Below are 239974 nucleotides of genomic sequence, written 5' to 3'. Positions count from 1 at the left end.
AATAAAAATTCAGATAGAATTTGTTGATTTGTTGAAAATACTGTAAAAACGGGATATTTTAAATAGGGCGAGATAGCTGAAATTACGGGAAAATATGGGTATTCATGTCACATATTTGTCAAAAATATATAGGGTTATTTTGTGAATTACATTTTGACCCATTATGACTTGCAGTATATACTCTATTTTTATATTACGATATATATATCACTATATATTTATTTATTTATTATAGCCCTCCATTTCCTGCCTTCGATGATTTTTCAGCAATTTTAACAATAATTGGTAACTTTAACTACCTTTGACAACTTTTTAGCGATAATTGGTGATCTCGCGTAGGGATCCCGTTTTCCCATAAAAGAAATATGAAGGTTTTTAATAGCTGGCTGATGCGAAGATACGGTTAGGAAACAAAAATAAATCCGGGAAAGAAAATTCAACTGTCCTTGCAGGGAATACAACCCACGTCCTCCCACTTGCCGGGTGAGTGTCCGAGCCACTAGACTGAAAAGGAAACGAATATCGCCATCTTTCCTTGGAGAAGAAATATGGTCGACTTTTTACTACTGATACTTTTCTGCTGGCACACCCTTTCGTGGGCCGGATGAAAAACCTTGGCAGGCCGCATTTACTTTGACATAGTATTTACGAGGCTTCGGTTTTGACCGTGGGCCGGAAGCTGTGCACCCGTGCTCTGTGCAATATGAGTTGGCTACACGGCCTAAAAACTGAGTTCGCTTGAACTCGGTGAAGAATGTTAAGACAGTGTTTAGCATGAATGTTAGTACAATTCATGGAAAAATATGTAAATTTACTGTGTGAAAAGATGAAAAGAGAAAGTAAAATTGACCTCTGTTGCCACCAGGGTTCGTAAGTGTGATAGTAATAGTATTAAACCTCGTCAATGCTAATCCAAGAGACCAAAGATATTTCACGTTAACCGAATTTTTGTGTTATCTAAAATATATGAAAATAGCATTTATTTAGACGGGACCAGGCACGCGATTTGCGTTAAACCGTCAGCGGTATTCTGTGTTATGCGATTCCGTGTTAAAGAAATTTTGAAATATAGAAAATTTAAAATTGATTCAAAAATGTAATAACAGAGAAATGAGAGAGAAAAATGTTTAGAAAATGCTCTTAGAATTATGCTTTTTGTTGTGTTTTTTTAAACGTTATGCTGTATTGATATTGTTTTCATTTCAAAGCATTTGAAGAAATAAATGTCTTATAAACGTGTCATCTCATTAGTTTCTCTTAATAGTGTAGACACAAGCATCAATAAGAGTATTGTATTTGTGGCTTAAATTATCTACGAAATAGCAATAAAATATAAATTGCGCCAGGAAAATAGGGCGCATTAGTGGTGACGTCACGAGCGGCAGCGCTGATTCCAAACAAAAACATGAGCTGCGCGAGATTATAAAGGAAAACGCCATAAAGAACGTAGATGAGTCTCTGTTTAAATTATTTTGCTGAAAAAATATGATCAAATAAGACTTGCGAGCTCTTGAAATGAAAACTTCATACCCTTGTGAACATGCAATGTTAAAAATATGATAATAATAGTCCGTATTTAGCTATGGGTGCTTTTTATTTCTCGCATGCTATCCGTTCATGTGCGTTTGGCCTAATTGCTCTGAATATATTAATTTCATTAAAAAATTTTGAAATTTTATTTATTTTCAAATAACTTCTCTTCACTAGTTAATTAACTCTTTTTGATCACTTATTTCTTTTATTAAATCTGAAATTTTTCCCGACAATTCTGAAATTATTATTATCATTATTATTATTATTATTATTTTACTGGGGGGGCTGCCCACCTACCACCTTGTGGCGGCCAACCCCCCCCCCCCCCCCCCGTTTTCTCTTCACAACATATCTTGTTTATTTCGTCCCACTTCATCAGAGTGCTATGAAAAATGACATGTCAATGCACCAGCCTACTGATGAATTTTACAATAATAAAGAAAAAAAAAGCCAATGCGATTCATCGGGGTCCCCAGACTGGAGCCCTGTTGAACGACGAGAAATTTTCACTTGTATTCATTTTACCAACAAATAAATTCCAGGGCCACAATTCGCAGAATTTTAGCGCGGAGCCCAGACTGGATTCATCTCGGGCTTCCACTGTTGCGAATTTTACAGTGTAAAAACAACAAAGAACGATGTGATTCATCCAGGGCCCCTAAATGAAACCTCTCAACTTCTCCATGGGGAAACCGACCTAGAAGCTTGTTTGACATCGCCCCCCCCCCCCCGTGAGGGACATGAAAAATTTTCCCTTGCATTCAATTCACCAACAAATAAATTCTAGGGTCCCCAATCAAGGACTTGGGAAGAATTTTAGAAACAATTCATCCAGGGCCCACAAAATTAAACCTGTCAACTTCCACATGCCCCCCTGGAAGCTTGTTGGACATCCCCTCTGTAAGGGCCACAGAAAATTTTCATTTGTATTCATTTTAAAAACGAATAAAATCCAGGGCCTCCAATCTATTACCCGGGACCCAATACGCAGATTTTTAGTGGACCCCAGACTGGCTTTACCTCGAGCTACCGATGTTGCGAATTTTATAATATTAAACAAGAAAAAACAATGAAATTCATCCAGGGCCCCTAAATGAAACCTATCAACTTCTCCATGAGGGCATCGACCTGGAAGCTTGTCGGACATTCCCCCCGTGAGGGTCACGAAAAGTTTTCACTTGTATTGAATTTACCAACAAAGAAATTCCAGGGCCCCCAATCAAGGACCCGGGACCCAATTCGCTGAATTTTATAAACAATTCATCCAGGGTCCCCAAAATGTAACCTGTCAACTTCCACATGTGGTCCCGACCTTGAAGCTTGTCGGACATCCCCTCTGTGAGGGGACACGAAATTTTCATTTATATTCATTTTAACAACGAATAAAATCCAGGGCCGCCCAATCAAGGAGCCAGGACCCAATTCACAGATTTTTGTGGAGCTCCCATACTGGATGTATCTTGCGCTTCCGATATTGCAAATTTTTCAATGTTAAAGCAGGAAGAAAACAATGAGATCCGTCAAAGGCCCCTGGAAATGAAACCTTTTAACTTTCCCCATGAAGGTATACGTGCAATGTGACGCAGGTACCCCGACCCTGTGTGTTGCGAGCACTGGTGATATATCCATATTATACATATACATACCTCTCGGCATGGCCCCCACAAGGGCAGGGCTGACAGGGGCCGGAACGATTTTTACGAGTTTTTGATTTTTCACACTGTAAATTAATCACAGAGGGGCCCGCCAACTATCCCAGCCTAGGGATCCTGCTGCAGGATGTGGGGGGGGGGGCACGCCTCTCGGAACATACACTAAAGCCCCGTTCACATGTGTAAGGGGGGGGGTCGCTTTGGTGATAATTACCTGCATGACAACTTTAAAAAAAGGGTGGGAGAGAAGCTCATCACACACAAAAAAGCCCATCTTTCTTGGGGGGGATTGGTGGTCGACACCGACCTTCTCTCCCATAATCCTTTGCGCCGCGAAAACTACTGTAAGCTCCTTCGTCAGCCATCTTGAATCAACTACTTCCGTTCAACCCACGTAACCAATGACGACTTTCGGAAAGAAGAGGGGAATTACCGGCATAAACTAAATGGCATGTGAATGGTTTGTAGTGAAAAGTCCGTTACCGGGAACTTCCCGGGATGTTTTATTGCACATGTGAACGGGGCTATAATTTGATTCAGATGGGTCAAACGGTTCCCGATATATTCAAGAGTTAAATGAAAACTTTTCCCAAAATCGTTACCGACTTCCGTAACACACCGAAAAACGTAACCGATTTCCGTTGCGTAGAAACGGGCCCTTTTCGAGTTTGCGATTTGATATTATAGAATAGAATTTGACAATAACATAACAAGCACAAACTGATACGAAAAACAAAAAATACATATAAATACATAGATTAGGAACATTCACTCTGTGACCCCAAAGGACTAGGGTCCTTCCAGTAGGCCTACAAAAAATATTTTTTGCCATTAATTTTAAATTTTCATCAATTATGAAATGAAATTATTTCTTTCAAAAACAATTTTTTCGTAAATTATTATTTCAACAATTCTGAAATTACTCTTGACAATTCCAAAATTAATCTCAATAATTCTGATTTCTATCAGTATAAGTAGTTCTGCAATTATTGCTTTCATTAATTCTGTGACTATTTCTTCATTATATAATTATAAATTTTCATCAATTCTAAAAAATTATTTTCTTTCAATAATTCTAAAAAATTATTTTCTTTCAATAATTCTAAAATTATTTTCTGTCAATAATTCTAAAATTATTTTTCATTAAGGTGTTTTTCTCGGCATTTTTATAAATTCTGTAATTATGCTCACGTTTTAGATGCTGAATTTTTCCACCGAGTTTGTTACGACGGGCCATTTAATGTATCAAATGATAACAAAAAACATTGCTATCGATTCTGGAAAGCATCTCGCAGTTCTAAATACAGCAGTCAGAGCTCACTGACGATTCAAGTGATTCATGGATTCAATGCGAGTAAACAGATAGCATGCAAGAAATAAAAAGCATTTATAGCTAATTAGAGACGAACTATTATTATATTTTTAGCATTGCATGTTCACAAGAGTTTGAAGTTTTCATTCCAAGAGCTCGCAAGTCTTATTTGGTCATATTTTTTTTAGAAAAATAATTTAAATAGAGACTTACCCACGTCCTGTGGTCCCATGTTTGTTTGGAATCAGCGCTGCCGGTCGTGACGTCACACTAATGCCCCCTATTCGCAAATCCAAGACCCAAAACGGGACATTGAAATGAAAATAAGGACGTGTGGCCACTAGATGACGAATGATCAACCTATGCAACACATGTCGGCTGATCAAAAACTTTCTTCGCATGGGGTCCCCATCGACACTCGATATGATCTCGATACATATCAACAGAATTAATACCAGTATATCCACCAACGACAAATTCAATCACTCATTCTTTAACTAATCAAAGTTTAAAAAATCAATTACTTAACCATAAGTTATTTCGCCAACCCATCATAAAATCGAAAAATGATTGAATATCGTGCCAAACCCCGTTTGCCAATAACGGAACTTCTTAAGCTTAGTCCACGCTGTATGCAAAGTTGCGGAACAATTCCTGAACTTCTTTCTAAACTGTTGCGAAACATTGTTCCGCAACATTCCGTGAACATTGTTACGCGTCCAGACTACTGACAGTGTTCGAGTGTTTCTCATGCATGTTTTCTGCATACACGAAAGTTAATTTTAAGAAGTAATTAATATAGTTTCAAGTGTTCGTAGCACTATTGTAGTGTTTCTCAAAGTGTGCGTCACGGCGAGCTGAAGATAATGGTTTGTGTGCCTAGTTATGGCTCTGAAGAGGATCCTTTGGAAGGAAAAATATCTACTAAGTTGTTCTGGGGAGCTGGAGGTGACATGAATTGAGCAAGAAAGTCGCGGGTGACATAAGTTTAAGAACCATTACATTATGGGTATATATTTCTAATTTTTCAATAGCCAATGGAATTTTCTCTTTTTTTTTGTGTTTGTTTGTTTGAAATTCAATTAACGCGAAATATCTGATCGGTAATCCACACCGAAAATACATGTGAGTATATACACTTACGTACAAGTTCTTGCTATTTCACGTAATTTATTTTTAAAGCGTTTGTAATAGAGAGAAAACAAAATTCATTACTTTTTTTGGAAAGAAATATTTTCACTGTGTGGTATTTCCGTCGGAAAAATTTCTATCATTATTTATTTCAATATTATTCGTTGTGAATATGACGGATACATTATTATTTCCAGTACAACCAATCAAAGAAATAACCAATGCAAGTAATAGCTGAAAAGATTAACTAGAAAAAGTAATTATGGCTTCAAAATGTTGAAAATTGCAAGAAAATACAAAACACGTTAATCGTGTTAAAATGGTTTTAAAATTATCGAACGTTGCACTATCCATTTATACTTCTCGCGTGCGTGGATCTCTGTGTCTAATGTGGATCAGAAAGATTTTTTAAAAATACACATTGGAGTTTGGTTTTTCAAAAATGCGCATTTTTTTGGAACTTTTTTTTTTTCCTGCTGAATTCCCTGTGCTGTAGACTGAACCCTGATACCGAACACGTCCAGACTAGTTGAAACTTGTTCGTGGGATCAAATGTTTCCTATTTTGACGGAAAACAAGAAACATCGCTATTTGTTGCTCACAGCATCCCTGAAACCTTTCTGCAACAAAAGCCAGCAAAAATTTTGATCTGTTGCGAAGCATTCCTGAGCATGTTCAGAAACATTGTTTAGATGGGGATTCACATCTTCTTCGCTCCACAATATCCTCTTTGGTTTTAAATGGTTTTTAATGATTCTTTTTTCAAGTTAAGACCTCTAACTCGAATGGTCCTAGTCAGGGTTGTTTGGTTTAAACCTTGGTTTTAACCAAGTGCTTCGGTTTTTTTCAAAAAATCAAATAAAAGTTGCCTAAATATAATTTTTTTCCTTGAAAAATATCATATTGGTTCATTATTAGCCAAAATGTTTCATTTTTACCACATTTTATATCCTTGGGGTACATTCTGATGGTATATCTTTAAATGACATAAGATTTTATAAGCGGTTTTTTTCAAAAAGTCTCATAAAAGTGGCCAGAATATATATATATTTTTCATATGAAGTATCTTGGTTATTTAAAGTTATATACGAAAGCCAAAATTTCTCATTCTTACAACATTTTCTAGCCTTTGGCTACATTCTGATGCTCTATCTTTAGCAAATTCATGAATAAGGATTGCATCACACATCTAAATGTAGTGGTGTATTATCTCACTGGGTTTTTTTTCCCCTTCACAAAGAAGCAGCTACAGTAGTGACACCATCATGCTAGGGGCAGGTGGTCCTATAATCCAATAAAGACACCAGCTGTCCTTAAAGGACAAAGACTAGTGTACTAGTTGTTACATTACCTCACATACATTTTCATTTTCTTTCCCATAAGAAGTAGCACATCTCCTACTGTATATCTCCCAGTCTTAATATTCAATAGTTGTTTTTTTTATACTTTCACACACACACACTGTTAAGCCTAGTTAATCAAGGTTCTACTGTATAGTAGTAACAGATTTCTGAAAAATAATCAGCTATATACAGGGTGATTATAATTTAAGTTTTGATTCCAAAACTATACAATAAGTACTGATCAGAATGACTTGAAAATTTGCATGGATACTCCTGAAGCAGTGGAAGTTTCTTTCGCAAAAGAAAAAAGTGCAAAATGTGCAAGTAGACGATGCTGTACTTGGTTAGCAGTATAATCTATTTTGTGCAACCACATCATTTCGGCACTTCCACAGCATCAGTGTGTGGATAGAACTTCTATCAAGATGCACATTGCAATACCAGCAAAGCAGCTGCTGAAGACCCATTTTGACAGGATGCACCTTAACCCTTGCAACTTCTGGCTGTGGGGGTACCTCAAAATGTTATAAACAGTGGTCAGATTAAGTGGTTTAATAAAGCTGAATTGCAAGCACATCCACATTATGACCATGGCATACTCCGATTCTGTTGTCGAACAAGAATTTTTGTGCTTTCAACCTCATAGCCAGAACACGCGGTGGACAACATATTTAACATTTCTTAAGTAAGTTGTAGTTATTTGTTCAATTACTTCGTTTTTTGTGATGTTTCCATGAATTATGAAATCGTGAAATGCTATAATTAAGGTATCATTCTGCCATGACTGGCTATTGTTTCCATTCTGCGAGCGAATTTCCCACATGTTGGATGATGTCATTAATTTTACATTTTTAAGTATTTTTTCCCCTTTACCAAATAAAATTGAATTTTTTCAGGAATATTCATGTCAATTTTCAAGTCATTCAGACAATCGTTCTTTTTTTACAGTGTTTTGAAATCAGAACCTTGGTTATAATCACCTCGTATATCGTAAATCATTGCTAATTAATCTGCATTATTTATGCTTCATTAAATACATTATATTCACCTAATTTTTATTACTTTTTGCAAAATAGCTTCCTAATTAAGTATACTGAAAGTAACTGGAGAAAAACCTTTATATATTATATGATTAATAATAACATTAAAATAATTTCCAAACACACAGTAATCCATTGAGTTAAGCAAAAAATAATTAAATTGAAAAAGTTGGTTTTTGTTAAAATGTAATAAATATTTATTGATTAATTAGCATGGGAATAGTGTTAATTACATTAATAAACATTTTATTTTAGTTAATTATTGGAAGTTTGAATGATTTTTCAGAAATTTTATTGTTTTTAATTTTAATACTATTTAAAACAAAAAAAACCGGTTTAAACCAAAAAAACCCGGTTTTTGGTTTTTTTACCAACCCTGGTCCTAGTAAAGCTACCAACCCCAATTAATTAATCAATTTGGAAAAAAAAAATTCCAAAGGGTATTTTGACATACAATAAACACAAATCAATCAAAAAACATTTTGAATAGTCAGTTTTGGCTCAGGTGTAAAGAAGATAAAGAGAAAAATGGTCAGTTTTGAATAGAAATTGACTGAGAACCTTATCGCAAATGTCACCATACAATGCCCGACTTGTGTTGACTAATCATAACCATTTTCCCCCTGGTTTAGTTATTCATTTCGATATTATTAATTCTCTAATCACATTGCAATCCTGCAGACTTAACGAACCGCAAGCATCGCAATTCGCAAAATTATTATTAAAAAGTTAACGTACCCTTGATCTCCATATTCAAATGCACAAACACACACTTTTAGAAGCATCACCCTGACAAACAAGACTACGAGCGCCTATCCATAACCTAATATAGTACCGAGATCTCTTTTCTAACAATTCAAAGCCTAGTTGAAGGTGGCCATGATGTCGGTGATGATAAGCTAATTACTCTTTCATTTTTCAAGTGGAGATGCATTAAGCTTCTCACATTCAAGGTGATTGTAAATCGGGTGCTCAATCTTACATACGTAATGACAGTATCCAGATAATGATGTATAATTTCTCTGACGTTATTGCATGGGAAAAAATGAATTTTGTACTTCAACATATTTATTAATTAATTAACACCGTAGCATTTTCCAATTAGAATGAATCTGTAACGCATGAAAACTGATGAAAAGCTACTCCTATTTATCCGAATTCGGGATATAATATACACAGATGTAGCATACATATCATGAATGTTAATTACAACTCAATTAATTAACCTAAAAATCTGAATAATTTAACTCATGCGAAGTAAGCTTATTTTCAAAAGCTTCTTTTTGAAGTATTTGAACTAAGCTAAGGTTTATATATTAGTTATTAATAAAAATAATTAACTATTATATATTTGGATATTTTTGAAGCGAAGTTTTGTGATTCTCATGAATGGGTGGATTTTGTGTTTTCAATGTCAATTCATTCAGTTTATGTTTCAGTATTTTATTTTCCTGTATAGCAAATTACAGAGAGATTCTTAAGAATTGAATAATATGATTTTAAGGGGAAAACGGGACATATAATCTTAGTTAATTATTTTGATAGATGAGATAGTTCGAAAGTTAATTGGAAACCGAGAACCTATAACTCTTGATACAAGTCGTATCTGAAAGGACCCTGAGGTACATCCCTATCGTTTTATCTAGAGTTACCAGAAACTTATAAGTGAGGACGCGCGCACTTTCGGCAACATCACTTACGTATGTTTACAACAGATGGCGCCATTGTACCTAAAGAGAACAGTTGTTTTAACCCAAACGGAACCGCTTTCAGTATGTTCACAACGCTTTTAAGAGAATGCTTTTTTATAACAGAGGCTATTTCTCAAGGAATCGGGCATTGAGTGTTGTTTTACAAATTTTCTTCATTTCACATTCATTTAAGAGGTAACCCCAGGTTAGTCTGAACGCATGGGCCCACCCTGGCACGGACGAGGGGCTTCGGGTGCATAGAGGACTCCATGATAATGACATCTGTCACTGTGCTGTAATTTATAAATTGTGTTATAATGATATGACTATAAATATATTTTCATCTCACATTTTTTTTCCAAGTTTTTTCCGTAAAATACATTTCAGCAGACTTATTGTATCATTTTTTTCTCGCCAAGGACTATTTATAAAGTGTGTGTGTGTGTGTGTGTGTGTGTGTGTGGTAATTTTGTCCATAGTTGGCAACGTATTTACCGATTTCAATTTTTCAATTGAGGTGAATCTAGTCATGTCAAACCTAGAAGTTTCTCTCACTTCTATCGCGCGAAATTCTCAAGCAGATTTTTTTTTTTCAACGGGTGTTAGATATTTCGAATTCTTTTGTTTGAAGTTCAAGTTATCGATCTGCCGATTTTTGCTTTAAAAAATTATTAATTAAAGCTGCGGAATATTTCTTCAATGTACTTTATGGGCCCACAATTAATTTGAAAACATCCTAAACTTTATGGATTGAGATGCAGTTGGATATTAAAAGACAATATGGTGACATTAATTTTCACTTTCGTTCTTGAGAAGATATAAATAAAAAGTTGAAATCAATTTCATTGCATGGACATCCCACTCACAAGTAAATCCGGCTAATTATTTTACATTTAATTTTCTGGGCTTTCCCTAAGCGAACTCAACATTTCGAAAATCGAGAATTGAATTCAATTTTTAAAATTACTGATATGGCGGAAACCCCTACTAAATTTCCGCATTTCAACAGTAAAATCACCAATTTTAACATTGATTTCTATGGGGATCATCCTGTGCTCGTCCCTCAAAGTGATGCTGATGATAAAGATGACGCTTATTCAAAAAGTCTCATTAATCAGATTTTTTTTCTCGTTCAAATGTTAAACCCTAATGATAAAAAAATAAAATATTCATGCACGGCATTTGATTGTCTTCGATTAAATTTTTCGTCAAAAAGCGTCTTAAAAAACGCCACCCTCGGTTATAACAAGAAAATTTCACGGAATCTTCGATGTCGGTAAAAGCAGGACATTCTTAAGAGCATCTTGAGCCCGTGATTTTTCTGAGACTCCCAAATGTCTATATATATATATATATATATATATATATATACACACACCTTCTTACCAATTTTCATACCTAAACCTAGGGCCACACGCGTGTCAAAGCTGGCCCAATACGCTCCAAGGTTGCTCATGGGCAAGAAGTGTGGCTGCTCTACCATTGACAATGAACGTCAAATGTTGACAATGTAAGCAAATAAGCCATACATGCACCTCGTTTACGTTCCCATGTAGAACTTTTATCGAATTGGTACATGTTGGAATGTGCGTGTGCATGTTGTGAATCTAACGTGAAGTTTGTTTTTGTGTAGTGCTTGTTATATGTAGTGCTGTCATCAATTTTTTCAACTGTGAGTTAAGTGTTATCATTAAATAATTGTATCGTTGTAGGCCTGTTGCTAACTGTGTCGAGGCTTTTTAACGAGGAGATCAGCTCGCATTCACGCCTTGAAGTTGGAAACCACAGAAAATCATCCTCAGCAGACCACCACTGTCACGATGGTGGGAGCGAACCCAAAAATGTTGGAGGCTGGAAGATATTGGAAAGCTGGGCGAACACAACGACCAGTACCTTCCAGCTTCTAACCTAAAAGTAAAAGGTGCCACCTTCCTTCCCGATCTTCCAATCCGTCTGGCCACACATTAGTCGGAGAACGCCAACAGTCACAACCCGGAGTGTTCTGGAAACAAATGTTCGCCAAGGAATATTAGGCCAGGTTGAGCTAGTGTGTAGCCAACCTATGCCGCTGATGCGTCTTTGCATCAGGTGAAGGCGAACATTGGAAGCAAATATTTGCGAATGACTACTGGCCCCGGCTTAATCTCGAAAATCTTAATCAGATCTCATTATCATGAGGCCCCACCAGCACCTGAGTTCCCCGAACCCTGCCCGGATGGACCCATGAGTTAAAACAGCACAGGATGTTCCGAGTTTGACAGTATATGTTTTTGCGCGGTGCAATTTTTTTTTCCTAGAAGGAAAAGAAAAAAAAGGTCTTGAAACCCCCTGAAAATGCAGAAATTTTTCAGGAACACACTTGGAAACAACACTTTGAATGACATCAAAATTGAGGACGTCTGACGACTCTACCTAATTTAGTAAAAACCCACTAAATTCTAAAGAGAATTCCAACACCTCGGCTATTTCACGGGATAAAATTTGGCGCCATCTATGACACCAAATGCAAAATTGAATAACATAATTATTGTAGGTAATATCGATCGATGTTCTTCTCAGCTGGTCTCGACGCCGGTCAAGAGCCACTTTGAATGTTTTCCATGAATATATTTTTAGTAGTAAAAGTTTTCTATCAACGTGTTTATTGTCATGTGCTAGTATCTACATTTTGCCAGCGGAATGTAATTTACAATTTAATTTTCTGGGATAAACGGCAAATCGTGGATTAATTTTTTGCTGTCTTATGTAGAGATGAGAATCGACATCAGGAAAAACCAGATTCTTTCATTGCGATAACAACCCCCTCACATTCAAAGGAAGACCCCCGTGAATTTGGCTTCTATCTAGCAGAAATCAAACTATACAAAAAAACGCTAGCGTCCGGGGGCCTTCCTCATTGCTGGGGAGGCGATATGAAGTACGAACTGTATCAACAAAGTACCGAGAAAACCTATGGACCACAAAGGATTAAAGTTCCATCTCGACGTTTCACCAACTTCAGTGGTAAGCATCTTCAAGGAACTTTTCTCAGGTCTCGCAATAGGAAATTTCGGCACTTTCGGAAATAGGACGGCACTTTCACACTCCTGACCACTCACGATTCTCTTGTGTCATCATTTCGGCAAACTACTACCGCTAATACCCTCGAAGATTACGTCGGAATATTTGTCTGCCGTGAAAGAAAATTATAATTTTTTCGATATATTTGGTAACTACTTTAAATTTGCGAAGCACAACTCTGCAAAGTAGCTCAATTCATACCATTCGTTAAATTTCAACCATTGAATGGTTTACATGTGCCACGAAAATTAGCTCTTTGGGTGCCAGGATCTAACCCTTACAGTGGCAATTCCGAGATGTCTCGTCTTTATTTCGGGAACCCCGATAGCAAGAGTCTCCGGCGCAGTTGCAAACGTACGCAAAGTGGAGGGTATTTTTGAAAGGATTCGACAATCAATGCATCGCCGTTGTCAAGTGAGCATAACTGTGGATAGTACGAACTTTGAACCCTTGTTGTGAAACTTAACGTGTACACTTACTGTCCTCGTGTAAAGTATCGCTAAATAAAGAGTTTTTCCACACCTTAATGGCTCGTATCTTCATTTATCCTCCAGCTGATCCGGTTTGGGTTTCCGGTCATACATTCCTATTTGATTCTGTTTTGTTCTTGTGTTTCCTACCTCCCCTAAAAGTTTCTACGTTGAGTTTTGAATCACCCTGTATACTTGACTGGGTGAAATTTTTTCGAAGGTGCAGGGGGGAGGGGGGTGAGCGGACCAGAGCAAATCATTGCAAAGACGATTATACATGTTGTGACTGCGATCGTCGACGGCAGAAGGCTCATCGAATAGCAAATCATTCGTCATAATGTGCACGCGTAACTATCAGGAAGGTTGCTACTGACATTTGGCGCACATGTTCATGAAATCTATAGACCAAAGAAGTTTAGATTTAATGCTAAAAAGTTCAGATTTGTGGGTATATTCTGGTTGCTAAAAAATGCCGATTCCAACCTTTGGAAAGATAAGTCAGTTGTCTCCTCCGGGAATCGAACCCGGGTCTTCTTGCATTCCAGACAAGTGAGTAACCTATGCACCAGAAACACGGCCTTCTCTTTCCATACAGGCGGCATTGCTAGTGTGATGATCAGTTATTCACATCCAGCTCGTGCCATTCCATTTTTTTATCTTCTCTTTCATATTCGTTTTTTGACGATGTTTGGGGCCATCCAGGTATTACGTCAGCAAATTTTTAGCCATTTCCGACTCCCTTTGGCAGCAAAATTTCGTCATCTCTACTCCCTACCTCCTGACACACATTGGTGGGATCTGAGACGTACGCGGGGGGATCGTGCTTCCCCACCCTCCGCCAGGCGATCAAAAATTTATTTTTTCAATGCAAAAAAAAAATGTTTTAATTAGAAATTCGAAAGATATCTTTATATATATATATATACTATATAAAATCAATTTCTGTTAGTTTCAATGCTATTTGAAGACTAAGAACTCAAAATTACTTTTTTAAAAATTCATTGCTCCCTACCCTCTGAACCAGTGTTTTCTAAAGTGGGCAATATCGCCCTCTGGGTGGGCGATAGAAAGGTCCAAGGGGGTGATAGAAGCTACGGATATAACATAGGAATCTATGCGTTCGCTTGAGTTGGAGGGCGATGACAGAAAAAATTTTCTGAAGATGGGGGCGATAGAACAAAAAAGTTGGGAACTATGCTCTATATATAAGCCTAAGCCACATATGGTACGTGGACCATATGTGGCCCCCTGGGTTTTGTCGGATGTGGCCTGCTCCCTCAAACTTAATTTTGTAAAAATGAAGTAAGCGGCACATTCACAGATCACTTAAGTGACCCGCGACGCAGTTCTAGAACACTTAAGCGATCCGTGGCACATTTAGAGATCCCTTTAGTGACATGAGGCACAGTTTTAGAGCACTTAAGCGGTCCCCAGTGTTTTTCTACATCACTCAAGTTACCCGGCACATTCCCAGATTACTTAAGAGATCCGCGGCGTAATTACGGATAACTTGAGTGATGCGTGGCACAGTTCCAGAATACTAAAGCGGCCCAGACACAGTTCCAGATCACTTGGATCAGCAAAACATTTAAAGTGGCTCTATAGAGGACTTATGAATAGGGAGACTGTTAGTTCAGTTGCCCACAAACTAGCGGACGAGGTTTTTTTTGGCACACCGAATAAGAGAGATGCCATTAAAAATAGTTCATATTTTTATAAAGGGTGGTTGATGACGTAAGCATCATCCAAACCCCGTCATCAACCCCCTCCATCGATGACGACGTAATACTTGAATGACCCCTTTGGTTTATTTTTCATCATCGTGGTTTTTTTTATTGTTACTTTCGTATTATGGGTCAACTACTTTTTGCTTTTCCATTTAGCGCAGATTCCGCCAAACATACTCCAATGATGTTCACTAAAAATATAGGCTAACAAATTAAATACCAGACAGCTACTTTGGGGCTAATGTAGCCTCTTCATCGGTGGAAAAAATTAATCTACACTGCTGGCCACCCAAATTGCAACACCAAGAAAGACAAGAGATATCGCAACAATATTTATTTTGTAGATAACATGTTGACCAAGCATCAAATGATTAAATTTATAGACTTCTGTGAAGTGTGGTTCCTGCCAAAATCAGTAGCCAGAGTAGCCGCCATTGTTGGAGATCACCGCTGCCACACGCCTCGGCATTGATTCAAAGAGACTTTGGATGTGTTCTTGGGGTACAGCAGACCAAGCAGCTTCCACGCGTTGCCAAAGTTGATCTGGTGTGGCAGCTGGGGATGTAATCTGGGTCAATCGTTGAGCAACCATGGACCACATGTTTTCTATCGGCGAAAGATCCGGAGAGCGAGCTGGCCAGGGAAGCAATTCAATCTGGTGATTGACGAAGAACCTTTGGACAATGCGTGCCACGTGTGGTCGCGCATTATCCTGTTGAAATATGGCTGTGGGCAAGCCCTGAAGGTAAGGAAGGACAACTGGCTCCAACACCTCGGAGATGTAGCGCTGGCTTTTTAAAGTACCGGCAATGCGTACTAGAGGAGTGCGAGAGTGATATCCAATACCGCCCCATACCATAATACCCGGTGCAGGACCAGTGTGGCGGTGCATAACGCAGCTGTTCAGCATCCTCTCTCCACGGTGTTCCAGACTCGAATCCGACCATCGTGGTGTTGCAGACAGAAGCGTGACTCGTCAGTAAAGACAATTTCATTCCATTGTGCCGTCCACATCCTTCTTTCATCGCACCATTGGCGGCGGAGACGTCTGTGGTTCTGCGTCAAGGGTAGACGAAGCAATGGACGTCTTGCGGACAGACCACTCTGCTGTAAACGGCGTCGAATGGTACGCACAGACACTAGATGATGCGGTACAGACTGAATGTGCTGTGCTATGGTTCGTGATGTGGCTGAGCGATCCGTCACTGCCATACGCACAATACGCCTGTCATCACGTGAAGTGGTGCACTGAGGTGGATGCGATCGAACACGTCGGTCCGTTGTACCCTCCAGCATCCAACGATCACATATCCGCATTACAGTTGTTTGGTTTCGTCCAACACGACTACCGATTTCCCTGAAAGATAATCCATAATCTCGGTAGGCCACTATCCTTCCTCTGTCGAACTCGGATACTTGATCAAAAGATGATCGCTGTTTTCTACGAGGCATAATTGATCGTTTTTTTGAAAAAACCACAAGAAAAACACAATTGCCGTACTTCAAATCGTCGAAATCTCCAAGCCTTAAATAGCGCTTTGAAGTGGCGCCACAGGCTCGCGTGATGTGCGTCTGCGCTGAAATTCTAATCATTTCCATATCTCACCTCCGCTAATGCATGTTGTAAATTTCATATTATTTGCATGATTCCTTCAGGGTGTTGCATTTACGGTGGCCAGCAGTGTATTTTTACAATAATTTTTTTTTATTTTTTCTACTGATGATGGGGCTACATTAACCCGAAACAGCTGTCTGGCATTTGTTATATTTTTAGTGGACATCCTTGAACTTTGTCTTTCTACATCATTTCTGAATTTTTTCAAATCCCATAAAGATAGAGCAAAAAGATTAAATCATTGCAGCTATTTCTGCAAAAAACGTAACTGAAATTGACAGTTTGTACCTAAGGAAGACAATACAAAAAAATGAGCCTTATAATGCAGGCCAATTGAAAAAGTTTGGGCACTTAGCAAGCAGGAATATTTTCAAACAGGCAAAAATCTTATAAATGTATCAGCATTTGTGGGTCAAAGATAGTGGCCCAAAAAATAGAAAAAAATCTGTTTCAAATGAAAACAGAATCTTCAACTTATGAATTCAGTTAATGATCATACCAGTGATCATGGTATTGATCAACAGGCTTAAAGTTTTTCAATTATATGGTATATATATGGTATATGGTAATATATTATTTACCAAATAAAATGAAAAATTTAAAACTTGTTTTTTTAATATTAATTTTCCAAGTTTGAAACATTTCTGATTTATTTTATAAAATGGTGCACCTAATTATCAACTTCTTCAATCTTCTTATCAGGGCACAATTAGATGCTTGGTCAGCCCAGACAAGCACACATTTTGGCACCCTCTTTGTAATGTTGGAGAGGTTAAAGGGTGAAATTTTCAACCCCTCTGGCCAGGTGCCCAGAGCAACAGACCAGCCTACTCCCTCCAGTTGCAGCCCTGCTTCTACCATAGGATAAATTCAAATGATTAATTAAAAATTGCATCAGACAGAATACAATGAAAATAATAATGTTAGATACATTAATGCCGGTTGGTAAGAAAATTTGCCATTCTAAATTTTAAGTTTTTTCTTTGCCAATAAATGGTGGAAGTGGTTCCACTCATTATTTTTTGTTTTTAAAAAAATCAAAGTCATTGTTAATGGGTTAATGCAGCAGTTGAATTTAAAAAACCAAATTATAAAGTATAATCAAGTTAACTCAAAAAATTTTTATTCAACAGCTTTGAAAAATACCTTCATTTACAGAACTTTTTTTGGCATAATACACTCACACATGAGCCAGACCATGGTAGAAAATACATGAAGTAGATAATAAAATTTTCAGCAAAAACTTCACTGTACACTGCTATAAAATTCTCATTTTTCAAACATTTATCAAGAGAAATAATGATCAAATAACTAAGCACTACATAATGTCTTATTTAAAAGACAAAACAAAAATGTCTGACAAAATTCAACAAAACAAAAATTGTACACACACATTTGGAAAATGGAACTAAGCTTATCTCTCTCATAAAATATAAATCAGACAAATATATTATGAGCATACAATGGTTTAGACAACTGGCTGATGCAAAGATGAACTCAGGAAAGAAAATTCAACTGCCCAGTGGGGAATCGAACCAGCATCCCCTTCACAATCCAAGTGAGTATGCTAGACAACTATGTTAGATGTTTGTTGCTTCTGTAGCATAGTGGTCTTGCACATTTCCCCATATTGTGAAGGGATAGCAGTGGGATTCCCTACTGAGGCACTTGAATTTTCTTTCCTGAATTCATCTTTGCATCAGATCCAATTATGAAAACCTTTATATGAATAGCGGGAAGTGACATCATCTTCACATATTATGGGCAGCACTAAATACACAAAAATTGAGTGAATTACTCTCCTAAAGACAATCAAACGAAAAAGCAATAACCAGCCATAAGAACAAAATACTTGAATCATTCAGAAATTTATATGAGACAGTAAATGTTTCTGAGGGGATGCAAAAAAAAATTCATTGCTTTCCTTAAAAACAAACTCAAATTTTGGGGGATGCAGTTAAATTGATACATGTTATGCTCACGTCATAAATTATCCTTTACATTGCTACACAGATGACATCTTTACTGACTGAATTTCTTTAAACGAGTCAACTATTAGTCACTAAAGCAAAAATAAAAGCAGAATAGAATGAAACTTCAAAAGAGTAGTTTATGGAAGTATTTGATCACAATTAATATGCAACACTGGCAATTGTATTTATATCATTATATTTCAAATTGTTTCTCATACTGCACAATTTTATCAAACCCTGTTTATACAACTTTCAGAAGGACACATTTGAAATATCTTACACATGAGAAAGTCATACAACTGAAACTTAGTTTTAAATGAGAGTGGACAGACACACCTCCTTCCTCAGAAATTCAATTTTTTTGTTCCTATTTTATTTTCAAATTCAGTTTAAAGTCATCCAAATGCACAAAATACTTAATACTGTAATCATAATTAGGGTATCATTACCTCTAATTGAATCTTGAGGATTCTGATATGCTTTTGATGATGAAAGAAAAAAAAGTAATTTTAAACTAATATAATTATCTAAATAACACAACTAAAGTAAATCACAATTCTAATAGTAAATGAAAGAACTTATACTGTTCATTTTTCTTGATACCAGACCTGTATCTTCTCAAACATTTGAATAGATTTTTCCAATGCTTTAGCAGTAGCGCTGCAAACAAAGCATCATCACGACACCCCTGACAAAGGTTGGCAATGTCCCTAGAAGCCATGACATCTTTTTTTTTTCCTTGATAAATTTCCATTGTGGCATTGTTGTTTTCCTGTAACAATGTTTCATGCAACTGTTGTTTCACTATCTTTAGCAAGTCAGAAAATATTGCTCTTTGATTTCGTCTCATCATCCCTACACTGATCATATTTTTTGGCTTTTAGCATTTCAGTCAACTTGAGTGTAGTGAAAAAAGATATCAAGACATTTCTGCCCTTGTTCTCAAATGGCTTGATCAGATGCATCATTATGTGCTCTGAAAGAGAAAGATTCATTGGATGCTGATTCTTCCCAAGGTTTGAAAATCTGTTTAAAACATATTTGGTGCAAGCCCGAATTTTATTATTTTTCTGTGACATCGTTTGCCTACAGAAATTTCAGCTACATGTTTTTTCTAGAGTTAAGCTTTTACTTTCTCACAATATTTCTTGAGTCCCGTCAGAATTCCAGGTATTCAAGTTTACAAAGGAAAAAGAATATTTAGCTCTACTTGTCGTTCCTTTATTAAAAAAAAAAAGATAATTACTCAAACAATAAATTGACCTTGACGTTAAAAGACCTTTATTCTTCACTATTTTCATTTAGAAATACTTTTACAAAGGATAGCCATTTCCAAGAAAATTTTACACCCTCTTTTTCCTACAGAATAGTTTTTTTATGTTGGGTCAAAATGACCCAAATCACTGTTCTAGGTATAAATACTTATAGCTCTGAAACACAAAATGTGAAGACAATATAATTTTTTTGAATTAATATTCATATGATATCATGAAAAGTCACTAAATTTTTTTATCATGTTCACTTAAGTTCTCAAAATAAATGAAAATGAACTTTCATTTGGGTCAAATTGACCCACTCACTGGTCTAGTGTTAATGAAATTTGAGGTTCAATTCAGAATGAAAACATCATGTAATTGAAGTTGCATGACATACAAAGTAAATATTTTAGCATTAAAATTCATAGAGATGAATCAAGATGGAAACTGAACATCCTATAAATGAGAGTTGTATGAACAGGTTTCTGCTGTAGTTGTATTTGGTGGTATGCTGCTACATTAAACATGATTGTGTCCCAAAGTAGTGGGCAAACAATTAAGAATTTCTTAGGTTATGTTGATTAAGACTGGTCTTCCTCATTAATAACTAAATTGTCATTTTAATTTTTACATTCGTTAAAAATGAAACATCATCATTACATGATAATTTAAGCATGTCACAGTATAACTATATATCATAACATTCTAAAAATAATCAGTGTGTCAGAATGTATTTTTAACAATCTGTTGTATGAATGTATGAAATTCATATTTCAAGTCATGAATAAACTGAAACAGTCAATGAATGAAAATGAATGATGGAACCTGCTGTAATATAGTATGAAGCCACTAAATATACAAAATACATCACCATGTTTACAAATAATGTGAGAAAGATGAAAGACTTGGGAAAAAATTATGCTAAACAAATTATATATTGTTTTATACAACAATAAAATCAACTAGGTAGGTTGTTTGATTATTTTTTTCACGCAGGGTGGTTTTTTTTTATCTTATTAATGTATTAATCTGAGAATTCAGATGGTACGACTAATTCCAAATTCTGACAAAATTTAGTCTTGATCCCAACAAGAAATTTTGGGATTGTGATACCATCAAAAAACAGTATTTACTGAATACTTTAAAATAAATAAATAAATTACATTCAGTTAATAACTTGAAGCTGTGGCCAGCTACAAATGTATTTAATTTTATATACGGGTAAAGTAAAGTGCATATTCCTTCCCTTTTTCTTTAAATCTGATATTTTTATCTTTTGCAATTCATTACTGTGTGTTTGGTAAATACAGTTAATAATTTTATCATTATATAAATCGGCTAATTGTAATTACATTTTATTTAGTTTTCAATGATGTCTCTTATAACGGTCTTCATATTTATCGCAAATGTGATGACATCATTGCACTTTTATTGAAATGTAAGTATTGAAATTGTAGCATTGAAATTGACTTCATCATTTACTTCAGCAAATTATTTTATGACTGTATATACATTTGATAAGGGTTATACAAAATTTATTTTCAACAATTAATTTTACTGAGCTTATAACTTGTGAGATGACTTTAAGTCATAAAATGAAATTCAAATGTTTTGCAAAGTACTGAGAGAGTAAATCTAGATGAAAAATTCAGAATTTTACTCAGTTTGTTTTCTGAAATATTTGAAAACAAAGTCAGCAAGAATGATTTGTATTAATATTTGGTTAGTGCTGAATACAAAAACATTGTGACAAAAAAAAAATCTATCATTTTTCTATATTACCTGGTAAAGAAATGAAATGACAGTCATTTCTTAAAATTCAATAAAATTGTTCTTAACCTGCTACAAAAGAGGGGAAAATGTCAGATTAATAAGGAATAAAACTAAAAAGTCTTAGAGAACGTTTTTTTGCTACTTTCTTCCAATAGGGTAGTTATTTGGTAACCAAGTAAAATGTCAATTGAGACATTTCTGCCCTTGTTCTCAAATGCAAGAAAATGAAAAGCATAAAAAATAGTCAAACAACCATTTGCTTCATAACTAGTTGATTTCAGATAAATGATTTTTAAAAAAATAAATGAACAAAAATTATCAAATACTTCACTGCTGCTCAGAAGTTAATCAAAAAATAAAAAAAATATGGAAATGGCATGAAGAAAAATATGAAAGAAATCACAAAAAGCTGGCACATTCACATATGGGTTGACAAAAATAAACACTTGCAGATATTACTCAACAAAAAAGTATTGCATCACAATGTTGACGGAATAACATCATAAGTCTATATTAGATACATTTTCTCCCATCCGTGTATCCTGTATTTTCTCATTATGAATATAGAAGGGCTAAGTGACTGTCCAAATCTCAAAAGATTAATAGACAAAATAATTTGAGTGACTGTATACAGTGGCATAGGCGGAGATAAACTCTGAAGTCTGGGGTAGGGCACGATGATGTCAATGCATATATGCATTAGATCAGTCAACTTCATCTTTGACGCTGAGGGGGGGGGCAATGCCCCTCCCCCCGTATCTCCGCCCATGTACAGTGGGCAGTGATGCCTCAAGCCTGGGCAGCAACAAGCTGGGATATTTCGATAAATGTCATGATATCTCAGACTGTCTCTGTTGGGAGTCCTGGATGTCCATAATTCCATTCCCGATTGCAGAATTACTAGCAAAGTAACATCCACAAAGGGATTGTGATCCTGATCAATAATCTTATTGTAGGCATGAATCAATGTTATTGAGCCTGTGTTTTTTGGCAGAGGTATCCATATTAACTTTTACATAGAACTGAATACCACTGAACTTGCTACGCTCGATATTGGCATGTTATTTTATATATAAGTCTGTTACTTAACTTATTTGTTAATTGATTAATTAGATTACAGTTTGATGTGAATAACTAACACAATTTAAAATTTTGTTTCACTTCAACTTTTTTTTTCAAATATGTCTTCATATTCTGGTGTTGACAAAATTACCCTCATTGTTGTCTTTAATTGATGACACTTGTCGTCCAAAGTCATACTTCTTGTTTATGTATTTAAAAAATCTCTTGGAATATTCTTAATTGGTGCAATTTCAACAAAATATTTCAATATTGAAATGAAATTCAAAGCGCATGCAGGCATAAATGGATTAATTACTTTTTTTTTAATTACACAAGCTAATGTCTTTCGTTTCATCTTGTGAAAGTTTTAATTGAAAATAATTTTTAAAAAATTATTTTTGTGTATATCACACATCAAATTTGAGCAGTATTGTAAATTAATTTTGTTGTATTTACATGGACAGAAATGTAAAAGTGAATTATTTCAATAAAACCATTCAATCTTGGGCTTTATAAAATCTGATAATACTTCTGGCAAAAGCTTCACTGAAGTATGTCGAAATTAATCATATTAACCCCTAAACTGCTCCCTTTGTAAATAGATGATGAGCATAGTAGCCTGTTGAATCGCTCTGTTGATTTGCGATGTAGAGGGGAAAAGGAAAAGTTTTCTTGCGCATTCAAGAAGGTATATATCTGGTTATTTGTGGTAGTTAAAGGGTTCATATGTTCCCCCTTTAAAAAATACTTGCACTTTCTTTTCTTTGCATCAAATTTTCAAACTAGTCACAATCAATTAGATATAGTGCACCATCATCACACAGGATAGGGAGATTAACAGAAAATTTATAAATTTGGTTGATGTAATGTTGAAATTCATAGAAAAACTTGAAAATAAGAACATAAATTTCATAAATTTTTCAAATAAGGTTACAAAATTGTAACGAGAAAGCTCAAATTCATGATATGACTAACAATTTTTTATTTATTATTATTAAATTTTTTTTAATTCAGTTTTAAAAAGAGGCTTACTTTGCAAATGCATAAAAAAATTATCATCATGAAAAACTTTTGCTGAAAAAACAATGAAAAAATTTTGAAGATAATTATAGTAACATTTATATAGTGAATCATATGTGTGTAATATTTTTCAACTCAAGTAGATGAACCATTCATCCAGAAATTATTCATGTGGGTAAGCTGCACAGCACACAATACATAAGCACTGGCATAGAAACTTGTCAAATCCTACATGAGTTGTCAAGTTGCACAAATTCACGTCAACTTCCACTATTCAGATTTAGATGATGAATAAATTAAAATGACATTTTTTTTCTATAATATATGATATAAACATCTTTTGTTTTTTTTTTGTTTTTTTTTTCCTGTATTTAACATGTATAACTTAAATTAGAGTAAACTTTTGGCTTGTGAGCCATATTTCATACTTTTGTGTGTGCGCAGTATAAGAGCTAAATTACATTTTTTTAGGGCCAAATATGAATGTTGAGCACTGATGAAATCAACCAACACTTGCTCTAACTGGTGAACAGGTTTCCATAAATATTAATGTTTGCAGATTGCCAAATCATATTTGGTATACACGATATTATTTTAGCCACCTAATGCACAAGCTTTTGGCAACAAATTTGGATTATCTCTATTTGACAAATCTGCAATAAATCTGGTAACCTTGTCCCAGCTTAATCACACGTTAGGAAAAAGGAAGGAGGAGGGAAAGAAAAAATAAAAGGAAAAAGTATAATAGATAATTCATACAAAAAATTGACACGTTTTTAAGACAAATTAAATTTTATTGTCTTAAAAACGTGTCAATTTTTTGTATGAATTAAAACCAGGCAAAGTTCTAATTTTTGTAATAATATAATAGATAAGGTACATGAGTTTTTTTCTTCAAGGATTTATTTTTTCATATTCCCCTTACGTGTTCTCTTTCACTCTTAAATGTACATAGCAGAAAGATACATTATAATCTGTGGGAAAAAATAATTAACAGGAGTATAGAAAGAAAGGAGAGAAAGAAAATGCAACTTCCGTAGATAAAGGTTGCTATAAATTTTCGTGATGGTGAAGAGAGAGGAAAGAAAACAGAAAGTTGTTTGAATTTATTCCACTGGTGTTTGGATATAATATTATTCCCATGATCATAAAGAGGTTAAACTTCGCATTATTGCTATATTTAAAATGAGAAAATATTTTATAAATTTGTTTGTAGGATGGATAAAATTTTCCAATGAGTCAGATTCACCCAAAGGCCAGATTTTGTGTAAACATTTTGCATATACCCAGTAATTGAGATCACAATTGCTGTTCTTTATAATCAGTGGTTTCATTTATATGTGCAAAGGCCTAAAAAAAATTCAACGTAGGTATAGGAAATCTGCTATACATTGAAATGATACACACACTTCAGAAAATAAGCATTGTGGAAGCAAAATTCATTTCCAAGCACTCAAAAATACAAAAAAAAAATGTTTCACTAAACAATAAAAGTACTAGACATTTATCATAATACTCATAAAACATTTTGGTCACGTATATACCATGGACAATGTCTGAAGTGCGTAGATTTTGTACATTGGTCTTGCATACATTTTTCACACACAATAATCTATTCATAAAAATATAATGAAATATAATGATTTTTGAATTATACTTCACTTACACAAAAATAAATTAAAATCTAGCTAACTTTTTTTATGATGAGAGTTGATTGCAATAGAAATAACCTAAGGCACTTTAAGGCAAAAAATTTCATGTATTTTTTAACAAGCATTCAGACACAATGTTAAGTCCCTGAATAATTTTTTTCCCAAAAAGTTTTATATGAATTAAATCTACTATTAAATAACTAAAACAGGATGTCAGACAGAGAAATTGTTTGTACAACAGATATTTCTGCAACCATTGGCTTTAGAAACATTTTCATATAACAACATAACAATTTGTTGTTGGAGCAAAACATACCAATTTTTCATCTTCAGTATCTTGGTAAATATTAAATTTTAAAATATGGTGTTTTTGTGAATGACTTTTCAGAGCAGGGGATTCATATTTCACTATTTTTAAATTGATAAATGTACTATGAATACTAAATATTTATCAAGATGCTAAAGATGGAAAATTGCTATATTTTGCCAACTTACTGCTAAGTTGGAAGGTTTGAATTATCTCAAAAATGTTAATTTTTAGGGACAGTACACAAATGAAATTACATCAAAAATTATTTTTTTATTTCATTTAGATTATTTTATTGAATATTTTTTTAAATAAAAATGCTTTTCATCATTCACTGTATCAAACACTTCTTATCTACATAAAAAGTTTATTTTTCTTATTTTTTTTACATATATGTAATTATGTTTCTAAAGTCAATAATTGCAGAGATATCTGTTGTGCATACAATTTAGAACAGCCTGTATACTTGAGTTTTCAAATTTTGAAAACTCAAGTTTGAAAACTTCATTTCAAACTGCATGATAAAAATGAAACTACATAAACACCAATTTTTTATACACTGCAATTAAACATTATTTCTTGTTGACTATTGTGCTGTGGTTGAAATGCTGTGTTATAACCCAAAATTTTGCCAGTTTATGTCTAAATCTGAGATGCCATTATCAGAGGGTATGTGCGCACGCATACACACACAATTATAACATTTAAATAAAAGCTACTATCTGACATGCTTATTCTAGAACAAAAAAGTGTATCCTCTGACAAGTAATATATCTACAACTAATGCAAACATACCCATAGTACATTTATCACATCCAAACCAGTTGCTAGTGAAATGCAAGATCAACATATTACCAATAATGTCTACCTCCAATGTGGATAAGGCATTTGGTTCAAACAAAACCACTGCATCATTGCATAAGTGCTAAGAACAATCTTTGTTTGAATTTGATTGTTACTCCTGACACCGGTAAAGTGAGCTTATATAATTTTGCATTCTCTATGTTAAAGATTTCTTGAAGAGAATCTTTTAACAAATTAGCAAATCCTGAACATTTTAAACAATGTCAAAAAATAGAAAATACAGCAGAATGTCAAAAAAAATTACTAATAAAATATAATTCTCAAATGCAAAGTAGGTGGTGATAATGATGAAAATATGAAATTCTACATCCTTTCAGCAAATTATTTTCTAAGAGAATTTTTTAACAATTTATCATTAATCACAGATCTATAATCATTGTTATTACTCACCATCAGTTTTCTACATTTTTACATGAACTGTTAGATGACACTATTTGGACAGCAATACCTGGTCCACTCTCTTTTGTGCTATGCCTTTCAACAGATTCAGGATTCACATTATGATCATTCGTCAGCAGTTGTTCAGTGGATGGCTCTATGCCAAGAATGTCTTGAATAGTATCTGACAAATGACTACAATGTACAATTTGTTGATATATTGCTTCTGCTTTGCACAAAGTCTCTTCAAGGTTGATTTTGTATGCCATGTCATTTATATGCTAAAAGTATAAAAAGTGAAAAACTTACAGCATATGACATACATGTCATATTATGAACTTAAACAGTCACACAAACAGAAGGTTTATTTTGCATAGACATTTCTTGGAAGAATGAACAAATAAATCAACTTATTTTCATTTCTCATTTCAAAATTTATCATTTTAAAAACTTGAAAGAACAAACACAGGAAAAAATTCTTTTCAATTACATAACAAAAATTTCTACAACAGAAAGTCAGACGTGAAGGGTTTATGATGCACTTGGTGATAAAAGTAGGTCAATACAGAGACACTGAGTCCAAGTGTAAAGCCATATTCAAGAACACCTTTTCCCTTTAAAGGAAAAGTCAATAACGTTCAAGTAATCACTACAAATTGAATGTGTCTTCCCACACTCCCTTTTCCAGAACCTGCTTATATAAGTCATACAGCAGGCATCATCAACCTGCTGTTTGTGAGCACCATGGTGCTTGAGCCTGATTTGGTGCAAACAAGCACAAAATCTTTGACAATTGAACCATTTGAGTTGCATTAATAAATTTATTTTGAATTTTAACATATGTTTACAAATCTTGAGGATTGATGATCAAAGCAATGTGAAATTTTTACGAACACTAAAAAACTACCAAATATCAGCAGATGTTTTTCGATTTCAAAATTCATCTGCACATCCCAGAATTCATTGCAATTTGAGGGGAAATTTAACCATTTGGCAAATTTGGAAACATGCTCTAGACCAGTGATAGCCAAACTACATTTTTAAGAGTGAGCCAAAAAACTTTTGGTGGGCCAGTATAATTTCTTATAGAAAACACACTATTCTTTATAAATCATTTATATACTATTATTATAAAATCTGTGGTGGGCCAAATAGAACCTCTAAGCGAGCCGTAGTTTGCCTACAACTGCTCTAGAGTGTAGACCAGTGTTTCCCAACCTTTTGAAGTTCGTGGCACCCTCCAGAATAACATTGAAAACTTGGGCACCCTTCCTTGAATACGAAATGCAGTTTACTACAAAAAAAATCACCGAGTAAAAATACATCAATAAAGTTTTGTTCGATTAATTATTAATATGAAACTTGTAATTGATGGTTAGAGCACAAATACTTGAAATCATTCCTTACAGTTGGCAACAAAACACGTAAATTGTCCTGAAGGCCTTGCAATCTAGTATTTATTGACAGATGGCACCACTACTCATAACAAGCATTACACAAAAACAAACTTCACGTTAGATTCACAATATATATGCGCACATTCAAGCACGTAGCAACTTGAAAGAGATTCCATAGAGGAATGTGTACAAGCTGCATTGTACTGTTGAGTAGTGATAGTAGTAGTTCTTGCTTTGTATTTTATTGTCGCCATAGCAGAGAAGGCTTACTTGCACAGATATGATGTTGAAAAGGACAAAAGTGTGTTAGTTGCTTTTTTCATTAGATCAAGATACTCCTCTCTCAGTCCAAGCCAAAAGCAGCAACCGACACCTCACTCTTTTTGGTGAACTTACCTTTGAGTGTGGAATCAGCACAAAGATCAATAAATTCATCTCGTTCGCAAGTGAAATTTGCCACCGTATTTGAAAGTGCCACCAGTAACTTACCGATGAGTCTGTCATGCATGAGAGTAATTAATTCAACTTAAAATTTTTTTAAGACCGTTTAACACAGACAGTGGACTGTCATGTTTTTTTTATCTATCTCCATATCTCGCAGCACCCCTTAGCCGATATCGCAGCACCCTAGAGTGCCGGGGCACACCAGTTGGGAAACACTGGTCTAGACAGTCTCTCTTGGCCAATTGGCCATGAGATCTAGAGGTGGATTTAGATTTTACATCAGCAACTAATGCTCAATTCCTAAGGAAAAAACATCATATGTTTTCATCATTGCAATTTTGTAAATTTCTTTTCCGAGTTGTTTTGCAACAGGCGACCATTTTATCACTTCTAAAATAATTTTATTTCATGCATGTACAAAAACACACACACACATTAGCTTGAGTTGGAGGTTCTTATATGCTAACTCAATGATCTTCAACCTATTTACCCCTTTACACTGGTGAAAATAGTTAGTTTCATTTAATGGAAATGGGAGAAATAATTTGATCATTTTTGTCGTACCACTGTCATTTTCTGCACACAAGGGCTAATTAGACCGGGACCTACCATTTATTGCCGATTCTGAACTGCAGGATTTTTTATACTCAGAGGGGTTGGTGCGCCAACCTTTTGATGAGGGACTACCTGAAGTATTAATGTTTTCCTATGGTCATGTCGCCATTTTTTTTTTTGCACCCGTGTCAGGAAATTTTTCTGATAAAGACAAACTGGGTATCAAACTCATGACACCTCTAAACATCCTTTGGTATTTTAGGCGAGCATCTTATCGACCTGGGCTACTATGCCCAAGAAATAATTTACAAACTTTCTGATGGCTAAGACAGAAGTTAAAATGAATACAGAGATGGCATTTTATTTATTAAATCTAAAATTATCTATTAGCTAGATGAATAAGGTAAAATGTTTCCTAGAAGAGCAGGAAATCCACCACTGGTCTGCAGATCAGCAGTTGAAGAGAACACTGTGCTAACTTATATAAACTATTCCATGATACAGTGCATCTTCACTGCACTGTAAAACGTTGGTTTTTTGCAACCATGTTCACATGTGTATATATATATATATATATTAATTTATAGATGAATGTATGTAAAAGTACAAGCTGTTACCCTGTGATTTTACTACAGTTCTCATTATTCATTATAAGACAACTAGATTCAATACAGAGATGGATTTTTGACAGGAAAATTTGACAGGTATCTGTGGACGTATTTTTTTCAAAACTCTATCTCTACAATGTATCCAGTTGTTTACATCTTGTATTAAAAAAAGTAGAGAGTGACATAATCTCTCTTACTAGATACTGTTATTTGGTTCAGTATTCAGTTACCCTGGATTATGAATTTCACATGTTTTCAAAAAAAGAAGACACCAAAGGTGGCCTCACAGCCAAGAAAGTCAGAGCATTTTGCTTTGGGATTCCTCTGTGGTTTCTGTGATAGTATTGGGTTCTATAAAAACATACTTAATAGCTTCTTCACATTTAAAATTAAAAATTGAATCATTGACATTATCCATGCATTTTAAAAAGCGAGAAATAAAGTTTTTTTTGGGTGGTCCCCCACCCTTCTTTACTGACAATATTTCAATACAAGTTTAGTTTCACGAAGGTTTCAACAGCTGGTAAAATAAATCCAGGAAAGAAAATTCAACTGACCTTGCAGGGAAATGAACTCACATCTCCTTCACAGGTGAGCGCCCAAGGCCTCTTTCCTTAGAGCTTGTGTGTGTTGAATGGAGTCGTACATGGACAGCCAGAACTAACTCAGACCAAAGCTCACAATTTCTAACAATGCTACCAGTTGGCGACTTACTGAACGATGATGACACTCTCCACTATTGCTACGAAGGTTTCAACAGCTGGCTAATACGAAGATAAATCCAGGAAAAAAAATTTGAATGGCCTTGCAGGGAATCGCACCCACGTCCTCTCATTTACTAGGCAAGTGCTCTGGACCACTAGACCAGTGGTGTGCAAACTTTTTGAAGTGTGACCCCCTTTTGACCAAAACTTTATCAGCGACCCCTACATAGGCTGACCATACGTCCCGGTTTTGATTTTTTGACATTACATGTGCTGTCCCAAAAGCACTTTTTGAAATGCTTGTTCTGATTCTAATTAGGCAGTATTGACTTCCAAAGATATTCAATTTTTTTATATCAAATATTTATTTTGTTTTTTGAAGTACTTAGTGTTTCCTATGCAACATAAAAGTGTAGCGAGGTGTATGGTCCTTGATTTTCGTATACAGGCTAATTAAGAAAGAATCATTTGATTTCAAAATGATTCTACACTTGAAATCAACCATTAACAAAAATTGTTCATGAAACGTAAACACATTTTCTCCCTATATTCACATATTACTTACCATTCTATTCTGTGTTTTTAATTTTTTACAAATATACAATTTTTAAAACAGATGATTTCAACACCACCTATAGAACATGTTTTATAGTTGATAATTCTCTCCGAAGTCACCCTGTAAAAGTACTAACTTGATATCGTCCATTGCATAAATATATAATTTTTTTTTGGGATACCTCGTTTTACTATCTAAGTTGTGCCTGAAACGTGAATGTGTATCTCTATTGAAACACATTACAAAACATTTTAGGAAAATAACTTCCATAGAGTAAACATTCAAACGTCATTGCCCATGTTCTTTTTGCACAGACATTGCACATTTGTGGTTTTGGCGTGACGAAGACAATATATTGGTTATTGTACAAGTAGAATTTGATAAAATGTGTGGTAATACATGGTAATTAGCTCAGCTAAATAAAGGTATTCTTTAGTTTTGACACATTTTTAAATAAGAATGAATTTCTTATTTGGCAGTTTTTATTTTTGAGAATTTCTCGTGTACCCTTATTTCATGTCATGGTTTGCGCACCACTGCACTAGAGTACAAAGTCAATGAATCCTCTTTCCTTAGAGCTTGTGTGCACTGAACAGGGCCTTACATGGACAGTCAGACCTATCTTAAGTAGCTCAGGCTCGCAACTGCTGACAATGCCACCAGCTGGCGATTTATCTGAAATTATTATCCAGGAAAGAAAATTCAACTGCTCTTGAGGGGAATCAAACACTTTCGTAGTCAAAGTGCATACATAGTAATAGCAGAGAGTGACATCATCTTCAGATAAGTCACCAGCTGGTGGCATTGTCAGAGATTTTGAGCTTTGGTCTGAGAGAGGTTTGGCTGTCTATATATGGCCCTGTTCAGCAAGGAAAGAGGATTCACTGGCTTTGTAGTCTAATGGTCTATAGGGTACTCACAGGGCAAGTGAGAGGACGTGGGTTCAATTCCCCACAAGGCTAGTTCAATTGTCTTTGCTTTATTTATCTTTGCATCAGCCAGCTGTCGAAACCTTCATAGTAACAGCGGAGAGTGACATCATCTTCAGAATTTAGCTTTAAGCACAAACATTATTTCTTGATAATGTTTTTTTTATTTTGTATTTGTGAAGAAAGTTGCTGCAACATTCTGGCCACTAACTGACTGCAGAGATGGCCTCAGAATGGAAGTGATCATCGTATCATTACCTATGGAGCCAATTATTTGTTCAATGGAAAACTGGTAGTGAAGGGAGATATATTCAGAACAGCTAGTTTTATTTTTTGACTTTTCTTGGCGATTTTTTTTCTATTGCTTCCAGGTGTGCTATTTTCTTCCTACTGGTGATGGATTTGAACCATACTATTTCTATAGCTACAAGATGCTGGCATTAAAATCCTTTTGTCTAAGGTGAGGGGATCATTACACAAAGTAATCATTACCGTCATCACCTTAAGGTGACACCAGTTTTCCTTGTTTTTAAGGGTGTATGGTTAGCATAGGTGGAGATAGACTTGGAAGTCTGGGGGCACGGTCATTATTTATGGGAGGAGCATGATGAGATGATGTCAGTTCATATATACATTAGATCAGTCGACTCCACCTTTGATTGCTGGGGGGCAATGCCACCGCCGACTCCCCCCCCCCCCCCCCGTATCTCTGCCCATGATGGTTAGTCTAGTTGTGGCATTTATTTTCATTTTATAATTTATTTTCATTCTTTTACTTTAATTAGCTACGCTATTATTCAGCACGCATGTGGTTTTTGTTTATCATTTGGTTAAAACCAATGTGGTTTAAACCAGACAATCCTGGTGCATTATATGCAGTATCATGTCCACTAATATAGTCTGTCGCAAAAGTATACAGGGTGATTCGAAACGATAAGTTAATAATTCAAAGTGATAATAGACTCTAAAAGGTTTTCTATTAGATTTAGGTATAAGCTCATAGCTGACCATTCCAACTCCCATCACTTATTATCTGTGAACCTTGCACTGGTGCATGTAGATGTGAAAATAGGGAGCATTTTTTGTTCTGTTTAAACAACTAACAATGACCCTGATTGGAAGCAGACAGGTTCAGAGAATGTTTTGATAGTCTTTGTACTTCTGCCGACCTCACAAAAAACCAATACCAATCGTTCCATTGAATCTAAATGCTCTCTATTCCATGACAAATTATCCTCCTTGCTGATGGTTGTAGAAAGTGAGTTTCGGGTCTGAAAAGTCATGCGAATAATAAGTACAGCCATTGGGTTTATCTAGAATTGAACAGTTTTCTGTCCATGAAGACAACAGTGAGCCATTCATCCCTCCAATTCACATCATTCTGGCCCAAGCCAATTGATTATTCTTTTTATAGTGTTGTTTTAGAAGAAATTTACCACATATTTTTTGAAAGACATGCCTATCACTGGACTGCAAACGGTGATGAACAGTGTTCTTTGATAAAGAAATGGATAAGCTTCGTGAACTTTGATGCACATACAATTTCTGGCTAGAAACTAAACCCAAAATATCTCTATCCATCCAAGCTCTGGTTACTTTAGGATTCACAATTTCATTTCTACACTATCACTTTAAGATAATATTTTATATATACCATCACTTTAAGATAATATTTTATATATACCATCACTTTAAGATAATATTTTATATATACTATCACTTTAAGATAATATTTTACATATACTTGATCTGGTGTGCCCTGTTACCTTTGCAATATCTTTGTCAGCCACACCTTTAGGCCTTTAACCACCAGATTTCAGCCAAATCCCTTACAGTGTAATGAATGTTGCAAGGCATAATGGAAACTACTTGCAACACAAGTTTTGAATGAGCATTTATACTCTTTCAATGATTACATCATAGCAGCCACTTTAAAATGTGCAAATATTGTAATCTTTTGCTTTGCAAGTTTTCTTCAATAAAGTCTATATATGAAAGTTGTTTTTTCGGGTTCGAAGACTGTCATCCGTTTGAGTTAGTTCTCAATGTTTCCCCAACACTAGTGGTTGGCATCATCAGGGGAATTGATAAAACTGGATCAAAGTCAAGTTTTCTGGAGTCTCAGGTTGTACTTACGTACATGAGTGGCTTGACATACACTATTGTTTTGCGATTGGTCAGTTGGCTGGCAGCGAATTGAAACAGTTCTTATGCTGGGAGAATCTGATTGGCCGAGAGATGTGTAGTTATCTGATTGGCTGTTGTCGTCATTCTGTTGCTGGATCTTGAAAGGGAAGGTTCTTGTTCTTCTGAGAGCTGGTGAACAGGATCTGCTCAGTTTCAAAGTTTCTTCTCTTCTATTATAGCTGTTTTTGTGCTTGTATATTTCAATAGCCTCTCTGTAGATTCGTGGAAAGAAGTGGTTAACATTAGCTATTACCTGTGTTTTGCTGAACTGTACACTGTGGTTGTCGTTAAGTGCATGCTCCGTCACTGCCGACTTTTCTGTTTGGCCCATTCTGCAGCATCGTTCGTGCTCTTTTATTCTTGTGGCCACAGATCTTTTTGTGGTTCCAATATATACCTGGCCACAGGTGCACGGTATTCGGTAGATCCCCGGTGTTGATAGAGGGTCAGGGTGGTCTTTTGCTGATCGCAGCATTTCACATATTTTTCTGGTTGGTTTGAAAACGGTCTTTATATGTTTTTTCATGACCTTGCTGATTCTTGCCGTCACTCTGGGGATAAAAGGCAGCACAGCTTTCCCAATTGATTGTGACTCCTCATTTTTCACTGGTGATTCCTTGATAGGGCGTAAGGCTTTTCCGATGTCGTTTTTTGTGTACCCATTAGAGCAGAAAACTGATTTTAAGTGCTCAATCTCTTTACTTAGATCTTTTTCTTCACATAGTCTTCTTGCCCTCTCAATCAAGGTTTTCAGTACGCCTCGTTTTTGGAGAGGATGATGATTGGAGAGCTTATGAACATATCTGTTGGTGTGAGTGGGCTTGAGATAGATGCTGTGGCCTAAACATTGACCCTGACAGCTGACCAGAACGACCAAGAACGGGAGCTGTTTTGCTCCTTCTTTCTCTATTTCCATAGTGAACTTGATGTTTTCATGAATTCCGTTGAGATGGTCCAAAAATCAGTGAAGATTTTCTTCGCCATGCCCCCAAACAATGAAAGTATCATCAACGTAGTGGAGCCAAATTGTTGGTTGGAGAAGCACTGTTGTTACTGCCTGCTCCTCAAATTTTTCCATAAAGAAGTTGGCAACTACCGGGCTCAAGGGGCTTACTCCATCCGTCTGCTCATAGATGTTGTTCCAGGTGAAATAGATTGTAGTAAGGCAAAGCTGGAAAAGGCTTACTACATCTTTTTGGAATATTTCATCAAGTAGTGATAAGACATCCCTCAGTGGCACTTTGGTGAACAATGATATGACGTCAAAACTCACCAGTATGTCATCAGGTTGCAAGTTGATCTATTTTTTTGATGAATTGAGCAGAGTCTTTCACAAATGTGCTTTTTTTTTCCCATGTGAAGCTGCAAGATGGTGGTTAAAACCTTAGCTAGGTTGTTGGAGGGAGATCCAATGGAACTCACAATCGGCCGTTGAAATCAAAACCTTATCAACTATTTAAAGTATATATACTTTTGAGACGGTTTGTTTTTAATTTTTTAATTTCTGTTAATTCATTTCTGGAGAAAAAATTTATCTCGCTTTGTTGAGACAGAGCGGCTGGCCATGATCTGGTTAGGAGGAGAAAAATTCTGTGTTTAACTATTGTGAAAATGACTTTACTGGCATGAAGTTCATGTATAAAAAATTTGAGATTAAAATGTGGAGTGGAAATTCGTTATTTAAGAAAAACTTATTTATATACTTCTGCGGCAGACTATATATATACACTGCTGGCCACCGTAAATGCAACACCCTGAAGGAAGCATGCAAATAATATGAAATTTACAACATGCATTAGCGGAGGTGAGATATGCAAATGATTAGAATTTCAGCGCAGACGCACATCACGCGCGCCTGTGGCGCCACTTCAAAGCGCTATTTAAGGCTTGGAGATTTCGACGATTTGAAGTACGGCAATTGTGTTTTTCTTGTGGTTTTTTCAAAAAAACGATCAATTATGCCTCATAGAAAACAGCAATCATCTTTTGATCAAGTATCCGAGTTCGACAGAGGAAGGATAGTGGCCTACCAAGATTGTGGATTATCTTTCAGGGAAATCGGTAGTCGTGTTGGACGAAACCAAACAACTGTAATGCGGATATGTGATCGTTGGATGCAGGAGGGTACGACGGACCGACATGTTCGATTGCATCACCTCAGTGCACCACTTCACGTGATGACAGGTGTATTGTGCGTATGGCAGTGACGGATCGCTCAGCCACATCACGAACCATAGCACAGCACATTCAGTCTGTACTGCATCATCCAGTGTCTGCGCGTACCATTCGACGCCGTTTACAGCAGAGTGGTCTGTCCGCAAGACGTCCATTGCTTCGTCTACCCTTGACGCAGAACCACAGACGTCTCTGCCGCCAATGGTGCGATGAAAGAAGGATGAGGACGGCACAATGGAATGAATTTGTCTTTACTGACGAGTCACGCTTCTGTCTGCAACACCACGATGGTCGGATTCGAGTCTGGAGACACCGTGGAGAGGGGATGCTGAACAGCTGCGTTATGCACCGCCACACTGGTCCTGCACCAGGTATTATGGTATGGGGCGGTATTGGATATCACTCTCGCACTCCTCTAGTACGCATTGCCGGTACTTTAAAAAGCCAGCATTACATCTCCGAGGTGTTGGAGCCAGTTGTCCTTCCTTACCTTCAGGGCTTGCCCACAGCCATATTTCAACAGGATAATGCGCGACCACACGTGGCACGCATTGTCCAAAGGTTCTTCGTCAATCGCCAGATTGAATTGCTTCCCTGGCCAGCTCGCTCTCCGGATCTTTCGCCGATAGAAAACATGTGGTCCATGGTTGCTCAACGATTGACCCAGATTACATCCCCAGCTGCCACACCAGATCAACTTTGGCAATGCGTGGAAGTTGCTTGGTCAGCTGTACCCCAAGAACACATCCAAAGTCTCTTTGAATCAATGCCGAGGCGTGTGGCAGCGGTGATCTCCAACAATGGCGGCTACTCTGGCTACTGATTTTGGCAGGAACCACACTTCACAGAAGTCTATAAATTTAATCATTTGATGCTTGGTCAACATGTTATCTACAAAATAAATATTATTGCGATATCTCTTGTCTTTCTTGGTGTTGCAATTTGGGTGGCCAGCAGTGTATATATATATTTCACAAAAAACTTATGTTTGAAAGAGAAAATGTGATTTACCTTCAGAATTTCAGTTAATCCATAGCCATTTTCAACGATGGTGGTTTTTTCTGTATCTAAAATTGCCACGCATACTAACAAATGGAAGTTTTTGCAAGGAAAATTGGTCCACAGTACCTTTAAAATAAAACACATTTGTGTTAAAACTTAAAAGTACCTTAAAACATGTCTAGCTATTTCCATGCCTTATGAAAAAAATTTAAACAAAGGTTTCACACAACAGTAAAATCTATATACAGTGGAACCCCTCCGATCCAAAATAACCTAAAAGGATGCACAGAAATAAAAACATGAACAAATTTATGGTAGCTGTTTTTCTTGACATTTTGAATGCATTTCACAATGAGATTTTGATAATGAAGGTGTCTAACGCTGGCTGACATGCAAATGTTAATATTCATTCAAATCAATTTTAATCACTCTCCTTATAAGGATGAATTTCTTAGCTTGTTTGGAAGAACCACTTCCAATCTTGATCTTCCACTTGATCTTCTATTGTCCAGCAATCATAGAATGAGGTTGGAAAATAAAATTTTCACATTTGACTCCGTAATGATTTTCTTTTTTGCAATCATTGCTTGACGAGCTCATGACACGTAAGAGATGGAGAAAGGAAGGTGTATACTTTAAGAGGAGCGTTCGTCGAAAAAAAAAAGAATCGTGGAATTCCTTCAACTTCAAATCAAGAGTTTCTGGATATTATGCCACATTGAGCTTGGGAAACAAAAGTTTGTTGTCTCCAACGGGAAACAAACACAAAAACAAATATCCATCTCTTCATTTAACTTTTTCTCTCTCTCACACCTAAATACAAATACAAAGGCCACAACAGGCAAAAACGCAACAAGGTGGCTGAAAAGAGATGCCCATAAAAAAACATGAATGTCAAATACAACTAAAATACAGCAAACAAAAAACAGCAATTATCACGAGAAAAAAATACACACTATAAAATAAAACTGACCTAAAGAGGGTGGGGTTTTGCAGATTTTTCACTTGGTCCTAAATTACACATCATTCAAATTTGAAGAAATATATGATAAGGGGTTAGCCTAAATCACAGGGGAAAAGTTAAAATTCATAACTGTATCGGCATGTATATCACCATTACTAGATGGATTCCACAGGGATCTATGCTTGGTGCATCACTGCAGTAGATGCTGCTTATTGGAATCACACATGCTATCATTTGAGTATTTGTTACCACTTTTGCGAAGCACAGATGTATTTATTTCAGTAAAATAGTGCTTGACACATTAGCTGCTAATAAGCTAATAAAAGATTGCAAGGAGATTTCATTTGCAAAAGGCTTGTGATTATGTTGTAATCCTCCCTTCCCCGTTGTGCTCTTTTGATTTGAACTCTTTCCCAAAGTGTAAATTGAATTAACATCCTTATTTCAGAGTCACATGAATTCATCTCTTTTCTTATTATTTAAATGTGTCATTTTAATATAACTATAATATTTCTTAAAGGAAAGTAGGAATATTTAGTGGGTTCCACTTTCCCTGTGTTTTTCCTGTGCTAGGGCATATGGAACCTAATGAATTTACACTAACCTCATACCTGCTTGCATTAGCTTTATCAACTGTGGTACAAAGCTAAAGAAAGAAATGAAGCTTCTAAGCCAGCACTAACTACTTCTATAGACCTAAAATATGTGTGTGAAGAAATGGAGAACGAAACTTCATAGACAAAATGCCAAAAACTATTTCAGAAGTAAGGTTTGGTGACTGGGTTCTCATCAAACCCACAAATAAAACACCAGTAAAGATGTTCGTTGGGCAGCTAACCAAAGTTGAGACTACTCTGGAAGCAACATTAGGGAGAAGTGTTACTAACTACATCCAAATTCCAATGGTAAAACATTCAAGACAAAAGTATTATTAGAAGTTATGGAGTTATCACATTTTTATCAATTTCCAAGTTTAATGGCTTCAGAAAAATTCTCATTTATCTTCTCTATTTGCCTCAAATGATGTCATCTAATGTTAGGGGGTACATTGTGAAGAGTGAGAATATTACATTCCAAGTTTTCTACATACTACGGTTTTTTATTAGCTTTTTATGTGAAAATAATAAAATGTTTGGGCATTTCTTTCATTTGCTACCAGTAGGGCTCAGATTTTTATGAACTAAAGATGAAATGTCATTGCTGATAGGTTGGGATACGTAAATTTTATATTTACAAAAATTATCATTATGTATTTTAAAAAAGGAAGCGATCATCGAATGGTGAGATGTAGAATAATGCTTAACACTGGAATGGAAAGAGCAAAACTTATCAAAAATACAAAAACTGCCACCAATATAGCAAACCTTCAAGAACATCGATATAAATTCCAGTTAGAGCTGAAGAACCGATTTGATTTACTATATAACACCTCTGAAGATGGACAAGATGTCCCCATGATGAACAGAATTTTAACCACTACACTAAAAGAAGTAGCAAAAGAAGTCGCTGGAGAAAAAGAAATCAAACCGATGAAGAAAATAAAAAAAATAAACAAAGAGAAACTGATGAAAGACCGGAGAGAACTTCAGATTAAGATGAATGACCTTAAATCAAAAGTGGAATATGCAGAACTTTGTAAGACAGTACAAAAGCGGATCGCAGAAGATGTAAGGAAGTTTAATTGCGATATTGTAAAGAAAGCACTGGAAGAAAACAGGAGCAAAACAAAAACTGTGTGTTGGGAGAAAGGAAATTTTTGCACTAAAAAGGAAAAATGGAAATGAAATTAGTATGTATTGTTGAGCAATTTTATAATACCTGTATACAAACATGAAGAACAAGATCAGAACGGAGGAAAAGGAGCAGGAAGAAAATGGAACAGAATTGGTACAAGTAGTACCTGTGCTGAAAGAAGACTTTATAAGATATATGAAAAAATGGAAATGCCCAGGTGAAAATGGGATTTCAATAGACATTATTAAAGAAGCAGGAGAAGAATTTGACAGTATGCTAGCTGCTTTGTTCACAAATTGTCCCACAAAATCGGATGTGCCTGGAGATTGGAATAATGCAATGATGGTTCTTCTTTACAAAAAAGGAGTGAAAAATAAAATATCAAGAATTATCGACCAATCAGTCTCTTATCAAATTTTATAAAATTTTTACCTAAGTTCTGACATATAGGCTTGAATCTATATTGGACGAAGCCTAATTAAAAGAACAAGCAGGCTTTCAAAGTGGATTTAGTACAATGGATCACATTCAAACAATCAGGGAACACATAGACACAAGGAATATGAATTACCATTGTGTATGGCCTTCATTGATTTTGAGAAAGCATTTGACTCTGTCTTCACATCTGCTGTTGTTAAAGCTTAGATGTAATTGGGGTAGAGAAGATGTCAATATCATCAAAAAAAATATAACAAAGCAACTGCAACGATTCGTTTGGATAAAGGAAAAGCAAAGATTAAACTTGGAAAAGGAGTCAGAGAGGGTGATACTATCTCACCAAAACTCTTTAAAGCTGTTTTAGAAGAAGCAATCAGAAAACTGGATTGGGATGAGAAAGGAATTAAAATGAATAGAGAATTTCTCAACCATTTGTGTTTTGCCAACGACATTGTTATTATCAGCAGTAATCCAGATGAACTAGAAAAAATGATACAAGAACTGCTGAAGGCAAGTATTCAGGTGGGCTTGAAATTGAATCTGCAAAAGACTAAAGTTATGTTCAACTCCTTTGTGTTGAAGAGGACAATCTTGCTCAACACAGACATAGAAGTAGAAAGCTATGTATACCTGGGACAACAAATTACCATGGACAACGGAATCATTAATTGAAATAAACAGAAGGATCAGGATTGGATGGAGCACTTTTGCCAAAAACTGTAATTTTGAAGAGTCACATGCCATTATGCCTGAAAAGAAAAGTGTTTAACCAGTGTGTGTGCTACCAGCACTGACTTATGGAGATGAAACATGGACACTCACAAGCAAGGTGATACAAAGGCTACAGACAACACAAAGGAGCATGGAAAGATGTATGCTGGGCATCACAAGAAGAGACAGAAAACGAATAACTTAGATAAGAAACAACACAAAGGTCTATGATATCATGGAAAGAACTAAACGTCTAAAATAGAAATGGGCTGGACATATTGCAAGAAGACAGGATAACAGATGAACCACAAGTATTCTCGATTGGTACCCCTGTGGTGTTAAACGTCTGAGAAGGCGTCCCCATGCAAGATGGATCGACAAGATCAGAAAAGTGGCTGGAGTCAACTGGATGGCTAAAGCATCAGACAGAGCAAAGTGGAAAAATTTAGAGACCTTCATCCAGCAGTGGATTGAAAATGGTTGTTGTTGTTGCTTTAAAAAAAAAAAAAAAAATTTAATTTTTAAATACCCCCTTTGCATTTTTTTTTTTTTTTTTTTTTCTGTTTTAGTTTGTGGATATTGTTCACTAATAATTAACTGTGTTCATTAGCATTTGTTACAAGCTTGCTATGTATAAACCAGTAAGGGTCTCTAGGTCCCTTGGCTGATTTTTGTCTCATATTGTATTTATATAAGCAATTGAAACAAAAAGTTAATTGAAAAAAAAATATTTGCAATGAAATTTGCCAAATTTGCTAAAGAAACTATACTTGCAAAATTTGATGAATAAAGGCAAAAATTTGATTTTCTTTTACTACTTTTCTGTGAAATATCAAGAGTTTGGAGGTTTTAGAAGCAGAAATTGATCATAATTTTGCTCAATACATGCGTCTTGCATCCAATTATGTGCTTTAAAAACCAATATTCTCTTGCATAACTAGGTCACCTTGTTGCATGTGATTGTTTTGCAAAATGCATGCCTGTGGTTCAGGTAGTCTTTCTTCAGTTTTTACAACAAAGTTCTAGGACACAAAATATGAGTTCAGTAAACTTTTGCTTCTTATTTCTGTAAGAAAATTATGGAATTAATCAGGAAATTTGGGATGATCAAGCTATCCATTTGTGGTGTAAGAGTTAATAGCCTTGAAATCTATTGAGTGCCAAAGTAAGGGCATTCTTGAAAAGAGACAGAAACATTGACAAATGAAAATGGTGAATTGAAGAGCACAATATTATGATAAAGACAGCAGCAAATAATTGTTTATACAGAATATACTTTAGACATGGCATCCAACTCAATGAATGAAACCTACCAGCATATTGATATTTTGGCCATTTGAGGCTGCACAACACCTATATCATCTTTCTACCAAAATTTATTTTACTGGAAGCTCTTTTTTCTGAAAGAAATTTGTTTTTTGGATGGGGAAAATGATCATGTAGGCAACCAACATTATGTCACGCAGACTTCAAATTTCACCAGAATAACCCAAAACATGTATAACCTAGGCAACATAAACATGTTAGAGCTGTTATGGAGAACGGGAATAATGGAAGGTGTAGTGTCACCATCATCATTATTATTATTTTGTGACATGCCATAGAATCGAAGGAAAATGTAACATGATTGTTATTTATTCCACTCATTCATCAACACACATACACACTTAAATACTCCTGGAAAAATCGTTACATTGTCAACGGGCGACCCCAGCCAGCCACCATCTTGGGTAAGTCTGTACATCACCAGTGAGTGACACCAGCCCTCAAACTCCTTTTGACAATCGATACCACACCTGTGAACGGTCATCTTCCATCACGACATCACCATGGGTCCGCGACAGGTGCTGTGGTCTTGCTGCCTGTCAAGGTACCCCGCTTTCATTCCAGATACCACCAGTGAACAACCCTGATCATCCGTCCTCCATGAAGAATCAGTACACCGTTAACGAGTGACCCCAGCCAGCCACCATTCTGGGTCAGTCCGTACATCTCCAGTGAATGACACCAGCCCTCCGACTCCTTTGGACAATTGATACCACACCAGGGAATGAGCTACGGCATCTTCCTTCAAGGGATAGTGTGGGTAACGTAAACAAAATTTACCTATCTATCAGATAACCCCCTCCCTTTTTGCTCCGTCACCTGGCGATAATAATGCCTAAAACCCTGAATCTTCGCGCAGGGATGCCGCTGTTCATTGTATGTCTATATATGGCAATTAATATCTCATTGTACACTCATGTTCATAAATTAAGGATAATTCAGAATCACACGGAAATCGAAATCTAAAGTAAAAATTTCACTTGTAGAATTATCACACACATCTACACGAATTATATGCAAATTTCAGGAAGCCACCAGATGATGCCGATAGTACGTCACAATGACGAGAGTGTAAGGGGGGGGGTATATAAGGAATGGTGGCAAAGAAGTAAAATGGTTCACAAGAGTTCTGTAAGGCCGTCAGTGCCATAAGCGAATAGTTATGACACAGAGGACGCATGTGGATGATTTCTTACGTGGTAGAATTATCGGCCACCTGGAATGTGGGCGTACTCAGATGGAAGTATCCGAGGAACTTGGAATTGCCCAAAGTGTCATTTCTAGGCTTTGGCAACGATTCCAAGATAACGGAAATGTCAGTAGACGTTACAGTACAGGTCGCCCCCGAGTTACAACGCCGAATGAAGACCGGTATTTGGCAGTAACTGCCAAAAAGAAGCAGGCGGAGCACAGCATCCGACCTGCCTCGTCAGCTATCTGCAGCCACGGGTACCACAGTTTCAAGGCAAACCGTGTACAGACGTTTGGGAGATATTGGTCTATATGCTCGCAGACCTGTCAGATGTATTCCGCTCACGGCAACTCACTGTCGGCAGCGATTAGCCTGGAGTAGAGAACATGCAATGTGGACATCATCACAGTGGGCTTGTGTGATGTTTTCCGATGAGTCCAGGTTTAGCTTGCAGTCTGATTCATGTCGGACTTTCATATGGAGAACGCCAGGTACCCGTTACCACCAAGACAACATCATTGAATGACACCGTTACGGTGGTGCAGCATTGCTCGTTTGGGGTGGAATTATACTGGGTTCCAGAACAGATCTGCATGTTTAAACCGGAACCATGAAAGCCCAAATTTATCGGGACATCATTCTGGAACAACATGTACGTTTGTTTAGGGGTGCCATGGGCGCAGAATTTGTGTTTATGGATGACAATGCCCGTCCTCACCGAGCAAACATCGTAAACGAATGCCTTGAATCTGAGGATATAACCCGTATGGAATGGCCAGCATTTTCACCTGACTTGAATCCGATAGAGCATGTGTGGGACATGCTTAGCCGACGAGTTGCAGTCCGTCAACCACCTCCTACATGTGTACCAGAACTTCGGAGAGCATTGCTTGCTGAGTGGAGTGATCTTCCCCAAGATCAGATGCCAACTCAACATGCCTAGGCGTTGTACGGACTGTATTTCATCGCATGGGAGACATACAATGTATTAACCATCATACCAACCATGTAATAGTAAGTTTTTGTAAAGGATTTTTTTTTTACAATTGCTCCAGGGAGCAAAAATCATAGTTTTTATGAATGGTATCATATATACACCATCGTTTTTGTTCTTTATCTTTTGTTTAACAAATGGGCTTTATGAATAAGTAACGTTTGTTTTGTTTCTGAACCTTTATTTGCCGGAGCTGGCATTATCCTTAATTTATGGACATGAGTGTAATATTCCTATTCTCAGTTCTATAAGGGCCCTTATAGAATTAACTGCTTTCATTTTTAATTGAAGCTCTGTTATGATTGAAATGTCTTGCTCAATTTTTTTGTCAACTTGGTTTCTTTTCAGATTGTGATCAGTGGAGTCTTAATGCACGGGCTCACCTGGGCATAGCCTGGAGGCCTCAAGAGAAGAGGGGCCTCACAAAAATGAGATCCAGTTGAAATTTTCAAGGATTTACCAGGTAGGGCCTCCAAAAAACCACTTAGCCCAGGGACCCATAATACTTTTAAGATGGCCCTGATTGTGATAACAGTATATTAATTCTGTTTTTGTTTGGTTAATGCGAACCTGGGTACATTGGGTTTGGAAATTACCCTTTCTTCACGGCCAACCCCTAGTCAATATTCTTAAATTCATAAATTGTTAAACTGTAATTGTTAAAAAGGTAAAAATCAAATAACATAACAGAGCCATGCATATACATACACCATGTTCCTGCATTTACCAATTAGTTTAAAATTTCCCAAAGGAACAAATTGCTTATACGGTTAAGTAGTAGTAGATTTATAGTGTAGGAAAAAATGTCAGTACTAAAAAAATTTTCAAGGGCAGCTATATTAATTTAAATTTAATAATTAGAAAACAGCTGTCATAAAATTAAAAACATGTCATGATTAAAAAACAGCTGTAATTATACTTGGAAAAAAAATGTATCATTTTTAGAGAACAAATGCAAAATTTTTGATTTGAAAGTTTTTTGTGAATAAATGCAAAATTTCAGATTTCAAAAAAAAATTCTAAATTTTGATTTTTTTTTATTTGCAAAATTTACATATCTCCACTGCTAGGTTAAAAAACCTGAAATTCAGTTCTTTTAAAAATCTGAGCCCTAGTCATCATCATTTTATGAATGATTTTAGAGCACAATTAGCTTAAAATCAACTTGCTCCCTCATCGAGGCAAATGGAACCCATGACTAACTAATAAAAGTTAATCTTGAAAAAAAAAAAAAAGTTTAGAACATGAATCTTAACAAAAGCATGATTAAACAAACTGGCTGACATATTTTGAAGATTTTTTTGTTGACTTCTTCTATGTTGGTGCTTGGTTGAATTTGCATGGATGAAAATAGCACAGTTCCACCTACCCCAATGTACCTCACCTTATCATGGCATGAGTAAAATGTCATTTATAGCATTCAGTATTTTGGTTTATGTTCTCAATTTTTTTTTTGTTCCAAGTGTTTTTGCACATTTTGAAGTAAGGTTGGACCAGACATATTTTCCCCCCATAAGTAATCATTATGAACCTGCAAGATTGTGTACAAGGTGAGGTATATATGCCCCTATTCTGACAAACTTTTTCATACTCAGTTGATAATGACCTAATTGGGTGGTAGAACCCAGTAGGCTCCTTGACTCGCATATGTGTGGCACTGCTTTCCCAATGGGCTTTTTATAGTGAAGGCAAACATATGATAAAAAAAGCCCCCCCCCCTTCTTTCAGCTCTTAAGCACCTTCTTTCTGTTGTGACTAGATTCACAGTTCCTTGGCTGAAAAACTTTCTCAAGGGATCTATGTCTTAAGACCCAAGATCTCTGTCTTTGGCAAAACACCATATAAAGCCACTGCTGGGTCTGCCCTGATGAGGCTGTTTCATAGCCAATTCATGGAGTATATTTTTCAAGATACTAGTCAAAATTTTAATAGAATGCCACATTTTTTTGCCGCTTCACATTGTTTTACCTACTTTTCTATAAAATTCTCTCACACTAATACCTACACTGGAACTGATCAGGGAAAATAAAATTGTGGCGACATGTTCCTTCTGCCAATAGATCAATCAAAACAACTTACCCAGTCACTGTTTCATTTAGAATGATGTGCCTGTACCACCTGTGAATAATCTTGAGTTTTAGAAAGATGCAGATCCCTTTTTTGAGCAACCTTATACTGCACCCTTTGTATTGTTAATTACTGCAACATAATCTAGAGACCCCTGTGAATTAGGCCTAACTCTATCTCTATAATTAATTGATTTCTGCACGTGACATGCTTATTCATTTGAATATGTTACATTTTTTATCTTTTCCTCATCATTACAAAGCTTCATTATAACCTATGAACTGAAGTTGTTTTTTACCCTTCCCATTCTTTTTATACTCCTGTTTAGTGATCTCCCCCCACCCTACACATACACAATGTTTCTTTCTACTTTTTTTTAATGAGAGAGAAAGAGAACACATAGGGAGAGTGAAGGATGTGGTTGATCACAAAAGATAAATGTACTGAAATCATCTTTTTGCCCCTTCTATTTCTAACATACAAACAAGGAAACCAGATTTCAAGATTTATTGCTTTATGATATACTTTAAATACAGATTATCCAAATTTGTTCCCAAAAGTAAGTATGGGAAAGGGTTAAAAGGGAAAAAATTCTTATTTTAAAAGAGTAGGATTAAAAAAAAACAAAAATGAGCCAGTGAAATGCAGTAGTGCCTGAGTGGCACAGTGGTAAGATGCTCGTCTTCCACAATGAAGATTGCCATGAAGGTCCATGGGTTCGAATCCAGCCAAAAGAACATCAGAAAAGTTTTTTACCGATCGAGCCTGGGGTGACCACCTCTAGATGAAACCTTCATGTCACACTCAATTCCACTAGTTGGAAATTGCTATATGGCGATATATAACTAGAGCTGGTGTGAGGTAAAGTAGTGGGACGTAGATTGAACATTTTGCAACCAGTTTTGTGTAATTGTAAAAGATGAGGCTGTCCTTTTTCTCACACTAAACAGGATGTATGGTCATCATATTTGCCTTTGGGTTTGTTTCTGATATAGTTAACTAATCTGTCGTTCTTATCAGAAACCCTGAGACTTGATGTAATCATCACATAAAGTGACGTGCACTGCAGGGCTGGACAAATCTAAAAAGTTTTACACACCCGGTTGGGCATGTGACTATATAATGCATGCCCAAGAAATACTTTTATATATCTGCCTTATATCTGAATCTGCCTTATCACTACTGTGGCTGTAAACAAGCATAAGTTTCCCAATCTTATTTGTCTTACTACCTCTTTTGTCAGAAATTGTTTTTGGTTTTAGGGTCAAATTTATCAATTTTCGGACTATCAATCTCCATGTTCATAAAAATTAATGCAGACATCAATTGGAAATCTAAGGTCAGTCGATTGTAATTTTCTGCACTTATTTATTTATTTTTACTTATTTCATTGTAAAAATCATTTCTCATTGTTAAAAAGAATGCACAAAATAGCTTCATATAATAGTTATTTGCTTAATCTTCTTTAAAAAAAATCTATAATGAACACACAAAAAATGTTTTTAATATAAATTATATCTGAATCTGCCTTATCACTACTGTGGCTGTAAACAAGCATAAGTTTCCCAATCTTATTTGTCTTACTACCTCTTTTGTCAGAAATTGTTTTTGGATTTAGGGTCAAATTTATCAATTTTCGGACTATCAATCTCCATGTTCATAAAAATTAATGCAGACATCAATTGGAAATCTAAGGTCAGTCGATTGTAATTTTCTGCACTGTTGGTGTCTGAAAGAAGTTTGTGAGTTACTGTTCATTTTGCTAATGGAATCATAGCCAATCCATGTTCCAGGACCAGACTTGGTGATGACAGGGATGAGAGTAGCACTAGGCTACAAATATTAAGGGCCATAAAAATAAAATAGATTTAAAAAATAAAGTGATTATATAATCCATCGCAACTGCCTAACGAAGTCCTAGCTGGAAATAAAATAAAAATAACTAGTAGCTCCTAAGAATTATTTGGGAAGTGCCATCAACAAACCTTATTATGCAGCCTTGTCCAGGGGAAATCCTTATTGAAGCCTTTTTCTTCTCAATAAGTTATTGAAACATACATTCAATTGAAAATGATTCAAATAACGTGCTCAATTTTACATACATTTACTATATTACTACCCCCCCCCCAAGCAAGCTTTCTGAAAAACTCTATTTAGATGCCATAAAAACCCTGTATTTGCCTTGTTACACATCCATATAGTTGTTGTAGTGAGTCGTAAATTGACTGATCTTGCATCGCCGTCAATAACCAAAACATGAAAAGCATTTTAATTTATTTTTTTTTACATGACCACATCAGGCATGTGGTTGAAAAAATACATGCTGGGTAAGAATTTTTACATGCCCCGGGGGCATGTTGGGCAATAGATTTGTCGAGCCTTGGTGCACTGTATTTATCATCTTTATCATGACCCCTTTAATTCAGATTTCAGCAAAAAATTCAGATGATGTGTAGTTTCAGCCTCAGTGAAAAGAACTCCAAAACTAGAATTTTGGTTTGCACACAGTAAAGATGGAAAAGAGATAAGTGGATCTGATTGTTCTTTTGTTATAGACAACACGTCCTCCTTTATTTCTATTGTGTCAAAAATTTGTCTTTCTAATTCTTTTCACTTGGAATAAATCTTAATTCAAAATTTTATTATAATAAATACCGTAATTTAACTTTCCATTGCCTGTTATTAATAGCTGTGACACTTTTGCTACAACAAAAATCAGTTCAACATTAATCTGTTCCTTTTCTTTAAGGGTGTTCAACTGTAACAAAAATTTTATAAAATTAACCAAACCACCACTGAAAAAAGTAAAAAGAGATCAAGCCCCAATGCAAAAATAAAGTGCCTGAGCAGAGCAGTAATAAGACGCTCATCTTCGATCAAGATTCACAGGTTCAATCCAGGAGAAGAACATAGAAAACAAGTTCTTTACCTACTGAGCCTAGGATGACCACCGATAGATGGCACCTTCATTTCCCACCCAACTCCATCGGTAGGAAGTTATAGCAATATGACTGGAGATGGTGTGTGGTAAAGTAGTGCACCAATAAAAGTACAGTAGGGCCTCTCTTAACTGGAGAAAAATACTGATTTAGAGAAAATCCTGTTAAACAGCAGAGTATTGAAACAGGTGTGAAATTAATTATTTATGCATTGTGCATTAAAATCTATTAGGTATTTCCCATTGATAAATATTACAATACATGAATAATAAAGTCAAACTTGGTTAAATTTGAAAAAAGTTGAAATTGTCCAATTCATTGGTACCGGATCTGTAAATTGGTCATAAATTGTAACTTAATAATCAAAATTCACTTGGAAATCAAATTATGATTTTAAACATTATGCAATAAAAAGGTTTGGCTTTTGAATTACACAATTTGAACATCATGAAGTTTTTCTACAAAGAGCAGACCTTCAACAAAATATTTACAAAAACATTATAATTAAGTCATGTGTCAGTTTCAGCTTCTCGAACATGAAGCACACTTTACTCTAACATCATAGATATGTTTGGACCATGCATATACACACACACACAAAACTTTATGGAATGTACCAATTCATTAGAAATCATTCATTCAGAGAAATGTTTACGAGTTGGATATATGGTTTAATCATAGTAGTTGACATATCCAAACAGTAACAATACAAGCATATCTCAGATTAGTATATCAATTTCCTTAAAGGAAATATTGAAAACATTAAATCCCTTAGTATTCAAAATAAAATTGATATTTACCTCCCATAATCGCATAATTTCATCAAACCTGAAATCTCTTTTGAAGAGAATCAAGAGCCACCGAAAAGCGAAGTACAAATTTCCAGATTCATGTTTTTCTGAAAACAAATAGTTTGAAAGAATAAAAACCTCTAGTTAAATGATGCAAAGTACAGTCATTTTTATTTATAACATCATCAAAGAGTTAGAAAAATCATGCTGTTGTAAGAGAGGTGACATGTTTCTAATGACTCAAAAATTTTGGCGTAAACATAGTTACCATGTGTCCTGTATATACACATAAACACATGATCTTTCACTAATGCATTAGGGGTCATTCAAGTATTATGTCAGCAAAAATTGGAGGGAGGGGGGGTTTCCAATTTGCTGACTTTTGATGACAAGGGCTTTGATGATGCTTATGTCATTAACCACCCTTTCTGAAGATATGAAATATTATCAATGGCATCTTATTGGTGCGCCAAAAACGGAAAAACCTTTTGATAGTTATTTGGCACGTGAACTAAAATTCACCTACTGATAAGTCCCCTACAGAGTCACTTTAATGATCTCTAAATGTTTCACGGATCCTTCAAGTGCTCTGGAACTGTGCCACGCATCACTCAAGTGATCTGTAATTATGTCCCGGATCATTTAAATAATCCGGTAATGTTCCGCGGGTAACTTGAGTGATGTAGAACCGCACTGGGGCCGTTTAATACTGTAAAACTGTGCCACATGTCACTCAAGGGATCTCTAAATGTGCCACGAATCGCTTAAGTGTTCTGTAACTGTGTCGCGGGTTACTTAGGTGATCTTTGAATGCGAAAGTGATCTTTGAGGCCTACTTTAGTGATCTGAAAATGTGTTATGGGCCACTTGAATGCTCTGGAATTGTGCGACGGGTCATTTAAGTGATTTGTAAATGTGCCGCTTAGTTCATTTTTACAAAATTAGGTTTGAGGGCGCAAGCCACATCAGATAACCTTCAGGGCTACATTTATTCTGCAGGTAAAGGGTTTACCATATATGGCTTAAAGGGTGGGTTGCAATGAATTTTTTGAAAAGAAATTTTGAGTTCTTATCCTTCAAATAGCATTGAAATTAACAGAAATCGATTATAATCACATACAAAGGTATTTTCTTTCAAAATTTTACTTTTTTTAGATGTTTTTTTTACATTAAAAAAATAGTTTTTTTCATCTGGGGGGGAGACAAGCCCCCTATGCCCCCCTCCCACGTACGTTTCATTTCTGATCCCGTCAAAATGCGTTAGGAGGTGGGGGCAGTGATGATGAAATTTTGCTGACAAGGGGGAAGGGGGTCAACAATGGCTAAAAATTTGCTTTCATAATACTTGAATGGCCCCTTAGTGAAAGAGAACAAAAAAAAAAAGGCTCATATGTGCGATAGGCATATAAGTGAAAATCAAGAAAAATGCACTTAAAAAATGCATAACATGAAAATTAATAGATGCAAGTACATCAACAAATATTAGCACATTAAAATATAGATACAGTGTTGTTTCGAAATCTTTTGATAAGCATAAATGACTTTAATAATTTTATTTGACTTGAATAAAATTTATGACATTTCATAAAATTGAAACACAAATGTCTGCAAACTTCGTATTTGAATTTCTTAATGAGAACCATCCTATGAAACACAAATACTGAATCTCATAAATTATTATAAATGAAAAATTGTGCATCTAAATTTTGTAAAATCAGAAAAAAATTAAATCACTTTGAAATGCCATTGATGCTCACTGATTCATAATTTCGCTGACACCTTCTGGTTAGTCTCATGTAACTAAGAGGGCAATTGCAACAAAGGATATAACAAATACCCTATAGCTTGTCTTTGGGTGGTCTAAGCTAGCTTGAAATTCTTGTTTGGAAACCACTTAAGCATATGTTCACCCTGTGGAATAGAGATGGAACATAGGGGGCAGGCCCGTCATTTGGGGGCTTTTGAAAATACACTGAAAATGGTGTGTGTATATATATATATATATATAATTATAAATGCATTGAGTACATGTTCTTTGCCCCCCCCCCCCTGGAAAAAGTTGAAATGACGGCCGTGACATAGGATAGCAGGATCAGTCCCTTGAAGTTCAAATATGGGCAGTTGTGTGAAGTAGAGGCTGGTTTAGGTCTCAGAATGCATTTGCCAATCTTTCAAAACTGCTGTCAAAGGTGATTGCTTTTATGATGTTTGTTTCTTCAACATTTATTGATTTGAGCAGAATGTCACAGGCTCTCTTTCTATAGATAAAAAGTAAAAAATTTCTGCTGGATGGGATGGCATGATCTGGCATGAGGGACCTAAGCAACTGCAAATGGCTTCCTATAAATTTAGTATGATGAGTATATGTTTTGATTACAAGGGCATCTAGAACTGGCAATCTATCATTTTCTTGAAATTCTGTGGTAAATCAAACATGAAAATCAACTAAATTAATTTTTGGTGGGAGGCAACAAAAAAAAATTTAGGATTTTTTCTTCCCTTTCCCAGTTTTGCTTAATAAAAGCATCTGGTGTGATCACAATATCTTTTTTATAAGGCCATCTTAAGAGCACCAGGCCAAGTGATTTTTCTGAGGGTCTACCTGGAAAATTCTCAAAAATTTCAACCCGTTCTCACTTTTATGAGGCCCATCTTCTCTTGAGGGCACCTGGGCTGTGCCCAGGTGGGCCCGAAGAGAAGGCGGCACTGCTTCTTTAACTATCAAGCACCCCAAAACAACACAAACAATCATTAGTTAACGTTATTATAATACACATCAAGAAAAATGGAAACAAAAAAAGCAAAGGCAGTGTCTAACACTGCTACAGTTATTATCGTGAAAACATCAACCGTGTATAGTCAATTGAAAAATTAAATTATATATAAAAGTATATAGTTAATATATATAGTTTTAATATAAATTATATTAAAAAGATTTTCTGTATCTGTTTAGCAAATGGGTGGCTTTAGCCAATTTTGGAGTGCTGAATTCAGTAGAAAAATCAGTTTTTCTCTACGATGTCACAATTATGAGATATGCAAATATCACAATAATACACTAATACGATATTTTTCTAATGTTGACTGGTAAAAAAAGTAATATTGACTGACTAAAAAAGACAAAACACTAGAATTTACAGATGTGTCCCTATTAATGTATGTGCAAAAGCACTGAAACTAACAATACATTTGAAAAGTTTGATGTGCTTTTGATTTTTCAAAATAGTATGACTATGTTTTTCTCTATTGAAGTGCATAACCAGTTTCCCTGTTAAAAACAAGCACAAATCGGCCATCATTGAAGGGTTCCAATGACCTTGATAACTTTGTTTCATAGTGAGAATGTCTCTGTGAAAGTGTATTCACGTTATTCATCTCTAAAAGCACCCAGATTTTTTGGGAATAAATCAATGTGAAAGAGTGAAGTTTTAGCGACATCTTGCATCCCATGTTCTTGTTGTCCTCCATTCAACCATGCACTATGGAAACATTGTTATCATTTTTTTTCCTTGTTGCCAAGAAAGCAAGATACAACCATTTAGAAAAGGGACCAAGCAGCTAATTCATTATTTCCCAGCTTGGCGCTGAAGGTTGAATCTTTCAACAGTTTCTGCATCTGAGGTCCCAATGAATTACAGAAATATTTCATTCAAATTGTACCGACCCTCTTAAGGAGAGCTGTTACAAAATTCTTCATTAGGCCAAACTTGATATGAAGTGTAGGTAAAATGTTTTTACGTAGCTCAACCAGTCGAATATTTTTTTGCATATCCTTTCCAATGGTATAATATTCGTCTAGGCCATGGTAGAGATCGGATGTGTTCTTATCACGCTCTGCTTAGCCATAGTTTTAGCCGTGACTGTTACCAAGGGATTATCTGTAGCGTCTGTGTGACATTTTGCGTTTTTGTTCGTTTTCTTCGTTCTTGTGAGTTTTATTTAGCTTGTTTATTTATTAGTTTTTTGGATGAAGCTCTGCAGTAATTTCTTTATATTTCTAGATTGTGTGTTGGATTATTCACTTTAGTTTGATTTTGTCACCGGATTTTTAGAAGGACTGACATTGTAGGATTTTTGAGATAACTGTTTTTCTTCTTTACTCTCAACTATATTTCATTTTCATTCCACTTTTGACAGGTTTTTCACTCGTTTCTTTGTCTATAGTCAATTTCTCTGCCCACACGCTCGTATAGGAGGAAATATCTGGTTCTTTGTTTTCCGCCATTTTGGTGTTTTTCCCACTTCTTTGATGCAATTTCATGGGTTTTACGGGCGTTAGTGTTAATGAACAGTGTATACATTTTTCTGGGTATTCTCAGTAATTTTTTTTTATTTAGGCGTCGTTGTTTTAGCGATATTGAATAGATAATTACCTAATACTAATAAGTATAAATTGTACTTGGTATCTTAATACTTTTAGGGTGTGTTGTATTCCTTAAATATATATATTATATTTCTTCATGATCAAGTGTTGAGCATTTTATTTTACTTAATTTTTTCATACGATCTTTTACATATATTTGTATTGTAATGTATTTTAGGTTATTTTAATTTCCTGTGTTAACATTTCTCATTCTCTTATTTTTTAAGTATTATTATCCAGTTTTTAGCAATAGTGTTAGTATACCTCGACCTCGATTAGCGTTGTGTAGGGCTAGTGATGGGAGGTTTCCCTGATCTCGGGGGATAGCAGCTGATAGTTTCAAGTGTAAGGGTTGTTTGGATAGGGCAAGATTGGATCTTGAGATTGAAGTGCTGCAGGAGAGAGATAGGACTTTGGAGGGGCCCGGGTATAGCAGAGCCACCTGTCATCAAAAAAAGCAATCTCTCCACGAACAACAACAGTTTAGATATTGAATGGGTGGTCAAGGATGAGATAGAGGGTGATAGTGATAGGGATTTATCAGCGATTCTATGGTTAGGAAACTGGGAATCAGGATGTGTATGGATTTTTGGGGTTTTGAGTGCTGTTGTCTTCCTTGGGGGAAGATTGGCAACATTTGAGATGTGGTAAGTAGATGAAAGCTCCCTGAGCGGGTAATCATGTGGGTGGGAACAAATCAGGTAGGAGCAGTTATGCAGCTGCAATCATATTTGTGAGTCTCTGTCAGAGTACTGGGACTTGCTATTATCTGCTTGGGAAGGGGTTCAGATGTGGCAGTGATTCCAGTACTGCCAAGGGGTAGTAGTGTAACGTATTCATGGGCCCCCAGCGTAAAAGTTCGAAATTGTCATTGCATAAAAACAAATTTTTGGATGCTTTTCATCCAATGTTGCCGGCTTGCAATCATATGCAAATGAAATGACCTTGAAGCCAATTAGCTTGTTTAGATACGCGCTGTCAGTTTTCCCTTTAAATACTGGCCATATGTTGTCACGATCGCTCTATTCTAATCACATTTTAACTGATAACTTCTTGTTTGTTAGCTCAGAACGATCGCTGCTATGGTGGTCGAGTGGTCATAGTGACGGACTCACATCGCAAGGACCCGGGTTTGAACCCCACTGTTGCCATAGTGGTGGTCAGCCGAAGTTGGTTTTCTGTGGTTCCAAGCTTCAAGGTGCGAATGCGAGCCGATCTCCCCGTTAAAAGTCTTGCCACAGAGAACAACAGACGTACAAACAGCACAAATGTAATTCAATCATAACACATCACTCACTTCACCCCTGAAATATAGATGGCAGCAATAAAAATTCAAAACAATACTACATATGCATTCAGACTGCTAGGTACACACACACAGTTACACCTCCGGCACAACTCACTAGGTAGTAAATTGCCCATAAATGATGATAGACCTGAGTTGTGCACGGTTGGAAAGAAAGAAAGCTCAGAACGATCAGTTGAGGTTGTTAAACTAAAAAAAATGTCATGCTATAACTTGAATAACTCTTGTTCTATATTTCCCGGCTGGTTCGGTGAAATTGGTTTTATCATGAAAGGTTTCATAATGAAAGTCTAACAGCTTTTACGAGTTTTAAAGGACTGATCAGCTCATTATCGGATCGGCCTGCTCTGGATGATGAAACCCCAAATAGATTATTGGTGAAGGAGTTAGATCTACACAGATTTACTAGTTTCCAAGGACTTTCATCTCTAATCTCTGAGAGATCTTAGCTTGGTGCTAGCTGCCTGTGCGATTTGCTATAAACTCTGGAACTTTGTTCTTCAATTAGCAGTACTAACTCGGATGGATCTGCATCGTGTCTACCCTGGTTTGTGACCGGAAAGGTGATATGTTCAGCAGAACATGGACTTTCCATGGTAAGAGCGAACCATATCTACTAAATTTAAATTTTTGAACTGAAAGAAAAAACTTAAATGTAAAATTGTTATTATCAAAAAATTGAAGGTTAACCTGTTAATGTAAATTTATTCCATTTAGTATAATTTTTTTTTGTAAAGCTTTTGAAGTGATACAAAACAAACTTGTTTATTTCCTGCTTGTTTTCTGCTTTAACTGGATAATTCGAACTGGGCTCATAACCCCATTAAGGGATGTTACTGTAGGGGGGTATAGGAGTAGGATCCACCACTTTAACTTAAGCGTGAAAGACATTTGCTCCTTACTTGGGGTCACGTTCTTGGAGCTTTATGCATTCACCGATAGGTAACTTCATTGGGATGGGATTCACCTAAATAGGCGGGGGTTCTGGGAGGTTTATGATAGGCTTATGTCAGGTTTTTTACTCCCAGACTACACAGACAAGAATGGAAGTTAGTTAATGACAATAATAACAATATCAATGGGGAATTACCCACCTCTGACTAGGATGGCTTCGCAATTGACACTAAATTACGGAGCAAATTAAAATGTTTTCTAATAAATCCCAACAGCTTAGGTAATAAGGATTTTTTAGAAACTATGATAGCTGTGGAGGGCCTGGATCTTATAGCCATTACAGAAACTTGGGCAAACGATGGGGATGAATCATTCGTAACATCTCAGGATACATTTTTTAAGAAATAGATCTGATTGGAAAAGGGGTGGGGTCTTGATATATGTGAAATCATGTTTGAGGGCTAGACAGTATAATGTGGAGAGGAGTGATATTGAAACTATATGAGTAGAACTTGAAAACAAAAGGCATCATAAACTTATTGTAGGGGTTTGTTATAATCCCCCGAATAGGGATCCGAACTACATCGCCGAACTTCATGATGAAATTTCCTACGTGTGTAAGAATAAGAGGGTTGTTCAATAGGGGAGAGAATAGGGGATTTCAATTACCCAGGTATCGATTGATTGAAAACCTTTCAGCTACAGATCAATATGAAAGAGACTTTCTTAAGTTGATGCTCGATAATTTTTTGTTTCATCATCTATCAGAAGCCACTACGGGTACTGCTATTATGAATTTAGTTCTCTCACTAGTGCCAAGGATCATGTTCAATGATGACATGTTCAAGAACATATTTAAGATCACTGGGGAATGATTTTCTTCCAGTGATCATCATGCCATTAGTTTTCTCTGTAACTTTTCTTTGGGTAAGGTTGATAACAAAAGAATGGTTCCTTTTTTCAGAGAACCAACAAAAGGTTAGCAGAGGTTTTCAAAGACCAGTTAGAATTAGTCAGGGTGGTAAATCAATGGGAAGAATTTAGTATGAAGCTGTCCTCTGTTTTGCACGACGTTGTACCCTATGTTCATAAACAGCATGTTTGTACATTGCCCCCCCCCAATGGTTCACATTCGCAGATAGCGTGCATAATCTTTATCTTGAAAAGAAAAGAGAATTCAGACAGTTTAAAAGTGGACGAGGTGACCTGTCACTATTTACTGATAAAAGAAGAGTGTTGAAGAAAGCAATAACAGATAGTAAAAAAGAAGTTTAATCTAGGTTGGCACATAACATTGGCCCTGCCCCAAAATCATTTTTCAGGTATGTCAATAACGGATGTAAGGGACAGTTGGCCCACTCTTGACAATTTAGGCATGTGTAAAGCTTTAAATCACTTTCCTGAGTCAATTTTAAATAGAGAAAATCATATTCAATGTACAGGTGTAGCATGGGGTAATAAAATCCTCAACGATATTCAAGTGGAAGATGTGGAGGTCCTAAATATTGGAAAAAATGTATGTGCAAGCAAAGCACCAGGACCAGATGATATCTATCCTAGAATCCCCAGGGAATGTGCTAATGCATTATTAGAGCCAGTCGCATAGATTTTATAGGAGTGGTGTTGCTGAGGGTATCGTGCTAAGGGATTTCAAGCTTGCTAATGTGGTTTTGACATTTAAAAAGGATAGTAAATAGGCTGTGTCCAATTATCGGCCAGGAAGTTTGACAAGCGCCCTCTCAAAAATTTTGGAAATTATTATCAAAAGGCAATTGGCGGAGTGGGTAGACAAGAATAATGTATTGTCAGATAATCAGCATGGGTTCTGGAAGGGGAAGTCATGTGTAACTAACTTCCTTTGCTTCTATGATCATGTGACTATGGCTCTGGGTAAAGGCAAAAATGTAGATGTGTTTTACCTTGATTTCCAGAAGGCATTCGATTGGGTCCAACATTGTAAACTCTTGAAGACTTTACATGAGATTGGGATTGAGGGCAACTTGCTAAATTAGATAGAATCATAGGCATCACAAGTGGAGTTCCTCAAAGAAGTGTCCTTCACCCCCATACTTTCTCTTTTTATCGATAAACTCGATCAGGGTATCAATAGGACTGTTAACAAATTCGCAGATGATGTGAAACTAATGGGAGTAGTAGGGAATCAAAGCGATAGGGAGTTGCTCCAGACCAATTTAAACAGGATTGGAGCATGACGTTTAGCATTGACAAATGCATGGGCGCTCATTTTGGTTCGAACAACCCCCAGTTCTTTTACAAGTTGTATGGTGTCACTATCCCGGATGCAACTAGAGTCACAGATTTGGGAATTCTCATTGATGAGCGGCTTAGGTTTTCTGAACATTGTTCAGTGGTGGTCAAAAAAGTGAATAGAAAGCTTGGTTTCATTTGCAGAAAGGTCTCATCGCGTTCTCCTAAAGTCATTCTTCCGCTTTTCCAAGGCTTAGTTCATCCTGGATTGGAGTATGCTGTAAGGTTTTGGAGACCATACCTCTAGAGGGACATAGACTTGGTTGAAGGGGTGCAGAGAAGAGCTACAAGTGCCCTGGTTGGCACATGGGGCTTGAGTTATGAAGACAGACTTCATTTTTTGAAGATGTTTGCATTACTCAAAAATTTAGAAAAAGTAGGATGGAGGTGTGGGGTACCCACTTAGACAACATAATCATGGCATAACAAAACAAAATCCCAAAAAAAAATTGAAAAATTAAGAAAAAAACAAATCGTATCACACTATTTCAATATCCTGTAAGATTGACTCAAGTCGAAGCAAAATGACAGAAATGACTTGGCAACAAAAATAATTTTTGGCCAAAATAGAGTACTAGCAACCACAGATGGTTTTTTCTGTCTCCCCTCACAATATATATTACGGTTTTTTTTTGGAGTGTCTTCCACAGTCCAGTCTGTCAACTCTCTTCAACAATGCACACAGCAAATTATGAGGACATGTAAGTTTTTTAAGAATGACGCTCTTTCAAGACCACTTCCAAGAGCACAGTGCAAAATGTGTAAATTACAAGGTCTGATATAAATAGTCAAGGTGGACCAGATAGTTTTACTGCATTGTCCATCCTTTTTTTTAAAGGATTGGTTTCAATTTTAGCGCTCAACGCCAGTGTAATTGTTTTTGACAAACGAAACATTTTCATTCCTAGCTCTGCTCAGCATTGTTAATACTGTTTACGCTGGCCCTAAAAATACAGAAGACAATTGAATGTTATTGGGTATCATCAGAGTCACAAAACCTAGAATACGCCTATGTACCCAACTGCTTTGTTATGCAAACTGTTGTTTCACCTATACACAAAATGTGCACCATAATTTTGAATGCTACTGCCCAAGACCATTAAGTAGTAAATAAAAAAAAAAATTTCAACTAGGCAGAAGTTTTAATGACTACTCTATTTGTTGAAGTAGGATGAGTGAGAGCCCTGTGTTTACATTGGAAGAACGCAGATGTTGGTGATATGAGCAAAGTGTTTGATGATTGTGAATTTTCAATGGGATGGATAGGATGGACCACGAATTATTAAGACGGTGTCAATCAAATGCTTTGACAAGGGACACTAGTATCGATTGGCAAGGGACAATTCCAGGTTGTGGTGTCGCAGGGAAGTTCTCTAATAAAGGTTTTTTTTCACACCGAGCACAACTCAGGTCTATAGACATGTGCAATTTACAACCTAGTGAGTTGTGCTGGAAGTGTAAGTGTGTACGTAACAGTCTGTGCATTTCTAGTGTTGTGTTTGATTTTTCAGTGCTGCCATTTATATTTCAGGAGTGAAGTGTAATGACTGAATACTTGTACTGTTTGTAGGCCTGTTGCTCTCTGTGGCAAGATTTTTTAATGGGGAGATTGGCTCACATTTGCACCTCGAAGTTGGGTACCACAGAAAACCAACTTCAGCTGACCACCACTGTGGTGACGGGACCACTCGACCACCACAGCGGCTCTCTAATAAGGTTTTAACAAATGGGATAGCTTACCCCTACGGGTAGTAAATTCTAACACAATTGACACGTTTGAAATAAATACGATAAACATGTTGGGGTAGATCGAAAAGCTATTCATACTTAGAATAATACCACAAATATTTTTTATGGGCATTGTATATTTTATTATGTATATATATATTGTTTCTATTTAAGGTAATTGTATTTTTAATTGGGTTGCTTTTAGAAATATATGACATCTATATTTGTTATGGGCATGTTTGTTTTTTTTTCAGGCACCTCATTGGAAATTTTGCCTGTTGCAGCCTTGTATTTGTATAATATATCATTAGAAAGAATAATGTTAAAATTCTCCAAAATGGTAATCCACCACCACCACTATGAAGCCAAACAGAGGAGTTATTTGTAATTTAGTGCATTCTGAATTAGATTTGCTGTGTAGTATGTGTGTAATTGTAAAGAGTTTAGAATATAATCACTGTTTTAATTTCACACATGCATTCCAGTGTTCAGCGCAAAATAAAGAAATCAAACAACACAAAAGCCTTATAAAAATACTAAAAACTTCATATGTTAACTCATTTTAAAGGGCAGATTCGGATTCTACACCCAAAAATACATACAATTAAATGCATTGTGTGCCAGATACAAAATGGCTGTTGACCAATGTAATTTGTGGGCAAGAGACTTAAGGCATCACCCTCTATATTTGGGACAGAGCAGAGCGTTGGTTTTGGGTTTGGTTCAGCGTTTTTTGTGTTATTATTTTTGGAATTTTTCGCTTTACGCATTTGTGCCAGATTTTTATAATTCTCTTTGTACTTTGCCCTCATATACTGCGGTTTAAAAAAAAAGGAAATTCTTCAACTTTTTCAAATTTACAGCTTTGTATCTTTGAGTTTTCAAGATAGATTTGAATCTCAGAATGTGATGTAACACATATACTCCTCTTCAAAATGAGATTGGATAATTGGTTTTGATATGTGATCCCGTTTATGGATACATGTCACATCTGAAAAGTCCAAAATCATGGATTCACTTTGCATGCATGCAGCTCACAATATCGGGATGCCACAAATGTTTAAGTGGTACTGGCACAAACTTCCATTTTTCCTTTTTAAAATGAGACCAAGATTTCTTTGCTATGTCTATTTTTCATCAAGTTATTGAAGTTTGAAATTACTTTGACAAAAACCGTGGCTCATTCGGGAGCGATTGCCTCGAACCTGTCACCAATTTTAAGGACATTTTCACGTCAAAATTAAAAGTATATCAACAGTACTCAAAGTTCAAGGAAACACTTTTTTTTATGTTATGCCGAGGTGAACTTGGAAAGAGACGTCTTTTTGCAATCTGGGAAAGTGTGGAACCATATACACCTTCGGAGACCAGACCTTGCTTTATTTCACACACATTGTGGTGTGATGCGCTGGAGTAAAGACTTTAGAAGCCTACCTTAACTGCAGCAAATGGCCGCAGGTGAGACAGTATATATATAGAGAAAGTGAGATAATTTTTTTCTCTCAGCTCAATATATGGAGGAAAGAGACCTTTTCTCCTTTCCTTGATAAATTGGGCTAGGAAAAAATCATCTCACTTAGTGCTTCAAGTTTTCTATCAGCAGGATAGTAGTTATCAGAAAAATATATTTCCTTCCCAATCAAGTTAAAAAAAACAGCTCTCAAAACTTGATATTTTAATTGATTAGTGTAAGGGAGCAACAAACAGTTTTTAATCTCAAAATTACTTTTGGCATCTTACCTAGATAGGCACAGAAATCGGAATCTACAAAATGTATGAGTCGATGCAAATTGAGCAATTGAGTCTTTATACCTTGTTGTTCCATCTCAAAATTTACACCCTTTAAAAAAAATCAGAAAATTTAGATTTCTTGATTGCATCATATAACAAAAAGGTAAAATTTTTGCATGTTTTTCATATGAACAGTTAGAATCAAAAACCAAATCATTTATCCTTGAAAAGCAGATAATGAGCAGTCCAGCTTCACAACATAAATTAGAAAATTTGTATAAAACTAATTCAGAAAAATACTTTTCCTCCTAGAGAAATTACAGGTAGAATACAATTGAAGGGAGAGGAGGAAAAATGGTTTCAGTCCAAAAAATAAAAAACTGAATTAATATTTTTGCAGTTTTTTATAGCTCAGAACCATCTCTTTCGACCTCATAAAAAACCAGAAGCAAAAATACTTTCAGTTTGCTGTAAAAAAAGAAGGTATGGCATATAGGGGAAACAATTATCTTAGTCACTGAGTGCAGAAGGGAAAATAGAGTCCACCACATGTGCATTAGAAAATGAATTTTTGATAAGCATAGAAAGTGATACCAGATTTCTAAAGGAAAACTTTCTTTTTCATCTCCTGAAAAATTTTGTTTAATGGACTGAAACCATTTTTTCCCCCGATTTTTTTATACATGAATTTCATGCCAGTAAAGACATTGCAGAATTCTTTAACAAAGTTTTTGCTAAATGACTAAATTAATGAAAATAAAAAAACAGCCTGTCTTTAAAAGTATACAAATATCTGCACATTTAAATAATGTTTAAAATTTGTACCATTGCCATTAGCATGCTGAGAAATTATTTGTTTATAGTTTCCGGTGGAAACCTGATTTCATGCTCACTCATGTTCAGAAAAAAAATTTCACAAGCTATCTTCTTAATTTTTTGCTAAATCATTAGAATGGAGGTCTTTTATGTGATATACTCTTCATTTGATGTTTGAATGATTTTTTTAATAAATAAGTAGTGAACTTCATTTTTTATACACTGCTCAAAACAATTAGGGGAGCACATGGTTTTAACAAAATTACGCAAAGATGTATACTGATAAGTAACATAAAATGAATCATCCATAATTTAAAGCCTAGCAGGAAACGGATGAAGAAAACTTCATATGCAAATCAAAGTTCATGACGTCAAAAACCAGAAAAAGGAGATAAGGGCAGAAATCGGGATGTTGCAGAAACATCTGTTTTACTGCCGTAACTGTGAAATTCGATTACGCAGTATTTTTTTTTTGAGACAAGGTGACTTGATGTCTCAACAACGTGATTTACCGGAATCCATGGCATGGCGTGTTATAGGCAGACTGGAATCCGGGCAAACACAACGTAGTGTCGCGGAAACTGTTGGAGTCGCCAGAAGTGTTGTTGCAAGGCTGTGGAATTGATTCCAAGAAACAGGAAATGTTAGACGTCGACCAGGGCAAGGTCGGCCACGCGCCACTACAACAACTGATGACCGGTATGTACGGTTAACAGCCCGTCGAAACAGAACAGAGAATGCTCTGTTCAATGGTTGCAATTGGCAACAGGACGAAGTGTCTCCAGCCAAACAGTACGTAATCGGCTTCATGAGGGAGGGCTCTATGCACGTAGGTCAATGGTCTGAATTCCGTTGACCCCACGCCACCGTGCGGCCCGAAGAAGATGGGCTGCTGAACATCGAGATTGGGAGCAACATGATTGGAGCCAAGTGCTGTTTACAGACGAGTCCCGATTCAGTCTGGAGTGTGACACTCGACGTGTTCTGGTATGGAGGGACAGGGGCACTCAAAATAACCCGCATTCGTTGGTGAACGGTCACAATACAGACGAGCTGGTTGGATGGTATGGGGTGGAATCAGCATAGGCGGACGTACGGACCTGCATATCATTCGGAATGGCACTTTGATGGCCCGAAGGTATGCAGACGAGATACTGCGACCTCATGTCATCCCTTACGCTGGAGCCATTGGAGATTCCTTTGTTTTCCAGGATGATAATGCCCGACCGCATAGAGCTCGTCTGGTGGAGAACATGCTTGAAGCTGAAACAATACAGCGTATGGAATGGCCAGCGTGCTCTCCTGACCTGAATCCAATCGAGCATGTTTACGACGCATTGCTGCGCGACCAAGGCCGCCTGTTACTGTCCGAGACTTGCAGATTGCACTTCTTGAGGAGTGGAACAGTATTCCCCAAAGTCTGATCGATAACCTCATCGCATCCATGGCAAACAGGTGTGCAGCAGTCTTAGCTGTTCGAGGAGACCACACGCCCTATTAAAACTCATGCATCATGTCTAAACAGTACTTTTTTTTATCGTTTACATGTAACCAAATTGTTGCCCTAAATCATCTTTTCATGTTTTTTCCATATTTTCAAAGAATTAAAGCTTAATTCCAAATTTTTTTACGTCTTTTTTCTGTATTGCGCATTGATACGCGTGTACTATCCATTGTATGCCAATACGTGGCTGTCTCGCACGGTTTTCTTCCCTTTTTTGCTTGCCCCCCTAATTGTTTTGAGCAGTGTATATAAAATAACAGCTGGGCCAAAGATGTCAAGCATACCTATGTGACATTTTGGTTGCATGTTCAGGGAAACTGATGCATGAAGATTTTTCTCTTCAATTTTTCATCCTTGTGTAGCAATCCAAAATACAAAGAATTATATTTTTCTTCGATATAAATTTTTCCACACTCTAATGTCTCTTTGTAAGTAAAAAATTACAATGTGCCTATTAATAGTCATGCATGTTCTGATGCCACATTTCAGGCATGCATTACAGAGGATGTGCATTACAGCCAATATAAAGTGTTCAAGTACAGTAAATGTCTCTTACAACAAGCACAGCTTATAACAAGAATCTCGCTGTAACAAGTGATTGTCAAATAGCTAATGTTAAAGATCTAAGAAACATTTGGTTATAACAATTCGAAAATTAGAAAACATTTTTGCTATAATATGTCAAAGGAATTCTCAAAAATGCCAGTTTTTCCTTTTTTCAAGAATTGAACACGACTCATATTTTGGCACATGTTCCTCGTAAAAATTACACTCCGAGGTACTTTGAACAAAGAATAGACACAGTAAAGTCTAATTTTTTTAACCCCCTCTTTCAATTTTTGGGTTTCTTCATTATACACATGGGTTATGCGATTTTATTTCGTCTCTTCCAGTCACAGAGAGACCACAGGACCAGACCTAGCAGTTTCAAGTTGCTTCCGAAGGAATGAAAAAATCATGTTAAAATCTTTGATTAGTGAGTAAATTCTGATGAGTCCAACAGTACAGCTGTAGAAAAGTGAACAGTGATATGATAATTGAGAATTTTAATTGTTCATTTGGTTGACTCACTTTGATAATGCGAAATTTTATTCAAAAATATCTTAAAGAATTAACTGTTTTGAAAACAAAAATCAATTTCATGACTAGAGAGTTCTGTTCATTTTTCAAATATTAGAATGAAATACTTTAGAAGACATTTTGAACCCTTTGCATACAAGCAATTGGCAACAAATTTGTATGATCTCTATTTGACAAATCGGCAATATATATGGTAACATTTCCGAAACCTAACCCCATGTTGGAAAAAGGGAAAGAAGGATAAGGAAAAAAAGGAAAGAAAAAAAAAACAGAGTACAATAGTAGAATCGATAAGATATAGTAGGTATAAAGTAGATTTCTCTCTCTTTTCACCCTACCTGTTCTCTTTTGCTCTTATATGTATATACTAGAAAGATACATTATATGTGAAGAAGAAAAATCACTATCTGGGTATAAAGACAAAGATAAAAAATATATAGGGTTACAAAACAAAGATTTGTGATAGTAAGGCGAGAGGAAAGAAAGCAGAGACAATGTACTTGAATTTATTTCACTGGCGTTTATATGCAATAATACATCCTTGATCATAAAGTGATTAAAGCAGATAAAGCAGCAATTTTCCACAATTTTATAACCTGACTGAGCAAAGAGTGGATATTTGCTTACAACACCGTCCATTATAATAACAGTTTTCCCCTGTGATTGTGAAGTGTTATAATGGGCTTTTACTGTATTTACTTCTACTCGTAAAATCTGCTGCAGCTGTAGACAAAGCATAGCTATCTAACCATTTGAGAAGGTATTAGCTGAATGAGAGCATTCTTTTGTCTTTGCCACTAATCAGTAAAAAATCCCTCATCAATATTCAAGAATAATAAAAAAAAGTGTTTGAACAATAAAAAAATAAATTATTGAATAGGCTGTAGCTTTAAATAAGCCGCAGGGACCAAAAAATATATTCCAACACCACATAAGTTGCAATTTTATTACACACAATATTACAATTCTTCCCATTCTAGATGTAGTAAAGGTCATGCTCCTGGCTACATTTTGAACTCTGACATTAAATTAAGGAATAGAGTTAGCTGAATGTATTCTAGCATGTATAAAATACAAGAACAGAATAAAGTAAAACCTATGAAAAAAAATCAAAATACAGAATACAAGAACATTTTGAAAGTTTTTTTTTTTTTAAATTCAAGAACACATACAATTGTATTCATCCAATTAGCAAAGCACCAGAATGTCTCAGGTTCAGTCCTTAAAATTACTAATATAGGTGATAGCAAATCACTCATTCCTTGAACATAGCCTAAGAAATGAAAAATGTAAAATTATAAAATATTGCGAGTGATAAAACAGACTTCATTATTTTAATAATTTGCACAAATATAACTTAAAAAAATGTTATGTATAAATAAAATTGAAATCAAAGTAATCTAACCTAAAACGCCTATGTAATGATACTTAAGGGACCAGAGAGAATCATATTGTTATAGATGGAATCTATTAATACAATGAGAAGTACATTGTGACCAAAGATTAATGTTGTTATATAGGCAATTATTGCTATAGAGGGCATCATTATGTAGGATTTTTCCCTGTATATCAATGTAATCTAAAAAATAAATGATTCACAGTGATTTGTAATGAATTTTTTTTCCTTAAAATTACTAATATAGGTTCTGAATCATATTTTCCCAAACTTTTTCTTCTACTGTCCCCCCCCCCCCATCTCAGAAGAAAAACACCTCCACCACCACCCCCTCCTGAGCAATTCCGTAGGATCCTATATTATATCTGTAGCTATTATTACCCCCCCCCCTTTCCCCATGGGACAACATCTCCCACTTTGGGAAACACTGTTCTAAATCAACATTTGATCTCCACTATGTATTTATGAAAATATTCATCAAGTTTCCTATAACACATCAATTTGTTTTGCAATATAAAAATTCAGCTTAACATTTAAAATTTGTTAAGTCTAAGAATAATATTTTTCTTATGGTTATCTGACACCACAAACCAATATAATATCAAATGGACTGAAATCTTCCAGTCTAGAGACATTGAAATGAGACCAAACTAGAATAACATAATTAACTAGAAAATTTTCTCAACAGAATTAGAGTTGATGTCTGGTAGAAAACAAAAATAAAGTTAAATTATTAAAATTATTGAATACAGATGGACCTTCAGACAAAAAAATACCAAAGAGGGATCAAAACCAGCATATAAAATGCAGTAGGACTTTAATTATAGAAAAACCAAAGTAAGTGGGGTAAAGAAAGTAAAATATCTCATGAAAAGCAGGAAAGAAAGCTCACACACAAAATTAAAAAAGTAGCTTGACATGCAGGCATAATGGTGAAAGTATTTTATTCTTTCTTTTAGCTACAACACTGACGGAATACCTTTCTTGAAATGTTATTGTGGATGGAATTGTTGAATACATTCACCCTCAAATTGTATGTTTACTTTTTCTATCACATCAGCAAATGTATTCCAACATTACTGACACATATATACAGGGTACATAGGTAACGGGGCATATGACATTTTACTAGAGAACCATTGATCCTAGAGGCACATACTTCCAATTAGAAAAAATATCTAAATAACGTGTAATACTCAGATATGTCATTCATGTTGCAAGGAGTTGTATAGTTATAAAAACAAAAATAATAACTTTTTATACAGTCCCAGTGTGCCCAAAAACCCCTAATTAGAATGTCCTTGCCCTGTCTCTACTGATGTCAATTACAACAATTCCACATTTTTAAATGTAATAGTCACTGAGATGCTCGAATTCGAAAAAAGGGAGGAAATTTGGGGGGGAGAAATTGCATTAAATGTGAGTAAAATGATTTTCTTTCATTTAAACTGCACCCTTTGTATTGTTAATTACTGTTACTTAGACCCCCCCTGTGGATTAAGCCTAATTCCTTATCTCTATATTTAATTGACGTCTGCAAATGACACATACATTTGAATTTGTTTATAATGGAGTCTGTTCTGTGAAAAATTTCATGTCTCGTCTTTTATGGTGGTTGTGAGTGTGAGCTCTACTTTTTCTACAGCTATAATCATTTTCAACAATGCTTATAGCACTAAATATGCGAGCCTGGCCAGTTTGCCATCTTTCAGCAAAGTTACCATCATATTATAAAATGCAATTTTTAAAAAAAATCAATCTTCATGCACTGGAACTACAGTTAATGAGTGATTTGTATCATGAACAGAAACTTTGAGCGTTGCTTATTTAGTTTTATGCTATCACAACCAGGGTTGTCAAATTTGCTCCCCGGGTAGATACCCATTCCCCCCCCCCCCTGGGCTGGGTTTTTAGCCTAAAAAACCCGGTTTTTTTTGGGAATATTGTTTGTTTTCGAAGAAAATGTGTTACTTTCAGGTTAAAATTTTAGTTTGAGCTTAGTTTATGTATTCCAAAAATTGCTGCATAGTACAGTGTTTAGAATATGTATATTTTGAAATATTTTTTAATGATTTTTTAGGAACAAAAATGTGATGATAAATAATTTCTTGGAATCACAAACACCCTTTTTATAATTCTTCTACCTTTTTTATGTAAGCATTTAGGTATGAGATAGATCCACATATTAAAATATTTTACAAGAAATCACAAACAGAAAATTGTAACCATGGACCTTCGTTTAAAAAATATACCTGATATATGTGATAAGCATACCTACAGAAATTTATTTATAATACACATTAATTTTTCACACACACAAATCTTTGTATAAATAAATTGAAGCATCTGCGAAGAAGCAAACCAATGTATGTAAACTGAATTTTCATTCAAAAAATATTTACATGTTTTTGCAATACTTTTTTATAAGTTTTATACAGGTACATCAGACTTTCATAACTGAAATATCAAGAGACAAAAATAACATTATTTTATAAAGAAAAGAAAATAACTGTGGGATTCTTGAATTGGACATTGGCAATGAACATCTTCAATTGAAACAGAACAAAAAGTATAGTTTTTCTTATGTGAAAATAACACCTAAGCAGAAAATAAGCCTTAGCTTGATTTTTCGAGATGCTGGTAATATAAGCCCGACCCAGAAAATTTGCCTGTTAAAATCGTCAGCCAGATAAAGGCATTCTGTAGGTCTGTTACTATACATGACAGGTTTCTTGTATAAAGTGAAATTAATATATAATAATGTTATTGACATTTATGTTAAATGATAATTCAAGTTATTCTGTGGTTTTAAGTTCCCAAAAATGGCTAATTTGGACAAGTGGAAAACACCTCCAGAGTAATGAATCCTCAGAATGACTTATCTCCTCCTCTTAGCCAGATCATTTTTTAATTATCACTGCTCCTTTAAAAATATTTCAGAATTTAATTTAATGAAGTACGGATATTCTTTAACAGTGAGGAATTTAAGAAAAAGAGAAGCATGAGACTTTAGCTCCTGAAAGTTTGGGTTCAATTATAAAAAAAAAACCTGTGGTTCTGGTTACATAGCTGAAAGGTTTTATTTTTGACTTATCAGGACACTTTTGGTTACATTTTCTGCAGGGTCTGAAAAATTTGGAGAAAAAAAAAATACAGGCACCATTCTGGTTTATCAGAATTTTCAATATCTCCAAATTCATTTATTTTACCACAAACAATTTTCTTGCTGTAGTTCTGCATACAACTCAAAGTTCAGATATAATTACACTGAAGTGGGTGTGTTTGTGTGTGAAAAATTATTCCCTTACTTATAATCATGGTCAATTTTATTGATCAAATACATAGTTTAACATTCACCAAAAATGTATACTTAGACATAATATAAGATGGACACAAAGGATGTGCATTAGGGTGGGTTGAAAAAAAATATTTTATTTGCAAATCGCTATAGTGCAGAAAAGTAGTCTCCTTTAATAAAAAGAAAAATGACGTAAAAAAAGTTTAAAATCGATTGACATCTTGCATCGTACTTGAAGTTTATGAAAATTGACAAAATTGAACATTTTTCATAAATTTTTTTCATATTACTTAAAATTTGATGATCGATGTGCAAAAGTTTCTTATGCTTATTTTATGGTTCAATAAAGTAAAATAAATTAAAACATCATTGATATTGCAATGTTTATCGGTCACACAATGTGTTCGAAAACCTGGAATTGACCAAATTTTTGCAAGTTTCATTATACAGCTCTTTACATGCTTTGTCAGAACAAAATGACCCAGAATTTATCATGAAGAGGTGGCTGCACATTGAGTTTCACCTACACTCTATCCAATCAACCATTCAAAGTAGGAGAGTGTATGTACTTTACATTATAGTTACCAAAATTGACTAGGATTTACTGGTTTACAGTTTCTTCTATTGTTTCTTTTCCAAGTATTCACGTTTAAAGTCTAACTTTTGCACAATGAAACTTGCAAAAATTTAGTCAATTCCAGTTTTTCGAACACATTGCGCGACCGATAAACACTGAAATATCAATGATGTTTTAATTTATTTTACTTTATTGAACCATAAAATAAGCATGACAAACTTTTGCATGCCGATCGTAAAATTTTAAGTAATATTAAAAAATTAAGAAAAATGTTCAATTTTGTCAATTTTCATAATCTTCAAGTACTATGCGCGACCGGAAGATATCAACTGATCTTAAAATTTTTTGTTGTTTTTCTTCTTATTAAAAGAGGCAACTTTTCCGCACTATAGCAATTTGAAAATGAAACTTCATTTTTTTTCAACCCACCCTGTTGTACATACATGTTTAAGTTACATATTTTGAAGTTGTGGAAAAATAAAATTCAATTTTCCTCCCATTTTGCCCAAAAATCCCGCCTGGGCTATAAGTGAACAATTATTCTCTTATTTTATTATTCCCAATTTTATTAATCAAATACATAGTTTAACATGCACTAAAAATATATATTTAGGCATAATGTAAGATGTACACATGTTTAAATTAGATATTTTGCGGTTGTGGAAAAAGAAAATTTAATTTTCCCCATTTTGCCCAAAAAAACCCGGGTTTTTTTAAAAATCCTGGGTCTTTTACAACCCTGATCACAACTGAGCTATTGGTTTCTCACTTTCATCCACACATGTACTGTGGAATTGTGGATCATATTCTATCTTACAGTCTCCGGTCAGCACAGGAATATGGGGAAATGAGCACATGTGCATTACACTACTCAGAAAATGAACACACATACAAGTGTGACTGTTTACAATACAAACTAGAAGTGGTATTGTAACCACACATATGTTATATGTACTTGAAGCATTTTATTTTAATTCTACTTGGAGAAAACTGGGCTGCTTTTATTACTAAACATAACTTTGAGCAGTTAGCTGACTTTGAGCAGTTAGCTCCACAAGTGGAGCCACCACTTGTGGAAGAGATTGTATGTCCTTGAGAAAGACCATGGAACTGGGGATAAATGGGGACGACACTGAAGAACTAGAGAATGAACATGGCCAGAGTTCACCACAGATGAACTGAAATGAGGAATAATCTTTCACTTCAAATGAGAGTAGATAGATGTGAAAAATGTGTGAATCCATGAAATTTTGTAGAAAAGTCTCACCCAAATAAAGCTGTAGCAGTGTGAGCAATGAACCTGGTCACCAATAATGTAATATTTCTTATTTACGAGAAATCATCAAAAGTAGGCAAAAGCAAGTGCCATTGGATAGGTTCTTTTTTAATGTCACATTAAAAATAATAAGTTTGAAGACACGACACCAGTGAGGCCGTAAATTGTCCTAAACGATAGTTCTCATCTATAACCATTTAGAGTAAAATACAAAGTATAGATGATTGGATACCATGGGGAGGTAATTGGAAAGAAAAGTCACATTCTCCTCTGTAGAGAATTGAACCACCAACTTCACACTTTCTGGACACGTGCTCTAAGCTACAGAGGACAGAAATTTTCTTTCCTAAGAAGACTGTGTTCCTTTGGGCTGAATGGGACTGCTCAATAGACAGCCTCCTAATTCAGTAGCAGCTCAGAAAGTGTGAGGTTGGTAGTTTGATTCCTCACAGAGGAATGTGACTTCTCTTCCCAATTATCTTCACTTGGTATCCTGTTATCTGTACTTCCTGTAATTAGCAGAAAGGTTCATCGTTTCATACTATGTCGTCATCTGGGGCTAATTTTATTGCAAGCTGTTGCTAAGTTAGGAGGCTATCTATTGCACAGTCCCGTTCAGCCCAAAGGAACACTATGTTTTTAGGAAAGAAAATGTCTGTCCTCTGTAGTTTAATGGTACCGCACATGCCCGGAAAGTGTGAGGTTGGTAGTTCGATTCCCCACAGAGGAACGTAGGAATGTAACTTTTCTTTCCAGTTATTTTTGCTGGGTATCCAGTCATCTGCACTTTGTATAATTAGCAGAGAGGTTCATCATTTCGTTCTAGAGTAAGTTAATTTGTAAACACACATTGCTGTATTATATGTTTATTCACGGCATTATTGATTATTTTATTATAAGATTATTGTAATGTGTATTTTTTATTATATTATATTACTGATTGAATGCCGTTTTTATTATTCATTTTTTTGTGAATGAAAAACTGTGGAGCAAATTATCCTAGTTTACATTTCCTATAGAGAAGTTTGATTTGATATACAAGTGATTCTGATTATGAGTGCATTCAAGGATCAAATTAAGCTCATTAACCAAAGCTCCACTGTACCCGAATACATAAATTAGTCTTGAAGATTGTTATTGATGGAGATGATTTTCTCTCATACTCGTATATGAAGGAAAGACTTTTCTGGATATTATACAGAGGTGAACTAGGAAAGAAAACTATACTGGTCTCTGCTAGGAATCAGACCCCAGAGCTCTTGTAAACTGGGTAAGTGAGCTATTCATATACACCACCGGAGACGCAACCATTCATTCTTTATGATGCACATGCTGAAGTAGAGTCTCAGTAGCCCCTCCCTCAATTTCAACAAATGGTGCCCAGGTGGCAGCAGTGGTGAGAATATTTTTTCTCAGCTCTGTATATGAAGGAAAGACTTTTTTCTGAATATTATGCCAAGGTGAACTTGGAAAGAAAGACGCCATAGTCAGCGCCTGTTTATCACATGGGCAAATGGTGATACTTTTGACAGCTGTTTATCGGTATCAGAACTGTGCAAGAAGAAGAATGAGACAATAGATAGATTTCAAAAAGCGGTTTCTGTGACAATTGTTTCACTAAGAGCAGTTCTTTGACGTTTTGATGCATTTTTTGTTTTTCCCATATTTGAATGGGTATTGTTGCACTCTCACCCACCATGGAGCCCTACGAGGGGACGCGCCCACGTAACCGATGAAAGTTAGTAGCAACGTCGGGTTAGGTGAGAGCTATACACCACCGAAACAGGCGAGCAGACGCGTTCAAGGTCCAAGATCGTCGTGAAGCCGCACCAACAAACCTCAACGACGTCCGGCAGGCCCGGCCCCTCTACCTGTCCAGTAGTGTAACCCCTTCAGCTACCGAGGCGACCACAGCCGATTGACCTGGACGGGGCTAACCTAGGCCTCCCGTTTTGGCTGAATCCGAGGCCAAAGCTAGCGCATCAGGCTAACCAGGATCCCCCATCTCCAGCCTAACGGGTCTCCACGCACGGCAAACACGCAGGTAGACAGCGTCCCGGATGGAGCATACGCTAGAAGCAATGCCCCTTCCGGGAGGACCCCTCCCGCCTGAGCGGGGCCCACAATGAGGGGTTGGCCACAAAAGACAAAAACATGTACAGGACAAAACGAGACGTAAGACATGTACTGCAAGATGTGTAGAAATAAACATGTAATTTGGGCTATTGAAAGTGAATGATATGAGCACAAAAATGCGATGACAATAACGTGTGATAGATTTAGCAATACACAGAGTGCACCACGAGGAGGCCTATCACATTACACCCCTCGAATCATGGAATAATGAATGGCATCGGGCCCTACAGCTGAGTCAGGACTTCGCTGCAAGGTCGTTGTCAGTTCATGAAGGGTGAACAATGAATTGTACCCCTCCGGTGTAGAAGGCCGGAAGGCATAAGATGTACGTTCGTTTACAGCTGATGCGATGAAACGATGGGAGATAATTCGCATCGCTGGAAACAGCGGCGATTGTGTCCGCAACATCTCTCACATCGCTGATGATAGTGCCATTGATATTTAAATTGGTGATAGGATGAGACTGTTAATGACCATTGATTTTTCGGATCCGATCCCAAATGATTTTGGATGAAGTTGATGAATTGATTCCCGTCGTGAACTGTTGCCAGGACTCACGTTGAGCCTGGCACCTGGTCCTTCTCGCTATTGCCTTTGCTTTTAAAAATGCCAACTTGTTCTCATGGGTAGGATACCGCTGGAACCTACTCTATGCTTTCTTTTGAGCTTTAGTAGTGAGATTACATTCGTGGTTCCACCAAGAGCAACACCGCGACAGGCTCTACTCCCGTCATTATAGTCAATACGAAAGAGGGAATGTCGCCTGATGTTCCATGTCTCCGAGGGCTTCGTGAAAGTTTCCTGGAGTTCCACGCAAACAGGATGATAACGATTGATCAAATCTTTGAGATCTTCATAATTGGATCTAAGACCACGAATGTTCCATTGAATTATGTTGGCCATAAATTTCAATTTCAAATAGAAGTAGACGGTTCAAGGTCCTTGAATTTATTCCGGTCAATCTTGCGGCGAGTAATACCGGATTATGTAGGCTTGTCGAGGTCCCTGTCACCAATCGATGTGTCATCGATTATTGATATATTTTTAACGGTGGGATGTTTCAGAGCTCTCTGTATGGCTTTTTTGGAATACCCCGTCTTGAATGGTTTCTTTTTTGATTTATTTCCAGAACCAATTTTGGGTTTTGTACCAGTAGATATTTTAAATGTGTTTGCTGTTGCTTTTCCAGCTTCTTCTTCTGAGGTAGTGGACTCCCTCCGGAATCCAGCGGAGCAACAGCAGCCACAACTATTGCATAGTTGATTGGATGAAGTTTGAGTAGATGTGTTAGCTATTGGTTCGGTTTGAGTTGTAATAGAAACTTTGGTGATATTGTTAGTAGTCGGTGATGGTGTAGTCATATTGGCGTATGATTTACCAACTATTGGGGCTTGGTTAGATGTTGTGCGACGACGTGCTTCAATATACGAGATGTTATTAAGGACCTTGATCTTCTGAATCTCTTTTTCTTCATTCCATTTCAGACACTTTCTGTCAAATGCGGGGTGATTGCCACCGCAATTGACACACTTGAATGATGTTGAAGTGCAGCTGTCCTTCTCACCGAATTTGCGCAGGCTGGTTGACTTCGGCACGCCGTTCGTGAGTGACCAAATTTCTGACAGTTGAAGCATCTTACAGGGTTAGGTATTAATGACCGGATTTTGAGCCTGTAATAACCTATCTTATTATCTTTCGGCAATGTTGGCGATGAGAATGTAAGGATTATGTTGCGTGATGGAGCTGGGTTGCCATCTTTGCGGCTCATGATATGCTTGGCAGATGTTATGCCTTGAGACGCCAGCTCTTCTCTTAGTAGTTCTTCATCCATGTTAATCAAGTTAGTGTCTGAAATGACACCACGTGAATAATTCAACGTGGGATGTATTTTGACTGTTATGGGAATGTTTGCAAGAGATGTGAGCTTTTGAACAAGTTCGGATTGTTTGGGAGTGCTAGTTTGGATGAGAAGGTCTCCTGAACGAAGAGCCTTCACTGATTTTAAAGTTCCAATTGCGCCATACAGAGCTTTATCTATCAAGAATGGTGATACTTTTGAAAGCTGTTTATCGGTATCAGAACTGTGCAAGAAGAAGAATGAGACAGTAGATAGATTTGAAGAAGCGGTTTCTGTGACAATTGTTTCACTAAGAGCAGTTCTTTGACGTTTTGGTGCATTTTTTGTTTTTCCCATATTTGAATGGGTATTGTTGCACTCTCACCCACCATGCCCACCATGGAGCCCTACGAGGGGACGCGCCCACGTAACCGGTGAAGGTTAGTAGCAACGTCTGGTTAGGTGAGAGCTATACACCACCGAAACAGGCGAGCAGACGCGTTCAAGATCCAAGATCGTCGTGAAGCCGCACCAACAAACCTCAAAGACGTCCGGCAGTCCCAGGCCTCACTAATTTTCAGGGGACCCAGAAATTTCTGCCTTTAGTATTTCAGTCATTCCTTTCAGAATATTTTGATGTGTTTGAAGAAGTAGTGGGATCATTCAATTCTAATGCAATGTATGATACCACAAGAAAAAGAAAAGAACCTAGAAGCAGGTTTGTTGATGATGGAGATTACTGCTACTTTAGATCTTTCTCCTAGAGACAAGTTTAGAGTAGCATGCCATTTTGCATTATGTGATGCATTGATATTGCAACTGACACCTAGAAAAGTTGCTTTTGAAAATATTTTGGAAAATTTTTCTCTCTTGAATTGCAAAACAGATGAAGTCTTTCACAAAGCCTGTTCCAACAACATTATAATACTGACTTGAATGATGATTTTGCTGAAGAATTTCAGCAATTTTCGCCAAATAAAGAGAGAATCTAAAACCTTAGTGAAATTTTACAAAACTTGCATAGCCCATTAGAGCAATATTCCCAAATGCTCTGCTCTGAAATATTTCCATGACTGTTCACATAAGCAATTGTACAAGTGAGCGAAGCTTTTCCTTTTTGAAAAGATTGAAGTCTCCCCTAAGAACCATACTAGGTCAAGACAAACTTAGATTTTGCGGTACTTTCATTTGAAAGTGATATTACTTCACATTTCAATATGATGATCAAAGAACCAATTTGATTGACTGTTTTGACCCACACACATACAAATTTGATGCTGCATCTTATTAACAAATTTCATTTACCTGACCGCAATTCATACTTTGCATCAATTTGTAAAGAGGATGTGTTAATATAGTCTATGATAATAGTTCATTAATTTTGATTCACCACTACTATCTAAATATTTGTTTCATGGAAATATATGCTAGTCTGAAAAAAATAGATCCTCACTGCATCTTTATGTATTGTTTGTTTATATTTTCATCATGTTTATGTTATTGAATTTTCAGATGCAAAATTAAATACTGTGATGAAAGTGCAAAGTAAGCTAATGCCAAAGTATACATAAGAATTTATTTTGATAGTAATTGACATAATTGTTGCATGGATGTCAGGCCATTTTCACCTCAAAATATGGACAGGTGGCAGCTCCTGTAGAACACAAACATTCACAACTTTGATAACATAACCTCAAAGAACGATATATAAGGGGCCCCCCAAAATTCAAGTTTGCCCAAGGTTCGAACTTATGATGAACGGGCCCTAGCCACAGTGCATAAATAAGAAAGGGGTCTCATTTTCTGTGATGTATGCAAATAATACGCTTGCCCAGTTTGCAAGAGGACTGAATACAATTCCTGGGGGAGACCAGTAGACATTTCTTTCCGAGTTCAAGTCAGCATAATATCCAGAAAAAAAAAAAGTCTTTCCTTCATTCTTATTGGTTGTTTCCTAATATAGTCTTTTGAGATGACTGGTTCTCTGAGGCCTCATGTTTTTTCACAGGTATAAATAGAGCTATGCATTGATGATCTCACTCTTAACAGTTCTCTCTTAGATCTTGCAGTCTCCTGCCTGTTTGGCAGCCTATGTTTCAGTTGCATTGCCTTTATCAAGCAATTTATGTATTGTATCACATTTTGCACATTCATTCACTGCTTATGGTATTGTCGGTATTGTCTTGGGTATCGTATATTGTATTGTAGGCTGTAGCAAATACATCATTGTATAGTATTTCTGGAGCACTTTTGGTAAATAGTTGCAAACAGAGATAGGACAAATATTTGGTTGCTATTCGGTATTCGGCCTATTCGACTCTTTTGCCAAATATTTGGTTTGGCTGAATATTGCTTAGGTATTCAGCCAAATATCTGTGTAAAATAAAAGTGCATCAAACTAATTCTAAAAAATTATATTAAATGGAATTTCTCATAAACTGAAAATTTACTGATAGTTTATTGTATGGTGTATATTTCCCTCCTCCCCCCTTCTCCCATCAAAGAGATTATACCAGGGTGAACTTCTAGCATAAAGAAAACGTGAAACTGAAAATAGAATTGTATCACAATAAAGTAGAAATGTGCACAAATTACACAAGTCAAGTTCACTATTGAAGGATGTATCTAGACAAGATACATATTAAAACCTTCTACCGGCCAAATTAAGAGATTTGAATTGATTTTCTTATTTTTTTTCTGTTATTTCCTGTCCTGATCCTTTAGTTTAGAGATATCAATCATAAAATTCATGAAAAAAATTTTATTGTATGTTTTATGGATTTGCCCATGTCCATAGAAACATTAAAATCAAAACAAAAAAAACTAAATTTTATTCTTCCTTAACAATAGGTGATTTAAAGAAAATTAAATTTGTGACATAAATGATGAAATTTTTGTTTTGTAGATTAAGTTTGGAATCTCATGCACTCAGGGAAAAAAATCAAGTGCTTTCATGTAAGAAAAAATTTTTCTTGCAATAATAAAACCAATGTTGCCAATTGGGAACATTGGCCATTAAAAGGTTAAGCTACTGAAAGAGGCAAAACTGGCAAATGAACATATGAATATAAGTGCATTTATGGTTTCGCTGTTTGCTGCCTGCTCCCATTCTAGGCTAACCTTCTTGACTGCTCTTTCCTTGAATACGCCATTCTCTGTGCCATTACCCACATGACCTCCCCTGCAAGTACACCTGTGTCCCTATAGTCACTCTTTTAGTCACTCGCATGCTTCCAAGCTGTTTTTGTAACTCACATACTTTCATATGCTCTAGGTCACTCACTGACCAGGTTCCTTGCTTGGTCATTCACATGCTTGCTCACCCTCTTAGTCACTTTTTTGCTCACTCATGTGCTTGCAAACTCTCTAGGTCACTCACTGACCTAGTCCTATACTGTCTGGGCAGAAGCGGATTCATTAAGGGTTATACAAATTTCATATGGCCTTTCTTCCACTTTACTAATTTTGTACTGTTGAATAATGCTTAGGCATTCAGCCTAATACAGAATATCTGTGTAAATCTAAGTACATCAAACAAATTTTAAAAAATTATACTAATTGGAGTTTTTCCCATAAATTGAAAATTTACTGATATTTTATTGTGGTGTATATCCATTTCTGTGAAAGAGGTTACATCAGGGTGAATTTTTCTAGAATAGGGATAGTATGAAACTGAAAATAGAATCCTACTGCAATGAGGTTAAAGTGTACATGAACTACAGAAGTCTAGTCCACTACTGAAGAATGTACCTAAAAAATATTTCTATTGAATTACTGAAAGAAGAAAAATAAGAAAATAAGTCGTAAATTTCATGATGCATTGCTAGTTTAGAATGAATAATAGTTGGCATTTTCTTTTTTTGATTGGATGTAAAATTGTAACAAATGTTGAAAAAAAATTGATTCTTTAAGTAATATATATATATATATATATATATCAAAATACCTTATATTATTGAAATTTGATTGTCAGTATCATGACAATAAAAGTCATTCAATTACCAGTTTTTTAATACTTATTTAAATAATAAATTAGCATAAATAGAATCAAAATTATTTAAAAAATTACCAAAAATTTCATTTTCAATTAAAAAAACTAAATTTTATTCATATCTGTGATGAATTTTAAGAAAATTGATATTCTGCTGCCGAATATTCATTATTTGGCCAAAGTTTCAGCCAAATATTCGGCTATTTGGCCAAATCACTATTTGTCCCATCCCTAGTTGCAAATATTCATTTTAAATTAGCAAATATGCCTACATTACATAATTAATTTATTTATATTGTGTCCAAGGTAGCATAAGCGCAAAACATATTTTTATAGTACTGTACTACTTCACCAAACACCAACTCTGGCCATATCGCAAAATTGAAATTTACTGCCATTTATGAGATGGGTTGGAAATGAAGGTGCTTGAAGTTCATTAGAGAAAATATCTCATCCACACTGCTGGCCACCCAAATTGCAACACCAAGAAAGACAAGAGATATAGCAATAATATTTATTTTGTAGATAACATGTTGACCAAGCATCAAATGATTAAATTTATAGACTTCTGTGAAGTGTGGTTCCTGCCAAAATCAGTAGCCAGAGTAGCCGCCATTGTTGGAGATCACCGCTGCCACACGCCTCGGCATTGATTCAAAGAGACTTTGGATGTGTTCTTGGGGTACAGCTGACCAAGCAACTTCCACGCATTGCCAAAGTTGATCTGGTGTGGCAGCTGGGGATGTAATCTGGGTCAATCGTTGAGCAACCATGGACCACATGTTTTCTATCGGCGAAAGATCCGGAGAGCGAGCTGGCCAGGGAAGCAATTCAATCTGGCGATTGACGAAGAACCTTTGGACAATGCGTGCCACGTGTGGTCGCGCATTATCCTGTTGAAATATGGCTGTGGGCAAGCCCTGAAGGTAAGGAAGGACAACTGGCTCCAACACCTCGGAGATGTAATGCTGGCTTTTTAAAGTACCGGCAATGCGTACTAGAGGAGTGCGAGAGTGATATCCAATACCGCCCCATACCATAATACCTGGTGCAGGACCAGTGTGGCGGTGCATAACGCAGCTGTTCAGCATCCCCTCTCCACGGTGTCTCCAGACTCGAATCCGACCATCGTGGTGTTGCAGACAGAAGCGTGACTCGTCAGTAAAGACAAATTCATTCCATTGTGCCGTCCACATCCTTCTTTCATCGCACCATTGGCGGCAGAGACGTCTGTGGTTCTGCGTCAAGGGTAGACGAAGCAATGGACGTCTTGCGGACAGACCACTCTGCTGTAAACGCCGTCGAATGGTACGCGCAGACACTGGATGATGCGGTACAGACTGAATGTGCTGTGCTATGGTTCGTGATGCGGCTGAGCGATCCGTCACTGCCATACGCACAATACACCTGTCATCACGTGAAGTGGTGCACTGAGGTGGATGCGATCGAACACGTCGGTCCGTCGTACCCTCCTGCATCCAACGATCACATATCCGCATTACAGTTGTTTGGTTTCGTCCAACACGACTACCGATTTCCCTGAAAGATAATCCACAATCTCGGTAGGCCACTATCCTTCCTCTGTCGAACTCGGATACTTGATCAAAAGATGATCGCTGTTTTCTACGAGGCATAATTGATCGTTTTTTTGAAAAAACCACAAGAAAAACACAATTGCCGTACTTCAAATTGTCGAAATCTCCAAGCCTTAAATAGCGCTTTGAAGTGGCGCCACAGGCGCGCGTGATGTGCGTCTGCGCTGAAATTCTAATCATTTGCATATCTCACCTCCGCTAATGCATGCTGTAAATTTCATATTATTTGCATGCTTCCTTCAGGGTGTTGCATTTACGGTGGCCAGCAGTGTATATCCTCTATTGGGTTCGAACCCAGGACCGTGACAGCAACCTTCACGGAGGTAGACGAGCATCTTAGGAGCCATTAAAGTATTACGTAAGCACATTTTTAGCCATTTTTGACCCCCTCCCCCTTGTCAGCAAAATTTTGTCATCAGCTCTGCCCCTCTGAATCCTAACGTATATTGGTGGGATCAGAGACGTACACAGGGGAGGGGGCATATGGGGCTCGTGCTCCCCTCCCACGATCAAAATTTATTTTTTTAATGCAAAAAAATATTTTTTTAATTAAAATTTCGGGGAAGAAAATACCTTTACATGTTATTATAATCAATTTTTGCTAAATTCATTGTTATTTGAAGGCTATGAATGCAAAATTTATCTTTAATAAATTCATTGCGACCTACCCTCTAAGCCATACAATCATAAATCGCATAAAGGCCTTTGACCCATGGACTAAATATGGCCCTGAAGGGATATTTGATGCGGCTTGCCATCCTCAAACCAAATTTTGTAAAAAAATGTACTAAGCGGCACATCTACAGATCGCTTAAGTGTCCCGTGGTACAATTCCAAAACATTTAAGTGGACCGTAGCACATTTTCAGATCCCTTAAATGACCCGGGACAGTTCCAGAACACTTAAGCGATCCGTGACACATTTAGAGATCCCTTGAGTGACATGTGATGTAGTTTTAAAGCACTTAAGTGACCCCCAGTGCAGTTCTAAATCACTCAAGTTACCCACGGCACATCTCAGATTATTTAAGTGATCCGCAGCATATAATTACTGATGACTTGAGTGATGTGACATATTTCCAGATCACTTGGATCCACGAAACATTTAGAGATCACTAAAGTGGCTTTGTAGGGCACTTATCAATGGGGGGGGGAGTGTTACTTCAAGTGCACACAAGCTATCAAAAGGTTTTTCTCGTTTTTGGCGCACAGAGTAAAAGATGCTATTAAAATATTTCATATTTTCATAAAGGGTGGTTGATGTGACGTAAGCATTATCCAAACCTCCCCTCCCCCCATCGATGATGACGTAATACTTGAATGGTCCCTTACTACCATGCTACTCAGGCGCTATATGGTACTATACTGGGCTAAATTTGGTATGATTGACTTATACTCTGAAATGTGATTTTTAAGGCCTTTTATGTAATGCCTGTATTGAACAACTATTTGGTGTTGTGTGCAGGATACCATAATTATTGTACTTACTGTATATTGAATTGTATATTATATCTGACTGTGCTGAGATAAATGTTATGCTGAACTATGCTACGTAGCGTGATTTAAAGGGCCTTACTTGTATTGACTGCATTAAATATATTACATGTACTGTGTGCAGGATATTGTTTTTGTATGGGATACTGTATATTTTTTGCTTTGAGGATGGGAAAAGATGGTCAACTGGCCCAGCCGGAACATTTTGAAGAGGCCCTCATTCCCACTGGCTCCGTGAATATATAGAAATGATAGGGGAATAGGTGCAAAAAAGAAGCCATGAGCTCAAAAAGAGGCACCAAAGCCCAAAAGACACGCGTAATGTCCCCAATCAAAACAAAGAGGCAGCAACCCAAAACAGAGGTTTAAGCCCAAACACTCGTATAAAAAGCAGAAGTGAGTCAGGACAAAAGAAACAGCCCAAAAAAAGGCCAAAGCCCAAACACAGTCAACCCAGGAGAGATTTTTTTTCCTGCAGGCAGAAATAAAGCAGAGAAATGGCCAAGCACTGGCCATGAACGAATCTATCAATGAGGCTCAGCTGAGCCAACAAACCAGGGAGAAGGTGGCCCAGCACCAGGATTGGCCACGGATGAATCAATCAATGGGGCTCAGCAGAGCAAAAAAGCAAGAGAGGAGGTGGTCCAGTACCAGTGCTGGCCACACGTGTACCAAAAAAGTGGGGCTCAGCCAAGCTAACAAGCCAAAAATGAGGTGGCCTAGCACCTGAGCTGGTCATGGATGAATCCGTCATGAGGTTCAGCTGAGCCAACAAGGGAGGAGGTGGACCAGCACCAGGGCTGGCCACAGATGAATCTATTAATGGAGCTCAGCTGATCCAAAAAGCCAGGGAGGAGGTGGCCAGTCCAGCATCAGGGCTGGCCATATGTGCACTGACAAGTGGAAAGGCTTATCCGAGCCAACTTTAGGCAAGGAGTGCTAACCGATCATAAACTTCAGATGATCATGTAACATTTGAATCACTATAATATGCAAAACCAACTTACCTCTTGCAAAGCAGTGCCCTGATGAGGCAAATGCTCATGAAGCGGCTAATTGTAATATATATATATTGAAAACTTGCACCCTGTGGAGGCAAATGTTTGCGAGGCAGCTTAAGGGCCACATGTGGGTCAGGCTCCTCTACATATGTAAATAATAATTTTGTAAAGAATATCTGCCAGAAAAATAAAAGGCCCTCCAGGTTTTGTCACCGAGGTAGGTGGTGCCTGGCGAGCATGGTCTGGTCTGCTGGAGTGGGTGAGCAAGCTCAAACTATTTAGGGCTGCGGGCTGGGGGGTCCCTGCATGGGCCCCATCATACCTCACCCATAGGTTGGAAGACCTGCTGTTGGGTGCCTGTGGGGCCCTGTGGCGGGCATTGGTGGCTATCTGTTTCAGCCCACCCTCTCGGGGGTAAAAGGCAGAAAATAGCCAAGCAATAGGCCTGGGCTGTTGTCAGTCCTTCGTTGACTTTATCAAGCAGTCTTTCATTTGTGCTAGGTGCAATACCAGCCAAGCCTGAACCCTTCTCACTGTGGCTAGGTTCCACGCTGAATTTCACTGGTGCTATGGCACTGCCATTAATTGATGCTACTATAATTTCAAGTCAGTGTATCAATCACATGTTTATGTCTACATTCACCATTCTTTCAAGACCATGTCCACCTGGCATTGTCATCAAACTTTCCCGTCAGATGCAAGCATTGCTTTTACTCTGAGACCATGCTCACCTGCTGTCGTCATCTGACAATTTCCCGGAGTTGGATTATCATCGTACAGTAATTGCACCATCTTTAATTGCACATAAGTGCCTAAAATAACTTGACAGTACAATTTTTTTGTAATTTTTACTGGTGATTTTAAGTTACATTTTTTGGTATTAACTGTTTTGAATGTGGAGTTGATACCTTTTTCGTTGATGTAAAATTGTGGTCTGTTTTCTGCAGACATAACGGGCCAGCAGAACATTGGATAATACAGATTTGTTAAGGAAAAGCCTATTAAACGTCAAACTATGTTATAATTTTACACATTACAAACCTAACAATCATGTTTACAGCAAAACAGAAAAAATTAAGTGAGAAAATGAACTTACAGTTACAGAATATTTTGAAGTTAAATACAGTACTTAAAAAAGTTTAATCCTGTGATGATTTAGAATTTTTTTTTATCATAGTCTGCTTTCCTGATGAGTGCCGTGTCTTCGCTGCCAAATCTCATCTTTGCAGCAGCATCATGTCGATTCCTGTAGCTTCTTCTTGTTGCTCAATGTATTTAATTGCAATTTCTATAGCCTTCACTCTGTTGTTATGTGAAATTCTGAAAGCTCAACAGTTGGTGTTCGATTTTTTTTTTTGCGGTGGGACGTCAGAACGGAAGGTCGGATAAACGAGACTATGTATGTTGGAATTGATGAACAGCATTGTATTCTACTGAAGACACAGCAGCAGAAAAAGTTAAAATAAATTGACTTTACACATGACATCCAACCAATGCCATCTTAATGCATGAGTCCGACTGGGCACGGCCAAAGCCTCCTAGATACTACTCTACTAAGTCTCTCTAGGAGGCTTTTTGGCACGGTCCAGAAACCTCAAGTGCAGAGGGGCCTCTTGAAAATGAGATCTGGTTCAAATTATCGAGAGTTAGTATTTCTAGCAAGGTAGGAGGAGAGACCCTCAGAAAAATCATTTTACCAGAGGGCTTATGATATATGCTATTTTTTAAAATATATCATATTTTTTTGTGAACAAATACAAAATTTCTGACTTGAATTTTTTTTGCGAATAAAAGTGAAATTTATGATTTAAAAATTTTTTGCGAAATTTATGTATCCCTACACATTCATTCATTCACAAAAATTGCTATTGGTCAAACATTATGGAATCCAGAGAAAATAAGAGAACTGCGTTATAAGAAAATTAGGTACATCCATATCATTGTAAGTGGGTTCAACTGTATAATATAAATATTGAGAAGTGTGGAGCAAGAAGCCCAGTGTAGAAAGCTTTCAGAGAAATGTATACCCCCTTCTTTCAAAAAGTTATGTGCATCATATGCAAACTGCAACATTTCTATGAAATATTTTTTTCTCCAGTTATTTTTCTAGGGGTGGCTCATTCACCAGAAATTACAGTATTTTCAAAACTGTAGAAAAGAAGCAGCTTATATAACATGAATTTTTATACATAAATAATTACGAATGATAAAACACATCAGCTACTGTATCACACAATACATTTTGATTAAGGTTGAGGGTACCACAGAACTTATTAACAAGAGCAAAACTTATCATTTAATTATAAGTACTAGTAATGATCAGATAAATCTTTTTATATAATATACATACCCAAATCAAAATTATACATGCAGTATGTCATCAAAATGTCATGTAAACTCTTAATGTTGCTATTCTCTTCTCCTACATAAAATTGAAGAGTTCTATCGGTTCTGCTAACATCTTTCTCTGAGAAAAAAAATATCAAATGTATATCAATGCATAATATCAATGAACTTTTGATTTCAAAAATGTAAAATAATAAACAAAATATTAAATGAGGTTTTTTTTGGATTATAAATAATATCTGTACCTCACAACCAGAGGAATGAAACTCTCATTTTCCATTTTTCAGTATTTTACATTAAATTGTTTTGTTTAATGAATACCATGAAGCATTGAACACAAATATCAGTATTTCTTGTTACAGGAAACTATAGTATAAATATCAACCTTCTTAATAAGTATAAGTGTTTTTTTTTTTTGCTCTCATGTAAAATCATGTTTTTAGACTCGTGTTCCTCTAGCTTTGAGAAACAGATGTACTAATCATATAAATTACAAGCTGCACATACAGATTGTGGAAAAAATATAGTGGAATCTGTATGAAACAGAACATCAAGAGACTGAAATAATATTCCATTTCAAACGGATTTACATTTTATAAAATTTTGCATCAAAGCACTAATCATCAAACGGACTATCTTTTAATTCCACTCAAGACAGGTTTCCGTCTTATACTCTTATAGTGTTCATTTTAGACAGGCTTCACTGTAATATGAACAGTGCTTGCTCATTGAACTCCCTCATTTTTACAAAGTGCACATAATTGCATGCGCGCATTTGAAAGTGACAACTTTTCTCTCATCAATCGTGTAGTTAGCATTACTGTTGATAAATATTGATAGTTTTCCTGTTTGAACCAGTGATTTTTTTTTTTTTTGTAACAATATGAATGTCAGACCAAAAAGATGTCCAAAAAAGCATGATTGTTGACACATGCCTAGTTCAGACATAAATGAGTGTGCATCAAGACCTAATGTAATCTCAATCATTTTTCAGCATACAAAAATTGACAAAACATTTGCAGACAGAATTAGGTTCAAAGAAGCCAAAAGAGGACATCTTTGAAAATTGTGGCGCACTGGTAAGATGCTCGTCTACCACCATGAAGGGTGTCATCTGGTCTGCGAGTTCGATCCTGGGGAATGATATAGATAACAAGTTCTTTCCCTACGAAACCTGAGGCAACCACTGATAGATGGTACCTTCATTTCTGATCCAACTCAATTGGTAGTAAATTGGTGTGTAGCAAAGTAGTAATCTTTTAAAATTCAAAGTAGTCGAAAATCAAAGTCAGGTGGCAGAAACCAAAGAACTGTTCATTCAAGTGCAACCAAAACATGTAATTTTGACAAATAAATATGTATGCATACTATCATTTTGATTTGGAATGCCAGTCTCATAATTTTTCATTAAATTTGAAGTGTACTGCTTTGGCATAGCTAATTTTTATTTCTGCAAATGATTGTGACAGTAATTTTGTCATTTGAAAAATTCAAAAACTCTGGATTTCTAATTTTTAAATAAAATGATAGTATGAATTATATAAAATAATTCTTCCACAAAGACTCCACTTCTTTCTTTGGAAATCCCTTGGGAAAAGGTGGTGGATGTGGTTTCGATAACAAAAGAAAAACCTACTCCACTGGTCTCTTTGTTTCCTTCCACTTCCAAAGTGCTAAGAAAGATACCAGATTCAGAGATTCATGGCTGGTACTTCATTTATAAATCATCCAAAATTCTTTCCGAAAACCACAAGTAAAAAAGTTAAAAGAAACAGAAGCGTAGAATAGGTATAAAAATATTTTACGCATGGGTCATTACATTTGCCCCATACTTTTTTCACTTTTTATCGATAAACTCGATCAGGGTATCGATGGGATTACTAGAAAATTCGCAGATGATGTGAAGTTAATGGGGGTAATCGGGAATCAAAGCGATAGGGAGTCGCTCCAGACTAGTCTAAACAGGATTGCAGCATGGGCAAATGAATGGAGCACGACGTTTAGCGTTGATAAGTGCATAGTAGCTCATTTTGGTTCGAGCAACCAACGGTTCTCTTACGAGTTGAATGGTGTCACTATCCCGGATGCAACTAGGGTCACCGATTTGGGAATTCTCATTGATGAGCGGCTTAGGTTTTCTGAACATTGTTCAGCGGTAGTCAAAAAAGTGAATAGAATGCTTGGTCTCATTTTCAAAAAAGTCTCTTCGCACTCTCCTATAGTCATTCTTCCGCTTTTTCGAGGCTTAGTTTGTCCTGGACTGGAGTATGCTGTAAGGTTTTGGAGACCATACCTACAGAGGGACTTAGACTTGGTTGAAGGGGTGCAGAGAAGAGCTACGTGTGTCCTTATTGGCACACAGGGCTTGAGTTATGAAGAGAGACTTCTTTTGAATATGTTCACATTGGATGAACGCAGGTGTCGAGGAGATATGATCGAAGTGTTCAAAATTTTCAATGGGATGGACCATGAACTTTTAGTACACTGCCAATCGACTGCTTTTACAAGGGGACACCAGTATCGATTGGTGAGGGACAATGCAAGGTTATGGTGTTTTAGTTTTCCAATGAAGCAAAAGCTGTGGCTTTATCATCACCTGCTGGAGAATGATTATAGTCTTATAATCAAATAAGACACTAGCTGCCCCCTGAAGAACAAAGCCAGTGTGGGGTAGGTGGGGTAGTTTCGCTCTTCACAGACACCATATTTTCTTATTGTTTACAAGCAGCACATCAAGTCTAATATATCCCCCTCACACATGATATAAGCATGTTAAAAATAATTGAGAAAAAACTGATAACATTCAGGATTAATAAATGCAAAATAATTCTTTATGAAAAATTTTTTTTTACGATTTACAAATCGATTTACGGTTTGATTTTGCTGCATTGTAAGAAGTATTTATAGGGGAATTAAAAGTAAAATTACTAATAACTGAAATTAATAAACTTTTTGTTTGAATTATTTGGAATTTGAACACTCCTGAAAATGTGTTCAAAATAAATGTTAATTTAAAAATAATTTCATTCAATAACTAAATAAATAATATTATTCAATATTAATATAAAATTAACATATAATTATGAATTTAAACCAAAAAACATTTCTTCCCATTAACCCTGGTTTGGCAAACATTCATTAACATTTCTAATTATTCATGATTCTTCAAGTTCTCTGTGTATTTATTTATCAATTTTAAACTGTATTAATGAAATATTTTTCAATTATTATTATACTTCATTATTAACTAAATGTGAAACTTAATTTTGTGAATAATGTAATATAAACATACATGAAAGATAAAATATAATTATTCATACACACACGAACAGGTACAATTGCATTTTATGTACAATGTATTAACCCAGGTTAGTAAGAAAATTTGCCATTCTAAATTTTAAGTTTTTCTTTTCCAATAAATGGTGGAAGTGGTTCCACTCATTATTTTTTGTTTTAAAAAAAATTAAAGTTGTCGTTAATAGGTTAATTGTCAAAACTATGTTTATTCCTCTAGTCTTCGATGGAAATTTAATAAAGTATAATTTTGAAAAATTGTTTAGAACACTCATGACATGCATAAAAAAAAAGTATATATATATATATTTGAAAAAATATGTTACTACAAAAAATTCATTTTAAAAAATTAAATTATAAAAAATTATACAATACAAAGATTTAAATTTTTTCAAATCCTGTTCTGCATTTTTTGTGTGCATTTTAGTGGAAAATTCATTTAAATGTATCAAAAAATTTACAAAGGGGCCATTCAAGTATTACGTAAGCAGATTTTCAGCCATTTTCGACCCCCTCCCCCACCCTTGTCAGCAAAACACTGTGACCCACTTCCCCCCATCAGAAAAATTACGTCAGCAACTTAGAATATTTCATATCTTCAAAAAGGGGTTGTTGATGACATAAGCAGCCTTCAAACCTCCTCCCCCCTTGTCATCAAAAGTCAGCAAACCCAAACCCCCCCCCCTCGATGCTAACATAATACTTAAATGACTCCAAAGTTATGATTCATTTTCATAAACAATGTTACTTGAATGGTTAGCCTCTGAAACATCATTCATGTCATTAAAAAAAATGTTTTTCTCAAAAATTTTTTTTAGAGAGATATATATATAAAATTTTTCTCATGGTCAACAAGGATGGTAGAAGCAATAAATAATTGAAATCTGGAATGATGACTTTTCATTTCAGCATTTAGTTGAATGATTTGAAATAGGAGCAACCCAATCTTACTTCGATGAATTTTGTGTTATGAGCCAAAATAAATATATTGACAGTCAAAAAACCATTATTATTTTTTCCCGTCTTTTACTTTATATATTTAGGAGAAATTTAAAATAAGAGTTGTTTCGATAGTTGCTGTGCCTCTGGTTTACAAATATGTTGGCAAAATTACATTTTTCTCATGAAACATTCCACAAAAAATGTTTACATAATTGTTTTGTACATAAATTTCAAATTTTAGTGTACAAATTATTTCCATTTTTATTCTGTATGTTTTTGTGAACACTTTAGTGAAAATTTTGCTTGAATATATTGAAAATTGGAAAAGTTATGATTTTTATTTTCTCAAACAACGGCACTTAAAAATCGAGCCTCAGAAAAGTCATCTGCGTTATTTTTTATGAATAAATTTTAGCATTTGTTTTCTCAAAGTTTTTTGAAGTCATATTTTACATGGGTTAAAGTAAGGCAACAAATAAAATCATAAAAATGAGTGACCATGGGTTTCATGGCAGGATGATTTGACATGGAATGACCCACATTAGATTAAAAAATAAGTGCATGTTATATTAAATTCCAATCAACTTGGATAATAATTGTTGAAATCTTTGTTCTATGTTGTCAAGAGTTTTATCAGTTATTTAAATCGGTTTTATCAGTTTTTGCAGTCACTTCAAATCCTTAAAATATTTTTGCTTATTACTAATAAATGAACAGTAAATGATAAGTATTTAATTTAGAAACATTCAGTTTTGGAGATTTTAAACATAATCTTTATAATATTCTTGATTTATTTTTCTAGAACCACCAATTTCTTATTTGACTTGATAAATGGCTATTTTTTTTGATAAAATATAATTTCAAAACTTAATGCATACATTAGTTTGCGTTATTTTTTTACAACCCTATGTTTGTTTGTGAGATTTTTTTTGAGTGAGAATAAATCAAATATAAATGCAAAACAAATTCTCTGATAAGAAGATATCCCAAATCAACAATAATGTCTTACATAAATGAAAGAGATGAATGGTGACATTCTGATAGGTGTCAGTTATTACATACCCATGAAAAATTTGAAATAATTTCTAGAAGTGTTAAATTGATTTTTTTTTTAATAAATGATGTAAAAAACAAAAATAACTATCAAACACAACTTATTTTATAACTAAAATATACAGTATTTTTTTTTTAATTTGCTATACAGCTTATTACTACTAAAATGTTCATGCACCTCCCATTAACACAACTAATCTAAGAATTTTCTAATGAATTGGTGAATGCCAGAAAGTATAATGTTTTTGTATTATGTGTCTTTAACATTTACATGAATGTCTGAATGCATATCATGCATTCCAAGTGCTGCCACCTAAACCAAGTTAAAAGATGCCCGAATTTGTTGATTGTAATTATTGTGTTGTGGGTCTGTCTGTTCTCTGTAGTGATACTTCTAAAATTTTAAATCTCTTTTCAAATAAGAGAAGAGCTTGCATCCATGCCTTGAAGTTATAAAAATGTGTGAAAACCAATTTTAGCAAACCACCACTTCGCCACCTGCTGGGATTGAATCTAGTCTCTTGCAATGCAAAGCCATTTTAGTATCCACATGATCACACAGTAGCCTTATATGGGATACTGCAAATAAAGGAATGTGTTTATATTTTTGCTCTGGTAGAATCTTTTTTTTTTTTTTGCCTACTATAAGTTTTTACATTTCCTTGTTTGTTCAATTGATCAGTCCGAGGTAGACGGACTGATCCAAAATCCACTGTGGTGTCAAATGAAATATTTCTCAAAGAGTGTGGTAAATGTGTAAAATGTGCTGTCTGAATCAATTGTTGATTCACTGACTATTGCCACATTTGAAAAACATTATGACAGTTATTAATGGCATACTTAAAATATTCTGGGGGTCTACGCTATTCAGGGATATTTTTACATATTTATCAATTCTTTCCTCACTTTGGAATTTGTGACTCCCTTGCTGAACTCTTGCTTGTTGTTGACCATTTATATTATTATACAAATACAACGCCACAACAGGCAAAATACCCAACGAGGTGGCTGTACTGTATATCAATGCATACACCATATTTCTTGGAGTAAGTGCCCCATAATAAAGAAAAACATTTTAAAACATTTGCTCAATGTAAGCGCCAAATCTACATATTTGCTACACCATACAGATGAAATTCAACACATACATGTAATTACTCTTTCCTTATATTCAACTAATGGACAACAACTCTATAAACTCTATCGACACCCAACACCAGCATTCAACAACAATAAGCTGTGAACGCTAGTGGAGTCTGACCCTCCTCAAATTGTAAGACAGTGTTTTTCCATTAGCACTTACCTGAGGATCCCTAGGTCAAACACACAGGGAACCAAGGAACCCTAGGCTATGAAACTGTAGAAATTATAGTGAAAATAAACATGCCCTGGAGCAGGGTGGGAACTAGTGGGGGCAGGGCAACTGCCCGGGTGGCAAAATTTAAGGGTCAGTAAATTTTAGATGGAAACAAAGAATACCATTATAAAATTTTAAATTGGTGGGGGCAGCAAAATCATGTTCCCCCGGACACCAAAATAACATGTATATCCTAGTTACGGCCCTGGTAACTTTTTTTTTTTTTTTTCAACCACACATGCCTAATGCTAATACATAAAACACTTATTTGGGCATATATTATTATAGTTACATGTCCAACTGGGGATCAAAATTTTTGGATATTTATCCAGCTCTAGCATGCATGTCTAGAGATGCGCAATTCCAACATTCTCAGGGCATGTAAACCATGCCTCTTACGCATTTCTGGGGCATTAATTTTGTTATGGGCATCTTTTTCTCAGCCACCTCCTTGAGCATTTTGCCTGTTGTGGCGTTGTATTTGTATACGCAAGCCTCCTACACGTCTTGAGATAAGCTAGTCTTCTATGCATGTATATGGATAAGCAAGTGTTTTATACATTTCAGGTAGGATGTATGCCTTCTATGCATTTGTTAAGAGTATGCAACCACACACACTTCATACACATTTTAAGTGGTAATCAAGAATTGTATTTTTGGAATTTCTGTGCACCTCTCCCCTTTCAGCATCCACTGTTCCTGCTCCAATATGTTATTCATTCTCCAGTTTTTCATTCTGAAGTTTATTTTTTATTCATCAATAATGATGCAAAAAGATATGCGCCACAACTTTCAAGTTAAATTATTTTACATACTTTCAAAAAATAAGATGTGACAAATTAAAAAAAGTTCAAATACACTAAAGTAATGTGTAAGGGTGGTATGCATGTACAAAACATTTTAATGAATTTAAAAAAAAGAAAAACCAATAAATTCAAAGTTTACCAATCAAGCTACGTCTCTCTCTGAATGCTGAGAATCTGGATTCTTGATCACGAGTTATTCTTTTCCACTGGTATTTCATTTCATAGTAGTAATCACTATAAAAGTTGATAAAAATTGATTACATATAATTCCTTTATATTTTTACATTGCATATTACTTAGTGATTTAAAAATTTCAGATTGTATATAATTTCAAGAAACAATTTCATGAGAACTAGGTAAGTTCCACCCTAATATAAATAAAAAATAGAGATTGTAGAAGCATTTCCAGACTAAAGCTAAACATTTGACTGTATTTAGTGTGATTTTTTTTTTCTACCATTTTGCAGAGAGACAAAGATTTTTAAATATGTCTTCATGTGGCCGAATGAATAAAGACATTCCCACCACAATTTAACAATATTAATGGACAAACCACCTTTTCTTCTGATCAAACTACTAAGTATCTTGGCACAATTTTCAATACTAGACTGACAATGCCATCTAAAAATCACAGCCATTTACAGAAACTCTACTCAGATTATGTCATCCCCTGAATAAAAATTTATCTCTCTAAAAATAGAATGTGCTCATACAGTGAAACCTATCTAAGATGGGCACTACATGAGATGGAAACTTGTCTTGAATGGAATTAAAAGATAGTCTGTTCGATGATTAATGCTATGATATACACCTTTTTAAAATGTAAATCTGTCTAAAACAAAATAGTATTTGTCTCTTGAATTCCCGTTTTGCACAGGTTTCACTGTATATACTCAGATGGTCAGACCAGTACTTACTTATGCTGCTTTGCATCAAATTATGCCAGAAAAAAAAACAAAAAAATCACACCAATTCCAAAACACAATTTTTAGAAGATTTGAAAAGCTTCTATGTTTATCACAATCACTAATCTCAATGAAGAATAATAGATTCTATATCCATATTCCAATTCAATGAAAACCAATCGCCAAACTAATTTGACAAGTTAGACAACTTCACTATTGAAATTATGCAAAAATTCTCCAACAAGTAGGGTAAGAAAAAACAATGATTTTTTCTTTTAAATCAAAAATCTGATCTTTTTAAATTTAAATTAACTCTCTCTGACTGCTTATGAATTAAAACAAATCATTAAGAATTCATGTTTTTTAAACTAATCTCTCAAATTTAATTTGGCATTAATGAATAAACTAACAAACAAATAATAAGAAACGAACAACAAACAACAAGCAAGAAATATGAACACCAAAAATCTGTTTATGTAACATAAAAGATCTTTTCTTTTTTTTTCCTTTTCAAACCGAGCACAAATCAGGTCTATTGCCATAGGCAATTTACTACCTAGTGAGTTGTGCCGGAAGTGTAAGTGCGTGTACCTAACAATCTAGTGTTGTGTATGATTTTTCAGTGCTGCCATCTATATCTCAGAAGTGAAGTGAGTGATGTGTAGTGACTGAATATTTGTACTGTTTGTAGGACTGTTGCTCTCTGTGGCGAGACTTTTTAACGGGTAGATCGGCTCGCATTTGCGCCTCGAAGTTGGGAACCACAGAAAACCAACTTCAGCCAACCACCACTGTGGTGACGGTGGGGCTCGAACCCGGGTCCCCGCGATGCGAGTCCATCACTATGACCACTCGACCACCACAGCGGCAACATAAAAAATCATTGAGCTCGAATTAACTTCATGAATAACATTTTTTTTGTAAAGAAAAACTCATGAAGAAAAATGTTTTTATCCATGAGGGCTTGGCCCCCTTAAATTAAATACTTGGTAGCAATGCAGTATCACATATGTTGCAGGGTTTCTTGAGGGTGATTCATTCAATGTACAACCAAAGGGTCCTTCAGCATCTACTAATGAAAATATATTCTATTAACAAGATTGTTTCTTGTGCAATTGGTAGATGCATTTATTATGATGTGTTTCCCAGCTTGCATGATGCTGCTTAATAATTTACACATTTTTATTCTTTCACAAATTTAATGAGTTTTGGCAAAAAAAACGAAACTTTAATACAAAAGTGAAAGTCTGGAATTAATTCAAGTTCAATGGTATTTATATGTTGGTGCAACATCTATTATTATTTTAAATAAACAAATAGGGTATAGAATTCAACACTTCACACAAAAACGAATTTCTCTTTTTTTTTTTTTTTATTAGGGGAACCCTAGTGCCCCATTGCAAATACTTGGTGCAGTTTTTTTTTCAAGTTCAGCTCCCCATATTTTTCTGCAATTTTTTTCTATACACAAAATTTAGATATATAACAGCTATCTTTCTGCGCTGTATCTGTAAATCAGGTATTATCTATTATTTATCTCAGATCTCCTATATTTTAATCAACAACTATACCACATTTCAATAGCGTGCATACCATACTAGCGTTATTTTTACTTTAATATCATTAATGTTAAATAAAGGAAAGATTAAATCTAAATTTTGTGATTTGAATCAATGATTTAAAAAAAGAATAACGTGAATAAAATCAGTATACCCTGATGACAAGGAAGAAGTCCTGAAACATCTCAGGCCCAAGAATATCCTGTGGTGACTAGCTCTACAAGAATAAATTTCCACAAAATATTTTTGCCTCTTTTTCTGAGGCAATTTATTGTGAAAATAGTTGCAAATATTTTAGATTCTTGTTTGTATACGAGTTAGATTAATATGTAGCTGGGTTGCCACATTTTAGTTCATATTTTGTTCAATATATACAGAGTGTATAGCAAACAGGGGGTATGACGGGTGAACCATTGATTCTAGAGGTATACTTCCAATTAGGAAAATTTTCAGAATAAAGTGTAGTACTCAAATATGCCATTCATGCTGCAAGGGGTTTTATAGTTAATAAAATAAAAAAAATTAACTTTTTATACAGTCCCTGTGTGCCCCAAAACCCAATAAGAAAGTTGTTGTCCTGTTTCTAAGTGCAATATTCACTGAGATATTTGAATTAGGAAAATGGGGGGAATAGCATTAAATGTGGGTAAAATGGGTTTTTTTCCATTTAAAGCTGTTTTTCCCCCAACTTTTCTGTTTTTCGGATTTGAATATCTCAGTGAATATTGCACTTAGAAGCATGGAATTTTTTTGCTGGCATCATGACAGACAAAGCAGCAACTTTCCACTTGGGTTTTGGGGCACATGGGGACCATATGAAACGTAAATTTTTCTATTTTAATAACTATATCACCCCTTTAAGCATGAATGACATATCAGAGTAATAAATATTGGGAAACGTTTTCCAATTGGAAGTATACCTCTAGAATCAACGGTTCACCAGTAAAGTGCCCCTGTTTGCTATGCACCCTGTACATATAGTAATCATATTATTTATTTTCTAATTCAGGATCAATGCGCGAGCATAATTGTCTAGTCACGTTTTTTCGTTGGTCCGTAAAAATTACTTATCACTCGTGAGTTAGCTGTTATTTGTGCTACATATGTTATATAGGATGTCAAAGTTCGTAAATAAGTTATCAAGTGGAAATTCAGTATGTACCCATAATTAATCAATATTTAGTTTCTTTATTGTGTCGTTATAGAACTACTTTGTGCCATCGTATTACAAGTCAAAATATAGCGGATTACTATGTGAATCAGCTGAGTCAACCTGGTTGCTGAGCAACAAGTGACGTGAGCGGGATTAACACAGAGGAAAGAAGGTAGAGCATTTTCCTTGAACTAATATTAATGTTGGAGTGTATAATTGCTTTGGCCATACTTACTGATTGCCCGGGACAGAGTATTGACCATACATTTTATGGGACAGCCACTAATAACTTAGTTTTAATCAATATTAGTGGTTTTACGGAGGCATAAGGATGCGAAAAAAACATTGCAGCAAGATGTTGAAGAAGTGAGAGAACTTTCAGATAGGACGAGAGATAGATTGCTCTTATATTGAAATAAAAGCAATAATTGATGACATTAAAAGAATGACGAAGAGGAGTAAGGCAACAGAAGTTAATCTTTCTGAAAAATTAAATACCATTTTGATGATATATATGAATGCTCAATGTGAAATTAGTCGATTGAAATTTGAGTTGATGCAGAAATAAGAAAAGATATGATATAGATGGGTTGGAAAGGGAATTCAGAGAAATGAAGGAGCTAGTTAGAGAATTGCGAGTGGACAAAACATAGATATCTTGAAGGAAGGACTTCAAGGTACTAGAACGATTGAAAAGAAAGGAAAGAGACCTAGAATTAGATCGAAAATTCATCCAAGATATAATCTTGACGATAAAACCGAATGAGCCTACACAACCGGAAAAAACTAGAAGAGAAATACAGCCAATTCCAATCCAGAGAAACCACTACTAAACCATACATGTACCTCTTCCATATTCCTCTGCGGAACCTCTAACGAATTGGTAGATGTTGGAATGTGTATGTACATGTAGTGAACGGAACTTTCTGCTATACGTGTTGACTCCGCTCACTGTCAGTTGATCGACAAGCTGGGAGGGGGTTGATGTACCGATCAAGGATGGCAATTTCAGAGTGATCTATTCCAATACCTCTAAGCAAACTACGACTGAGGAGCGTACAAAATCACGCTCGTCGTCACCATAGAGAGCTTTAATCCCCTTTGGAGAAACAGAGATGTAATTCATATAGGACCTAGCACACTACCTGGAGCTGTGGATGAGCGAATCGGTCTGGAATGTGAGATTGAGTTGTTAACTTGTACCTACTACTACTTCACCAAACACCAACTCTGGCCATATCGCTATACTGCAATTTAAGTCAATTTAAGTCATCCAGCAGTTAGTTCGATCGGTTCAACTATCAGTGCCGATGTAACGTATTGTAATATCGTTACCTCCCGGTTCTTTAATATTTCTCCCCCAGTAACCATTGAGTGGATGACAACAATGAAATAGACAAAGGTTTTGATTGAACTATAAACATTTATTCAATTATATATTAAACTATTAATGTTACGTTTTATCAACAATTATCACAGTTAGGCTTTTCTCTCAATGTTACAATGAAACTATAAAAGGGATCGATCTCACCGCCATGTCCTGGTTTTCACGTGTTAGTTCTCATCGTCCGATACACTTTCCCAGGTGTTTACCTAACAGCCAAAGAGTCCCCAGTACCAGCTTCAGTCGGGTTTGATGTCTTCAAACACTCCTTGAGACCAGAGCTCAGCTGCTGCACATAAAACTGGAGGTGAAAGTTCACGGGTAGCCGGTCTGGCCACTAACCAATCCACTGGATCACGACGACGTTGAAACCTCACGTGAAGTCAAGCGATGAAACGGGTTAAGTGCCAAGGCACACTTCTACAATTATAACTTCATTATATTTATGAGACGATCTAGTTCACACCATAACAGGGCGTGACGCCTTAGTGATTAAGTAGCAGAATCGGTCGTAAGTAAGTAGTAAGCAGTGAAGCACATCTCTAACTGGCTTTTATATAGTAGCATTCCCATAATGCCTCACGGAAGAACCAATCACAACATTGAAGGTGTGGCATTAGCTTGTATCTAATTTACATAATTTCATGAGAGAAAAGGAAATATTGTAAACATTATATTGAATCTGGCAACAAAACATAACAAGATGGCAGCCGATCGGCAGACACACGATCCCACTGGTCGATCCCGGAGACAAAGGCAAAACAATGACTAGAATAAAGATGATTTCCACAGGGGCCCAATTGGTAACGTTACATCGACTGTGAAAATTGGCAGTTTGCCATAGGAATCAACGCGCATCGCCAGGCAGGGATGTGCATCAGAAGGAAATGCAGTCTAAATAGAATGTGCACAAATGGGACCATTTTTTTACTGGTTGCATTACAGCACTCAGACAAAACATATTGGCACAGGTAAAATAAAAAAATTAAAAGAAATGTTTCTTATATATGAGAGCCAAAACCATTGTATAACGTTACAAACATAGTCCGGCCAATTTTCAAATTCAGACAGTCAATGCTCCGTTCACACTCGCAGGGAAGCACTGTAGGGGGCTGACAGGATTCTAGCCAGGGGACCTGAGATAATTCTCAATTTTTTTTCACACTATAAATTCACTATACAGTGGCCCGTGAACAATCTGGCCTGGGCCACCTAAGATCTTAGCTTAGGAGCCCTACTGCAGGATGTGAGGCCACTGTACCAGTGGTTCTCAATGTTTGGAATCCCACGGCATAGTTGATTTCTTTTTCTTGATTGAAAGGCTCGGCCATACACACGTTAATGGGAAATAAATGAGTAAAAAAGAAACAATAAATCACTCACAGCCCGATTCGGCCGATGTCAGGGCCCGGTGGTTGAGAAACACTGCACTAGACCAACCAAGGGCCCTTCCGAAGAATGGATTTCACATATTCCTTTTCCTATTCACATTTTTCGAAGACCGATATCAGACACTTATTTGCTCTGTCGTCATGCTTTGGTGTCAGTCTAGACCGCAAGCTTGTTACCGTATTCCAATGGTTCTTTTTTGTCAGCTGCCTCCCTTGCACAATTCATGGTTCATCTGCGGCTCCCCAAAAAGTTTGGCAGATATTTTCCCATATAAAAGAACCACTTCAAAGCATAAATAGGAGCATAAATCAATATTTACAGCTCGCCACGACGATCCTAGGAGCTGCAACGCACAGTTTTAGAAACACTGTGGTATATACCAATAAATTCGGCCTAAATGTTGCATCGCCACACAATTAACGGCAATCCAATGTTTGTCTTCTCTTGAACTCTCTCGTTCTGTCACATGCTTATACTGTACGATTTCGTCACTCGCTATAGCTAGTTGGTAAAGAGCAACGCGATTTAAAAAATAATTATTTAAAAAACATACTTCCTTCGCGGGGGAAAAAAATTGGTGCCTTTTCACCAGGCCCCCACAAGGATGGGGCTGACAGGGCTGCAACCCTGATGCCCAGGACAATCACCATCATTGTTTGTTTTTCATGCTATAAATTCACTAGAGCCCCCCATGAAACCTTTGGCTTGCAGACCCCCTCTACGGAAAACTTATATTGTACCTAAGCAGACTTCCAACTGTCCTGCCAGTCACCCTCCCTATAGGAATTATCATGGAATCCTGAGAACACTGCTTTAGGGGATTATAAGGGGATAGGTGAATTGAATAGGCTCTAGGGCAGTGATTCCCAATGTGGACGTTAACGCCCCCTTGGGGGTGATAGAATGTTTCAGGAGACGGTAGAAGCTATGGATATAACATAGGATCCTATGGGTTAGATTGCATTGGGGGGGGGGCGCAATATGGGAGGAAAAAATTTATTAAGGGGGCGATGGGAAACCATGCACTAGGGGAATAATTACTGATGTTGAAAGGTCTGGACAAGCAAAGAAAGAAAAATTATTTTTTGTTCATCCAGGCTAAATTAGTTTCTTTGCCCCACCCATATAATATCCGCCCCGATGTAGGGTGACTACACATTGACATTGTTCTTTTCTGTTGATACTCACCCATCCATTCCTCCTGGGCAAAGAAAAGGAGAAAAGAAACCCGAGAGAGAAGAAAAAATATTGAATAACACGGCTTCTCCAAAGCCAAGATTTTAGAGAATAAATCAAAAAAAAATCTCTAGAATTGTAAAATCCATGCCCTTCACTCAAATTTTGTGACTTTTTAGGGACTTCCGTAATCTTTTTCTCATTCCGTGACTTTTCCGTGATGGTAGACACCCTGGAATAAATACCAGAAATAATTTCGGAATTGGTGAAAATTCAGAATTCCAGAAATGATAAAAATGCAGGTTTACAAAATTGATGAAAATTCAGAATTTATTGTTTAATTTAAAAAAGTATTGTTTCTTTAACAGCTAGGCCTGGTGTGACTGCACCTGTTGCACACCCCTAAGGTTGCAGTGTATTTACAGGGGGGCTGAGGGGAATATAGCCCAGGGCAGCAAATTCGAAGGGGCAGCGAATTTCGGAGTATAGAAAGAGGGGAAGAGAGAAAACTTTTTTTTTTAATTCACGTTTTTTGTAAACATATGGAAGTGCCACATGTCATTTCTATCATAAATAATATATAATAACTAAACCATATTGTTTATTTTTTGTGTTTTTTCCATGCAGATTTCCATCGAAGTGAAAAAATATATGATTGTCTAACCTTCCTATTTACAGTGTTATTCACCACCTTTCCAAATAGTATTGTCACAAGTAGAGGTGGGAGGGTGAGTACGCGTCCAGCCAAGCAAAGCAACACTCATTTCAAAATACTAAAGTTGCTGAAAAAAGACGAGTTCAGCCGAGATCCCCTAAAGAAGGAGGGGTTATCTTATTTGAAGGGCTTCCTATGGAGGGTGTTGGTACAGTGGTCAGGAGAAAAAAAAAAAAGAGTTTTTTTCCGTGATTGGAGGCTGCTGCACCCTCCCCAGCTGACTACAAAGAACATTTTTTCAATAGCTCAATTTTGGCTCTTCGAAAGTAAAAAAAGGACATTCTACTGATTTTAATTATGCCCGCCACATGAGAAAAAATCTTATGAAATGAAGATGCTTTTATTGGCGCCGCTCAGGGCTTTGGTGAGAGTCTTTGGGCTATGGTTGACCATCTGGGGGGATAGAAACAGTGTTAAGTGGCTATAAATTGAATGGATGAATTCGATTACAATACGATTTTTTTAACTGGTTTGGGAACCGAAATGGGATGAAGCTGGTCAATCCAGAACAACATCTGTTTGCAGTCACTCATTGGAATATAAAGAAATCATGGTACAGGTAGGCGGGGTCACGCGATTCTGTTTACCGGTTCTAAGGACAGCTCTCCTCATGTGATGTTTTCTTGGAAAAAAAAGGGAAGACAAATGTGGAGCATGGCAGAACCCACATTTTTATTAATTGTATACAGTATTACAAAACTACATTTGGTTATAAACGCAGAATTACCACCAAAACGGAAAAAGCTCCTCTTCATTTTACACTTTCCCAATGAAAGCATAGTAAATATCAGATATAGCTACTCATGTTTGATAAGTTCATACGTTTTGTATTTTGTGAGAGTTCTGAAATGATAATTTATGAACTATCGCCACAATTCAATCGTAGGTAATTTGAAATCCTCTGTAATACTGCCTGGCAGTTGAGTGGTTAGGGAACCAGCTTCTCACTGTGCAGGTCTGGGTTTGAATCCCAATTCTGGCATGGATGTCTACTAACCTAACACTAACAAATTCTCTGGACGGATCATGCTGATCCTTTGGGAATACATGAAGATTGCATTATTATACTTTTATTCAATTAGGGGCGTATAAGACTCATATTTTTTTATACGATACATAGATAAATTGAAAAAGTTTGAGAAAATTAAAGTAAAAAATGAATATTTATTGTACTTTAGTTTCATTTTGAGTGCAAAACCACATGAAGTTGACTCACATCCTGGTCTTAAAACAGGGACAACAATTAAATCGAATTTCCTCTGTAATCTTTATATATTGTCCTGTCTTACATTTTTCAGATGAGTAACAAACACCACAGGTCTATACCTATACGTATAGTGTAACCAAAAATACAGCAAATTAATAGCGTTATCACAATATTGATGAAAATGGACACAGGCAGTGCCTTTTACATATACACAGTATTTTAATTTTAATGTTATATTAATATTAATCCCCTTATTTCATGGAACGAGAATCACGTTGTCTACGTTTTGAAAAACATGATTTTAGAGTGTTGATTACACTGAGAGAGTTGCAACACATACGTTAATTTTTGTTTAAAAAAACACAATTTCCAAGAGATTGGCCTAATGCATCAAACGATATTCAACTGTCGCATTAAATTGTCAAAATTAATTGAATAGCATTTTTAAAAATGAAAAGAATTGCTGAGCATTTAGCAAGAATTTCCGAAATTAAAAATAAGCATTTAATAAATTTCATATCAGAAATGTGCAGTGGATGTGGGCCTTATGTGCAGTTCATAAACAAAATGTAATAAATATTGATGGTTCTTTTTTTTCCGATACCGCGACGCATGCGGTACTGTATTAAACTACACGTACCTCAATAAAAAAATAAATGTGTACATCATGAATATACACTCTGTATATTCAAGTAATACAATAATTTAAATCACGAGTGAACAAACCACTGTCGGGCCCCATCTAGAATTTTAATCGGTCCACGAAACAATTTTTTAAAAGTATTTCATTATTTCAAAATACACTTTAGCACGTGCGGTTAAAGATGATATGTATAGATCAGAGGCGGATTTAACAGTGGGCATACACCTGACATCTAAAGGACCCCGAAAACCCAAATTTCACACTTTTTTCTAATTTAAGGGGGCCCAATATTTTCTTTCATGCCCGGGGCCGCGTCCAGCTATTAATCTACCAGCCTCTAAAATCTGGTATAGATATTATGTAATGCATTATTGATTTTGTCAATCCCCCCCCCAACCCCGTTATATGGCAATCATTATGGATCGGAATATGATACAAATACAAGACAAAAAAAAATTTAGGTGCAACTATATACTTTTTTGTCTTTGTTTATGATTTATTAGTAATGGTGTGGAAGAAGGAATTTGAACTGAAAGGGAGGAGGCAGCAAAACCATAAATACAGCTCTGGTTGGCTCTGCCAAATGTATCATTCAGATTTTTATAAATAGCAGAGAAAAGAGCCATACTTCTTCATCTGTTGAAAAATTATTCTGTATGTCCATGGTTCAGCACAATGGTAACTTTGAAATAGAATGGGTAATTAAAAAAACTAAAAAAACAGGGAAATTCTTATTGTCATAAAGCTTTCAATTCTAATTAATGATCTAAGTGTTGATTGAAAATAATAATAAATTGTGCACCGATATAAATATTCCTACTCTGTTCATATACACAAATTGGAAATGTCTAGTGCTTGTGCTCATTTTTACTGAAACTTATTAAATGCGTGACAGAATAAAAATGTGTAAAATTTATTGAAGATAACCATGAAAGTTAAAAAAAACACATCATAATAAATATATCTATACTGTGCATACAAAACAATATTGTTAACATAATATGTTTTTCCATGAGTTTATGCTGAAGGACCCCTTGCTTCACCACAGAGTGAATCAAGGAACACAGCACAATATGTGATATTGAATCGCCATCAGGCAGTTACTACACAAAAGTGGGTAAACCTTTTCACTCAAGAAAAAAAAAAATTTTCATCCCTCAAGTTAATTCAGGCTCAGTTACATTAACTCAGATTTTTGTATATTTTGACATATTTCTTGTCTGTTATTAATGAGTAGCAAGTTCATTTGTAAGTTTATTGGTTGATACTAAACTAAATTTGTGAAATTAATTGAAAAACATGCATGGTTAATGAACATTAAGACTAATTTTGCTTAGTAAATTATCAGTTAATTGAAATTAAAAAATCTAATTTAAATCAAATTAATACATTTTTTATTCAAAAAACATGTTTTTTTCATACTTTGGGATGGGTAAATGATCGGTAAAGAAGGGAACCACTGACTTATAACTTTGAGGAACAAACGTAATGCATGTGATATTACTTTGGAGGGTAAAAAAAAGACTTTTCCAGGGAAATCCTTTGGAAATTATTTTTTACAAAAAAACTAGGAAAAAGTAGAAATTTTCTGCAATTGCATTAAAAAATTCAATAGATTCAAGAACTTTTCGAGAGTCTAAGAAATAGAGTTTAAAATTTGGAGACTTGTTATGGCAGCTGTACTATAATGTACATTACACAGATAGCTGTTTGTTGTAAGCAGAGATGCCCCAGTTGGGGGTTCCAGTGTAAATTCAATAAAAAAAATCAGCAGTAGAAAATAAAACCAATTCAAATATAAGATGGAAAAATTAAAACAATATTGACATATATTAAAACAATATGGCACAATATGGAAATTAACCAGTCATCTGGCCAATTAATTTCTCTGCATGCTATATTAGCAGTGCCCCTTTTTATGAAGATGTGCATGCTTTATCCGTTCTTTTGGAAGTTTGAAAAACTTGAAATTTTTTTTTTTTTTTTTGATTGAATTTCTTACAAAACATTAAAACTGATGTTCTTTGCTATATACAGGGCATCCATAATTAAAAATCCCTATTTTAAAGTAGCCTACAGGTGAAACCAGTCATCAGAAAATTGTGAAATTTTATGGAGGACTTCACGAAGTGATGGGATTTGTTTCAAGGGGAAAAAATTAGTTGCACATGTCACCACCAGAGAGCGTTTCACTTTGAATACCTGTAGTAAGCATATGAATTTATGTAATGTCATGCAGCAGCAGTTATGAAACCTAGAAACATTCGCTGAGATCTTGTTTCTCAATGTGTTTTCTGCTCACAATGACGATAAGTTTACAAGATCAGCTTTCTTGGTCAAATTGTTTTACCAAAACAGCAATTACGCAGTAAGTGCTCTACGGAAATATCAGACTTGGATGATTCAAAAAGGTCCAATGAATGTTAAAACCTTCAGAGGATGATAAAGAAATTTGAAACCACAAGATCGTTGGCTGTTCGTCTTGGAAGAGGAAGAAAACCTGTTTCTACAGATGCAGTACGGGAGGTTTCAGGTAGAAGAGGACAAAACTTCAAATTCTCGTGATAGCACTAGTGTGAGGCATGTAGCACAGTCGTTGGATAGGCCATATTCAACTGTCCATAGGATCATGCGGAAAATATCCTTCGATATCATCCGTACAAACTTTCACTTGTGCAGAGGTTGCCTCTCCATGATTATGATACTCGACTCCGGTTCTCACTGCAGTTTCTAGTTTGCATTGAGGTCGATTCAGAATAGTCTTAGAATATCCTCTGGACATACGACGCGAATTTTCACTTGGATGGTGCAGTCAATACCCACAACTTTGAATTTGGGAACCAGAAAATCTGCACGCTATCTTACAGGTTCCGTAGCATTCACCAAAAATGACGGTATGGTGTGGATTTACTGCATCATTTATTCTTGGTCCCTACTTCTACGAGGAGTTACTTTCTACAGGTCCAGTGTCATGCTCGATCACTGGGGAGCGATATGCATTTCTGTTACAGAACAAAATTGTTCTGGCTCTGTCAACGCCTTGCAGACACAATCTTTATACAAGACAAAGCTCCTCCACACATTGCAGTGCGTGTTAAGAATGTTTTTAAAACTCATTTTACAGAAGAACGTGTCATCTACGACCGCACTTCCCTAATCTATGGCCTCCCAGATCCCTGGACCTTAATCCAGGAGAATTTTGGCTTTGGGGGCATTGCATCTGGTAAGTCGTGACAATCCAAGAACTTTACCTGACCTTGAAGGCAGCATTTCACGTCACATGCTGAACATTTCTCTGCACACACTTTGGTCAGTTGTGGAACATGTCATCTTGCAATTTCACATGGTATCTGAAAATGATGGCAGTAACAATTATGTGTCATTTAATAAAACACCCTCAGGTGGCGATGTGCACAACTAATCCCCCCCCCCCCACGAAACAAATTCCCATCACTTGAAGTCCTCCAAAAAATTTCACAATTTTCAGATGACTGCTTTTGCCTGTGGGCTATTTTAAAATAGGACCTTTTAATTATGGATGCCCTGTATATATCACATAAAAGTGCAACACAAAAACAGTGCTGTTACATAATCCAATGTTTATCATATGAACTTGAACATCTGCATGACGGAATATGCTGTTGTAAGCACCACTGTTATGTATGGCCACAACGGCAAATGCTGTCATTGCCAGATGACTGGTTAAAATAATTACGTATAGAAAAGAAATGGGGAAAACTCACTCTGTGCTTTTCCTTAATATATCTCTTTCTTTCTCTGTTGAGTCAAATTTATAATACCCTAATAAAAATGGCCATGCAAGAGGACGAACAGTTTCTTCAAGACCCTGAAATTATATATTTTACACAGTGAAATACATTTTTAAATCCCATTTAGTTGTCATATGAGAAGTGATTAAAGTTGATTTATACAACTGTACTTTACTTCAATCCTTTGCTAGGGGCAATCAATCTGCCAGATTAATTTCAAATGATTTTACACATATCAAAGCTTAAACTTGAAGGTGGAGACAGTGCGATTGTATTTGCCCTCCCCCAGTGCATTAATGTATGCAAATAGGTGTTCTGGGGTTACCCCATCCCGATATTATGGTGAATTTTTGCTGTAAAAAATGTAATACTCCCTCCCGGAAGAGAAAAATGTAAAACACTGTCCTCCCTCTTTCTCCCGGAGAAAATTCTATGTACACTTAGTAGTGTATTTACAGGGGGGCTATAGCTCAGGGCGGCAAATTCAGAGGGTTCTGCAAATTTTGGAGCATAGAAAGAAGGGAGAAAAAAACTTTTTTTTTAAATTCACGTTTAGTAAACGTGTGGAAGTGCCATGTGTTGTTTCTATCGTAAATAATATATAATTATTGAACCATATTGTTTATCTTTTTTTTGTTTTTTCCACGCAGACTGCCATTAAGTAAAAAATAAATGATTGTATAACCTTCCTATTTACAGTGTTATTCACTGCGCTTACAGTGTTATTCACTGCGCTTACAGTGTTATTCACCAGCTAACCACAAAGAACATTTCAATAGCTCAATTTCGGCTCTCTTTGAAAGTAAAGACAACATTCTACAACGCAGGTTTTCTGAATACAGGGGGGGGGAAATATCCTCTAGTTTTAATGATGCCTGCCATATGAGAAAGAATCTTTTGCAGCAAAGATGCTTTTATTGGCACTGGTCGGGGCTTTGGTGAGAATCTTTGGCCTATGGTTGACCATCTGGAGGGATAGAAACAGTGTTAAGTATATAATATAACGGATATAATATAAATGGATATAAACGAATGGATGAATTTTCGATGACAATTCGATTTTTTAAACTTGTTTGGGAACCGAAATGGGATGAAGCTGGTCAATCCAAAACATCCGTTTCAGTCACTAATTGGAATATAAAGAAATCATGGTACAGAATTGTACGCGCTGTCCCTCGATTGGGTCCTAAGAACAGCTCTCATGTGTTTTCCCAAAAAAAAGGGGGACAAATGTGGAGCTTGGCAGAACCCACATTTTTATGAATTACATACAGCATTACAAAACTACATTCAGTTATAAACGCAGGATTACCTGCAAAACAGAAAAAACTCTTCATTTTACACTTTCCTGACGAAAACAAAGTAAATATCAAATATATAGGTACTCATTGTTGATAAGTTCACACGTTTTGTATTTTGTGAGAGTTTTCTTTAATGATAATTTATGAACAATCGCCACAATTCAATCTTAGGTAATTTGGAATCCTCTGTAATACTTGTATTCAATAAGGCGTATAAGACTCATATTTTTTTTAACGATGCATCGATAAATTGAAAAAAGTTTGTTCAAGAAATTAGAGTCAAAAAAGAATATTTATTGTATTTTAGTTTCATTTTGGTTGCAAAACCACAGGAAGTTGACTCACATCCTGGTCTTAATACAGCGACAATAATTAATTGTGTTTTCTTTACAATCTTTATATCAACAAATTATCATGTAACAAACACGACAAGTGAACAGTTCGCATTTTACATTTTCAGTTTGAGCTATTTCTGTATATCGGAGATAATTGACACCAGTGCCAAAAGGGAAATTTTTCAAGAGAGCCGTTTAAAGTGTTTTTAAAGTAAAATTCCTCTGTTATTTATTGAAATAGGACATGATGTTGTATACCTAGTGTATGCCATGATGTGTATAGTTAACGAAAATACAGCAAATTAATAGCATTATCTCAATATTGGCGAAAATGGACATATAGTGCCTTTTACATGTTTACTTTACACATTATTTTAATTGTTATGTTAAATGAATCCTCCCTTATTTCATGGAACGAGCATCGCGTTATCTACGTTTTGAAAAATGTGATTTTAGAGACTGGTGGTGCTTACACAGAGAGATGCAACGCGCATGTTTATAATCCTTTCAAAAACCCAATTTCCAATAGATTGGCCTATTAAATTACATGATATTCAACTCTCAATTGACCAAGTAGCATTTTTAAAATTGGCAAGCATTTGACAAGCATTACTGAGCATTTAGCAAGTATTTCCAAAATTAAAAATAAGCATTTAATAAATTTTATATCAGAAATGTGCGGTGGATGCAAGACCTTATGTTAAGTTCATGAACAAAATGTCATTATATTGATAGTTCTTTTTTTTTTCCGATACAGCGACGCATACGTTCGTGTGGTGATTATTCCAAGAAATACAGTACTGTATTAAACTACATGTATCGCAATAAAAAAAAATATACAAAATTAAATATAGAAACAAAAGACCACAACAAAATATATATTAATTATTGTTCATTTTGTTTTTAATTATAATAAAAAAATTAATTGGCCACTCAGTAAATCCCGTATTAATTTGTATTTAGAATCAATTTAATATAATAAAATTGATTATTCAGACCTGTAGAATTTAAATTTTGGAAAATTGTCTGGAAACTGATGAAAATACCAAGTTTCAGAAACCACGATGCATTTTGTGATGCGTTTTTGGTCACAGATTTTAAACGTGGCTCATTTTTGAATATCATGTAAAACATTTTCACAAAAATTGATTTCAGTATAACAGAAGAAAATCTATAAAATATGTATTATTCTAACCTTTTAAATAATAAATTAACTTTTCAAAGAATTTTTTACATAATCTTTGTATGTATTATTGTATTTTTTTTTATTATGTCGCTTTCAGTATAAAAGTTGCATAGGGAAAAGAACAAAAACAGTTTAATTAATAGGAATTTCCTTGTTTCTAAGTATTTACTGAAATATTTGAATTCAAAATCAGAGGAACGTTGGGGAAAAAAGCAGCAAAAACTAACGGACAATGCTTTTTTCTCAAATTTTCTCCAATTTTTGAATTCAGACATCTCTGCGAATATTGCACTCAGAAACGTGAAAATTTCTTCGTTGGTACCAGAAGAGACAGGGCAACAACTTTTTAATTCAGTTTTTGGGCACAGGTTGTCCATATAAAAAGTTAATTTTTTTAATAACTATACAATCCCTTGAAACATGAATGACGTAGTTGAAATTCCTGACTTTGCACATTTACATTCCGCAAGAATGACTTTAATACCTGTGACCGTTTTCTTGATATTCTCATTTTGAAAAATGTCAGACGATTGTGGGACACTGTACATTCAAGTAATGCAAGCATTGAAAATCACACGAGTGCACAAACCACTGGCGTCCCTCGACTAGAATTTCAATCGGTCAACGAAACAATTTTGAATAAGTATTTCATTATTTTAAAATACACTTGAGGACATGCAGTTAAAGATAATATGTATAGATATTATGTGTCTACCAAATACCAAAATTCTGACTTTTTGGGGACTTTTTGGTGAACTTTTCTCATTTGCAGGGCTCCCACTCAAAAAATTAGAAAAAGTAGGATGGGGAGGGTATCCCCTCTTAGACAACATAATCATAGCATAATAAAAAAAATGCTTTTAATTTTTTTTTTTCATAGCACTATTTCAGTATCCTGTAAGATTGACTTGAGCCAAAGCAAAATGACAGAAATGACTTGGTTACAAAAACAATTTTTGGCCAAAATAGGGTACTAGCAACCACAGATAGTTTTTTCTGTCTCCCCTTCACAATATGTATTACATTCTTTTTTGGGATTCTTCCACAGTCCAGTTTGTCATCTCTCTTCAACAATACACACAGCAAATTATGAGGACATGTAAGTCTTTTAAGAATGACGCTCTTTCAAGACCACTTCCAAGAGCACGGTGCAAAATGTGTAAATCGCATAAAGGTCTGATATAAATAAGTCAAAATGGACTAGATGGTTTTACTGCATTGTTCATCCCTTTTAAAAAGGATTTGTTTAAATTTTAGTGTTCAATGCCAGTGTAATCATTTTGCCTGAGTGGTGCAGTGATAAGATGCTCGTCTTCCATGATGAAGGTTACCATCAAGGTCCATGTGGGTTGGAATCCAGGGAAGAACATCAGAAATAAGTTCTTTACCTACCGAGCCTGGGGCGACTACCGATAGATGGTGCCTTCATTTCCCACCCAACTTCCCTGGTTGGAAATCGCCGTATGGCGATATATGACAGGAGTTAGTGTGCAGTAAAGTACTGTAATTCATTTTGACAAATGAACAACTTTCATTTCACATCCTTTCACATTCAACATCACATTCAACCTTCTCTTTACTTGAGCATTGTAAATATTGTTTTTTCCTCTACATGCCCTAAAAATAGAAGACTAATTAATTGAATGCTATTGGGTATCATTAAAGTCATAAAACCCAGAATAGGTCTATTTACCCAACTGTTTTGTTGTGCAAACTGTTTTTCACCTATACACAAAATGTGCTCCATAATTTTGAATGATGAATGTTACTGCCCAAGACCATTAAGTAGGCCTAGTAAGTACAAAATTATTTTTTTTCACCCAGACAGAAGTTTTAACGACTACTGTACAACCCTCAAACTAAGCAAATGAAAAATCATTAAACCACTAAATCTGCTTTGGCAGAATCTTTAATTGCAATATACTACATTTGTATTTCACATTATGTCCATGATTCCCTTCTCAATTAAAATCAATTATATGAATTTTGTTGATAGGATTTTGTTATAAAAGTAGGACAAAAGTGGGACATTTTACCAAAAAGTAAGAAAAGTAGGACGAGTGGAAGCCCTGCATTTGATAAAAAGAGCCATGCTGGACTGTTTTCTTATATCAGTGGTTCCCAAAGTGTGAGTAGCGACCACCTGGGGAGTTTGGGTTAATAAAATAGAGGGGGGTCTTAATGAAAGAGGGAACGAAAGTGAATTTACAAAAAAAAGACCTTTTTTACTTTTAAATTTAAAGTTGATTTAAATTGTGTTGTCAATACAGAATTGACGATAATATGTGGACTGCCTATGGATTTTTTTGTTGGAAAAGATCTTTTAACTCAATGCGAGTTGATTGTAAATTTTAAGACTAGAGAACTACAAGGAGGATTCCAAGTAGGGGAAAGATACAATGGCAAAAAATGGATAAGTTGGTGAAATCGGTTGAGGTTTCGTTGGAACAAAAAAAAAAGGGTGAATTAAAAACTCTATTACAAAAATTTTCCAATCTCTTCAGAGAAAAGCAAGGTCAAACATAGGTGCTAGAGCACAAAATAATTACTCATGATAAACCAGTTTTTAAGGTGCCGTTCCAGCTACCACGATGCAAGAAGGCGATTGTAGAGGAACAAGCTTGTGAGATGCTTGAGATGGCATAATTGAACCTGAAAATACATGCTGGAGATTGTCTTGCTTCCTTGTTAAAAAGAAAATGGGTGATTGGTGCTTCGTGATTGACTATAGTAAAGTGAACAAAATAACTGTTCCCAATCGTTACCCTCTTCCCTGAATGGGTGATATTTTACAATGTATCGGAAGTGCAGAGTTTGTTACGAAGTTAGATCTTTCCGCAAGTTATTTTTAAGTGAATGTATGATTGGAAGATGAGATAAAACAGCGTTTTTGACTGACAATGACATGTATAGGTTCCGGGTCATGCCTTTCAGATTAAATAATGCCCCCGTTACCTTCCAGAGGATGATAACGCTAGTATTGGGGCATCTGGTTAGCAAGTGTTGAGTTCTATCTCGATGATATTGTCATTTACAGTGAAAATTTTCGGGACCATTTACTCAATCTGGGGGAAGTTTTTTCATGTCTTAATAGAGAGCAAGGCTCACTATAAAACCAGAAAAATGTTGTCTGCAGAAGAACTTGAATATTTAGGACTACTCTTGACTAAAGACGGGTGGCGAGTTAGACCGGGAAAGGTTGAGGCCGTAAAAGATTTTCTGATTCCCATTAATTCTAAGAGTTTACAAAGATTTTTGGGACTATGCAGCTTGTTTTGAAAGTTTGTTCCAAGATTCAGTGATATTGCTGAGCCTCATCAACTTATAAAATAGGGTGTAAAATTTTTATTGATGGACATTTACCAAAAAGCATTTGAGAAGTTAAAGATGCAGCTGTTAGATGCTTCTGTTCTAAGTACAAGAAAACCGGAATTTCGCGAATGAAAATCTATTGCAACGCTTCGGGAATTGGTCTTGGTGCTGTGTTTATACAGTGTGAAAAAGATGGAGAAAGACCTTTAACGTTTGCTAGTCAAGCTTTAAATAAAGCTGAACAAAATTATAGTGTCACTGCACAAGAGAGACTGGCAGTCGCATGGTCTTGTCAGAGGTTTAGAGGTTATTTTTCGGGAGATGAGATAACTGTAGTGACTGACCATAAAACCATTTCATGGTATTTAGATGCCAAACAACTGAAGGGACGGCTTAACCACTGGGCTCTTATTCTTAACAAGTATCCTATTTGCTTTGAATATAAAAAAAGGGACTGAAATGGTGGTACCAGATACATTGTCTCATCATCCTTTTATGGGAGATGTAAGTGAAGTAGATTTTGAAGATCAAATTGATAGTCGGTTATTTCTCTTCTCTGTTCTAAATGGAATAGAAATAATACAAAATCAAAAAAAAAAAATAATATGAGGACATTTTAAGTTATTTTCAGAAATTACATAAAAGGAGAAATTGAACCTGATGAAAGTCTAGAAAAATTCTATGTTCTGGAAGAGGAAAAGTTATATTATATTGCTCATGGACAGAAAAGATTGGTAATCCCATCTGACTGTCTAAATAAGTTTTAGACCACCCAACGTCTGGCCATTTTGGAGTGAAAAAAACTTATAACAGATGTAGATAACGTGGTTATTAGCCAAAACTGCGGAAAGATGTCAAGAAATTTGTCCTTAGTTGTCCCATATGTCAGACCTGCAAGTTCGACAATATTCATAAGTGGGGCCATTCAAGTATTACATCAGCATCAATGGGGGGTTTCCCATTTGTGGACTTTTGAAGACAAAGGGAAGGGGGGGGTTTGGATAATGCTTACGTCATCCACCACCCTTAATGAAAATATAAAATATTTTTAATGGCATCTTACTTGGTGCACCAAAAATGAGAAAAACCTTTCGATAATTTGTGGGCACTAGAAGTAACATCCCCCCCTATTGATAAGTGTCCTATAGAACCACTCTAAATGTTTTACAGATACAAGTGATCTGGAAATGTGTCCGGGCTGCTTAAGTGCTCTGGAACACTGCCATGCATCACTCAATTATATGCCGTGGATCAATTAAATAATCTGAGAATGTGCCGTAGGTAATTTGAATGATGCAGAACTGCACTGGGGCCACTTAAATGCTCTAAAACTACATCACGTGTCACTCAAGGGATCTCTAAATGTGTCACGAAGTGCTTAAGTGTTCTGGAACTGTGTCCTGGGTCACTTAAGTGATCTGAAAATGTGCCACATGACACTTAAGTGATCTGTAAATGTGCGGCTTAGTTCATTTTTACAAAATTAGGTTTGAGGAAAGCAGGCTGCATCAGATAACCCCAGGGCCATATTTGGTTCGCAGGCCAAGGGCCTTTATGTGATTTATCATTATATGGCTTAGAGGATGGGTCGCAATGAATTTATTAAAGATAAATTTTGAGTTCATAGTCTTCAAATAACATTGAAATTAAAAGAAATTGATTATAATAACATATAAAGGTATTTTCTTCCGAAATTTTGATTAAAAAAAATATTTTTTTGCATTAAAAAAATAAATTTTCGAGCACAAGCTCCCATCCCCCACCTGTGTACATCTCTGATCCCACCAATGTGTTGGGATTCAGAGGGGGCAGAGCTGATGACAAAATTTTGCTGACAAGAGGGGTGAAAAATGGCTAAAAATTTGCTTATGTAATACTTAAACGGCCCCTATGCAATCTACTGTGGCTAGTTTTCCTGGACAACTCATTGGAATTGTTACCATGGGTCCGTTCCCTGTGTCGCCTTAAGGACATGTCCATTTAATAGTAATTGTTGATTATTTTTCTAAATGGGTAGAATTGTTTCCTATTAGAAGAATTGCAACCAATGTGGGAGTAAAAAGTTTATAGAAGAATATTGTTGTTGCTTTGGTTTCCAAAATATTTGGTTTCTGATAATGGGAGTTGCTTCATATCTCGTTTATAAAAGATATTTGTAGAACCTTACAAATAGGGCAGAGGTTTACAACTCTATCATCTGTAATCAAATCTCACAGAAAGGATGAATAAAACTGTAAAACAGATGATATCGTGCTATGTGAAGAAGAATCATAGAGACTGGGATAAAAACTTACCATTGGCAAGAATTGGCTTTGCTGTTTGATTGGGCAATAAGCACTCACGTTTGGGATAAGGCTCAAGTACCAGCTGAAATGCTTGAACAAGTATGACGATAAGTAAATAAACAATAATGTCGCTAGCGACATTATTATGATAGGACAAAAAAACAACAACAAATTCATGAAGGACAGAAAGTTCTAGTACGAAGCCATTATCGGTCAAAGGCTGATGATAAAATAATGGGTAAACTAATGCCATGATGGGAAGATCCTTACCTAGTGTTCCATCAAATAAATCCTACTGTTTATCTCATTGTGGATGATTCAGGAAATGAAATTGGAAAATATAATGTCTGCAACATCAAAAGGTACATTGGTCGTGAAAATGAACAATTCCATACATCTTATAATGAAATTTCTAATTTTGACTTACATAATTTTTCTAATCAAACTTTCCAAGAATTCTAGCTTAGTTGCACAGAGAGGTTGATTTCGTGGATATAGGATCTCCAGCTATTCATGAAACTTCAGGTATCGGAGTAGCAGATGTAGTGCCAAAGGTGATTTCCAGACGTAATGCTTCAGTTCTACCTAATTTTTCATTGAGTGTTTCGTCTCGCTTCTGGGTTCCTTTCACTCTGGGGTGGCAAAGAGAGAGAGAGAGAGCAAACCGAAAACAAGGATTTTACTACTATTCACTTAATGGAGAAAGATTTTGAAGTGGAAAGGAGGTAATGAAGTATATTGAATGCCATTACCCAAGTCTGTCATTGGAGAATTTCTATTTCAATGGACGTGTCTGCTTACCCACTGATGAGGGCCAAATGGCTGGTGGTGTTGGTAAAAAGAAATGTTAAAATAAAAATGTGTGTGTGCATATGTGTATATATATTCATATTGTTGGCATTTAAAGTTTTTCATATATGTTAAGGTGCCTTAATGACGTTAATATTTAATTTGTATCATGTTTGTTGAAAATTTACACATTGCCTTTTTCTTTTACTGACCTTTTTTCAAGTTGAGAATTGGTGGGATAATTTATTGTGATTGCATGTATGTAAATGAGTAATATTTTTGAATAATTTGTTTTGTAATTTAATGAGAAAATTCTGCGAATTTCTTTTTGTGGGGAACAAAAATGTAAGGAAATGTGCTATGTAGTTGTAATTGTGTTAATGTGTGGGTGGCTGCAGACACCCATACTTTCTCAGCATTCTGTTTGTTTTCAGTTTCTGGCAGCTGAAAGAGCCAACCAATCCCAGGCTTTGGTTTTAGGTGATGTCATAGAAAAATGGAAGAGACGACCTCTGGCATCATGGTCAAGGTCATCAGGACCAACTCATGACATCACACAGGAATAGTAATGATCCTGTTGTTAGGATCAACTCCATTGTGATGCCAGAAGTCGTTCCTTCCATTTTTCTATGACATCACCTAAAACCAAAGCCTGGGATTGGTTGGCTCTTTCGGCTGCCGGATCAGTTGTGCCGTGACTGCAGTGGTTTTTCCCTCTATATAAGAAAGGTGTGATGTGGTGTTGCGTCGATGATTATCTCTGTTCGTGCACTGTTGCTGGTTACTGCCACATTACAAACTGAGCCTTTTTTTATGGTGAATGAAGTCTATTTCTGAACTTTAAAGTTTTATAAGATGACAGACGAAGCGGAGACATGGCCTGGTATGTCACAATGTGCTTCAGAAGAAAACGTCGTCTAAATAGAGTGTGCCCATTTCTTTACTGATTGCATCACCATGAACAGACAAAATGTATTGGTGCAGATAAAATAAAAAAATTACAAGAAACGTTTCTCATATACGAGAGCTGAAACTATCGTGTAAGAGTAAACAGTCTGGCTGATTTTCCAATTAGAAGGGAAGCACAGTAGGGGGCTGATAGTGTTCCCCAGCCCAGAAACCCTAAATGAGAATTCTCATTTTTGTTTTTCACACTATAAATTCTCTATATGGGGCCTGTGAAAAATTTGGCCTGAGCCACCAAAGATCTCCGCTTAGGAGACCCTACTGCAGGATGTGGGGCTACAAGACCAGTGGTTCTCAACGTTTGGAATCCTGCGGCATGGTTGATTTCTTTTTCTTGATTGGAAGGCTTGGGAACATACAAGAGTAATGGGAAATAAATGGGTAAAAATGAAACAATAAACCACTCACAGCCCAGTTTGGCAAATTCCGGGGTCCGGCGGTCAAGAAACACTGCACTAGACCAACCAAAGACCATTCCAAAAGACACGCGGATTTCACATATTCCTTTCCCTATTCACATTTTTCGAAGTCCAATATTACACGCTTGTTATTTGCTCTATTGTCAAGTTTAGTTGTCGTCGAAATCGCAAGCTTTTCACCGTATTCTAATGGTTCTCTTTTGTCTCAGCTGCCTCCCTTGGGTTCATCAGCAGCTTCCCAAAATGTTTGATTAATTTTCCCCAACCCAATCAGCGTACAACAATGGGAAGGATTACCAAGCTGTTGTGCAGTTGAAAGCAAGAGCTGTGGCTAAGGTAACTCTATAAATACATAAAATATTTTTTATGTATGATCTAGGAATTTGAAAACATTTTTTTTGTTTGCTTTTTTAATTTAAGCCTAATTTTTGACACTTGTTTTTCATACTTTGGTACACCCTGTATATCATTTATATTTTTGAATTTTAATACTATTTATATGCAGATTTGTGTGTGTGTTTTTTTTTTTTGTTTTTTTTTTTTGCTGTGTTTAGTTTTCTGTTCATCGCTACTTTCTTATAATGCCTAGACTTTTGAAAGACTTTTCTTTCATGCCCATTCTCAGTGCATAAGACATAAATTTCAGAATAATTGTTGATAGATACAAAAATAAACATTAAGCTGACTGATGATCAATTAAGATTGAACACTTAATAAATTATGTACATGCTTATTCCGTTTCTGTGAATGCAACAGATACAGTGACCCCCCACCCCCAAACGAACAGATCTCAATTATTCATCTACCTACTGTTTCAAAAGTTTTCCCTTTTATCCCTGTAGGGTCCACTGAAAACAATTATGAGGTTTACACAAATAGCATTTTTTCTTTTGGAAAACTTCTAAAGAACTCAAGTCAATACAATTTGCTTTGCTCAGATAAGTAACCTATTTGCTAAACAATCATTGATAAAAGACTTTTCAAAAAACATTTAAAATTAAATTTTTTTTTGTTTTATCTTGAAAAAAAAGCCTAATAGGAATATTCATGATTCCAACCAGCAAAGGTAATGTTTTCTAATTATAGTTTTTAGTGATTTAAAATAAGATTTTAAAAAAATCAGTTATATATTTTTCTCGAGTGAATTTTTACTCATTCTGAATTACAAAAACAAATGCAGTTGAAAAACATTTTTTTTCAAATATTTTTTACAAGGAAAGGTGGGGGGGGTCATTTTGAAGGATGTTTCACAGTTGTATGCCTATTCCATTTTTACGATGCTTTGACGTGGCCTCTTGACGTTGTACATGGAGTTCCACTGTCAAATATGGAGTCAAATTCAGTATTATCCAATGAAACAATTTAGTTATGTGCAATGTGCTAAAAATATTTCATACTAAGCCAAAAATTTGTATCAAGTGGCTTCATCTTAATGAGGTTCAATTGTATTTATTTAAGATATAAAAAAAATGAACATATACCCCTTTGAATATTCTTCGCCTTAAATCTTCAACATTGTTAACTCTTCCTTCATTATCAAAATAGGAATTCCATTCTTCCAGAGTAACAGGAGTTTCCCTAGTGATGTTTTGCCTTGGGGGCATTTGTATCTACAAGAGCAAAAAGCAAAGGAAGTTGAAAAATTAAATATATATACATATACAGGGTGTTCTATTAATGGACCGACAAACTCAGAGGGTTGTTAGTAGGCACCAAGAGGAACAAAAATTGCAATGGAACATGGCGTCGCAAACCACGTTAAGAGGGTGAAAATCATGAAAAACGCAGGATCTGAGTCCAGAGGAGACGAAAGGTGGATGTCAGTTAATCGCTGAATGTGTTCATGGGTTCACTCACCATATCTGATGTAAGCAGTGTCGTGAAATGTATGCGCTGCAGATGATGTAAATTAGTGCTATTACGGTAGTAAGTACATGTAGCAGTTAGTTGTCTGTTTCAATGAGTATCGTGATGGCTGACTACACAAATGAGAAATATGCTGATATGCATCTGATTTACGGTCAAACAGATGGTAATGTCATTTATGCGATGCCTGTGGACACACAGAAGGTTCTCATAGCGCATTGTCATCGCCGTGGTGTAACGAATATCGTTATTTCTCTGATTCCAATTTTATCTTTCCCAAAATAATTTTGCCAGACAGATGACAATAATATGACAACTATTTCATTTACCTAAAACTTTTATTACAGTGTTAATCTTTAGATTTTACAACAAAACATTTTAAGCCTGCACAACACGCATCAGTAAATTTCTTTTAGAGTTTTAGCTTTAATATATCACAGGTTCAAAATGTTCTCACCCAATCGGTCCGTTGGTTACACCCTTCGGGATGTCACTGTCACAAGAACACGAGCAGTTCACTTCTTGATTGATCCATGTGATCTCCTGGAGAAAGGGAAGCTTCATAGCAACAGCATTGCGCGTCCGAAGAGACGACAAACCCGATGAACATCCAGTCACAGACGAGGGTCGACATCTCATAGAGACTTCAACAGAGGCTGAGCAATTTTTGACTAGAAGATGAAGAGGACTATGAACAGATCGAAGAGTGCTGAGACACCCTGCTAGATCATCAACTCATGGCTTATGGAACGAGGCAGGGTGAAATGAAAGGTAATGATCAACGTCCCCAAGGACCAACATGTCTGTTTACTGCACACTACCGGCATATAAGGGGCCGTTCAAGTATTACGTAAGCAAATTTTTAGCCATTTTTGACCCCCCCCCTCCCCTTGTCGGCAAAATTTTGTCATCAGCTCTGCCCCTCTGAATCCAACTCATATTTTCATAAAGGGTGATTGATGACGTAAGCATTATCCAAACCCCCCCCCCCTGTCATCAAAAGTCAGCAAATCAGAAACCCCCCCCCCCCCCATCAATGATGACATAATACTTGAACGGCCCTTAAGGGAAAATTCCCCATCTCACATTATTACTGGAACCAATCCGTATCAAGATTCGGCGGCGCTAGAACACTTTGACAAATAAATTTGCATATTCACATGAACTTAAAATAATATTGTTGAACTATGGTATTCAGCATCTGGCAGCACAAAAGATTGTAAACATGGAGGTCGATCGGAAGCACATGATCTCACAGATTGATTCCAGAATCAATGTAAAAAGGTAATAAAAATATAAAAATGACTAGAAAAGGACCATTTCCGGCAGGGCCTAAATGGTAATGTTACAGTGGCAGACATAATAAGCATACCTGGTATCTTCGAGTGCATCCGGGAATCATTTTTATGTCATTGTAGACTGTGCAATGACATCAGTGGCCGCCACTTCCAAACACTCATGTAATAGTTAATCAAATAAATCTTTTTTTAATTATTGTACTTTTTGTCATTCCAGCATGACGTCGAAACCTGCATGTGTTTTTCGTGATTTTCACCCTCTCAACGTGGTTTGTGACACCATGTTCCATTGCAATTTTTGTTCCTCTTCATGTCTACTAACAACCCTTTGAGTTTGTCTGTATATTAACAGAACACCCTGTATATACAGGGTGCACAGCAAAGTGGAGGTATGGCATTTTACTGGCAACCTGTTGATCCTAGAGATACACTTTCAAATAGAAAAAGTTTCCTAATAAGATGTAGTACTCAGATATGTCATTCATGTGTCAAGGGGTTCTATAGTTATTAAAATCGCCTGGCAGTCGAGTGGTTAGGAAGCTAGCCTCTCACTGTGCAGGTCCGAGTTTGAATCCCGGTTCAGGCATGGATGTTTACTGACACTAACAAATTCCCTGGACGGATCATGCTGATCCCTTGGGAATATGTAATGATCACATTTATAAAAAAATAAAATAATTAAAAAATTACCTTTTTATGCAGCCCCTGTATGCTTAAAACCCAATTAGAAAGTTGTTGCCCTGACTTTCCTGATGCCAAAAAAAATCCATGTTTGTAAGTGCAATATTCATTGAGATATTTGAATTTGAAAAATGGAGGAAAGTTTAAATACTGGTAAAATGTTATACTCACATTTAACACTGTTTTTCCCCAAATTTTCTGTTTTTCAAATTCGAATGTGTGTCAATTTTGCACTAACATGAAATATTTTTCAGTTGCTATTGCGAGAGACGGGAAACAACTTTTTAATTGAGTTTTGAGGCACATGGGGACTGTATAACAAGATAATTTTTTTTATTTTAATAACTATACAACCCCTTGAAACATGAATGACATATCTGAGTACTACATCTTATTAGAAAACTTTTTTCTAATAGGAAGTATACCTCTAGGGCCAACGGTTTGCCAGTAAAATGCCATATACCCCCTATTTCCTATATATGCACCCAGTATAAACTGAAGAGCCAAAAAAACTGGTAAAGGCATGCGTATGCAAATAAAGAGATATGGAACCAATCAGAGTACGACGCTGCGTCGGCAACGCCTATATAACACAACAAGTGTCTGGCATAGTTGTTAGATCGGTTACTGCTGCTACAATATGGCAGATTATCGAGATTTAAGTGCGTTTGAACGTGGTGTTATAGTCGGCGCACGAGAAATAGGACATAGCATCTCTGAGGTAGCGACGAAATTTGGATTTTCACGTACGACCATTTCACGAGTGTACCGTGAATATCGGGATTCCGGTAAAAAATTAAATATACGACATCGCTGCGGCCGGAAAAAGGTCATGCAAGAACGGGACCAACGACGACTGACGAGAATCATTAAACGTGACAGAAGTGCAACCCTTCCGCAAATTGCTACAGATTTCAATGCTGGGTCATCCACAAGTGTCAGCGTGCGAACCATTTAACGAAACATCATCGATATGGGCTTTCGGAGCCGAAGGCCCACTCGTGTACCCTTGATGACTGCACGACACAAAGCTTTACGCCTCGCCTGGGCCTGACAACACAGACATTGGACTGTCGAGGACTGGAAACGCGTTGCCTGGTCTGACGAGTCTCGGATCCAATTGCTTCGAGCTGATGGACGTGTACGGGTATGGAGACAACCTCATGAATCCATGGACCCTACATGTCAACAGGAGACTGTTCAAGCTGGTGGAGGCTCTGTGATGGTATGGGGCGTGTGCAGTTGGCGTGATATGGGACCCCTGATACGTCTAAATACGACTCTGACAGGTGACAGGTACGTAAGCATCCTGTATAATCACCTGCACCCATTCATGTCCATTGTTGATTCCGACAGACTTGGACAATTTCAGCAGGACAATGCGACACCCCACACGTCCAGAATTGCTACAAAGTGGCTCCAGGAACACTCTTCTGACTTTAGACACTTCCGCTGGCCACCTAAATTCCCAGACATGAACATTATTGAACATATCTGGGATGCCTTGCAACGTGCTGTTCAGAAGAGATCTCCACCCTTTCTTACTCCTACGGATTTATGGACAGCCCTGCAAGATTCATGGTGTCAATTACCTCCAGCACTACTTCAGATATTAGTAGAGTTCATGCCACGTCGTGTTGCGGCACTTCTGCGGGCTCGCAGGGGCCCTACACGATATTAGGCAGGTGGACCAGTTTTTTTGGCTCTTCAGTGTATATGTGTGTATATATATAAACATATAGCATAATTTCTGATTAATATTCCACTGGGATTCATAAACGCATAGGAAAATGATCAGAGAACAAAAAGTAATCACAGAAATGCAGCGGCATTGTATACAAAACAAGAAATTTGTATAAAAAAAATTTTTTTTAAATTATTTGCTATTTTTGTTCATTAAGGTTTCTATCCTCGGCTTCTCCGTCATTATATTTATACAGTTAAACTTGGTTAATACAAGAAGTGAAAAAGCAAAGTTGTGAAATCCATGAAAAATCAAAATGGTGAAAATCAATGAATATTATATATGATTTAGCAACACATCTTAAAACATCATAGCAAGCACATACATCATCTACTTATTGCATTTGAAATTATTTATTGCACTAATTGGAAATAATTATCATCATCAATAACCACCATGATTTTCAATCCACTGCTGGATGAGGTCTCCTCTAAATTTTTCCTATTTTGCTCTGTCTGATGCTTTGACATCCAGTTGGCCCCAGCCACTTTTCTGATCTCGTCGTCCATCTTAAGTGGGGATGCCTTTCTCAGACGTTTAACACAATAGGGGTATCAATCTAGAATACTTGTGGTCCATCTGTTGTCCTGTCTTCTTGCAATATATCCAGTCCATTTCCATTTTAGACATTTAATTATTTCCATGGTATCATATACCTTTGTGTGTTGTTCCTTAACTAGTTTCTCCTTGTGATGCCTAGCATACATCTTTCCATGCTCCTTTGTGTTGTCTGTAGCCTTTGTATCATCGTATCATCTTGCTTGTGAGTGTCCATGTTTCAGCTCCATAAGTCAGTGCTGGTAGCACACACACTGGTTAAACACTTTTCTTTTCAGGCATAATGGCATGTGACTTCAGAATCACACAGTTTTTGGCACAAGTGCTCCATCCAATCCTGAGATCCTTCTGTTTATTTCAATTAATGATTCCGTTGTCCATGGTAATTTCTTGTCCCAGGTATATACATAGCTTTCTACTTATATCTCTGTGTTGTTGAGCAAGATTGTCCTCTTCAAAGCAAAGGGGTTGAACATAACTTTAGTATTTTGCAGATTCATTTTCAAACCCATCTGAATACTTGTCTTCGCCAGTTCTTGTATCATTTCTTCTAGTTTTTCCTGGATATTACTGCTGATAATAATAATGTCATCAGCAAAACACAAATGGTTGAGAAATTTTCCATTTATTTTAATTCCATTTTTATCTTAATCCAGTTTTCTGAATGCTTCTTCTAAAACAGCTTTAAAGAGTTTTGGTGAGATAGTATCACCCTCTCTGACTCCTTTTCCAAGTTTAATCTTTGCTTTTCCTTTATCCAAACGAATCGTTGCAGTTGCTTCGTCATATTTTCTTGATATTGATGTAAGTCTTCTCTACCCCAATTACATATAGAGCTTTAACAACTCAAAATCAATGAAGGCCATACACAATGGTAATTTGTATTCCTTGTGTGTCTCTATGAGTTCCCTGATTGTTTGACTGTGATCCATTGTACTAAATCCATTTCGAAAGCCTGCTTGTTCTTTTGATTGGGCTTCGTCCAATATGGATTCAAACCTATATGTCAGCACTTTGGTGAAGATTTTATAAATTACTGATAGGAGACTGATTGGTCGATAATTCTTGATATCCTCTTTTTACCCTTTTCATAAAGAAGAACCATCATTGCATTATTCCAATCTTCAGGCACATCCAATTTTGTGAGGCAATTTGTGAACAAAGCAACTAGCATGCCGGCACCACTGTGGTGGTCGAGTGTTCATAGTGACGGACTCGCATCGCGAGGATCCGGGTTCGAACCCCACTGGTGCCACAGTGGTGGTTGGCTGAAGTTAGTTTTCTGTGGTTCCCAACTTTAAGGAGTGAATGCGAGCCGATCTTCCCATTAAAAAGTCTCGCCACAGAGAGCAACAGGCCTACAATGTTACAAATATTCAAATACAAATACAACGCCACAACAAGCAAATTGCCCAACGAGGTGGCTGACTTAAGAACATCATGGATCCTCGAGCCATTTTTTGGAGGCCCTACCTACTACTGCTACACCCATTACATTAATGCAATCATTACACTTAACTCACAATATCAAGTATAGATGGCAGCACTGAAATATCAGACACAACACTAGTTACCCACTCAGATGGCTATTAGGTGCACTCACTTTGTTCCAGACTCTGCCACGAAGCTGGGCTGGAAGAGATCTCAGGAACGGGATAAGTCTGGTGGCAGAGCCCCTGGCATTCATTCATTCAGCTAGCAGAGTGGCAAATTTTTCTCCTGCTTCTTTAACAATGTCTATTAAATCCCATTTTCACCTGGGCATTTCCATTTTTTCATATATCTTATAGCCTTCTAGACTGCTTTCAGCACAGGTGCTAGTTGTACAAATTCTGCTCCATTTTCTTTTCTTCCTGCTCCCTTTCCTCATTTCCGATCCTGTTCATGTTTGTATAAAGTATTATAAAATTCTTCAACAATACTAATAATTTCATTTGCATCTTTTGTGATGGTCCCATCTTTCCTTTTTAGTGCAAAAATTTCCTTTCTCCCAATACAGTTTCCTTTTTGCTGATTTTAAGCTCTTATTTTCTTCCAGTGCTTTCTTTACAATACTGCAATTAAACTTCCTGACATCATCTGTGATTGGTTTTCGTACTGTCTTACAAAGTTCTGCATATTCCACTTTTGATTTAGGGTCATTCATCTTAATCTGAAATTCTCTCTGCTCTTTCATGGTTCTTTGTTTCTTCTGTTCTTTTCTTCATTGGTTTGATTTCTTTGTTTTCTCCAGCTACTTCTTTTAGGGTAGTGGTTTCAAGTTTTTTTCATCGTGGTGACATCATTGCCATCGTCAGTGGTGTTATATAGCAAATCAAATCAGTTCTTCAGCTCTAACTGGAATTTATATTGATGGTCTTGAAGCTTTGCCATATCGATGACAGTTTTTGTATTTTTGATATAAGTTTCGCTCTTTCCATTCTTGTCTTAAGCATTAGTCTACATCTCACTAGTCGATGATGGCTTCCTGTATTGAATTTGTTGAGAACACTGTAGTCTTGGATCATATGCTTCTTATACAAATACAACACCACAACAGGCAAAATGCACAGCGAGGTGGCTGAGAGAAAGATGCCCATAACAAATATGGATGTCATATATTTCAAAAATAAAGCAACCCAATTAAAAATGTAAATAGAAACATTATAAACAATATATACACATGATAAAATATTATACAATGCCCATAAAGAATACTTATGGTTGTCTTATTCTAAGTATGAATAGCTTCTCGATTTACCCCAACATGTTTATCATACTTCTTTTTAAACATGTCAATTGTGTTACAATTTACTACCTCCAGGGGTAAGCTATTCCATTTATTGACAACCCTATTAGAGAAAAATTCCCTGCGACACCATAATCTTGCATTGTCCCTTACCAATCGATACTGGTGTCCCCTTGTAAAAGCAGTCGATTGGCAATGTACTGAAAGTTCATGGTCCATTCTATCCATCCCATTGAAAATTTTGAACACTTCGATCATATCTCCTCGACACCTGCGTTCACCCAGTGTAAACATATTCAAAAAATGAAGTCTCTCTTCATAACTCAAGCCCTGTGTTCCAATAAGGACACGTGTAGCTCTTCTCTGCACCCCTTCAACCAAGTCTATGTCCCTCTGTAGGTATGGTCTCCAAAACCTTACAGCATACTCCAGTCCAGGACGAACTAAACCTCGAAAAAGCGGAAGAATGACTTTAGGAGAACGTGAAGAGACCTTTTTGAAAATGAGACCAAGCATTCTATTCGCATTTTTGACCACCGCTGAACAATGTTCAGGAAACCTAAGCAGCTCGTCAATGAGAATTCCCAAATCAGTAACATAGCTGCATCCGGGATAGTGACACCATTCAACTCGTAAGAGAACCATGGGTTGCTCGAACCAAAATGAGCGACCATGCACTTATCAACGCTAAACGTCATGCTCCATTCATTTGCCCATGCTGCAATCCTGTTTAAGTTGGTCTGCAGCAACTCCCTATCGCTTTGATTCCCGAGTACCCCCATTAGCTTCACATCATCTGCGAATTTGCTAGTTATCCCATCGATACCCTGATCGAGTTTATCGATAAAAAGTGAAAAAAGTATGGGGCCAAGGACACTTCCTTGAGGAACTCAACACTTCCTTGAGGAATTTTGACCATCAACTTTTTCATAAAATGTCACGTTATTTCCGTATTTTTAACAAAGCCTATTTGAATTTTTATTCTTTACTGAAATTATTAAAACATATTTTCCCAAATTGTATAAATTTTATTATGATAATTATGACTTTAAATATGAATATTCATCTCCTGTATTTGTCATGTTAATGTTTTTTCCCCGTAGCATTCAATTAAATCTACTGCTTCAATGCAATGGTGCTTCAATAACTAGCAACTCTGCTTACCTTTTGGCAATATTTTTGGTGACAACTACCGATTTTCCCATATTTTTATCGGAGAAATATGGTCAGCCTACATAGACACAACTGACATTAATTAATTCAATAGTTTAAAATGTTTTGAAGCAATATCTTAAGCACAGTATTTTGCTGCCAGATTTTAGGCAACATCTTTTTAAGCGCAAAACTACTTCAGGTATACATGACCATTGGCGTACGCAAAGGGGGTTTCGGAATTCCAACACCCCCCTCCCCCCCTCCCCCCCGAGCCAAGATTATAGTGTTATTTTGCGGGAAAAAAAGTAACACCCCAGTAACACCCCCTCAGAAGGGAAAATATTGGAAACCCCCCCCCCTCGAGAAAATTCTGAAAATTTCACAGTTTATGGCAATCATTCTGGGTCTAAAAGAAAAGTTGGTAGTTTTGTTAAAATTAATCTAATGCCCAGAAGAGATTGGCACATACTACTATAAGGCTGTGGCACTCAACATCAAGACCAAATATCTCGCATGCAAACAATCGAATTTTTTCACACACATTGTGACAATTTTTTATCATTGCTCTCCATTTAGAGTAGCCAGACACATCCTGCATTTTCAAGAAATTTTCAAGTGTACCCTCCATGTACCAAAAAATACTAATTAAATTTCCAAAATTTAAATTTATTTATCTAATTTTTTAACTTTGATGTTTTATGATCTCTTATTTTTGACACTTTGAATATCTTCACTGAATCATTGCATAAGATTGAAATTTACACACACACACAGTGCAGCTTGCTGTACACTGGATTGTGACATCAGAAGAGAAGGTAGCATGCTTGCCCGGTATGCAAAAGGATCTGGGTTTGAGTCCCGGCAGAGACAAGATGACTTTTCTTTCCGAGTTCACCTCAGCATAATATTCAGAAAATAAAATGTTTCCTTGATATCAGAAGGTAAGTCAGCAAGCAAGAATTCTTTCTTATACAAGGACATGTGAAATTTTTGTCTTAAATATCCCTTACCATTTTGAAAATTTTTGCGCCAAACCTCTCATATCACTCTTAGTATTATTATGTCACTATAATGACATGTATGTCACAGGTTGGTCACCTATTTTATGAAAGGTAATAAGTAATAACTGCATGTTAATCATACATTAGATTCATACATTACTTGTGAAATATTGTTCTCTTATATTTTTCTAATGTAAATAAATTAATTGCAATCATCCTGAAACTTTTCAAGCAAACCTCATTGAAAATGTACTCACACAGGTTATAAGTCCATATCCTGGCTCTTCTTGCAGATCTATATCAACCCTTGGAAATGATTCCCCAATTGAATCCATGCTTGCCATTAAGCTTTCTTGATAATCAGAAGGAGGCACATTTTCATTTGGAAACAGCACATAATCATAGACAAAACTGGTAACTTTTGAAAAACTCTCTAAAGCAGTTTCATAAGGATTTTTCATAATTTTCTGGAATAAATAAAACAAAAAAAAGCACAGTCGATATATCATGAAGTTGCATGCAATAAAAATTTCAGATGGTATTTAAAACATAAAAGTAACATGAAGTGAGTCTTGTGCATACAGATATCCCTCCCTTTCTTTACATGATTTTCCTGTAACACAATTTTGGAAAGTTAATTTTAAAAAACCACAACCTAAGAAATTTGACTTAAAGATTAATTTGAATCCTTAAAATAAGTAAATTAAAGATATGATGTAGTTAAAATGAAAAATATGTTGGATTTGAGGAAGTAGGTTAGAAAAAGATGTATGAAACAGTCAAATCCAACTCTCCAGAGTTCAATAATGAACTTCTGTTGGTAATACACTGATAATGCCATCTGAATTTTAATTGAAGATAATAATCCTAATGAGACTAAAAATTTACATAATTGCACGAGAATTTCCTGGTTTTCCTAGAAACAAAGAGTGCTAGTTGTCAGCTAAATCTAGACTTGTGTTAAAAAAAATTATCAGCAAAGGTCATCAGAACCAGTTCATTTATCATCTGAGAACATTAAAGAGTTTTAACTGATGATCAGTAACTGCTTCCATAAATCAGACTTTGAGCATGGTCGAAAAATTCTACAGTGATGGCAATTCCCAAACGGTGGAATAATGTAGCAGCTAAGATCAATAATATTATTAAAATAATTATAAATTAAAATTTGGGAAACAGTTTTGTTAGTGATAAAATTTTAATAACTGATAATTGTTATCCTATGTGAATGAACATGATTGAGTGGCAATTTGTTGTAATTTTACAGATTCAGGATAGATTAATTGGATAATTTAAACTTTTTCATGTAACTTCACTCTGAATCAACCCAGTTCAACAACATTTGAACATGACATCATAGCTGCTAAAAATTTCAGAAATCATCATACAAAATAGTTTGAGGATTATTAGGATCATAAGGTGAATCATGTCTACTTATGAACCTAGACACATGTGTAGAAAATTGAAAACCATCTATTATACCTCAAAATATGAGAGAGAAATAGAGACATCAAATAACTATTTCGAAGCTTAATATAGCCCCTTCTTCAGTGCGAAAGGTCTAATTGCCAGGAATTCTCAAGAAATTGTCAAGCATACTGAAAAATATCAATTGCTATATATATTTGGATATACTTTTCTATAGTCCGTTTCAGGTTAACTTTGCAGTAAAGGGGAAGCTACGAGGGAACCGCATCACTCGTTGCTATGGGAACGAAAGCCTCTTAACCTATGTATCGATGCGCGGCCTCGGTAAGGTATGGCCGATTCTCGCCAATCTCACTGAGAAAAATATTTTTTACGTGTAACGTAATTGCACAGTTAAATTAGTAATAATTATAGAATTAAAAGAAAACCATTGCCGATACTTGCAGAAATTAAAGTGAGGTTTTTGAAATCATTTGTTTTGTTTTTTGATTAGAAAATGTTTTAAAATTTAGAAAAAAAATAATTATCTTCTATCAGTGTGTCACTTACTCTTCATTGATATGCCGTAAGTAACATTAAAAATTTCAAAAAAGTCATATATTTTTCTGCAATATTTCCCTTCCCTCAGTTGAAATTCATTTACAAAAAAAATTCCAAATAATATTATGAAAGCAACGACTATAGTTAAAATACTGTATATTAACCACGGCTCTCAAAAACTTGGGGATTTTTAATTTTTTCTTCAATTTATATGGAAAAAATTAATGTTAAATAAATTAAGAAGAAGCAGGTTAAGTCTGTTTTCACGTGTAAATGCAGGAATGTCACCAAATAATAATAATGATACGGAAAAGTTTAGAATTTTTTTACTCACTTTTCTTGCCGAAATTTCCGTCACTCGACCTCCCCCTTCCCCGAACGGTATACGTCGATGCCACTTGTTTTCCCGACAGCTTGTCTTTTGTTATGGTTGATGTGCTGCTCATGGTTATTACGGATTATTCTTATGGAGTTTTGTTTACAACGAATATTCAAAAACCAAAAATATAGTATTCGGGAATGGAAGAGCAGAGAACTTTAGCGTGGCTGTCTCTGGTGAAAATTAAGACTAAGACACAACTGTCACATAACAGATGAAAGCCCAAACCACTGTGGACCCCCCCCCCCCACTCATTTATTGTATCTGAAGAGACGCTAAAGGCAAGGGGCATGAGGAGAAACAGGTGGGTGGAAGATGGCGTCCGTTCGTGCGAGTGGAAGTCGCGACTCTGTCAACACTCTCCGTGATCGGAAACTAAAACTATCCCATAAACATGGCAAAAAATAAATAATTAAAAAAAGGAGGACCTATAACCAAAACTTCTGCACCCATAGAGGGCCTCTCACAAGTCACAATAGTATCGGCACTCTCGTGGAAGAGAAACACTTCTTGTAATCTATGAGTGAATATCTATGAGTGAACTCACTGATGCCTATTTTTAGGAGAAAATAAAACTGATTGAATATTCGTTTTTATGTAAGCCTACAACTGCATGTAAAACTGAATGAAAAATTGTATCGTTATGGAAAATTCAACCAAATAACGAAAAAAAATGTATATATACAGTATATAATTGTGTAACGAAAAAAAACACGACAGTGATATTGGCGGGGAAAATTTCTAGGATATCGCGCCAGAGTGTCGTTGCCGTTGCTATGGATTTTTAATAATGGTAACCAATATTTTTTATAATTTAAAAATTTTAAACAAGTAAACATCGGTTCAAAACGATTTTTTTCAGTATTTTTTTCAAAATCATAGAAAAAATTGAAATATTCTGTATAAAGGTTCATCTTAAACCTCCGATATATGAGAACTATATTTTGCGGCGAAGGAATACACTCTCTACCTTTCTCTTCACTGCAAAGTTAACCTGAAACAGACTATAGTTTTTTAACTTGTTGAAAACTGTTTATATGAACTCCTATTTTTTTAACACTTCGAATTAGGAATAGGCAATATTGCAAATTTTACATTGTGATACATCATCAAATTTACATTGCGATATAATGTTAAATCAATATGCCAGAAACACCGATCATAAGTGGATACAGGCACCTTGGGGAGGGGGGGGGGTTAAATTTCAACCTCCGCATTTCCGCCTATAGGCTAAATAATATAGTTTTTTTACTGAATGTGGGACAGCAAAGGAATGGTTGCCCCATCCATATCCGCCTATGGTCGGGCCCCACTTCCATAGGGAGAGAGTTACAACTAAGATCAGTCAGTGAATATATGTTGTCGAAATGTTGGCGCCCTAGACAAATACCCCACTTTGGGAATCAGGTCCCGATCCATGTTCAACAAATCATGATCCTCCCCACAAGGGTGGGGCTGACAGAGGGCTCCAGGCAGGGGCGTAGCCAGAAATTTCGTTTGGGGGACCACTTTCATTTCGGGGGGGTCAAAGTGATAGAAAAATAGATTTGGCCATCTTTTTCCCCTTTTTTTGGTAATTTTTTCACATTTCAGGGGGGGGGGGACCAGACCCCCAAGTCCCCCCTTGCTACGCCCTTGGCTCCAGGACAATTACCATAATGTTTTGTTCATTCATGCTATAAATTTACTATAGAAAAAGGGCCTGTGAAAAATCTGGCTTGGGGGTTTTTAGGGGCTTTTGGAAATACACTAAAAGTGTGTGGTATGTATATAAATATATACATAAATTGAGTACATGTGCTTTGCGCCCCCCCCCCCATCCCCCTGGAAAAAGTTAAAATGACGGCCCTGGGGCTCCCCAAATATCCCAGCCTAGAAGTCCTGCTCTAGGATGTGGTAACCAGGCAGCAAGTAATGTGGGGCTGAGTTATAAAGAAAAGAATGAAATAACTTTTTTCAATTAATCCATACCTGATGAACATTGAATACCAAAAGAATAATTCTACTCATTTTCCCCATTAAGAATTTATAATTCCGTTTTCACAGATTTTCTAAACGTAGCTACTTCCCTCTGATTTAACATTGCATACATAAGTTGAAAAAAAAATTTGGCAAAAATCAAATACTTTCAGAAAAATTAAAAATTATTATCTTCATAGTAAGTAATATCTGTGGCATCTACTCACAAAAATGATAAAGTTCAGTGGATTGAACCAGTGCAAAAACATTGATTAAAAAAAGGAATTTCATTATGTGCTTCTATGCGAGATGGATCTGTGAGGAATCGGGTAACGTCACTTCATTTTTTGAAAAGAGCTGTGAAAAATTAGTTAGCTGGCTCCTCCTGACCATGGAAATATTTATAGATTTTAAAAGCAATGTCAGCATTCATGCATACCTACTTGATCCCAAAATCGGAATCTGTTATGCCTGTTGATGTATCATTAATTTCAATATCCAACATAGCTACGCAGAGGCCGCTATGCCAATTCAGTGAATGTGCATGTGTGATACCTAGGAATCCGATGTAAGAAATATCGGAGTGTGCAAATCACGCATGTACATATGCTAAATTGGCACAACCAAATCTGATATTTTTTACATCAGATTCCTAGATATCGCACAAGCCCATTCGCTAAATCTGCATCGTAGCATCCAAGCAGCAATGTTGGGTATAGGAATAAACAGGGTTCCGTTCACAATCCCGACAGACGAAATCCCGACAAGTCACAATCCCGACAGGCCAAAATCCCGACAGGGTCGAAATCCCGACAGGGTCAAAATCCCGACATGGTCAAAATCCCGACACGGTCGAATTTAAAAATTCAATTTCGCTGTATAAGCCGCACTTCGCGATTTCTGTCGGGATTTGAATTTCTCTCGGCGAGGGGCATTGGGGCGCCGATGAGAATGATAAATCGTGGTCAAATAAATTTTCAAATTTAATTTCGCCGTATAAGCCGCACTTCGCGATTTCTGTTGGGATTTGAATTTCTCTCCGCGAGGCGCGTTGGAGCGCCGATGATAATGATAAATTTCGATCAAATAAATTTTCAAATTTTAATTTCGCCGTATAAGCCGCTAATTTTGAATTCAAATAACTCAGCGAACATTGTACTTGTCAACTTGGATTTTTTTTGTTGGTCTCAGCAGATACGGTGCAGTCACTTTATAATTAGAAGTTTTAAAATTTTATTTTTTTTTATTTTGTTACACACTGTGTTTTTTTAAGCATTTTTTCAAACTGAAATCATCATCTCTACCACGGATGGTTGAGGAGACAATGGCTGTACTAACTCTTAAAGGACACCCTGTATGCAACTACACTACCACACAATTTGCATACTCTGTTTAAAATTTTAACCAGATCAAATTGTCACGAGGTCTTCCTGACACTCGAGGGTCTTCAGCAGCAGTGACATCATAGATTGCTCGTGGTAAAATGATAATTTTCAACCCCACATAAACTATCTGCTTATCAAAATTTTCATACTTATAGTAGAAAATTGTAAACAAATCTAATTATCACGGGGGAGGAGCATGCGTTGAAGTCAAAAATGGGGGCACCAAAATCACTTTAGTGCTTAGGGCCTTCATATGGGTTAATTCGGCCCTGCTAAGCTGCCTTTTACACGTTTACCTTGCTAATTTATTTTTTTCTCCATGATTGCAAAAAGGAAATGCAGTAAAACCTGTCTTCTCAACGGAAACATTTCGTGCTCCCATGATTTCTTCACTGCCAAAATACACATTAAAAAACCTGCATTACCCATTTGCATCATAAGCGCATATATGCACGGAATTTTCCTGGCCATTATCACCAAAGCGCAGATATGCGCTCCAGTTTTTATGCATAAGAACAAAACACTAGAATACTATCATATACTGTATCAAACTATTAAATTTAATTTTTCAAATTATTTTCAATGTATATCTTCATTGAACTAAGTAAAATTATAAATTCTTTGTGTACGCCATTTTGTTTTTAGCTTTTTATCATTTTGAAATATTTCTAACTTTATACAATAAACAAATTTTGGTGATATGGACCAATTTTCCACTTTTTCGAATGATGCAAATAGGTTTAAACGGAACCTGTCTAACGTGGAAACAGAAAGAAAAATTGTATCCTTCAACGGAAAATTTCACACACGGCGATCAATGGACGATAATCATCAGAATGATATAAAAATGGTATCGGAGGGCAATTTATGAAGTAATAGTAAAATAATGAACTCAATCCTTTTTGAGTACGCAAAATTTTTCATCTCAATCTATGCTCGCAAATGAGAGTTATACATTATCAACACCTTAGATTAGCATAAATCTTTTCTGTACTTAATGCAGTGGTTTTGATAAGCCATAACCATAGTTAAACAGCTGCTTTCTGAAATTGTAACAAAATTTTTCACAAGAGCAGGCTTTTCAACAGCAAAAATCAGTATAAGGATTCAATTTTCAAATGTTATGCAAGACTTACAAAATTGTATGCAAGCTGTGTGCATTCCGTGGTCGCAAGGCTTAGCAGGGCCGGAATTATTTAGAGAGAGGAAAGGGGAGGGGCTACTACACTGGTGGCAAGTTCAGGGGGTGATAAATTTTAGGTGGGGAACAAAAACACCGCTACAAAATCTTCGAATTTTACAGTGGTAGGGGCAGCAAGACCATGTTGCTCTTTCCCTAACAAAATTCCTATTTAAAGGTTCTGATGCTGAGGATTACATAAACATTGACGATAATGTACAACCTGAACCTGACACGACAGAAAATGACACCCTGATCGAAAATTTTTGAGAAAGTTAAAAAGAACGGAAATGTCTTTATTTTAGAACACCGTGTAGGTCGGAACTTTATAGAGGTGCTGCCAGAACTCAAATACATTATTTAGTAATTATAGACTGATTATTCATTTACATTCAATTATTTTAAATATAATTAATTTTATCATCTAGTTTTAAATTATTTATTTTCAATTAATTTATTTTTATATGTTAATAATGTTCATGAAAATGAGAAAATTTTCATCATTTATTAGTATGCTGTATCATGCTGTTGAGACGGTCCTGGTCAGGGCTTCCTTCAACAAATAGGCTAGCTAGGGCAATGCGTACGACCTCAAGTATTTTGGAGCCATCGTGGCTCCTACAAGGGTACCAGCCCTGGTGCTCAGGACGACTGTGCATAATTTTTGTTCTGCATACTTTATAATGCAATGTGTGGGTCAAAAAAAGTCATTTGGCAAACACTTTACACATCTGGTGATCAATTTGCCTATATAGTGATCGAATTTATTACGTAATAACAAGGTTATAACATAAATCTTCACGAAGAGGGAAAAGTGCCAATCGTGAAGGAAGACAATCGAACTTGAATTTTAACGTGATTGAATATTTCAGTTCATTTTCAAAAAGCCCACCACACTCCGCTGGGGAAGAATTTAACTTTCATTGGTTGTCTGGCACATAACTGGCCGTTATAAAAATGTACATCACAAAAGTTCAAACTGTTATAATACATTTAATATTCTGACGATCCTAAAACGGAAAAACTTTTTGGCATTGGTTTTTCACAAGGAATCGTGTGTAATTATCAGCCAGTCGATAGTTTTACCATCCCGTGTGTATATATATATATATATACACACACACACACACAGTCGACTCTCATTATAACTACCTCATGTTATAGCGATCATTCCATTACAACGACCAGTGGGATAAGACCCAAATGTTTTCACAGAACGACAATCATATATATTTTACTTTCGATACAACGACCCTCCCACTATAACATTCATTTTGAAGAGACGAGGGGGTCGTTATATCGAGCGATGACTGCATATACATATGTATATTTATATATGTTACTGTCAAACCTTGAAGTTGGCCACTTCGCGAACTGGCCAGTCCAGTGGACCCGGCCAATGTCCGAATTACGGGCTTTCCCCAGGCCCTACATGTCTAATCTTATATATGGATCACTAAAATATCTATATTCAGATTCTTTTGACTGTTAGAGTTGCCACAGCTAACCATAATAATTACGATTAGCTATAGCTAATTATAAATGGCCATAATTGTCACAAAAAATACTTCAATTCGGTGATAACCTCGAACCATAGGCATCGATATAGGGATACACACACAAAAGGCTGGCCAAAGCCCGTATTTCGGACATGGGAAGAGTCAACTGGGCTAGTCAGTTTGCGAAGTGGGCAATTTCCATTGAGTTCATCAGCTGGCATTGAACATTTTATTCTCAGTTTTGTCGTTGTAGTTGTTGTTCTCTGTTGTTAGCATTGGCGTACGCAAGGGAGGGGGGGTTTAGGGTTCTAACCCCCCTTGAGCTAAGATTATAGTGTTATTTTGCAGGAAAAAAACGTAAAAAACCCCTTAGAAGGAAAAAAAATCTGAAACTCCCCCTTGAGAAAATTCTGCTTTTGCCTATGGTTGTTAGTGATGTCATATGTCCAGCTTGTGCAGCAAATATTATTCAAACGCCTTTTAAGCATTTTTTAAATTGAAACTATACCTCTACGATGGATGGTTGATGAGATGAAAGCTGCATTGGCACTTACAGGACACCCTATATATAGGCTAGCCATAATACCCGGCGCTTTCCGGGTTTTCTTCAATTACTGGGAGGATTGGAAAAGTGACAAATCATTATAAAGGATTAAACTGTTATAATGGCAGCATTAAAGATGTGACAAACCATTGTAAAGCATACATGTCCGAAACAAATTGTTGGGAACTACGGTAACCAAAGTAAACGTCCCAAAAGTGATTGTTGAGGCCCCAAAATCATTGTTACCTGACAGTTTTTCACCCATTTAGGGCATTTCTCTAGCTCTGACAAACTTTTAAAGTAGCCTACGGTTTAATCCCAGTCTTGTTTGGTATATATGCAAAATCCAGGGCCGTCATTTCAACTTTTTCCGGGGGGGGGGGGGGGGCAAAGCACATGTACTCAGTGTATGCATATATATATATATATATATATATACATATACCATTTTTAGTGTATTTTCAAAAGCCGGGGGGGGGGCAACGCCTCCCCATAACTGACGGCCTGGCAAAATCTATTGATGATTGGTCTAAAACTGTAGATTTGTATAAAGAACATATATACTTTCACATTTATATATATGATTATAATCAATTTCTGTTTATTTCAATGCCATTTGAAGGCTATGAACTCAAAATTTATCTTTAATAAATTCATTGCGACCCACCCTCCAAATCATATAATGATAAATCACATAGGCCCTTGTCCCGCGGACCAAATATGGCCCTGGTGTATTTTAGTAATATATGACATCCATACTTGTTATGGGCACCTTCTCAGCCACCTCATTGGGCATTTTGCCTGTTGTGGCCTTGTATTTGTATTACCATGAGTGCTCGAGCAACCACAGCACGCCTGGTTTCAAAACTACTGAGGACTGACTTCTAATTCTCAGTTGTAATTGGCTTCACTAGGTTTTATTTGAATAAACCATCGTGGGCACAAAATGACTGGGGTGCTGCAAAAATTAACAAAAGTGCAATGTACAATAATTATATGTTGTACACATGTACAACAATTTTCTCAGTAATAAGACTCTGATATAGAAATTTGATTTCTGTTTGTGTTGTAAGACCATGCTTACTATGGGAGGAGATACATGGGAACATGAAAGGGGTTGCAGTCACCCCACCTCCCCCTGCATCAAAGATTTGTACGGTTGATCAAAATACATTGTGCATATATGTATTGACATCATCATGCCCCATGAAAAGTTGCAAAAGATTAAAATTGATTTCTCTTATATGTTTCTATTATGTAAATTCACTCGTGTTTTTTTTATTTTTACTATTTCATTAAGATACCCAACATTTTATTAACACAAACCCCCTGGGGGTAGTGACTCCCAGTTTGGGAACCACGGATATAAAAAACTCTCCAGCATGGTTCATTATGCTGAATGAAAAAGGTCACCAAAAAGTCACCAAATTTTGGTTTTGCTATGTGGTAGACACCCAGATGTTCAGAGGTGTCGCGAGTTCGATACCCGGTTTGTCCTTGTCAAAAAGTTACCTAACGCAGGGGTACAACAGAAATGGAGGAATGACCACAGAAAAAGATTGCTACTGCAACGTTTACCTTGCATTCCCAGTTCTTTATCAATTTTACCCCAGTGATCATTGAATGGATGACAACAATGAATGGAACAAGACTTTTGTTAAACTATAAATATTTATTCTATTAACTGTATTAGTATAACTTTAACAAACAATTATCACAATTTCTCTCAGACATTACTATGAAACAACAAAATGGAATGCTCTCACCGCTATGTCCAGGTATTCGCGTATTAGTTCACATCGTCAGCGATGAGACAGGGGAGGTGCCAAAGGCACACCTTCCCAAGTTTAACACATTGTTTTAACTGAGAGACAATCTGGCTCACACCTCAACAGGGCGTGACGCCTGAGTGATGAAGACAGGAAGTTAGTCTGAAATAGGTGATGGAAGTAGGTAGTTCGTGCAGATCTCTACCTGGTTTTTATACAGGAGCATTCCCACAATGCTTCATGACAGAACCAATAACAAGATCGAAGGTGCATTATTGAGCTTGCGTCTAATTTACATAACCTCATTAGAGAAAAGGAAATATAGTAAAAAATATAACACAGAATCTGGCAACCAAATATAACAAATTGGAGATCTGGCCAGGATCCACAACTCTTAGGCATATTGTATAAGCTCATGACATTATAGACCGTGAGATGGTCCTAGTACCCACAGACGGCGTAGAGGTAAAATATATTGCACATTTATATAACAAAATGATGGTTCATTATAGAAAGAAGATCTAAAATGCATCAATTGAGAACTCTTATTTTTGGCTCAAGATTTATTTCGAAAATTCGGCCTGAATTAAAAAAATAGAAAGTTATTTAATTTATGAGAACATAAAAGATTAGGATGGCATGCAAATGTTGGAAAACTATTGATTCATGGAATAGATGTTAAGGAATTGTGGCATCACTTAGTCCACATACTGTATAATGCAGCATATCAAAACCAGTTTCGCTCATAAAATTTTCAATCTTGGCAAATGCGTTTTTTAAAATATTTGTACAGTAAACAAACATCATTAGACATTCAAAGGGCTGAGTCAACATAAAATAACTGAGGTTCATGATTCTCCCATAGACGATTCTTCTGCAATCAATGTATTTCACTGTGGGGGAAAATAAGTTTTCGGCTACTGGTCTTGTGGACCACCACATTGTTTTAAAATACAAATACAAAGCCACAACAGGCAAAATTCCCAACAAAGGTGGCTGAGAAAAAGATGACCATAACAAATATTTCTAAATATTCTATCATATTTCTAAAATACAGCAACCCAATTAAAAATGCAATTACCGTAACTAGGAACAATATATATACATGATAAAATAGGATGATTTCTTAGTAGTCTGATTGCTTAATTTTTCGAATGCTGAAAATAATTATGAGCAGTTGGTAAAAAACCAAAATAGAAATTCAACTAGACATATGAAAATATATTATGTCCAAAAAACATTATCTTAGCATTAATGGTATAAATAATATAGCAAAGTCCACAAAAGATATTCTCTCAGTTAGAAAAGACTTAAATTATGAAGTTATAATACAGTGAAATAAATTTAGTGTAAAAATATATATATAAATTTACATCTCATTTGGAACAAAAACTTATTCCTCTATCTCTCACTGATTTTAATGTTTTAAACCTTAATGTTTTTACTTTTTTATTAAGGAATGCAATATATATATATAATAATATAAATATATATTATAATAAATAAATAAATAAATATTACAATAAATATAAATATATATTTTATAATAACTAACTATAAATGTCGTATGCTGTCGCATTGTAACAACTCCAAATTATATATCAAATCTAGACCTGACAAAAAGATAATATATAATCATCCCTATAAGTTAGAGTGTATGTTTGTTTTCCTTTATTTCTTTTTATTGTTGTGTTCTTGTAGCATTTTGTATTTTGTCATTCACTGTCTTTGTACTTTTGTCTGATTGTGTGAGAGTGTATAAATTACAAAAAAAAGGAAAAGAGAGAACTCTTTAAAATCTGAAGGAATTCAGAGTACTAGAATGTTTCTCTTTTGACACTAAAATATTGCTCTGCTTCAAGCGCTGAATAATTTGAGTGACTTTAAGTTTCAATGTATCATATTAAACAAAATATATCGCTGTGTAGACGCAGTTCTCAGTCCAGACATTCTTAACAAACATGGAAATGTTTGTTAATAGTAGCAGATTTTAACCCCCCCCCCCAATGTTCACCAGTGTGCAAGCAAACTGCCCAGCACATACCATGTGAAGGTAGAGATTGGCTTCCCTACGTGCAAATATCCTTATTCCTGTGGTCTTTTTTACTGACTTAAAAAAACCAAACTTTTTACTGCTTTAAAATACTGGGAAGAGAGGGGCCCTGAACTTGATATTTCAATAGATATCTGTTGGATATTGTCAAGATTTTGATAAACGTTACAGATGATTCTTGAGACACCAAACAGCTGTTTGTATTATAGCCCCTTCTTCAGTGGAAAAGGTCTGCTATAACATGGTGTATGGTAAGCTACATCGTGTATGTGGACATCAAGCTTATACAAATACAACGCCACAACAGGCAAAATGCTCAATGAGGTGGCTGAGAAAAAGATGCCCATAACAAATATGGATGTCATATGTTTCTCAAAAATACAGCAACCCAATTAAAAATGCAGTAAAAACAATATATACATGATGAAATATTATACAATGCCCATAAAGAATACTTATGGTTGTCTTATTCTAAGTATGGATAGCTTCTCGATTTACCCCAACATGTTTATCATATTTCTTTTTAAGCGTGTCAATTGTGTTACAATTTACTACCTCCGGGGGTAAGCTATTCCATTTATTAACAACCCTATTAGAGAAAAATTCCCTGCGACACCATAACCTTGCATTGCCCCTCAACAATCGATACTGGTGTCCCCTTGTAAAAGCAGTCGATTGGCGGTGTACTAAAAGTTCATGGTCCATCCTATCCATCCCATTGAAAATTTTGAACACTTCGATCATATATCCTCGATACCTGCATTCATCCAATGTAAACATATTCAAAAAATAAGTCTCTCTTCATAACTCAAGCCCTGTGTTCCAATAAGGACACATGTAGCTCTTCTCTGCACCCCTTCAACCAAGTCTATGTCCCTCTGTAGGTATGGTCTCCAAAACCTTACAGCATACTCCAGTCCAGGACGAACTAAACCTCGAAAAAGCGGAAGAATGACTTTAGGAGAACGCGAAGAGACCTTTTTGAAAATGAGACCAAGCATTCATTCACTTTTTTGACCACCGCTGAACAGTGCTCAGAAAACCTAAGCCGCTCGTCAATGAGAATTCCTAAATCGGTGACCCTATACTATAATCGGTGAAAATTTTCAATGTAGGACTGGGCGATGTATCAGTTTATAATAAATCACTGATGTAAGGCTTCACATCGGTATCCCGATTTCACAATTTTCAACACGCAATGTATCGTTTATTCGGGTGTGGGTCATAATCCCGACAGACGAAATCCCGACAAGTTAAAATCCCGACATGGTCAAAATCCCGACACGGTCGAATTAAAAAAATTCAATTTCCATGTATAAGCCGCACTTCGCGATTTCTGTCGGGATTTGAATTTTTCGCGGCGAGGGGCGTTGGGGCGCCGATGAGAATGATAAATTGCGATCAAATACATTTTCAAATTTAATTTCTCCGTATAAGCCGCACTTCGCGATTTCTGTCGGGATTTGAATTTCTCGCGGCGAGGGGCGATTGGACGCCGATGAAAATGATAAATTGCGATCAAATACATTTTCAAATTTAATTTCTCCGTATAAGCCGCACTTCGCGATATCTGTCGGGTTTCCGTTTGTCGCCGCAAGTGGTTTGTGGCGCATACCAAGATCAATGGAAATTCATTTAATTTTTCCAACTTGGCGAAAAGCAAAGGATTCAGGGTTGCCTTTTTCTGGCATTTGTCGCTTTTTCTATCCGCCACAAATACTGTGATTCCTTATTATTTTCTTTGAGAATTTTTCGAAATTCTTTCTCGCTCAAGTTTCAAATAGACTTAAAATGTCAAATGATATTGCACAAAGTTAGACTGTATCATGAAGATCTTAATTTAAAATTTTCAAGGTTTTTCGAAAGCAATGCATTAGTAGAGAAATCTTTTTATTCATATGTATAAAATTACATGGCTTGACAGCTTAATTCACTGATTCATCGCCGAGTCGCAACCACTGAAGGTCAGGCCCATATCCAGAAATTTCATTCGGAGAGAGGGACAAAGTGGTCAAATAATGTATTTGGCCATGTTTTACCTTATTTCAATCATTTTCTCACATTTCGAAGGGACCGGATCCCCAATTCCCCCCCCCCTTCTCACTACGGCCTTGCTGAAGCTATAAACATAAAATTCTGTCAGTAGTTTTATTTTATACTGTTGAGACTCCCAAAATTTTTTTTTTAAATTCTACCTCTAAGTTGGTCTTAAGGAAGAATTTGCAGATTACTAAATCCACGCTAGTGAAGACGCGTGTAATAGTTAGTTCCTTATTCATGGATATTCCCCACTTCTCATCATCCCCCCCCCCCGATTCATTTTGTACTTCACTATAGACAGAACCCTTGCACACGGCAGTGTTATTCTTGGGGGCCCAGCTTCCATGGCCCCACAGTGGGAGCTGGGAGGATTTAGCCCAGAGAGGAGAATAACGGTTTATATGTTACTGCCAAAGCTGCTATCATTTTCACAATAGTTGATCACACTTGGCAATGGGAGAATTCCCGTAGACCCAAGCACAGGACTGATTAAGTTCCCAAATGGATTTTGCCAGTTGTTAAACTCAGTTCAAGAACTTGCAGACAAAGTCTTCCTAAACATTCAACAAAATCACCGAAGCCATGAACCATGAGTGGCTTTGAGAAAGCGAGTCTGGCACCAAAAAATGACGGTGTGAACAAGATCAACGAAAAAACCCTAAAAATTATTCCAGGAGACTCCACATCTTACAAATGGGTTGACACTGTCACAGACACAGCGCAGATAATTCTGTATCTTGCAGAATTTCTGAACTCCTTGGATATTCCGGGTGTGCCGCCACACAACTTGACCCTCAAAGTTGGAGCACTTATAATTCTTTTAAGAAATTTGGAGACAGCAAGACTCTGCAATGGCACCAGACTCTGCATGAAGAAATTGCACGATTACATCATTGAAGCAACGATTCTAACTGGATTTTTGCCAAAGGAGAAGATGTCTTCATTCCACGTATCCCAATTATCACTGAAGAAATGCCATTCACTTTCAAGCGATTACAGTTCCCGATTCATTTAGCTTTTGCCATGGCAATCAACAAAGCACAAGGCCAGTCGTTAGCAGTGGCAGGTATCAACCTACTTGAGCCCTTTCCCACGGACAGCTTTTTATCGCCTATTCGTGTGTTGGTAATCCCAAAAATTTGTACCTCTACACACCAGATGGAACAACAAAAATATTGTGTATCCACAAGCGATTGCCTGAAGTTTTTAATTAAAATATTCAAAAATAAAAGTAACTTTTTCTTACTTGATGCAGAATTTTTTTGATTAAGAAATAATTAATAAGCTATACATATATAAATTTTTTACAGGGCGGGCAACGTCACCGGGTATCAGCTAGTAACATATAAACATATTTTCTTCCAAAATTTCAATTACAAAAAATTATTTTTTTGCATTAAAAAAAATAAATTTTTGATCGTGGGTGGGGGCACAAGCCCTCTATGCCCCGCCCCCTGTGTAAGTCTCTGATCCCATCAATATGCATTAGGATTCAGAGGGGCAGAGCTGATGATGAAATTTTGCTGACAAGGGGGGGAGGGGGTCAAAAGTGGCTAAAAATTTGCTTACATAATACTTGAATGGCCCCTTAGAATTTACTACCCCAGAGGGTAAGCTATTCCATTTATTAACAACCCTACTAGAGGAAAATTCCCTGCGATACCATAACCTAGAATTGTGTTTACCAAATGATACTGATGTCCCCCTTGTAAAAGCAGTCGATTGACGGTGTACTAATAATTCATGGTCCATCCTATCCATCCCATTGAAAAGTTTGAACACTTTGATTGTATCTCCTCGACACCTGCGTTCATCCAATGTAAACATATTCAAAAAATGAAGTCTCTCTTCATAACTCAAGCCCTGTGTTCCAATAAGGACACGTGTAGCTCTTCTCTGCACCCCTTCAACCAAGTCTATGTCCCTCTGTAGGTATGGTCTCCAAAACCTGACAACATACTCCAGTCCAGGACGAAACAAGCCTCGGAAAAAAAGAATGTCTTTAGGAGAACGCGATGAGACCGTTTTGAAACCAAGCATTCTATTCGCTTTTTTGACCACCGCTGAACAATGTTCAGAAAACCTAAGCCACTCGTCAATGAGAATTCTGTGAAGCCGAAGAAATCGGTGAACCTAGTTGCATCCGGGATAGTGACACCATTCAACTTGTAAGAGAACCGTGGGTTTTTCGAGCCGAAATGAGTCAATGACCATGCACTTGTCAATGCTAAACTTCATGCTCCATTCATTTGCCTACGTTCCAATCCTGTTCAATTGGGTCTGAAGCAACTCCCTATCGCTTTGATTCCCAACTAACCCCCATTTGCTTCACATTATCTGCAAATTTGCTAACAATCCCATTGATACCCTGATCAAGTTTATCGATAAAAAGTGAAAAAAGTATGGGGCCCAGAACACTTCCTTCAGGAACTCCACTAGTGATGCCTGTCCAATCAGAGAATTCCTTGTTCACCATAACCCACTGTGATCTATCTCTCAACCACAATTCTATCCAATTCAACAAGTTGCCCCAATCTCATGTAAACGCTTCAAGAGTTTACCATGTTGGATCCGATCGAATGCCTTTTGGAAATCAAGGTAGACCACATCTACATTTTTGCCCTTACCCAAAGCCTTAGTCACAACATGATCATGGAAGCAAAGAGGGTTAGTCACACATGCCTTTCTCTTCCTGAACCCATGCTGATTATCTGACTATACATTATTTTCTTCTATCAACTTCACCAACTGTCTTTTGATAATTTCTAAAATTTTTGAGAGGGAGCTCATCAAACTCACTGGATTATAAGAAAAAAAAATTGCCACAGCCTCTCTCTATTACTCTTTTTAAATATCGGAACAAGTTTCCAATCCTTTGGGACGATACCCTCAGCAACACTGTTCCTGCAAATCTGTGCAACTGTGGCCCCAACAATTCATTACCACATACCCTGAGGACTCTAGGATAGATATCATCTGGTCCTGATGCTTTGCTCGCACATACATTTTTTAGAAGATTTAGCACAATTTTGCAGTGAAGAGAAAGGTAGAGAGTGTATTCCTTCGCCGCAAAATATAGTTCTCATATATCAGAGGTATCGATGATGCTTTATACAGAATATTTGATTTTTTTCTATGATTTTTAAAAAAATACTGCAAAAATATCGTTTTGTACCGATCTTTATTTGTTTAAAATTTTTAAATTATAATAAATATAGGTTACCATTATCAATAGTCCATAGCAACGGCAACAACATTCTGGCGCGATGTCCTAGAAATTTTCCCCGCCAATATATCATTGTCGTGTTTTTTTCATTACACAATTATATACTGCATATATATTTTTACATTGTTACTTGGTTGAATTTTCCATAACGATACAATTTTTCATTCAGTTTTACATGCAGTTATAGGCTTATATAAACACGAATATTCAATTAGTTTTATTTTCACCCGAAAATAAGCTTCAGTGAGTTCAGATATTCACTCATAGATTACAAGAAGTGTTTCTCTTCCACAAGAGTGCCAATACTATTGTGAGAGGCTGTTTATGGGGACAGAAGATTTGGTTTTAGGTCCTCCTTTTTTTAATTATTTATTTTTTGTCATGTTTATGGGATAGTTTTAGTTTCCGATCACAGAAAGTGTTGACACGAGTCGCGTCTTCCACTCACACAAACGGACGCCATCTTCCACCCACCTGTTTCCCCTTGCCTTTAGTGTCTCTTCAGATAAAATAAGTCGGAGGGGGGGGGGTCCACAGTGGTTTGAGCTTTCATCTTTTTTATGTGACAGTTGTATCTTTATTTTCACCAGAGATAGCCACGCTAAAGTTCTCTGCTCTTCCATTCCTGAATGCTATATTTTTGGTTTTTGAATACTCGCTGTGAACAAAACTCGATAAGAATCATCCGTAATAACCATGAGCACTGTAACAAAAGACTAAAACTGTCGTGAAAACAAGTGTCATCGACGTATACCATTCGGGGAAGGGGGAGGGCGAGCGATGGAAATTTCGGCAAGAAAAGTGAGTAAAAAAATTCTAAACTTTTCTGTATCATTATTTGGTGCTATTCCTGCATTTACAAGTGAAAACAGAGTTAATATGCTTCTTAATTTTTTTTTATTGGCTTCAAAAATTTTATTTAACATTAATTTGTTTTCCATACAAAAATTGAAGAAAAAATTAAAAATCCCCAAGTTTTTTTGAGAGCCATGGTTAAAATACATTTTAAAATTATATGTTGCTTTCATATTATTGTTTGGAATTTATTTTATAAATTAATTTCAGGTGAGGGAAGGGAAATATTGCAGAAAAATATTAGTTGTTTTTTTTTAATTTTTAGTGTTACAGCACATGAATGAAGAGTAAGTGACACGCTGATAGAAGATAATTATTTTTTCTAAATTTTAAAACACTTTCTAATCAAAAAACAAAACGATTTCAAAAACCTCACTTTAATTTCTGAAAGTATCGGCAGGGATTTTTTAATTCTATAATTATTACTAATTTAACTGTGCAATTACGTTACACGTAACAAAAGATTTTTATCAGTGAGATTGGAGAGAATCAGCCATACCTTACCAAGGCAGCACATCGATACATTGGTTAAGAGGCTTTCGATGTCATAGCAACGAGTGACGCGGTTCCCTCTCGTAGCTTCCTCTCCACTGCGAAGTTAACCTGAAACGGACTATAGACCCTCCTATCGAGAGGGGGGCCTACCCCTCTAAAAATTATTTTGGGTCAGTGCCAATGTTGTCTACCAACCTAGACACAACTTCCTTTTTACTATCCCTTATCATTTTCTTCAATGCCTTTCTTTTATCAGTAAACAATAACAGATCACCTCATCTACTTTTATAGTCTCTGAATGAACCTTTTTCTTTTCAAGATAAAGGTTATGCATGCTATCCGTGAATCATATGAGTCATGATGTACAAACATGCTTTTTTTCGAACAAAGAGAATAATGTCGTGCAAAACAGAAGATAGCTTTGTACTAAATTCTTCCCATTGACTTACCACCCCAACTGATTCCAACCGGTCTTCGAAAACCAATAGTAATAGGTGACACAGGTCTCAGTACCCCAGAATTTATTTAGAAATTGAAATTTCCTATATGTAAAGCTCAAGACTCGCGAACACTCACTCGTTTGAAACACCTCCACAGTCTTGTTAAACTGAGCATGTTTGTATATACATTAGGCACCTCAGCTATTAGATGATCATTCATATATAGCACATATTGATCAATAAAATTCAATGCTTTCGAGTAGTTTCAAAATCTTTCCCAGGTCTGCATCCATTTTGTTACTTTGGGTAGCCACCAGGCCAATCATTTAAAGTGCTTAGATAAGATCAATTTCTATTTGGGACAAGTGGGTACATAAATCAAATTATGATTACACATGGTTAAATGAAATATCAAATCTTCTTCCCCTCTGGTATTAGATCAGGGCTGGACAAATCTCCAAAATTTAACATGGCCATCAGGCATGCGAATTACAATACATGCCAGAATCAATATTCTACATGCCTGTAAAATATTACTAAATATATTTACTTTCACCGGAAGGGGATGAATCCTCCTCTGACTACAATAAAAAACCTAAATTATTTTTGAATTTGTGAAAACTTGATTTTCAATCATTTTTTAAATCAATCTAAAGTTTATTTGAGTACAACACCCTAGAGGATCTTAAAGGTTCAAGTCACATAAGCGGATATAGGTTGTTTCTCTACCAAGGGGAGGGGGAGATGAATGTCCCCCTCTGCTCTTTTGCTTATACCAATACAAGTTTTTCAATAAAAGGGGGGGGGAGCAATGGGAGATCATCCCCCATATCTCCATGCCCCCAAGGAACTTTGCAAAATTGCCTAAACCCTCAGTAATTCATGAATATTAATGTAATCCATCCCTATATACGTCTTTGCGGGTCGTTTATATACAGACATCTGGCAAGCCTACACTCCCCCCCCCCCAATGTTTTTGCCGTATTAGAGTTCCTTTGGCACTTATGGTGAAACTTTCCGAAACAAGCCCCATGGAGGCATTCGCACACGTTGAAAGCATAACTACTATTGACCGTTTTAATCCGTGTGCATGATGGCTGTATTGCATATTGAAGCTCTGAGACGCATAGCAATAGTGGGCTCAAAACAACAAAACAGCCTAGAACATCATTGAATGACAAGCAGTTTGTCTCATCGGTTCAACAATTAGAGCTGACTGCCAAGATCAACGGTTTGTGGTCAAAATAGACGCTTGCTGCTAGATAGCGATGTGCATCAGAAAAAAACGCTGTCTAAATAGAATGTGCACGAGTAACCCAATTTCTTTACTGATTGCATTACACAGCACAGATAAAACATATCGGCTAAAGTAAAAAATTAGAGAAACATTGCTCATAGGAGAGGAAACCATCACCTGAGGGCACACATAAATGAAGGCTGATTTTCTGATTCGAACAGTCAATTACCTATACACTCGTGCAGGGAAGCACAGTAGAGGCTGACAAGACTTCAGCTCGGGGGCCCGAGATAATTATTATTATATTTTTTCACACAATAAATTCATTATACACGGGTCCACTGAAAAAACTAGCCCGTGAGCGCCGAAAATCTCTACTTAGGGGCCCCGTTGCAGGATGTGGAAGGGGAACATTGGACCAACCAAGGGCCCTTCCGGAGGATGGATTTCATATACATTAGGGTCTCGCTTATCTGACACAAATGGGCCAGCAGAACATCAAATAAGCGAAAATGCTGGATGATAGGGAGATGTTAAGAAAAAGCCTATTAAATATCAAACTATGCTACAATTTTACACATTAAGAACCCAATAATCATGTTTGACAAAAAAACAGAAAAAATTAACTGAAAAAATAAACTTAGTTACAGAATATTGTGAAGTTAAATACAGTACTAAAAAGTTCAGTTCTGCGATGATTTAAAAAAATTTTTGATCGTAGTATGCTTTCTTGACGAGTGCCACTTTTTCGCTACAGAGTCTCGCCACCTTTGCACTGCCATTATGTTGATTCCTGTAGCTTCTTCTTATAGCTAAATATATTTAATTGCAGTTTCTGGTGCCTTAACTCTGTTGTTATGTGAATTCCTAAAAAAACCGGCCTTTGAAAATTTCACTGCCCATCCATGAACTTTCCTGACTAGTATTTTACAGGAAGAAGGTTTTTGCGAAACTGTTTTGCTGGCTCTACGATTTTTGGCTTTCCAATCATTCCAAGGTCAATTTTGAGATTTGCTTAGCATTGTTGCATGCTAAAACCGTCAGCCTTTCCTTACTACGCTTGTGGCCAGGAGCTGCCATTTCAGTTCTGGCTGCAAGATTCTTACTAAATAACATTTTGTAATTAAGGTCTGACTCATCACAGTTAAATATCCGATCACCTGTTAGGCTTTCAGTTTAAATATATTCTAAAATTTAATATTAAAAGTTTAAATATTTTCTCTTCTATTTCTTCAAAACTCAATGATAGTTGTGAGTTGTACTCATAACTGACAGTTCTTGTTGCCAACTGATGATTTATTATATGATTTTTTTTTTTTTTTTTGGTGGGACATCTGATAATATGGAATGTTGGATAAGCAAAGGTCGGATAAACGAGACTCTACTGTATTTCTATTCACGTATTGTGAAGTCCGATATTATACGCTTGTTATTTGCACTATCGTCTGCCTAGATTGCAAGCTTGCCATCATATTTCAGTGGTTCTCAAACTTTTGTCATCCGCGATTCCTTAGCCTAATTCTTGGTTCATTGGCAGTTTCCAGAATAGTTGGGTAGATTTTCTCATCTTAAAGAATCACTTCAAAGCAGAAATAGGCATACCTCAAGCTTATCGCAATGCAGAGTTGGATCTAGGGTTGGGGGCAACTGCCCTGGGAGGCAAAATTTATGGGACAGCCATTTTAGGTGTGGGAGCAAAGAAATACTGTCATAAAATTATCTAATTTTAGAATTGTTGGGAGCGGCAAAAGTCCTAGTTATGGCCCTGCCGTGACGCACACTTTACCTCACAAAACAATAATTAATAATTAGACATTTATTGCAGAGTAAAGAATATCGTTGTATGAAGAGGAGTTTAATATTAGACTATAGGAATTCAAAATAAGATTAAAAATATATGGCTGTAAAGGAATTTATCATCATATCCAATTTTATAATTGTCACTGTAGCGACACTTCAATGTGGTAAGTTATAGTGTATTTTCTGAAAAAATTACAAACCAATTTCTTAATAGCCATTTTATAGATAAGAATTTCTATCTACAGAATCCCAAATATAGTTCATTATAAGCAGTATTAAGCAGACTCAAGCAGGGGCGTAGCCAGAAATTTCGTTCGGGGGGGGGACCACTTTCATTTTGGGGGGGGACCAAAGTGACAGAACAATGGATTTGGCCATCTTTTTCCCTTTTTTCGGTCATTTTCTCACATTTCGGGGGGGGGGGCCAGACCCCCAAGTCCCCCCCCCCCCGGCTACGCCCTTGGACTCTAGGCAGGATAAAGTTGAGCTGATTTTAAAAAAAATCACCTGAATATAAGATGTTTGACAGTCCATTATCAAATTTCAAGTACCAAACTTGATATCTCAATGATTCACCTGAATTAAACGTCTAATTGCTGCTATATGTATATTTATGTCAAGAAAAAATTGCTCTTCTGACCCACGTGCAGTCTGTGCTTTTTTGTGAAAACAGAAAAACTGATGTTAATGTGCATAGTATGCAGAAGCTTGATGAAGTGTTACTCTACACCAGACGATATTTTATGAAAATTCCTACTTAATGAAAAAAAATTTCTTAGAATTAATGAAAAACTACATATTCAGTGGGAAAATAATTTTAGAATTATAATGAAAAATTATTCATTCATCAAATATAAGTTAAGTATTAATGAGAAATCATATTTAATAAAAAAATACTTTCAGAATTAATGCAAAAATACTTTCAGTAATAATGAAAAAAAATTCACATTTAATAAAAAAAGTATCTTAGAAGAAATAAAATTATCCAATAATGTGGGACTCCCAATTTGACTTGACGCTTTGTGGCCCTGTTGAATCTACCCATTAATATGCCACTGTGTGAATAAAAATACAACATTATAATTTGTTGGACATGGAAATTTTATTTTTGGCCTGTGAAGTGTTTCAAAGGTTGCAAATCCCTGCTACCAGGCTAATAGTATTTTGGGCTTCCTCCATATGCGTAGAAGATCCTATTTAATTAATAAGAATTACAGTGAGAATTCCTCCCTTAATGGACACTTTTTTAAAAATTATGTTGATTTTGGTCTCAATGTATTCAGATATTCATTAAGGGTCAGAGCTTTCAGCACCATGGGTATCCATTATCGAGAGGTGTACGTCATGGTGCTGTATACATCACAGAAAAGGGACAGGGGCATAAGTAGGACCTACTTTTTTGGAGGGGGGGGGGAAGCACGCAAGCTAATTTGAGGTTTGAGGGGAGCACAAAGAATCTCCAAGAAAATTTTGAGTTTTTAACCTTCAAAAAGCATTTCAAATTCACAGAAATGGATTAAACCAGCATTTAAGTAACTTCAACATTCAATACATTTTAACATTTAAAAAAAAAATTTTCTTCAATTTTCGATATAGTCTTGTCTCCCTCCACTCCCACGTATGCCTCTTAAGGGAGGGGGCATGGCAATTAAAAAAGGTTGAAAACCACTGGTCTAGATCTACTTTATTTAGATGCCATACATCTCATGTCTGTTGAAGATATATGTTTAGAAGGGGAAGTATAATAGCACTCCTCCCTCCAGATCAATAAGCTGACAATTATATGCTTTTTGGGAAAATTATGAATACTTACTGTATAAAGATGATCTAATTCTTGTTTTTCACCAATATTTAGATGTAGTCAGTAAAACATTTACAGTGCGAAATCATAATTATAACCACATATATAACTTTTTTTATGACAGTGCTTTGTAAATATGATTAGACAGCTTGCTGTGTCGTGACATGTATTTCCACTGAATATCTATGATGTTGATATTAATCTTTCCTGAATTCTGTATGATTATAGAATTGTGTAATTTCATCTTAGAGACAGCTTCAGATATTATATTAATATTAGTATATCAACTTATGTATATACAATACCCATTATGATATACTAATATTAAATTTATGAAATTAGGTTTTTTTAAATATTTTCTATTAGAATACCAAGATTTGATTAATTTTTCGGATTTGATTAATTTTGATGAAAAGTGGGCAGGGGAATAAAGTTTGAATGATGATTATGTCACCAACCACCCCATGAAAATATGAAATATTCATAATGGCATCTTTACTATCTATACTACCACCTTATTACTTAATGCTCAAAACTGAAAACACAAGCTAAAAATATAGTGTGTTTAGTCTCTAATCATGTGAAAATGATCCTCCTTCATGGATAGCAAAGTTCACTACAGCAACGTCAGATGGTGGTGTGGTCAGACTCATTATGTATATTCTCGACGGGCAATCCCAATCAAGGATGTGTGCAGAACCTACCTTTGGAGAAGGCACAAAAGGGTTAGGTACACAATGAATTTCTTAAAGAGAAACTTATTGTTAGCTTTCAAACTACATTAAAATCAACAGAAATCGATTGTAACAACACATAAGGTATTTCCTTTGATTATTATAATTTTTTACAAAAATACATTTTTGATCATATTGGGGAGGATGGGAAGGACATGAGTTCCCTGTAACCCCCTCTCCCACACATGCCTCTAATCCCAATATGTGGTGGGGGGACAGAGCTCACTCAATTTTGCTGATGGGTCAAAAATGGCTGAAAATTTGCTGACATAATACTTGAGTGGCCCCAAAGGAAAGAAACATGAAGTGAAATCTAAAAATTACAAAGGACTTTCACCAGACCCAAATAAGTTGTAATCAGGAGGAACCCTATGCATTAGTCATACATATAAAGGTATTTCTGATGGGGTTAAAAAGTCTAAAAATAACACAAACAAATAGGACTCTATATTCATCATGAAATAGCCAGTGAGTATATAGCCTTTTGTCAATAGGAAAACTTGAAATGTGGAACAGATTGGCACATCAGTAAACGATAGTGAGTAAAGGTTAGACAACACTCTGACTAAATGTTGTTTTTGCTACATAGATATCTTCAACATAAGAGATCCAGTTCTTCATTCAAAAACTATAAAGAATGGAATGGGATTCTGATATGGAATTCTTTCCATGTGAAATGCTGCTGAGCAAAGAAAACCTAAAATCCATACTTATTGTATAAGCAAATTTATTTTCTAAAACTGTGATGAGACACAATATTTCTCAAACACATAAAATTCAAAATATATGTTGCATATTTACATCCATGCCACTACTTAGAAACATAGAAATTGAAAACATGTCACTCAAATTTCAATACATTCAAGCTTTGCAAATTCAAATTACTACATAGTACTACCATAGATTAAATTGAAAGCACACAGTGATAGAGCAATAGTATACATACAAAAATGCTTTAAGGTATAACTTACAGCTGTCAATGGGGTGTGACCATCAGATAGTTGCAGTTGGCTGAATGATTTTTCACCAACAATTTCATCCTCTCTTTTTATTAAGAACAGACTCGAATCACTTCTTGATCTATAAAATATTGGAAATTTTTCAAATGTCTGAGGAAAACAGCAATGCATAAAAAGTAAAAACCTCTCTAATATCTGGCTTCCCTCCCTTATCTGCATCTGTCATTAATCTGGCTTTAAAAAATTCTGTCATGCTTCAATATTATAATGAAATGGGATACTCAGTTCAATTGTCTGATAAAGAGAGTTACGTCTTTGTCTAAAAGTTATGATGTTATTTTTATAATACATTTGGGAAATTTCCCGTCAGAATTTTGACACACATAAGGAGCGCGAGTGATGCAATTTTGGTGTTATTCTTTATGACAGCTCATCTTATCTTTATGGTAGTAGCCTATGATCTCAACCAGCACCAGGTGGAAAACATTTTGATTAATATATGCTGGCACTTTTCCTGTTTTGTTTATGCAGTTGGTAATTTACTAGTAACATGCTTAAAGGATAAAAGTTAAATTTTTTTTAGGAATACTATACTTGATGTTATACTAGACTGATGTTGAAAGTGGGAGATCCTATGTTGTGCATGGGCCTACTAATATAATTTCCATTCCAAGAAAAACTAGCCGCAAAGGGAAGTTGACTACAGAATAGAGGTGGCTGCATGTGGACGTTTCACTGCAGTTTTATGTAACAGCACTGTTTTTATGTTGTATTTTTATGTGATATATACAGGGCATCCATAATTAAAAGACCCTATTTTAAAGTAATCTACAGGCAAAACCAGTAATCCCAAAATTATGAAATTTTGTGGGGGACTTCATGAAGTGATGGGACTTTGTTTCAGAGGGGGATTAGTTGCGCATGTCACCACCTGAGAGTATTTTACTAAATGACACATAATTGTTACTGCAACAAAACATGTTCCACATGATGGCCATCCCTTTCAGATACCATGTGAAATTGCAAGATGGCATTTTCTACAACTGACTAAAGTGTGTGGGAAGAAATGTTCAGCACATGGCGTGAAATGCTGCCTTCAAGGTCAGGTAAAGTTCTTGGATTGTCACGACTTACCAGATGCTTCAAATGCCCCCAAAGCCAAAATTCTCCTGGATTAAGGTCCAGGGATCTGGGAGGCCATAGATTAGGGAAGTGCGGTCGTAGATGACACGTTCTTCTGTAAAATGTGTTTTAAAAACATTCTTAACACGCACTGAAATGTGTGGAGGAGCTTTGTCTTACATAAAGATTGTGTCTGCAAGGCGTTGACAGAGCCAGAACAATTTTGTTCTGTAACAGCAATGCATATTGCTCCCCAGTGATTGAGCATGACACTGGACCTGTAGAATGTAACTCCTCGCAGAAGTAGGGACGAGAATAAATGATGCAGTAAATCCACACCATACCGCCACTTTTTGTGAATGCTACGGAACCTCTAAGATAGCATGCAGATTTTCTGGTTCCCAAATTCAACAGTTGTGGGTACTGACTGCACCATCCAAGTGAAAATTCACTTCGTATGTCTAGAGGATATTCTAAGACCATTCTGAATCGACCTCAATGCAAACTAGAAACTGCAGTGAGAACCGGAGTAGAGCATCATAATCATGGAGAGGCAACCTCTGCACAAGTGAAAGTTTGTACGGATGATATCGAAGGATATTTTCCGCATGATCTTATGGACAGTTGAATATGGCCTATCCAACGGCTGTGCAACATGCCTCACACTAGTGCTATCACGAGAATTTGAAGTTTTGTCCTCTTCTACCTGAAACCTCCTGTACTGCATCTGTAGAAACAGGTTTTCTTCCTCTCCCAAGACGAACAGCCAACGATCTTGTGGTTTCAAATTTCTTTATCATACTCTGAAGGTTTTAACATTCAATGGACCTTTTCCTCCTCCAAGTCCAATATTTCAGTAGAGCAGTTACTGCAGAATTGCTGTTTTATTAAAACAACAATTGGACCAAGAAAGCATGATCTCATAAACTTATCGTCATTGTGAGCAGTAAACACATTAAGAAACAAGATCTCTGCAAAATGTTTTTAGGTTTTATAACAGCTGCTGCATGACATCACATAAATTTACCTGTTCACTACAGGTATTTAAAGTGAAATGCTTTCTGGTGGTGACATGTGCAACTATTTTTTCCCCTGATACAAATTCCCATCACTTCATGAAGTCCTCCACAAAATTTTACACTTTTCTGATGATTGGTTTTGCCTGTAGGCTACTTTAAAATAGTCTTTTAATTATGGATACCCTAATAAAAAAACCACAATATATATATATATATATATATATTGTGGTTTTTTATGATACAGTGCCATCTGTGAGTTGAAATATTCCACTATTTTTTTTAATTTATCAAACAAATTCTAAGTCACGATAAGCATTTTGGTACAAACTGCATTTTTTTTTTCATATCAATTGGTTGATTTTTTTATTGATTTCTAAAATGTGTCATGGACTTTTCACCCAATCTGAATAATTTGTACTTCATGATTTATATTCTTATTTGCTCCATAAAACAGAATCTCTAAATTATTAATTTATAATTGGGCCATGGTAGACCAGGTCAATAAGATACTCACCTAAAGTACCAAAGGATGCTTAGGTGTCACGAGTTTGATACCCAGTTTGTCCTTGTCAGAAACTCTTCTGACACGGGTACAACAGAAACGGCAAGATTACCACAGAAAAAGATTGCTACCCCAGAGAGTCCCACACCAAGAGCTTATCAACCTCTGCGAGTATAAAAAAAAGCTTCGGTTTGGAATCAGCAATAAATTTCAGGTCTAATTAGCCCTCGCGTGCAGAAAATGGCCAAGGTGCAACAAGAATGATGAAATGATGGTAATATCTAATTTAATTTTTCTTAATCTTCAAACAGTATCTACTCTCTTTTTTTATAAATGGAATACGGTATAAAATTAATCAATTTTGGACTGATTTCAATCTTCCTAGATAATTTATATTTTCTGTAACCTGGCAATTAAACTGGGTATCAATTAACATGGATAAGTTCAACTGTAATAATATGTATAAATAAGTCATCAATTTTAAAGTTTTTCAACTGAATTCACGATGCGGGATCGACATTTTGTTAAAAACAATGTTATATTCAAACCTATTTCTACAGATTTTCCTGGTGATAAACCTGCAAAAACCATCGAAGCTACTCTACTGTTCACTTCTGGGAGGAAAAAATACTCGTCGTGAAATCAGTCCAAAATTGATTATTTTTATACTTCATTCCATTTATAAAAAAAGAGTAGATATTGTTTGAAGATTAAGAAAAATTATATTAGATATTACCATCATTTCATCTCTGGGTTTTTCTCCGCCATCTCCTCCCGATACAAGCCTCGTATGACGTCACCATTCGACTCGGAACGTAGCCACCAAACCACCCCTCTCCAAAAGTGGTCTCATCTCTCATCTGCTGGTGCCACCTGAATTTCATTATCAAAGTTGGTGTTTCACCGCTTGTATTTAACTGTCGCCATCCATGGACTTTCACTATGTGGGATCGACATTTTGTTAAAAACAATGCCATATTCCAGCCTATTTCTACAGGTTAGTTCCCTTCACATTTTCATACTAAACTGCTATTTAATTTATATTAATTTAATATTCTTTGTGTTGATCCTGCATCCGACGTTTGAAATTTTTATGTACAGTGTGTTACTATTTATTGCTCCACCATCAATTTCTTATTTAATATATATGTGTGTTTTAAAGAAAGACCCTTTTCGCTCCGGTACTAGTAACCGACATTTAAATTTGTTCCATTCAGCACCTCTTCCTTTTTAGCCTCTTGTCCTTTTTACCCACTTGGCTCACTTGCTATTGCTGGCGGGAGATATCGAATCCAACCCTGGTCCTAGGGTCAGCCACTCCCCAACACGCTCTCAAAATAGATCAAATCTTTCATCTGAATCTTCGACTCCTTCGGATAATTCATCCATTCTCTGTAACATTCAAGACTCCCCCACTTGCCATCTTTTCTGTCTATTTTCCTCCCTCTCCTGACTTCCATCTTTTTGAACTGGAAATTATTCTTGAAAAATTTTCCAATACACATTCTATTATTATCTCCGGAGACTGGAATCTTCCTGGCATTGACTGGAAAAATATGGAATCCATGTCCGGCAGTCACAGAATTAATAACAAAGTTTTAGATATCTTCCTTAAATTTAACTTGGTCCAATCCATTTTGGAATTTTAGAACCCACAAGAACCACCCTTTACTCCAGCTCTACTTTAGATCTCATTGCTACCTCCAATCGAATTTCAATCCTTTCTACTTCTATCTTTGAGGGTTGCTCCGACTATAAAAAATCCCAGTCATTAACTTTTCCCTCCTCCACTCTATCCCATCCTACAAACTCACCCCTAAACGTAATTTCAACAAGACAAATTATCCACTTATGCAAAATATTCTTGGCTAACATCCTCTTCTAACAATATTCACACCCTCTGGACCTCTTTTAAATGTATTATAGACAAATGCTTAGCTTCCCAATTAAAAAAGTTTCTTCAAGTATTTCTTTAATCCGTGGATCACCAGAGACATTATTCATCTAAAGAGGAAAATCTGTTGTATCGCTTTCAAATGTAAAACCAACAAATCCAATTCATTCAAATCCGTAATTTCAGCCTCTACCCGAGACCTCAGAAATCTCATTTCCGCCCAAAAGTCCTGATACCTCTCTCATTCTCTACCCCATTACTTAAAAACTAATCCAACAAAATTCTGGAGTTACCGTAGACACCTAAATCTGTTGGTCCCACTTCCCTCAGAAGTTCAAATAAATATACATCTTCTCCTTCAGAGATGGCTGCCGAATTCAATTTAGCATTCTGCTCGGTTTTCTCAATAGATCCCTCTCCTCCCCAATACTCTTTTTTTTATTCTATTCACAACTCACCCCCAATATCCTTCTCCAAACAAGATATCCTAAAACTATTGAAAAAACTGAAACCCTATTCTGTTGGCCCCAACGACATCCCAAATTCTATTCTTAAATTCTGTGCTGATGAAGTCGCCGACTATCTTTTAATCCTGTTCAATGTTTCACTAAATACTGCTATCCTCCCGAACGACTGGAAAATCAATAAAATTATTTCTATCCACAAATCAGGTCCACTTTCCAATCCCCTTAACTTCAGGCCAATAGCAATCACCTCCTCCTGCTGTAAAATCTTCGAACATATTCTATCTAAAGAAATCCATATCCACTTGGACTCCACCAGCTTTTTTTCCCCAACCAACACGGCTTTAGACAATCTCTCTCTACTACCTCCCAACTGGCCCTCTTCATCCACAACCTCTCGGGAGCCATTGATAAAAACCTACAAACTGATATCATTTTCCTAGATTTCTCTAAAGCCTTTGATAAAGTTCCCCATGATAAACTTCTCCTCAAACTCTCATGCCTTGGCCTTAACGTACAATTACTTAAATGGGGGGAGGCTTTCCTAAAACATTGTAAACAATTTGTTCATTTTAATAATCATAACTCCCCATCCATCCCCATAAAGTCTGGGACCCCTCAAGGATCGGTCCTCTCCCTGTTACTTTTCCTAATTTACATCAATGACCTTCCACAATCCCTCAACTGCACCACTAGATTATTTGCTGATGACTAATTTACCGTATCATTCACCATCAATCTGATCAAGAACTTCTCCAACATAACTTGGCTTCCATCGCTGACTGGAGTTCCTTATGGCAAATGCCAATCAATATCTCAAAAACGGTTCACATGAAAGTTACACGTAAATTACTTCCTCTTGCATACTCCTACTTCATCAATAATTTAACGTTATCCCAAGTTTCTCATATCAAATACCTCGATGTCATAATTTCAGCCGACCTACGCTGGAACAAACTCGTTGACTACGTTGGAACAAACTCGTTGACTACGTTTACCAGAGGAGTCTTAACAAAGTTTTCTTCCTCTGCCGCAATCTTAACCACTCCACTCGGGACATCAGACTTCTTTGTTACCAAACTTATATCTCCCCCGTCCTTTCTCATGCCCCTGAAATTTGGGACCCCTACACCTCCAGTAATACAGACACACTTGAATCAATCTAAAATAAATCTGCCCGATTTGTTCACGACTGCTGGTCATCTTTCGTTTCCGTGTTCGAACTTAAAAACGAACTTCATCTCCTCCCTCTCTCTACTCTTCATCTCATTTCTCGATTAACATTGTTATACAAAATTTTCTACGGTCATTTCAACATAGATACTTCTAGTATCTTAGCCAATGTCTAGAAAAGACAATGTCTTCTACATGTCTAGAAAAGACTCGATCATTCCCTTAAATTAAAACCTATTTTTGCTTCCACTGACTGCTTTAAATACAGCTTCTTCCCTCATACCATTGGTGAATGGAACAAACTCCCATGCTCTATTGTTGAATCTCTCACTATCACTAGTTTCTTGTCCAATATCAAACAATATCTTTGTCATTTTCAATCGCATCCTCTTGTATAGGCCCAAGGGCCAACAATAATGTATAAATAAATAAATTGTGATTTTTGAGACCAGTATTCATGATTGTAATTAATGTTAGCTAAAAGCTCTGAAAAATAAAATATTTTTCATCACAGTATTATGATCTATTCAATAAGGCAGGAGGATAGAGAGTGAAAAAGTTATCTTAAAATAAATCATATTTTTACGATAAAGATTTACAATTAATATCTAATGAGCTATCTAGATTAGTTATCTTTGACTATTTCACCCAATAAATAGAAGCACCATAGTCATTCTTAAGCAAAAACGAATAATAAAGGTATACCCAATATAAAAATATATAATAAAGGCTGCTCCCATTTTTTCTTGAACTGAAATAGAAGTTATTTGTAACAACTAGTATGATTTCAAATCAATCAAACTTTTTTGTCACGAATGTCACGAAAGTATAACAAGGAATGTCTTAATACATGGGCCTACCTGGACATAGCCCAAGTGCCTCCATGATAATGAGATTCAGTATTGATTTTTTAGAATATGTAAATTTATAGGTGGTATTTCCATCCATGTAGGGTGTGTCTACAAACATCATTTTGCCAAGGGACTCACAATGCTCTAAAGTAGGGGTTCTCAACCTGTGCTCCGCAGAGTTTTAAGGGTTCTATGGCTGTTTAATTATAGTCTAAAAAGGGCTCTGCAAGTGAAAAAGAGTGAGAACTGCTGCGCTAAAAACATCTCTGAGCGAAACAGCAAGAGAAACATGAAATAAGCAATAAAGTGATGCACTGCCCTGTACAACAACTTTTCAATGGTTTAAAAATTTTTGGAAGGGTGACAAATCAACTGAAAAGGGACAGTCCTGGAGCAGTTCCTGTCAACTCTTGTTTCAGAAAGTAAGAGTAATATGCTTGAGTTAGCCATCAGTAAGTATCTCTGCCTAACCATTCACAGAACTGTCTTATGCTTTGGATGTTTTTGTACGTAGAGTTTCATTAGTATCATCCTTGCTAATATTGCATATCTCACACCATTATATTAGGAGTGAAAAGACTATAACTTTATCCTTCTTCTTGGGCATCTTTGATCATGATAATGCTCCATCTATGACAATGTAGAAATCTTTGGAATCACAGACAAATTTTTTGTGAATCTGATTGCTTCACTACTTTACACTTTCTACTGGCCAAATTTTGGTATAGTAATGAATTTTACAAATATCAATGTTTAGCCTATGTTATAACAAAAGGTAGTCTGAAACAAAAAAAGCTTTCGTGGCCATCGTGTAAATTAGAATTAAATTTAAAAGTTTTCGGGTTTTTGACTTCCGACGTTTCGTTTGCGTGAGTGGTGAACATTTTCAAGAATTGTGTAACATGGGCAAAAGACTACTACTTATGCCTTCTCCCTGCTTGAGTCGCACTGCCTTGTCGGGATTGGTCTGTTGAGCCAGCCTGTTTTCCCCATTGGCCGAAATTGTTCTTACGGGCTCTGGGTAATGCTTGGATTTTAACCTCATCATTTTTAAAATGGGAAACCAAGCACTGTTGATCTTCATCCTCTCTTCCTTTCTGTTGAAGCAGTTCTTGTGTTTTTGAATTTTGATTGCTTCTCTAAAAATACGTGGAAAATATCTCACGTCGCTGGATATCACCTGGGTGTTCGCGAAGAGAATTTGGTGATCCTTGGTCAGGGCATGCTCTGCTACGGCTGACTTGTCAACCTGGCCCAGTCTACAATTTTGTTTGTGCTCGATTAATCTGGTCGATATCAATCTTTGTGTGTGTGTGGTGCCTATGTACACTTTTAATTTGGTCATCTTAGCTTCATACATAGCTTCAGAATAACAAAAAACATGCTCATTTAATCATTTTTCCCCACCAGCTTCATTTTCTACACAATAGGACTAATTACACCTGTACTTATATAGTTCACAGCTGATTCCGAACGGCTTTTCTATGTTTCTCACCCCGAGAGGTTCGTACGTCAAACGTTTGGTGTGCAAACTTTGCTCAATAGCAATGTGCTGTTTGATCATCATGGCGCTGTAATAGTTCTCTTGTATCCGAAAAGACTAGCAAGGACAAAAAAGGGTATCGAACACACAACATCTCTGAGCATCTTATGGCACAATTCGCGAATGGCTACTATATTCCATTGATATGTAAGTAGTATTCCAAAAATACCCATGGTTTTTTAATCATGACAACACTAATGCACAGTATCACTAATTTCTCGTTTAAATATATTCACATTATAATTCATGAAATACAAGAAGCTGTCAAAAGAACAAGAAAATAGTAGAAAAATGTTTGATGAAATAGTCTTAAGTGTGATAAATAAATAATATTAACTGCTTTGCGCACAGGTGATTGGTGAGAAATTCGGATGATCTCTGCTTGCTCACCGATAAATATGATACAAGTTTTTAATAACCTTGTTATGATGTAATGGCGTGTTCAGGGGTGGAAAATTGATTTTTGTAGCAGTTTAAATTTTTGGCAGTAAATAAAATACACAGTTTTTATATACATATATGTGGTAGCACATAGAAAGGATTACGTTTTACTTCAAAAAACAGTGTTATCTCAGCTCAGAAGAAGAGGGTGTTCCCCCCAAGGTACAAAATACATAGAGATTTCCTCTAGAAGAAATATATATTTTTTTAATTTTCAAACCATAAAAAAAATTGAGACTTCTTGATATTTATATATATTTTTATATTCTCTACAATATCAACAAATGAAAGGCTAACATATGGTATTTTAGATTTCAAAAATAATTTGAAAATGTGTTTTGAAATGTGTTTTTAGATTTAGCTTGCAGACTTGGTAATCACTAATTTTTAAAAAAATCACTAAAGGAGAGGCTTGAAACACTCATTGGAAAGGTAATTATTTTTCTTGTTTTTGCTGCTGATGCAAGTCTGGGTAGTATTTTTGTTCTCTTCAGTTTCAAGCATTTTTGAATGTTTGATCTTGCTTCTTTTACCAGAATTTACCCATTTCATATTTAAAATGATAAGTGTTTCTTTTTGAGTTCGTTCTTGATCATCATCTCAGTTTGATTCAACATACTTTGAGACAATTTCTTTTCCTGGATTATTCTTAGAATATTTATTTGAAATTCTCAGAAATTTAATAGTGATTAGAAACTACAGAATTAAATTATTTTTGATTTAAACTAAACTACAGAAATAAAAACTACAGAATAATGATTAAACTATAGAAATTTAATAGAATGATTCAATCCAAGTACATCTGTTTTCACTCCCTATTTTTAACTGATTTATGATTGCTCCAAGTATTTTATTTTCCAGCATCTTTAACAGATTTTCATTCTCTCGTTTTACTTCCATGTTGTCTATTATTTATTTTCTACTATTCATTCTCTTGATATGCCATTTCCTTTTACATCATTCACCAGCATGTTTAGTGTTCATGGAAAATGGGTTCCATATGAGCATTAATTAAAATTACTTTGTCTAGACCATGGTCGTGATTGGTTTCAAAGGGACGAAAAGATAATTCACGTAAGTGTTGCACTTGTTATGTGTTCAAGCATTGCCATCTCTCTTCCAAATCAAAAATGAGAATGAAAATGAAATTTTTTTTCTGCAAATTTCAAACTATAACTGTGTTGGATGGAATAATTTGCAGAAACCATTGTAATTTACGATTCATTTCATCTAGCTTAGGGGTTTTCAACGTTTTACGCTCGAGGGCAACATAAAACATTCATTGCGTTACGCGGGTCACTCATTAACAGCGTAAGAGGGACACCCCCAAAGACAATAATAAACTAAATATGTAAATGGTTCAAAATATTTTAAAAAATGTAAACATGTAATTAATTTTAACAAATATTAATTTTAAATGCTTTAAAAATAATTTGAAATTATAGTGTAAAAAATGTCTTTTAGTTTGCTATATTAATACGTTTCTATTACCTACTGAGATTCCTTGTGCCTCCAATCATCAATCTTAGTGTGTCCCACCTCCTACCAAAGGTTGATCCTACATATGCTCAGATACGACACATTAAAATGTGGCACGTACTACATATTTTATGATTCCGTAATGTAGCATTTTCGTTTTAAAAAATTATGCTGAATTGGAGTAAGACCAATTATTTTAGGTATTTTTTATATTGAATGAAAATGGTTTATTTTTGTTTGTCCATGTATATGTTGAATTAATTACGTACCAAATCAAAAATTCTTTGGTTACTTACATTACAAATGCGAGTGGATGTAATTTCTAAATTAATGTGAAACTTGACATTGTTTTTGCTTGACTAAACCTTCATGTTAGTTAAAATTTGTGTTGTTGCTATTCGTAAAGTATCCTCCAAATGCCGCTCAGTCAGACATGTTCTAATTTTTGATTTCATATTCTTCATTCAGTGGCAAGCCATCATCTTCGTATTTCCACATTTTTCAGCATCTGACTTTATCAATGTGATTACCCATCTTCTGACTGGTCATAGAGGGAGCACCATCTGTAGTTATGGCAGATATGTTGCCTAAGTCTAACTCACATTTGGACGATGTTTCTGCCAAACTTGAATATAAGTCGACCTTCGTGCTGTATCCGTAAATGCAATGACACTAGCTAACTCCTCAACAATTTTGAAGTTTTTGTGAATACCACAAACGAAAATGGCTGTTTGTGTTGCATTCGTCAATTCATCCATAGCTACTAAATAAACAAAAATTTCTCACATTCGGATCTGAAGGTCTTGAAGACATCTGCTGACAGATCCTCCACGTGTCTTGCTACTGTCACAACAGACAATAAAATGTTCGAAACAGCTTGAGCCTGTGATGGGCAAAGCACATCAACTCAAACTGAAGGCATTCTTTAACGAATTCTCCATCAACGAAGGGATTCCCATGTTTCACATAATTTTTTCTGCTATTATATAACAAACACGAACACAATTCTCAGACTTCATTTCTTCTGAAGAATAATGACTGTTGACAGTTCAGCATCGATTTCAGTTCATTGACTTTTTCACTTTGAAAATGTCCCTCCAATCCAGAATATTTCGTGCTGTGCTTGGTATCGTAATGTCTCTTAATATTGTATTCTTTCATCATAGCTACGCTCTCATTGCAAATGAGACAAACTGCTTTAGCCTTGTGTTCAACGAAAAAATAAAGGGATGACCACTTTTCTTGAATTAATATCACTTTTTATTCAACTTTCCTTTTTTTTACTATCACGGTTCGCCACCATGCACTCATTAAATACTAAAGGCTTTTGATCAAAGGCTTCAAAGTCTAAAAACACAAGTAAACTAACTGTACCAATATTGTAGAAATCGTTCTTCCAATCAATCAAGATGCATACATCCACATGTTCCTTTCCCAACCATGCACCAGGGAAAAACGATACCAAGGAAATACCATTCATTTCTGCTTTCTCCCACTCAAGGAGAATGGGATGTACTCAAAGTTATTTATGGTGAAGAAGTGTATGGTGTGTGGTTTCTTTTACCTTAAAGCCCTTATTAAGAAAATACTGTACACTGATCAGCCTGTCCTTGTTATCAGTCTATATGAAGCCGGGTGACTTTGTTTTACCCTATCTTTGTTTTACCCTATTTTTGAATAATATTGCGTCAAAATGTTTTGGCGAGCCACCAAAATACGGACGGTGGGCCACGGGTTGAAGACCCCTAATCTAGCTGGAATAAAACTCAAATAGTATATAACAAATATGTGTAAGTTTATGAAGTAAGTGAATATAAAGCCCAGGATATAAGAGCTTTAATGACTAAACTGCCCATGTTATCTCTCACCATATTACTACAAAAATCTGCGAGTTTCCTCCAGATAATTTTACTCATGTGGCTTATATGCCAGACAGGCACCAAAATGATGTCTTTCACAGGTGAGAATTCTGTCTCAAGCCTTCACATGATTGCACAGGGGGGCTATTATAAATTTTTTTGATAAAGGGACCCATGAAAAATTATGATTCAAGTGTCCATAGAAAATTATTACCTAGGCAAACCACATTCCCAGATGTGGAAGCCCCTAGCTGTTGGTACAACTGCTCTATCTCAGAGCACTGTAGCCTGCGTGGGATGACCGTAGAAAAAAAAGGACAGATCCAGAGTGATTTATTTCATAGGTTTGTTAGATCTTGTATTTTATGATACAGACCAATGTTTGTCATAGTATTCAGATCTTGGAAGGGGCGATCACTGTCCTCTGGAACTGTGTCTGTTTTGGAATTGGCTATAAACTGTAGATCCCAATACAATTAGCCTTGGTATGCAGAATATGATGTGACAAAAGTGGTCACTGTAGATGTGAGGGATGCTACCTTGTTACCGTATTATTTTCATTATCAGTGTATCTACCACATACCCAAAGAAAAGTTTTGTGAATTCTTGTTGACTTCTGCTTGTCTGTGTAGGCAGAGATATGGGGGGGGGTGCAGTGCCCCCCCCCCAGCATCAAATGTGGAGTCAGCTGATCTAATGTATATATGAATTGACATCATCACCTTGTCCCCCCCCCCCACCTCCAGCAATAATGACCATGCCCCCCAGACTTGAAAGTCTATCTCCACCTATGCTTGTCTGCATAAATAAGCTTTGCTGGAATCTTACATCAAATACCTTTCAAACCAACCACGACCATGGTCTTGACAAAGTAATCTTAATTGATGCGCAGCTGGAAACCATTTTCCATTGAACACTAAACATGCTGGTGAATGGCGTAAAAGGAAATGACATATCAAGAGAAAGAATAGTAGAAAATAAATAATAGAAAACTTAGATAGCAAAACGACAATAGAAGCAAAACGAGTGACTGAAAACCTGTTAAAGATGCTGGAAAATAAAATACATGGCACAATCACAAATCCGTTAAAAAATAAGGAGTGAAAACAGATGTACTCGGATGAAATTTTTTGTGAAAATAAATCAAAGGAGTTGACTTTTTTTGGAAAAAAATAGCTAGAAACAGCGATTGAAGAGTTTTTTCTTTTGTTTTTTGTTCTGTGGATGAATGGCAATTCGTGTAGTTTGACACCATTTTATACATTGTCAGAAGCCCAGGCACAGAATCCTGGGGAGAGGAGCCCTCAAGCTAATTTCATTTGTGGCCCCAAGAAATAAAATTGAGGGGAGGATAAATGAGGTTGTGGCGCTGCTTGTCTTGTACAATTTTTATATTTTTATTATATTTTTTATGCTACTCACTAGCTAGGCATTATCTAGTGTGTTCTTGTATTGGAGTTCAGTCTGGCTCCAACTGTCGACCGAACATGTCGTAAAAATCTCTCTCTCTTCTATTAAATAACTAAAAAAAGAAAGGAGTCATGACTGTATGTTTCCAAAATAACAACCAGACACATCCACCAGCACTAGCATCACCATAGTACTGGTGACCCGCGTAAAGCAGATGTTTGACAGCCACGAACTTGAAAGCAGACGAAAACAAGTAATCTTTCTCGCTTCGTAATATGTGACTTGCTGCCTTCTTTTTTCCCCTGTGTGTGGTGCGTTTGCTGACTGATTGAGGGGGCATCTCCTCAATTCTCTTCCTGGATTGTGCTGAACTTTTTTTTGGATATGCCGAACGCTACCGAAGAAACAGGTATGTCTTCTGAATTAGAACTTTCGCGTGTTTCTTTTCGCGCGCCTTCGATTTGGAAATCCGATGTCTATCTTTGGTTCCTTCAGATTGAATCAAACTTTAAAATAGCCGGAATTACTGATCCTAAAACGCAATTTCACTGTGTTGTGACAGCTCTCGATGTCGAAGTGTTGCCATATGTTAGCGATTTGATCAGAGCTCCTGTTACGGATGATTCTTACAACCAGTTGAAAACACGCATTTGTCAACAGTTTTCACTGTCGGAAACTTCCCGCTTACGAGTTCTACTCCAAGAGCTGACTCTTGGGGATAGGCGACCTTCTCAGTTGTTGCATGAGATGCATACGTTAGCTGGCAAGAAAATTTCAGATGAAGTGCTTAAAACCCTTTGGTTACAATGTTTGCCTATCCATACACAGCAGATACTTTCTGTTAGTAAGGATACATTGCCGGATTTAGCAGAAATGGCAGATAAAATTACAGAAGTCACTGGGCCGACAATTTCTGAGGTCAGCCGTAACAAAACAATCAGCTTGCAATCACTTCAAAGTCAAATTTCGACTTTGACCATTGCTGTTGACCACTTATCCCGCTATAGAGAGAAAAATTTTAACAAAAAGGGAAGAGTTCGTTCAAATTTTCGGTCTAGAGAGAGGTCTAGTGGTGATGGTACATCCAAACGTAAACCTTATTGTTGGTACCATTTCAAATTCGGTAGAAAAGCATCAAAATGCATTAAACCCTGTGATTGGTCGGAAAATTAACTGGCCCATCTGTTTTGGCGACAGCAGGTGATGGCCGGCGTTTAGTTCGCCTTTTTGTTCATGATCGAAAATCCGGTACTGGTTTTTTAGTGGACACTGGCGCTAGCATTTCGGTTTTCTCACGAGATACACAGGTACATAAAGCAGCAGATACAAACTTTTCGCTATACGCAGCTAATGATACTAAAATTTCTACGTATGGTTGCAAATCTTTATCAGTGGATTTAGGGTTACGCAGACTGTTTAGATGGTCCTTCATTATAGCTGATGTTAATCGCCCGATATTAGGTGCTGATTTCTTAGAACATTATGGTCTATTAGTTGACGTAAAAAAATCTCGTTCGATTGACAGTTTGACTTCACTTTCAATCAAATGTAGCAATGCCAGTTGCACTACATTAGGCTTAAAGACCATTTGTGGAGATTCGCCCTACTTGAAAATTTTATCTAAATTTCCTAATCTAACGAATCCTTCTATGCTTGGGGCTACTTCTAAAAAACACTGCGTTACACATTGCATTACTACTAAAGGTTCTCCTGTCTTTACCAAAGCTTGCAGACTTTCTCCAGAAAAACTTGCTATTGCAAAGCGTGAAATTCAATCGCTAATGGATCAGGGCATACTGAGACCTTCAAAAAGTCCATGGGCAAGCCCGATACACATTGTTCCTAAACGTAATGGAGAATACAGTTTATGTGGGGATTACAGAAAACTTAATTCTATAACGTGTCCAGACAGATATCCTATACCACATGTTCATGATTTCAGTTACGGTCTGCAGGGAAGAAGCATTTTTTCTAAATTGGACTTGGTTAAGGCTTATCATCAGATACCTTTAGATCCTGAGTCTGTTGAAAAAATTGCCATTATTACCCCATTCAGACTTTATGAGTACTTATATATGTGTTTTGGATTGTCTAATGCGGAACAATCATTTCAACGGTTCATAGATATTGTCTTAAGAGACTTGAACTGTTATGCATATTTAGATGACATACTAGTTGCATCAACAACAGAAGAAGAACATCTTAGAGATCTAGAATTAGTTTTTGAACGTTTAAAACTAAAGTTTTGGTATAATTCTTAATCCTGATAAATGTATATTTGGGAAATCTGAGATAGAGTTCTTAAGGTTTTTGGTTAACAGCAACGGCATTTCTCCTTTGCCAGAAAAAGTTGACATTCTTTGTAATTATCCACAACCACAAACGGTTGATGAACTTCGAAGATTTCTAGCAATTCTCAACTTTTACCACCGTTTCTTAAAAAACGCAGCATCTGACCAGGCTCCCTTACATGATTTGTGCAAAGGAAAGAAGAAAAAAGATAAATCTCTCATCGCTTGGTCGGGGGAAACTATTGCTGCTTTCGAAACTTGTAAACATGCTATTACCAATGCAATGCTTTTGGCTCATCCAAAACACGATGCTAATCTTTCGCTGACAGTCGACAAATCGGATTTCGCTCTCGGAGCTGTTTTACAACAAACTTCCGATGGTGCGTCGAACGACTCTCATTTTTTTCTCGAAAGTTAACGATAACTGAAAAGAACTATAGTACTTATGATCGCGAGTTGCTTGCTGTTTATAGTTCTATTAAACATTTCAGGCACATGTTAGAAGTCAGACCATTTACGATCTACAGTGATCATAGGCCTCTAACTTATGTTTTTCACAAAGTTAATGATAACAGCTCTCCCAGACAACGTCGTCATTTAGAATATATATCTCAATTTTCTACGGACATTTGTTACATTCAGGGTGAGTGAAATATTGTAGCGGATGCTTTTTCCAGATTGTCCAAAATTAATTTACCTGACTCGATTGATTACGCAGCTATTGCTACTTCACAGAGTACAGACTCCGAATTAACGGCCCTCCGGCAACCAAGTGGGGTACTCGATATAAAGCCTATCAAATTCGGTCCTCAGGGTACAGAACTTTTTTGTGACTTATCCACTGGAATTATCCGTTCCTATGTACCAGAAGAACACTGATATCACGTGTTTACAGTCCTTCATAACCTCGCCCATCCAGGTGTTAAATCAACTGTGGACCTTATTCGTCAACGATTTGTGTGGAGTTCAATACGCAAGGATGTCACACGATGGACCAGGGCGTGCATCGAGTGTCAACGTTCAAAAGTGCATCGTCACACTCGATCTTCCATCAGTGCATACCCTTTGCCTCAATGCATATTCTCGCACATTAACATAGACATTGTTGGTCCTCTTCCTCCTTCTCGGGGTTTCACCTACTGCCTTAGCTGTGTGGATCGATACACCAGGTGGGTAGAGGCTTTCCCGATGGAAAACCAAAAAGCAGAAACTGTCGTAGAGACATTCTACTCTGGCTGGATTAGCAGATTCGGAGTTCCGGAATCGGTTACCACCGATCAAGGGAGACAATTTGAAAGTGATTTGTTTCGCGCATTCGTTCGTTTTCTTGGAACTCAGAAAACATGCACGACAGCGTATCATCCGGCCTCCAATGGCATCGGTGAAAGGTTCCACCGGCAGCTCAAAGGTGCCATACGCTGCCATGCCATGGAACGTTGGACTGAAGTGTTACCTACCATACTAAATTTTCATTTTTCAATTTTCTTATATATATGTATGTATGTCTATTATCTATTCTAGTAATCGTTTTTGCAATTATGTACATTTACTAATTTTTTATCATTTGTAATTTATTTTTTGCTCAACTATTAATTGTGCATATGAATATTTCATTACTTTTGAAAAAATTTTCGTATTACGCATTTTTGCAATTTTCGAACAAATTTTTTTTTTTGCACATGTCAATGCTATATTAGTTGCCGTAACTATATTGTCAAATAGCCGTAACTATATTGTCAAATAGCCGTACCTATATTGTCATATTTTTTTTTGCATTGTGCCATATGCTGTCCTTCAGACTTGTGGGGGAGTACTGTGGCGCTGCTTTTATTATTAATTGCGCATATGAATATTTCATTACTTTTGAAAAAATTTTCGTATTACGTATTTTTGCAATTTTCGAACAAATATTTTTTTGCACATGTCAATGCTATATTAGTTGCCGTAACTATATTGTCAAATAGCAGTACCTATATTGTCATATTTTTTTTTGCATTGTGCCATATGCCGTCCTTCAGACTCGTGGGGAAGTACTGTGACGCTGCTTGTCGTGTACAATTTTTATATTTTTATTATATTTTTTATTCCACTCACTAGCTAGGCATTATCTAGTGTGTTCTTGTATTGGAGTTCAGTCTGGCTCCAACTGTCGACTGAACATGTCGTAAAAATCTCTCTCTCTTCTATTAAATAACTAAAAAAAGAAAGGAGTCATGACTATATGTTTCCGAAATAACAACCAGACACATCCACCAGCACTAGCATCACCATAAGGTCATTGAAAAGTCAGCTTTTATTGTGACACAACTTAAAGTTTCTTGACGAAAATTTTGTTTTGGCACAAGATGGTGCAGAATTGAAGAATTTTGGTGGTTTTGTAGCAGAATATAAAAAAAGCAAACGAGGGGGAAATTGTCAAAATTGTAGCACAATGTAGCAGACATTGGAAATTGTAGATGTTTCTGGCAGATTTTCCACCCCTGCATATTAGAAAAAGGTAGAAAAGAAAGAAAAAACAGTATATAACTATACTCTCTTATCTGTAATACTCACAGATAGTAGGTATGAAGTATACTTCTCCTTTTCACCCTCACCTACCTGTTTTCTTTCCCCTCTTATGTACATGTTTATATAGTACAACCTATAATAACAACCTTAGAATAGTTTTTCCTCAATGACGGATATGAAAACTACTTTTTTATAGGGTGGCAACAGTTTTGTGGTGGTAAGGAGAGAGAGGAAAAAGAAAACAGATAGACTTGTTTGAATTTATTCCACTGGCATTTGGACCCATATTACGTCCTTGATCATAAAGTGGTTTAATAACAAAATACAGAACAAGGGAAAAAATCTACTGCTCACTGTACTTGGTCAGCCGGGTTGCCATGGGCGGAGATACAGGGGGGGGGCATCAAAGGTGAAGTTGACTGATCTAATACATATATGTATAGATGAATCGACAACAGCATCATCTTGCCCCCCCCCCCCCAGACTTCCAAGTCGATCTCCGTCTATGTGGGTTGAGTGTGAATTTGTAAATTTTTGCATACACCATTCTCATCCAAAATATAGAACAAGTGGTCAAAGGAAGAGAAAGAGTGAATTGCCCCCCCCCTTCCCATCCAGTTTGCCAAACCAATACCAGCTATAGTAAATATGAAGATTAAATTATTTAAATTTCAGCACAAAATTAAATCGTGGTCTGAGAGAAGCTAAAAAAAATTCCAACTTGAGCAAAAACATAAGACATGAAGTGAAAGGACGGTCAGTTTTTAGCAATTGACCCCTCATAGGTTTTTTTATCCCTTCAAAGCTCTAAACAAGCAATCAGCAATGTCGACAGCTAGCTGCAACACCCTTGACTATTGGCAATGCCCCTTAGAGCCGTGATGCATGGCTTGAGAAACACTAATGTCCAGTAATATGGTTCTTTTCTTTTAGACAACTTCTAAAGAGCTAGATTCGATTCATTTTATCTATTTTGCTCAGATATGGAAAAACAAAAAAGATATTACTTGGAAAAAGTTCAAAATTAAAAAGTTTTCTCTTTCAAATCTTCAGGACCACAATATAAGAATACTCAAGATTTAAGCAACGGTGATGTAATGCAAATTATTTATTCAAGTAATTTATAGTATGATTTTGAAAAATTTTTATGTTGTGGGTAATTTATCTCAAGAATGATTATTATATAACAAACAAAATTCAATTAAAACCATTGAATTTTTGTGATATTTTCTTTGATGTCTATGGGGGGGGGGGGGGGAATCATTTTTAGCGAAGTTTCAGTCGCATGATTTTCACCCATATGCTTCTTGAACATAGTATAAACAAGGTTCCATTTGCGATGAAGAATCTGTAGAATGGGAAAAATAGCCTCAGGCAAGTTAGAAAGTGAAATGTTTCCTTTTCTCTGTCTTAGGATTGCCATTTAATTTTGCTATTCAGAAAAGCGATAAGAAATCGACATCACGAAGATCAATTGGCCATCGGAAGGAAGAGAGGTGGAGGAGGGGACGCACAGTATGCAAAGAAGCATTTTAAAAGTTCCGCATCTTTGGCAGAAGACCCTCATATAATCCGCATGTAGGTCTTGAGTTTCGGGAATACGAGATTTTTCTGGAATTCCCAGGAACTCTTCTTATAAAAAATTACTGCAAATGAAACAGTGACAAGAAAAATTTTGAAGCTATCAGGGTTCCAAGATTTTAGGGGTTCCATCACTTTTGTTTCCGCAGAACCCTAAAAAAGCTCTTGCAGAACCCGGTTCTGCAGAACAGTTGGAAAACCCTGCTCTAGAATCTGGTAACCCCATTTATTATGCTATTGCTTTCAAAGATGGCATACAGGATGGTTATAATTAAACTGACCCTACTCCGACTTATTCAAAGCCTATTCTGGTTGACGAAACTACCCACAATTACCACAAAACAGTTCCGCCACTTGTCACCATCAGCATTTAGGACCTTGAGGAGAGCACTCTAGAACAGTGGTTCTCAACCTTTTCAAGCCCGCGGTCCGGTTTCATTCATTTTTGTGAGTCGAAGGCCAGGTGAAACACATGACCAATGGAAAATGAATGGCCATGATTATCCGAACACATAGGGACCGAAGGGTGTTTGGAAAAGTGAAAAGTTTGGAAAATCAATTTCGAAACTAATTCGATAATGCAAAGGAATAAATTTAAATTCAGCAACAAATGGTACCCCCATCAAAATCGTGATTAGAACTTTTTTGTTGTCAAGAAGTTGCACTCCTCCCTCTCATTAAGGCACATCAATAGGATTAAGATGAATTCATCAGATGAAAAAAAAAGGTAGCAGCCAAATCTGCTCCTATTCATGTGTCTGTTTGCTTATCAATCATTTATAACTACATAAACTGTACCCGGATCCGTCCCTGCTTACATCTATAGATCAGAAGTACAGTATGTACAATGGTTTGGAAGTGGATTATTGTACAATAGAAGGAAGCTGTCGAGTTGGGAGATAAGTGGATTCAAGTTCCAAGAAAATACCAACTGTTGAGCATCATTGACTATATAAAATGAGTTATGTTAAAAAGGTGTTCAGTTGACCGAATTGTTCGGAAAATTGACGTTTGGATAAACAAGGTTCTACTGTATTTATATATGGCCAATATCATTCGCAGGCATTTCAATGTCCCAGTTATTGGTTCTAGTATTTAACTAAATGGTAACAGTTACCATGCCTTTTGTTTCAACACTGTTGCAAGAACATCTGGGAAATCTCCACAGAATGATACTTCTTCGCATCTACATAATTCACAATTTGTGTTATACTACTTGGTGTCACAGAAATGGGGAAAATTGTCTATGCTCTTAACTCTTGGGACACAAATGATTGATATATTGCATTTTTCTTTTCCCATGGTTCATATAATGTATATATCAACTTCCAAAAAAATATGTCGACTAGAAAGGGCTCTACATAGGTCTGAGTAAGAACAGTTTAATTATAACAACCCTGTACATATTGATTGATACAAAAAAAAAAAAAAAACAGTACTAAGATAATATTGTTTACAGATTTTCATGGTTTGTTTGCACATATTATCAGAAGAAATATTTATCTACAATTTTTTTTGAATTTGTGACTTACAAGAAATGGGCTGCTTCATAATGAAAACATAAACAATACATTTTCAATCATTCAAAACATTTGCTTATTTTCTGATCTATCTAATGTATCAAAAACACTCTCATGATTTTTTTTGTAGAGAAATTTCCATTAAAAAAATAATCCATGATTACTTGCTTACCTTTCAATCACTATATGTTTCTTTAAGGCTTCCACAAATTCAGAAAAGGCTGTGTCATTTTTAAAATGAAAAGACTGCAGTGTTGAACCATCTTTAAGGTAAAATGTAGCAATAACTTCTGATTCTGACTCATATGGACCAGGTGTTTCTTCTTTTTTGAAAGATCTGATTTCTGAAATTTCCATTGTTATAACCCTGGCTATTTCATCATCTTTTTTAACACCTTCTTGGATGGAAACACACCCTACAAGAACAAAAAAAAGTGAAATAAGAGTTGCACAATTACGTTTTTTTTGTGATAAAAACTTGAGTTAACTTTTTCTTTTTGATACATCAGAAGGGTTGAAGCATAAGTCATGGATATTTATTTTTACCATTACCTTAATGGTCCACTGGGGATCTACACCCCCCCCCCCCAATGCTTATAGCTTATAAAAGGATATCAGAGAGAAACGTCTAGCACTTGCGATTACTATAGGTGGTCATTCTGAGAGTGCATGCGCATTAGAGACAAATAGATGATCGAGAATTGATATATTTAGTTACGAATGGCTAGCAGAAATTATTGACTAGTTGGTACGACGACGCAGAATTTAAGGCATTTGAAAGATTCATGGTTTGAATGCCGCCCATAATGCTCCTTTTTTCACTGTTTTATCTTACATCTTCAATTGTTTAAATATATGATTTTATTTATTTATTTTTCACTTGCACTCAAAGTTATTATTAAATGTCCCAACATTCGTGGAGGTGTATGGGGTCACAATGAACTTACCGTGGGGAATGCCGTATCAGCCAGCCACCCCACACACGTTTTGTTAACTTTTTGCATAGTAAAACAAAAGTATTTGAGGTTTTGTGATTGTATTGCAATTATTTTTCTTAAAAATAAATAAAAAAAATGAAATTTTCACAAATGCAATGCTATCGCAAGTGTAAAATACTGAATCTGAATATCACAGTCAGTAGTTCCCTCCACCTCTCAAACAAGCATCATTTTCCCTCTGTGTATTCGGAGGAAAACCCAAAGAATCATCTGAAGAAGTAAAGTAAGAGACGGAGGGGGGAAAAAAAAAAAAAAGAGTTTCAGGCGGGATTCTAACCATAGATATTTCTGTTGCCTTCGATTCTGTGTTGTCGCCGTCATCGTCATACCAACTGCTCAACAGTTTCTGCCAGCCGTTCGTAATTAAATATATCAATTCTCTAACATTCTATTTGCCTCCAATGTGCATGTGCTCTCAGAATGGACAACTATAGTAATCACAAGCGCTAGACATCAGTTTCTCTCAGATATCCTTTTATAAGCATGGGGGGGATGGTAGGGCCCCAGGAAGCAATAAAATACAACAAACAACACGAGTAACTGCAATACACATTCTGTCACATGACTTGCACAGGCCTAGAGCTGCTTGTGCTTTTCATGGATGAGGGTTGTGTGTTCAGTGCCTGTTTCTTGCATGGGCAAACAAGGCATGTGCCCCAGGGCCCCAAAATTGGCTGCCTTTTGTATCTTAGACATGTCCCCCTCCCCTGCATGTGCCTCTGCCTTGAAGAACATTATATACAGCCGAAATCTGTTATAGCACACACCCCAATTTTGTGCCAACCCTGCTCAGCACTAGAAATTTTCAGTGAACAAATCTTCCATTTCTAGGGATTACATGTGTTAAACCATGATTCAATATAACAGTATGTAAACTCATTATAGCACCAAAATTCTGCAAAATAAATGGTAGCATTGAATCAGGGTTTGACTGTATAAGGACCTGAAAAATTCATATTTGTCCGAACTTATGAGGAACAAGCTGTGTGTGTGCAGAATTATTTGCAGAAAATGATAAAAATTTGACAGGATACAAAGTTTCCTTTTTTAAAGAAAGGTTGACAATGACAAGTACAAAATTACGGCATTTGCATGTTCTATTTCAGACTTTTTCACTGTTGTAGTGTCGATGTCATTATCTTCTCTTTGGGAGCTTTTGATAGTTCCAAATCGTGAACACAATTTAGTTAACCTGATATGATTTTGTGCAACAGAGATATTTATCAGAATATGAACATTCTTTATCCTTTGTTTTATGAACTTCAGATATTGAAGCTTCAGGAGAAATACTGCACTGACAAAAATATAATATATATATATATATATATGAATGAGTGAATATTTCAATTTCACTATGCAGCCATGTGCAAATCTTCATGACTTTCAAACTGGAGCACAAAGTACTATGACATCTACTGCACAGGCTAGTTGCTTGAAGGTGATTTGTAGTTGTCGGTTGCATAGGCGGAGATAAACTTGGAAGTCTGGGGGGGGGGCCAAGGCCATTATTGCTGGGGGGGGGCACGATGTGATGATGTCAGTTGACATATACATATATACATTATATCAGTCGGCTCCACCTTTGATGCCCCCCCCCCGTATCTCTGCCCATGGTCGGTTGTTGCCCAAATTTTGCCCAGTTTTGACACGGATACCTTCTCAGTGTTGGGGAAAAAATAAAAACATTTGTTTGGTTTCAACAAGGTTTTTTTTTCTTTGTTTAAATAGCATTTACATTAAAAACTATATTATATTTACATATACTCTATAGCATTTGCATTAAACTAAAAATATTTTTGAAAAACCAATCAAATTACTACAAATTAATTAATATAAATGTTTAATGTACTTAACTTGATTCCTCTATCAATTTAATCTATAAAAACTTCTTATATTTTAATGAAAACCAACTTTTGCAATTTAATTATTTTATAGCTTAAAGAATCATTGTGTTCGAAAATTCCTAATGTCATCATTAACCAATTAACCAAATCATAAGTTAAGAGATGTTTTCACTAGTGGTGATACGGGAAGGGGGGGGCCCAGTTTCAATGACGGGACCGACTGATCTAATGCATATGCATATATACATTTCATATATGAACTAAAATCATCACCACGCCCCCCCCCCCCCTTAACTTTTGCATCACCACCACCGTCATGAACCTCCAAGAATGACTTGAAAATCTGCATTAATATTTCTTATGTATGGCAAAGTAAAAAAATTATTTAAAAATATAAAATAGATGGTGCTGTGCTCGTCTAACACATCAGAAATTTGCTAGCAGAATGGTAGTGATAGCCAGTCGCGACAAAATGACAATTTAATTAGCATCACCTGATTCCAGAATTCATATAAATATCACAAAAATGAAGTCATTAAACAAACAGTGCAAGAAATGTTCAATATGCTGTCCCCAGTCTTCTGCTAAGAAGTGGAAATGCGAGAATGCTTGTTCAACATCATTTGTTGTGTGTTGTTTTGATGCTGTGGATGTGCTTTCAATTCGGCCAAGTTTGCTTATCCAACTACTGTACAGTAACATTCTTGAGGTGCCCCGAAAGTCAAAAATTGCGATTGTAAAGGTCAGGTGAACATGGCATGGTGTTGCATCATCCTGTATTTACAAAACTTATGTTCGGTAGCAGCCTTGCTGGTGTTGCAATGTGCATCTTAATAAAAGCTGTGCTTTCCACAAAATGATGCTGTTGAAGTGCTGAAATGATGTGGTCGTGCAAAAGATTGTACCACTGGCAGAGTATAGCGTCATCTATTGGTACTTAAGATTTTTCCCCTTGCTAAAAAAAAATTCTATTGCTTCAGAAGTATTCATACAAATTTTCATGTCATTCTGACCAGTGTACAGTGTGTTATTTTGGCCATCTAAGGGCTAAAATTATTTTCTCTGTTTTAAATTGATCAAGAGATTGGTTTTTTGTGTCCTATCTCTTGTGAATACTTCATGAATACATATATATGCCCAGTAATATTTAGTTTATCCCATAAATTACATTAAAATTGCAATAAATGTTATAAAATGCAGTATTTTTTTAATGAAATGCAGATATACATGTAGATTGACTCCTTAAAACTCAACCATTGCTTTGTTACATGAAGATAAACATACAATATTCCACCATCTCATGCCGAAAAAATACATGCAAACAAATAAACAAATAGTAAAAAGACGCTAATAAAAATGATGGGAAAGAGACTGCTCTGAATCACTGTTCGATGAATCTGGATTTGATTGGGATTCATCTAGATACTGAGTGGGATTTCTGTTGATATCTGTTATTTAGACGCCAGGTGGATTTTGATTCCTTAATCCTGTCACACGCAGGATATAGTTCATGATTAGTCTTTTGCTTGCTGGGGTAAGAGTTTATGCATTCACATGCAAATGTTAACAAGTCTTCTTGGTTGCATATGCTCAAAAGTGGCATGCTTTCAAACTACTTAGTAGCATGTGTATCACAGGCCTCATACTCATACATTGAAAGATTTATATCTATCACCAAAGCAAGCTCTTGATCTGCTGATAACAAAGATGACTTTTAAAAAATTTATCTTCAGACATTCTTGATCATAATTCCTGTTTGGAGAGGCATTTAGTTATTTCACTATGCTTGCCGAATCACTTTTGCCCACTTTTCTCAGTGTTACTTCGATAGCTACACATAATTCTTCTGTTTAGAAGAGGTTTCACTTTTTGGGACTTCACTCTAGGAACGCAGTTGGTGGGCTTATTGGGTCTTCTAGGTTTTTTAATGACAAAATTTTTTATGATGGACCTGGAGCAGCTTCAAATAAATTGTCAGCATGCAATATATTTTCATATTGCATATATAGAAAAAAAAGAAAAATATATTTTCATAAAGCTATAATGAATAATCTTTAAGAAATTGTCCCTTGCATCTTGCCACTCTTTGCCACCATTTTTCAATTGCCAGACAAAAAAATTTCGAACATATACTTTAAAATTTTCCATTGATGCCTCAGAAATATCTGTATTGTCAATTTCTCCCTCTCAAAATAAAATTTTAAATTACTTCAAATCTTGTAATGTTCTCGTTTCCTACCCATATGGCAAACAATGACGTACAAGTAATTTGCCAACCCCTCCAAAAAAAAGTTTAATTGTTTTAGTCTGCAGGTTTTTAAAGTTTTAATTAGTCAAACATGTTAACTATAACTTGTATATGGTCAGAGTGCTCAATAGTGCTTAGTAATATACTAAAACCTTTAAAGAAATTAGAAAAATAATAATTTATGTGATAAAAATCACTCACTTTACAAAGTAACATGCTCAGGTTAATTATAAGCAATTTTGAAAAATTTTTGAATTAAAAATATCAGAAAATGATGTAAATTATTACCATTGCACCAAAACAGCACAGAAGAAAATGTGCGATATACACTGGTGAAGCAAAGTTGAAATTGGAATGAAATTGGTGATGAAGTCCCGTGAGGTGTATGTTTGCAAACGGGCATGTTTAGACATACTCAAACAGAACTGTGCATGCTTAAAAAAGAAACTAACCATGTTTCCACAATGTGGGGATATTCTGCTAATGAGAAATATGTTTTCTCCTATTCATAGCAGTTAAAAATGTAATTTTTCCACCAGATTGCCAAAATGACACTGTGCAGAGGTTCTTGTTTTACATATAGCATTTTGGAATGAACTTTAATTATAATCATTCTGTACATAGCTGATTATTTTTTGTAAGTAACTTTACTAGAGTACAATAGTAAAGGTTAATCAAGGAACCTTGATTAACTGAGAGCAATAATGAAAGTATAAAAAAAATTATTGAATATTAACTCGTTAAATGTTTCTGACGTAATATTACATCGGAAGTTCTATGGAAGAAATATAAAACACCATTCTTTAGCTTGCCATGTGTGTGTGCCAATTTGAGATAAGAAAGTAACCTTAGAAATGTTTTTCTGTGAGTAAATAAAAACACGTTTTTGACTCTAAATTATTTTTCCCCCTGCTTGTCTTTGCTGGAGGGGTTGTATATTAGTTTAAAATTATTTCACTCAATGAAATTATTCTGACTAGTGGATTATCAAATTAGAAACAATATCAAGCACAACATGCAAAGTTGTGAAATTATTGAAAATATTGTGGGGGAGGGCTTTTCAAATGCAATATTTCTATAGGTATTATCGAGATAGTGGCATATATTGAGTGGGTTGGCTGATGAATCAGATACAAGTTTAGTCCACAATAATTTGGCATCATACATTTCACTAGCAATGTATTTCATATTATATAGTTATTTGTCCATTATATTAGTTTTTTTGACAAAATATTAAGCTATGTAGAGAATTAAGTTCTCCTTTTGAATTTTATATTTGATACATGTTTCATTTCGTGTCACTGATTTATGCATGGTGCTAGAATCTAAAAGCTCAGTTTCAGTGGAGGGAATTAAATTCAGGGGTGTTTGAAGTGTTTTAGATCCATGGGAGTTGGTGCTCGGCTAGAGCTTCCTGTAAAAATTCTGGTTTTTAATACATTCTAGTGTGTTCAGAAGCATGCCGAAAAATAAAATACTGGGGGTTACTCGAGCACCCATGGCTCCAACACAACTGTTTCACTCATGAAGTTTGAGTTTTAACAGTTTTACTTATGAAGTTTGAGTTTTAACAGTTTTACTTATAAACAGTCCCTATGTAGGAAGTTATGAAATCTCTTGCTTAAAAAAATGTTTTATGATAATTGTATGCCCATAAAATTTATGTGTCCACCAGTATGGATCTTATGGGATTTCTTCTGCTCTTTGCATTTTATGTTCTGTACTAATAATAAAAAATAAAATGCCCTATGAAGATGAACAAAATTTGTGAAAATATGTGTATGGACTGCACAGTCACACATTAGAAAACCTTTCTTACCAGAACCAGCTGCTGTATAGCCAACTGAAACATCCTCCCAATCTGAATTTTCAACACCAGGGATCGGCAACCTTCTTAATTTCACAAGACATGAAGGATGCCACTGAACAACATATCCATGAGGCTGAAAAAATTTAAAACATTAAGCTGATAAAGGATATTCAACTTTCCTGACTAATAATCATATTTGTATAAAAAGAAAAGTTTAAATTTAACCCTTTAAGCAGTGTAGCATAGCAATGACCCCCCAAAAAAATGCCACAATTTTATTAATTAAGTAAGCTTTCTTCCAATTTTAAGTAGGTGCAAAGTATGGAGTATAGGAAAAAATGTTTAATCTAGAAATCAAGTTCACAAAATATCTCAGATTATCAATATCTTTTTTTATCAAGTTTTAAAAAATCTAGCTTTTAATTACTTTTTTGATTAAACACATATTTCCAATGGTTTGAAATAAAGAAAGCTGTTTATTATAATTCATTTCTAGATTTTAACTTTGTACATGCAAAATATATCTATTTAACATTGGATGAGATATGTTTGTTGATGAATATATAGGTTGGGTCTTAGGTGTAAATCTATGAGTGTAGAATATTTTTTATTCTTTGCTGGTTTTAGGAAAGATCAGGATTATTTTTTTTTGCTGAACTGAGTGAGTTATAACGAGGTTCAATTTTATCTTCACTTATTTTAGTAACTCAGTAAAAAACTGATACGGTATCAACATGCAGAGGCGGCAACATGAAGAAAACATTGGGGGGCTGAAAAAGGTGCTGATCGTTCCGTATATATGGGACTGAAGCACATACGTAAGATGGGGAAGGAGCATTACATTGTTTTTCAGAAATTATTGGGGGGGGGGGGTGGCTTAGTCCCTTTTCAAAATTTATTGGGGGCTCAAATGACCACAGCCCCTGAATGAATGAAAGCCAGGGTCTCTACCACTGGACTTATCCTGTTGCCGAGATCTCTTCCAGCCCAGCTTCGTGGCAGAGTCTGGAACAAAGTGAGTGCACCTAACAGTCTGAGTGTGTAGCTAGCGTTGGGTCTGATATTTCAGTGCTGCTATCCATGCTTGAAATTGTGAGTGAAGTGTAATGATTGAATATTTTTAACGTTATAGGCCTGTTGCTCTCTTTGACGGACCTCAGCCCCTAGGTTCCAGTGCCTATGTCAGCATGTCTTGATTTCTTTAATACAGTTGAACCCATTTATAACAAAGCCAGAAAAAATGCTATATGCAAACTTTGTTATATCTGCACTGGCTTGAAAAATGACGTGTTTAAGCAAAATGAAACACAATTTAAATTAAAAGAGAAATTAGGCTTTCACAGCCAGAGTTTATAATAAATTTCATACTTTTCTTGGGTTGTTATGCCGTGTTCCACACTTCTTTGAACAGACATTTCTTCCACTACTGCCGCGTACATCTTCATTGCTGTTTTTGGTGAGTGAGAAGACGAAACAAACTCCTTGAAGTTGCCACGACCCATCAACACGTCACTTGATCAACATCACAACGAAGAAGTTGATCCTTACACATCTCCAGCAAAAGCATCAGTGGACAACAGTTATCCAAGGAGGTAGTTTTATCTCATCACTCATCAAAAATAGCACTGAAAATGGCCACCACAGCAGTGGATGAAACGTCTGCTTGAAAGAAGCTTGGAACACAGCATAACAGCCCAAAAGGTATGAAATTTATATTATAATTGAAATGCATGATACACATTTTTCAATAATTCAATAACCAAAGCACTCTTAAAAAAATTCGGAAAACTTAATACAATCTACAATATTTGGAGGTATGTTGTTCCAGTCAATAATAGTTCTTGGGAAGAAACTAAATTTATGACAATTTGAAGAAGCAAAGATGGACTGTAATTTTTGGGAATGGTTAAGTCTAACAGAGAAATGTGAGGGTTTAATTAGGTTGTTGGGGAAGTGTCGATATTAAAAAAGCCATGGAGCCATGCGCTTGAGCTCTGAAATGGAGACAGATAAAGACCAACAGTTAAAAATGAAGCGAGTGGACTTATTTTGAATAGATCCTCATTTGTTTATGTTGGTTGAGCAGGGGGAGGGGGTCCTAGGGGTCCTAACAGGGAGTATACTTTTATAACCCTTTTATATATACAGATATAACACTTTTATAAATACCAGAGATGCTATAAAAGAGTGGGGTTTTAAGTAGATACTTTTCTTTTTTCTCTCCACAAGAATTTTTTCTGAATACCCATAACGATAAACAGTCATCCAAACATTGAACAGAAATTATGTTAAATACAAAAATCCTAAAAACACTTCGAAAAATTTACCACCAGAAACACTTTTTTAGAGCAACACAGTTAAAAGATAAACACTAATAAAAAAAGAAACATATTCTGAAGAAACCAATAGGCTTATTGGTTGTTGTTTTCAAGTTTTGAAAAAGATATTTTATCTAACTGTTATAGTATAATCCCGGCCTTACAAGATGACTCAAACATATTGATTTGCTGCATATAGTTTTGTTTATTCCCATAAAACATGACATCAAATATGAATTCTTTTTAGTGGTCAAATCAGCTGGCATATGACATTTAACTTTACAAATTACCACTTACTGTAGTAATTCAATTGATTGCAATACAGTGGAATAATCAGACATGAAGTATATTCTATAGATGAACTCCAATGAAAAACTAACATCTAATGGCTGAAGCATATAAGAAATATGGAAAGGCTTCAGAATCAGTACATTTGAGGTGACAGCAGTTTCAAGTAATTCAATAGGTAATATGCATCATTTACATCAGAGATAAGACTTGGATGAGTTATGACTACCTTCAGATACAAATTCTTGAACCATTAAAGAAAGTGTTGCAATTATATAAACCAATTTTCTTTTGCATAACTTGTATGTGTTTGCAGAACATGGAATTTCATAGATGCTTTTTTATGCATGTCAAATGCAGTTAATACAAGCAGTGCATTGAAATCAATTGCATGTGAACGTTTATACAAATGTTGACAAAAATGTATAATTACTTGGTACTTAATGTAAATTTTTACGGGTGCCACACTTTCCCAGGGTGAGGTGTCACATTTATCAAATCGCATAGTTTTACATTTGATAAGTGTGGCTCCCCAGTTTATTTTATTACTGCTAATTAAAAAATTAATCTGATTATACTAGTATGTAAATGAAATACTACTGAGTATTTTCATAAAGATTTGGTGTAATTACTTTTTTATGGCAGAAAATATTAGAATTTGAATAAACAAACTCTGAATTTGAAATTTAAATTCCCTGTTAGTATCATTTTGCAGTGATAAAAATAAATATGTTTAATTGTGCCACTTTCTTATAAATTAATATATACAGACATCTGAACTTACTATAAAGAAAAATATGTTTGTTACCAAGCTAAAAGATTATTTAAAAAAAATTACAGCCTGCAGCCACACTTACCCTGGTTGACCCTACTGATGTTCAGAAAAATTTCATTTCTGCCTCTATATAAGTATCTCTACATAGAACAGCCAGTTTTCACTATATCTTGTATTAATTAACAAGTGGAGAATACATCTTTCTTTACATTTATGTTGCCATTGGTGGCCTTGATGTCATTGCAAGCACTACATCCATCGCATGGTATTCAATATATATGTCATATATTACACAAAAGATAATTTTTTAGAGAAAAAACACACACACACACACACCCAGGGCCTCATACAAAATTTCCCAAAAATATATAAGGAGTTTTTTAAAGAGTTATGGGCCATCTCCCCCCCATAAAAAAATTGTATCGCTAGACAAAAAACGAAATGGCCCGCATGCGGATTGATTTTTTAAAATGTTTTTTCTTTTACAAGTCATAATAGCTTCACATGATCAGCATTTGTGAATGAGTCGAACAGTTTTTTATAAAAAATTAAATACCAGAAAAAAGTTTATGAACATAGCTATACTGAGGGGGCGGGGGAATAAAGGTGGCCAACCCTCTTTTCTCTTCACATCTCATATCTTGTTCATTTTGTCTCTCACTTCTCCACAGTATTATGAAAAGTGGCATGTGAAAGCACCAGCTTACTGACAAAGGGCCCCCCCCCATCCACTAGCTGGTACCCAATATGCATATTTTTAGTGAGGGCCCTAGACTGGATTTATCTCAGGCTTCCGGTGTTGCAAATTAAACAAAAAAACAATGAGATTCATCCAGCCCCCCCCCTAAAATGATTTGGTTGTTAATGACCCTCCCAGACGCACACAACCTTTAGATGTTCTAATCTCCTCCCCTGCTTTCAGGTTTCCTAATACAAAGGAGGATTTTTCTCTTTTTTCCCTCTTTATATTTGGGGAAGCTTTCTCTTATTTTTCTAGTTAATGCTATTCATCACCATGGGGAATGCCTATATTAAGAAGGATCATCCCTTCAGAGGAAAAAAAAAGAATTTTAATGAATGGCTGTAAAATGAAAAGGTGTGTATATATGAGCATGTGGATCAGGCCATGAAAGCATTTGCAATTGGTTGTTCAGTAATTTGTATAGTGTTGTGAACGATTCTTGACCTGTTTTAATTGGACCCACCTGGAATCAGTTTTTTTAATGAACACAAAGAAAGTTTATGTACCCATGAGTGGATTAGAACCGCTGCAGTGGGTTGTACACTACAAGATTGGTGTGCTAATGTATATACTTCTTAAGAAGTTATAAGGGAACTTCCATAGAGGAAATAAAGGTAAGGAGTTTGTAAGGATGGTAGGAACCCTGACACAAGATAGAATTTATGTAAGAGTAAAATAGAACCTATGCAGTGGGTCGTCATCGAACTGCATAGGTTCCTATTATATAGCACATATGCATACTTGGAGTGCATATATATATATAGACATATATGTTCCAAGGAGGAAATATTCTAGCAGTTTCTATAGCTTATTGGTAGAGTACTCATTCAGCATATGAGGGACCTATGTTAAGAGTCCCAGTAGAGGCAGAGCTGAAATTTTTCCAAAAATCAGTATCTCTACACACATAAAAGAGCCAGTTTTCATTATATCTTTTATTAACCAGGCAATGTATAAAAAATGAATGGAGAACTTGGTTTTCATCATTACAACTTTTTCTGAAGCACTAAGAGATGGCTTCCAGAACATCTTTCTGATGATCTCTCAAAAAGCTGATAACTGCCATATTTAAAGATGAAGTCCCTCAAAAGGCAGTTTCAGGATTTTTCAAATGTACCTCAAAGTATGTGGAGCTATTTTTAGAAAAAGTATCAAAGTAACTGGCTGTGTTTTTGCTGTGATAGCAAGATGTTTTGTCATTGATTAATGATCATTTTTGTCACACCGCACAGTCATTTTCAGCACACAAGGGCTAATTACACAAGGACCTACAATTTATTGTCGATTCCAAACAGCAGTATTCAACACAATGCCTTTTTTATACCATAGCTGCCAACTTTTGAAAATGAAAATTAGGGAGATTTTTGCTCGAACCCGTATTTTATAGTAAAGCCACTCCCTCCCTAATAAATACAAAAGGGATTTTTCCAAATAAAATAGGGATTTCCCATACATAGAAATTAAACCCTTGGGAATAAAATCCCTATGCAAAAAAACAAGTGAAATTGGAGACCAAAACTTCAATGGTGATCTAAAAGTATGTATACATATATTGTGTTCAATCAAAAACGATGTGAAGAAACATTTTGTGTGAATGACCCCAAAATCATCGGAAGATGAAGGGAAAAAGCATCAATTTTTGAAGAACACAATTTTTGTGACACTTGCTTGATGTTTTTTGATTTCACATGGGTGATGATGTCAGTCGTTCCACCATGACCGATGTTTATGTCCTTAACACAACTTGTACAAAAAGAAAAAGTTGGCCTTTTTCTGGAACGTTTGATGAAAGAAAATTCATCGGAATAAGTATCTTTAAAATTAATTATTTTTTGTTTATCAGTATTCATGTTTTGTTATTGCACGTACATAACTTCAACTAAAGAGGAAGTTTTGACCACATGTGTGTCACTATAATCTTCAATTATTACCCAGGACTATCGGCTGCTAAGTTATTTCAGTACACGGTAAGACAAACAACTTTTCATATTACCATCAGAGGGTTTGTAAAACTTCCTTAAAAAAAGCAATTTCCCACTATTCCCCCATTTACAACGTTTGGCGTCATTTCGAAAGGGGAAAAAAACAGAGGCAAAAGACTTTTTCCCCACAAGAAATTCCTTCGGGATTATTTTCAGAAGCGAGGATTCTTTTTAAATCAAGTACAGATTTTTAGGGACAATTAGGGATTTTTTGTGATTTTCGTAAAAATTCGGGAGAACTTTTTGGGAGGTCGAGAGATGAAGCTAAAATTCAAGAGACTTGGCAGCTATGTTATACTCACCAAGAGGTTGGTGTGCTAACTTTTCAGTATGAGACTCCTTGTGGTAACAATCTTTTTCTGTGGTCATGTTACTATTTTTGTTGTTCCCCATTGTCAATAAAGTCTGACAAAAGTGAATCAGGTATCAAACTCCTGACAATTCTAAACATCCTTTGGTCCTTTAGATGAGTATCTTATCAACCTGGGCTACCCTGCCCAAGACTCTTTGTCATCTTGTAATTTAAAGTTCACAGTATGCTTCACCTGATGCGATTTTCTTAATCTGCTGGCTGCCATGCACATAGGCAGATACAAGGGAAGGACGGAGGGAGCAAAAATTTGTGTGTTACTAGCATAGGTGAGAGGGTGGAGGTAGAAAATCTGTCCCCTTCCCATTCACTATACAACCGCTCCCCCTCATTTGAACAGTCTGTACCCGCCTATGCGCCATGCATGTGCAATATTAAAACCAGAATTGACAAATTTTTGAAGTGTGGCAATTTTTAACAGTTTAAATCACTATCAAGTCAAAAACCTCTTTAATACGAAAATTCCCATTGGAGAAATATACATATTAATTGCACGTAATGTTTAAAGTGACTTATGTTATACAAAAAAATAAATAATTAATATGATTGTAAAATAATTTTGTACTCTCCCCTACAGAATTATTTTGGACACACAATATATGGGTTTTTTTCTTATAAAATATGCAATTTGAATAAAGCATAGCATAAAAGCTGAAGGGGAAAACTATGAAACTATTCAATATTTTTCAATTCAAGAAGATTCTTGACCTTCCAAATTTTTTTTAACTGCTTATATATGTATATAGATATATGCATCTGCTGCACTCTTTTTATACCAGATAGGTGTTTAAAAAGTTCTTTTACACCATATATAAAGAGCGGATTTCTGTTATCAAATTATCTTGATAATCACTGATACTTAAAACAATACCCTTATTTTGCATAACATTAGAATATATCTAGCAATGAAAATACTAAATTGTAGAACTAAAATGTCCTTTAATTTGGCAGTGCTGGCTTGTATGATGCTTAAGAAACTTCTGTAACTTATTTTTAATGCAAAAGTATGAATAACTAAGTTTGATTTACTAACATGTATATAATGCAATGTTTTCCCAATCGAAGCTGTATCGAAATGCACAAAACAATGCTTTGGGTATTAAGTCCTGCCAGCTCTGCTTTGGTTGAAAATACTCTCTAAAACTCTGGATTTATACAACCTGACCTGACATTTTTAGGTGAGATTAAATGAATAATTAGTGTATTAACAGACACTACATGAGAATTTTTAATATGGAATAAAATTTTGGGCAGATAAGAAAATTTAAAATATCAAAATACATATTTTGTGCTCAGTAATTATAATTAAAAATACAAAACGCTTCATAATCTACATAAAACTAAGTGTTTTGTTTTATTTAAGACATCTATCAGGTTAACAAAAACTATTTGACAAAAGTCGTCAGTACATTTTTGACTTTTAATACTGAGCTAATTTCTGAGGTCAAAAACCTCTAACCCTGATCTCCTATCAGACATTTTGAATAAGCAGCTCTATTTTACTAAGTAAATTGAACACACAGGTAATCAGTAGTGTAGATAAAATGGAGCATAACATTATATCTGTTCTAGACTCTTTGTATGCCAAAAATTCAAAATTACAAATTATAATTTATATTTTGTTTTAATTATTGTAATGAATTGATGTTTAAAGTAAAACATTGTAATATGCAAAAAAGTAAGTTTTTCATCATTTTATATACCTATTGTGTTCAAAACATTATTCAAAAGCATTAATTTAGGTTTTGACAGTTTTCGACAATTTAAACCAGTTTTTGACGCTTGTCATATCAAAAACCTAACCTTAGTTAAAACAAACAATAAACCAAACATTATTTGTTGTTTTTCTTATCAATGCACTTATAATTAATCTTTTCCCGTTCTTTTCCTTACAAATTTATCATAGCCATCTCTAATTTTCAAGCTGACTTTTGACTCTTCACTGTGAAGTTAATTGAGGCATTTTCTTCCAGTCATCCATTTTCTAGCCAACATGATTTTCTACAACATTGCAACCATGACCTTTTGTGTTTTAATTTGAATGAGGTTTAAATATTGTTTAGCAGTATTTAAATCCATTTTCTCATAAAAAATTGTGTAAAGTATGATAGCAGGCATGTACTTTACAAAGGTTTCCAACAGATGACTGATGCAAAGATATATTTAGGAAACAGAAAATTCAACTGCTCTTGTGGGGAATCAAACTCATGTTCACTCGCTGGGTGAGTGCCCTAGGCAATGAATATTTTGATCTTTCCTTGGAGCTTGTGTGTACTGAACAGGACAATCGGACCTAATTCAGGCCAAAGCTCACAATTGCTGACACTGCCAGCAGCTGGTGACTTATCTGAGGATGATGTCACTGTCATCCATATGAAGGTTTCTAACAGCTGGCCAGGGTTGGTAAAAAAACCGGTTTTTTTTTGTTTTAAATAGTATTAAAACATTAAAAATAATAAAATTTCTGAAAAATCATTCACACTTTTAATAATTAATTAAACTAAAATATTTATTTATGTACTTAAGGGGTCTCACGACTCTCTATTCTCATATTTAATTAATCAATAAATATTTCTTACATTTTAACAAAAACCAAATTTGCAATTTAATTATTTTTTGCTTAACTCGATGGATTACTTCGTTTTTGAAAAAATTCTTTTAATGTTATTATCAATCATATAATATAAAAATGTTTTTTCTCCAGTTACTTTCAGTATGCTTAATTAGGAAGCTATTTTGCAAAAACTATAATAAAAATTAGGCGAATATAATGTATTTAATGAAGCATAAATAATGCAGATTAATTAACACGATGATTTACTATATACAGGGTAATTATAACTAAGGTTTGAATTTCAAACACTGTAAAAAAGAACGATTGTCAAAATGATTGTCAATGACAAAAAAATTCAATTTTATTTGATAAAGGGGAAAAAATACTTAAAAATGTAAAATTAATGACATCATCCAACACATGGGAAATTTGCTTGCAGAATGGAAACGATAGCCAGTCATGGGAAAATTATAACTTAATTATAGCATTGCACGAGTCCATAATTCACGGAAACATCACAAAAAAAATGAAGTAATTGAACAAATGACTACAACATACTTAAGAAATGTTAAATATGTTGCCCACCATGTTCTGGCTATGAGGTGAAAGCACAGAAATTCTTGTTCAGCAACAGATCAGAGTATGCCATGGTCATGATGTGGATGCGCTTGCAATTCACCTTTATTAAACTAAACGCACTCGCAGGTTAATATTCCTGAGGAACTTCTAACATATAGGGGATGTGCTGGAGATTGCACTTCGCCAATGGCATCACAACATTTTGAGGTGCCCCCCCCCCCACAGCCAGAAGTTTCAAGAGTCAAGATGCATCCTGTTATTGTTAAAATGGGTCTTCAGCAGCTGCTTTTCTGGTATTGCAATGTGCATCTTGATAGAAGTTGTTCTATCCACACACTGATGCTGTGGCCGTGCTGAAATGATGTGGTTGCACAAAATATATTATACTGCTGGCCAAGTACAGCATCATTTGCCAGTACAGCTACTTGCACATTTTGCACTACTTACACATTTTTCTTCTGCCAAAGAAATTTCCATTGCTTCAGGAGTATCCATGCAAATTTTCAAGTTATTCTGACCAGTAGTTGTATATATTGTATAGTTTTGGAATCAAAACTTTAATTATAATCACTTTGTATATAGCTGATTATTTTTCATAAATTTGTTACTACTATACAGTAAAACCTTGATTAAAAACTGGGCTTAAAAAAACAACTATTAAATATTAAGACTGGGAGATATACAGTAGATGTGCTACTTCTTTTGGGAAAGAAAATTAAAATGCCTGTGAGGTAATGTAACAACTAGTACACTAGTCTTTGTCCTTTAAGGACAGCTGGTATCTTTATTGGATTATAGGACCACCTGCCCCTAGCATGATGGTGTCACTACTGTTGCTGCTTCTTTGTGAAGGGAAAAAGAAATCCTGTGAGATAATACACCACTACATTTAGATGTGTGATGCAATCCTTATTCATGAATTTGCTTAAGATAGAGCATCAGAATGTAGCCAAAGGTTAGAAAATGTGGTAAGAATGAGAAATTTGGCTTCTGCATATAACTTTAAATAATTAAGATATTTCATGTGAAAAAATATATATATTCAGGACACTTTTATGAGACTTTTTGAAAAAAACCACTTATACCCTCTTATGCCATTTAAAGATATACCATCAGAATGTACCCTGAGAATATAAAATGTGGTAAAAATGAAAAATTTTGGCTAATAATAAACCAATACGATATTTTTCGAGGAATAAAATTATATTTAGGCCACTTTTATTTGATTTTTTGAAAAAAACCAAACTGGTTTTTTTAAAAAAAGGTTTAAACCAAACAACTCTGCAGCTGGCTGATGCAAAGATATACAGGGTGGAGCGTGGTAAATTGCTTTTTTTTCACGAGGTGGCTGTGCTGTTGGTCGAAGAGAGGAGAGAGTGGGCGTGGTTTATAGTGACCAACGGGAGGTTTGTATTTATCTGCTGTTCAGTTGCCATAATGCAGTGGACACGTGAGGAGCGCTCATTTTGTGTTGAAGTGTATTTCTCGAATTCCCACTCGATCATTGCAGTGCAGCGTGCTTTTCGTTTGCGATTTGGAGTTCCTCCATGCGGACATGTTCCTGGACAGCAATCAATTGTAAATTGGGTACATGCATTCAGAACAACAGGGGATGTGTCATCTGTACGAAGAGGACATGAGAGAAGCGTTACAACACCACAAAATGTCGAACAAGTTAGAGCAGCAGTACTGCAATCTCCGAAACGCTCAGCTCGGAAACAAGCACTTGCTCTTGGCATTTCAAGACGTTTTCTCCACCGGATTCTTCATAATGAACTGAAGTTTCATCCGTATAAAATGTGCGTGGTCCAGCAATTGTCAGTACGGGATTATGTAACACGAAGAACATCTTGTGCAGACATGATTGCAACCGTACCCCGTGACGCAAATGTGTGCTTTTCTGATGAGGCACATTTTCACCTCAGTGGGTGTGTAAACAAACAGAATATGCGGTACTGGAGCGAAACAAACCCCAGGGAAATTCACGAGAGACCCCTGCACTCAGACCGCATCACTGTGTGGTGCGCCATATCACAAGTACCCATCATTGGCCCTTACTTTTTCCAGGAAAATCATCGTGCTGTAACTGTGAATTCGGATCGTTGCTTAACTATGCTACAAGAGTTTTTCCAGCCGGCTTTCGAGGCAATGCAATTACAGGATACCTGGTTTCAACAAGACGGTGCCACTGCACACACAGCGGGCATTATCATGAATTTTTTGAGGCAAACGTTTCCTGGAAGGCTTATCTCTCGGATGGGGGATCTCAACTGGCCCGCATGCTCACCGGACTTAGCCCCATGTGATTTTTTTCTTTGGGGTTACCTGAAGTCGAAGGTGTATTGCAACCGTCCCAGCACCCTGGAAGACCTACAGAACAATATTGAGGCTGAAATTGTAAGAATACCAGAAGCCATGCTTGAAAGAGTGCATGAAAATTTCAGAAAACATCTGCAGCAGTGTGTGGATTGTGAAGGTAGACATTTGCCAGATACACTGTTTAAAACCATGTAATTAGAAACTTCAATTATTGTCCAATATGAGAAAAATAAAAATGTTAGTTTCTAAATGTTCATTATTTTTTTATTTCATTCCCAAATCAGCAAATTGCCGTGCTCCACCCTGTATTTAGGAAAGAGAAAATTCAACTGCGCTTGAGGAGATTCTAACCCACGTCATCTCACTTGCCTATTTCCATCTTTCCTATCTTTTCTAAATTAATCAAAACTGTGGTGAAAAATAAACTAACTTGTTTAAATAACGGTAAATTTTTTGCTCCTAATCAATATGGTTTCTTGGGAAAAATCGAGGTACCGAAAATGCTTTAATAGAATTCTGTAGGGTTGTGTACAAAAGTATTGACCAAAATAGACAAACTGTTTCTCTCTTCCTTTGACATCTCAAAAGCATTTAAAAACATCAATCACGAGATCTTACTTTATAAATTATATCTTAACGCTGGTGTTAGAGGTAAAATGTTATAATGGTTCAAGTGTTATCTAAATGATAGAAAACAGAGTTAAGATAAATGACTCTTTTAGTGAATAGCCAACTATAACAAAAGTAGTTCCTCAGGGCTCTATTTTAGGTCCGATTCTTTTCATCATTTTTATTAATGATTTTTATATGCTGAAACTCTTCGGTAAAATAATAACATACGTGGATGATTCTGTGATTCTCTATTCCTGTACTGAGGTACATTCGCTTAAAAGAGAGGTTGAACACGATCTTCTAATAATCAATGATTGTTTCAATAATAACGATATGAAATTGAATCTCCAAAAACTAAATTTATTTATTACAGCTTGCAGGGTTGTTTGGTTTAAACCAAGTGGTTTTTTTAAAATATGCAGTCACTTTTGGATTAGAACATCACATTTGGCAGAGCAATTCTTTACTTTTTTGCTCTGCTTATTCCAATTTTTTAAACATGATCATGGAATTAAAAATTGTCTTTATATAAAACATTTATTTTCTACCACCTGTCAGTGTTTCCTTAAGTGGGCAATATAGCGCTCCAGCTTTTTACTTCCAAAAACACCATAATCTCATTACCAAGGATCACCTATTACCACATATGTCAGTATTCATAAGTAAAAATTCAATAATATTCAAAAGTGTAGACAGTAGCATGATGCAGTTTTCCCAGAAATGCACAGAAAGACAGGATTTTTTTTTAATAATGAAAAAATTATTGCCATAAAGAAAGTTATATTTACCACAGACAAGAGGTATTTCAGTTGTCAGTAGTTTGTACAGTGGCTGATGTGTTCAAATAAATTCATATGTTCAAATAAAACATTTAACAGTTTGGGAATGACTACAGTGCCACCTGTCAGCAGAAAATGTGAATATTCTTGCAATAAATGTTCCATTACTTAAAAAAATACTATGCCTTTCTGTGAGAAATAAATCATGCTACTGTCCATGCATTCCTGTGAGAACTACATCATGCTACTGTCTATAATATTTGAATTTTAACTTTTCCTGTTAATTTTCAATAACACTGTAGTTGTACAGTATTCATCAATTGATTGGGGGATTATTAAAACTATATTTAGAAAAGTATTGATGTTGGAATCTTATCAAATGTAATAATATCTGTGATAGATCAAGTCTACTCTCACAAACCAAAGCCTACATTTTTTTTAAGGTGGAATTTTTTTCTGAACCTTTGAGAGAGATTCCTGTTTTTTAAAATTACAAATGTTTTGATCTTGTAGAACTTTTTATTATATACAAATAGAAATGCCTTAATCATTTTTGTAATCAGAAAAATGCCTTTGTTATCCATTAAAAGATGTTTTTGTTTTTTATGTAGAGTAGATAAGAACTTTTGTAGTAGATCAACTTTGACCAAGAATATTAAGAAGTCACCAACAAATAAGGCAAATACATGAAAAATACACAAACTCCTAATGCATTCTCTCTCCACTCACTAAGTCAAATAATAATACAGTTAGAAATTCATCACACACACACACATACACACAAATAATATTTACAGTTGAACCCAAATAGCTTAACATGGTATCATTTGATGTACTTTCAATGTTTAATAAAATTTCCATAACCGGTAGTATTAGTTAGCTAGAAAGGCAACCTAAAACACAAAATTTTGCACAGACTGAAGTACAAGAAATATGAAATCTCACATTCACAAGTCTCATAAACAGCTTTCAGTTTCGATAACAAGTTATCTGTCTGTCTGTCCCAGACAGAAGCAGGGGGAAATCACGTCTCTCCCAGATTTTGTGTGACACAAATATGGACAAGTTCGAGAGTAAGCTATTGAACGTCATGCCTTTCTCATTTTATCAGATATGTGGATGATACTTTTGTGCTTTGGGATGGTTCCAAAAATGACTTGAAACAATTTTTACTTGTTATGAATGACATAGACCCTCACGTTCAGTTCACAGCTGAATTTGAAACAAACAAACAAACTTTCTTGGATGCATTAATCACTAAACAGAAATCACATTTCCAAACCTGTCTATCGTAAGGCTTTCTCAGTCTCACTACCACCTCATTTTAGACCTTGCCATCCCATGCAACAGAAACTCTCGGTGTTTCGTACTCATGTAGCCTGAGCATTTAACATCTGCTCAGATCGGAACACATTAGACTATGAACTTGAAACCATCAGAGCAATTGCAAAAGATGGGTTCAGCACTAAGGTCGTTGATGAAATGAGTAGAAAATTCATGAAATAAACAAAACCACTTTAGAAAATATCACAGAGGCCATTCAAAGAAAGTGTAGTTGTACCTTACGATCCACTAGTCTCACTCAAGATCAAACCAATTCTCAAAAAGTTTAACCTAACAACCATAGATGTGCCTACTAAAAACTTTGGTTTCAAGCCCTCTAAAGATGTTGTACCACTGAATAAACAATGGGGCCTTTATTACATTCCATGTGGTGATTACCTTCTTGGTTACGTAGGACAGACAAGGACACTCATAAAAGCAAGATGAAATGAGCATACTCACTGTGTTAAGAATCTGGAATGTGAAAAATTGCCCATCGCTGCTCACTGTTGACAAGAGGGTCATAGATTTAAATTTCAGGAAGCAAGAGTTTTTCATAAAGTAAAGTCCACAGCTGATTTAGATTTCTATGAGGGCACATATATTTGAGCCTTCAAAAATATATTAGTAAATGACAATAAATCAACACCACCGAACTCAGCGCCATGGCTTAGATTCATTACTAGCAGGAATTCTAAGAAAATTTGCATAGACCAATTGAGTAGCTCTACTTTGCAAGCATCAAATCAGGATGCTGCATTACTCTTACAAGCAGGCTCACAGCTTCATTTTGACAAACTACGTTTGTAGTGAACAGACATACTTTTTTTCCGCTAAGCAACCGAGAGTGAAGATTTGGTATTCAATCCAAGTGGGATCCTCGGTCAGTGTGATAGGTGGTTAAATATCCTTTCCTCTGAAGAGGACATCCATTGGTGTCGAATTGCATTAGGAGTTAGTGTATTTTCTGTGTATTTGCCTTATTCGTTGGTGACTTCTTAATAAGAGTTTTATTTTCATTTTGCAAAAAATACATTATTTAAACTTTTGAAACACACTTTAGTATGAAGGTATTTTGTCAAGAGCAAACACAAGTGAACAAAATAAGAGAACTGACAACTCACTTCACGCAAAATTAATATGATTCCAGGAATACCACTTTCCTTTTCAACTGGACCAACATTGGCAACTTTTACATTTTCAAGATAAAACTGCAAATCCTGAAATACAAATGCTTGGCTAAATTAAACAGCATAGCCAGATCACACACATATGTTTACCGTAACACAATGAAGAAAACTAAAACACAATAGGCCTACAATGAAATGAAATTAAAAATAAGAATCCATTTGACGAGTAAGTAATAGCGTTTCCAAGCGGGAATTCCCGCCTGCCCATTTTCAGCTATTTTTTACGATTTCCTGTTTCTGAAATCCCAAGAAATGTTCCAGAGAATTTGGGGAAAATATGGTTGTAACACAGGAATACTTGCAATAGAATACAAAATTAATGAAAAAAAATCAATTGGGAATAATCATTGAAAAATTAATCAATTTTTACTCAATTTTAATAAAAACAGGATTTCCAGGGGCTTTTTAAAATTACAGGATTTCCATTATACCAATACCCTGTTTTTTAAGCAATCTTCAAGACAGACAAAAATCAGTATCTGGTGAAAATGCACAGTTGGACAAGGGTCCGAAACAATATCCCCACTTTATGGAAGAAAAAGTGGTTCGGGTATCTTTCATTTACTTTTTTTAAAAGTGGGGTGACCCTTGTCCACTTTTTAAATGCCGAAAACACCATTTTATAAGTAGAAGAATAATCTGTTCACAGTTGTATTACAACTCTCAAATGTTTGCACAGAGAAGAGGGAGAGGGTGCTGTCTTTTTTGAGGGGATATTTGGGAGAGAGCTACACACTTTTTAAGGAAGTCTTTAATGGCCAATGGTCTTTAATGGTCACAAATCAACACACTCAAAATTTTTTATCATGACTTGTAATTGCATGGAAAAACAAGTCAATGCCTTTAAGGTGGGGTCTAATAGTCCAAGGATGAATATGATGCAAACACTATTACTTGAAGATTCAAAAACGAAATCTGGAGAAATTCTCTAGTTATTTTGTGCAAAAAACATTAATAACTATTTTTATCAAAGGGATGTGTAAAATTTTTATCAGCCCAGTTATGAAAATATTATATTGGCAAACATATGTAGAATTAAAGCTATAGAAAAGGTAAGATACATATATTTTTTTGCTCAGTCTGAATTCCTGTATGCCAGGGATAAAGGCACCATGTCACAAAAGAGAAATTTTACAGGAGAGTCGTTTAAAGATTTCTTTTCAGTACAGTATGCCTTTCTATCGAACACATTTGTTTTAACATGTTATTTATTGAAAAAGGATTTAGTGTCCTTATACCTATGTGTAATGTGATGAAAGCACTGCAAAAATCAATAGAATTATCCCAATATAGATGAAAATGGACATAATGTCCTTTACCTCCAGCATACTGATTTAGAATATTCAAAGTAAGAAAACTAAAAAAAAGGTAAAATGTTATTGATAACTGTAGGAAAATTAGAGAAAATTCTCTCCCAAAGAAATTTTGAATTACTAACCTTGGAAAAACATTTTAAATCAATAAGAAGTTGATTTAAGTATCTGACTGTTTAAAACCTCATTTTGGAAGAGAAAATATTGTTTTTGTTTTTATTTTTATGGAAGGCCCATTTTTTGTGATTTTAAACCAGGCCTTGTTTTGCTTATGTTATACTTAGAACCAAAGTTACGTCTACTTTGGAATTGTGTTTTTACATCAAGTAATATGTGCATGAAAATTTGAAAAGCGTTTTGTGAAGAATGTTATTTCTGACATTTTACTTGAGTTTGAAACATATAATTTCTAAATATCTATTGATTGTATCATTGCAAAATTTTTATATTATATTTTACCATTTATTTATTGATGGTTATAAAACCAAAATCTAAGGTGTATTAAATGTATTTGTCTAATTGCAGTGTTTTATATACACGATAAGTTGACTCATATTTCCAAAAATTCCCATACAACTCAATTGTATATAATCCCCCCACACAATATTTCTATTTTGTATATTTTAATCAAATCAACCAGAGCAAGTGAACTCAATCCAATAAAGCTGATGCTGGCTTCTAGTCTGCAAGTTATCAAATCCATTTGCTCACCAATAAGGTGTTAAGTGAGATGACTCGCTCCGATGGATATTTTATATTTCATAATAAAATTCTCATTTTGTTTGTTATTTTTGTATCCTGTGTATATAATGACAAGTGTAAGATAACAGATGAGATGGCATGGGCACCCCCCCCCCCTCCAATTGCTTTTAAAATATACCTCCATCCTAATATGTGTACATTCATCCATCTTAACAAAATCCAGAAAATTTTCTCCAACTCCCAACCCCATCTCGCCTGAAATCACCACAAAATTTGTTAATCGTGACAGCACCCACTTGTCCAGGGAAAATATGTTGTAAAAAATTTGTATGTTTTTGACACAAAATAAAGTGTTCCGAACTTTGCCACGAAGCTGGGCTGGAAGAGATCTCAGCAACGGGATAAGTCCAGTGGTACAGTTCTGGCGTTCATTCAGTCAAGTTGGGGAGCTCCCTAACTTGATGAATACTGTACAACTCTCAACAATTGGTTGAATCTTTATCATATAGGGCTTTTGGCTGCTGACCAATTTGTTAAACAGCAAATCTTTAAAAATAAAAAATTCTGACATTTTTGAATTTAGGAGTATGATGGGTGTCTTTTTTTCTACCTTAACGTCCGGCTTGAACAGCCATGCTAATTAACATTCTACCCCACTGAGCAACGTGTGATGAATTGATGGGCTGGTCCTAAAAATAACCCTAGGTTTTGACAACTTTTAATAAAAAACAAGCTCTTCTTCCTTTAAAAACAGCACCCTTTGTATGTCAAAATTTAATTTGCTTTTCGCATTTGATTTATTGTATAGCAACTCAGTTTGAAAAAAATTATCAGTCTGTACAATTAGAAACTGGCAAAACCACATGATCTAAATTTGTATAAAAGATTATCAGTGCTGAATTAATTTGCCAAAAGATTCAGGATGACTAAGGAACAATTTCAAAAATGACTGTCTGTATAGAAAGAATTCAAAATTCTAATTTGTAAATTTTTAGGATGTTTTTGATAATTTAATGCCTATTTTAACATGCAGAATTATTCAGCCAGAATGCAAAAAAATTGTGTACTAGTTCATGTGAATTGTGTTGTTCAACCTATGGAAACTTTTCTTCAGAACAGCCTCTTCTAACAAATTCTAATGAAAGTAGATTACCCTAATTGCCATACAAATGATTCACAAAACTTAAAAAACAGTTTCATAACTGATGATCAGTAGTTGTTCTTGTTTCCATTAATCAGGCTTTGAGCATGGTCAAAAAATTCTACAGTGATGCCGATTCCAGAACTGTGGAATAATGTAGCAAGCTAAGATTATTAATTCTATGTGGATATTAATGATTAAGTTGCAATTTGTAGTCATTATACGAATCCAGTATATATTTAGATAATTCAAATTTTGTACAATTTGAAATTTTTTTCTGTCTTCGAATTAACAAAGTTCAACTGTATAACATAATCAAAGTATATTGGAGAATTATTTTTCTTACCAAAAAGTCATTGCCCCCCCCCCCCCACCCTAGAAATTTCAAAATACAGCTGCTACCTATTTATTAACAGGATCTATTCTGAGCACTGTCAGTAAGTTGAAATTGTGTCAATTTGGAACCAATCTATTATTTTGGGATCACAAATAGAGCAGGGGTGGGAAGTGACTAAGTCCATTTCGGAGCAGCTTTGGAGCAGCAAAATTCAGGATTCGGAGCAGTTTTGGAGCAGCAAATTCTGGATTTGGAGCAATTTTGGAGCAGCAAAATGTGGGATTCGGAGCAGATATTTATAAATTGGAGCAGTGAAATTAACAAGAATATTTTCGTTAACCCTCAACCCTTTTCAAAATAAAACTGCACTGTCTTTTGCTATGAAACATCTCTTCATCAGCTTGATTTTTGTTTTTGGTGTTTTAGGCTTTTGACACCTTGTTTGAAAGAGCGGCTGTCATAAAATTTTTTGCACCCGTCTATTTAGGATGATTTTTACTTACTGAGGGCACTATTTGCTGCCTTGAACAGCAGCACTTCAAATGAGCTAAAAAAAATTTTATAAGTTTTTAATTTTTTTATACTTGGAAAGAAATTGTTGCAAAATGGGAGAAAATTTCGGAAGTATCAACTCGATGTTTGGCGATTCAGCACTCATTATCTGGCGAGATTGGCGATCTGACACTCGTTATTTGGCGAGATTGGCGATTTGGCGCTCGTTATTCGGCAACATTGGCGATTTAACACCCGTTATTCGCCAAAGTTTCTAAACTAACATTCGTAATTCGGCAACATTGGCGATTTAACACTCGTTATTCGCCAAAGTTTCTAAACTAACATTCGTAATTCGGCGGACATGCGCTTTTTACTCCCGGAATGACAATTTTTTTCACGAAACATCGGGATTTAACACAATGACAATCGACTACAGTAATTTCTGCTGCTTCCAGTGACGACTTTTTTTTTAAACGGAAACACTCGAATTTGCACTTTAAAGCTGAAAGGCACTGCAAACCATCTTCAGTTCCACGATCACGGACAATATCGGGATTTCGCAATGGAAAGCCCGATCAGGGGCCGATAGTTTAAGTATAGTGGAATAAAACACACTCTTTTCGTAAAGAAACGTTTCGTGGCTAGCAGGAACAAAAAAAGTTTTGGCGTCCTTTCCGAAATTCCGGGCATACTGAAGCGAAATTCGCTATTTGGCGCAGAAAAATGCGAAAATACGCTATTGGAGCAGGATGGCGCAAGATATTAGTTTTGGCGCAGTGCGGCGCAATTGGCGCAGAGATCCCACCACTGATAGAGTGATAGCTTAAACTGAAAAAGAAAGATATGAAAAAGAAACTGTAGAGAACCAGGGACAGCTTAAGACAAAATTCTCACCCATGTGAAACATCATTCTGGCGTATAAGCTGCATTATTAAAATGACCCAAAAACTCTCAGTTGAGCTCCCAGCTAGATTAAATGCATCAAAAATTAAGTTTTCTGTATGGATCATTCCATGTAATACATTTATAGTTTCAATTTTATGAACAAAAAATTTTTATGAATTTTTTTTCTGGGTTTATTTTTTCCCTTCACCCCTGATTCGGCACCCCTCTCATAGCAGCACCCAGTATGGCTGCACAGGTCTTACAGCACTAGAGTCGTCCCTATGAGGGATCCTTTGATTGCTGGGCTATTCTCTAAGCACCATGTAAAATTTGAAATTCTAAGATTTACCAAGAGCATTAGTTGGGTTTGTATCATGAAAGTTTGCAAGTTGACCTATCATAAGTCAGAAAGTGGCTGTATGTGTGAAAAATCAGTTATTGGCTGAAAAAAAAGAAGGAATTACTTGTTTTTTCTCTAATAGGGTTGTTAATAAATGGAATAGCTTACCCCCGGAGGTAGTAAATTGTAACACAATTGGCACGTTTAAAAAGAAATACGATAAACATGTTGGGGTAAATCGAGAAGCTATCCATACTTAAAATAAGACAACCATAAGTATTCTTTATGAGGGCATTGTATAATTTTTATCACATGTGTATATATTGTTTATAATTTTTATTAATTGCATTTTTAATTGGGTTGCTGTACTTTTTAAATATATGACATCCATATTTGTTATGGGCATCTTTTTCTCAGCCACCTCGTTGGGAATTTTGCCAGTTGTGGTGTTGTATTTGTATATTTCAATGCCATTCAAAGGGTTGAAAGCATCAGGTACTTCCACCAATAGGAACATTAAATACATACAACTGCCTATAAAATGAAGGATATAATCAGGGCCGTATAGTGTGCTCTGGGCCAAATTTTTCTTGGGGCTCTTTAAAAGAGTTATTATTCTGCAAAATAAGTGTAAATTTTTGTGGGGACTCTGAGGCAGTGCTCTGGTTGCCCTAGCTTAGTTGGATATAATTCAAATTCCTGTTTCATCTAGTGATGCATATTTTTGCCTTCTATGACAGTGGTTTGAAACTTGTGACCTGCAGCTTAAAGGTTTGCTACACCCTTAGAAGCTGATGCACACTTTGAAAATCATCATTCTATGTTGATGTATGCAAATACAAAGGCCACCACAACGGACAAAATGCCCAACGAGGTGGTTGAAAAAAGATGCCAATAAAAAATATAGATGTCAAATATATATTTAAACTATATCAAAAATACAGTAACCCAATAACAGCAATAAAACCAATAATTATGATAAAATACAAATATACTGCCCATAAAAAAATTATGGTTGCCATATTTAACACTTTTGGGTCTAAGCCTGACTCGGGATGCTGTTTTTGTTCAAGGAAACAAGGCAGAGTCAGACTCAGGCTTAACTTTTAACTCTCAGAGGTATAAAATGGCTGAATATATATATGTGTTCCCAGTGTTTTTAAACATAATCTATAAATCTTCTAGTTCCAAAAAAATATAGATGGCAGCAGCCAATGAATGTAGCTTTATGAAACGACGTAGAAGTTTAGTTGAAACACATTTGTCTTCCTAGGTAAGATAGCCATGTTTGTTCATGTTTGTTGTGTTTCGCGATGTCTCATAAAAGATTTTTATCAGATGCTGATGATTTGGCTGAACTTAGAGATATATTAGCACACTATTCTTTGTCAGGGTTATCAGATTCAGATGATCCAGAATCAGGGTTGTTTGGTTTAAACCACGTTGGTTTAAACCATGGTATAAACCTTGGTTTTAACCAACTGGTTTTTTTAAAAAAAACCACTTTGGTTTTTTTCAAAAAATCAGATAAAAGTGGCCTAAATATAATTTTTTTCCCTGAAAAATATCATATTTGTTCATTATTAGCCAAAGTTTCATTTTTACCTTATTTTATATCCTTGGGGTACATTCTGACGGTATATCTTTAAATGACATAAGATAATAAGTGGTTTTTTTCAAAAAGTCTCATAAAAGTGGCCAGAATATATATATATTTTTCATATGAAGTATCGTCATTTAAAGTTATATATAAAAGCCAAAATTTCTCATTCTTACAACATTTTCTAACCTTTGGCTACATTCTGATGCTCTATCTTTAGCAAATTCATGAATAAGGATTGCATCACACATCTAAATGTAGTGGTGTATTATCTCACAGGGTTTCTTTTTCCGTTCACAAAGAAGCAGCTACAGTAGTGACACCATCATGCTAGGGGCAAGTGGTCCTATAATCCAATAAAGACACCAGCTGTCCTTGAAGGACAAAGACTAGTGTACTAGTTGTTACATTACCTCACATACATTTTCATTCCCATAAGAAGTAGCACATCTCCTACTGTATATCTCCCAGTCTTAATATATTCAATAGTTGTTTTTTTTATAATTTCACACACACACTGTTAAGCCCAGTTAATCAAGGTTCTACTGTATAGTAGTAACAGATTTATGAAAAATAATCAGCTATATACAGGGTGATTATAATTTAAGTTTTGATTCCAAAACTATACAATAAGTACTGATCGGAATGACCTGAAAATTTGCATGGATACTCCTGAAGCAATGGACGTTTCTTTCGCAAAAGAAAAAAGTGCAAAATGTGCAAGTAGACGATGCTGTACTTGGCCAGCAGTATAATCTATTTTGTGCAACCACATCATTTCGGCACTTCCACAGCATCAGTGTGTGGATAGAACTTCTATCAAGATGCACATTGCAATACCAGCAAAGCAGCTGCTGAAGACCCATTTTGACAGGATGCACCTTAACCCTTGCAACTTCTGGCTGTGGGGATACCTCAAAATGTTATAAACAGTGGTCAGATTGCAAACTTTGGTGAATTGTAATCTCCAGCACATTCGCTATGTTAGAAGTTCCTCATTCCTCAGGAATATGAATGGGGGAAAGGGGACGCGTTTGGTTTAATAAAGCTGAATTGCAAGCACATCCACATTATGACCATGGCATACTCCGATTCTGCTGTTGAACAAGAATATTTGTGCTTTCAGCCTCATAGCCAGAACACGCGGTGGACAACATATTTAAAATTTTTTGAGTAAGTTGTAGTTATTTGTTCAATTACTTCATTTTTTTTGTGATGTTTCCGTGAATTATGGACTCGTGCAATGCTATAATTAAGTTATAATTTTCCCATGACTGGCTATCGTTTCCATTCTGCAAGCAAATTTCCCATGTGTTGGATGATGTCATTAATTTTACATTTTTAAGTATTTTTTCCCCTTTATCAAATAAAATTGAATTTTTTCAGGAATATTCATGTCAATTTTCAAGTCATTCTGACAATCGCTCTTTTTTTACAGTATTTTGAAATCAGAACCTTAGTTATAATCACCCTGTATATCGTAAATCATCGTTAATTAATCTGCATTATTTATGCTTCATTAAATGCATTATATTCACCTAATTTATATTACTTTTATACTGAAAGTAACTGGAGAAAAACCTTTATACACTGCTGGCCACCCAAATTGCAACACCAAGAAAGACAAGAGATATCGCAATAATATTTATTTTGTAGATAACATGTTGACCAAGCATCAAATGATTAAATTTATAGACTTCTGTGAAGTGTGGTTTCTGCCAAAATCAGTAGCCAGAGTAGCCGCCATTGTTGGAGATCACCGCTGCCACACGCCTCGGCATTGATTCAAAGAGACTTTGGATGTGTTCTTGGGGTACAGCAGACCAAGCAGCTTCCACGCGTTGACAAAGTTGATCTGGTGTGGCAGCTGGGGATGTAATCTGGGTCAATCGTTGAGCAACCATGGACCATATGTTTTCTATCGGCGAAAGATCCGGAGAGCGAGCTGGCCAGGGAAGCAATTCAATCTGGCGATTGACGAAGAACCTTTGGACAATGCGTGCCACGTGTGGTCGCGCATTATCCTGTTGAAATATGGCTGTGGGCAAGCCCTGAAGGTAAGGAAGGACAACTGGCTCCAACACCTCGGAGATGTAGCGCTGGCTTTTTAAAGTACCGGCAATGCGTACTAGAGGAGTGCGAGAGTGATATCCAATACCGCCCCATACCATAATACCCGGTGCAGGACCAGTGTGGCGGTGCATAACGCAGCTGTTCAGCATCCTCTCTCCACGGTGTCTCCAGACTCGAATCCGACCATCGTGGTGTTGCAGACAGAAGCGTCACTCGTCAGTAAAGACAATTTCATTCCATTGTGCCGTCCACATCCTTCTTTCATCGCACCATTGGCGGCGGAGACGTCTGTGGTTCTGCGTCAAGGGTAGACGAAGCAATGGACGTCTTGCGGACAGACCACTCTGCTGTAAACGCCGTCGAATGGTACGCGCAAACACTGGATGATGCGGTACAGACTGAATGTGCTGTGCTATGGTTCGTGATGTGGCTGAGCGATCCGTCACTGCCATACGCACAATACGCCTGTCATCACGTGAAGTGGTGCACTGAGGTGGATGCGATCGAACACGTCGGTCCGTCGTACCCTCCTGCATCCAACGATCACATATCCGCATTACAGTTGTTTGGTTTCGTCCAACACGACTACCGATTTCCCTGAAAGATAATCCACAATCTCTGTAGGCCACTATCCTTCCTCTGTCGAACTCGGATACTTGATCAAAAGATGATCGTTTTTTTGAAAAAACCACAAGAAAAACACAATTGCCGTACTTCAAATCGTCGAAATCTCCAAGCCTTAAATAGCACTTTGAAGTGACGCCACAGGCGCGCGTGATGTGCGTCTGCGCTGAAATTCTAATCATTTGCATATCTCACCTCCGCTAATGCATGTTGTAAATTTCATATTATTTGCATGCTTCCTTCAGGGTGTTGCATTTACGGTGGCCAGCAGTGTATATTATATGATTAATAATAACAAAAGAATTTTCAAACACACAGTAATCCATTGAGTTAAGCAAAAAATAATTAAATGGCAAAATGGTTTTTGTTAAAATGTAATAAATATTTATTGATTAATTAGCATGGGAATAGTGTTAATTGCATTAATAAACATTTTATTTTAGTTAATTATTACAAGTTTGAATGATTTTTCAGAAATTTCATTGTTTTTAATGTTAATACTATTTAAAACAAAAAAACCGGTTTAAACCAAAAAAACCTGGTTTAAACCAAAAAAACCGGTTTTTTTACCAACCCTGTCCAGAATACCCGCCTGCTTGTTTAAGGGATTCAAAATCACAGTTCTCAGATGATGACGATAGCACTGGTAAATATATTTGATTTTTTGCTTTTGAACAAAATTTTGTGTATATTACTTATTTTTTCAAATGTTTTAGGACATATATTTTATAAAATTATTATTCATTTAAATGATGAAAGGAGTAACGGAACAAATCACAGGAAGAAACTGGAAAAAGATTGAGGAAAGAAACTCCAACTTATTGCGAACGTTGTGGTGTTGCTGTGTGCATAAATGCGTGTTTTGAAGTGTACCATACTAAAGCAAATTTTACAAGATATTTTTTTTTAAATAAAAACTATTTTTAGATATTTGTACAACATTTGGGTAAGTTTTATTCAGAATTGTTTGTAATTTTATGTTGAAAAATGATTTTTTTCTTATGCGAAACTTTTTTAAAACTCTAAAACATACTTTTTTAAATTATTTCTCATTAAATATTAATTATTAGTACCTTTAACTAATTGCTATGTTATGAAAGAAAAGAGTTTGAAATCTCTAGCTAAAAAAACTGTTAAGATATATATATATTCAAAGTATTTAAAAAAAAATCATGAAAAGCACCAAAAACCCTCAGTCCACAGGGACAAACATAGTTGAAATAGCTCAGACCCGAAAGTGTTAAGCATGGATAGCTTCTTGATTTATCCAATATGTTAATCGTATTTCTTTTTAAATGTGTGTCAATTGTCTTAGAATTCACAACCCTATTACAGAAAAACTCCCTGCAACACACCACAACCTAGAATTACCCCTTACCAATCGATACTGGTGTCCCCTTGTTGAAGCAGTTGATTTTTGATGTATTAATAACTAGTGGTCCATTTCATCCATCCTGTTGAAAATTTTAAACACTTCATGATATCTGTCTGTCTTTATAGTTTAAGCCCTATGTGCTATCAAGTGCACACATGGCTCTTCTATGCACCTCCTTGATCAGGTCAATGTCCCCCTTTAAGTATAGTCTCCAAAACCTGATGACATACTCCAATCCAGGACGAACTAAGCCACAAAAAAGTGGAAGGATCACTTTAGGAGAACGCAAAGAGACCTTTTTGAAAATGAAATCCAGTATTCTATTCAATTTTTTTGGCCACGCTGAACATGTTCAGAAAACTTAAGATGCTCGTGAATGAGAATTCATAAATCGGTGATTCTAGTTACAAAAATATATATTTCTTAAAAAACCGGGTTTTTGTTTAAACCAGGGTTTTTGGTTTTAATAGCATTTACATTAGAAACAATAAAATTTCTGAAAATTCATTCAAACTTCTAATAATTAATTAAAATGAAATGTTTATTAATGCAATTAACATAATTCTCATATTAATAAATCTATAAATATAGTGAAACTCTCCTAGGTGGCCAACCCTATTCCCCGGCCATCCCCACTTTGCAGCCAGTTTTTATTGGGACAGACAATAGGCTCAATAGACCTAATACAAAAATCACCCCCCTATTCCATGGCCACCTCTGTATGCAGTCAGCGCCCACTTCCTTTTAGATAAGAGTTTAAAAAACACGTTTTTGTGAATTTTTTCTTCCTAGTACATTCAGAACTGGAAGTTCTTTTTCTATAACCTTATAATCTTTATATATCAGCATATTTCAGACCTTATATATCGGACCTTTTCAGATCAATCAAATTTTCTGTTCATGTATGACACTAACATACATTGGAAACATTTGCAAATAGGATGACAAAGGCTAATGCTATACGGTTGCTGCTAGCTGGTGAAACAGTTTAAAAATTTGCTCCTGGGATGGCAGGGTAAACCAGACAAATATAGTCTATGGTTTTTACTGAATAAGTAAAAGATGTGGAAGTTTCAGCTTTGAGGATACTTTCTTCAGATATTCAGTAGAACAACAGTGAGGGAGTAAAAGAAATGTGAAGAAAGAACATGTACAGTACTTGCTATAAAAAAAGAACAAATCCCAGATAATACAGATTAAGGAATTAAGCAGATGATCTAGTATTTCAAGTTCTGCACATAAGATACAGTGAAACCTCAATAGATACCGAACCAAGAAAAAATAGCTTTGTAGAGGAATTATCTTTAAATTGACAGTGAAAATTATCATCATGTGTCATCAAATTTATGCTGCTGTTGGCAACTTTTCTAAATTGATGTTTTCAGTATCACCAAAAAATGCTCTTAAGTATTTATTCGCTGCAAAATATTTTAATTGATTAGCAGATAAAAGAAATTCAGTTAGAAATGTATTGCTCCTGTAAAGGGGTTTATTGCAATACACTTTTGTGTATCACACAAAAAGTAGCAACACCAAACACTTTTGGTTATTATAGGTGATGCCCAACACCAATATTGTTAGACGTCCTCGGAAGAACTGAAACATGTGGCACAAGTTAAAAAAAATATACTCAAGGATATTCGAGCAAAAAATAAATAGATATAATAAAAGTTGTAGTGGTTTTTCAAAATCCTCCTAAAAAATATTGTTATATAGACGGGTTTGTCATAATAAAGGATATCGTTGTATCAAGAGAAATTTAACATTACCAGGAGTGGGAAGTGACAATGTCCATTTCGGAGCAGTTAAATATAGGATTCGGAGCAGTTTTGGAGCAGATATGTATAAATTGGAGCAGCGACATTAACTTACAGGAATATTTTCGTTAAACCCCTACTTTTTCAAAATAAAACAACTGCAATCTTTTAATATTAAACATCTTATCAGCTTGTTTTTGGTGTTTCAGGCTTTTGACGCCTTGTTTGAAAGAGCGACTGTCATGAAATTTTTCACACCAGTCTATTTAAGATGATTTTTGCTTACTATTTGCTGTCTGTAACAGCAGCAGTTCAAATGGGCTAAAAATTTTCTATAAGTTTTCAAATATTTTTACACTCAGAAAGAAATTGTTGCAAAATGGGAGAGAATTTTGGAAGAATCAACACAAGTTTTGGCGATTCAGCACTCGTTATTTGGCGACTTGACACTCTCTGTTTGGAGAGATTGGCGATTTAATGCTGGTTATTCGGTTCTTTATTAGTTTCTAAATTAGCATTTGTAAATCAGCGAACATACTCTTATACTCCAGGAATGAAAATTTTTTTCACGAAACATTGGAATTTGACACAATGAGGATCTACTACAGTAATTCTGCTGTTTCCCCAGTGGTGGAAACTGACTTACATTTGCGCTTTAAAGCTGAAAGACCATTGCAAACCATCTTCTGTGTCACAATCATGGATATTATCAGTGTTTTGCGATGGACAGCCCGATGAGGGACCGATAGTTTAAATAAGGCATACAGAGGAATAAAACACGCTCTTCTAGGGAAGAATCGTTTCATGGCAAGCAGGAATAAAAAATTTTGGCATCCTTTTCAAAATTCCAGGCATACTGAAGCAAAATTTGCTATTTTGGCTATTTGGCACAGAAAAATACGAAAATACACTATTGAAGCAGGATGGAGCAATTGGCACAGAGTTCCCACCCCTGCATTACAGACTAAAGGCTGTTTCAAACAATATTCGAAAAAATAACATTGTGGAGGGATTTATCATTATAACGAGTATTGGTGCAACAAGGTTTCACTGTATATCGTAACATGAGAGCCCACCAGTATTGATGGGAAGTCTCACAGATCAGCGGCGGGGGTTCCGCGGGGGATCGTCATCGAACTCAAAAAACAAATATTATTGTACAATATTAAACTGTGATAAATATTTTGCAATATAATTATACAAAAAAATGTGCAATGTTTGCACAATGTTTTACACATGTTTGCACAATGTTTTACACATGTTTGCACAATGTTTTACACATGTTTGCACAATGTTTTACACATGTTTGCACAATGTTTTACACATGTTTGCACAATGTTTTACACATGTTTGCACAATGTTTTACACATGTTTGCACAATGTTTTGCTTCATGCCATCTGTAGGCCATGGACCACTTCACGGTCAATAATTTCATGAGAATGTGTAATAGGCCTATTGTTGCAGACCCTGGCCAGGTCTTCAATGTTTTATTTTTTCTATGTTGCTAATTTCCATATGTCAAAAGTTGAAATAGTGTTTTTATTCCGTATGATATGTAAATCAGTTTTACAATTCAGTACATTAAGTTTTTACAGGATATTGATTCTGTTGTCTGATTGGTTCTTGAAATCGGAAACTCTCCCTTAAAGGCCACCAGTATGCTGAGAAAGACAGATTGAGATTTAAATACATAGATCAGATCATTTAACAAGGTGTCTCGCGTTGAGCAGAGTGTGTCGTCATGTTCTGGTGAAGTGACAGTCTAATTAGGTTGAACGTGGCAACCTAGGGGTTCTTACTCCTGTCAACCATAGCACGAGAGAGAGATGGAGCGCTCGCCTTCACTTCAAGACATTGACTCCTCATCAAGACCTGGGCCCCACGTATGGAAAGCGGATCTCGACTGAGACAACGGAGCGAGCTGATGTTTGATACAGAACCTCCACCACATGGGACACAGAGCGGCGGCGCTTCAATCACTTGGAACATAAGCCGGTGATGTCCACATAATTGAAGGAGACGCTGACCCATGGATATAATGAACTTCGACTAACAGATTGAAGAGATAGAAATAATTTGATATGATATTTACAAAAGTTAAAACTCTAAAAAAAAAGTTATATTAATGTTTTAATCTTTTTAACTGGTTAAAATTCTAAGAAATGTAAAAAATTTAATGTTGTATTAAACTTTATTAGTGGAAAGAAAATTGTTTGTTTCATTATTGTCATTCGCAAGTGCAAAATAACATTGGGAAAGATAAAAATAGAATCGGATGTAACGACGGGCAGTACTTTACAATATGTATCTGTTTTGTGAGCATTGTAAGTCAATAGAGCATAAGATTTTTTTGTGAAATTGAAAATTCTTATTTTGCCACGCTCCCTGAAATGTGCTTTTCCTGTCATACAACCCTCAGCAGACGGCCACTTTTTTTCAGAATGCCGAGTGGCCGTCTTAGGAGTTTCACTGTATTTCTTACATTTTAATAAAAATGTAATGGGGTGTATACATATCCACTTCACCAATTGCCTTTTGATAATAATTTCCAAAATTTTTGAGAGAGAGCTCGTTAAACTCACAGGGCGATAATTGGACACAGCTTCTCTAATGCCCTTTTTAAGTATCAGAACCACATTAGCAAGCTTCCAATCTCTTGGGGTGATACCCTCAGCAACACTACTCCTGTAAATCTGTGCGACTGGTCCCAACAATTCATTAGCGCATTCCCATCTGTTCCTGGTACTTTGCTTCCCCATAAATTTTTTTGAAGTTTTAGGACTCGCACATCTTCCACCATACATTAAATGATGCATCCAATAGTTATTTGCTGTGCAATAATCATGCAAATCATATTTTCAGTAAATATTTGGTTTACTTGCGAATTTGAATTTAAAAAGAGATTTCTTTCTATACAGGGTGTTCTGTTAATAGACCGACAAACTCAGAGGGTTGTTAGTAGGCATCAAGAGGAACAAAAATTGCAATGAAACATGGTGTCGCAAACCAAGTTGAGAGGGTGAAAATCGCAAAAAACTCAAATCGATGTGGACTAACGGCGAGGGACCCTGTTGCTTGGCCTCCACGTTCACCAGATCTCAATCGTATGACTTTTTCCTATGGGGTCACCTTAAATCACTCATTTATGCGACGCCTGTGGACACACCAGAGGATCTCATAGTGTGGATTGCTGCCACTGTGGCGGACATCAAAAGCATACCTGGTATCTTCGAGCGCGCGTCTGGGAATTGTTTTTACGTTGTCGTAGACTGTACAATGACGTCAGCTGTTGCCACTTCCAACAACTCTTGTAATAATTAATCAAATAAATCTTTTTGCAGTTATTATTGTACTTTCTGTCGTACCAGCGTGGCGTCAAAACCTGCATGCGTTTTTTCAAGATTTTCACCCTCTCATCGTGGTTTGTGACACCATGTTCTATTGCAATTTTTGCGTTCCTCTTCTTGTCTACCAACAACCCTCTGAGAGTTTGTCTGTCCATTAACAGAACACTCTGCATACACCCATCTTTCTACAAATGTGCATCGCAGCTCCTGAGGGGAGTTGAAAAATCTATGTCAGGGACTTCATGTCCAGCTGCAGATCCAAGAAAATCTGTTGGGAGGGGTGATTTATTGTGTAGGTTTATTGGATCATTCTGTATTTTACGGGACATGCCTATATATTTTTTCATATTATTCTACTCTTGACAGGCAAATTCAAAGAATCTAGTGGTCATGAAAATCAGACTAGAAAGGGAGAAGGGTGGCAAAATTTGTGTAGCCCACCTCTCTGTACATGGACAGTCAGACCTAACTCAGACCAAAGGTCACTTTTCTGATACTGTCACCAGATTCTGATACTGTCACCAGATAACAACTTATCTGAAGGTGATGTCACTCTCCGCTATTAGTACAAAGGTTTTGACAGCAGGCTGATACAAAGGTAAGTCCAGGAAAGAAAATTCATTGCCCCTTCAGGGAATCGAACTCACATCCTCTCACTTGCCAGTTGAGCACACTAGACTACTGTAGCAGACTGATCTGCAAAAGGATTGTGACATGAGACTGCTTCATGATAAAAAAAAAAGATTATGGCAGTGATGCTGACTTTCTCGTACATTTGATTCTTAGAGAATATGCTAATTTTAAAGCGTTGTTAAAAAGTGTATAAGATGACTAATGCTGTTTTGTTGCGCATTTGATTTTTTATCTGGCACTAACACAGGTTGTCATCAGGAGATGGGATGAATAGTGATTTTGCAGAATACCGAATATTTGGCTAATGTTTTGGGCAAATACCGAATATTCGGTGGCGAATATCAATTCTCTTAAAATTCATCATAATTATGAATAAAATTGCCATTTTTAATTGAAAATAAAATTATAGGTAATTTCAAATGATTGATATGGAATTTTAATTACACAATTTATAATTTAAATGAATATTAAAAAACTGGTAACGAAGATTTTTATTGCCATGATACTGACAATCAAATTTAACGATATATTATATTTTAATATTACAGTGATACCTGAGCTAATGAAGATAATTCTTTCCGGAATCACATTCGTTAGCCGAAATGTGCTGGGGGGGGGCAAGATGATGATTATACATATATACATTAGATCAGACGACTCCACCTTTGATGCTGGGCCCCCCCCCCGTATCCCGCCCATGTGTACATCAGAAGAGGTCCTTCAACCTTTTCTAGTCACGAGCACTGTCTGTACCCATCATCAAAAGAGCATCCTTACGGCGTGTTTGACGTAGAAATGCATGCGATCAAGATAATATTTCAGTCCTTGAATGCAATTTGTACAAGGTATTTAATAGGAACGTTGATCAAGTGCTTGAGAGCACCAAATCGGACACGAGCATCAAGCACTCTGGGTGCTTGCGAGTAACGGGTTGAAGATGAATGCCATACATGGACAGCCAGCCCTAACTCAGGCCAAACCTCACATTGCTGACACTGCCACCAGATGGCAACTTATCCAAAGATGTCACTCTGTTATGACTACGATATGGTTTTGACAGCTGGCTGATGCAAAGATAAATCCAGAAAAGGAAATTCAACTGTCTTTGCAGGGAATCAAATCCACATCCTTTTAGTTAGAAGGTTAGTCCTCAAAGTACAGCCCATGCCGCTTAATCTGATCACATCATGACTCAGGGTTTCCGATAAAAATACGAATAAGACGTATGATAAACAGCTATTGATAAAATGGGACAACTCTGTTTTTCTTTGCCACATAATTGGTTGCAAAATGTTTCAAATCTTTTATTTTTTTTCATTTCTATTCTGAAATGAGACTTTTTTTCTTTGAGTCGCAATTCTGCATTTTTGTTATTCTGGGGCATTAGAATGGAACTGTCTAGTGCATATATCACAAATAATTTTGATACTTTTTTATGTACAATACATTTCATAGATCCCTTGGGAATAGATTATCTTGGAAAAAGATAAATTTTTGAATCTGGTCAACTGGAAAAACTGATCAAAAACTTGATAAAAAGGCTCTTTCTGCCTTCACTATAGCAAGGTTATTGCAAAAGCAGCTTGACATGTACATGGATCACAGCAAATACTGCAGACCGATTATGATATCAAGTATGTAAATTTTTGTCAAAGGGAGGGGGGAAACACCTTCTAGTCTGATACAGTCTTGCAGCCTGATAAACAATAACTTTAAGCTTCGAGAATGCACAGAAATTGATAACATTATCTGAAGTGCTGATAACTAAAAACACATTTTTTCCTATATTATTATATTAGTTCATTCTGTCCTTTGCAAAACTAATAATTAGAGCCCAGATTGTATGCACTAAGAAAGTGGCAAAATATGCTCTTAAAATGCCAAAATATGCAATTAAATAGGTCAAAATATGCACTTAAAGTGTCAAATATGGATCAAAGACACCTAAAATGTGTACTAAAAATCCAGAAAAAGGTAAAAATTTCAAAATATAAATCAAGAATCTATACACATTAAAAATCACTGCAAAAAAAAAACATATATTAAGAAGACGCCAACAAATAAGGCAAATACAGGAAAAACACAAAAAATCCTAATGTATTTCGATACCAATGGGTGTCGTCTTTAGAGGAAAAATATTTAACCACTAATCGCACTGACCGAGTTTCCCACTTGGGTTGAATACCAAATCTTAATGCTGTTGCTCAGTGGAAAAAGTACATCTGTTCACTTCAAACCTCGTGGTCAGAATAAAGTGAACATACATACTTTTTCCGCTGAGCAACCAAGCATTAAGATTTGGTATTCAACCCAACTGTAAAACTCGGTCAGCGTGATTAGTGGTTAAATATTTCCCCTCTGAAGACGACACCCATTGGTATTGAAATGCATTAGGATTTTTTGGGTTTTTTGCCTTATTCGTTGGTGTCTTCTTAATATTCTTCAGCAAAGTTGATCAACTCTTCCAAAAGCAGATGTTATAAAAATTCATATTTTATATTTATTAGTGCATATTCATTTACAAAAATATCCCCACATATGTATACACTACAAATAACTTCGCCTAATAATAATTAATAAACTTTCAAAAATATGGACTTATTCTGAAAATTCTTTGATTTTATGCATTTACATGCATTAATGTTAAAAAAGGCCGAATTATGCACTTGCATATAATACAAGCTCTACTGATAACAATACCCTCATGATAACATTATCCATGATTCGGATAAGTACCACAACTGTAGTTCATAGGAATGTGTAAAGGGGTTGCTAGTGTGAACGTCCCTATGGGCTACAAAAACAGATTTTTTGCGATTTCTCAACATTTTTGTTTTTGGCACTTACAACATTTACCACTTTTATGCCGCATATATTTTAAGAGCCACGTGTTTTCTTTTGTCCAAGGTAGTAGTCACATGTTTTGAAAATTTTAAGCACAATAGCAAGGCTTGACAAGCGTCAGGTTGCCATGGCGACTAGAAAATTAACATCAGCGCCTAAAATTTTCTACATGTGATTACTGCTGAGAGTACCCTCCCTCCGCAGCTGCGACATTCCACGGGATGGCACCGACGCTGGTCCGGGTCATGTCAAGTCCTGTGTCACAGTTCAACTTCTAAATGATCCTTGAATAAATAATTGAGCTTTTATAGAGCCGCAAAGAAGTAATTAAACTTTTTCAGAGCAAAATATGGCAAAAAATAATGTATTCATGCAGGGCCATAGCCAGAAATATATTTTGGAGGGGGACAACTAGTGTTTCGGGGGGGGGAGACTTGAGTAGTTGACCAATATAATTCACTATGATTTTTTTTATAAATATTGCCCATTATCTCACATTTCGGGGAGGCAGATCCCCTTGCCCACCCCTGTTGCTACAGCCTTGCATCCATGACTTGATATACCAATCATTGAAGAGAATTTTTGCAAATTCCTTCACACAGTGGGTTAGGCAATAGTTGCTGGGGCATGGCTTCCCCGTGGAATCAGCTGACAGAACTCTCGCTACAACACAGAGATATTGGAGCCTGGGGGGTTGCCCCCCCCCCCAGCTTCAATGATGAAGCCGCCTGATCCAATATGTATGTATATATGTATATACATATGTATGTATATCCAATATGTATGTATGTATATTAGACAAGATCATCTTATCCCGGTCAGACTTTAGGCCTACATTATTATCATGCCCTTTCCCCCTCCCCGGCCGCAATTCAAGTCACTATCTGCCAATGAGCCAGAGGACATGGAGAAATCTTGTTTTACAGAATAAATTTATTACAAAGCTTGTAGAAAAACCTGAAACAGGAGCCTACAAAAAAAAAAGGCCAACCTGCCTTGGGAGGGGCTCCACTTCAATTTGAGGGGTCTTTGAGTTGGAGGTAACAAAATCATCACAGTTTCATCATTTTGTCGCAGAAAAATTGCTTTTAATTCCTCTTAATGATAGAAAAAATTAAAAAAAATGAAGGGTTATACCGTCAATTCATCATTTGATTTTACCTTTGATATCCCCGACGTCAAATCTTCTACAGGACTTTCCATCATTTGTAGTTGGCTTCACTTGGACTCTAATGAAACTATCTGTTTCGCATTTTGTTGAAAGACTGAAAAATTTATGAACTTTTAACAAAAAATACGGATAAAAATTGACAAAATGAAAATTAATTAATTAAAATACGGGTTACCAACGCAAGAGTCGTTAAAACAACGGATGAGTTGATTCAATCGCACTGGTATTGCTTATAGAAACGAAACACACGTCGGACGGCTCTAACCGTGACATCATTCGAAATTCCCCGATGGCAAACTTTTATTTTTTCCTTTACCGCAGATGAGGCGCTAAAACTTAGTTTGGGAGCTGAATGGTTGGCACCATAGCCTTTTAATAAGCAATTCTGAACTTGCATCATATGTGGGCCACTTTTCCATTATTCTAGGTGTTTTGGATTGGTTCTTATCCGGTCTATATAGGAGCTGATTGATAACAAAAAGTTACCGTTGTGGTATTGGTCACAGTTGTGGAAGACAGTGTATAGTGGAACATTGATAACGATAACGAACATTCTCGCTGTTAACGGACACTTTCCATTAGAGCAGTGGTTCTCTACCTTTGGAAGCCCCGGCCCGGTTTCATTTATTTTTGTCAGTGAAAGGTCCGGCCAAATGCACGACTAATGGAAAATGAAACGGCAGATCAGTTGGCCCAGTATGAGTTACTTACCCCGACCCTGCGAATGTCATTCGCCTTACGGGGTTCCCCGGTGGGAGCATTTATTTTCTCAATTTAAAAAAAAAAAGAATAGGCCCGGTATGAATGATGTCACGGTCGGCTGTTGAGAAACACTGCATTGGGGGACACTTTTGAAGAGTGAGGAATAGGGCCTCAATATATTTCACTATATATTACGGTGAAATTATAGTGAACGGGAAAAAATGTCGGTCCCATGGTCATGGCCCCCACATCCTGTAGCGGGACCCCTAGGCTGGAATCTTTGCGGGGCCCCTCGGTCAGACTTTTAACAGGCCCCTTCTGTAGTTGATTTATAGAGTGAAAAAGCAAAACCGTCCCGGGCCCCAGGGCTAGAGCCCTATCAGCCACCCCCCCCCCTGTGGGGGCCATGCCCATGGTGTCCATTATCAAAAAAGGTTCCACTGCAGCAATGGATGGCAGGTGTTTCGATTGATAACAATTTTGAGCCTCTACCATATACGTAAGACAGGCATCTTCAACCCGTTGCTCGCGAGCACCACGGTGCTCCCTGAAGTACCCAAAGTGCTTGATGTTTGTGTCCGATTTCGTGCTCACGAGCACTTGATCAACGTTGTAATTAAACACCTTGGAGGAATTGTATTCAAGGATTGAAATCATCGTCATTTCATGCATTCGTATGCCAAACTTGCAGTAAGGGTGCTTTTTTATGATGGGTACGGGCAGTGTTCGCGACTGAAAAAAAGTTGAAGACCTCTGATCTGATATAAGACATAACCTCTCACATCCTGGAGCGGCGCCCTAGACTGGGATCTTTTACGGGGGCCCCCTTTATGATGAATTTATAGCGCGAAAAAACAAAAAAAAAATGATTAAAATCCTCCCGGACCCCAGGGCTGGAACCTTGTCAGACCACCCCTTGTGGGAGCCATGGCCCATAGGCTGGGATTTTTCGCGGGTAGCTAGACGGAGTTTCTCTAGGGCCTTATAGTGCATTTGTAGAGTGAAAAAACAAAAAGTGATAAAAATCGCACCAACCCTGGCTGAAGCACTGTCAGCCCCACCCTCGGGGGGCGGAAGCATGATATAGGCAGTGCTCCAGCCGTGGGGCTCAGAACGGTTTTCGTCATTTTTTTGCTTTTTTTTCACTGGGCCTGCCAAAGATCCCAGCCTAGGGGGCCGTCCTGCAGGATGTGGGGGGGGGGGGACATGGATATAGGACAGTGGTTCTCAACCGGGGGCCATATGGCCCCAGGTGGGCCCTAGGATATTTCAGGGGGGCCACGGATGAAAATCTCGCAAAAGGGGAGCCACGGCTACTGATACGGGGGCAACGAAGAAATTTATGAAATTAAATTTTTTTAGTCACTCTGACTAAAATTTAATTGCAAACAAAATGCATAGAATAGCATATATATATATATAGCATATCTTTTTCGCAAATTTTCCCCTATTCAAGCAACACTAACATGAGGAAAAAAATAAAATAAGTTGTTCATGTAATCTTGGTGGTTTTACGACTTGGGGGTGACAGTAGGCTCTGACACAAACTATTAGAAGAGGTTTAAGCAAAATGGAGTAACTGTAAAGACAGAAAATTGTGTGTGTTCGAAGACTTTTCATTCAGAGAGGGCTGCCATAAAGAAAGCAGACAAAGATTTGTTGACCGTTCATTGACATTCTTTTGAGTGCTGGTAGTAAATGTAATCCAAGAAGCAGATGGGTGAAGAATGAAAGCTTGAAAAAAAACCCATCGTTTTCATGCAATTACAGACGGATGGCCATCTAGTTTAGCACAAAGCTATCTTCAGTAGTGGTCTGATGGGAAATTTATTTATAGAAATCGAATAAAGAATGATTGTTCTGGGGTATTTTTTTATGAATTTTGAGGAGGGGGGGGGTGCCAATTCATTGCCTTTGCTGAAAACAAATAAAGTCGAATTCAGTTATAACGAACTCCAAGAGACCAAATCATACATGAGAGAAAATAATTTAATTTTTAAAATTTTAAAATTAAAACTATTGCTGTATAACTTAAGAAACTATAATTGCATAAAATTACTGTTGTTTCAATCGAAAGTGTTCATATGCCATTCCTTTCAATTTAACAGGAAAAACGTAATTTTGAACATATTTAAGACTGTCTTAACGTCATTTGGTTTGCTGATTGGTGTCTATATGCAATCCGAGAAGATAATGTATTAGGACTTCCTCTAAGATTGACACTACACCTTTAAAGTTTTTTAATCGATACTGCAATGCTTCCTATTAATGAACTGACCTACTACTTAAGCCTGCTGCTGGCCTACTACTGGCCTTTGACCTTTGAAGACCAAACACACCCTGCTTCCCATCTCATTCAGATATCAAAGCGTTCCCGGAGGATGAGTATGTCTGGAAATTTTATTAGATATCTTCAGGATAATAAATAAAAATATTACATGTAGATTGCACGTATAAATTCACACATAATCAATATTCGTCAATGGACGAATCATAATATACGGAGGAAAAAAAATCAACTATAAAATCTACATCATAATCTTCCGAAAGTTCTTGATTCCATCCGAATCAAGAACTACCGCGCTCTAAACAGCGTCACCTTGACACTGTGGTCATAGCCTTGTTGAGGTATAATATATATAATCTCAATTTTTACAAGTTGTGATCAGACATTCATCAGTACAAAATGTCGATAGGCGCCTACTACTGGCCTGCAACATTCCAAATAATTTCAATGCAATTTTCCTATCCTGCAAGAACAATGTTGTGGACATTAGGAAAAAAATTCTTAAAGGGCGTATGACCACATTTAAAGCAATTTAAATCCGTTTATTTGAGACTCACTGCGTCTGTTGATTTCTCAGAAAAGTGCAATAAATTCTCACTGAAGTCTTCACTTTGAAATGTCAGTAACCGTCTGAATGCATCTCTTTGTACCTGTCAACCTAAAATTTATGGTTTTTAGTGTTGATAATACGCATGCAAAACCAATTCAGCGACGCGTTTTCACAATCTGCAAAAACTGCATGGATTTGATACTTTGAAATGTCTAAATGCCAAAGATTCGGAGAGTTCGAATCAAAATGAAAATATCAAATAATTTAAATTGTTTTCTTCGTATAAATGAAATATTTTAATATTGAAAGCTATATATTGAGATTAATCGTGATCGTAGTCAAACGTCTCATAAATGTGAAATTTTGTCATAAAACTGAGAGTGAGGCGCGAATCCCCTTGCGTACAAGTGGAATTTCGAGGCATTTACGCACAACCGAGCCCCTCTTGGTCATTTTTCTTTTTTCCCCCCCACCCTTTCTTCCTTTTGTTTCCTTCCTAAACTTATAAAAGTGAAAAGGACATAATCATTATAAAAAGGACTGTTTTCAGATCAAATTGCCGAAGTTCAATTATTTCGTGCAAAAGTGTCAGATTCAGATTTTTTTCGGGAGAGAAATACAGTCAAACCCCATTATAATGAACTCCAAGATACCGGAGAAATCACTTCGTAATAACGAAATTTCGTTACAAAGGAATTCCAGATTTTTATATTGTTCCTATGTAAACATACCCGGGGATTAGAAAAGTTTTCGTTGAAACGATATTTTTTTCCCGTTATAACGGTATTCGTTAAAACGGGAGTCGACTTTATTTCGTCCCAAACTATTTCTTCACGTGCAGGCTCATGGGTAACAGGGCACTTCACTGGTGGGCCGTTAGTCTTTGAGACATACCCAACTAGAAAAACTATCCAAATCACGTGTCCAACTCAGATATGTCATTCATGTTGTAAGGGGTTGTATAGTTATAAAGTAAAAAAAACTTTTTATACCATCCCCGTGTGCCAAAGAACCCAATTAAGACGTTGTTGCTCTGTCTTTCCTGATGCCAACTAAAATATTTTCACGTTTCTAAGTGCAATATTCACCGAGATAGGCAAATTCGAAAAATTGAGGAAATTTGGGAAAAAACAGCAACAGATAAAATGGTTTACCCGTATTTAATGCTGGGTTTTTTTTTCCAACTTTCTTCGAATATCTCAGTGAATTGCACTTAGAAACGTTGAATTTTTTTGTTGGAGTCTGGGAAACAACTTTCACATTGGGTTTTGGGGCACAGGGTGTCCGCATAAAGAGTTAACATTTTTATTTTAATAACTATGTAACCCCTGGCAACATGAATCAAATATCTGAGTACTACACATTATTTCGGGTACTTTTTCCAACTGGAAGTATGCTTCTAGGACCAATGGTTCGCCAGTAAAATGTCATATGCCCCGTTACCTATGCGCCCTGTATATTAAATATAGTACGGACTGTTATGTGAAATATTGCCCTGTGTTTAAGCCAACTGGCACGTTGCTTCGTCTGCCTGCGAGAGAGCGGCCACATTATGAACCAAAAAGCCACTTGAAGGTAGCTTGTCATCCAACGAAATATCAGATTTTCACCGTATCGAAATTGAAGTCAACAAACTGATAATTTTCTTATTTGAAAATCTGATTATTTATATTTTCCAATGGGCTTGAAATCCTGATAATGAATCATTATTATCAAGGAAACAGTTATTTTCCGGATATTATGCTGCCGAAAAATAACTGTTTCCTTGATATCTCTGGCTGAGAAAAAAGCCATCTATATCTCTCTAAACCGTCCCACCCGGGGGCCATTTCCTGAAGTTAAGAGAGGCTACTAATGCCTCTACTTCAGCGCCTCTCGACACAGTGCGTGAAATTAGGAAGGCAGATTCATGTGTCTCCAGTGGTGTAGATGGTAGCATGCTTGCCCGGTTTGCAAGAGGGCCTGGGTTCGAGTCCCGGCGGAGACGTGATGACTTTTCTTTCCGAGCTCACCTCAGCATAATATCCGGAAAATAACTGTTTCCTTGATATCTCTGGCTGAGAAAAAAGCCATCTATATCTCTCTAAATCATTATTATGTTCACATGAACAGCTTTGTCACTGCGTACATGGTTTTTCTGGAATGAATGGTTCAAACAAATATTTAAAAAATTTTCACACGTATTTTTCATTTTTTTAAATTCATAGTAGGGCTACAACATGAACCTATATCCTTGATACATGTATTATTGTTGAAAACGATGTGAAAGGTTGAACTTTTCAGTTGTGATTCATTTGTGTGGCTACTCCCTCATTACTACTTTTATCCGCATGAAGAGAATAAAATTAATAAAACTGCTTGCTACAACTTTTTGCGATTTTTATCATTATAAGAATGCGTATTTTGGAAGCTACAACAGACAGTTCTCAATGAAACCATAATTGCACACAAAAAAAAAACTAATTTGGAAATAATACAAATTTCATCCAGTACAGTAACTTGATGACATTGTGCCGTCTTCAAGCGCAGAGTTTACATTGATTGAAAATAATTTATTCTATTTTTTACTGTATTCTATTATGTTTGTTTTGCTTTATCATTATTTTCATAAATTAAAAATTAATCAAATTAAATTCAAACTTAGTTATTCAAAAATTGTCTGAAGTATAAATATCTTCGAATGGGAAAACGAGGGGGGGAAGGGAGGAGAAGGAAGGAGGAGTAGTAAATTATTTATGTTCGCAAGGGGGCCACAGGAAGGAGAAATGGGTGAAAGGGGGCCATGGACAAAAAAAGGTTGAGAACCACTGATATAGGATATTTCTCAAGGATCTCTACGTTGCTTTTATACCTCCAAGTGTTGAATGTACATATGAGGACGATATCCACATCTATCGGGGAAAATGACTACAGTGAAAACTCGAGATTTCATGTCATCATCATGGTTATGCTGATATCAATTCACATGTACGCGTATACATTAGATCAGCGGTTCTCAAACTTTTTTGACTCGCGGACCCCTTTTCAGTATATAATTTCTATGGCGGAGCCCTGTTTGACTCGAGGAGCCCTATTTTGTACATAATTTTCATGGCAGAACCTTGTAGGCCTCTCTTATTTACTTATTTATCAAATGTACTGATTCATTTTATTTTCCTCGAGTCGCCGCGGAGCCCCTGGAAGTTGGACACGGAGCACCGGTTGAGAACCGCTGCATGAGATCATTCAGCTTCACCTTCGACGCTGGATTTCAACCAGATTTTATTTTTGTGAGGCCCTTTCTTCTCTTGAGGCCCCGGTAATGTCGAAGAGGGTTTAGAGGATGAAATTTGCGCCTCCCCCTACCGGTCCAGGGCACCAGACCCACATGTGCCCGCCAGCCTGCGGCCCTGCCCAGGGGCATAGGTGGAGATAGACTTAGAAGTCTGGGGGCACGGTCATTATTGCTGGGGGGGGGGCGGGCGCGCACGATGATGATGATGATGATGCCAATTCCTATATGCATATATACATTAGATCAGTCGACTTCACCTTTGACGCTGGGGGGCAATGAATGAATGAATGAATGAATGAACGCCAGAACTTTGCCACTGGACTTATCCCGTTGCCGAGATCTCTTCCAGCCCAGTTCCGTGGCAGAGTCCGGAACACTTTATTTTGTGTCAAAAAAACAAAAAAAAAAAACATACAAACTTTTTTACAACATATTTTCCCCGGACAATTGGGTACTGTCGCGATTAACAAATTTTGTGGTGATTACAGACGAGATGGGATTAGGAGTTGGAGAAGTTTCGGGGTTTAGTTAAGATGAATGTACACATATTAGGATGGAGGTATGTTTTAAAAGCTATTGAGCACCCCCCCCCCCCCCCATGCCATCTCAACTGTTATCTTACACTTGCCATATTATATATTATATACACAGGATACAAAAAGAAAAAGAAATGAGAATCTTATTGTGAAATAATATATATATATATATCCATCGGAGCGAGTCATCTCGCTTAACACCTTATTGGTGAGCAAATGGGTTTGATAAGTTGCGACTAGAAGCCAGCATCAGTTTTATTGGGTTGAGTTCACTCGCTCCGGCGGATTTAATGAAAATATACAAAATAGAAGTAGTGTGGGGGAATATATACAATTAAGGAGCACCCGTGGCATCTCGCTTAGCACCTTATTCGGTGAGCAACATGAATACGACAATATGAGTACGCACGTGTGTTGTGGACATGAAATGCATGAACAACTTGAATAGAGGAAAGAGAAATACACATATACACACATTTATATACATATATATATATAACTGCCACGCTGGGGGGCAATGCCCCCCCCCCGTATCTCTACCCATGCCCGGGGGACACAGAATTCAAACATACGTTCACTGATTTACTGAACGTTTTGTCTGATTCGTTCCTCGACATAAATGTTCAAAATTTTCGGCTCGCGGCCCATATAGCAATGAAAATAATTTATGCATAGTCACGGGTCTAGGTCAATTCGTCGCGATCAACTTGTCGCGCGACAATTCGTCGCAATCAATTTGTCGCAGCGTCAATTCGTCGTGCTACAAACTCGTCGCGGTACAAATTTGTCGCAGAGTCAGTTCGTCGCGGTACAAATTTGTCGCAGAGTCAGTTCGTCGCGGTGCAAATATGTCGCAGACTCATTTCGTCGCGGTACAAATTTGTCGCAGAGTCAGTTCGTCGCGGTACAAATTTGTCGCAGAATCAGTTCGTCGCGGTACGAATTTGTCGCAGAATCAGTTCGTCGCGGTACAAATTTGTCGCAGAGTCAGTACGCCGATCAAATAAATTTTCAAAATTCAGGCTTTCTTGCGGTATCTCCATTTCTCGCAGCGAGGGGCGTTGGGCGAACACACGAAGATGATAGATAAGTTATGATAAAGTAAATTTTCAAAATTAAATTTTCACCGTATAAGCCGCACTCCCGCTTTCTGGCGGGATCTCCATTTCTCGCAGCGAGTGGCGTTGGGCGAACACACCAAGATGATAAATTACGATAGAATAAATTTTCAAAATTAAATTTTCACCGTATAAGCCGCACTCCCGCTTTCTGGCGGGATCTCCATTTCTCGCAGCGAGGGATGTTGCGTGTTGCGGGAACACACCAAGATGATAAATTAGGATCAATGCCCATCCCAAAGCACAATTTGCCTAAGGGGTCATTCAAGTATTACGTCAGGATCGGGGAGGGAGTTTCGGATTTGTTGACTTTTGATGGCGGGGGGGGGGGGGGGTTGAAGGTCGTTTACGTCATCAATCCCCCCCCCCCCCGTTTTGAAGATATGAAATATTCTAAGCTGCTGGTGAAATTTTGCTGACGGGGGAGGGGATGGGGGTCAGTGTTTTGCTGATTTTTGCTGACAAGGGGGAGGGGGTCAAAAATGGCTGAAAATCTGCTTACGTAATACTTGAATGGCCCTAATTCACTATTGAATATGTATCTGCCATGTAGGGAATACATCTTTGAGGAATTTTTTACCGACAATATATCTAAGGCTAGCATTACACTATGAAAGTGTTCTAAAAGTCCTTTTATAAAACTTGAAAAATTCAACCAATAAGATTATCGGTTGCATTTGCTCGAATGTAACCTATGAACTTTATTGGCTGGATTTTTTGAGTTTTTAACTTGAGCAACTTATCCGGTGCAAATTAAATTTTGAAAATGTATGTGATCGCAATTTATCATCTCGGTGTGCGGCCCCAACTCCCCTCGCTACGAGTAATGGAAATCTCGAGAGAAAGCGACAAGTGTGGCTTATCCGGTGAAAATGAAATATTAATTAAATTAAATTATTAATTATTTCAGGTTCTTGTGGAGATACTGTAGTGGTTAATGTTGGTGGGAGTCTCGATTCCACATGGGACAGATACAAGTTTACACTTAAAGAGAGCCTCCGCTGTACTGTAATTTGGGGAATATCATAAACACCGACATTTTTTTACAGAATTTTAAAATTTTATCATAGAAAAAATGATTTTTTTAACATTTACAATAATTAAATAATAAAACATTAATATCAATTGTAATTTTAATTTCGATGATTTTTTTCGAAATGACAAAAAAAAAAAAATTTAGTAAACTGTGTGCATTTCTTGATGGAAAAAAACTTTTCTTCATGTTTATTTTTTCACGTATGAGACAAAAAACCTACATACAGATCGCGTGACGAGTTGACTCTGCGATAAATTGACGTCCCGACGAATTGGTTACACGACAAATTGTCACTGCGACGAATTTGTACCGCGACGAATTGGCTCTGCGACGAATTTGTACCGCGACGAATTGGCTCTGCAACGAATTTATACCGCGACGAATTGGCTCTGCGACGAATTTGTATCGCGACGAATTGGCTCTGCGACGAATTTGTAACGCGACGAATTTGTACCGCGTCGAATTTGTATCGCGACGAATTGGCTCTGCGACGAATTTGTACCGCGACGAATTGGCACTGCGACAAATTGATGCGCGACGAGTTGAGCGCGACAAGTTGATTGCGACAAATTGACCGGCTACGCATAGTCACTACGGCACCACAATCAATAGCGCATTATTATATAATCGTATCTAGGCGCAGGGCCGCAACTAGGGGGGAACAGGTGGGTCTCTTGCCCCGGGTGCTAGACCCGAGGGGGCGCAAATTTCACTCTGAAACCTGTCCTTCAACATTACAGGGGGGGGGGGCGTCAAAATGCGCGCTCGCCCCAGGTGACCAAGCATCTAGTTGCGGCCCTGCCTAGGCGTGCACTATTTCGGTCAGCGGGCTGGGTATGAGAGATGGCAACAGCTTGACAAACTGATGCAATTATCGTGTTGGAAGCATTGGGCGCTTTCTTAACAACACTTTTTCCCGAGCCTGATGGAATCTCTTATCGGCCCACTTTTGGGGGCTGAAAGTTTCTGGTTGTCCCGTATATGCGGAACTCTAGCCCTTATACAGGAGGGTGGAGTGGTGCGTTGCACTGTATATTCATTAATTATTTAAGGGGGGGGGGGTGTTTGAGCTCCCTTCCAATAATTAATAAATATACAATGCAACGCAGGTTCCAGCACTTATGACCCAAGGGCCAGAAGTTGTGAAGCTTTGGTTTAACCAAACGTCTTAAAGCGTATTTGTAAATATAAATTATCTTTCTCTCTTTCAAAATTGCACAGTGAGTCGAATGAAATTATCAAGTGGATAAGATTGGCTTGCGGGCCGGAGTTTGTGCACCTATAGGCATTAATTTACATTGAAACCTCGATATATAACGATACCCTGGACCAAGAAAAGAAATGTTTGAAAAACTCCGCTTACATACTTCCAATCTCACAACATGGGTTAAGATGGCCCTGTTTCCAGGGGCGTAGCCAGAAATTTCGTTCGGGGGGGGGGGGTCACTTTCATTTCGGAGGGGAACCAAAGTGATAGAACAATAGGCCATTTTTCCCCTATTTTTGGTCATTTTCTCACATTTCGGGGGGGGGGCAGACCCCCAAGTCTCCCCACTTCCGCCGCTCCCTTGCCTGGTTCTAAGGACAGTTCTGTTAGATCAGTGTTTCTCAACCTTTTCAAGCCCGCGGCCCGGTTTCATTCATTTTTGTGAGTCGGATGCCCGGTCAAACATACGACCAACGGAAAATGAATGAGAAAAAATTAAACGGCTAATCACTCGCGGCCCGGTATGAATGATATGCGCGGCCCGGCGGTTGAGAAACACTGTGCTTAGATTCAGAAAATATAGTTACATTTTTTCCCAACATATTTCACGTGAATAATTATTTCTTCACAGCTCTCTGTGGCCCTCTTCATCACTTGTTGTGACTTTCCTTTGGAAGTCACGTTATGGGTCCCGTTAGAATATCCTAGGGGATTAAGGGGCCATATGAACCGATGTTGAGAACTGCTGCATTTGTATACCGCAGCACACCGTTTCATAATGGCAGTCCCGTCACTAATCTACTTTACCGCACACCAACTCCGGTCACATATCGCCATACAGCAATTTCCAACCAGTAGAGATGGGTGGGATATGGGGGCTCCTCGCCCCAGGCTGGGTTGGTAAAGAACTTGCTTCTGACGTTTTATGTCTGGATTTGAACCCGTGGACCTTGACGTTAACCTTCATAGTGGAAGGCGAGCATCTTACCACTGCACCACTCGGGTGAGCCCCCGTCACTAATCTGGAACCAAACTGCGTGACGCGGCTCACTGAGGTACCGTGATATTCTGGGTATTAAATTATATTGATGCGCTAATAAGATGGTTCAATAAAACTATCAGCAGAATATCAGAATATTTGCGGCACAAATAGCAACGGCAACCCAAGATGCTGTGGCTTACCATTCGGGAATTACAGCCCAGTCACTGTCTTCAACATAATTCGTAACATAGGCTATCTCGCGACAATGGCGTACTGGTAGAGAAGAGCAGGCCCCCTGGTCGGGTCCGGGTGGGCCCCTTAGAGAAGAAATAATATTATTATTATTTATTATTTCTTCTCTAAGGTGGGCCCATGAGTTAAGACGGCACTGGGACAGAAGCGAGATGAATTTATTTTCTACTGCAGTAAAAAACAAACGAAAATCCCTTGAGAAGATAGAAAATGATGAGAGCCCCCCTCCTGCGCCTTGTTACCGGGGTCGTCTTAAGAGTATCATCAGCCAAGGCTCTCAGGCCAAGTGATTTTTCTGAGGCTCCACCTGGTTAATTCTAGAAATTTTCAATCAGATCTCATTTTTGTGGGACCATTCTCTGTTGAGGCCCCCGGGCAGTGCTTGGGTGGGCCCATGCGTTAAGACGACACTGCTTGTTACTTCCCCTTACCCACGGGTGCCGTGGCATCCTGTTTGGGAATCAATTTCACCACATTATAACTGTTTAAATAAGTTCACGCGTGTTTGTATTGTGCAAGAAATCTTGTCATGGTCACCGCTCCGCGGTGCCCCTGGCAAAGGTTCGAGGTGCACCTAGGTGCCGCGGAGCACAGTTTGAGAACCAGTGTGATTATTGAACATCGTGGAGTAGTGGTAGAGTACCTACCTTCAGGGCCGCAACTAGGGAGAAGAGCAGGCGGGTCTGGTGCCCCAGGTGCCGGACCAAAAGGGAAGCAAATGTTTTCCTTTTTAAATCTCCTTTAACATTAGGGGGGGCATCAAAATGCGTCCTTGCCCCGGCTTACCAAGCATCTAGTTGCAGCCCTGCCTACCTTCCCCGAATCACTTTTTGTTTGGTGATAGTGGGTTCGAACCCAGATTCTTCGTATCACACTTTCTTTTTTGATTGTATAATACAATTTCAAATTGTATTATACAATGAACCCTGTACGTAACAGAACGTCAAGAGACTGAAATAATATTTAATTTTAGACAGGTTTCCATTTTTTATAAAGGTGCACACACACACACACGTAAAAGCATTAATCAATGAAGGAACTATTTTTTGATTCCGTCGAAGACAGGTTTCCATCTCATAAAGTGTCCGTCTCTCTTAAGGTCGAAACACACTACACTGACGTGACGTGATTATCACTTCACGTCAGTGTTTCGACCTTTAGATAGGTTTCACTGCATAGTGATACCGTAGCTAATGAACGCCTTAGCATACGAAGTTTTCGGCTAATGAACATGGTACCAGAACGAATTATCTTCGTTAGCCGAGGTATCACTGTATTTGTTTGCAACATATGAGTTTGAGTGCCATCTGTCTTTCACAAAAGGCAACTGAAAAAAAAAAACGAAATTTTTTACGCAGTCGTTTTGAGAGTAGCTTTTATCAGACTATTCCCGCAGCCTAAGGGTTAAATCTAGGAAACTCAAAATATGCAGAACTGCAGAACAATACTCAAAACTGGACAGATCCTAGACAACGACCAAACATCTCTCCGCAACAGGACAGACAACCCGGAAAAACCTTTTGATAGGAAAAATGAAATTTTTTTTAAAATTCTCTATGCTGGCAAGCCCCAGAAAGCGGTTTCTGTATTTGTCCTGGGATTGGTATGGTGGAGCGTTCCGGCCCGGATTCAAAAGAGTATGTACACAAACTAGAATAGTAAAAATGAAGTGTACCGGCAGTTGTTTTTAGACAGCAAATTTCATTCGCATAACCATGCTTCATATGGAGTTGTGAAACTTAACGGCTAAATTTTGAATCACAAAATGAAATCCGAATATATGGCACAAACTTCAGTTTCCCGCATAATGTGTTCAATTTTCGTGCATGTTATAAGGTCCAGCGACTTTTTATATACTCTGTACATGCTGTTAATAGAGGTGGCACCATCTTTAGTCGAATCAATGAAATTCTTCATTCTCTCAGAACACCAATCTCCGTTAATAGGGAAAAGAAGGAAGACGAAAGTTATGTAATAATTTGGATTCAATGGTCATTATTACTCGAATCTTTTAGAAAAGGAAAAAAAATGGCTGCAGGAAAAAAAAAAAAAAAAAAAGGAAATGGCGGCGTCTATGAGACGAAGTGAACTTCCGCTTGGGCAACTTGCAGGTGGAAAGAAATAAAAAAAGATGATAATAATACAGAGATGACAACACCTGGACAATAAGGCATGTTTTTTTTTTCATCATGTCTCCATGCCATATTATCAGGCATTAAGAATAACTAAAATTATATATTAGACTATATTATTAATCAGTTCTTTTTTTTTTGCATGAATAAATGGGAAGTAGTTTACATAAGCCAAGCTTGATACGTATTTATTCTCAGCATGTTGAAAAAAATAAGTGGCAATTTAAGACATGGAGCATGAAAATACTTTTTTTTTTCCGCTCCAGAGAGCGGAACTCGATAATGTTGTTTTAATGAATGGGGTGAATATTTAGGAGTTTCAGATCCGGATGTTTGATCGCGATGGATAGGCCTATACGAGTATATGTATATATACATACACAAGGTCGAATCCAGAACCACCAGTCTTTTCTAGTCTGGGCATGATTCCATAGACTTATCCCGTTGCTAGAACTAGAAGAGAGCTCGGCAACGGGATAACTGCGGTGGCAGAGCACTAGCGTTCGTTCATTCATTCAGTCTGGGCATGATATGATACGGTCTCGTCGCGGGTATCTGGAGTCAAACAATTGCAGTCCGTACGATGGATGCTGGAAAATTCTCGTGGGAATCAGGAGGCAAGAAAACTGCAGTTGACTCGATAGATTCTGGTAGGTTATTGCAAGTAACTGAAACCAAGCTAATTACAATCCATTCGATTGATTCTGGAAAATCCTCAAGGCAATTAGTGCTGAAATAATTGCAGTCCGTTCGATAGATACTACTGTAGAAGGTGATCCCGGGTTAAGACAAAAAAAAGCAGTTTATTGGATATTCTAAGTTCTAGGAGCATGGGGAATGACACACCCCTTCTCATTCGAGCGTCAGAATGGGAGAGGGCTGATTCATCTAATATGTTTGTACGTATGTGTACTGTCATTATCATTACCACCATGTCCCCTCCCCACCTTCTCCATTCATGCAGTGGACTCAGACAATGAGGCCAAATTTCTAAGACAATGATGACACTATCGCCACGTTGTGTTCTTTCAGGAATGATTACAAAGATTAAAGATTTTAGAGAAATCTTCTTAGAGATTTGTCACTGGATACGACAACATGCATCTACTATATTACAGAAACGGAGCATAAAATGTGAGTCATCAGAAGATGTGACCCGACCCTTTACCAATCAGAAGTGGCCCAGTTTTGTTGCTCCAATGCAAATGGAAGGCATTTCTAGCAATGTGAGTTCGTTTAATTCAGTGACTACCCATCCGCTATAAAACCCCATACACAACCAGGTTCGTTGTCAGAGGTTTGGTCGCTTGTGGGATACATGAATTTTGCAGCCCTTCTCCCATTTTAGTCTGATTTTCTTCGAATTCGCACGCTGCGCATAAGCCGCTTGGTCTTCTCCCATTACTGCAAGTGCACCTGTGTCTCTCAGTTACTCTTTTAGTCACTCACATGCTTGCGGAAAAAAGACACATCGGCCTCTCACAAAACAGTGGTTTTAGTCACTCACATGCTTGTACACTGTTCTGGTCAATCACATGATCGCACACTATTTTGGTCACTCACATGATTGCACACTGTTTTGGTCAGTCACATGATTGCACACGCTCTAGGTCCCTCTTTTGGTCGCTCACTGGCATGGTTCCTTGCTTTATAGGTCACACTTTTGATCATTCACACGCTTACACATTCTCTAGGTCATTCACATGCTTGCACGTGCTCTATGTCACTCTTCTGGTCATTCACATGCTTTCACACTCTTTAGTTCATGTTTTTGGTCATTCACATGCTTGCACACATTGGCTTACGTAAGGGGCCACAACCCGAGATTATAGTGTTATTTTGCAGGAAAAAACGTAACCCTCCCCCCCCCTCCTCAGAAGAGAAATTTCTGCGTACACCTTGCGTTTGCACACACGCTAGGTCACTCACAGACCTGGTCCCTCGCTCTGTAGCTTACTATTTTGGACACTCACTGACCTAGTTCCTCGATGTCTGGACAACCAATTTTTACAACAACAGCACACAAAAATTTCATCAACTGCAAAGTTTCAGGGATACAACGGCCCTTTGCCGGAGAGCCGACAATCATGTTTTTTTACAAATATCCCCCTTCCTTTTGCGGAATTATGCACAGTCCTGTATCAAAAAAATTCTTCAAATCCATTTGCCGATGTTGTTCGTACTCTGAGTCCGCTATTTTTTACAGAATCAATAACGAAGCTTTCGCTACACAAGGTCTTCATTTTGCTTTCTCAAAATATGGCAAGCCTCTACCTACGCCAGGATATTTTAAGAGCCTCGTTTCTACTCAAAAAACTGATTTCCCATTAAATTAATAGCATATGTACAACTCTTGAAGCGGTTTTTAAAATTTTCCTGATCCGTATTATAACTGCCACATTAGAAATTGCAAACCTTCCACAAATTGCCACCTATTTTCAAGAAGAATTTTTTTTTTCCGATTGCGAGCTGATAACTGCTTTCCTCCCAACAAGAAAATTGACTCCGCCCATCGCTTTTATTTCCCTCACTATATATATATATGTTGTAAACGTATATAAATTCCAGGAAGAGAGAAATACTTTTTTTTTGGAATAAAAACTTTCTCATTATTTACCCTGAGAGTATATTTCTTTACTGTGCTGAAAGAAAGGGGTAGGGGAAACACAAACAGTCTCTCTTTTTCTCGCTCCTTCTCTTATCTACCTTGAACAAACGTTGACTCCGCCCACTGGCAATTTCATGTAGAAAGTGCAGTTTTTCTGTGGGTGTTGATAGATTGAAGGTCGGGGGTGGGGGGATATAAAACATGTTTTATTGCAAAAACAACTTCAACGCGTTTTTAAAAGCCGAGATATTTCGGAGTGACTGAAATAAAGCAGATGAAGTTTGACGAGATATCTCGGGATTGCCACTGAAAGGGTTAATAAATTCAAGTTTGATCTCTGTGCTCTATGGCACGAACCCAGCGTTAGAATTAGTTGAGGTCAAGACGTATTTGACATACGTCTTCTACTAGTACATGTACTAGTACGTGCGTTTTTAAATTCAGTTTTATGAGTTCCTAATATTTTGTGAGTTTGCGACCTGGTTATGGACGCACCTTTCATCAGGGCTGTCGTAACAGCATAGTGGAACCTGGATTCCACTGCAAACAGATGATCTGAGGAGGTCCTCTAACCAAGATCCCTGGGGTTCGAGCCATGTCTGGGTGAGTCCATGTGTTAAGATGGATCTGTCTTTCACCTTTCACACCTGTTAAAGTCCAGCACATATCAAGTTAACACATGCAAGTGTTAGTAACGACAGATGTATTTTGAGAATGTTCACACCTCTCCTCTTATAGTAAGAGGCTCTTGCATTCATAGTTTCGCACCAAGTGAGTATTATAGACTGCCCCGGTTGCCCCAGTCTAGTTACGGGCCTGTATCAGTTGCTGTCATGGTACGCAGTTGTTATCACAAGCAAAATAATGTGACTCGACCAAAAGGGAATCTAAACAAATGAAACGGGGGAGGGCTCCCATCCCATAGCTCCTGGTCAAGCAGTCAAGATTATTGATTTTTATTGAAATACCCACAAAATGTGGCCCTCACATCCTGCTGAGGGGATCCTGGGCTGAGATCTTCATATACGCCTTCTATAATAGTGAATTTATGGGGCGAAAAAATAAAACAAAAGATAATGATCGGGTTGTGGAGCCCTGTCCGCGCCATCTTATGGGGGGGGGGGGGTTATAACCCATATACAAGATTTAGAAAATATAAATTTAGCTAAAGACGCTAAAAAATAATGCTTGGACCCCAGCCGTCGAACTCTCTAAGATGACCCTGAACTCGAATGTAACATATCCTGAATCTTTCGAAAATCAAGTAAACTTTGCAAATTGAAGAAAAAGAAACTAAATATATATCCAATTGAGATTTTGGCGACATTCGTAATATCTACCAAGGAACAAGAAAAAAAATTTTTTTGGCGCCTGCTCCAAAAAGACGTCCCATTCCTGAAAATCCTCTTTTTTAATACCATATATTTTATGTCTTTCGTGGCATTGTACTGTTGAGAACAGCAACATCAACTTAGTAGAGAGCGATTCTTAGACCGTGACTGTCAAGAGTGTTATAAACTTCAAAAACCTTCTGAATGAGAGTCAAAAAGAAAAAAAAAAAAAAGCCGAACGAAATAACCGTAATAAAGAACACTGGATGGTATAGACAGACAGACAGTCTGGCTACTGAACCAACTCCATATGCCAAGCGGTTGCGAACCCACCTGCATATACACCATCACGATTAGTGGCTCATATTTGTTATCACTCCACTTCCTTCGAGTTTCCACCACAGCATTAAATATAGTATCTC

At 36.3% G+C, this 239974-nt stretch overlaps 1 protein-coding gene across 2 annotated transcripts; it reads right to left on the bottom strand.

The window, feature by feature from the left end:
* Positions 1–25612: 25612 nt before the first annotated feature.
* Positions 25613–221886, bottom strand: LOC149073515 (TBC1 domain family member 15-like). 2 transcript variants are annotated; one of them, XM_089247174.1, is made up of 16 exons: positions 221713–221886; positions 221528–221631; positions 200834–200929; positions 185078–185201; positions 178341–178584; positions 156524–156632; positions 130446–130655; positions 120639–120767; positions 108538–108641; positions 94800–94894; positions 87213–87329; positions 67435–67535; positions 62872–62971; positions 50582–50679; positions 37426–37542; positions 25613–27140 (listed from the first exon to the last, which is right to left on the bottom strand). In XM_089247174.1, exons 2-16 carry the CDS (start codon positions 221570–221572, stop codon positions 26874–26876), a joined length of 1956 nt encoding a protein of 651 aa, XP_089103300.1. In that variant the 5' UTR covers positions 221573–221631; positions 221713–221886; the 3' UTR covers positions 25613–26873. The 2 variants fall into 2 exon arrangements, with proteins under 2 accessions (XP_089103300.1, XP_089103299.1); XM_089247173.1 differs by having other exon boundaries at positions 25915–27140; positions 221717–221847.
* Between the last annotated feature and the right edge of the window lie 18088 nt (positions 221887–239974).

Source organism: Pholcus phalangioides, unplaced genomic scaffold (genome assembly GCF_987345545.1).
Source record: "Pholcus phalangioides strain wild (caught in Gottingen) unplaced genomic scaffold, Ppha-v1.0 ptg000017l_1, whole genome shotgun sequence".
Classification (NCBI taxonomy): Eukaryota; Metazoa; Arthropoda; class Arachnida; order Araneae; family Pholcidae; genus Pholcus; species Pholcus phalangioides.
This window is presented reverse-complemented; position numbering and strand designations above follow the sequence as displayed.

Coding starts and splice junctions, on each gene's coding strand:
- LOC149073515 (XM_089247174.1), bottom strand. CDS start 221,572: ATGATGGAAAGTCCTGTAGAAGATTTGACGTCGGGGATATCAAAG. Junction 130,656..156,523: donor GTCACACCCCATTGACAGCT/GTAAGTTATACC, acceptor TATTTATTCCAG/AAAATTATGAAAAATCCTTA. Junction 94,895..108,537: donor ATATTAAGGAAAAGCACAGA/GTGAGTTTTCCC, acceptor CAACTTTTATAG/TGATTACTACTATGAAATGA.